This window comes from Danio rerio, chromosome 5, assembly GCF_052040795.2.
Source record: "Danio rerio strain M-AB ecotype USA chromosome 5, GRCz13ab, whole genome shotgun sequence".
NCBI lineage: Eukaryota > Metazoa > Chordata > Actinopteri > Cypriniformes > Danionidae > Danio > Danio rerio.
Window position 1 is genome coordinate 28,903,391 of NC_141025.1, and position 288,358 is coordinate 29,191,748.

General features: G+C 34.8%; 9 protein-coding genes across 33 annotated transcripts; 2 read left to right on the top strand and 7 right to left on the bottom strand.

Moving 5' to 3' along the window:
- Positions 1-477: 477 nt before the first annotated feature.
- Positions 478-1,486, bottom strand: tcima (transcriptional and immune response regulator a). The gene has a single exon (NM_001013472.2). The coding sequence runs from the start codon at positions 1,331-1,333 to the stop codon at positions 1,031-1,033; it is 303 nt and encodes a 100-aa protein (NP_001013490.1). The 5' UTR covers positions 1,334-1,486; the 3' UTR covers positions 478-1,030.
- A 30,651-nt stretch (positions 1,487-32,137) lies between these two features.
- Positions 32,138-41,092, top strand: adam28 (ADAM metallopeptidase domain 28). Its single transcript, NM_001076718.1, is given in 9 exon segments — positions 32,138-32,223; positions 33,489-33,574; positions 33,870-33,943; positions 34,153-34,231; positions 34,375-34,451; positions 36,777-36,972; positions 37,250-37,312; positions 38,193-38,264; positions 40,358-41,092. Coding segments are annotated over 9 exon segments (882 nt in total). The 5' UTR covers positions 32,138-32,162; the 3' UTR covers positions 40,532-41,092.
- Positions 41,093-57,049: 15,957 nt separating this feature from the next.
- On the bottom strand, positions 57,050-128,551 carry ppp3cca (protein phosphatase 3, catalytic subunit, gamma isozyme, a). Of its 2 annotated transcripts, XM_087252082.1 has the most exons (14): positions 127,797-128,551; positions 113,975-114,172; positions 110,109-110,233; positions 92,729-92,840; positions 85,264-85,409; positions 85,008-85,147; positions 81,921-81,998; positions 79,080-79,174; positions 78,290-78,415; positions 77,867-77,944; positions 72,246-72,330; positions 70,041-70,138; positions 64,646-64,672; positions 57,050-59,072 (listed from the first exon to the last, which is right to left on the bottom strand). In XM_087252082.1, exons 1-14 carry the CDS (start codon positions 127,849-127,851, stop codon positions 58,909-58,911), a joined length of 1,527 nt encoding a protein of 508 aa, XP_087108208.1. In that variant the 5' UTR covers positions 127,852-128,551; the 3' UTR covers positions 57,050-58,908. The 2 variants fall into 2 exon arrangements, with proteins under 2 accessions (XP_087108208.1, NP_001160100.1); NM_001166628.1 differs by lacking the exon at positions 64,646-64,672 and having other exon boundaries at positions 58,648-59,072; positions 127,797-128,549.
- Positions 128,552-132,019: 3,468 nt separating this feature from the next.
- Positions 132,020-150,747, bottom strand: vps37ba (VPS37B subunit of ESCRT-I a). Of its 4 annotated transcripts, none has more exons than XR_015490324.1 (5): positions 150,578-150,747; positions 143,407-143,578; positions 135,540-135,622; positions 132,821-134,612; positions 132,020-132,656 (listed from the first exon to the last, which is right to left on the bottom strand). XR_015490324.1 is itself a non-coding variant. In NM_001099996.1 (4 exons), the coding sequence occupies exons 1-4, from the start codon at positions 150,680-150,682 to the stop codon at positions 134,106-134,108; spliced, it is 867 nt and encodes a 288-aa protein (NP_001093466.1). In that variant the 3' UTR covers positions 133,765-134,105. The 4 variants fall into 4 exon arrangements, 1 of the variants encoding a protein (NP_001093466.1); XR_015490322.1 differs by having other exon boundaries at positions 132,020-132,639; positions 132,791-134,612; XR_015490323.1 differs by having other exon boundaries at positions 132,791-134,612.
- A 1,375-nt stretch (positions 150,748-152,122) lies between these two features.
- Positions 152,123-163,958, bottom strand: abcb9 (ATP binding cassette subfamily B member 9). Of its 4 annotated transcripts, none has more exons than NM_001126434.1 (11): positions 162,906-163,527; positions 161,395-161,509; positions 160,304-160,434; positions 157,861-158,066; positions 157,584-157,781; positions 157,314-157,442; positions 155,917-156,105; positions 155,155-155,328; positions 154,796-154,955; positions 152,893-153,029; positions 152,123-152,803 (listed from the first exon to the last, which is right to left on the bottom strand). In NM_001126434.1, the coding sequence occupies exons 1-11, from the start codon at positions 163,525-163,527 to the stop codon at positions 152,495-152,497; spliced, it is 2,370 nt and encodes a 789-aa protein (NP_001119906.1). In that variant the 3' UTR covers positions 152,123-152,494. The 4 variants fall into 4 exon arrangements, 3 of the variants coding, with proteins under 3 accessions (NP_001119906.1, XP_087108930.1, XP_087108931.1); XR_015490522.1 differs by having other exon boundaries at positions 152,228-152,803; positions 155,917-156,289; positions 157,075-157,442; positions 162,906-163,958; XM_087252804.1 differs by having other exon boundaries at positions 152,228-152,803; positions 162,836-163,958.
- Positions 163,959-166,408: 2,450 nt separating this feature from the next.
- On the bottom strand, positions 166,409-175,680 carry zgc:113436. Of its 5 annotated transcripts, none has more exons than NM_001327894.1 (8): positions 175,359-175,668; positions 172,391-172,540; positions 172,136-172,247; positions 171,907-172,048; positions 170,782-170,836; positions 170,437-170,694; positions 170,237-170,353; positions 166,409-167,382 (listed from the first exon to the last, which is right to left on the bottom strand). In NM_001327894.1, the coding sequence occupies exons 2-8, from the start codon at positions 172,439-172,441 to the stop codon at positions 167,128-167,130; spliced, it is 990 nt and encodes a 329-aa protein (NP_001314823.1). In that variant the 5' UTR covers positions 172,442-172,540; positions 175,359-175,668; the 3' UTR covers positions 166,409-167,127.
- A 221-nt stretch (positions 175,681-175,901) lies between these two features.
- ogfod2 (2-oxoglutarate and iron-dependent oxygenase domain containing 2) lies at positions 175,902-198,805 on the top strand. 10 transcript variants are annotated; one of them, XR_015490587.1, is made up of 13 exons: positions 175,902-176,183; positions 176,270-176,326; positions 176,417-176,527; positions 176,607-176,706; positions 176,795-176,919; positions 178,190-178,447; positions 181,052-181,223; positions 182,013-182,146; positions 182,594-182,851; positions 186,783-186,882; positions 189,113-189,218; positions 196,438-196,571; positions 198,181-198,805. XR_015490587.1 is itself a non-coding variant. In XM_087252871.1 (7 exons), exons 1-7 carry the CDS (start codon positions 176,137-176,139, stop codon positions 181,322-181,324), a joined length of 963 nt encoding a protein of 320 aa, XP_087108997.1. In that variant the 5' UTR covers positions 175,902-176,136; the 3' UTR covers positions 181,325-181,421.
- On the bottom strand, positions 182,448-254,979 carry slc4a5a (solute carrier family 4 member 5a). Of its 3 annotated transcripts, none has more exons than XM_087253534.1 (26): positions 254,791-254,979; positions 243,744-243,799; positions 236,584-236,811; positions 225,126-225,258; positions 223,438-223,598; positions 223,146-223,298; positions 219,218-219,316; positions 218,319-218,374; positions 212,033-212,190; positions 211,571-211,658; positions 211,251-211,405; positions 211,045-211,173; positions 208,409-208,583; positions 208,119-208,252; positions 207,632-207,903; positions 205,125-205,159; positions 202,668-202,859; positions 200,168-200,281; positions 199,902-200,063; positions 198,262-198,440; positions 196,443-196,515; positions 192,966-193,034; positions 189,105-189,278; positions 186,691-186,864; positions 184,532-184,587; positions 182,448-182,721 (listed from the first exon to the last, which is right to left on the bottom strand). In XM_087253534.1, the coding sequence occupies exons 2-26, from the start codon at positions 243,796-243,798 to the stop codon at positions 182,541-182,543; spliced, it is 3,405 nt and encodes a 1,134-aa protein (XP_087109660.1). In that variant the 5' UTR covers position 243,799; positions 254,791-254,979; the 3' UTR covers positions 182,448-182,540. The 3 variants fall into 3 exon arrangements, with proteins under 3 accessions (XP_087109660.1, XP_087109659.1, XP_087109661.1); XM_087253533.1 differs by having other exon boundaries at positions 182,541-182,721; positions 205,125-205,186; positions 254,791-254,957; XM_087253535.1 differs by lacking the exon at positions 205,125-205,159 and having other exon boundaries at positions 182,541-182,721; positions 202,668-202,846; positions 254,791-254,957.
- Positions 254,980-267,508: 12,529 nt separating this feature from the next.
- On the bottom strand, positions 267,509-284,687 carry zgc:110329. Of its 3 annotated transcripts, XR_015490218.1 has the most exons (9): positions 284,329-284,687; positions 279,324-279,509; positions 279,146-279,220; positions 278,965-279,060; positions 276,975-277,091; positions 274,339-274,389; positions 273,809-273,925; positions 269,739-270,537; positions 267,509-269,228 (listed from the first exon to the last, which is right to left on the bottom strand). XR_015490218.1 is itself a non-coding variant. In NM_001017802.1 (8 exon segments), coding segments are annotated over 8 exon segments (1,041 nt in total). In that variant the 5' UTR covers positions 284,416-284,670; the 3' UTR covers positions 269,609-270,225.
- Positions 284,688-288,358: the final 3,671 nt, after the last annotated feature.

The following is a 288,358-nucleotide window of genomic DNA, read 5'->3' on the forward strand; positions in this document are numbered from 1 at the left end:
TGATGATAATATTATCAAATGTACTATTACACTCTTATGGTCACTGCTGATAATTCATGCTTTGTAGTAATTTAATAGCTTAACAGCAATAATGTGTCAAGTGTGAAATGCTGTGAGCTTTACATTTTAACTGTAAACAAGGCCATTTCTGGTGGACTGAAAAGTGTAATGAACAAACATTGAGCCCACGTGCTCAATTTATATTGAAAGTTTTGTTTGAATTTTAGAAACAATATTTTGGTGTTTTATCTGATGTCCTGTTAAACGTTCTTACCTGACAACAAAAAAACAAACAACAAAAAAACTACACTGACATAACTGTGTAAAACCTCTTTTTGTTTGTTTCCTGACACCTTTTTTAAGAGCGTTGCAATTTTTTATTTTTTTTACACTGAGCCATGATTGCAAAAAAGTAGTCAACACCCAGTCATTTTATAATAAATGACAAAGTCAGTCAATTTAAGACAGAGACAAGAGTTTGAATGTTTTATCAATAATTTATTATACAAATAATAAAAAATAACATTGTGGAAAAAAAATGCATTAGCTGGTGTTATAATATTGTGACAAATAAATATGTGGCCATTGAGTATTAAAATACATATCACAATATCAAACTGGCATAGGGACAAGGCATAATGTTTACAGGCATTTTTCAGGCAACATAACATCAGTCTCCAGTCACAGTTCTTGTGCACCAACAAATACACCTATAAGGTGCAACAGTACTTGATAAAGTCCATTTTTAAGTGCATAGAGTTGACGAGACGAGATCATATCATGATGCTCGGGGGTTCCGCGCGCGCTCCGCGGGTTCCTTCACACCGAGCGGGCGCCTCCACATTTTCGCATACGTGTGCGTCCATTCCTTCATGTCTTGTGTCACAGGGCTCGTGTCATTAGCGAGGCTTTCCTTCATCTCCGAGTGGTCCCTTGTCGTCCACGTTGGAAGTGTGCGTCATCGCCAGCCAGGTCACCGGCAGTCTGAAATGAAGCGACCGCGCAGACGCGGGTCATCGCGTGCAGGCGTTCAGCGCAGCTTCAGAAAGTTTCGCACCATCCCCGCGATGCGCAGGAACTTGTCCTTCTTCCTCTGTTTGAGAGCCATCAGAGCTCTGGCCGTCTCCTCGGGGTCATGCGAGAAGGAGAAGATGCTCCTGACTCTCTCCTCGGCTTTCATGTCTCCGGTTTTCTGGAAGAGTCTCATGAGCGCGTCCTGGTTGACGTTCTCGAAGATGTTCGCCACCGCGCGCTTGCGGTTCGCCGTGTCAAACTTGTTGCCGTGGGTCGAAGGGCAGACCCGGCGAGACTCTGAGTACATGTCGCTCGACATCTTGCGGCTTTTGTTGTGTTTGGCGGCGCTGGAGTAGCCAACTTTGCTGAGTTGAGCCGCTTTGATGGCTGAGAGAAAAGTGGAGAGCTGACGGAGCCGGCGGCCTCTTTATACAGACAGCGCAGGTCCCACTCGCGGAGGTGACATCATCCGGCTGCCTCCCCGGAGAAACGCCTTCTTGCGTATACAGCCAACTGCAGTCTCACCAGCAGCCTCTGCTTTGGAAATGCCAGTAATTATGGATGAGGGAAGCTGACGACACAAGTGCGCAAGGGTTGTGCAACTGCAACCTATGGAAGTTTCTTCTACCTGACATGATGCTTAAGGCATTTTAGATAATAGTGGTGACTTTAACAAAACCAGTTAGTTTAGATTTCATGCCTTTTAGGATTGTAGGCTGTTTTATAAATGCAAGAACCCTAATCTTTTAGAAATTCTGGTGGCCTACTCTATATACACAATTTGAGGTCTGTACCATTTGTAAAGCAAGTTTTTTTCTAGCAGACATATATATTATATAGTGTAAATTAATTTTGTAGAAAAATGAGTTCTAACACCCTAAGAATTAAAGAATTGATAAAATGTTTAATAGTTTTCACAAAAAAAAGCAGCACAATTATATACTGCAGGTATACAGTAATATTCTTAAGCATCAAATTTCAATGACTGAAAGTTCAGCGTTGTCATTTATAGCATAAAATATGTTAAAACTAAATTTTACATAAAAAATGTACAGTAAATAAAATGACTATTTTACTGTATTTCTGATTCTGTAAATTGCAGCACATTAAACGTTTAACACAACAGCTCTGTAAAAAATACGTAACATTTAATTAATTCCAAATATATATTTTTATAATATATATAAAGTTCACATTTGCCTTATAAAAGTGTACTTGTTAAATAAACAGAACACAATATTCTTTATAAAATAATGCGTAAAGTATCATTGTATTATTAAATGGTCATATGATACACAATGTTCTCTTTGCAAACAGTTGACATTACTGTACTGCGGTGTCGTGACAAAAAGTCACTTGATTCTCGTCACAGAATTCTGAATAATGGTGTCATCACAATGATGCTCTAATTAAGTGTCATTAACCGTCTTAACCTGTATAACTTTTCATAACTATGCCACAGATTATGTAATATGTTCATTCATAGGCATGCAATAATTAGTCTTTGAAAAAAACATTAATATTATTACAGCATTCATTGCACAGTTTCACAGCCATAATAAAGCTGCATTGCCAAAAGCCAACGTTGGGTCAATTTTGGACAATAATATGGACATTGGGTTATTTTATTTCAATTAAATTTTAATTTCACACTTTCTTTGTAACTTTGTTCATATTTGACCCAACTCTGAGTTACAACAACTTAGTAGAGTTGCAACACTTAATCGAGTGTAGCCTGTAAACAGAAGTGTTTTTAACAGAGTGAAAAGAGTAAGTGCTTGTTTACTTGATATGATTACAAGATAAGATAGGCAACTTTAAAAATAAGAAGGCATCTCGGTTCAAACTAAATATAGTTGACTACAAATGCCAGCTTTTAACATTTTCCACTTTTTTTTTTTAAGCTGGCATGATAATTGCCAAGTCGCTGTGGGCTTTTCTAGTAACTCAGCTAGGAACTAATTTTTGCATGCTGTGAGTAACTCCATACAAACAAATCTCAACATGCACATCCACATGCACTTAATCTACTGCCTTTCTGGGTTGCTTTTTGTGAAGAAAAAAAATCCCTTTGAACCTGCATTGCAGTCCTGGTGGAAAACAAGCAAGTCAGACAAAGGCATTTCTAAAATACCAAGTTATGTGGTGACATTTTATTTACCCCCCAGAGACCCCCCCCCCCCCCCCCCAAAAAAAGTGCCATTGTTGCATTTATCGTATGGAATGCTTGGTACTTGGCATCTATTGTGGGTCTGTCGCGAAACAGGATACCAGTCTTTCTCAGGCTGGCACAACAGTTATGACTAGAGTCAAGGAGGATGGGAAACATACGGAGAGAGACGCCAGGAACATGTCATAAATATAAGCAGAGAGTCCTCCGGAGTCTAGCACACAGACCTTTTGACAGGGAAAAGGAAGCACTGGATTGAGGTTCTGGTCCTGCCCCCTTCAAACACAAGCTGAGTGTACTTTATCAATCCTAACAATGGGAAAACTAAATTTAACTGGGGTCAAAGGCCACGTCATCTGGTCTGTCTGAAGGTGAAGGAGTTCCCTCCCCTGCACACGCCTGGAGCCAGTGGCTGATATAAAAGAGAAAAACAATTCCTCCAACTCATTTGACACCAAGGACCTGTGCTGACATGGACATTATTGGACAATTTCTCTTTTTCGGACCTTTCCCTGTAAACCCTAGAGATGGTTGTGTTAGAAAATCACAGTAGATCAGGAGTTTCTGAAATACTCAGACTAGCCTGTATGGAACCAACAACCATGCCACATTCAAAGTAATTTAAATCACCTTTCTTTCCCATGCTGATGCTCAGATTGAACTGCAGTAGATCGTCTTGACCATGTCTACATGCCTAAATGCATTGAGTTGCTGCCATGTGATTGGCTGATTAGAAATTTGTGTTAAAGAGCAGTTGGACAGGTGCAGCTAATAAAGTGTATATGCCAAAGTACACTATAAAGCCATACTTATCAACAGCACACTGCTTGTTTTTAATTGACAGCCCATTTACAACCCTTTAAAACTTCAAAGCAGAGAAGTAAACACTGTGAGCAATAAAATGAATGAGAATGAAGTAGTTTTACACATGACATTTCATTTACTACGCGGTTTGCACTGGCCTTATGAATTTTCAGTCACAGTAACTGTTCAAAATGGAGATGAGTGATTGCCATGTTAAAGCAAATTGCACATATTTCTTGTGTCTAGAATCATCACTTGATTATTTACCCTTTTATAAATTTGCTTTCATTTCTGTAGAGAATGACGTCAAGCAACAAAACAAACAGTGACACAATGTTAAGGGTTACTGAATAGCAAAAAAAATTGAAGGAAGCAGCTGTGAAGATGCAATTTGTTTTGTAAATGCCATTTACCTCAGTGTGCGGTATGAAGTAAAGAATGTTATGCTTTGTTTTCATCCCTTCCTGCTTGCTTTGCTTAATTCAGCATCGTGGGGCCGGGGAGTCTTCAATTTGTCGGATATGACAACATTATCCCTGGAGCAGAAGACTTAATGTGTTTCAGCAGATGTACATTATGCATCACAAAACTTCATTCAACTTTTAAACTGCAAATGAATAATTGATCAAATGTTGTAATGCAGTCGTCATTATTTTATTTCTGTCAGTGAGATAAGACTGAATCAAGGAAACCCATTGACATTAGACATCTGAGGAACAAAGTGACCTTATTTTTCGTGCAAAATGTCTGTTTTAATTTATTCCCATATAATTAATTACAATTAGGGTGTGTTCACATCTGTCTTGTTTGATTTGAATAAATTACAGCATAAAATACCATGACAATGATCACCTCATGTGCTGATTTTGTGCTTTATTCATTGGTAAATGCTTCCAGTTTGACTTTGAATTAGGGCTGGATGATATGGCAAAAATGTAATCTCCATAATTATTTTTAATATTGACCGATAACGCTTAATATTTTAATATAAGTTCTTAATGCTTAGATTTAAAAAAAGACTACCTGAAGCCACAAAACATAGAGGGTCCATTAAATGACATAATATATTTCGGCCAATAAATTTTGACAAATTCTGTACATCTCTAATATTAATTCCCATTGTTGCACATTTCTGCTGTGTGATTGGCTTAGACGAATATGGAATAAATAAGTACAGAGTTTATTGTTATTGGCAGAAACAGTATCACGATTCGATATAATATTGTGTATTGACTCAGCCCTACTTTGAATACTGTTCTACTTGATGTTTATTGACATAAGCAACTGTAGTTTACCTCAGATCTTGAAAATAAAATAACTAGCAAACATACAGTTAACATGATAACACTTTATAATAAGGTTGTATTAGCTAATGTTAGTTAATGCATTTAACATGAAAAAAACTGTGAAGTACAGTATACATTTATTATAGTATTTGTTCATTCTAGTTAATTTTAGTTAGTGAAAATACATTTGTTCATTGTTCATATTAACTCCCAGTGCACTATAAACCAATGTTAACAAGCATGAATTTGGATTTTAATGAGGTATTAGTCAATGCTGAACTATGATTTATTAATGCTGTACAAGCATTGTTCATGCTTAGTTCCTGATAGTAAATGCATTAACTAATGAAAACGTATTGTAAAGTGTGACCTTTAACATTAACTGATGATCAGTGCAAACCAAGAGTCACTCAAGACTCAAAGTCACTCTACTACAATATTAAAGTTTAAGATTTATTAATTAGTTTATAAACGATTTATAATAATTATATATAAAAAAAATAGTTCAGTACATTATTCTGAACATCTGAATGCCTCTGGTGTTTTAATGTTTCTGTCGTGTCATGTGTGATGTGGACAGTCAAATTACTTGTTACTGAAATCTTGCTGCATTGTGTGTTGTGAGGACTTGGTTTAAAGCAGGGGTCTCAAACTGCTGATCCGCGGGCCATTTGTGGCCCCTCATCCTCCTCGCCCATAACTTACGTCAAAAATATGAGATTCGGCCCAACAAATGATTTTTTGTGATTACTATCGCTGTTTAGTACGCATATAGCCACTTATGGTTTTGACTCCACACCTACTGGACATTTAAAATAATCTACTATATATTTGCCTTACTGGGTTTCTCTCAGCGTGTGGTCGAGAGTAACGCACATGCAGAATATTTCTGGGGCTGATTTAAACGTTGAAATATACTCTGTCTGTAAGTGCTCTATTTTTACTAAAGCTCTATTTTTGTAAATATACAAGGGTCATGTGATAATAATCAGTTTCATACCGCCTGTATTTCTTTGTCTAAATGTTATGTCTTGGTGTAAAGGATCATTTTGCTAATATTCGATTCAAATGGTCTCATTAATAGATTTTCCTAATATGCATATTAAAATTTGTATAAAAAATGTGCATTAGTAAAATTTGACTGCTGGATGAATTGAACATGTTAAAGTAAATGTGAATTCTTTTCACCTCTGTTGTAGTTTTACTAAAAAGAATGATTTTGAGGAGAACAATTGCCAGTAAAGTCAATAAAATTACCCAAACTCTTTTCTGCTGTCTTACACTATCTGATAAACTTTTGGTTAAGCAACAAGTGATAGGGACATAATAAATACTCCTTAATTAATTTTCTTATCGGCTTAGTCCCTTTATCAATCTGGGGTCATCACAGCGGAATGAACCGCCAACTTATCCAGCATATGTTTTACACAGCGAATGCCCTTCCAGCTGCAATCCATCACAGGGAAACACACACCTATTCACACTCATACACTACGGACAATTTAGCCCACCTAATTCACCTATAGCGCATGTCTTTGGACTGTGGGGGAAACTGAAGCACCTGGAGGAAACCCACGCAAACATGGGGAGAACATGCAAACTCTACACAGAAACAACTGACCGAGCCAAGGCTCGAACAAGTGACCTTTTTGCAGTGAGGCGATTGTGCTACCCACTGCGCCACCATGCTGCTTATTATTATTATTATTATTATTATTATTATTATGCCTATCATTTAATTGTAGTATTTTCAATTTAAACTAGCTTTTCAATATGTACAACAATAAACAAAAAAGAAAGAGCTCATCAATTACAGGTTTCACCTTTTTTAATGTGCTTGAATGTCAAAACAACCCTTATATGAATTCTCAGGCCCCCTGCCAATTTGAGTTTGAGACCCCTGGTGTAAAGGTTTTTGTTTTATTATCATTTGCAAACCATTGTGGTCATTTGGTGTAAATTGTAAACAAACTAATATGTAAACATACATATTCAGCAGTACAGATATTGTGAAGAATCATTTGGCACATTTCTCAAAAACATGATCTCTGTAGATGTAATAGCGGTTGTGTAATGACATTAGGGCATTGCATTCAAATCTGCCCACAGGGAATTTCTATGGCAGGAGATCCCAGTGTCATTGCTGGACTTCTCTTTTTAATAACCCAGTGTTATTTGGATAACAAACTAAAAAGCTTTTCAGGATATTTTTTTTCAGAAACTGCATTTAAGAACTAAATTCAGATCATACTATACTGTAAATGAAAAATAAAACTGAACTTATTGAACTTACCAACAGCTTCAGCTTCTCGAACAACAGGCTATACTCATCCAAACCCACAAGTATGCAGCTTAATATAACAGCTCAGTATTTGACCGATCACAGACTCACAAATAGCACCTTTTAATCACATCTCCTGGAGGCCGTTTACAGGAAGATGTGAGGTTAACGGTAATCATCTTTTATGACAGCCTGATTCCGGGACTCAAGTGCTTTGTAATTCCAGTTTTGGCATAAACTTCACAGATTTACAATAAAACACAACAAGTTTTTTTTAAACAATCATCTACTTCTAGTCATGTCTTGACCTGAAGCTTCATAAACAGACTTTGTTTAGCACGGAAGGCCAGTTTTTTGTCTTTTAAGAAAAGCAATTAATGAGGCATCCAGAACTATACAGGCAGTATGGCTGGTAGTTTGCCAGTTCTGCTAAATCTTGGCCCCAATACTATTCACATTCCTCTGTCGTCTTTGCCTGCAAGCTGAAATTGAGGCCAAAATGACTGCGCAGCCGGAAGAAGCATATTTAGAAAGAAAAGACACTAGGGGTAATATTACTCATATCTCAGTGAAGTGAGTCACACTCTTGCTTCTGAACCCCTCAAAATGACTAAACCTTACAAAAGACGTAAACATGTATTTTTGTTCAATGTTTTATTTAATTTTAATGGTTACAATTATTATCACCATAATATATCATAAAAAAAAGTATTTTTGCAAAAAAAATGTGTGCAAATCAGGGCGTCACAGTGGCTTAGTGGGTAGCGCTGTCACCTCACACCAAGAACATCAAGGTTTGAGCCCCGGCTGGGTGGTGACCCCTGATTAAGGGACTAAGCCGAAAAGAAAATGAATGAATGAATGTGTGGAAATCTATGTCTGGCATGCAATGAAATATTGTTTTGAAAAATGTTGATTTCTTAGGTAAATGTAACTACTGTATATCATAACTTGTAAATGTATTATTAATAAAGACTTTGTCATAGTCATGCATGACATAAAAATTCAAAATGATTATTTCCTAATCTTAACTTAATTTCAGTTTATTCATGTTATAATGGTTTATGTGACTGTCCTATTTTATTTAATAATTTTCATTCATTCATTTATTTTCCTTTGGCTTAGTCTCGCCAGAGGTCGCCACAATGGAATGAACCGCCAACTATTCCAGCTTACTGTATGTTTTACACAGCGAATGCCCTTCCATCTACAACCCAGTACTGGGAAACACGTATACACTTTCATATTCACACATGCACTCACAGTCTACAGCCAATTTAGTTCATCTAATTCAACTATAGCACATGTCTTTGGATTATGGGGGAAATCAGAGCACAGGGAGAAAACCCATTTGAACACGGGGAGAACATGCAAACTCCTTCCATTTATCAGTTATTTATCATTATCAACTTATCCTTAAAGGGATAGTTCAAACAAAAATAAAAACCCAGTACTGGGAAACATCCATACACACTAACTCACACAATCACCGAAGCAGCACCCATGCAAACACAGGGAGACTCCATACACAGAAACGCCAACTGGCACAGCCGGGACTCAAACAAGCAACGTTCTTACTGTAAGGTGACAGTGCTAACCACTGAGCAACCGTGCTGCCCTACTGAATCATTTTGACTTTTTATATAAATTTCAACTCAGTTCATAATTACTTTAGATTAATAATTTTGACTTTATGTCATAATTCTGGCTTTATATATCAATTACACTTCTGCATAATTATGAAAATTGTTTGGAAACTAATTGCATTTTGAACCATTAATGATTACATGGTGCATTTGTTAAATTATATGTATTTAAATGTAGGTCAGGTTTTGACTACAAATTATGAAACAAAGTATTTTTAAATAACACACCTTTTAATTAGAATGAAGGAAAATGAAATGAGGAAGACTGAAAGCAAATAGGGTCAAATCTGATTCTACAAAGACTGAAAAAATAAAACTTTATTTATAAATTTATAATATGGAGCAAAATTTGGCTAAAATGTAGTTTTAAAAAAATCGATTTGTTGATATGTAAAACAATGCCTTTCTAATTAAACTTTGTTTGTTTGTTTAATTAATTAATTAATTAATTATAATATTAGAAAGTCATTTTTTCTAAATGTTTCTGGAATAATCCATAATGAGGAAAAATTGTCATTACAATAATAACAAGCAGCAACAATCACTGAATAATCCTCTTTTCTCAGAATTTGCATAAGACATAACTACCAGAGTCTGTATAATTGGTCAACAAGGCTACAACACACACTACACTGGCCACTGGCAAACAACCAAGACTGACAGCTTGTGTTTCCTCACACTTCCACACACACACACGCACACACTCAGCATCAGGGACAGGCCTGAGCAGTAGGATTACATGAGTCATCAGCACTGCTCCCACACACACACAGGCAGTATTACACTCTCCACCAGCCTGAACTGGCTAAACATTCACCCGTTCCCTATATCGCACTGTGCTTTGCCCTCTGTTCCTGTTTCCCTGCTGCTCTCTATCAGCTGCCCAACTCTATATATGCGTGATATCTCTAAGTCAGATGACAGCCAGATCCCTTGTGCTTTCAACAGCCAATCTCAGGCTACACTTACAGTACTGTTTTTGTTTTAACGTGACATTTTAAACACAAGCAAATACAAGCTTTTCCATTATGTTTCAGAAAATATTCTCCATCCACACTACACTACTGAAAATGCATGTTTAAAGCTAAAGTAGCTATGCAATTATAGTACAAATATTTTGACTATATACTGTACAAGTAATGTATAAAAAGTAAATAAAATGATTGTACTGACGTTCATTATAAGCATTCAGCTTGTTTCGTTGTACAGAAAGAAAGAAAAAAAGTCACATTTAATAAATATCTGGGGTGAAAACACTAATTCTAAACATTTAATTTCTTACACAATATATTATTTTAGACTACTGAATATCAATTAAAAGTTAATCTTTTGAACTGCAGACTTAAATTTACAACATCAGAATTCGACAGAGCAGAGGTCAAGTCCCTTAATACTGCAGTTTATAATCGAACATAATCGTCCCTTAATGTTGTTCATAACCGTAAATAAACACCCGCAAATCCGAAAATACAACAAACTTTTAAAAAAATGTACAGCTATAAACTGGATTAGAGAACTGCATTTGAGTCTGAGCCCAAGCCCATTGGGGCCCAACTTTTTTATGCCCCTTGGGCCAAGCTTCAAGCTAATTTTCATGTCATAGCTACTAATGTCAGACTTTGGGCCTGCTTTAGAAAAAAAACTTTTTTTTTAAAGTTTAATGAAATCTAATGCGTGCGGTCCAGAACTGCTAGTGATGCCTTGCATATAGAGATTTCCAGCCACTTGCAATGGAAAACAGAAAGAGAAAAAATGACAACGGCGAACTTAAAACTGTGAAAAATGCTAGACTTCTGGTCAACTTCAAATAGTGACAACTTTAAATGATAAGCCAACTGGTTATTAATGCACAAATTGAGTAAACTCACTGTGGACCACACACATACCACTCGATGTCACTTAAAGAGGCTAAAACTTACATTTAAAAGAACAAACAAAAGAAATCCAATAATGTCTCAAATTTATTCTGATAAAAAACAAAACGAAAAACCCTCAACTTTCTATTAAATACAAATCTGGTCTACTTTAATGGCTGTAAGAGTATAAGATGTTTGGCTTGAAAAAAGACAGGCTTCAGACCGGACTCAGACCAAAAATTTTGATGAGCTGTTGGGACACGGGCATGGTTTCAGCCTGTGCGTCTCGGGCCAGGGCCGGGCTAGGGCTTAGATTTGAGGCCTAAGCAGGGCTCCAGACTTTGACCTCTGTTGTGTCGGCTTTTGATGTTGTAAATTCAACTCTGCAGCTCAAAAGAATGACTTTTAATTGACATTTTAGTAGTTATTTAATAGCTCTTATTTTCTTATACTTGTTTCTTTAATTTCTGTTTACGTAAAGCACTTTAAATTACCATTGCGTATGAAATGTGACAAGTAAATAAATTTGCCTTGCCTTGCCTAAAATGTGTAAAGGTGTACCAAAAGTTGTGTGTACCCGCTAGTGTAAAAGTAGCCTATAAGTTACAGTACCAGAGTGAGCCAAAACTAGGCCTGCACAAAATCAGTGCCTGCAGAGAAACTGAAGAAAACTCCACAAAAAAAAAATTGTTGAAGGTTGTTGAACCCTTGATTCAATCTATTGTTTAAATTATGAAATTTGTAAATTACTACACACTTAGTTGGACTTACACATTGCTAAATTACTATGATAGCAAATATTTGATTTGTGTAAAGAAGTCATTTTTAAAATAATATTTTCTGTCTTGTAATGGATAATAATACAAATCTCACAACCCAAAGGCTATGAGCATAAAATAAGACATAAAAACACAATAGATATTCAAATCAGGCTTTCTGCAGGTTTCACTAAATTAAATTTAAGACTTAAAACATTTTAAGACCATTATGGATCAAATTTTAGACTCATACAGGGCTAAACGCTAAAGTATTTTTTTTTTCCAAATGGCCCAGATGGAAAATATTTATATTTGCTCTGTCATAAGAATTATTATAATTTAAAACATTTAATAATACAATGACAATTTATTAATAACAAATTTAAACATCAGAAATATAACTTAGAAAATATTTTACATTTTGTGTCACAAGCAAGCTCTAGTTACATCAACCTTCTAAAAAAAGGCCAGTGTCCTCAGCAGTAAATGCATGGGGAACTTTTAACAAATATTATTATGAGGAAAATAATTAAACAATGATGGTAAATAGAGTTAAAAATAAACTTTAACCTTTTATTTTATTTATTTTTAAATAAATTTTTTTTTTTTTAGATGGATTGTTAGTGATTGTATGGGTGTTAATGGCCAGATTAGGAAGCTATACATAAACAAAGAAAAACAAAGACCTGTTTAAAAAGATTTAAGACCTACAACACATTATTTCAGGAAAGTTAAGACTTTCTAAGGCCTAAAACTCTGTCTTAAAAGAATTTAAGACCCAATGGACATCCTGAAAATATAACAACTTAGATCAAGACAAAAATAATGAATCAATTATTCATGGTAAGTTTGAAGAGGTGGTCTTCAAGCGAATTCCATAAGGGGTGCTGGATATATTACAGTGAATATGAGGCTTACTGTACTGTAGCTTTGTTTATCAAACAATAAAAAAATCTGCAGATTCTGTCTGGCCCTAGATTACCAAGGTCACAGTGTCAGGCACTGAGACATGTTTTTCTCTGTCTCTCAGTGGGTGGTTTCAGTGTCTTTTTCCACAAAGCCCCTCACTGTCTCCAATATCCCACACCATGAGCCGCTCGCTCTGTACTGAGCGTCCTGATCGCTTCACTAATTGCTCTGGGTCTAGGAAGTGGTTCTAGGCGGATTCTTGCTTCAGGACAACAATGATAACATGAAGTACATCATTGGTTTATCACCATGTCCTAGAGCAAACTGTTCTAAAATAGTGTCTAATTTACTGACACAATTGACCATGACACACATACACAAACATTCTGGGTTAAGCTCTATTTATATGACCTGTGGCATCAGCATTGGTTATCACAGACAATAACTTTAACAGTCAGTGTGACAAAACAGTAACATGCGTGCAGGATGGTCATTAAATAAAGAATGAATTAAAAGGATAGTTCACTTAAAAATGACAATTCTGTCATCATTTACTCACTCTCCACTTGTCAAAAACCTGTTTGAGTTTCTTTTTTTTCTGTTCAACACAAAAGAAGATATTTAGAAAAATGATGGACAGCTGTAAAGTTTCGAAACCACTTGAGCATGAAGAAATAGTGAGTAAATCTTCATTTTTGGGTGAACCATCCCTTTAAGTATTCAATTCAATTCAATTCAGCTTTATTTGTATAGCGCTTTTACAATGTAGATTGTGTCAAAGCAGCTTCACATAAATGGTCAGAGTAACTGGAACAGTGTAGTTCAGTTTTTAGTGTTTAAGTTCAGTTCAGTTCAGTTTAGCTCAGTTCAGTGTGATTTAAAATCATTACTGAGAGTTCAAACACTGAAGAGCAAATTTATCAATGCGTAGCTCTACCAATCCTGAACCATGCGAGCCAGTGGCGACAGCGGAGAGGGAAAAAAAACTTCACCTGATAGGTGTGAAGAAAAAAAACCTTGAGAGAACCAGACTCAGTTGGGCACAACCATTTTAATTTCTCCGCTGGCCAAAAGTTATGTGCAGAGCTTCAATCACCGCGGTGGGACTGAAGTATAGGTTGATAATGATATATAACTGATAAATGGAAGGAGTTTGTATGCTCTCCCCATGTTAAAGTGGGTTTCTTCCCCTTGCTATGGTTTCCTCCACAATCCAAAAACATGCGCTATAGTTGAATTGAATGAACTAAATTGGCCATAGTGTATGAATGTGTATGTGAATTTGAGAGTGTGGTGTTTTCCAGTACTGGGTTGTAGCCTAAAGGGCTTGTGCAGGTAAAACATATGCTGAAATAGTTGGGGGTTCATAACACTGTGGAGTCATCTGATAAATAAAGGACTAAGCCAATAGAAAATATATGAATGGAATAAATGGATAAATGAATAAATGGAAAAAGAACTAATTATAAAGTCAAAGACAAGACATTATATTTTGCATTTAGTAATTTACTTTAGCATTTACATTTGCTTTGGTGTCTGCATAAAATTATATTTACAATTATGATTTATATGCACAAAAACATTAAATGCAAGTACAGTGTCTACTTTGATGTTTAACAAAATCATTTTGAAAATTAAACATAAAAATGTCAACAAGTGAAAATATTTTCCATCTCAATTCGGTTAAACAAACAGTACATATTATTTGTGCATGTATGTATTTGATGTATATATTTCTTTTAAAAATGTATTTGCTTAATAAAATGTACGTATGAATGTGTCTATATACATAATAAACCCAATATTTCATACATATATTGTAATATAATATACTGTATATAGATTCAAATATAACATGAGGGTCAAATATTCTGACAATTTCAAATAACTCTGTGTTGTGATGTTATTGTAATTTATTACCGTTTTTAATTTCACTTTAACTTTCAAGAATTATTTTTAAATTCTGTGCAAATAAACATTTATCAGTGTTTAAAACAGTTGTGCTGTTTTAATTTTAGGTGGAACAAAGATAGATTGATAAACAGAAAGCTCAAAAGAACAGCATTTATTTGTAATAGAAGGTTTTATCAATCATATTAATTTACATAAGTCATAAATTACATAATTACAATCTTTGTAGGCATTTATTGTCACCTTTAGCCAATCTAAAGCATCCTTGATGATTTATGAGATTTTTTAAAATTTAAATGTTAAATTTATAAAATGTGGATAAGTTATTTTAGTGTTATAAAATAAATTTATTGAAGAAATCTGTGGTTCATCATAACCACTACTGTTGCTTATCAGCGCTCTGGAGAGTGTCTGTGTTGTAAACAGTAGCCACAGTGTTTACACAGTATATGGTTATAGGAGAGCATCATCATGGCTCTGCTCTCTGTGAGCTACTGTTCCTGACAGAGTAAACAGGAGAGAGCGGAAACCTGACCAAACACAACTCAGTCAAAAAAATTGTTGACTTTGAAAATAGTTTGGCACACTCTTCAAAAAATAATTCTGAAATTCTTCACTTAAATTACAAGCTGAAAACTTACACACATGTATCAGACTGTCACAGTCACAATAAGCAGAACACGTTCAAGAGCAAACTGCGTCACAATGCGGCTCCATTTACAAATTGTCCCTAAATGACCCTCATCAACGATGAGTAAACCCTGACTCCTGTAGCCGCGTTAGCTAATGTGAGATTAGCATTAGTCTATCGCTGAGGGCCGAGACAGCTGACGTCCTCATACTGTTGACCAAACAGGAAAACATTTGAAAGGGCAGAGAATTTCTCTTCAAACCTTGTAGCAGTTGACTGGACTTATTTTTATCCACTTTCGAGAACCAACAAGTCACACACACTGAGCAAATAGGGTGTTTCCCGACACTGATTCTTGAGTAAGATCAAGCTTATTTAAGATGAAAATCTAAACTGTTGCTTTGGTGGTATCTCCAAGAATTATTTTTTAATATGAGACACTGCAGGCAGTTGTCAATTTTAAGATTTTGAACTGGCTTTATTATTTTTTTTCTTTATGTCACGAAAATCCCTAATAAGCACCTTCAAAGGTTTATTTTCTGATTGAAAGAAGTATCTCCCTATTTATGAAATGATAAAAAGAGGTTTTTAAAATCCCATCATTAACTTTGATTCTGATATACAGTTGAAGTCAGAAATATTAGCATCTTTTTTTATTTTTATTATTTTTATTTTTTTTATTTCCCAAATGATGTTTAACAGAGCAAGGAAATTTACAGTTTGTCTGAATTTTTTTTTTTTTTTTTTTTTGGGCTGGAATAAAAGCAGTTTTTAATTTTAAAACACAATTTTAAGAACACAATTATTAGCCCTTTTAAGCTATATATTTTTTGATCTACAGAACAAACCATCGGTACGCAATAACTTGCCTAATCACCCTAACCTGCCAAGTTAACCTACAGTAAATACCCAAGTTAAGTCTTTAAATGTCACTTTAAGATGTATAGAAGTGTCTTGAAAAATATCTAGTAAAATATTATTCACTGTCATCATGGCAAAGATAAAATAAATAAGTTATTAGAAATGAGTTATTAAAACTATTATGATTAGAAATGTGTGGGAAAAAATATTTTCTCCATTAAAAAGAAATTGAGGAAAAAATAAACTAGGGTGCTAATAATTCAACTACATATAGAAAATAACACTCCCGCTCACCAAAAAAAAAAAAAAAAAACTCATGCAAATAAGTGAATTATTAACAGAATAATTCCAAGGAAAAAAAAAACAGCATTGTTAATTTTAGAATATCTATAAGCTAGTGTGCTCTGAAACAAAGACAGAATTTGCAGCTTGTAGTTTGTCACTTCCACCTAAATGGATCAACAGTTTTTTCAGTCACCTCATGCTTCAGTTTCTCATCAAATTGTGACCAATCAAATGCTCTCTAGTATCTGGCTTGTTCTGCCCCCTTCAAGACGTTTCACATTTGATGCACTTAAGCTTAGGCACAAGCACTCTCACTGGCAGATCTGTGATAAAGCAAAACGTTATTGGCTGTTTTTTTTTTTTTTAAAAGAGGAGGAGCTACACTATGTTGTACTCTCCATGTTTCCGTTGCAATTATGTCAAACATTAAATAAAAATGCATGTTTCAAAGCACTTCACGGGAAAACTTACCAACAAAAATCTTTACACTTTTTTTATGTAAACAACCAAAAAGTGAAAGTATAGTGATAAGTATTATTTTATTATTTTACCCTATTCACCTGCCTTAGATTATATTTACTTAAAATAAGAAAAAAAACTACTACTAAATTACTAAACATATAATATTACTAGGAATAATAATAAAATAATTCTAATAATGTTGTATCTATAAAATTAAACTGATGTCAATCTTTAGGCTTTCTAGAAGGTTCAGGCCCTGTCAATGTGTCTGTCCGTCTTTCTCTCTGTGACCTGACCATGACGGGCCAGATCTTTCTGGAGGACAGCCAGAAGAGAAAGAGAAAGAAGAGCCTGGAGCCCGAATGCCGGCATGTTATTGTTCATCCTGGCCAGGGAACAAGGTCGAGGAAGGCTGCAAATCCCTGCCTGCCAAAAGGTTTTGACCAGCAACCCACACCCCGTCAGCCGTTTCCTATGTTACTTAATAATAACAGCTCTATGCCAGAACACTAGAGAAAACACTTGGAGACTTTGGACAAACACACAACAGGCTCTGTGTCAGATGTAAATCATTTAAACAGCTTAGTTTGACAGACATCAAACATTACAAACCTGGCAGAGGCATTCTTCAAGTGACTTGTAATATATATATATACACACAGCTGAAGTCATTTTTAGCCCCTTTGTTTATTTGTTTCCCTAATTTCCCTTTAATAGAGAGGTGATTTTTTTCTAAACATAATAGAGAGAACACATTTCTAAACATAATAGTTTTAATAAATCATTTCTAATAACTGATTTATTTTATCTTTGCCATGATGCCAGTAAATAATATTTGACAAGATATTTTCTAAGACACTTCTATACAGCCTAAAGTGACATTCAAGTGCTTAACTAGGTTGATTAGGTTAACTAGGCAGGTTAGGGTAATTAGGCAAGTTATTGTATAATAATGGTTTGTTCTATAGACTATCGAAACAATATATAGCTTAAAGGGGCTATTAGTATTGACCTTAAAATGGCTTTTAAAAAAATAAAAACTGCTTTTATTTTAGTCGAAATAAAACAAATAATACTTACTCCAGAAGACAAAATATGACCAGAAATACAGTGGAAATTTCCTTGCTCTATTTAAACAATTTGGGTAATAATTAAAAAAGATAAAAATTCAAAGGAGGCCTAAAAATTCTGATTTCAACTGTGTGTGTGTGTGTGTGTGTGTGTGTGTGTGTGTGTGTTTATAGTGTAAGATTTGTTTGATATAATTTTAATGTTTATTATTATTATATTATTATACACAACGAAAAAATAAAGACTTAAAGGAAAAATAAAGACTTTTCGTACACAGTGTAAATACATAATCTTACAAATATGTTTAAAAATAATAATAATCTGATTAATTTAGATAAGTGCAAGAATTACATAGTTCCTTTGTTAATTTTATAGTTATTTTTTCAGCATGGATAGAAAGAGAAAAATGTGTCTATCATTGCAAATGCTGCACAGTAAGTAATGCATGAACAATTATAAAAACATTTTTCATTATAATATGTAATAAATTTTATCAAGTTATCATTTGATCACCCAGATCAAAGTGCTTTCTGATCTCTCAGAAAAGTGTTTAATAAATGAGACTTAAAACAATGTCATAAGACAACTGTATACAATAAAATCAAAAACTAAGTGTCACATATTTAGTATTCATAGGAATTTTAAAAAGTTGCTCCAACATAAATTATGTTTTAAATCCGCACAGATTATTTAAGATGTTGTCAATATGTCAATAATGTATGTTCAGCAACTATTAATACTTAATCATAAACTTCTAAAGGTGACCTATTAAGCCTCTTTTTACAAGAAGTAATTTAAGTCTCTGATGTCTCTACAGAGTTCCTAGAGCAGGGGTGGGCAATCTCGGTCCTGGAGGGCCGGTGTCCTGCACAGTTTAGCTCCAACCCTATTCAAACAGACCTCCCAATAGGATTCAAGTGATCTTGAAGACACTGATTAGTTTGTTCAGATGTGTTTGACTACAATTACAAATAAACAATACATAATGTTTTTATAACTATTTGAAAATGTCCCTTTTATCCAATTTGATCCAAATTTTGGTGACATCACTTTTAATGTGCAGTATGTAAGTTTAAGACCCAGTGGTTGAACTAGGTATTACATTCCTGGATCGAAACAAACGAAAGTGCATGTTGCCAGTTTGAAAAACGAGTCTGATGACCGAGCCTAAAGGCTGATATAAGTCTTATTCTAAATAAAAGTAATAGCACGCGATAGCAGGAATATCTTCCATATTAAAATTAGATTTGTTGTCTAACCAACAGCTCGAATTGATATATTAGAAACAGCTTCCATTTCTTGCAGCTGAGCAACAAAAAACAAAAATTACCTTAAGTACACCTCATCTGCTTTATTCAGTGTTAAATGCTAAGAATGTGAGTTTGAACGCCATTTTACATGACACTTATTGCCATACTACTGAAAGCAGCAGCAGATAATTCACCTCAGATCTTGAAAATAAAATAAATTGCTTGAAATTGAACTTTAGAACTCTGGAATAATGCAAACCACAATATACTATCAGTCATTCAGCATGTACATTTAATAATGTTAAAGAAGTTTAATATGTATTAATTAGATTATAATCCTTACCATTTCGTGAGTAATTGCATATTCTGTTCTTCTGAATAGGAAGGTTCAACCGGAGGTCGCATTTCAGTCACAGGCGCATGCTTTGAGATCCTTTCTGAATGTATGAATGAAATGCAGTTTTCCACCAAGGTGCTGAAAAAAAAATCGGTTAAACTGGCATTGGGCAGGTTCAAAGAACCAAAACAAAGACAGTGTTCCGGCTCAGAAAACACATTTTTAAAGCAGAATTTCTGACTTCAGCATTGTTTTCAGATAAACAAGTATGTTCACTTACCATGTTTCTTAAATATCTGCAAACACATTATGCTATTTTATACTTTAGAAGAGTCAGAAACTTACATACAGCACTTTTAATTTCAAATTACATTGTGCTCTCTTCAAAAGAGGGCGGAGCTACATGTACAAGCACCTATGCATCAACAAAGTGACAGATTCACAACAGGACTAAAGTTATCTCTGTGGAAAATTGAAAATGTAAAATGAAGTGTCTCACAACTCCTAAAACTCAACATCTATAATCCTCTTAGCCATTGTCGTTGACTTCACTCGGTTAAAACTCTAATGGCAGACGGCTGCTTCTCACTCAGGGCTGTTCATGCTAATGAGAGACAGATTGTCACTAATGGGTGGGGCTTTGGTAACACATACATAGAGAGAATGCCAATCAAAGTGCTTCTGCAGACTGTTTTTTTTCAAGTGTGATTATAAAAAAATATTAATACATTTTTACCTTTACGGCTATCTCCACACACACTTGGCACACAACTGTGTTTAAACACCTTATAAAAGTGATTTGTGCATAATACTACTCCTTTAATACCTAATATTCATAATAGTCATATGAACATTTTCAATTTCACTTCTGTACCATCTACATTACAAAAATATGCCCATAAATCAGTGCAAGCTACAAGTCAGGGAGAAGCAGAATCTGTTTGAAACAGCAAGTATTTGTTGCAAAATTTGTACAAAAGGAAAAGATCACTTGCGTCACACAGGCTGCTGAAACTGGAACTTTAATAACTACATCAGCAGAAGCTCGTAAAGAAGAAGCACAGCCACATGCAAGAACATCCGAAACTCATATTAAGGAGGAAGCCTGACAGACAGATATGGGTCCGGGACCCCTGCAGTTCCACTCAACCAAAAACGGGTGATGAATTAGCTGTAATTAACCCCTATCCCCTCCACTGTACCACTGCACACCCAGCCTGCTTTCTGCTCGATGCCCTGCTCAAATTAGCTTGAGAAAGCGTGTTTTAATTGGGTTTAATATGGGCGCCTGGAGCGGGCACTGTGCAATGAGTGGAAAACAAGGCCTGGTAAGCATGTCAGCAGCTTTAAAACCAGCCACAAAGAAAAGAATCAGTCTTGCGGATGATTTCACTCACTAGAAGAGCCTTGGATCTTAATCAGGAGCACAGACAATGGGGGATGCAGGTCACCGAGGTAATAACAACAGTGCAGAATACACACAACACATGTGTATCCATTTGAAGTGGGGGATGTTAACTTAATTAAAGTTAAATACCCAACCAAAACACAACTTACTGTATAACTTACAGAGCCACATGTGTTTATTATACCATTTGTTGTCGCTGGAGTTGATCATTTAAATTTGCAGTACATACAAAAGGTACTATTTTAGTGTGCTCTTGTTCTGGCTCATATATGCAAAGTTTCCTGTGTTTGCACTGTGGGGTATGCAGTATTTGACTGCCAACTCATTGTCCTCACAGACATGAACAAATGATATACTGAACATGAACTTCATGACCAATATCACACTCTTAGCAGTGAGATAGGGCTGTATATTGGTACTGGTGGGAGGCCTGCTTTACTGCCCCCCACGAGTACTGATATACAGACAAATCACACTGCTACAAGTGTCAAATTGCATTTATACAATAGTTCAGCAGCATAATCGAAAAAGAAAATCAAACACAAGAGTCTCAGAAATCCTTTTGTATGAGGAACTACTTTTTTCCGCCACTTATTCATATCTGCAGCTGACGTCAGAACAGCAGAAACCATTGCTACTTCACAAACTTAAGAGCTAGTATTTGAACAATTCTCTAGCGTAATATCTAAAGTGATGACAAAACAGGTGATTTTGCAGACATTTTAAGATTATAAGACTGAACGGCATGAAATGTCATCAATCTACAGAGATTTCCGAGTAGGCTATTTCCCTGTTGCAATCAGGAGATCACAATAATTAACTCCAAAAATAGTCACAGCAAAGCAAACACTACCAGTTTCTGTGGTATAAATACAGCACTACAACATATAAAATGGAGAGATTGACTCAGAATGTCACATGATTTATAATGTTTTGTTCAGCTGTAGTTTGAAACTTGCGCTAAGAAAATGCTTTTTTTCTCTCCACTAAGGACTTATTATGCGGTCTCTGTCTTCATCTTGTAGCAGAACGTCAACAGTCACTTTCTTTGGTCTGCTCACACAGGTTAATGGCATCCAATGCACTAAATCCAATGCTCTGAAATGATAAATATTTTAAAATAGGCACAATCCTTATAAATAAACTGCATAGTTGCAATCTAAACAACAACATTCTCTACTAAAAAGCCTCAAAAGTACATTATGTTGTCCAACAGCTGCAATATTTGTGGAAAAGTGTAGAGTTTCCTCTGCTTGTTGCTGTATGTGGGCGGAGTAATACACAAGGGTGAAGGGTGAAGAGGCGGTACAAGTGCTGTTACTTGCAGAATATTACACGGCTATCAGCCAATCAGATTCAAGAACCAGACAGAACTGTTGTATATGTTGTGCCGTTGTTTCCAATTTGAAAAATGTACTCTAACCCAGTGGTTCTCAAAGTGGGGGTCGGGACCCCCCGAGGGGTCGCGGGGCAATGAAGGGGGGTCGCCTGCTGATTTCCAAAAATCTATTTATTTTTATTCAACCATAAGAATTAACATATTTTATCCATAACTATACTGAAAATAAAAATAATTGTTTATAGTTACTATATACTATATAGTTACTATAGTAGCTTATAGTTACTAGTTCTATTGGATTGCGACCCCTGGGGTAATTACATTATATTAAAGGCAGCAATAGCGTCAGATGCATTTTGATTTTATAACATCAGGTTATACTTTCTGGCACATTTAAAGCACTGACACAAATTTAATTGGTGTGTCTGCATCATTGCATGCAATGTTTCTGTATTTATCAGAGGATATTGGGGGTCGCGAGTCACTGGCATTTTTATTTTGGGGGTCGTGGGCTGAAAAGTTTGGGAACCCCTGCTCTAACCCATGTGATAAAAACACAAAAAAACGTACAATAAGACAGCACTTTCTCCTGAAATGACAGCAAATGAGACGTTTGGACTGTTTCATGAATCAAACAAGCCGCAGACACTGTATGAATACTTTTTAAAGCAATGACATCATCCAGAAGCAGACATCTGAGAGATGAGATCTCCATCACTTAATCTCTATAAAACAGAAAAGAGAGAAGACGAAACAAATCACATCAAACATCTGCTCGTTTCTTTTTCTCTTTATAGCTTTCAATAGCGACTCTGAAGGCTGATGCAGAAAGACAAAAACGTACTGAGAAATGAAACATGGATGTTTTCACTGAAGAACTGAGGGTTCAAATTCAATTTTAATAATTGTTTATAAATATGGAAAACAGTCTTTTTGCATAAACTTTTGCATCCACTTTTTTTCATGTAAAATAGTTCATACAAATCCCACGTATAATCTATGCACCATATCACTGTAAACACATTGATCATGTGCTTTGGTAAAGTGTGCACGTGCACATTTACATATGGACGTTGTCATCACTAATAGGTGTGTCCTAGAAGTTGGTATCTGACATGTAATAGGAAACACACTGTTCTCCAAAAAATATATATATGTAATGTTAAAAGAGAATCTGCTAGATGTTTTCCGAATAGTGGTCATTGAAAGCCCTCTTGTGGACACAACTTTTCAGTTTTTTTTTATTGATTTATCAATAGAACATTTTTATACAGCTAGAAAAAAAGTTATACAAACAAAACAACACAAAATCATTGAATATAAGGTAACATTTGTGTGAGAAATTTTTTTTTAAATTAGAATTCTCAAACTAGTTGACATTAAAGAACAGTTCACCCAAAAATAAAATTCACCCAGTGTTTCATCACATTAGTACAGAACCCCGGAAGGGACGCAGTGGAGGAGAAAAAAATTGGCTGGGTGAAAAAAAAAATAATGGGTGAAAGAAAAAAAATGGGTGGGAGGAAAATATATATTTCTAAGTTTTTGCGTACATTTGAGTGGTTCCAAACTTTTTTTTTTTTTTTTTTTACTGTTGAACATAAAATAAGCTATTTTGAAGAAAGCTGAAAACCTTACTGTTGATTTTCATAGTATTAAAAATAAATGCTAAAAAGAAGTCAAAGGTGAAAGGTTTTCAGCTCTCTTCAAAATATCTTCTTTTGTGTTCAACAGAATAAAGAACGCAAACAGGTTCGCAAGTTAGGAGTGTATAAATGATGGCAGAATCTTCAGTTTTTGGGTAAACTGTCCCTTTAAAAGGTTTGGCGACACTGCCACCAAGTGGTCAAATGTTGTAATTACATATTGATCAGACTCAAATAAAAATACAGTGCAACAGTGCAGACATTGACCATCTATCTCAATTGATCTCTATATCTCAGTTGATATCCAATTGAATGATTTTTTATTATTTTAAAAAGTCTGTTGCTCTGAATACACATGCAGACAAACCACTGCAATGGTAAACCGCTGTAATGACAAAATGATTGACCCAAGTAGCCTAACAGAAAACTACGTTAGCGGAAGGTAACATTACTGAACTCTTAAACTTTCTTTTTAAATCTCTTCTAAAAGGCGGAGTTGATAGAACCACATTTGCTAATGCAATTGCTAATTTATTATAACTGGAGTACATTTGTAATCTGAAGTATCACTTGAATCACCTCAGTCACAGCAAAGAGCATAGAATCACCAAGAGGTGATACTCTAGTGCAATTTGGGAAACAGCCACTATACAACGGCCATTTTGGAATGAAAACTCCAATAGAATCACAGCATATTATAAGTCTGTAAAATCGACTATTAATGATTAGTGATAGTAAGGGTTGTATTGTCGTCTTTCAGGATGTATCTCAGCTTTAATGCGCTTTTTTAAATAAATAAATAAAAAACAAAGTTCTATAGTGTCGCCTCTTGGTCATTCTAAGCTCTTTAGTCACGGTCCCTGTAACTTACATTTTGTATGTTGCGTTTAAGCTTGCACTTCTGTGGCATCTGCCGTTGCTGAGCAACCATTAGTCTCTCAGAGAGACCACCACCTAACAAACCCTTGCCGTAGATGTCATAATAGATTTATTTGCGAAGAAAAACTTTGCTCTGTGTTTGTCTGAGGTAATTACTCCCACATTATAACTGAATTGTGTGTATATAAAGGATATATGTGTGCATATGAATCATTGCTTGGTTATTGTCGCATGGCGTAGCCTAATATTAAGTTCTAAGGGATAATGTGTGGATTCGGCTCTGACATACAGTAACTTCTGGTGCGCTGCTTCAACAGACATCATTCTTAAAGGTGACCTTTTTTTAAAACAAAATCTGTAGATTTCCTGCACAGCCTTCTGGTTGAGATTATGTATTCACAATACCATTATGGGATGTGTCTCAACTGTATATTATATTATCCATTATTTACTATTAATCTATACATTAACTATTAATATTACTATTTAAGATACAGTTCAGTGCAAATTATTTGTTATTATTTCAAAATACACACGTTTTGACTTCCTTCAGATAGATCAAACATTATTTAAGGCAGTCAACGCCTCCCTGTAATGTGCACTGTCCCTGTCAGTCTGAACACAGTTCATGCGTGAAGCTCTCATATCTGGTTATAGGAGAACGGTGAGGTGCATGAGAAGGGTCTCATCTCATCTTGAGAAGGGTCAAGGGTCTCAACTCTCTACTAGCTGGGCTTCCAGCTAACTCTATCAAGCCTCTTCAACTGCTCCAGAATGCAGCAGCACGGGTTGTCTTCAATGAACCTAAACGAGCACATGTCACTCCGCTGCTAGTCCGTTTGCACTGGCTGCCAGTTGCTGCTCGCATCAAATTCAAAACTCTGATGTTTGCCTACAAAGTGACTTCTGGCCTAGCACCTTCTTATCTGCACTCACTTCTGCAGATCTATGTGCCCTCCAGAAACTTGCGTTCTGTGAATGAACGTCGCCTCGTGGTTCCATCCCAAAGAGGGAAAAAATCACTTTCGCGAACGCTCACGCTCAATCTGCCCAGTTGGTGGAATGAACTCCCTAACTGCATCAGAACAGCAGAGTCACTCGCTATTTTCAAGAAACGACTAAAAACTCAACTATTTAGTCTCCACTTCACTTCCTAATCTGCAATTGCCTCTTTGAATATCACACTAATTGTACAAAAAAAAAAAAAAAAAAAAAACTACTAACACTTCCCTTCTTAGACTTTACAGACCTGAAACTTGCCTTTAGTACTTATTCATTGTTGCTCTTAGTTGTGTAAATTGCTTCCTTGTCCTCATTTGTAAGTCGCTTTGGATAAAAGCGTCTGCTAAATGACTAAATGTAAATGTAAATGTAAACCACTGACATGCCAATCGCTATTATCACCCTGGCAGTGCTAAATAGCTTTTAATATTTAAGTTGAGTTTCAGCTCAAATTTGCAAGATATATTTAATATGTAAAATGAATAAAAATAAACTTGGTTTAAAATGTTGGCAGAAACATTATTATTGTTCATATACCAGTCCTTTTAAAATAACAGTGCACAATACACTACTTTTAAGTTCATTGTTGAATTGACTTTTTTTATTATTATTATTGTTTCCCACCACTAATTCAAACTAAAATATAACATTTTCTGCCTATATTTTTGCTGTTCACTATAACACAAATAAAGACAAAAATGTCTATAAGAATGACAAGGGTTAACCAGATAAAACAATAGGACACACTTTCCTGATGCACACAAATGAGTAATAATTCAGTTAACTTATCTATGAATAAAACAAACGGCAGATGTAATATTACTTCTAAATTGATCAAATTCGTCACTACAAAAGTGTCATACAAAGACAGCAGGATAAGCTAGTGTTATACAAGTTCCTATAAATGTTTTACAAGGTACAAATGGTGCACAGTCTAGAACTGTACACGAATCTATGAATGCACAGGACAAATAAATGCTCTAACAGTAAATCAGAGGAAGAACGTGGACGCATGATCTCCAAGCAGGTCTACACATGCCTTCTAAATCTGATAAAGAACTGTCTGTGCTTTAACTCACAAATGATCTTTGCTGGATAACTCAAATACTAAAGGATTATTTAAAATCCAGTATAAACACATTATCCTCATGAACATAAAGCAGACAAATAAAAAATCCAATAAAGATTCAACTTCAAATATTAAATTAAAGAGATGGTTCACACAAAAATGAAAATGACTACATAATTTACTCTCCTTCATGTGGTTTTACACCTTTATGAGTTTCTTTCTTCTGTTTAACACAAAAGATAATTCTATGAAAGTCAATGGGTGCTAGCTGGATTTTTGTAAATATCTTTCTTTGTGTTCAAACAGAAGAAATGAACTCAAATAGGGTTTTGAACAGCTAAAGGATGAGTCAATTGTGGGGTTAACAATCCCTTTAATGTTTTAAACAACTACAAACAATCAAATTATTCGAAACTTCAACACACCATGGAAATAAATCAACGAAAGAGCAGCGTCTATTCCGGACTCCACATGGTTTCATAATAAGATTTTGAAAGTGTGTGATGACTTTATAAAGAGCATTTAGTTCATGCAGTGAATTCAAATCTTACATCATTTGTAACGTTAATCATGTTAAGGATATGAATGTGCAGAGTGTGAAAAGTTTTTATTGGTTTTATTGACCTACTTATTAACCTTTATAATGATCCAGATGTCATGCTGTTCATGCAAACGTTTCTATTCATGACAGAAGAGACAGCTGAGCAACAGGTCACAGCAGGACAGAAAACAGGAGGAGGAATAGAGAGAAAAGCGCCACTTTGCAAACACATACGGCCATAAAATGGACACTGCATGACCTTTCCACTCCAACAAGCGAACAATAGCTTTGTTTGAGGCATCAGGAGAAGGCACAATAATTGCAGTGTTGTCCTTGACTTGACCTTGTGCATTAGAGAAGAAGAACAAGAATGCATTTCAGTGGGAGAGGAAATCACACACTAAAGGAGCTGTTTATATAGAGATCACATTACACATTTTCATGCTGACATCTTTGTGAAAAACACAAAAGCTGAAGAAAAGGGGAAGGACTGATGAAATGCACTTGGAAGATTATTTTGAAATTTACCCGATGACCAAGCAATGTCTACAGGTTATTCAAAAATGGATTCGCAAGTCATGAATGAAAGTTGATAATACTAACAATAATAAACAGCAAGAGAGTAAAGCGAAGGTAAGTCAAAGTTTTTTGTTTTGTGTTGGCTTTCTGTATTCACCTGCAAACAGTCTGTGCAATTATTATTATGCTACAAGCAATATATGTCTGTTCAAATTAATTTTTGTTATTTATTTATTTGAGCATTCTTGATTTGATCATTTAAAGTTGGAAATGACACCACTTGCAAGTTTTTTTCATTATTTATTTGAGTAAAACAATCTTTTAATTCCTGGCAACTATTGATGGCAATTCCTTTAAAATGTAAAATAAAAATGTTTTCAGGATTCTTTACATTATTAGACACACATTATCATAGTCTCAAGTCCTAGAAATAACTGACCTATTTTAAATCTTATATTTTTAAGTAAAAAAAAAAATAAAAGAAAACATAACAAAAACTGTGAAAATAGTATTTGATCAATTTTCAATTTCACGTTTCAATCTGTCTTTAGGAGAAATACAAACAGTAGAGACTGCTTTTCTGTTGACTGCTATTTCTAGCAATTCATTGCAAATGTTAACCTTGCAATGAAAAAAAGTTTTTACCAAAATAGGGAAACTCTTTCTATTTTTTTTTTTTTTTTGTGTAAAAAAAAAAAATGTCTCTGTCAATGTTTTCATATGATAAAATTTGATTTACCAAAGTCACATCTGTCACATCAATAACCAAGAGATGTCATATCCACAATGAAGCTTTTTCCTCATAAATTCAAAAATCTTACATTAAATAAAATCAATCATTTTTGTTCTATAGTGTGTCAACTTTTATCATTTTATAAGCATTATTTATTTTGGGTTGTGCAGTTTAAACTTTCTACAAAGTAAATGTTATACTGTAAACTGTAAACCTTTTTAGGTCACATCCATAAAGCATTTTTATTTCCCTCATTTAGGATATAATTCACACTTAGCTGATGACTGGTTATAAGCTTGTTTGGCATGCATGTCAATAAAAAAAAAATTGTAAATAAATGCAGCCACTAAATAATGTGAATTGATTGGCGCCATCAACATTGCTAATTCACTGCCCCTCTCTGTTTTAAGCATGTGCTAAATAGATGTTTGACCATTATTCTATTCTGCTGCACCTCAAATAAATAAATGCATTTTGAAGTCAGCTTTTCAGAATCTAGTTTATTTAGCACCTTCATTTTGTTTTGCTGGTTAACTTACAAGGGTCAAAAATCTAAATGATTTTGTGGATGTATTTTGCAAAAAGATACATCAATATAAGAAGCTGAATTAATAACATTGTGGCTCTAAAAGGAATATGGATAAACTATATTAGGGTCTGTAGAGTGTGTATGTAATGCCTTTTGTTCAGTTTATTCCTTTGTCTGTGTTTTTAAAATAAACTTGGATTTGTGTTTAGTTTGCATGTGTACTTGCTGATTTTATTCCATGAAATAAATTGCAATATTTTAAGAGTAATTAATTAAATGAATTAAAAGCACAATATTTCATTTACCAGAAACAAAAATATAACTTTGCACTGAGTTCTTTATTTATTTTTTATTTTTTGTGTGGTCTCATCAGGCCACCCCTAAAAAAACAATTTCTGAGGACACCACTGATTTGTGGCTAATGAAGAATTGCTTTATGAGGGAAAAATACTGTTGGCTAAGAACTTGACTATGGTGCCAATTTTGTTAAGTCAATTGCATGTCGTTGGTCGGTGGGAGGAATCTGGAGAACCCGGGAGAAACTCATGCAAACACAGGGAGAACATGTCAATTCTGCACTGAAATGTTGACTGGCCTAGTAAGGATTGGAACCAGTGACGTTCTTGCTGTAAGACAACAGTGCAAACCACTGGGCCACCCAATCTAGAAAGGAGGGGGAGGTGTAGGGAGAAAAGGGAATTCTTCAAGATGAAGATGACTGTGCTATAAGAAGACTATGGTTATTTATAGTGTCTTAAGAAACATGTGATTAGAGAATTATGCGATAGGTAATGCGGCATCAGCCGTGGTCAATCATAAGCACGTGATCCTCTCGAATCTAGGTTATAAATAAACTTCACATTTGAAATATATTTGAAGTTCATTTGAAGTAAACAAATGCTTACAGATTTATATTTTTTTAACCCTAAAATTCAGTGGACAGTTGTTTTGGAAATTATATACAGATGTTTCAATGTAATGTTAAATTTTGCTTTTCTTTGTGTATGTATGCTTTATGTTTTGTCTGTAAACGTCACAATGCTGGGATTGCTCAAATAACTAATATAAACCTTGACAGAAATTGGCCTTCAGTTCTGCCTGAGTGCAGCATTGGATACAATAGATCACCAGACACTTATAGTTATTAAGTGATTGTGACTGGTCTATCTGAAACTGTTGTAAATTAATGTTATCTTACTTAAGTGGAAGCACATTAGTAGTATATATCAATAATACTTTGTCTGAACCATATAAGTTATCATGTGGTGTTCCACAGGGGTCAGTCTAAGGACCACCGCTTTTCAATCTTTATTTGTTATCTTTTAGTCACAGAAGCATAGTATTACTTTTCCTTGCTAGGCTGATGACAGAGCTCTACATACTGTAGCCGTATATCCTGACGATCCAGCTCAACTCGATTTACCCTTAAATTGCATTCAAGACATCCTGCATTTTTTAAATATACCCCTAAGCAAACCAAATATACTAGGATTTAATCCAAGCCAAGTGGCAAAAAAAAATTTAAAAATAGGAGTAGACTTTGATTCAGATTTTAACTTTAAAGCTCAAATGTGATTTAATCACAATTGCATTTATTAATCTGAAGAACACTAAAGAAAGACCCTTACTCTCTCTAAGCAATTCCAAACTATAAATGCAAGCATTTATAACTATCAGGCATGATAATTGTAATTACCCTCTCACAGGTCTCTCAAACAATACAATTATTCAACTACAACTAAAACAAAATACTGCTCCTAGAATATTGACTAAATCTAAAAAGGAAGATCATATTTTACCTGCATTAATGTCGTTGTACTGGTTACCTTTGAGATTTTGATATAAAAATTAGATTACAAGGCACTGCTTTGACTTGCTGCAGACTTTCTTTCATATATGTTTGAAGTTTACGAACCCAGAAGGACTCTTGGATCTGCAAGTTCTGTTCTTTGAACTATACATTAGAGTAGAACTAAAGAAATTTAGTGATGCTGCCTTTAGTCGTCATGAAACAACCTTGATGACCTGAAAGCATTAACATTTCTGAGTCCAAATGAAAAACATGTTTTCAGTCTAGCTTTCATGTAAAATCTTATAAAATGTATGTTTTATTTGTACGTATATTAGATGTATTATCAAATGTTGTATAATCATATGTTTTTTTTTTATTATTATTTTAAATGTATTAGTTATTTCTTTCTTGTAAAGCACTTTGAACTGCATTAACCTATTAGGAACAGTGCTTGCTTTGCTTAACATCAGAAGAGTTAAGAAAACAATATTTGGTGGAAACATCATTTTTAATTGGTCTTTATTTTCCCCTTTGCTGTCTTTACTATTGACAGATGCATAGCCATTTCATGTACAGTACACAAACGAAGTCACTTAGATACCTTTGCTATTATACAATTAGTTTCTCTGTATGTGCTATGAGGTATAGGCACTGTTTTGAACCTCTTTTAACGGTAATTTGAGTTTCAGTGTTCACATCAGAATCAGCCTGTGCTCGAGTTGTTTTTAGAAAACAGTCGTGCAACATAACAGAACTGCCTGTACTTATCCACTTGATAGTAAAAAGAGCAGCTGTTTAAATGGTTAATTAATGGATAATTATTTTAAATGACAGAAGCTTGGGTGTTTAGGACCAAACATGGAAAGTTAGCAAAGTTTAGATATTTCCTCAAAGATACTTCCTCAAATATAACAAACAGACAGACACATCTACCACTAAGCAGGAATCAATGCGTCAGAGCCTGTCTGCATTTCTCTGTCACATTCTCTTTTCTCAGAGGCGTGTCTTAACAGGTCAACAAATCTTTTATACCTCTGTGTCATTTCCTGAAAGTCCATGTCTAGAGGTTAGACCGCTCTGTAAGGTGTGGTCTATGGCCTAAACTAGTCTCACGTCAACTATAAAACTTCACCTGACCAAAATCTCCTGTTTCAGTTGTTCTGAACACTGACAATGGCCCAAAGACATCTGATGTTGTGGATCTTCACTCTGTGTGTTTCACTGGATCCCTCAGGTAAGACACTGGATACACCAGTGACTCTACTTTACAATGACTGATTAACTTATCTGTGCTCAGCCAAGGGCTCTTCAACAATAACACTGCACTGCAACAACTGCAAGACTTAGATTACTGTATGTTGTGTTGAAGAGCATGTATGTTACAATCAGAAAGATAAAGTGTCAGATTTTAGATTTATAGAGCTTACTGTACATTGCTGAGGTATGTGAGGATTTTATTTGTACACATTCTAGACTTCACTGAATGTAAATAGTGCAAATTATTCATAATATATCTAATATCCCAGGTATGTTTAAATGTCAAAGACTTTTTTTAATATATATTCATGTTTAAAACTAAATTATTGCATATTTTCAGATGTTTCCAAAGATATATGAAATAAAATTAGTATGTCAATTCTGGTAAGCATGTAAATTGCAGCGTTTTTGTGTTGCATAGAAGTATAATGAAATACAATTGAACAATGTTGAAGTAATAATGCTAACAGTGTAAAGGTCTGGTCAATATACACACACCAAAGTCCCAAAATTAGTAAGTAATATAGTATTAACACTCTTCATCACGTAACTATAATATAAAGTTTAAATTATTCATTGTTATTTAATCTGCCTACACCTAGAATAGCAGTGTGTTTTGTTACCTCAGGCGCAATAGCAAAAACACCTTCTTGGTTAATGCAATTTCCTTGTGTCAGGAGTGAAAAAGTTGTGTGTTATTGCTGATGCTTATGCTACACCCATACTCTAAATTGAAAGGCCTATACTTAACTATTATTTGAAGAGTGTATTGTAGGTTTTGCTAAACTGGTAAAAAGATAACACTGGTATTTTAAAAAAACTACCATGTAAATATCTCTTTAATACTGATTGTTGTTACTGTTTAAACAGTTACACCTTAATAAACATTACCCAAACATGTTGTTAGGGGCAGACTGTAAAAATCACAGTAAAGCAAACATGCTTTAACAAAACAAGGATATCAATCTTGGCCAGAAAGTGTGTAGAACAGACATTGTCTATTGTTTTTTTCTACCTTAAAATAACAAATCTGGCATTGCTGTAGATACGTTTGTTGGCAGTTATCACTAAAATCAGCCATTCAAGTTTACACTTGTCCTTTCAATACAATATTTAGATCAGGTGAAACAGTTCTGAAATCTGAAAGCTGCATTCACAGCCTCTATATTAAAATCAAAATACTGAATGTCTGTATTTAATGAGTAATCTGTGATTCCTTGTGTGTTTGTCAATCTGCTACAGTTGGTCACATTCACGAACTACATGGCAAGGTTTATGAGATTGTACGACCAATAAGATTACATGATCTGCAAAAAAGAGACTTACAGGTGAGTTCTTATATACTCCCTAATACTACATACAGAATTATTAAACCCCTTTGATTTTTTTTTCTTTTTTAAATATTTCCCAAATGATGTTTCACAGAGCAATTATATTTTCACAGTATGTCTGATAATATTTTTTCTTATGGAGAAAGTTTTTTGTTTTATTTCAGCTAGAATAAACACATTTTTTAAAATTTTTATTTTAAATAAAAGTTAAAATTTTTTTTTTTGATAATTCTGACTTCAACTGTATATTTGAAACCTTTTATTCAAACTAATTAATTTCTTTCCTTTGCAGTCAAGACCGGATAGAGTGAAATATGCTATGACACTGGGTGGTAGAGACATTGAAATGCATCTCCAGAAAAACACGTACGTTCGTCTTCTCAGTTTCTCCCTTGTCATCATATCTGTATATCTTGTGATATTTAATATCTGCACATGTTGCAACTCCAAAAAAAAAAACTTCCTCATTATTACAGACGTATTTGTATCACATTACAACTGCAACACAGATTTACACACTGATTTGATCATAAACCTTTTTGCAATGGATCTGAGAAATGTGTGTTGGTCTACAGTGGCATGCTGACTAAAGACTACAGCGAGACCTACTACACTGACGATGGCATGCTTGTCACAACTACACCGGCAGATTTGGTATGTTATATCCAGTATACAGTTACGAGTAAGATGAAATACTGTAAAAAATATATATATAGCAATGTTATAAATCATTATTCTAATATAATGCACATTCCACAGTGTACAAAATTTACGCAATTCTTTCAATTTCTCCACAGGATTTATGCTACTATCATGGGAAAATATTAAATGACAGTGCCTCTTTGGTTAGCATGAGCACCTGTGATGGACTGCGGTAAGAAATTGCATTGGTGTATGCAATTGTTTGTGTGTGTGTGTGTGTGTGCGTGTGTGAAATATGATAATTCTTTACATTTTGAAGCCAATACGTAGAAATCTTGAGTCTGATTGCTAAAAAACATGAAATCTATACAATTTTTGTTGTTTTAAGATTTATTTGAGCATTTTTGCCATTATTATAATCGGACAGTAGATACTGACAAGAAATTAAGTTGTAGAAAGAGACAAGGGGTGGGATCAGGAAAGGCCAGAGAGTAGTGATTTGAACTATGCCAGCAAACTGATCAATAGACTTATCAGCAGCATCAATTTATTTATTTTTGTTTTTTACTTTAACCTCATAAAAAAGCACAAATCTAAATCATTAAATTATTCTTTCCAAAATCCTTTACAAACTGCTATTATAAAACCCCAAATGTTCACTACACAAAAGGCACACGAGGAAGCCACAATCAAAACTCCCACGGCCGCCTACACACATTCAAAAGTGGATCAACCGGAATAAATAAGCCATAACATATCAGCTGCTAAAAACCATTTATGATGGCATCAAAAATAATTGTTTATCATCAGATACAGACATACTAATAACATTAAACTATGCATTAACACATGCAGTAACCTTAAACAAAACCCTAATTCTAAACCTAGCCATAAAGTACACGTTGTTAATTAGCATTTCAATCATTCATTTTCTTTTTGGCTTGGTCCTTTAATTAATCAGGGATCGCCAAAGCAGAATTAGTCGCCAACTTATCAATCATATGTTATATGCAGCGACTGCATTCCTGATGTTAAGTGTCTATGAGTGAGAGTAACAGCGAAAAGTTTAAACTTGTATGGAGTGAGTGTCGATCAGTCCCTTTCCTTCAAGACACAAACAAAATTCAGTTAGAGAATTCATTAACAAAAAGTACAATGATAAAACAAAACTGGGAAGCGAAAATAGACTGGAGGGGGGGGGGGGGGGGGGTAAAACAGACAAAAGTACTCTCTAGCTAGTTAGAGAGTAAAACTGTCTAAACTGACAAGGTAAATTTAAATTAACAAGAGAAATGTACACCAACTCCCCACCTAGACATGAACAAGAAAAATGGGTTTTAGAAATAAAAATGGCACCCACCTCCCTACAGCTTCCAAACACAAAGAGAAGTTTCAATGGCAGATTGTACATGGTTTTAAATCCTTTACAACAGATTTTAACTTCAATAAGCTAACCACCGCAGCAACAAAACTCATTCAAAGTCAAGAAAGAAAGAAAGAAAGAAAGAAAGAAAGAAAGAAAGAAAGAAAGAAAGAAAGAGACCGCACTCTGGAAACAAGCTTCAAAATGGCTTGCAACTGATCAGCTTTTAAGCTTGCAGGGCAACGAGCAGCAGGTGTAATCAATCAACCTCCTCTCCTCTACACCTACAGTAGTTGACAAACAGGTAACAAAAATAGAGAAGGATGAAGAAAAGAAACCAAACACAACATACAACAATACATACAAAATAACATGGATGCCCTTCCAGCTGCAACCTATAACTGGGAAACACCCATACACACTCATTCAAACATATACACTACGGACAATTTAGCTTACCCAATTCACTTAAAGCGCATGTCTTTGGACTTGTGGGGAAAACCGAAGCACCAAGAGGAAACCCATGCCAACACAGAGAGAACATGCAAACTCCACACAGAAATGCCAACAAAGCCAGTCGAGGCTCGAACCAGTGACCTTCTTGCTGTGAGGCGACAACTCTACCCACTGTATTGGATTTGTAGCATTGTTCAAATAAACAAGTTCTATATTTTGTGTATTTTAAAGATCCATTATTAATTAGAGTCTCCCATACAGTCATATCACATATCCTGTCACAACACTTGGTTGGTGACTAAACACAATGACAAAGGATCTTCAACAACTTGGCAACAGTACCTAAAGAGTGCTTTTTTAATGTCTTGTGCATAACTATCAATCATAGAACACATGCCAAGAGAGCAGCCAACCATCCATCATATTTGTTTTTCGGCTTAAGTCAAGTTTGATCATGCAAATTTTTGTGAGATCTCATGTCAAGATTTGATAATCGTCTAAGGTTACGCACTCTGCTCCTTAATATGCAGCAATATCAGTTAGTTGCCTCAACTGTGTTATTCAGCTTACTGCAATTAAAGGAAGTTACAGCTTGACCCCTGTTTTCAACTTGGATTAAATCAAACATATAAATTACGCAAGGTTTCCTAAGTACTCATAATTAAGTCAGCACTTGGGCAGCTTTCCAATCTCTTTCTAAAGGATCTTACAAGTGACATTGTGTTCATGTCTTCACAGAGGCTATTTCCAAACTGCAGAGCAGAGGTTTCTGATTGAGCCGTTGTCTGAGGATAGCGATGGCGACCATGCCGTCTTCAAGTATGAAGATGTAAATGAAGCCACGCCAAGGGTGTGTGGAGTCACCAACACTACTTGGGATGAGAGTGGCGATGGAGTTCCTCCACGCATCCTCAAAACACGCTCTCGTTCCTCAGTAAGAATGTGCATTCATTTACACTATTAGCATTACAAAAAGTACAATGAGGTTACAGCTCACAACGATTAATCTAATTTTAGCCGAGTCGTCATGTGATCAAGTCTCAATTGTTATTCTGAAATGTCGAAATAAGAATCGCAGTAAATTGCAGAAGTTAAAAACAAGATTATCCTGTGTTAATCCAATTTAATGCAATAAAGTAGTTCACATTGTTCTCTAAATAGTAATTCTGTTTTCTCTATTTATTGTGCCTGTTTATTTTCCGCTTTATCAGGGGCCAACTTTATTCCAGAGACAAAAATACAATGAGTTCTTCCTTGTTGCAGACAACAGAGAGGTAAGAGAAGTCAATGTATTTTTATGGACTATGCAGAGATAAAAAATAAAACTTTATTTACTTTTAGATTTTATATACAGTTAAAGTCAAAATTATTAAACCCCCTTTGAATTTATTTTCTTTTTAAATATTTCCCAAATGATGTTTAACAGAGCAAGGATTTTCACAGTATGTTTGATAATATTTTTTTTCTTCTGAAGAAAGTCTTATTTATTTTATTTTAGCTAGTATAAAAGCAGTTTTTAATTTAAAAAAGAGAAATTTTAAGGTCAATATTATTAGCCCCTTTAAGCTATATATTTTTTCGATAGTCTACAGAACAAACCAATAACTGGCCTTATTAGCCTAACCTGCCTTGCTAACCTAATTAACCTAGTTAAGCCTTTAAATGTCACTATAAGCTACATAGAAGTATCTTGAAAAATATCTAGTCAAATATTATTTACTGTCATCATGGAAAAGATAAAATAAATCAGTTATTAGAAATGAGTTATTAAAACTATTATGTTTAGAAATGTGTTGAAAAAAATCTTCTCTTCGTTAGACAGAAACTGGGAAAAAAAATAAAAAGAGGAGGCTAATAATTCAGGAGGTCTAATAAACCTGACTTCAACTGTATATGAAGCTTTTTAACTTATTTTTGGCATCTTAGTCATTATCAGCTGCTATTTGACATTTAAAAAAAAAACATTTAACAAGTTAAAGGATTTTGTGCTTGTTCAGCATTGTAAATTCCACAGAATCAAACTGTTTCTAAATTGATCAATGTAAATCTGAAAACACTGATGCCAACAGATTTCAGACAGTGAGTCTTGAAGCCACTGTGACTAATGAGCAGAGTCATTAATTGAATCATCATTTAATTTGTGTTTCATCTCAGTACAAGAAACTGAACAGCGATTTGGAGAAGCTGAGAAAGAGGATATTTGAGATCATCAACTTCATCAATAATGTAAGTTGCTGATGACACAAATGGATTTCAAAATGTCTAGCATGGTAACATTCATGACACACAGTGGTTAGCCACAGAAACTAGCGAGGCTATAGAAACTAGCAAGGAAACTGGCAAGGACTGGTTACAGATCTTTTCCTTAAGCAGATCTTCCCACGAGTACAAGTTTAGTGCTTCTGAATTAAATCACACTGGATAATTATCATGTACTCCACAAGCTTAAGGTTCAGTTTCATCCAAACATATGAAATAGTTTCACTATAGTTTAACTTGCATTTGTCCACCATAAAGTGGAAACTTGTCTCTGTGTACTAAACTAAATAGTCAGACCCATAGCCAAGGTGGTTTGAAAAAATCTACCCCCACTGACAAAGGTCAAGAATCTGCCATTGGTCCACAATTTTTGGCACTATTTTCTCTTATGTCCTATTTTAACTGCTATGCCATCATAAATTGTGCAAATAACCCATCAAAGTTTTTAAGACCACGCAGAACATGATGTAAATTAAGTCAGCTTTCGCCAGTGACCTATTGTTAAATAGAAAAAACATTTTACAAGTAGCCTAACTTTTATTCTAAATCTAGGACCTTATTCATGAAAGAAAAAATTTACCAATGAAATGGTCCGAAGCACCAAATGCGGCCTATATTAAATTTTTTTTTTAAATACTAATAACTGTTGTTATTATTATCCATGTATTTTCAAATTTTTCTGACTGAGCTAAATGTGTTGGCCAGTTTGTTATTTGTCTAATAAATGACAACATGCTACATTATTTTTCCTAATGGTATATGATGTAATAAATTTGAATGTAAAAAACATTTTTTTTTCATATTTCTTTATTTTAAATCTTTCAGTACGTCAAAAATTAACCATCCGACAAGCTAATCCAGATAAAAATATTGCTAAAAATGTCACTAAATGGAGTATGGTTAAACCTCATAATTAAATAGAAAATGATGCGAATAACTGCAAAAAAGAGAAAAAAAAATGAGAAAAAAAGAACCACTCCTTTCACCAGGCTGGCTACGGAGCTGATAGTAATTGTAACAGTCTTACTATTACAACAATTGCATGTGTTCCTACAACACAGGCTGTGAAAATGTACCCCCATATAAATTTCTGGTCAGTTCAAATTATGTAGCCAAAACTACTAATCTGAGATCTAAAAAAAAAAAAAAAATGCAAAAAAACGTACCTCCTGGGATATATTTCGTAATCTTTAGAAATGTATATAAGAATATGTATTAATGATGATCCTGGGTTGTGTTACTTCATTATAAATTGCTCTGAAAAAAAGTTTACTAATTACATAGATATAAATTCAAAAAGTAAATGGTGACTCTATTTTATTATATTTTTTATAATATATAACTTGTGTATTTAAGTGAAGTTTATGTATAAACAAATTTCGAGAGGATCACGTGCTTATGATTGCTAGCAGCTGACCCGCATTATCTAATTCACTACGATCCAATCACATGACTCCTAAACTACTATAAATACCCTGGGGTTTATTCCATTGCTATCTTTGTTTTGAAGAGTCCCCCCTTCCTCCCCTACTCCTCCTTCTTAGACGGGTGACACGGTGGCCCAGTGCCTAGCACTGTCGCCTCACAGCAAGAATGTCTCTGGTTCCTGGCTTTACCAAAACTAGCAGACATTTCTGTGTGGAGTTTGCACTTCTCCCCGTGCTCACGTGGGTTTCCCCCGGGTTCCCCGGTTTCCTCCCACCGCCTAAAAACATGCAATTAAGTCAACTGAACAATCCAAATTGTCAACATAGACACGCTTCTAGTTAGTAATTAATTTCAAGAGCATTCACTTGCTACAACAGGGGGGTTCTCGAGATCTACCTGAGCTCAAACTCCCCTCCCGCCTTGCAAAGGGAGGGAGCCCTGGGCTCGAGGATCTCATGAGCTCAGGGCTCTCTCCCGGGACAGCATGCCAAACAAGCTTTTATAATTAATCATCAGCTAAGTGTAAACTCTTGAAATAGGTGTTTAGACAGACATTTAGGCCCTGTTGTACATGATTTAAAACAACACACACAGTACAATTCTCTTTACATCAATATTTTTCGCCCATGCAGGTTTATAAAGAAATCAACACTTTTGTTGCTCTGACTGGATTTGAAGTGTGGACAGATAATGATAAGATAACAGTGTCTGCGGCTTCCGGAGCAACTTTGGACAGCTTTACCAAGTGGAGAAACAGTGACCTCATAAAACGGCAGCGGCACGACAATGCCCATCTCCTTACGTAAGCTCCATTGACTACATGGGGAAATGAAATACTCTTAATCTGATTAGCACCTGTTCAAAGCCATGCCATTGTATTCTAAATGCTTAAAGGGATAGTTCACCCAAAAATAAAAATGTCCTATGGATTTACTCATACGCAAGTGGTTCTAAAAAATGTAGGCATTTCTTTCTAAAGAATGTTGGAAAAAAGCATATACTGCGAAAAAATAATTTGGAAGTCAGTGGCTGCTGCCTTCCAACATTCTCCAAATATCTTCCAACTGAATAAAAAAACACAAACAGGTTTGGAACAGGTGGAGGGTATGGAAACAATGACAGAACTTTCCTGTTTTCTGTAAACTATCCCTTTAAGAAGCTGAACCAGAAAGAAGCTAGGCAATATATTCAAGTCATTAACTAACGCAATGTATTTTAGCTGCACTGGTTGAAAATTAAACTTTGATTTTTGTCCTTTTGCCAGAGCAATTGACCTTGATGGAGCAACTGTAGGTCTGGCTTACATTGGAACCCTGTGCGGAGGACTTTCAACTGGGATTGTTCAGGTACAAATTAAAAAAAAAAAACATTGTCACAAACGTATACGAAATTATAGCAAATAATGATTCATTATTGTCGCTATTTATTTATCAAGTTATTGTTTTCTAAATGTGATTTAACGGGGACTTATTAACTTTTTAAACTTCTGAAATGCTTTTGTCCTTGAAAATATACACAATGCTACAAAGCACAAAGTCCACTACAACATCAGAATTTAAATAATTTCTGCCTTAGGCATAACCAAAAAGATCACCAAGAGATACCGTTTCAGTATTCACCACACTGAAACGTGCATCACTTCCTCAACTGTGTTTTAGACAAAGCCTTGTGTGTCTTTGATAATAAAAGAGGACAGCAACACAGTGGTGAAAGCCGACTTTCTGTGTCCGTACTTCATTTCTGTGCTCTAAGAACACTGTATATCATACAATACTGTGTTTAAGCTTGTAAGGCTATAAAACACTTGCAAAAAATTAATGTTTAATTTTGATAAGGGCACAACCACAAAATAAAAAAAGTTTCCAACCACAAAACAAATTTTGTATTTGTTCATAACTTTGTTCCATTTTTAATGAATTTGATTAATCAATCAATAACTTTTTTTAAGTTACATGTATTCGTTAACATTAAAGTGAGGTTATGATAATATGATAATAGTATAATCTACAAAAACAAAATCAAAATATGGTGTGTCTGAATTTAGCTGGATCCAATTCACATTTATTAACTGTTGTGTCCCTCCAGAAGTTTAGCCATTCTGCCAGCATATGGTGCAATATGTAGGAAAATTTGTGGCTTTTCGTAATTGGTGCAGATATCCTTTAGCCAGCAAGGACACTATTCAAATTCTTTCTGCCAAGCTTTGTGGTTTTAAATTAAAAAACATTATATTTGCATATAGAATGTGTTCATATTGTGTGCGATACCTCGAGTTGGCATAGACACGGCACAGCAGTGTGCCTATGCCAAAGCCTATTTGAACGAGGCTACATTTATTGTATTGATTGCTAAAATATTGATTCTTACATGTTTTTTTTTTTTCTAATGCTCTTGTTATAGAGATTTGAAGAGTTATTTGTTTTCATTATTTAGAGTCATTCAACAATTTAAGAGGTTAAGAGATAAACATTTTCTCTCTTTGTTTCTCTAAGTGTTTCTTTTTCATTTTGACCAATGGTTCCTAAGGTCAAAAAAGTAACCAAGTTATGTAAATTTGTGTATACAGTGAGTACAAAAAAAGTATTCAGACCCCCGTCATTTTTTCACTCTTAGTTAAGTTGCAGCCATTTGCTAAAATATTTTTTTCCTCATCATGTACACATAGCACCCCATATAGCCAGAAAAACAAATTGTTGATATTTTTGCAAATTTATAAAAAAAAGAAAAACTGAAATATTAATTGGTCATCATAATTTGGTTTAAATCAGGGCTCTGGTTGGGCCATTCATTACAGTCACAGAGTTGTGGTGAAACCCCTCCTTTGTTATTTTAGCTGTGTGCTTAGGGTCATTGTCTTGTTAGAAGGTAAACCTTCGGCCCAGCATGAGGTTTTCAAAATGTCAACAACTCTGTGTTTTTCTGTCAATATGGGGTGCTATGTGTACATTAATGAGGGGAAAAAACTAACTTTAATGATTTTGGCAAATGGCTGCAATATAACATTCATTCATTCATTTTCTTGTTGGCTTAGTACCTTTATTAATCCGGGGTCGCCACAGCGGAATGAACCGCCAACTTATCCAGCAAGTTTTTACGCAGCGGATACCCTTCCAGCCGCAACCCATCTCTGGGAAACATTCACACACACATTCACACACACACTCATACACTATGGAAAATTTAGCTTACCCAATTCACCTGTACCGCATGTCGTTGGACTGTGGGGGAAACCGGAGCAACCGGAGGAAACCCACAGGAATGCAGGGAGAACATTCAAACTCCACACAGAAACTCCAACTGAGCCATGGCTCGAACCAGTGACCCCGCGACCTTCTTGCTGTGAGGCTACAGCACTACCTAACGCGCAATATAACAAAGAGTGAAAAATAAGAGGGGGTCTGAATACTTTCCGTACCTGCTGTATTTTCACGGCAAAACAAAACAAAAACTGCTGCATATTTTGACAAATTTTGAGATAATTTGTCACCAAATTAGTAAATTCTGGCCACAATCATCAGAAATATTGATAAATGCGAGGTACAGTTTTAAATGACTAACACATATCCTGTATATCCATGATTTAAACAATTATGTTCACGAAATTTCATATAAAACATAATTTAATACTTCAAGATAGATTAATGAAACATCTACAGTATGCTGAAGCTTGCTTGTACCTACAGTTGGATGGTAACTGAACTTCCCTTTTCAAAGGATCACAACTCTATGGCCACAGCAGTGGGGGCAACTATAGCACACGAGATGGGGCACAATCTTGGCATGAACCATGACAGCAGCTCCTGCGTTTGTTCTGACAGCTCTTGCATCATGACAGCTGCTCTCAGGTACTGACTGTATATACTGACTCTATTAACATATCCCACATAGCAAAATTTCTCTGGCCCAGCTCTGGCCCACACAATCAGGTTTTGCTTGGCCCACATGCCGCAGTGAATTACGGTACATGTCTGGACCAAATCTGGTTTCCAGACAAGGCTAAACACAGACCATATCTGAGCCAAGTCTCAGCCAAGTTAATAACTCATAACTGGGCCTGAACTGGGCCAGATAGGTTGGTGTGTCACGATTGCAATGAAATTGATAAACCCATGGAGTGATGCGCTTTAGGCACACTATGGGCGTGCTTTTTCTCAAAGTGACCTGATAGGTAGAATTTTTTTCTTTATTCAAAAATGATTTTAGTGTATTTTAAATGTGGGTCAAGACTGGCCAAACTCACATGGCCCACTTATGAAATTTTTAAATCTGGGCCAAAAACTACATTTTTCATCTGGCCCAAATCTTGTGTGCCGCCTTAAAGACCGTGCCACCTCTTCCAAACCCGGGCCATGTTTGGCCCACATGCTGTATGCCAGTGCCGGATAAATGCCTGCTGTGCCAGCTTTATGCCAAATCTGGGCCAGAATTCTTTGCTACTAGGGATACTGTACCTACGTATGCTTAATATTGTTGTACTTCAGATGTACAGAATAATAATTTAAAATGAGTCAAAACCAATAGGGGAATCTTGAGCAGTAACTTTTAAGAACGGTGTGGATATTTTAAATGTTATTTTTTTTAAATAAATAGTTCACCCAAAAATAACTCAAATTTAGTCACTATTTACTTACTCTTAAGTGTTTATAAACCTTAATGAGTTTCTTTCTTCTGTTTAACACAAAAAAAGATATTTCAATGAAAGCTGAAAAACTATACCATTGACTTCTATAGTAGAAAAAACAAATATGGACTTCAATGGTTATAGGTTTTCAGCTTATAGATTTTATAGATTATAGATTTTCAGCAAAATATTTTGTTTGTGTTCAACAGAAGAAAGTTAGAACAAGTGAAGGGAGAGTAAAAAACGGCACAATTTTGATTTTTGAGTGACCTGTCCCTTTAATATCAGTAAATCATATCTCTTCAATGTAGCACTTTGATCTCTGCAATTACAAAATCTTTAAGCCAGTACTGCAGATGACCAAAAATGGGTCTAAAATATTACTTCATGTCTCTGCAGCTATTTCATCCCTCAACACTTTAGCAGCTGTAGTACTGGTGCCTTTGTAGACTATCTGAACAACAAAGTCCCAGAATGCCTTCTAAACAAACCCCAACCAAGAGATCTGCTTCAGCCGGCTGTATGTGGGAATGGATTTGTGGAGATTGGAGAAGAATGCGACTGTGGAACAGTGCAGGTAAGTAGTCTAGGGTTTTCCTAAATTCAATTCAATGAACTGTAATTGAAATTCCTATAGTAATAAAAAGATTAGAGCAATCAGCAAAGAAATATGACTTGGTGTATTCCCTACATTGGAATGTAAGTACGCCAGACATACACAACAAGAAGCCAAAAGCTTTCAGGAAGAAAGATTCTGTTAAGACATGCACAGCCTGTTCTCCACAGGATTGTTTTCAGCATTCACATGATAACATGTTACTGAAGTATTGAAGTGCTAATTGGGGTTTGTGATGCTTGTAAGGACAGCTGATATTTCATAGTACATACAGTAGAAGTTAGAATTTTTAGCCTCCCTGTATATTTTTCCACAATTTCTGTTTAATGCAAAGAACTTACAACATATTTCAAAACATAATAGTTTTAATAACTCATTTCTACTGACTGACTTCTTTTATCTTTGCCATTATGACATGCCAAGATACTCTTATTCAGCTTATGCAATTTAAAGGCTTAACTAGGTCAATTAGGCAAGTAAATATGTAAATCATTGTATAACTATGGTTTGTTCTAGAGACATTCGAAAAAATATGCTTACTAATTTTGACCTTAACAGTTTTAAAACTAAGAAAAATATATTTTTTTAAAAACTAAAATTGCTTTTATTCTAGCCGAAATGAAACAAATAAGACTTTCTCCAGAAGAAAAACACTATAGAAAATACTGTGAAATATTCCTTGCCTCGTTAAACATCATTTGGGGAATATATATATATATATATATATATATATATATATATATATATATATATATATATATATATATATATATATATATATATATATATATATATATAAATTCTGACTTCAACTGTATCTTTAATCTTTATGTGCTCTCTGTGTTTAGTATGCATGTACTGTAATATGATTGGAGATTTGTTTAAATGTACATTAGTCTTTTTTTTCCTGACATTTGAATAGCATTTACGTTATTTAACCATTGTCTGCTTTGACAAGTAAATTAATTTTCAACACATTTTTTCTCAGAACAAGTGCTTGAAAAGACATTTATTATGCGCACACAACTTGAACACACCCACTATGCTAAGAAGATGTTCTCAGTGTTGTTATTTCACAACCAAAATTAACTCTTTATGTTTTTGTATAGGAGTGTAAAAACCCATGTTGCAATGCAACCACCTGCAAACTGACTGTGGGCTCACAATGTGCAGCAGGAGAATGTTGTGACAACTGTAAGGTATAGTGGAGGTTTTTTGCTGTGTCATTCATCAAATCACCAAAGGATTAAACAACTTATTACACAACTGCTTGGGACATATACAGTGCTCAGCATAAATAAGTACACCCTATTTTGAAAATGCATATTTTCATCCATTCCTCAGTGAATATAAATATTTGCACAAAACAGATGTATTAAATTAATTAACTATTATTTAACAACTTGTTAAAATAATATGTTTGTCAGTAAACATCTTCAGAAATAGAAAGATAATACATTTAAATTTATGAAATAATTTTGAAACAAGAAAATTTCAACAATATCTTATATATTTACATATGTTTCTTAGGATTTATGCTCTTTTATTTCATTTTTACATATTATTTTTTCCCTAATGTATACATTTGGGCTACTAATTTTTGGACCATTATCATAAGTTATTTTGTCAGATTAGCTCCAGAGTTTGCTTCAATACTGAATAATGTCTATGCACATTAGTATATGTATGAGCTTTAGAACTAGTTAGAAGTTAAACTAAAGTTCATTTGTTTACATTTGTACGTAAAGCGTGTTTGCTGTATGATTTGGAATTATGTTGTGTTATGTCTTTGGAGTTATGTGTCAATCAAATCAAATCAAATCAAATCAAATCAAATCAAATCAAATCAAATCAAATCAAATCAAATCAAATCAAATCAAATGAGTTATGTTGTGTTATATCTTTGGAGTTATGTCTCTTTTAACCAGGGGTGTCCAAACTTTTTAGTATGAAAAACCAAAATATTATTCAGAAACATGGGCCATAATTTTTATTACCAAACTATGTTACATTAAAGTCGCCATGTGTAATTTTCTAAATCATTTTAAAATATTAAGCATTTAATATTAAATATTTTATTAGCATGTAATAATATTTAATTAATTAATAAAATTAATATTTAATTAAAATTTAATATTTAATATTAGCATGTAATATGAAGAATTACTTTGAATCGCATTAACTAATGCAGTACAACTTTAATTGTAACCTATTGCAATAAAAACAATCACATTTATAACAGTGTAGTTCGGTGCTAAATACACTACTCAAGCAGAATCTGTCTTTGCCTTGACTGGGTTACTAAAGTCTCTGCATTGTCCTCTATCCGTCGGGTGACAGTATGTACATTTTAAACTAAATATGATTAATTTAAACCATTTGAGTTGAAACATTTAATTTTAGTTAGCTTTTTTGTAGCTTAAAAATAAAACAAGCCAATAAAAGGGAACATAAAATTTGAAAGCTGAGAAGAACTACCATCAAACTTACAAATTCTGAAGTGTAACCTACATATGTTTTTATTTCTCCCCATCAGATCATGTCAGCCTCACATGTGTGTCGTCCTAAAGCCGATGACTGTGATTTACCCGAGTCATGCACTGGAAAATCAGCCGAGTGTCCTGAAGATGTCTTTACAGTCAATGGAGTCCCTTGCAAGAACGGGAAAGGCTATTGCTACAATGGCCAGTGTCCTATGAAAGAGGAGCAGTGCATTAAAATGTGGGGATCAAGTGAGTATATTGATGCATTACAATGATAATCAATAAGAATCAGATCCTTATGACTTTTTTGCTGACTTTTTATTTTATTTTATTACTAACAATAATTAAGCTTCGGTGGTGGCTCGAGATAGTTGCTACAGCCAAAACACAAGAGCGGAGTACTACGCTTACTGCAAACGCAATGGAGATAAATATATTGGATGCCAAAAACAGTATGATTTTACATCTGTATTTATATTCATTCTTTCCACGTCTCTGATTTGCTCCATCTGCCCAACTACCAGTTTTATTTCTCTGTCTACAGAGACATCATGTGTGGAAAGCTGTTTTGTGAAAGTGGCAATGACAATCCCAATTATGGACGCTTGGTGACATTCAGCAACTGTAAAGCCACATTTTACGGCAGTCCTGACGAGGATTATGGCCAAGTCGACACTGGCACCAAATGTGGAGAGGGGCTGGTAAGGTTAATCTGTCAATTATAATGCAAACACACCAACATTTAGGAGTTCTTTAACAAGAATTCCTTCAATATCCACATGTACATGCTATTTTTATAGAGTTTTCTCTGCCTCCATTTTAAAAAAGTTATCTGTTTACATGAAAATGCACTGTAAAACATGTTAAGGACACGCAAAACAACAAAACCTTTTTATGTCTGGCTCACACCAAACGCAAAATTAAACGTGCAGTATAGGTGATCTGCCAGAAAGCTAACGTTAGCTTAACTTTACAAATTTACATCCCTACCCTGCCATCCAAAACCATGCCTCCTGAAGTCATGAACACGCACCGAATAGATGACAATCTGATGACGATAGGCAACCTTATATAACACTAGATCATGTCATTCATAAGTTAGAAAACTCTGTAGAGACACATACTTTGTCCAGCATAGTTGTTGACAAGCCAGTGGAGTGCAGGAGTTTTATTTCCCCAAAAGTGCCAATGTGATAAATTTGGTTTTATATCCGCACATTCAGACTTTCTCCTTAATAATATCATTTCAGAAAAGTATTGTTTGCAAATTCTAAATAGTAAAATCATACAATCAGTCAATAACTATAAAATATTACATTGTTCACAGTCAACTAAATAGTGCTAATGTTGTTTTGAGGTCATTCCGACACACTATTCTACACTGAATATTCAAAGTAATGTTAGAGTGGGAGTGTGTCAGGCTGTCACTGTTAAAAAAGGAATCAAATAAATATAAAAAATGAATATAAATCAAACTTCACCTCAGTAAAGCTGGTTAGGCGAAAGAGCACATTTACTTATGTTTTGTTATTCAACTAAATATCAGATCAGGAAAAAAGGAGTGCTTAAAACAGAAATATCCTGTCATTTTTTTACATTACACTTATGTTATCAAGACAGCAGGTGACATTTTCAATTGTGCTTGTGGATCCTTGTACATCACTTGTTTTAATCTCCTTTTACACTTGAACAACTAAATGAATGCTCAGGTCTATTTGACCGACTATATTATAAATGCAGTAAAAGGTACTCTATGAACTTGAAAATAGTCTAATATCTTTCGCCAGAAATTTTCAGTGGCTGAAAAACACCTCCATCCCCATTCATAAACAAGATCACAATCTACATAAGCTTTGCGTGACTAATATAGTTTTAAAACATACCTGTCTAAACGTAATACTTCATCCATGGTGTCATCCTTCAGATCGTTTTTTGAACTGCATAACGTTATTGCCCTGCAGCATGCAAAAGTAATTCAAATATTAATTCAGGGTTTAGAAAAGTTCTGATTCTGCATTTTTTAGCTGAAGCACGCTTTCAAAAGTAATTTTTCTTTTCATAGATACAAGGCCACGTTGGTCTTTCAAAAAGAAGTTCAGGTTGATGCTTGCTGAGTTTACCTGATGTCACTCTCTGTTAGCTGTAGGTGGCTTTGTTTTATCTGAACGCGCGAGTGATGTATCTATCTGCATGACAAGCTGCGCAGAAATACACATTTAAATTTGTTGACAGAGAGATTGAGTTACCTGTCATATTTGTTTTATTTTTTGGTCTGACGATTTTTAATCTGACAATTTTTTTTAGTCTTTTGCCTCACTCAGAATATGAAAATACATATAAATACATTTAGATAATTTACTGTACTTTAATCAGTACTATGAGAATGTGAAGAGACTTTAACCAGTACAACAAAAATGTTTCTGAAGACAATCACCTATTACACCTTTAAGTATTTGCGTAAGTATATTGCATATAAGTCAAACATATGAACAGAGGGGGATTTTACCATCCCACAGTGTGAAAAACGCAGAACATGCAATGATTTTGCCTCACATCAAATCTTCCACGTTTGGGCTGCAGTTTCAGAACTAAACCACCCTTACCACCTAATCCCAAAACACACACAGGAAACGTGGAAAAAATTAAATGTCAAAATGCACTTTTAATATGAATGTGGAAGGTAACTGTTAAGTTTAAGGCCCAATTCCAATTCTACATCTGTCACTCAAATACCCTGTCATAAAAGTCTAGTGGATGGGAATGACGTTTTTTACAGTGTCTGGTATAACGCTTATGTTGTTTTCTTGTGTATACAATACATACATGAATATGTCCATGGTGTAAATAAACAGTACAGTTACAAGCTTATTGCTACATTATATCCTTATTATAACATGATATAAGTGCCTTCAGTGATTTCCTGAAGATAAATACCAAAAAATAATGCAACTGGAATCCCTACAGCAGTCACCATCGTCTGATCTCATATGAAGCAAGAGAATGTGATAGCATATCATGACTTGTGCAGGGCTTGTAGTGCTGTCACATTTCTTTGGGGTAAATTTTGAAGCACTTCCCCTTCACACTCCAAGAGGAAGGGGTACAGGTAGATTTTTTATATATTTTACCCACTAATGGATGGATAAGGAACAACAGGTGTAAACTGAGGTCCTAGAAATGCAATCCTAGAAACGTATTCAAGCTTCTCTGGTTGTTCAGGAATAATCTATTGTAAGTTAGCCATATTGGCCAATCAGAAAGAAGTAAACAGTGTGCTCGCCAATATCATGAGCCAAAAAAATCTGGTTTAAGTGGCCACACAATCACATTATACCCAAAGTTTCAAAAAATCGTAATCCTGGCTGCAGTTTTCAGAAAGATTTGATTTTAGTCAATTGACACTGCATTCTCATGTGGAGAAACAGCCAAACTGCATAGAAAAACTGTGAAAATACCATGTTCGTGCCACAGGAAGCATATATACCATATTTTTTTACATTAATTTTGTTGGATGTTTTCGCAGGTTTGTAACCAGAATGAGTGTGTTGGCCTAGAGACGGCTTATAAAGCAACAAACTGCTCAAACAAATGCAAAGGCCATGGGGTATGTCCTATTTTCACCATTAAATTCTCATTAGTACTAATAAAATGACACACGTTTTGACCAGTGCTCTATTTTAAAAAGGTCATTGGTTTGTTACTTAAGTCTATAATTTCCATAATTTAATTTCCATAAAAGTCCATAATTTCCTTCCTACATTACAAAATGCAACTGTGTCTTATTTAGTAGAAGTAATATAAAGTATTTGTTACAGGTTTGTGACCACAGACTGCAATGCAAATGTGAACCTGGATGGTTGCCGCCAGATTGTGACAAACCAGCAGAAAGTGAGGGTTTGTCTAAAGGTATATTAATCTAGCAAACACTGCGTTCGTTGTAGCCTCATATTCTTTTAGTTTTGAGGATCACGAGTAAGACCCTTTTGCCTTTTTGCACTTCTAGGTGTGACAATAGCCATTTCTGTGATTGTGACCATCGTGATTGTGATACTTCTAATTGGACTGACCGTCTTCTTATGCAAACGCAGAACAAGCACGCCACATGCATACAGGTAAGACTACAGGAAACCACTGCTAGCACATGGGTGACATTAATAAATCAAGCAACCCAACAAACAATTTTGTGTTTAATAGACATGTAATTGACATCTAAACATAGACAGCTTAGCTAAAACAAGGCTGAACTTGGGCTGTCGGTGAAAATCTAATAGACATCTTAGAATAGCCCAAAAGTAGACTAGTTGTCAAATAGACAGATTAGACAGACTGTATATGTGTAGTCATTCATTTCTGCTTATTTGATGACATCTATTTGATTTTCACTTACAGACCAAATTTAGCCTTGTTTTAGCCAAGACGACTATGTTTATACGCTTATTTCACACTGGCGTCATTTTAAAAAAGGAAAGCAAGGCTGCGGTGGGAAGAAACCTGGAAGTATAGAATCAGCACTGTAAACATTGCAGCAACATGCTGTGAACTACAACTACGTTCCCGCGATTTCAAAATTAAGAAATTGTGTAAACATCACTTTAATATCGTTCAGTTAAGTTTAATTAAAACAACTAAAAGTGTTTAAGGCATCAAACAAAATCACAATCTCTTTAAGAGTAAAATGCATATGTGCCCTCCTAGGCTTCAGTTTATTGCAGCAGGTAAACACAGTGGGGACACCTCCCTGCTTCAGCCTGTAACCCGGTGAACGATAAAACAATGCAGTCCTCTGTAGCACAATCTTGTGTTGTCTGCAAGTGTTGTCACAGTACTGAAATTTTAAAAATGTCTGTTTCCCGCTAACGTATAGGCACCACTGAATGTGTTCTCAAACAGCGCTGATTTGCCATAGTATTTACCAGTACTCAACAGAAATGACTGTGATTGGCCATGAAGGTCGTCAGTTCACCGCTCTTCACTGAGTGCGAACACAATTACAGGGACACTGGAGCATTTTAAAGCCACAAAGATCAGTCATTTGCTCTTCTGTGTTTGCAGTCGTTAAACATCGGTGAAGTGCAGTGAATTGATGACCTTCTTGGCCAATCACAGTCATTTCTGTTGAGCACTGAAATTTACGTTTTTTTTTTTTATTTCAGTACCAAAATTCAGTATTGTGACAAGTTTAATACAATGAAAGAATCAGTTCATTAACTTGAGTTTTATAAATGGCATCTAAAACGTGTGTTTGCAAAAGAAAATGTTAGCTAACTAGTGCCATTTCCCTTAGCAGAAAATGAGGTCTGATATCCCTTTTTCTATTCACAATCCATTCAAAATGGACCTTCGAGTCACTCGGAAGGCAGTGAAATGATAAATTTGTGTCACTTTCACTTCACTAATCAGATATACACCCAGGTAAACAACATTCCTACGTGACTCCAGGCGATACTTCCGGGTTTCTTCCCACCACAGAATCGATTTCGTCTTTAAAATGGCGGCTATTTGAAATTAGTTTATCAGACATCTTTTAAACTCTGAAAATGCTTACTGGGATATTACATGTTGTTTTTCCTTCCTTAGAGGCCAGCCAAGGCAGCAGAAAGTTCATGTAGTTGACATCCCGGATCTCAGCCAACAGAGATCTGCTACACCAAATCAGAAGCCAACTCCAGTAACTTCCTGCCACATCTCACCTAATTTATAACCTAAAATAAATGTAAAGAAATTACCTGATTTTTCTTCTTCATTCTTCTTTAGGTAATCAAGCCCTCAGCACCCCCTCCACCTCCACCCTACTCAGTGCACGCTCCACATAATGAATTCATGGCTGCACGACAGGTAGCACAGCTCAATATTTAATTGGATAGTTCACCCAAAAGCAAAAATGTATTACTCACCTTCTCATGTTGTTCCAACAAAACTTCAGAGTTTGCCTTGGTCCAATCCAAGACACATAAGACACAAGTAACACGTTTAATGACTGTGTTTAAACATAGTTCACTCGATGTCTAAAATGAAAATTAAAAGACTAGTAGACTGTTAGATAAATATAAATCTCTCTAATTTTTTACTTAAATATCTGGAACGAGGGCGAACGAGTGTATAGATGTATGGTGAACTACCCCAAAGCAGCTGTCTTTTCTTCGTTTTTTGTTTATTTGAGAGTATAGCTTCGAGCTTTCTGCATATTTTGCAATAAAAGACAAGTCGCGTATAATATTACAAGATCAGATTAGTTTGCTGACTTACCTGCTAATTGCACGTCATATTGAGACCAAGTTTTCTTTCTTTTTTTAATTTATTGTATGTCGTATATCGTCGTCGTGAACAGCATGTAAAATGTTGTGATAAAAGCTATCATTCGATATACCATACTTCCCCGTCTATCACACTGTCAGAGTACTTTGTCGTCTAACTATTCGGTCTTCAGTTTTGTCATGACGTTTGAACTCCGTTTAATTGTGCCCTATGATGTTCCGTCACATGTGGAAACACTTTTCGCGGCATTTCGTTCCCGTTTCGCTACATAGCAAAAACTAAAGGCGATTGCATTTCCCACCTCCTTAAGTCATCTATTTCTACAATATAAACAAAATGGTAGTCGATTGATATGGTTGATATACTTTCACTAATATAATGTTGATTTTAAATAAAATAAAGCAGTGTTTCACAGCTTCAATTTAGGTGGGCAATTGTAACACTTAAAACATGAGTCAAATAATGACGCTTCAGTGGTAATTAAACACAAGTTATTCACCTTATTAGAAATCAGTATCATCAAAATGATTTATATTTGCCTTCAGATTTGAAAGCCTCAAAATATCATATCCTTGATTATCGTTTATTTTAAGCTTAGATAATAAAAGGTAAATTGAAATGTTTTGGGTGATCTGTACTCTACATTCACCTCTCTCAAGTAACTAAAACATTTGAAATATATAGTTATCAGGTCTTCTGACACTGTTAATTCTCCCCCTTTTAGGCTCTTAGACCACCTCCTCCAAGAGTGTGATATGGAGCACCTGTCAAACATCCAGAGTGTGACCGGCGGGCGCTGGCGTCACTCAAGATCCTACTGTGAAAAAAGCCAAATGCTTAGCACAAAGAAATGCAACTTATAGTGTGTAAACTATTATTGAATCAATGAATGTCATGCTTGTTTTTAACTGGAACTTTTATGAATAAAATTTTATTTATTTGTACAGCCTTTTTTGTGTAAATTGCGCATATTTTGTATCGTAATGATTTTTAAATGATTTGCTCATCAGTTCTAAGGCAATACTTTTTACGGAGACAAAATTACTAAGCTTAAGTCTTTACATTGTTTCTGTAAAATTACTACTTTCCACTGATGAAATTCTTTTCTACTTTTTTATGCAGTGTCAACAAGCAGCTCAAGCAATACTGTACTTTGTAACACTTTTTATGATGCACTTTCAACAGATATTATCAAATATAAAAGCTTAAAACACACAAAAATGTCTGTTTTGTATGTATTAAAACCTGCTGTACTGTGAATGCAACATTAATACATAATAGAAATACAGTGGCCAGGAGAGCTTAACATGCTGCAATTTAAGAAGAGATCTTTAGGGAAGATTTTCATCGGTTTAACAGCACAAGTCTTGCGAATCCTCACAATGCATAAACATAAAAAACATGCTGCATTTTCTCACAACGCAAACAAATTAATAAAATGTGCTGTTTGCATTATGAGGAAAATGCAGTGCATTGTGCATCCAGAAAGTGTTCATAGCTCTTCATTTTTTTTTTTTGTCACAGCCTTATTCCAAAATTTATTAAAGTCATTTATTTCCTTAAAATTCGACACACAATACCCCATAATGACCAAAAAAATAATAATAATAATTAAAAAAAATTGAAATTGTTTCAAATTTATTTAAAAAAAAAAACTGAAAAATCACATGTACGCAAGTATTCACAGCCTTTGCTAAATACTTTGTTGATTACCCTTTGGCAGCAATTATTAATTAATCCTTAAGTCTTTTTGAATATGATGCCACAAGCTTCAGTCTTTGGGAGGTTTTGCCCATTCCTCTTTGCAGTACCTTTCAAGCTCTATCAGGTTAGATGGAAAGCGACGGTATACAGCCATTTTCAGATCTCTCCAGAGATGTTCAATAGGATTTAGGTCTGGGCTCTGGCTGGGCCAATCAAGGACATTCACAGAGTTGTTCTGAAGCCACTCCATTGATATTTTGGTGGTGTGCTTTGGGTCATTGTCCTGCTTGGTGATAAGTGGTGCCTGGTTTTCTCCAAACATAAAGCCTGGCATTCACTCCATTCAGTTCAATTTTTTTTTATCTCAAAAGACCAAAGAATTTTGTTTCTTATGTTTTGAGAGTCCTTCAGGCGCCTTTTGGCAAATTCCAAGCAGGGAGTGTCTTCCGTCTGGCCACTCTACCATACAGGCCTGATTAGTGAATTGCTGCACATGGTTGTTCTTCTGTAAGGTTCTCCTCTCTCCACAGAAGAACCCTGGAGCTCAGACAGAGTGACCATCAGGTTATTGATCACCTCCCTGGCTAAGGCCTTTCTACACCGATCACTCAGCTTAGATGGTTGGCCAACTCTAGGAAGAGTCCTGGTGGTTCCAAACATCTTCCACTTATGATGGAGGCCACTGTGCTCATTAGAACTTTTGGAGCAGCAGAATTTTTTCTGTAAACTTCCCCAGCCTTGAGCCTCGAGACAATCCTGTCTCGGAGATCTACAGACGATTCCTTTGTCTTCATGCTTGGTTTGTGCTTTGACATGCACTGTTAACCCTGGGACCTTATATAGACAGGTGTATGGCTTTTCAAATCATGTCCAATCAACTGAAATTACCACAGGTGAACAGAGTGTGCTGTCAAAGTGATGAAGATCTTTTTTTTTAATTTGCTGGTGTTTTTTTGTAATTTGCATGCGTTTTTTAAAAATGCGGCACATTAAGCTCTCTCGACTACTGTATAGAAATGTATTTGCTTGTTAAATCATTCAAGTGAATGGTGAATTTTTCCAAAGAAAATATGACCAAGCATGAGGTCCACAGTATTTCAGTTTTTATTTGTTTTCTTAACTGATACATCTACAGAATATCAAGAATTTATGGTGGCCTCGCATTACAAGTACTTGACGAAGGGATTGTTCAATGAAATCCCCATATTGTAATTATAATTATGCTATTAATGTGCATAAACAACATCTCTATACATTCCCACAGATGTGTGCCAGGGACTTAATTGAGTCTCTGAGCCTGCGAAGGCTTAATACTCAACATTTCAGCTCTTTAACACTCAGGCTGAATGCAAAACAGAAACTTAAGAGATTCAAACTTCCCCTTCCCTCCTCTAGAACTTAAGGTTGCCATTAAACAACAAGCAGGCCACACCCTGTTAAACCATTCAAGGAAAACCGTAAACTGATCCCAGCTCAGCTGCTTCATTTCAGTCCGCTCACTGGAATCAGTTAAAATACATGCAAATAAATGTAGCAAATTTTCCCTTTAGCGCTCACAGACATACTGCACTGATTTAATCCTGCAAAACACACACACACACACGCACACACACAAACACTTCAGGAAATGCTGTATGTCAAAAGGTTGCACTGGAATCACATATTTATTTCTGTTAAAAGCTGTGAATTCATACACCTAAAGAGGAGCACAACATATTGGCCATATCATTAGATTTAAATGCTTTAGTACTGAAATAGTGCTGTAAAATGAGTCTCATATAAAGAACCGGTCTTGTATTAAAAACAAAAGTCAAAATAAAACACATTTTACAAAATTTTTAAATGCTTCCACACAAATGACCTGATAAATGTGGTGGGTTGCTCGTGTGCATAGCATCAGACATTCAACACCATGACTAAAGCCGCTGCTCTAGCTAAAAAAATCAACTAAAACATCGCATTGAAATGCAGTTTCTTTATAATCTCTTGAAATTCTGTATCTGGACGTTAGGTGGAGACAAACCACAACTTCCTCTAAACAAGCAGCAGCCACACAAAAAAAGAGAAACAAATAAATCCCTTCCACAATACCTCACGTAGTGTTACAGCTCAAACACATTTATCAAACTCGGCATGCTTTGTTAACGTCTCAAGCGCAAACCAGATAAAATTGATATAATCTGTACGAGCATTTTCTCAGTGGAAGCTGAATACTTTTGCAGTAAATGACAGTCTGGAGAACATTCTTTTAAGAAATAAGACTTCCTGCTTCGACGTTATGTATTAGGTGTTCTCTATGTACAACCACTTGCATTTAGTGCAATTGTTTTCCCCATTACCTTCCCGCCCTATCCTAAAATGGGGTCGGTTAGAGCTCTGGCAAATAACTTATCACAACACAAAAAAAAAAAAAAAAAAAAAAAAAAAAAAAAAAAAAAAAGAGAGAGAAGACTTTGGCTTTTAAGTCAATCAAAGCAACTTCACACATCCCACATTGGCTGTTACATGTGTACAAGAGCTTATAGGCATACTAACAGATTCAACTGTATATATAGATATTAACAAATAAAACAGTTTGCATGCCAATCTCGTCTAGCATTTTAAGAAACAGGCAAAAACGAATTGAGGGAAAAAAAAGAGTCTCTTCTTGAAGGCTTGTCAAATGACAGCTCTGAAAACCCAAAAATAACTTCCAAAAGAGATGCAGAAGTTACGTTTTGTGATTGTGACAGTGATTTCATAAGACTTGCTTTGTTTTTTAGTCCTTTCCCCACTCACAAATAGAATCAAACAACTTCTATTTAAGATCAATGTTATGGCTACTTACATCTGGCAAGACTCGAGTGCTGTATTTCGAAAAAAAGACATTTATAAATGCTATGGAAAAACAAAAAACACGGAAGCAGCTAATATTTAGTCAAAATTTAGCTTGAAACTGAGTAATATTAAAAGAGTTTTACTTTTTTATAGATATAAAATAGTTTCAATTGAACTTGCAGTATAACGTCTTTCCCTTAGGTTTGTTTTGCGCTAATAAATCCCTTACAGACATATTTATTGATAAACATGCATCAATATATTCAACCAAACCATCCCTTGCCAAATACATCATGACATATAATAATAAAAACTGGGATTAACTAGATTTCAAAGCATCTTAAACTCCATTCTCAAGTTATGAACTGTAGTTGCGGTTTAAAGGTTGACACATTGTGACTGTATACCTGTTTTTTTTTTCTTTTTGCACTTCCAATGTTCACTCGTTTTTAAAATGTTGCTATCTCAAGTACATCTAATACGCTTCATTTAATAAATAAAATCTCATGTTTGTACTTAGTTATAAGTGTTTTCTCTCTCTCTCTCTCTGATTGTGGAATGATTCCTCTCCACATCCCAGGCCACATCTCCTCTGCAGGATCCGGCAGTTGAAGGGTCTGTCTCATGGAGAACGTGGCAGAAAAAGAGAAAATCCTATGGAGGAGAGGAAAAGTGCAAAATCTCCCCTTACACATTCCCGTCAGTGCCGTTCTTCTCGTTGGCAGCGTTAACTGTGGTACCGTCAGGTTTCTGGCCGTCCTTCCGAGGCGGCATTCGTTCGTTTATTCGGTCCAGGCCACGAGCTTCTTCGAAGTTGCGGATTTTCCGTGTTGGAGAGAAGCCTTGGATGGCTACCGGAGGAAAAAATAACACGGAAAACGAGATAGTTAGGCAAATGTGCATGACGCTTATTGCTAATTTTCTAATCAAAAATGTTTTCACTATTTTAAAATGTGATTGTATCAGTGCTCAGAACTACTAAGCTTAATATCATTGCTGAAAATCGCTGTAGCTTAAAGGGGTCATGAACTGAAAATTCTAAATTCCCTGTCAACAGGTGATTGAGTAAGTTGGAGTACTCAAAATAGTATTAAAAAAAGCTGAAAAAAGCCAAGAAAAAAAAAAATCGGATTACACTTCTAAGCTTCTAATGTCACTGGTTTACACAATCAATGCATTTTTTTTTCAGCATGTCACAATTTATAAAATATTAGCCTCTACCAAATGGTTGATATGTTGGTTTATGGTAAAAATACTTATTAAATATAATGTGAAAATCTAAGGATATAAAGTGTAAAACCAATTTATTTAAAAAATTTTCAAAATAAAACACTTTTAAATACTAAATGACCTTTATTTATTTATTTTTAACTAAAAAACCAAAGTCAAGTGTAGCAGAGCAACATTATGCTTGTTTGTTTTTGTAAACCAACAATGCTGTGTAGTGCAAAACCATTATTTCAAACAGTCATTCTTTAAATGACTTTAACAGTCATTATTTAAAACAGTCAAAATATGGTCAACCATTTGGTAGATCAGGCAGTTAAAAGGTTAATGAAGTTTCAGACCATGTCAGTAAGAACTTAGGTCTTTTTAAGATGAATTTTACCTCAGATTTGTTAACAAAGTCACAATTCGAAACCGTATTTGCAAAATGCTCTAAAATAATAGGAAAATGTTAAAGACAAAAAACTACATTGGAGCTGACAGTAATGTCACACCACTCAAGTATGAGTAGGTGTTTTTTGTTGGGTGTTCACTATTGCAGGACATTGCAACATTGTAACACTTTATACCAGAACAAAACAAGAAAAAAGTCGTTTGTGACCCCTTTATTATTTTTTCCAAAATGGATTTGAATGAATTGCTTTACATCAGCTTTAATCAGTTTAGCATTTTCTTGATAATTAAAGTTACTAATTTCTTGCACAAAAATAAATAAATAAAAATCAACAATAAAAAAGGTGTCGATCTCTAACTTTGGAAAAGTATTGTGCAGTAAACAAATACAGCAGTGAATCATACAAATAATAGACATACAAACAAATAAAAACACCACAAAATGTTTAACAAAAACTAAACAATAAAAACCATCTGTGGGAAAAAAAAGTTGCAATTTATTGAATCAATTGAGATTTATTTAGATATCAAAATATTTATATTTATTATTCATGTACATATGAAGAGTTCAGATGCAAAAACCTCTAAATGCCGTCTAAAATTTCTATTGAAAACTAACATTTTTATCAGCCTCCTTTGTTTATGTTGAGTTATTCCACTTTGAAGACCACGAAAAGGACTTATTCTTTGCCATGAAAGTGATATTACTAAACCTTCACACAGGAGCCTAATAAAAATGCTTATTTTAAAGGAACATTTCAGATTGCATTTAAAGGTTTTTGCATCTGAACTCTTCGAATATATATATATATATATATATATATATATATATATATATATATATATATATATATATATATATATATATATATATATATTTTTATTTTTTTTTTTTTTAAGAAATGAATAATAAATTGTGCTTTTAATTTACATCACTCTTCGATCAGAAAAAAGGCACAAAATTTGTCATTGGTGTGGCACACATTTGTACCCTATTAACCTATGGATGTTTCCATCTTAATGGTACATTCTTGTATCTAAACTGAACATTTTAACACCTACATGATACATATCAGTACCACTTGAAGTGTTACCATCCCAGCTTTTGTACCTTTTGTTCAGAGAGTGTGAAATGAAGAAAGAAAGAAAGAAAAAAAAAAGAAAAAAAAAGGAGACTGATGGATTACCCCATCACACATATCACTCACATGAAACGTCTAAAAGAGCTCAAACTGAACACACATTCAACCGAACAACATGCACAAACAGGAAAGCTGATTCTTGCACAACTGAACAGGCTTATTATGTCCTTTGGCATTCTTGAAAACACCAGGCAACCGCCAAGGTGAATCATGCCCGGTTCCAGCTGACAGAGCAAACACTAGAAGCCCATTCAAAAAAAAAAAAAAAAAACAGAGATGCAGCTGAACTCAGAATTCGGGTCAGCGACTCGACAGCAAGAGTGTCTTGCTCTGGCACACTTAACGGTTCTTGCCGGCGTGTGCGTTTGTGTTTGTTTGCAGAGTAGCCCAGAGCCTCAGTACATTACAGCAGCAGGCGAGAGGCCTCAGGCAAGAGTGTTACGCGTGAACAAGAACAGACAGTCTTAGCAGTGCAGAGTCGTAACGAGATTAGAATCTGAAAATACTCGGCCTCTCCGCCAATCACACGGCAGCAGGGGAATTAGCACGCTCTAGCCAGGGCCCGCAACTAACCAGCAAACCCCTCCGGTCAACAGGAAACAGCTAATTAATGAGGAGGAGCAGAGCCGGGGCTGGAAGTCTCATTCCTGCATGGACAGTCTGAGGCGTCTGTGTCAATCAATTATCAGTAAAGGTCACCTGAGTTGAAATGCACAACTTTTTAATGTACATTAAAACATAAAGAACAGGTGGGATTTAAATGCAGTGTCCCAATTCACCTACTAATAGGCCTTAAAAGTATGTACTTCTTTGATTAAAAAAAAGTATACTTCTTAGTGTGTAACAAGACTAAGCAAACTTTGGAATGTACTACCTCCTTAACAAACTTGTGTGCCTTAGTCATCTTTTCATTTTATTTCATATTCATTTTATTTATTATCTTTTCATTAAGTTTATTTGTATATCTTGACTAAAAGTACATAATTTTTTTTTTTACTTAAAATACAAATTAAATCAAAACTAACTATGTGATTTTGTTAGCTCAGATTGCTAGTTTTGTGGTGAACAACAACAACAAAAAAATGTTTCCCTTAGTAATTTTTGATTGAAATATAAAAATGCACTTGCTGTTTTTTTCCCGGGTAAAGTCTATATACGATACAGCTTTGGATCCGTACATCGATATTCACCTTATTCTTTGTGTATAAATCTTTTTGGCTCGTGACTTCCAGTCTCATTAACTTCTATTGATTTTTAAACGTTAAAAACAGCTTGTTATGCTGCTTGATGTCGCAAACTGACATGTTCTTATTAAATGATTCTGCTGTTTGTGTAATCATGGAAACACTAGTTTGTAGAGCAAGTAGTGCTGTTTCTGCAATTAACTATTTTTCTGTCGTTTACTATTCCTAGTCAACTGAATCGGAAGTTCTAAAACAATCGCAGAAATTAGCACAATTCCGCGTTGAAGAATAAGGGCAATAGCATTATTTTCGTAACACTGTATAAAATTAATTACTATTTTTACATTACTATGACTGTTGGGGTGGAAATAGGTGTTAATAATATACAATTTACTAGGTAATTTAATAAATAAATGATACTCGGTACCACTTAATAAATAATTCTAGTTAACTTTGGGCCACAACCATATCTGATCTAGCAACAACCTTTTTTCAGTTAAATTGTCAGATTACACGTCCTAGGTATTTGGTTTTGGTTAACCTACATAACCATGCCACTCCAACGGTCCATTTTGACCACACACAGAAATGGTGAGAAGGAGGAGTCTGTTAGGTTGTAAGAACACTTCTAAAACCCTTTTCCCCAGCTTTCTAAATAAAACACCAAATTTACTACATCTAATCGGCTCGCAGTAGAAAAACTACGCGCCACGCCCACTGTTTGCTCATTTAATATTACTCTAGGACAGGCGTGACCAAGCCTGTTCCTGGCGATCGACCTTCCTGCAGATTTCAGTTGCAACCCATTTCAAACACACCTGCCTGTAATTTTCAAGTGCTATTCAGAACCTAATTAATTGCTTTAGGTGTGTTTGATCAGGGTTGGAGCTGAACCTTGCAGGAAGGTCGATCTTCAGGAAGAGGGTTGAGCACCACTGCTCTAGGAGCTGCGTCACAATATGAAAAAAATATGGTTGGAGCTTTTGGTTTATGTTAAAATCAGTATGAACCAGAGGTTGCTAGGACTTTGTTGTTGTATGTTGATGTACTTTCAACGGAAACTTAATACTGAGTAGGGGGCGGGGTTTTCTTTGTACACATCATTCACTTGTAGAAAACTAAGGATAAGAGGGGCGTGGTTAAGAATTTTGTGTCTGAAGCATCAAACTGACATCAATAGTCAGTGAAAATCTAATAGACATATAAGAATAGCCTAAAACTAGACTAGTGGTCAAATAGACAGACTTTATATGTGTAGTCATTCATGTCTGTTTATTTGATGACTAGTCTAGTTTTGGCCTATTGGCCTATCTATTAGACATCTTTTAGAAACAAAAATGCTTGCTGGGAACACCGCTTTATTCGCATGTCTTTTATGCAATATTCCAGTTTTGCTCGTAAATGTAGTTCACATTTTTGGGTGGAAACAGCAAATGTGCGCTAGCAAAATAAACATAGTAAATCCTGATTTCACATAAACTTTCATTTCCTACCATACTGAAGAAGCCACAGCAGGTTAATCTGCCATTCGCTTTTCTTTCATGCAGAGAAATCTCCTCAGGTGTTAGCATAATTATGCATTCAAACGTTAATGACCATACAGGACTTAATAAAAGGTTCACGTAGTTGCAGATGAAAACATAAACAAATATTTTCCAGTAGGTCAGATATTAATTAACAATCATTCAAACATCTATTCAAAGACTTTGCACTTGACTGTCAGCCTCATGTTTCTGCCATGTTTATAGCTTGGAAACACTTCTTACTCACATCTGCACCTCCAATTGAATCGTATGCCTAACTAATTCTGTTATCAAATACTTGCATGGATAGTATGTGAATTGGCATGCAGCAAGAGTAGCCCCTCCCCTTTTAAAAAATAGTCAATAGCATTTTGCTAACATCACAGCTTAGCCAGTCAGAGTCGGTGAGCTAAAGTGCATAAGGCACATAACAACCACAGTATTAGTAATGCATTTGAATAAGCGATCACATTATAGGGAAGTGAATACTTTAGATACTAAAGAGCATTTTATTGGTCAGAAAAATTAAACACAATGATATGTCATAAAAATGTTAATTCCTATTAATGGTTTTGAACACACAAATCTGAAATATGAATTTTGTTACCATGCAGGAGCACAACAGCTTATTGATAACCTTCAGACTAGGATTAATACCACCAACTTCCCAAAACTAACTTTGATTTCAGGAGGACTTTAAAAATGCAGTTCTGGGGCCATTTTAGGGTTATTTATAAAAAAAAAATACAAACAAAAAAATCAGGGAAAGAAATAATATGTGTGAGGCTGGTTTCAATTACAATCTCACAAAAAAAAAGGTGGTGCAAGAATACAGATTTTCCATGATTAGTCAGACACACACACACACACACACACACTGAGGTGAACAGCAAGACAGGGGTGAAGAGCACAGCTGATATGAGCAGGATTTGACACAACGTTGCTGCAGGCATACCTCGACCCTCCTTTGCTTCTATGGTGGCTGTATTAGCAAGCACAGCAGGAAGTAGCCCAAAATGAACGGAGAGACAAGTTATATCAGTGTCATTACATTACTTTGCATGCATATTAACCCATACACCATAGCAATGCATTAATATTAGTAGTCAAAGCAAGGGGTTTTCAAACTGGGGGGATTAGGGACCCCCAAGGGGCTGCAAGGCAGTGCTGGGGGGTTCAGTGGAAATCTTTGGAGAAAAAGCAATCAATCGATCAATAAGTAACACTTATAAAATACATGAAATAATCAAACATTTTAATAAAATTAATCAACCAAATAGGATAAACAAACAAATAAAAGCTTTTGATAACAAATAAGTAAATAAATTCAATACTGTGATTATTTTTTTAAAATATATTGATGTAACTTGTAGTGCAAATGCTTTTTAGACCCAATTTAAATTATTTTTTGCAGTATAAATAAGACTCTTCTTAAAAAAAAAAAAAAACATAATGATGCCTTTTACATTTTAGGATGGGGTCACTTGATCATGAATGGTCATATGTGAGGGTCTGTGGCATCTAAAAGATTGAAAACCCCCACCAAGTTAAAGAATTTACAGTAGAAAAACAGAGCACATATAAGTCAGGGAGAGAAAAAGAGCAGTTAGTTCATTAGAATCAGACGCGGTGTCTGAAAGCATTCACTCATTCATTATGTGCATAGCGGTTGAGTGGACTAGATCACCATCAAATAAACCACTGAGTAAATTCAGACTCCGGTGTCAATAGCAAGCATCAGATCACTCTCTCACAAACAATTTCAACAAGAACATGATGCGCATCTGTCCTGTTTGGCTTTTTGAACTGTATGTCATGATTAATTTGTCATGATTATTGTAGTATTTGGTAACAAACAGAACAAAATCTCTTGCTTGGTATGAATATTTATTCTTTTTTAATTATTTTTTTTGGGGGGACAAATAATACAAAATGATTTCTCGCTGTTTTTGTTTTTAAAAATAAATATTTAACAATATAATATGAATATCTGAATTCACTAAAAATATACAATAAGCTACACAAATTAATGCATATTGTTGTAACCTAGGTGCAAAATCTGCCATTTCTCTTTTTCTTTTATATTAGGATTAGATCACATGTATTCGAGTTGAATTTGATTTTGAGAAATAACGACACTGGATGCACACTCAAATCAGAGAGAATAGTGAATATATATTTAACTCAATCAATTATTTAATAATCTAAATATAAAGCCATCACACAATTACACAAACTATCATTGAAAAGAATGGAAGAGGGTTTATAAGGTTGAACTTTTTGACAAAATGGTTTATAAATATCTTAATTATCTTTATAAAAGAAGCATTTTTAAATTAATCCTATTTTCATTTTTATGATAGCGAGGAAAGAAATTACAGCTTAGTTTAAAAATGACCAATGAACTATTTATTGCACATGTGAAATAGGCATGGGACGATTACCGGTTTCAAGGTTTACTGTGGTTTGGAAATGTCAAGGTTTTAAAATCACTAAAATGTTCTGCTATATCGTTCCTGCGGTATATGTAAATTTTTTTTTTAAATGTGTTCTAAAGAAATCTGTGTTTTTGAAACTAATGAAGACAGTAGAAGTCAATGATTTTTTTTTTATTATTATTATTTAGCCGGACATGTTTACAATTCTAAAATATTAGAGTTTTCTAAAATATAATGAGGGGAAACTTGTTTTTTATCCAGACATTAAAAAAAAGAATATATTTTTGAGCATTAATCACAATTCCGTTACACTGTGAAACTAATATAATATTTTTATCCAGGGCTATCATACCATCAGAAACTTATTCAGTTCCATGCCTAGTGTGCAAATAGTTAGTCCATCATTTATTAAATGTTAACTGAACATTAATCAACATTATTAAGCAGTTTATGAGTACAGTAACAAACGCTGCCTTCTTCGCTTATATAATGTGCTACACAACTATATTTTCACGCTTTGTTAAGGATTAATTTTCACTACTAAATTAAACATTGCATTATTATTAATATATAATGAATAGTAGTTGGTAGTTTTTAAGATCATTCAGAAAGAGTAATCCATTAAAAACGAATCTAACCAGATCTATCAACCTATGTAAGAAGCTGGCAGTCATACAGCAAATCAACCAGCATCTACTATCATAACTTTCTCAGATTATATATATTCAGTATATATATATATATATATATATATATATATATATATATATATATATATATATATATTCACAGAAATAATACCCTACCCTAATATTGCCCTACATCCCCGTCTGAAGCACAGGCTAACAGTTTCTTTGATATTCCTCTCTGTTTTGCGGGCACAACTGGCTTGACGTCTGACCCGCGCAGACAATGAATCGGGCCTCTTAAAGGTCACTGGATTTTCTAGATGTACTTCAAACAGTGACATCCACCCACAGTCTGCCTCTGATCCCCCCCCCTCCCCTCGCTCCATCACTACTCATTGGTTTCCTGCTCTATTGGCCTTTAATGGCCTTTAGTGCTGGACAGGTCAGTCGTGATGCAGCTTCTGGGTGGTGCAGGTGCTCTATCGCATGGCTGAATGGGAGCCTACAAGGGCAGGGATTTGTACAGCAAACAGGCAAATAGGCAGTGTAAACATTGCATTAGTTCATGTGTGGACAGCAGGATGGAACAGGTGTTCACAGAGCTTGAAAATAAGCTCTAATGTGATGTTTGTATTATTGAGATGATGATGATGATAATATGTTTTTTATTGAAAGAAAATGAAGGCCTATTTTTAAAAATCATTAAGTTTTTTCTTTATGATTTCTGTGAAAATAAACCACTTTTCATCACATCAATCAATGGATATGCCAATTGTTCTTAAGGTAATGTCAAAATAAAGAAAAAAGTTTGAGGTCAGGAAGACGTTTTGCTAACACTTTACGATGAAGCCAAGAAAACAAGATAACTGGACATCGATAAAGTAAACGATTGTTCCATATTTGACGTTTATATACAGGGAGGTCACATATTTTGATCTGTTGGTCAGAGTTCAGAGTTCACCATGCTTGAACTTTGCACCACATCGACATGTGACACCTGTCACACAAGATTGCGTTTCCGGTCTGCCGCATTTGCTTGCATATGAATGGAAGTCTGCGCGGCGAAAAAATAGCAGTGTGACCACGGCTTAAGGTCTAGTAGTTACCAAAAGTCAATGAAATAATAATGAGCAATGCATCTGCTACAGTTTTTATTAATATTTGTTGATGTCTGTTAATAAACATGCAGCAGCTCAACTGTTCATATTAGCTTAGTCCCATTAAATAAATGTGTATTATGACTAATAATTGTTAATGCTAAAATCAAGGTGAACTAAAATGAATGCATGATTTAATTGTATAGGTTACACTTTACAATAAGGTTTCATTAGTTAATATTGGTTAATACATTTACAAACATGAAAGGATAACAAACTATACTTGTACAGAATTACTTAATCATAGTTCAACATTTACTAATGCATTATTGAAATCCAAAGTGATGTTTGTTAACATCAGTTAATCCTCACCGTGACTCAATATGAACCACCAATGAACTATATATTCATAAATGAATGCTTACAAAGCTGAATAAATATTGTAATAAACAATGTTTTTTTTTCATGATAGTAACTACATTACTAACACTAAAAAGTGTTACAGAAGTACGTTTAAGTAGTAAGTTAAGTTAGAGTACAAAATATATTAAAATGGAAAACTATTTTAAATTGTAATACCATTTAATACTGTTTTTATTTCTTTATTAATGATTTATGATAAGTTTTGATGAGCATAAAAGTTATTTCCCTAAATCAAATCAATCTATTCATCCGTCCATCTACCCACTGATTTATCTGCTTCCTAACTATATCTTGTATGCTTTAATCAAAGAATAAAAAGAAAAACGTATTTCACATTATGATAATGCTAGCAGAAAGGGGCAAATTAGCTGATTTGGGCATGTATAATGCAAATAACTAAGGCTGCATTTACACTGCATGGTTTAAGTGACTCAATTCTGATTTACTCAAATCAGATTTAGGCCTTCATATGTGGAAATTTATCCAGTTTGAATCATATCTGTGCCCGTGTGTCTGCAGTGTAAGCAGGTAAATCGGATTTTCACCTGTCAATGAAGTCAATGAAAGACAGAGAGAGCCACGTAGCCAATATAAACTAATATAAACCTGCTGCACATAAATCACGCCATGAGCATTATGATGCCTACATGTTTAAAAAGGCCTAAATTTAAAGAAGATGGTAAAATGAGAACTTTTCGGCCAAAAAAAAAAAAAAGAAAAGTAAAACAATATGTCAAAAAGAATAAAAAAAAAAAAAAAATTAAATACAGGAATGGAGAAACGAGCGCTTTTTATAATCAGCTGTCAGTTTGCGCCCGCAATTTTATTTTTGGGGGTCATTGCGCCTTTGCCGTTGATGTGTAAATGCAGGCTATCGGATACAGGTCCCTTTTAAAAGATGATGTAAGCTGGTCATAAAAAATAATAATTAATTAATTAATAAACAAATATATATATATATATATATATATATATATATATATATATATATATATATATATATATATAATACAGCCACAAAATCGGAATTGACCATGAAGAACTGCAGTGTATATGCAGCCTAACAAAAATATAAAAACGTACTTAACTATTAGTGAATGAGACCCAATGTCTTAACGCAAAACTTTTATTCCTCGAACTGGCCAAATTTCCTTCAACTAGAACAGGGGTGCCCAAACTCAGTCCAGAAGGGCCGGAGTTCAGCATATTTCAGTTCCAACCCCAAATAAACACACCTGAACCAGCTAATCAAGCTTTTTCTAGGTATACTAAAACTTCCGAGCAAGTGTGTTGAAGGAAGATGCAGGACATCGGCCCTCCAGGAGCGAGTTTGGACACTCCTGAACTCTTCTGATTTTAGGCTTTTATTTAACATAATTACCCCATTTTCATGAGATTTACCACCAACATGAATCTGACTGACAAGTGGTGTGTGTATTGTACAGTTGCTAATAAGTGATTTAAGCATAAAGTGCAGCCCAGAAAAATCCACTCAAGGCAGATGAAGAGCACAGTCTTCATCAGAATTTGCTGCTGGAGAAACAGGCTATCATCATCATCATCATCATCATCATCATCATCATCATTATCTCACATGTCAAAGCTCATTCTAGCTCCTGCATGCTGCTGTTTTCTGCTTCAGTATGACAGTGATGAGGGTCATGTGAGGTGGTGAAGATCTAGAGCAACATCCAGGTTGGATGTGAGAAGCCTCCTGAAAACACACCTGACTTGTCTCCTATAACAAAAGCACAAACACTTACCATTCTGTAGGGTCTGCTTGCCTCCAGACAGCACTCCTAGAGGTAGCGTTCCGGTTGGGGTGAGCCCTTTGAGGGTCAGTACACTCTCACTTTCTTCCCTGAAGCACAACACACATACATTCATATATACCACACACACACATACACATACATACAAACAGACATGCATACATACCATATTAGTGTTGTGTTTATAGAGCTAGCGGTCAAAATTGGTGCATTTGGGGGAATTCCGGCATCATTACTACTATCTCCAGTGAGTACATGGACACCAATACTTTATAAATATATATTTAATTTCATCAAGACAACACTCTGATGAAGATTACAATGTAAAAAGCAATTTTTGATTACCTTGATCTGACTAAAGTCATAATTGAACTAAACAGAAATAGAATTAAGAGATGTGGAGTATGCCGATTTTAGTCGCATTATTGAAGTGCAGTAAAGACATGTAAACACTGCAATCAAACTATTACTGTCATGTAGAACTTTTCGCAGAGTTCCACGGCTGTTTGACATAATTCTTTGCACCTACTGAGTCAGTAATGTACCACAGACACACATATCGTGAAATGTGGAGTTTACTTTTTTTCCATTTGACGTGCTGTATCAAATTCTACTACAACATCAGTCCTTACTTCATACTCGCATCCAATATGTCAGTTTGTCACGGGGGCATGAATGAAATGTTCCTGAATGAAAGTGAAACTGCTGAACTGCAGTTAAAGTCGACCAGATAACAATGAAATACCCAAAATTACATGAAACTCCAGAGGAAACAAGGATAGCATGGTAACGCAATGACTTTAATCGATCTATGCACTCATGTAAACACCTTAATCACATTTCCTCGTTCAGGTCAAGGCAAATCATTTGATTATTGATGTCCAAGTAAACATGGTCAATGTCAAATTATTCTTCAGAAATCATAATATGCTGATTGGGTGTTCTTTTATGCTCAATTATTACTGGTGCTTTATTTACATAGTCATTATGATGACTTTAATAATTATCAAAGTTGAGACTTCTTTTGTGGAAACTAAAACGTTTCTATTTTTAAAGATTCTTTAATGAAAATAAACTCCAAAATAACAGCTTTGACCTAAATCCTTTCGTTTTTATTATACATGCCTAGTTTCACTCTTGAACAGTTAATGTTGTCTTCAATTTATAAAGTACATGCATTTACTTATTTTTTTAAGATTCATTCAACATTTTACATTGTAATTTTATTTCACAAATACAGTGCTCAGCATATACAAGTACACCCCTCACAAATCTGTCTTTTAAATTCATATTTTTAATAGGAAGCTATACAATATTATATTTGTGCATATATATTAGATTAGTCAGTGCTGAAGCCAGATCTGGAGTTTATTTAACAAAATAACTGATGATAACCATCCAAAAAAATGTATATTAACTAAAATGTATATGTTATAGAAAAATATTAAATACAAACAAAAACAAGAGGAAAAATCAAGAGAAACAAAATTGGAAAAAAAATTGCTAAAATTTTGCAGGTTGTATTTTTTTTATATATTTTACTTAAATTTCATTGTATTATCTTTCAATTTCTAAATATGTTTGGTGACAAAATATTATGTTAATAAATCTGTGTAGTAAATTTGTTTTCTTTAAATGAACCAAAATACATTGGCTAAATTCACTGAGAATTGGATAAAAATTTTCATTTTCAAAATGGATTGTACTCAATTATGCTAAGCACTGTATATGCAGCCTTGGTGAGCAGAATATGCTTTAAAAATGACCAGATCCTAAAAGTTTGATTAGTAGTGTAAACGACTTAGTCAATTAGCACAAGGTGAGGAAGAACGAGAAAATATATGATAATTGTGAAACTGTTGCCAGCCTAATGTGAATATTGTTCTAAAAAGCAAAGACAAAAGACTTGAAAATGTCCTCTGTTCCCCCATTATCTATGGCATTGTTCGTCTGCAATAATGTCTAATATAATTAGGCTGCTATTCCGCATGATGACTCACTGACACCATCTCATTAATCCTAACTGAGAAAACTGTGTGAGTGTGTGGCATAAAACAAAACTTCATTGTATGAGGAAGTGTATCCTGTTCTATATACAGGATATGTTTTTTTTTTTTTTTTTTTGATAACTGTAATTATCCCCCAGGCATCATGCTGAATATTTAATTAAATGCACATAATTGTGTGCAGACTGACCTGAGCACAGAAAAGACTCTAGCCATCTTCCCAATGGCACGGATCTTATTTCTGATCACCTCCTTACGAACAGCAGGAGCCCCACCTGCGGAAACACAAATCCAGCATCAAAACACCACCACCTCAAAAGAACTTTGACCCACAAACAAGATAGAAAAGGGGAAACCAGTGTCTAGATGCTAAAAATAAGACTGCATGATTTCTGTTATTTGTAACAACGAGCAGGTATATCCGAATTTAAATAAGATATTCCAACTTTCAATATGTAGTTTATTATTTAACCCTTTCACATGCAAGTTTCAATACTCTTGCTAAGCCCCCCTTCTGTTCGCTTTTTTAATATGACTGCTAATTAGAACACATCGCTTTAAAGTTTCCATGGTGACAAGTTCATCATGTGGCACACCACAGCCCTGATGATTTATGTATGTGTCATGTTTTGTTTTGTCCCAATTCCCAACATTCTAATTATGTTATGAAATATTTTATATTCTGATCCGCAAATATGTGTAAGAACATACATTTTGTCATTTAAACAGCCTGATAATGATCATATTTTAATCTATGACATTTAAGTGTATACTGCATCATTGTGTCTATGTTAGTCTACCCAAACTTTTTTGTATGAAGTGCCAAAAACCAATCATTATTGACAGCCTTGGGCTGAAGGTAAATATACCAAACTACAGTATATTACATTAAAGTTGCCATGGCTTTGTAATTGGCAAGTTTTTTTATTATAATTCAAAATAAATAGAAAACCTTACTTTAAATGGTATTAACTAATGCAGTATTAGGGCTGTGCGGTTTGGGGAAAATATCTAAAATTGCAAATTTTGATTTGATTTTGACAAATACTGCGATTTTGATTTGATTTGCGATTTAATTTTGTAGTCAAGCTGCATCTCAATAATCTGTAGCTTCTTACTGCTTTAAGATTAGTTTAAAAACTAACAACTAACTTACTTAAACGTTTATTCAAATTTGTTTTTAAATATTCAGAAAGGAAACACTAACTTTTCTCTAGAGAAAACGGTAAACAAATAAAATGACCTTACCTTTCTCTAAACTAACTGAACTCAAATTAGGAAGATAGTGTAGCTTATTATACAAACAAAAAATAGTAATTATAAAGATACAGAACACTCAGCAAATGTTGCTCTGAAGTTGTACTTTACCCTACAGTTGTCTGCTTGCTATACTAATTGCGATTTAGTTTCAGTTTCATAGCAGGGCACTCCTCATATGGCCATCTGTGGTGCTTTTTTAGGTGCTGTTTGTTGTATTTCCTCCTGCTGTGGCATCAATTCTTACAAATATCCTGTTTTTGTTCATTGTCTGTGACTTTGAAATCAAAATATTCCCATATTACCGATGTCCTATTTTTCTTTGATATTAATTTGTCTATTAATGCTTCAGAAGCAGCAAATGTCATCATCCCGCACTCGTCCATGCTTTCCTGTTAGTTTGTTTTATTGTGAGCCTTCCGCATAGTTCGGTTGTGCGTTTCTGATTGGGCAGAATGAAAGTGTGCTCACTCAGTTGGCTAGTAAGACTGTCAGAAGGCAATTTACGGCATTTGCTCTGGGAGGGGGAAATTAAATACAGATATATTTCATGTCGCAGCCTCTTGTGATTAGCTAATCGCAACGTTTCAAATCACGACTGCGATTAGATTCTGATTAATCACACAGCCCTATGCAGTATAACTTCTTAAACAACTCATTGCATTAAAAACATAATCACATTTAGAACATTGATAAGTTCAATGCTGAATATGTTAGTCAAGCAGGTTTATCAGTATGTGCAGTATGACAGTATGTACATTTCAACAAAATCTGATTCATTTACACCATTTCACTGAAACATTCTTTTGGTTAGCTTCTAACAATAAAACAAACAGACAAATAAATAATTTGAATTGACACTCTTGAAACCATCCCAACATTCTCCCTTTCTTCTCAGATGAGATGGCGGGCCAAATTAAAGGTTACCAAATTTAAGGTTTTGGGCATCTATAGTCTATATCATAGAAAATATCACTTTATTTGTGCTAAATTTTCTTGTTAAAACATTTATTTATGCATTATGTACTATTATTATTATTAATGATAATAATAGCTTTTTTGGCATAAAATTTATAGTGTAGTTTGATATAAAATTTAATTACTCATTCCAAACACTGAGACATTGGGTTGTCACATATTTGTTCATTTATTTACTAGATAACTGTATTACTCAAAAAAGTTTGGATTGATTCAACAGAGCAAACAAAAGTGAACCTATGTTGTTTTGCAGTGCATGCCATAATCTAACTGTACTATTAGCCTTCAGTGGCCTAGGGAGTATTTGCAGAATAGCGTCACGCCTTTGCTCTAGTTACTTAAGCAAATCCATTTCCGGTTCACTAATGACACAAGGTGACATTACAATCCTACATAAGTATAAGTATGCGTGTCTATGCAAACCAGAAAATGTTCCTACAAACTGTGATAATATTTCACAGCTTATACATAGGAGTTCTACTCTCTACAACAGGCTGCCTAAGCAGGAAGCATTGTGGGAAGGCCTAAGCAGGCATCAGACCTCCGGGGAGAGCAACTCAGACAGCATGAATGACAGTTGGACACTTTTGAAGACCTGCTGTCTACATGAATGATGACCAGACAGACAGACGCTCACACACAAGCACATGCTCACACATGCTCAAGCACATTCAAGCTGTTCTGCATTAAATTATGTCACCAAATGTGAAGCAAGAGGAAATCAGCACATAAGGCAGTTGTCAGCTCACCAAACTTTAATGAAGTCTTTATTGTATATTATGTGTTCATTTAAATTGAATTTTTAAACTGATTAAATGTATCTGTGCCAAATCCACAAATTAATCCAGTACCTTCAAACTGTTATCGATTACCTTTTGACTGTTAAACTGCCCCTATTATGGATTTAAATTTACTTTCATGCCGCGTGTAACACAGCTCTGAGTGAATGAAATCATCCAGCTAAGTGTTAAAGTTAGAAAGTGCACCATGTATAAAGTTTTATTCTCTCTTCAACAAAAAGAGCCAATTCAGAGTCCTTTACAGTCAATATTCAAAAGGACCTTTAGCTTTTTCTGTCATGACAACGAAGAAAAAATTGCCCAGCCACATGTTGCGTGCAGACCCAGGAAAACCTGAAACCCCTATCCCTGAAACACTATAGTGGATTCCGTGGGATCAGATTGCATCATGTAGTGAAACTGCTGTGCTCTGCACCTAGAGCTTCTTTAATTACTTCAACCTAGAAGTGTGACAAAATGGTTGCCACCCTGGTCTCTGCAGCACACAAAATATGCATTTAGCTGTATGTGTGTTAAGTCAGCTTCTCACAACTTAAAAATCTAAAACAGCTTTCATGCCAGACATGGAAAACTCTGCGCTATGAAACCCATTCATTTCAAAGGCCCAACACAAGCTTGCGCAGAAATGTATTAATTACCACTGACAGTTTATCGTGGTTATTAATTGGAGTTATGATGATGAATAGTGCAATATGCTGGTGTACAATCTGCAGTAGTGTTGTCATGGTACTGAATTTTGAAGATCTGCTTGTCTGTATATTCACCTGTACCACGTCTTTGATCTTGTGGGGGAAACCGGAGCACCCAGAGGAAACTTAGTGAACATGCAAACTCCACACAGAAATGCCAACTGACCCAACTGAGGCTTGAACCAGCGACCTTCTTGCTGTGAGGCGATCGTGCTACGTACTGCGCCACCGTGACGCCCAAAATGCGTTTACCTTTACCTAATTATCCAAACTACTCCCATATGATTTGCTTACTGATTAAATTTTCCAAACACCTCCTTTAAGTGAGGAGGTAATATGCAGTGATTGGTCCAATGACCCAGATCAGATTGCATCGTGTAGTGAAGCTGCTGTGCTCTGCACTGTGAGCTTCTTTTCTTAAACCACAACCTGAAATTCTGAAAAAAATAGTTGCCACCTTGGTCTCTGCAGCACACAAAATAAGCATTTAGCTGTATGTGTGTTGAGTTGGCTTCTCACAACTTAAAAAACTAAAGCGGCTTTCATGCCAGACACGGAAAACTCTGCGCAATGAAACCCATTCATTTCAATGGCTTGAGCCACACCCATCAAAAGCTAATGCAGATATGCATCAATTACCACTGACAGTTTATCATAGTTATTACTTGGAGTTATGATGAAGAATAGAGCAATATGCTGGTGTATAATCTGCAGTACTATTATCACGATACCGAATTTCGAAGATCGGCTGATCTGTTTATGTGCTGATATACGAGTGATTCATTGATGAATCGACTGATCTTCATGACAATAAAACACCCCAGTGTCCCTGTCATTCATGTTTGCACTCGATAAACAGTGGTAAAGAGCAGTAAACCGATGACCTTTATATCCAATCACAGTTCTTTCTGTTGAGCAGGGAACACAATATCAAATTGCTGATTTGAAATTCCAGTACTGATTGGAGTATCGTGACAACACTAATCTGCAGTGCTTTTTCAATACACTCCTGCATTGGGCTCTTATGTAGACCACAGCTTCTAGTTTCAACCACAGCTTTCAACATTTGATAAGCTATACTCCAGTAATGGTGACGTGTGTTCCGCTTCAGACACACTGCATGCAGTAGACCAAATTACAACAGACTGGGTCATTGGACCAATCACTGCATATTAGCATCATGCAAAGGAGGTGTTCGGAAAAATTAACCAGTAAACAAGACATATGGGATTAGTTAGGATAATCAGGTAGAGGTAAATGCATATTGGGGGTCACGGTGGCGCAGTGGATAGCACGATCGCCTCACAGCAAGGTTTGAGCCTTGGCTAGGTTGTTTGGCATTTCTGTGTGGAGTTGCATGTTCTCCCCGTGTTCGTGTAGCTTTCCTCTGGGAGCTCCGGTTTAGACATGTAGTATCAGTGAATTCAGAAGGCTAAACTGTCCATAGTGTAAGTTTGTGAATAAGTGTGCATGGATGTTTTCCAGTGATGAGTTGCAGCTGGAAGGGCATTCGTTGCGTAAAACATATGCTGGATAAGTTTGTGGTTCATTCTGCTGTGGCGACCCCTGATAAATAAAGAGACTAAGCCAAAAAGAAAACAAATGAATGAATGAATGAATAAATGCATATTAAAAGACAATGAATGTGTTTTTTGATCTTGCATGCATACAAGCCTGTTGTTGGGGACTCACAAAACCAAAATAAGAGCCTTTTATAATACATAATAGATGCACTTTAATGTTGCTCAAATGTGGCATTCATGCATTACACAACAACTGCATAAAATACCGTAAGTAGCCTACTACTGAACAATAAAGTATATAAACTATATTAAATGTGAATATTCTACCTAATTTTATTTATTTTTTTTATTGATTGCTCTCGTATCAATAAAGATCTTAAACACGGATTACAGTGAGTTATTTGAATTGTGGAGGGGTATTATAGCATCTTACATTGAATTAGTTGGGCATAAATTTCCACCCCTGTCTTGCATATCAACAGATAAAAAGTGTAACTTCAAGACAATGTTAATTTCTTTGGATAAACGCATTTGCAGAGTGCATAAACAAGAAAACCTCCTCACCTTCGCACAAGTCATCTCCCTCTGACATGAGTTCATCATCAGAACAGATATTCAGGACATTCACCAACATCTCAGTCACTGTAGACAAAGAGCATTCTTGGAAAATACATCCAGTAAATCCATTTGCTTCTTTTTAAAATACGAACTCAACTTCTACGTTATGAAGCTGTATGAAACAATGTACACAAAGACTTTAAAAATTAAACTGAAAAACTTAGGAAGTCTCAGATGATTTTATAAATGATGCCCTTGAACGTGCTGGCACACATTTTATGACGTTAATATGACGTTTCAGGGCTCTTTCTCTCTGCATTCTTCCCACTGAGAGGACACAGTCAGCTACCAAAGACAAGCCACCAACAAGGTCATTCTAGCCTCTCTTCCAAATGCTCTGTCAAATAGATTCACAGTCTGGACACTTACCTTTCTCGCCCACAAACGGTAATGACCATGTAAACACATCCATGAAGTTGGGCAACCAGTACGGGTGAGGAGAGCAGTTGAACTGTCTAATGTTCATGACGTTGTTTTCATATTTTAACACAGCCGCTGAGAAGGAAAAAACAAAGACAAGCTATTATGTACGTTCATGAATGTTCTCAGTCAAAAGAAAAAGAAAACAAAAGAAAATCAAGCAACTTGATAGGGTGCCATGCAGGTTTACAAACAGTCATCTGATACTTTGTAGCTGTAGATGTCTAGACAAATTAGACTCAATATGGCAGCTATTACAGTTTGTTGTAGGGCATATTTTATCTTCGTATGATTGGTGATTTATTTTATTCTCCAGCGTTTCAAATTAGCACTCAAACAATAAAAATAAAACCAGAAGCTAATCATAAATTATTAACACTCTTTAATGGGGAAAAAAACTGAGTGGTACTCAGTGGTTTCCCAAGTGTTATTAAAGGGTTTTGTTATTTCCTGTTTTGTTTTGTTTTTAGATTGGTGTTGATGACAGAATTATAAAATGTGACACGGCAAATAAACTGATCTTTTTGTTGGTTTGTTTTGCATGACACAATGTAACTTGGTGTAAAAAAGAAGAAAAAAAGAAATGATTTTAAAACTTTACTAAAATTAGTTAATGTCTATTTAAAAAGTTAATGTTACAAGATTTATGTGTTAATTACATTTAATGTTAATGTTAATATATGTTTAGTGTCAGTTTATTGTCAGTTACAAGAAATTTTTTTTTAAAAAGCTAGCATACCTTTGTTGTTATAGACATCTAGGTAATTTGGTGCTGAGAAAATAGTAATTAATGAAGGGAAGCCTGTTGTCTGACTTTTTCTGTACATCCTGTACCTGTAACGGAAACACACACAAAACGCTTTAGCTGTAGATTAGCTCAGTGTGTCAAAAAGGCATCTGGCAAGAATCAATAGAGGAAATGCTCTCCATTATGGTCAGATAATGGGTTCTTTTCAAAGTCACTATACTGATCAGACCATCTACAGTTTCAGTTGACACCCATTTCTTCAAAAAGAATGTTGGTAAACAGGCAATCGATTTACAGCCATTAACATCCATATTAAGAAAAAAAATGTATATGATATAGGGCTGCACAATATTGGAAAAAAATGACATTGTAATATTTTGTATCTACGATACACATTGTAATATGGAGTACAATTTCTCCAGATTACTCAAATGGCTCTAACTGGCAAAAATGTTTTTAGAGTAATTGGAATCATTTTGTAATAAAAAGCATATGGAGAAACAATAATAAACCAATAACAAACATTGATATATACAGCAGAGCAAAGAAACAAATAAAAAAACAGTGCAAACATCAAAAGTCCAAGGCATTCAAAAAATTTGGAAAAAAAATATCTATTAAAAAACCTTTATTGACATGGCTATTCCCCAAAAATATGCCTATGTGTTCTGGTAAACACTTGCCTTCATCGGGTGCCTTGGGCTTACTTTTGCTGGTTATTCTGATGAATTCCTTGCCCAAAGGGCACGGACACATTAATTAAGCTACTCCTGAGCACTTTTTATTTGGAAAATAAACAGTGATTTATAGTTATCTGGGAGTCTACATAAATTAAAGTCAAATAAAAAAGCATTCATTGTATTTACATAAATGGAATTAATCTTCCTACAAGTTACGAAAATTATAATTTATTGCGCTTGAATGCTTTAAACTGGCTATGTTCAAGCTATTATTTAAAATAAGCTAAAATAACACTTTTTTTTGGAGGGAGAGGGGGGGTGGGTCAACTTAAATCTACTTAAAGGTAACTTAATTAATTTGTGTTGGACAACATGAACGAATTGTGTAGAACCCTGCATTTTTGTGTGTACATGGGCCTAAAGAAAGCATGCAAATTATTATTTTTTGGTTACATTGTAAAGTCACTTCCTAAATGTAACCATAAATCACGACTTTTTTTTAACTGTGCCCACTGGTCAACTATAGCCCTTGGTTGGGCTTCGTTGGTCCGTCGGTTAGTCTAGCTGTTTTGTTGTGTTTCACATGTCACCTATTGCTAAATTAACGTCATAGCTCATTATCCTGATTCAGCATCTAGAATTAATGTTGGCCGTTGACTGAAGAGAGCGCTCTGACTGGTTATTCGGCAATGAATCAGAGCACAAGTGTGATGCAGAAAGTAAAAAAATCATGCCAAAAAAAATAGACACAAAGAGGCCAGCTGTTACTTCTGTGCATTTCTCAAATATTTGTAAATAATATGGATTATCTGATTATCAGACATATTTGCGAAAGCTAATCTATTGTGGTGAGTGACAATTACTGTGGTAACAGTACTACTAATAAATGCTGCTTTGTTCATGCTTTGTCTGCGCATGTCGGAAGTTCAATTTCCCCTTGCCGAACGAAAAAAAACAGACAAAGCTGACATAGTTGTGTACCGGCCCTTAAGGTCGATATACACTTCAGCATGTGCAAGCGCTGACACGCACCTCTCAAAAGAATGTAACTAAAAATCGCAATGACACATAGCGCAAACTCAGTGATCGGTCGGGTTGGTAGCACTGAAGAGTGTAGGCGGAGCCGAGAGCCGCACAAACCCGTTGAAGCGAGAGTCGAGTCTCATGAAGGAGCTCCAGATGGAGACTTTTGTTTGGTGTTTACCTTTTGATTAAAGTTGATGCACGTCCACCAGTTCCTGCCTCTGAATAAGTGAGTTTGAGCTACTTGTACATTACCGAGGAACATAAATACCTACTGCCAGCTAGCGTTTCGGAAGTGTTATTGCAGAGCAACAAACAGCCCGCAAAAGTTTAAATGCACAGCTCTGCGCAAGGCAGGAGCCGTGGGTAATGCCTTTCACTTGACGCAGAAATACAAATCAGCCTTTAGCGGAGCAAGAAAACAGACTGAACGGAGCTGAACACGTCCTCTTGCGCAGGTGTTTACAAGCGATCCAATACAAGGTGACAACACATCTGGGTTTTGCTTGTGCTAGTTGTTTGGCATCAACTTGGAGTGTCGCAGGTCTTATTCCACATTGCAAATCCTGTAATGTGACTATTGAGAATGCACACATTTCAATATCAATGCTGAAACAATATATTGTGCAGCCCTACTATGCAAGTCAATGGGGATTAGGCAGGGGAAAATAAATGGTTTCAAGGTTGTTTTCATGCAATAAAGTTACATTATTTCTGCAGTATAGACGTTTTATTTTTATTTTTTTAAGTGTTGTCAAAAACTTTTTTTTTAGGGTAACAGTATCTCCAGCAGAAATGGACCATCCACATTAAAAGCTACTGGTCAGGCCTCCATTCAGCAAACATTTGAGAAACAAATCGCTTATGCACCAACATCCAAGCATGCTATGGACCTGAACAGTGAAATGGCTTATTTATATCCAAAGAAAAGAAATACATCCAAATATGCCTTTCTAAGGTGTAAAGAAATCAGCTTAAAAAGGCATAAAAAAGTTCTGTAAATACTGGGAGTTATTAATGATGGCAGAATTCGATTTTTTAACAGGCAGACACAGAGGGAATACATTGGCATTACAAAATGAAAGCTAAAATGAGTAAAGTCTAATAAAAGAACACAATAAATACTTACCCTGCATCTTGTGCTTCATGCGCTCTAATTACTGACAAAAGGTTATTGTTTGTCAAAAAGTCACAGACTGCCGCATAACTGTAAAACAAAAGAGAGACAAATTCTTGAGTATCGCACAGTGATAGGACAGACATTTCATCCCTTCTAAAGCACTTAATGAATGGAGCATGAGCCAATGCACTGGACCCTTCTTAGTACTTTTTTGGGGGGTTCTTCCAGTCGATTAAGCCCCAATACTGTGAACTCTCAAGCTCTAAGACTACCACCTGCAGTCTGTTAGCATTCAGTTGGCGTGGCACAAACAAATGCCAGCTGGACAAGCAAACAGTGAATAAACACACTTATATATACACCCAGAATGAAAGCAGCTGGGAAACACCGATCAGGTTATTTCCAGAAGTCAGCATAAATCAGAAAGGATTTCCGCACCAGTTCACAAATGCCTGCATGGATGATTCAAGTACATGAGCAAATGCACAGAAGACACAGAAAAAAAAAATGTTTTAGAACAACATTCCAAGCAGATTCTTTCCTACAGTTTTCTGAAATACGTCAAATAAGTGTTGAGCTATTTAATACTTGGGTTATTATAAGTGATGAGAAGACTCATTAGCAAATAATTACTGACCCAAATGTTACATAAAAATGATTTCAAAATAAGCAAAATTCAAAAACCAGTGATTTCCATTTGAATAAGGAATATGGAATAATGGGAAAAGAATAGGCAAACACTATAAAACATAAAAAGAAGCAATAATAAAGGTCTACCCCAAACTAGAGTACATTCAATCTATAAATACAACAAATATTCTAATTTAATAATAATAATAATATATTTTTTTCTAAATGTAACTATAAATTTTCTACATGAAGATAACATTAAAATTGGGAATGCACCGATATGGATTTTTCGGCTGATATCAATAACCAATAACTTACAGTATAAGATTTGGAGGCCGATAACCGATATATCAGCCGATCAAAATAAATATTTCAAAATGTTTTATTTTTATACAGAAAACAACTGATTTTATTTTTAAAACTTTATAAAAGTTTGATATGATCTTATAAACTGAATAGCCTTCTCAATTTCAAACGGAGATTTCTTTATTCAGATTTTACATAAATCTGCATGCTAAAAATCTTTTTTTTGCATAGCCAATTAACATGCAACTTGACTGTTGCAAAAAAATAAGTTAAATAACAAAATGGGATTTAATTAAACAAGTAAACGGAAGCAACGCGTTGATAATAACAAATAGTCATATTAGATTACAAACAACCCAACGAGACAATTTAAACCAAAAGACACAATGACACTCTATCAAACATAACTACAATGATAAGGAATGTGATTACTTATTAACCATATTTATTATTATTGACGCACCGCAATACCACACAAAGGACAGACAGACTTTGAAGGAAAAAATGTCAGGAAGCTCAACCCACAAGGCAGTTGTGTACAATTACATATTCTATCGTTTAAAAGACATCTGCATAATTTTCCATTTCGGACCAATAACCATAACAATACAAACAGCATTTATCTGCTGATATCAATATGGCTGCCGATATATCGTGCATTCCTAAATAAAATAAACTTAAAAAGGATAAAAAGTTGACATTTAAAAAGAATGCATTTTAGAGAAGTAATAACAATATCACAAAACTTATATGTTTATCCAAGGGTATTATACTGTCAGAATCTTATACCAGCCCAAGCCTAATGGAGACCAACAACAGCTGATAAATATTCAGTCATTCATTTTCCTTCAGCTTAGTCCCTTTGCTCATCAGGGGTCACTACAGCAGAATGAACCGCCAACTTATTCAGCATATGTTTTACACAGCAGATGCCCTTCCAGCTGTACCCCAGTACTGGGAAACACCCATACATGCTCATTTGCACAAATACGGTACAGCCAATTTAGTCTGTTCAATTCACCTATACTGCATGTGTTTGGACTACGAGAGAAACCGGAAGACCCAAAGAAACTCAACGCCAACACGGGGAGCAGCAACCTTATTGCTGTGAGGCAACAGTACTCAACGCCAACACGGGGAGCAGCAAACTTATAGCTGTGAGGCAACAGTACTAACTACTGAGCCACCGTGTCGCCCCCAGCTGATAAATATTCTAATTTAATAATACATTGTAAAACCCAAAAGCTTAAGGTAACTCCAACCATTTAACAAAATGGATTGCAACAAACCATTTAAGTTCATAAACTAATCCTAATGAGAACTGTGAACTTAAAAGATTTGAGTAAACAAAGCCATTTGAGCACAGTAAAACCCAATAAATGAAGAGAACTCAAACCAGCTGAGTACTGTAAAACCCAATAAGTAAAGGCAACTCAAACCGTTTGAGGAAACTGATTGCTACAAACCATTTCAAGTTAAACTAATCTATATGAGTACTGTGAACTTACTCCATTTAAGTTGAAGTAAGGAGGTATTAAATTAACTTATCAACTTTAAGACTGAGTTCAAAACTCTTTTCAATTGAGTAGAATTAACTTTCAGAATATTCTGAGTTAACTACATTCATTTCATTTAATATAGTTGACTGTTGGGTTTTACAGTGTAATAATAATAATAATAATAATATTTTATAAATGTAAATATCTATTTGCTACATGAAGTTCACATCAAAAACAGCTTGATAATATTTTTTATTATATCACATAAAATAACATTTTCTAATTTTGAAATGGACAAAAAATGCACAGAGAAAAACTAATAAAATAAAAAAATAACATCAAAAACTTGGATTTTTTTTACATGTTTAAAACTATTAGAATCTAAAGTAATGTAATCTAAAGTATTAGATCTAAAGTAATCAAATAATATTGACAACAATTTAAATATTTTATTTATTATATTTTTATTATTGTTGTTATTATTATTGTTTATCATTATATGAAATATTTATAAATATTTCATTTAATTAAATAAAAGTTTGTCATGTAAATAAAAATAGAAATCAGTCAAGCTATATTCTGTGTCAATTAAGCTGTTATTTTGTCAAAAAAATCTAAGTCACTGTACATGTATGAACTGGATGACCCTTTCCTGTTGTACCTGAAGAAATAGGAGCAGCCTCTGACGGAGTTGTGGTTAAAGTGCTCTGCCGTCTTCTCACTGCCGTAGTCCTCTCCCGGGTCAGCCCAGATCAAATCACACATAGGCCCGAATGCCGGGGGCTCCTTAAACCTGTCTAACTGCACAACATAGCGCAAAGGCAGAGAAAGAGGAATCAACACGTCTTGTAAAATGCTGTAAAAAGGCTTAAAGGGAAAAAAACAGAGCAACAACAACAACAAAAATGGACACTTACTTTCCTAATGTCGTCTAAGCAGTTAATTTCTGGCGAGAGGCCACCATGAACACAGAGGAACTGCTGATTTAGAAGAGCTGCAAGAGGCAAGCAGTCAAAGGCCTCCATACATGCATCATAAACCCTCTCTGAATACTTTATTTTACCTGTGAGAAAACAAAGACAGGACACATTGAGTTTGGTTGATCGAAGAAAGCCTGGAGAGACTCCATCCTCCACTGAATCATTAAATATCAGATATAATTTATAGGGATATTCATGAATGTGATATTATTCTTTGTGCTGCATTTTTAAATAAAATGCAAGTTAGAAAACTAAAACAGAATCAACCTTCATAATTCCAACAACAAATAGTCGTTGATCGCTCATTTATTATAGGTAATATATCAGTTATCTTTGGTTGATATATTGATATTTCATCTTAATCAAAGGTTGACCTGATTAAGAATACAAGCGTCATTTGTGATGGCTCCAGCATCTATTTCTCCCTCATTTAAACAAATGAATTGGACAAAGATGCATCTATAATACAAGCTTTTGGATCTTTTTTTACTTAAACTGCTATATTTAAATGTGCAGTAGATGATTCAGAAACATATTTTGTTGTGCTGGTTGAAAGTCTCTTCACATTACAATATAATAATTCAAGTAAATGATCTAAGTGTATTTATATGTATTTTTAGATGCTGGGTAAAGGATAAGACAGAAATGTTCATTCAATTAAAAATTGTCAGGCTGACAATTCCCATAATTCTGATAAGTAGCCCAAACTCTGTCAATAAATGTAGATTTTTCACGCAGATTCAACGTTTGTGCGTTTGCGAATGGACGCGCGCCACATTCATGTGAACACGAGAGAGCAACAGCAGTAAAAACAAATGCTGAATCAAAACTTTAAAATCCTGAATTAATTTCACAGTTACTTATGCATGCTGAAGTAAGGATGACACCATGGCTGAAGTATTTCAGACAAATAACGTTATGTTTTAAAACCATTTTTGTCACATAAAGCTTTTGTAGATGTTGTTTATGAATGAGTTATATGCACGTGTTGTTCAGCCACTGAAATCTTCCGCCGAAACATTGATGGGACTAATTTAAATTTTAAAAGGGACCTTTTACAGCATCGATAATGTAGATTTTAATTTAGTTTAACAACAAAACATATAGTAAATAGCACTATTCTTATATTCACAATGGTTAATTTTTGAACAATGACAACCTGTGACGTGCTCTCTATATTGTTTACCATGGCACTTTGAATATTCGATCTGAAATAGCATGCAAGTATGGCTTAGTATTAAGTGCATGCCGCTGGCCAACCACTAAACATACAGTAGTCGCTTTAGGACAAAGTGCATGAGAGAGTTAGACCAGCGATTCTTCCATGCATGAAATATTGCACATTATGTCATGTTTTGCTTGCTAAACAACTGAAAACGTGGTAGATATATTAGAGCTTTTCGTTTGGAATTGTAGTATTATAAAGTACTGTAAAGTTTTCTAACCGGCAAATGACATGATCTATTGGAATCTTTACGCAACACGTTTGTGATTTCAGGAGGTGAGGCTCTTGACGAAAGGGTGTTTACAAAAATACTATGCAGATGTTGAGCATTTTGACAGATCACCTACTGCACCTTTAAGGTCAAATAAAGAAAATTTCAAGAATGATTTGAGGGAAACAAAACACAATATGTCAGCATGTTCTCAAAATGTACATTTATAGGTAGCATCGACAGAGTAATGTCTCATAGATCTCATTTTACATAGGAAAGCTCAAGTCTTGCATAAAAGACCAAAATATAGAAATAAGTTTAAACTGATCACACAATAAAAAGTGCAGGTTTTTTTTAAGTATCTTTGTTGTGTTTCCCAATGAACAACAATTTAGTCAAATGTTTACTTATAAAATAATACATAATAAAATTACATGATACAATCCTGTCTAATAGAAATATTATAATTTGTTTTATATTATAATTTAACATTAAGGTAAGGCTGCTTGAACATGTGTTAATTTGTGTAGTTTATATTTACATTTATTTATCTTCCCCATTGTTTTTTGTTTTTTTTAATAGTTTGGTTGGCTTCTCATTGAACGTTTTAAGTTATTGTTAGGGGGTGCTTTTGGGAATAAATAAATAAATAAATAAATATGGAACAACCGCTTTTGACCAGAGTTTATGTCTATTTATTGTGGAAGAACATCCAGTAAACTACTGGAACTTAGTCAATAATAAACAAAAGATAAATAAAAAATAATTGACCCCATGATACATTATTTGATAATCCTTTGAACATTATTGCTGCCAATTATGACCAATTCAGTGCATCAATGTTAAATTAAAAAACTAATAATAAAGAATTAAATAAAAAATAAAGAAAATGAAATTACAAACCTCCAACCTTTGGATGTTAGCGTTAAGCAAAGTTAAAAACACAGCGCTATTTTAAAATGTATTCCAATAAACTACCTAATATATTTTTGGAACTATTGAAACCCTTGAAATTCTCAAATAAATACATGCACCATTTAATCAATAAAAGCCATCCTCGTCGAGAACATGTTAGATGTTTTCCGCATATTAATATTTTGTGATGTCAACCAGCATGTCTGTACAGTAATAACCCGACCTAAAGCGACGAGACCTGCCACCAAGCAGACAAAAGCAGCAGGGACTATTCAATTAAATTCAAATGAGCCTAATTAGTGCAATGCGAATACTTAATTCAGCTGCTGATTAAGCTTATTAATACTTCAGTATCTGGACTGAAGTAGTCTCATTAGTCTTGTCTTGGTTTCCACTAAATACAGCTGGGTTATTACACATTCGCTCTGTGAACGAGGTCTCATGGAGAGCACTTGGGCTTCCACTGAACGGGCTACTATAAAACCACCTCCATCTTTGTTATGCAGAACACAATGGCCTCAACGCTATTGTATGAGCCTAATAGCAAACAGTGTTCATTTCAAGCACAAAGGACTAGTGCCACTGACCCATACAAAACCCGAAATCAGGGATTTAATCAGACCTTCAAAAGAACCTTCATTTAAATTCCATTTAGTTTGAACTAAGAAGCTAAACTATACGTGCTATAGTGTGCTCTATAGTAGCTAGTATTGTAGACCTATAGTATAAATGAGACAAATGGTCATTAGCTTAATCATTTTGTGTTGGGACAACATGAACAATGTGTGCTGGTATAACCACCTGGTTAGTGGACCTGCGTGGGACTGTAATCTTAGGTGTTATAAGTTCAGAGAAAAATTTTTTTCAAAGTTTCAATTAAGGTTTTGAGTTTATTAGCTGGTGGAGAAGTGGCAACTGAACTTGGTGTTGGCAGCTTTATTAACAACAGTGATGTTTGTTGCTTCCCTCAATGAGCCTGTGCAGTTCTGAATGAGATCAGTCTTTTTTGCTTCCCCATCTGTTACATTACATATAAAAACAATAAGCATTATTAAAGCTAATTGTTTAGTCTATTATTTTTTAAATTTGAACTGCAATAATTACCAGAAAATTCTGTTTTTCCAAATTAAGTGATTGAAATAAATTGGCTCAACATGAGTAAACTGTGTCCCAGATGACTTTAATTCAGTAGGTTAATCAAATGAAAGTGTCCTGACATCATTGGTTCAAAATGAATTGTGTTCTAGCATTCCATTTGGCCATGAGTTGAAATTTGTTTCATTATGAAATTAAGTAACCAAAGTCAGTTTAATTATTTGGTTACAAATGATTAATTAGTTTCAAATGATATCACAAATTAATAACCCACCAACAATTAAAATGTACTGTTGATTTATCAGTAACACATTAAAATAATGGTCCATTAGTTAATGTTATAAGTAAATCATAATTAGTAAATGCTGAACTATGATTAATAAATGGTGTATACAATTGTTACTTATAACTAATAACTAGGGCCAGACAGAATCTGCTGACATTTTTTGCTATTTCTGAAGAGAATTTTGTTTTTAAAAAAAATCTGCGGATTATGTGGAATAGTTTTAGGAGTATCATGACTAACAAATTAAAAATATACAATTAAAAAATACGTTTTAAACTTTTATTTATGTTTACAATGCAAATCCAATTAGAATGCATATTTGGTAAACAAACCAAGTCTCTCAAAAATATTTCTACTAAAAGACAGAAAATATTACTTTACAAACTGTATTGTAAATAAATCATATTTATTATTATAGCATAATAATAATAATAGTGAAGATAAAAAAATAAATAAATATAAATTTACAAACATTTACACAATTAATTAGACTCAATAATGGGCTAAAAATCTGTGGAATTCTGCGGATTTCTGTTCGTGCAGATGCCGTGTGGGCCTACTAATAACTAATGCACCATTACTTTAAAATCTTACCGATTTATTTTAATAGTAAATTAAATAGATCTTAAAAGGGACCTACTATGCAGAAATCACTTTTATAAGGGGTTTAAACAGTTGTGTGGCAACAATCTGTGAACTAACCAGCTTCTAATGGTAAAAAAGATCAATTTTATTTTATATAATAACACTTTATAAAAATCTGCAGAAACACTTTGATTAGCATTTTTTCCATTGTACATGTCATTAGCGGAGGAAAGCCCTGCGCATCAGTAGCAAGTTCTCCCTCATAAGCAGGACGTTAGTCTTGTTTTTGAATCTACCACTATGCTGACGCACAGGCATTGGTAGCCCCACCCAAAAAAACAAACAAAAAAAAACACACAATCTCATTTAAATGTTATGTCTGTCACCAAAATGCCACAATTAGGATCAAAGCCTAAAAGGGGCAGTTTCAAAGAGTTCTTAAACATTACTTGTGTGGTCATTTGAGCTGAAACTTCACGTACACACTCGGGGCAGGGGTTTTCAAACTGCGGGGTGCATATTACTTTGCATATTCCTTATTAACTTAAACGTGTGCTATAGTGATCTTTGTCACAAGGGCAGTCATGATGCCATTAGCTAAACAACTGAATATAACTTTACAAGATTAGCAAGCGATTTCTTTCGTCATGTTAACATGCAGGGTTTAAAAATGTTAGCTAATGTTAGCGCTCTAGCTGATATATTGCAACTGACAAGTGTTTCCAAATTAAATAAATGAAAAAAAAAGCTAGCTGCCAGCTGCTATGACATAAATGGCAGAAGGGCATGAACACTTCAGGTGTCAACAGCTGAAAATAAGTCCAGGTTGGTCACGTGATCTCCAAGCGCTGGCTTTAGGAGTGCAGTAATAACCTGCTAGCAGATGGGTTTCTGACTCAGTAGACGCGAACCAGGAGTCGACCACTTCAGACAAACACAGAAGAAATCCCAGTGTAGAAATATAGCAAATATGTCTCCGTGTTTGTAAGCAACTGGAGCGTGAATAAACCTCTGCCTGAAAAGAAGCTAAACAGCTCCTATTTGAGCTCCTGGCTGGTCATGCTGCATTGAATTAAGGTTTTAAATAAATGATTGCAAAAGAATGCTAATGAGAGGCTTGACAATGAAAAGACATTACTCTCCCCATAAATCAGGGGAGGTAATGCCGCATATAGTGTACAACGGCTCATCGGGTTTGTCTCTTTGTGAGCCAGATGAGCCTCGGCCACTTCACTATTCGGCATACTAATAACTCACACCTGGACACTTTCTGGCAGCAAACACTGAGCCTTACAAACCTTACTCTAATAGAGCTGTCTGCGCGCCCGTTTTCTCATAGGGACAAAGTGCTGTTTGCAGAAAACAGAGCACGTATGGCTCGTAAACAAGACGACACTTCTTTATGAACTTCTTTTTACGGCAGTGGGAATATTCAGACAGTCTTGAAAGGGTTGTTATAGACGAGAGAACACTTCGACACTGTGACAGACAGGAGTTTATTTTAAATGCCTTAAGGGTGTAAAACCAGTCTAATTTTCCCAACCCTTTGTCATCTACTGTAAATATTTAAATAGGACTTTTGTTTTTCATTGGCGAAACTGTATGCAACAACATTACATATTGAACAAACTGCACGCCTGCAGCCCATCCTTAAAGACAATCAAGTCAGTATTGCAAGCCAGTGATGTTATTCCAACGAAACTAAATCTACTAAAAATCATTCAAATAAAGCAGAAATTAAATCTATAAAATGTAAGTGGAAACTAAATGGAAAAAGAAAAGCTAAAGGTGTGAGCCCAGACTGGTGTTACGGTTCGGTTAGAGTACGATTATCAAGTTTTATTTGTCGTATTTTTAGATATCGCAATATGCTACCAATGTAGCCCAAAACAGAAGTTTTTTCCCTTGTGCTTTAAAAAACATTTTACATTTACACAACAAAGTAGTCAAACATGCTGTACTACATATACCAGACTAAGTGTGTCAGAGCAGCTCAGTTTCCATTAAGTTTTCTTTTTATCTGCTTCTAATCGGAGTCACCAATAACTTGCTTTAGAGAATGCGGCAATACTAAATATCTCAGTTAATACTAATAGCTGACTATTTAAGGTGATTTCGATATAAAAGTCTTGAATGAATTATTGATTCATATTAATGTTGACTGACTGACAACTTATGACAACTTTGAAAAACTTGTCATAATCCTTGGAATACAAGTCTTTAGCCTCCTTTCCCTTTCACATGACAAACAACAAGTGACAGACCAGAAGTCATCCATTTCCAATGAAGAGCAGTCCGGGAGTAAATAGTCTTCGAATTAGAAAAAAAAAAATCTAGAATAAAAAAAGGCATTTATATTTATAAATGACAAATATATATAATTTCTGGTTAAGGATGTCAAAATCTACCAAAATTTTTTGAATAAATGTGAATAGTCTTTTCTAAAAAAAAAATTCTAGACTACCCTTGCCTGCGTGTCGTTCTGGAAATTTTCTGGATATTTACTGGTATTGCTGTGTGAAAGGGGCTAATGATTCATTTGAATTATTTAGCCTGACATGTTTACTGCTCCAAAATACTTCTAAGGTTTATGAAAATAAAATATATTGTGTTCAAAGGGGATAAAACGTTTTTTTTGTATTTTACCCAGACATTTAAAAAGAACATATTTTAGAGCAGTAATCACAAAACTGTGAACCTGTGATGGTTTTATGCAAGGTTATCACACTGTCAGAATCTTATACCAGCCCATGCTTAATAGTAAATGTAGTAAAAAGTTAAAGTCATCACAAGTATTCTGTCCAGCATAAAAATCAACAATGTAAAGTAAATACGATTAAAAAAATCTGCAGTTTACGGTCCACCATAATAAGGCAAATTCTGAAGCCTTAACTGCAGGTGTAATGTTATACTGTTTGCACAGTAAATGAAAGTAGTAGCTGGTGACAGCTGTCTGAAAATGCAGCTTTTCAGACATCAAAGGAGGAACATCAGTGAAAGCGGAGGAAAAGGCTGGCGGGCGGTTTGAGCCAACACATCACTTAGCTCTCAGCGATTCTAGACGGTTCATTCCCACAGCACTCACATTCCTGTTTAAAGGTGAAGTATTCTGTGAGGTGCCGACACTCATGGTTCCCTCTGAGGAGGAAGAGGGTGTTGGGGTGGTTGATTTTCAGTGTCCAGAGGAACAGCACACACTAAAAAAGACAGACAGAGAGAGAAAAAGGGACACGTTATATTCAGCTGGCACAGCTATGAGAGCAAACCTGACAAGGAGAAAACCCATCAGTATTTTACATCAATAAACTGATAAATGGATTCAATTTAAATCCTTTTGATGCCTGGGATAAGGAATCTTAATTTCCACAAATTCTCTTTATTGACAGTTGATGATCATTTAAACATATAATCAATTACTTGTTTGGTTGTTAGCCTTAAGATTTAGTTTACTCTCTTATTAACTATTTGCCCTCATGTCTTTCCAATCTCGACACCCTCGTTCATCTTCTGAAAACAAATGAAGGTATTTTAGATGAAATCTGAGAGCTCCAGCAACGGTCCTGAGATGTTTAAAGTCTAGCAAATGAACCAAAACAGCATCAGAATATTCCGCATGACTTCTGCGGTTCAACTGTAATCGTATGAAGCTCTATGAACACCTTTGAGTAGCAAAAAACAAAACTGTAAATATAGCTTTGTTAGCCTTTATCTTCAGGTCGTCAGGGTGCATGTTTACAGGCAGTACAACATATTGCCATTAGAGTCAGCAGTAGAAATTGTTGTATTGTCCATAGTAAATGCACACCCTGATCTTGTACAAAAGACTATGTATTTTCAGAATACAGCAGCGTTCTTGGAGCTTTATGAACCACTGAAGACACATGGACAACTCTGATCCTTTTTTTAGGACTTTTGTATTTTGATGATGAACAAAGAGCTCAGACATGAGAGTGAGTAATTAATGACAGAATTATTATTCTTGGATGAACTAACCCTTTAATAGTTTCTACTGTCAGAACCATACCACTTTTTCGGCACTGTTTTTGGTACCCTTTGGTTACCAAAGACGAGAAAGGGTACCAAAAGGCGAAGCTACACACACAGCTGAAAGCTATTGGTTTACAGAGATACGTCATTCGCTTACACAACAAGCCAGAATGAAAACAAAGAAACCGCCATGTTTAAAATACACAGCCGACGAGCCGAGAGATTACAGCGTAATTTTATATAAATATAATAACGAGCCATGGTCAACCTGGGCTCAAACAAACCTGGTCGTCTTGATGAACAGCCATAAAGCCAAAAAGAAGAGCAGATTTACCCTGTCTGAAGCGCGAAAAAACAAAGGACAAGCCAGAAAAAAGGAGCACATTATTTCTATAGCAAACGTGAACACACTGCCATGTTTAACTATTATCATCACCTTTTGGAGTATTGACCCTTAACAACCCAAACCGTACCATACTGTACCAGTCAGTGAAAACCAGCTATTAGACCCAATCTATCCAATTCTACCCCTTTCCCTAACCCCTCGTTTTGCGTCTACAGACAAACCCTCCGTCATCAAGTGTTGACGCTGAAGTCCCTTATGAATCGTGCATAAGTTATTAGCTCACCTTATGTCTTTAAGTACCTCATATGGATACCTCATACCTCACAATTTCAGTATTTCTACATTTCTACATGTACCAGTTGATGTTAACTAAAGAAAACTCAAGTGTGCTTTGCAACTGATTGCAGCAGTGTTGGGGGACTTTATTTAAAAGCCAAAACCAGGTTTTCCAGTGCAAGACTGTTTAATTAAAAACAAAAAAGAAACAATTTCACGTCAAACATTTTCCTCTGCTGTTTTAAAAACAAACGCAACAGTGGCTTCAAAATCAAGGTACCAACCAAATCCTTAAATTTATGTACCGTTACATGCCTATTTAAAAGAAATGTGACTGTTTTCAAACCCCAGGGGCAAGATTACACCACAGTCAGTGTCCTTTCACTGTTTGGTGCTCAACAGATGGCCAACTGGGTGCATGAGGGACTGCAAAAGTGGGAGTGAGTGGTCGCACGGTAATTATTCGCAATGACACATTATTCTAAACAACAGGTTTGTTTGCTTCATTTACACATCTAAAAATCACACTAAAGTACAGACTGTGTTTGGCAGCAGACAACACAAACCTTGGCAATACATTGAGCGTTCGATAGAGAAGACTGATCTTCTGTACAGTACAGACAGACACACTCTGTCTTTTCATTCTCATTAAAATCCATTTATCCTAATCCACACCACCCCCCCTCCTTTACATTTGCATGCAAAATCCCAGACACCACTCAGTGTGGAGAGAACAGGACACCAAGGTAACCAAGGACGACAGGTGTGCATTTAAATGACATGTGAAATAATAGACATGGAGGAGGGTGCGATGCAACAGCGGCGAGAGCTGTGACCGGAGCCTACGCAAGACGAATAATGAGCTCAAAATTGCAGGTAATGGTGGCCATGAGAGAAGGGTCTGAACGAAGGCCATTATTGCTGAATGGCAGACGACACACACAGAAACACGTTTTGTTTTTCCAACAAAAGTTTACACGGTCTTCAGGTCATCACCCGTTTATTAATAGGGATGGATCAGGATGGACAACTAGTCATCCATCAAATATTAAGTGAAGCTGATTAGTTATGACAAATTATTTAGTTTTATTGTTTTGTTTAGCTTTATTATTTTATCTATGTTTTTTTTTTTTTTTTGTGGCAGCTGCAAATATCGAATTGAAGCTCAATAATATGGCCTGGATCAGGCACACAAAAAGAAAATAATTGACTGCTTATACCTTTGGGATATGCCAGGACTTGTTATAGCATTCATGCATTTAAAATACTATTACTGAGATTTTTGTTCATATAACCAACAGCATTGTGACTGCTAAAAATACTTAGTATATAGTCTAATACATTTTAAAATACAATCCTTCCTTGTATCAACAGTTCAGGCTGGTGGTGGTGGTGTAATGGGGTGTGGGGGATATTTTCATGACATACTTTAGGCCAATTAGTACCAATTGAGCATCATGTTAACACCACAGACTACCTGAGTATTGTTACTGACCATGTCCATCCACTTATGACCACAGTGTACACATCTTCTAATGGCTACTTCCAGCAGGATAACACACCATGTCATAAAGTGCAAATCATCTCAAAGTGGTTTCTTGAACATGACAATGAGTTCACTGTACTCAAATGGCATCCTCAGTCACCAGACCTCAATCCAAAGGAGCACCATTGGGGTGTGGTGGAACAGGAGATTCAAATCATAGATGTGCAGCCGACAAATCTGCGGCAACTGCGTGATGCTATCATGTCAATATGGACCAAAGTCTCTGTTTCCAGTAGCTTGTTAAATCTATGCCAAGAAAGAAAAAGGCAGTTCTGAAAGTAAAAGCACATCCAACCTAGTACTAGTAAGGTGTACATAAAGTGGCCGGTAAGTGTATATCCTTTAATATTTATATTTTAATTATATTTTGTTTTACTTATTTTTAATTAAAATTGTGTTTCACAATAGTACTGTTTTAACTGATTTTAATAGATACAATTTTTGCAGTTTTTGCCATTATTAGTATAGAACAGTATTTAGATAGGAAGCAAAGTAAGAGAGAAAGAGGGTGAAAAGGTCAAAAGCTGGAATTTAAATATCGAGATGCCTGAAGAAAAGAAACAAAGGTGCTAGCCTAAATGTTGGCACACTGCCAGCAAGGCTCACAGCGTCAACTGTTTTACTTGATTTTTGAATAAATAAATGCAGGTCTGGTGAACAGAAAACAAAACATTTTCAAAAAATTCTTACTGAGACTATAATAGTTGATCTGCTTAAAGCAGCCAGATATGAAGAGTTCAGATGCAAAACCGTCTAAATCCATCAGACCCCTTTTCTTGTAAACGAGCACTTTCTATCTGATCAGATTCAGAAGTTTCAATTTACAGATAATGATAAGGTTATTAGCTAGTAAATAAAATCCTTTTTTTTTTTTTTCAAAAATGTCACTTTAGACAATTCTTTGGTTTTTAACAAAGTAGATTTTCTCTTGTGTCAAAACCAGTTAAATCCACTTGTGATTTCTTTTGCAAAAACCTCTAAATCCACCTACTGGGACAAGACATTGTAATTAGCTGAAAATCACTAAAGATGCAATTAGAAATTATTTTACCAAACATAGAACACACACAAAATACACAAACCACCTAAAATTAAAAAAAAATATAATCTGTCAGGCGGTTCATTCCTTTCTGATAAACCAGGGAAAAAGCAAAAGAAAAATGAATGAAATCTGTCAAGTGCATCAATCAATAACATTAAAACAGACAATAATTAAATCTTAACAATATGTTGTCACTTCTGATATTTGGGATTTAGATTGAATTTAAATAGAGCAATGTAAACATTGTAAACTAAGCTTGGTAGATTCGAATAATGTAGTGTGTAAACATTGCGAAACAACAATATCTGTGCATTGTCCATTAATATAAAAAGCTTATCAGACGTATAGGTAATATGAACTTATATAAATAATGTATTGTTTTATATATTACATTTATCTTTAAAAAATAGCTTAAATTAGCAAATAAAACACAAGGTAACTTGTACTAAGCAAAAAGGGGATGCCTCTCAGTCAATTATAGAGCTGTCATTCATTCATTCATTTTCACCATACTCAAAGTCTTGGTCTCTTGTTTATCCTCAAGCATCCCCGTAGGATAAAAGAACGGCATCTTAACTCTGTCTTTCGTGAAACGGAGTTGCTGTGTAAAATATAGTAAATCTGACTCATTTCAAGTAGCGTCACTGCTTGATGAATGCACATTACACTTTCGACTGTACATTTTGTTTTCTTTTTTTTGTAACGCACAGAGTTTTGAAGTAAGGGATGTTTTCATTTAACATTCACAGACAGTCAGACAGGCTCATCCAGTTCATCGAACTCCATCTTTAAAAATCTAATCATAAAAGCCAGCATATCAGCGCGCCATTACACTGAAAACATTTTCGATTCGCACCTTCTGATTGTTTCTCATATAGTAGCTTTTGCTGTCAAAGGCAAGTGGCGTTGTGCTGCTTTTGCATACAAACTGTTATTTCTGAATGTGCTGATGCTGGAATTGTGATGGTTAGAAGCAAATCTATTTGTTGATGGTGTACTACGTGCCAAAAGTTTCACTCTAAATTATTATCTCATTTTTGGCAGAAGTGGCTTTTAGCGGCTTCTGCATCTGAACTCTTCATTTATTGTTAGTTATATATTTAGTTTAATATTAAACTATCTCAATATTCATGTATTAACATATGGTAATATATATATATATATATATATATATATATATATATATATATATATATATATATATATATATATATATATATATATATATATATATATATATGTGGTTATAATCTTTTATAAAGCTTACTATTTTGGCCATACAAGAAAGAAATATGCACTCAAAGATAATAACATTTCTTTAAAAATGCCATTAATGGTTGAAAGCCCCAATCAGATAACCATAACTAGCAGTATAATATGCTCAGCAATTTGTCAGTTATGAAAACACAGAGATTTGCACATCTTTTTAAATAAGTGGGCTTTTTCCTTCCTCTGACGAGACAAAAGGGCAGAGAGCTTTGTGCCAGACAAGTGGAGAATGAACAGTATGACGGTGAGGCAGCTCACACCAAGACCTTTGTGCGCGCGTGTGTGTGTGGTGGCTGGTGATGGTGGTGGGAGGCTGGGGATACATTAATAATAGACGGATCTCAGATCAAAGGGAAATAGCCCACCGTAATGGAAGAGAAAGATGATGACAGGCTAAATTAACAGAATTGCTCATACTTGCCCATTTCAGTACAGGTATATAACCAGCTGTTATAGAGAACACATGCTGAGCATTTGGATAAATGTAAAGCTTTAAACCTTGCAAATTAAAAAAAAAAAAAAAAAAAGATGGAAGGGTAAAGAATGCGCATTTACTACTATTCACAACTCTTTGGTCAGAATGACTTTTTTTAAAAGCAATTAATATCAGCAGGGATGAAAAATGTGTTTAAAGGTCTCAGCAAAGACATGGTACAAAAGATTATTCCCGTTGAACTGTCATTTTAAATGATCCTGAAAGAATCAATTTATCATGGTTCCCAGTAAGACTGCACAACATCTTTTCAGCATCCATGTCACAACGTATAAATCTGCAATAGTCACATCATAGCGTGAGCGATGTTCGTTTGTGATTATAGTAGACAGAAATAATAGTATATTATTTAATTATTTAATAGTATATTATTAAATAACTGATAATAAACATGTATTGAAAGTTTCATTTGCATGGTTTGAGAACTGTGATTATTATTAAGCATTCTAAGAGAGTTAAAAAATTATAAGGTTTGTACATTTAGATTTTAAAGATATATATATATATATTTATTTATATATTTATTTATTTATTTATTTTTTATTATATATATTTTCAACACATTTCTAAATATATTAATTTTAATAACTCATTTCTGATAACTGATTTATTTTATCTGTGCATTTATGATGGTACATAATATTTTACTAAATATTTTTTAAGACACCAGCATTAATTTTAAAGAGCAATTTAAAGGCTTATCTAGGTTAATTAGGCTAACTAGGCAAGTTAGGGTAATTAGGCAAATCATTGTGTAATCGAAAAAATATATAGCTTAAAGGAGCTAATAATATTGACCTTAAAATGGCTTTTAAAAATTAAAAACAGCTTTTATTCTAGCCGAAATAAAACAAATAAGACTTTCTTTAGAAGAAAAAATATTACTGGAAATACTGTAAAATTTCTTTTCTAAGTTACACATGATTTGGGAAATATTTAAAATAGAAAAAAAATTCAAAGGGGGGCTAATAATTCTGATTTCTATAACTATTATATTTACACCATGAAGACGATACAGTAAAGTTTTACATTTAGTTATTTGAGTTATGTGTCTGAATATACAACTTCTAGTGAAATCAGAAATAACACTGTTTATTTCATTTCTGTTCCTTATTCCAGATATTTGCTCTTTTGTTTTCATCCATTCTTGTGATTTGGTTACTGCGCGTGATAATAATCCCAATTAACCTAAAATGATTAATTCTTTCCAAAAAATAGCTAGCTCATCAGGGGAAATTGGATAAAGTATATTGCAGAAAAAGTAAATATTGCAAGATAATTTTTTTCCAACATCGTGCAGGCCTAGTTCTCTAAAAAAAATAAAAAGATTTTTTTTAAGCATAATCAATGGATGCTTTTGTTTTGCTTTTGCAGTAAATTGGTACCCACTGAAGCAACATCTATGTTAGTACTTATTTTGCAATTTTGCTAAAGTTAAACCTGACAAAAACATTGCTTTGAGATTTTTTGGAAATGCTGCAAACCCCATTTCAACTTGAAAATTCCAGGGTTACTTTTCTGTGCAAACAGACCAAAACCTTTTAAAACAAAGGTTTGGCTTTTATTCGCTGACTGGATCTTCTTGATCATTGTGCATACTTCACATTTGTGCATTTTCACTCAAAGGGTGCATAGACATCTTTTCTGAAGCACAGTATGTGTAAACATCAATATGGATGAGGATCATTCTCATTTTAAAATGCAATGTTAAAACAAAAACACTATGGTAAATGTAAACTGCAGACTAAAGAGCAGTAATGATTAAAATCATAGGAACAAATCACTTTTGTTATTATTATTACAATCTTTTCAAATAGCCAAGTTATGCCATCATTTTGCAATATTTTTAATTAATTAAATCCAGCATTGGCAGACTTGTAAGCCGTTCACATATTGCGTCTAAAACATGTGTAAAGTGCAAGCCACGAAGAGCATCGCTTCCTCCACCAATTTCAATGTGCTTCTGCGCTTACACTGCCGTCGCATCAATTGTTCTCTAAGAAAATTGTTCTCTAAGAAAAGTTTTTTTTTTAAATGGAGGAAATGAAAAAGCACTGAAGTGTAATTAGTCTACCATACCATTTTTGAAATGTGTATACTTCATGCAGTGTGAAGCTGATTGGTTGGTTCTACTCATACGAGTTGTGGTGAGCTTGCGGGATTCTAAAATGCTGAGATGTTTTAAAATAGGCACAACTGACAGGTCTTAGTAATTAACCTGATTCTGCGATATATCAGCCTTTCTCTATGCTAAGTAATCCCACACCACAGATGTGGACTTTTTTGGGCACCAAGTCTTCCTGTGCTGAACTCACCCATCCCCATTTATGCAGGCTATGTGTCATTAAGATCAATCTCATGTTCTCACGCTTTCTTTAGGCGTGCTGTGTTATGAGAGGGTCAAACAGCATACTGCGGGAAAATCATGCTGTAAGGCAATTTAGAAATCATGCATGTTCAAATTGTGATTTCGATATGATCAGTTAATCGCACAGCTCTAGCGAGTAGCATCACTTGCACACATTGTTCCCTATTTTCACACACAAGCCTCACGTATATATTTGAAATAACAAACTTGCATGAAGAAATTTGCCTTAAGAAATTTGTTTTTAAACGCATTATCGAATCTTCCGGATCACAAAATTTAAATAGCAGTACACACACAGAGCTAATCTGCACATATATAACAATTATTATAATACATTTTTTTTGTTAAAGTTGATCCCAACTTTATTAAAATTAGTCAGGAGTTCAATATTACAAACATTCAAACTCCCACTCATTTGAACAAAGCTCGAGTGCTCATCGCAAAATCATTTCTATCCCTGAAAAGGAACAACTGCATGCAAAAATCAGTGTGTAAATGACCCTTAAGGAGTCCAGCTAATAAACTCCTCAGAGGATCAAAGTTGTCAGTGACATCAGTCATTCAGCGGAGACTCAGACATGTAGAGCGGTCCACGCTTTAATGCTCTATGACTCAGCTCTTATGAAAGGGTACAGTGTCTGACAGGTTATCAAATAGCTGCACTCAAACGACTCCTCCAGTGACATGTCCAAATGAGACAGACTCAGAAGGAGAGGCCATTTAACCACAGAGCTTAACAAGGTCTCCTATACTTTTGTTCACTGTTCGAAAGCATCCGCAGCTCATGCACTTGAATGTTTTCCCTTTTAAGAGTGACATTTAGTGAACTCACAAAGCCTACGCTTAAAAAAAACAATCAAAGATATGAAGAGTAAGAAGCCTAAGTCAACTGAAACATCTAAATGGGCTGATTTTACACTTTACACTGCACAGTGTAATGATTTTTGCTCATACCTTTACACCAACAATAATAACAATAACAATAATAATCTGAAAGCAGAAACCAACATAGTGTTTTAAGACCATAAGCAAGGGTAAAGAAAATGAGAAAAACCAGAAGGAGGAGAGGAAAGGGAGCAGAATAAGGAGCAGCAAAAAGGAGAAGGAGGTGGAAAAGAAAGAGATGGAGGAGAAGAAGCAGAAGAAGGAGGCGAAGGAGGAGAAGAAGGGAGGATGATGTGGTGAAGAAGGAGAAGAAGAGGAAGGAGAAAAGGAGGGGAAGAAAGAGAAAGAAAAGGAGGATAAGAGGAGGAGAAAGAGGAGGAGAAAAGGGAGCAGAATAAGTAGGAAAAGGATGAGAAGAAACGAGGAGGAGAAGGATGAGAATGCTGAAAAGGCGAAGGAGGGGGAAAAGGAGCAGAAAAAGTAGGAAAAGGATAAGAAGAAAAGAAGAGGAGAAAAAAGAGAAAGGAAGCTGAGAAGGAGAAGGATGAGAAGAAGAGGAAGAGGAGGAGAGGAGGTAGAGGAGGAAGGGAAAAAGACGCACAATAAGTAGAAGGAGGAGGAGGAGGAAGGGGAAGGAGAAGAAGAGAAGAAAGAGGATAATTTTGAGGAGGAGGAGGAGGATAAGAGGTGAAGAAGGATAAAGACGAAAATGAGTAGAGTAAGTAGAAGGACAAGGAGAAGAAAGGAGGTGGAGAAGAAGAAAGAAAGGGAAGCTGAGAAGGAGAATAAGAAGAGGAAGTGGAGGAGGAGAAAAATGAGCATATTAGGTAGGAGGAGGAGAATTAAGGGGAAGGAGAAAGGGAGGAGAAAAAGGATAATGTTAAGAAGGAGGAGGAGGATGAAAAGGAGAATAAGTAGAAGGAGGAGGGGAAGAAAGGAGGAGAAGAAGAAGAATAAGAAAGTGAAGGAAGAGGAACTGCAGAAAAGGAGGACGAAAAGGACCAGTAGAAGTAGAAGGAGGAGAAGAAAAGAGGAGGAGGAAAAGGAGAAGAGAAAGAAGAAGAGGAGAATGCTGAGAAAAAAGGAGGTGGAGGAGGACGAGGAGGATGTGATGGAGGAGAAGGGGAAGGAGTAGAGGAGGAGAAAGAGGAGGCAGGATGAGGAGAAAGAGTGAACAGGAAAATGCTGAGAAGGTTAAAGGGGAGGAAAAGGAGCAGAATAAGTAAGAGATAGATGAAGAAAAGAAAGGAGGCGGAGGATGATGTGGTGAAGGAGAATAGAAAGGAGTAGGAGGAAAAGGAGCAGAATAAGTAGGAGAAGGATGAGAAAAAGAAAGGAGGTGGATGTGGTGAAGTGGGCGAAGAGGATTGGAGAAAGAGAAGGAAGAGGAAAATGCTGAAGTAGAAGGAGGAGAAGGAAAAGGAGCAGAATAAGTGGGAGAAGGATGAGAAAAAGAAAGGAAGAGGAGGAGGATGTGGTGAAGGAGAAGAGGAAGTAGTAGAGAAGAAAGAGAAGGAAATGAGAAAGCTGAGAAGGAAAAGGAGGATAAGAGGAGGAGGAGGAGGAAAAGGAGCAGAATAAGTAGAAAATGGGATGAGGAAAAGAAAGGAGGAGGAGGATGGGGTGAAGGAGAAGGGGAAGGAGAAGAGGAAAAGAGAAAAGAGAAGGAAGAGGAGAATGCTGAGAAGAAGGGAGAAGATAAGAGAAGGAGGAGAAGGAGGAAAAGGAGCAGAATAAGTAAGAGAAGGATGAGGAGGGGCAGGAGGAGGAGGAGGAAAAACAGAGCAGAATAAAAAGGAGAGTGGGAGAAGGATGAGGAGAAAAAAAGAAGGCAGAGGATGAGGAGAAGGAGAAAAAGGACAAGAGGAGGAGGAGCAGCAGAATAAGGAAGATATGAAATAAGAAGTGAAGAATTAGAAGAAAAGGAGAATAAGGATGAGAACAAAAAGGAGGAGAAGAAACAGAGGAGAAAGATTGAAAATAAAGAGGAGGAAAAGAAGAAAGAGAAAGAGGAGAAAAAGGAGCTTACCCACCAGCTTATTAGTGGAAAGGAAATAGAGTGATAAAGCCAAGTATGATATGTGGATACTAGGAACCCATGATGGACAGAAGTCAGTGGGCAAATTTGGCCAGGATAATGGGGACACATCCCTTCTGATTTTCAAAGGACATCCTGGAATTTTTAATGACCACAAAGAGTCAGGATCTTGGTTTAACGTCTCATCTGAAAGACGGCGATCACTGACAGTATAGCCTCTCATTTACTATACTGGGGCATTAGGACCCACTCAGATGCCTCCTGCCAGCTAATTTTCCCATGTAGTCTCCCATTTAAATACTAATCATGCGCAGCCCTGCTTAGCTAACCAAGGAGACCAAGGAGGAGGAGGAGGAGGAAAAAGGAGAAAAGGCACAAATACAAAGATAACCCTCAGCTGCCTCGCTCATTAACAATTCCATTTATTTTTACAGAACTGACAAAAGTTATTTTGTCCACCAGCAGCACTGGGGTTTCAGCAAAGTTTTAATGATGAACCATGTTTATGTTGTGGTGCATTCATTAAGATGCAAACTAAATGCACAAAGATAAGTACACAAAAAAAAAAAAAAAAAAAATTGCCTTTTATGGCAAAAGTCAGTATTTCAGTGACTTCCCTTGGCACTAAAAACTCACTTCACAGATTTTTTTCTTCTTCTTTCTTCTCATTAAAAAATGAGTTCATACAAGTTCGCACTGCAAAACAACAGTTCCAAGTAGAGATACGCCAATCAATTGCCCGCAGACCAACATCAATTGGCTGATAATCGCATTCTGTGACTTGAATGGTAGCCACATCATTCAGCTCATCACACAAACCTATTGGAAATCTACACTTTTAAACACATGAAGAATCAGAGTCAAAAAGAAACACAGGCTTGAGTCAAAAATGAAACCAAAATTGTTGACCAATTCAAGTTAAAGGGGCATAAATTGTCTCTGCACAGTTAAACTAAAGTATTTCAGCTGCCAAGATTGAACTCTGAAGCAACAATGAAAAGATCAATATGCAATATTCCATTGTAGATCTGCATATGCAATGCTTCAGACTTACCATGTTTTTTTACACACTGAGCATAACTAATCATGCATGTAGTAGCCACTAGCAAGAGGTGCTCAAACTAATCACCACAGAGTGCTTTACTGAATTCTGCCAATTCTTTCATCATAAACAACAATGTCCTGAAACATTGTAGGATAAGTTTCACTGTTTTAGTAACAATAACCAGAGATTTAGCAAAACTTGAGCATAGATTGAAATGTTTTCCTTCTGCTGATGTTTGTCCAAACACAAAAACCGACAAATGAAAACATTTGTGTTTGTTTTTGCTGTCAGTCACATATTGAGTTCACATTGAATAATTACATCTCACGGGTAGCAGTTTTGTTCAGTTTGACACTGCCTTGTAGGCTTTTTAAAGGGTCATGAAACAATGCAACGCAGCCTGTCATTAATAATTAAGTGAAGCATCTTCTAAAAAGATAAACAACACTGATGTGTTGCCATCGATAACCGGTCACTATTTGCCAGCACACATCCTGTGATCCTCCACCTTCACAGTATAAAAGGATCACACAAAACACATATGAAAGGTTCTACACAAATTTTCTATTAAAATTAAAATTATGTGAATATGCAACACTACTGTTGAAATGACCATTGTTAAAGTGTAATAAGTATTTATTTTTTCCATTTTGTGTTTTTAGTGAAGTTTATTTATAAGCTAATTTCGAGAGGAGCATGTGATTATGATTGAGTACAGCTAATCCAGCATTAACTAACGCAGAGTTTCTTACTACAGTTATCTTCGCCCTGAAGATTCCCCCCTTTCACCCCTACTCCTCCACCTTTCCCTTTATAGGACAGCACGGTGGCCCAGTTGTTAGCACTGATGCCTCACAGCAAGAACGTCACTGGTTCAAATCATTAACAGGCCAGTTGTCAAGTGTGCGAATTTACATGTTTTTCCGATGCTTGCATGGGTTTCCCCTGGGTTCTCTAGTTTCCTCCCACAGTCTAAAAACATGCGGCATAACTAGGGCTGCACAATAAATTGAAAAAAAGATTGCGATCTCGATTCCACCCTACACGCAATCTTAATTCAGCTTTACTTCGATTCAACCAATTATATTTTCAAGGTCAAGCAAAATGGACGCATCCAAATGTCATTAAAAATGTCACAAACACTATTCATAAGGTATAATTCCCCCAAAAATCATTTCAGTCTTGATTTATTTTGCGGCCGCAAAAATCACAAGTGAGCTGACCGCAAGCTGTTTGTTTACTACCGTGTGATTTGCATGCGTGTTTTTTTTTCCTCACAGTGACGGCAGCCATGAGTCACACTCGAAAGTAAAAGTGAAACTGGCACGCAAATCATTTAAGTGACCATATCGCTTTTTATAGTTATGATTATGACAAGCATTTGATTTGTTTTTCTTTTATAGTGAATACCAAGTGTTGTGCATGAAAATAAATGACTTCTGGGTCAGTATAACTACTCTAGCCTCTATAATGTTAAATATAATGCAGGAGATTTTCTGATAATGACAAATGCCTCATTTTACCAGTGAAAATTTGTCTAATAATGTTGTCAATGACAGACTGTAAGCATGTCTCAAACATAATAATTCAACATCAGAATTATGAATAGTTGTAATCCATCACTTTAAAGAAAATTGTGATTCTTATTTTAGCATGAATCGTGCAGCCCTAGTCATAACTGAATTGATCAATCTAAATTAACACTATAGTTGACCTTTTAACCAGCAGTATATCTCAAAATAGCAAATTATAATGTTATTCTCGAGACCCACCTGAGCTCAAACTGCCTTCTCGCCCTGCAAACGGGAGGGATGCATGCCCCAACTCGCTTTGTAATCAATCATCAGCTAAGTGTAAACTATTGAACATTAGCTTATAATTTATATAACTATATTGTTTGTTTATGAAATTACAAAAGCTTATTTATTATGTCAGGTTTTTAAAGTGTTTTCTGATGTTTTCTATGTTCTTGCTGGCTGTTGATGTAAGGTAATTTCGTTCTGCATTACATCTACTGTGATGTTTTGGATGACAAAATAAAGGAAACTGAAATGCTGACAGAAAATGTATTTTCGTGATTCTTTAATAAGCAAAGCACTTTGTTATGCTCTGTTTAACCTTACAACATGTTCATTGTAAAAAAAAAAAGTGTTATGCTAATTAATTTGATTTCCAGAAAAAACAACAAAACAAAACATTGCTAAAAATAACATCACCACAAAGCCTCCTCAGCACTTACAGTATAAAGCTTGCATCGGCTATAAAAACCCTGATTTTGGAGCATCCATCTCTATGATCTGAAAACTATTCAAAATATTTAAAAACTACAAAATAATGAAGAAGAAAATTCCAAAAATAAACTACAGGAAAATCAATCCTTCAGAAACAAGTAGTGAACTACCCTTCCGTGCTTTGACGTCATGACTCCAGCAATCTATACCCATGTAAATGACAACAGATTGTCTGATGTCAGGAAGCTCCAAGACCAAATGCAAGAAATGTTTAGTGGAGATATTATAGTGTAATCTGCTTTGCTTCTCTTTTGTGCTTATGTGTGGTATTTAATGTGCTGCTGGTTATGTAGCCACTGGTAATTCTTTAACAGATGGTTCAGAGAAGATGTCAGATTTTCAGCCAAGTAAGAATGAGCCCAGCCATGCACACGCATACAGTTCCCTACTGATACATGTGCAGATCCCTAAACACTCCGACTAACAGGCAAAAACACTGGTTTTAGGATTAAGATACAACCCGAGTTAAGATATAGCTCAGTATGGAAGGCCTAGATGGAAGCTGCACTTATTTTCGTCTGCACTGACACACTGCTGTTCGACAGTTTGTGGACATAAGAGATTTAAAACAAAAAAAGAACACTTTAATTTAACAAAAGAAACATTACATCAATCAAAAGCTACGAGAAAAAAATGACAGAACCACTCAAAGTCCCATTAGTTAGCATTAGTTGAGGATTTGATTAGATTTGAGTTTGAATGTATTGGACATTAACATTAAATAAAGCAGCATGCGTTCATTTAAATTTAATCTTCATGGTTTTTTTTCAGTAACAAGTGTTAGCAGATCATTGCTAACTTTTGCACTTCCCCCTAATCAAATCAGCATATTAGTGCGACCTATGAAGTAACATCTGACATCAAAGATTAAAGTTATGACTGTAAAAAATTTAGCTTTGCATCACAGCAATAAATTGCATTCTAAAATGTGTCAAAATAGAAAAAAGGCATTTTAATGTTGGGTTTTATTGTTTTAAACATTTGGGTTATTTCAATCTTGATCAAATAAATGCATATTTGGCAGAAATAAAAGGAAATCTTACTGACCCCAAACTTTTAACTGTTATATTAGAGAAAGAAAATGTGTTAAATCGATCAGAGTACACTTCCCTTAATGGTGAGCAACAGCATAACACAAACTAGTCTAAAATACTCTTAATAGTATTTGTAGACTAGTGAGTTACGGTTAGTAAAATAAGCTGAAATGCACTAGTAAAATAATGGTGTGACGGATCACAGATCAAATTATTTTTCAAATCAGCCAAATGGGGAAAAGACAAATGTAATTTGCTTTTTATTTATTATAAAAAGTTACAGCAAGTAACTTTTGGTTTTACCAAACAGAACTGAGAACCTGTAATTTTATTAAAAATAAAATGAAAAATCTGCTGAATAAAAATACATTGTAAATACAATATTCAGTACTGTGAAAATTTCACTGTTACTACTACTGATGCTGATAAAACTAAATGTATAAAGTGTATATTTAGAATAAAATGTATATTTAAATGTATATTTAGTCTTATTTTCAATAAATGATTTAGTTATTCACTCATAAAACTTCATGTTTCATTGCCAGATGCATCATTTTTGAAGAATTATTCAGTGGCATATTTTGATGGCTGGGTCACATTTAACAACCTATTGGTTAAAAAAATATGATTTCTGCCAACTACTTTCATTTCTGAGCGTCAAGTTAAATGTATATGAAAGTGTTTTTAATCTCTACCATAAACATCTGTGGTTTAATCTAAACTTTAAACTGTTATCCCAGTACCTCTGTGTTATTGGACTGTTTGTAACTTCATATCTAACTCAAAAGACTAAAGACTGAATCTCTTTCTTGATTGTTGTTTTTCAAACACAGATTTAAATGCAGTGATTCGAAGGATTCATAAACATCTGCAAATCACTATCATATATAATTTAGGTTGCGTGGGTGTTGAGATCCTGATCTTTTAATGATTAATCGTGCAACTTACATAAAAAAAAAAAAAATTATTCGTAGGTCACATGTATCAACCGTGATTCGTTACACCCCTACACTTTACCTATTGACATTATTCTTAAGGCTGATTCACACAAGGCTTCAGCATCAACATTGCGCAAAGTCTGCTATTGGCTACTGTCTGAGCTGGGGAATTTGCATAAAATGATCTGATTGGCTGACACTTCCGTTTGCGCTTAAAGTTGACATCACCCATTAAAATGCAAGATTCAAACAGGGCTTCAGTATCAACACTCGACAGAGAGTGTGTCTAAATTTGGGGCTGATGCAATCATCATAGCAGCGTCAGCCAATAAAAGTGCAGAATCGGCTACTGTCTGAGTTGGGGAATTTATATAAAGCGATCTAATTGGCTAACGTTTATGTTGATGCTTGGAAAGTTGAGAAATTCACAACTTCTGCAATGAGCAACTCCGCTGGAGCAGCCACAACAGACCCACAGTTCAGTTCGGCAACGTATGATGTCACCTAATCAAAGATGATGGGAAGCGTCGACGCTGACGCCCCATGTGAATGGGGCATTAACGTACAAGTAGGTACAGCCATTGGAATCTCTTTGGCTCGAGACTTCTGGTCTCATTAAAATCAACTAGTTTGTCCATTTTCTGCCATTTATCATTTGTAGTCATTTCTCCCATAGGCAACTAAATCAGAAGTTCTAGAACAATCAAAAAAAAAAAAAAAACAAGCTTTACTACCGCATAGTCAAAGTCAATACGATTAAAATAATAACTATTAGGAGTCTATGAAAAAAAAGCAGTTGACAGATATTAGAAGGCAGCACACTAACACTCTACCAAGAGTTAGCTGACATGTAATTACAAAGTAACTTAGTTAACAGAATATCTAAAGAAAAAAACCTCTTACTCACCTCAATACTGAAGTATCCCCTGTCTACATAATCGCCCAGAAAGAGATAGCGCGTGTTGTCAGGAGAACCACCAACTTCGAAGAGCTTCATGAGGTCAAAAAACTGCCCATGAACGTCACCACACACTACAGGTGAAAGACAAGCAAAACAGAATGATTAGCATGTTAGGTCGTTTTCAGTGTGATACATAAAGGCTTCATCATTTTGGATCAAAAGTCAATGTTGAGCACAAACAAAACTGTACAAGATTTCCTGTATCACATTTTATGAAATGCCTTAGGCAAGTGTGGGACTGGAATGAGACCAAACGCTTCAAACACTTACAGCCATCCTACCTGCATCATCTAGCCAGCAGCGGCCACATGTACAAGACCGCTCTGTCACTTAGCAACAACGACACTATATTTGAAAATACAGAGGCTGGATCCATTTATAAAGCAGAATGTATCTAAAGCCAGAGGGGTTTGTGACATCTATTAATTCGTGCTCAAAAGCAGCAATATCTATAGAGGACAGACAAGCTCTAATTCATCTGCATCATAAATTGTTCCACACAAACCTCGGCAGGAATTAAACCTTGAAGCACAACATGTTCATCAAATAATTGAGTAAGTTTCACAGGCTGTTTGTCACAGATAAGGCCCAGAGGATTTTATTACCCAGATGCGCTACAGATTGTGATTCTCCCATATAATCGGCACATTTCCATCTATCATTATCTGTCACTCTCTTCTATCTGACAGATAACAGAAGTAAATGCCTGTGACTAATTTCTTAGCATGCCTTTTTTATATATAGACAGAGCGATTAGTGATGGTTGTCAACGCTTGACTCCCAGCCATTTAGTGATTTTCCTTATTGTTATATTTTTATTGATTCTAATGAGTGTACTTGTAAAAAATCTCTGTATACAGTGAAAACAATCTTTTTAAAAAGGTTTAAACTAATCAAGACAACATTTATATACTCAAAAAATATATATTTTTGATACTTGTTCGAGCTATCTATTTAAAATCAACTGAAACAAATCTTAAAACTTAATTGTTTTATGTTCAATCTATTTAAAGTGCTAAGTTAACCTAAATCAGAGGTGTCCAAACTCGGTCCTGGAGGGCCGGTGTCCTGGAGAGTTTAGCCCCAACCAAATACACCTGAACCAGCTAATCAAGCTCTTATAGTTATACTAGACACTTCCTGGCAGGTGTGCTGAAGCAAGTTGGAGCTAAACTCAGCAGGACACCAGCCCTCCAGGACCGAGTTTGGACACCCCTGACATAAATGATTTGTGTTGGTGCAACATGAATGAATAGTGTTTAACACTGCATTTTTTACAGAGTATTAGATATTGACCAATATTAAAACTACTATGGTTTGGTTGCGATTATCATGTCTTCGATTCGGTTCAATTCGATATCTCGGTGCATCACGGTGCAATGACGCTGCTTTCCATACATATTTTTTTTTTATTTTATTTCAATGCATTACAATTCTTGACCTTAATTTTATAAATGTATTTATTATTTTTAATACATTTTTATCCTTCAATACAAGCAGTTGGATATATGAACTGCATTTTTAATTTAACCTGCTCAAAGAAAACGCTCTTTTTGAATTGTTTAAGCAAAACTCAAATACAATCACAGAAGACAACATGAGCATTTAAAGCAAATCAACTAATGTAAATATTACTCAGCTTGCATTTTGAGCATAGTCGAGTGTGTTCTTACATCCCAATGATTGGTCATTGTGTTCACACGTTCAACAGAAAAGGCTGTGATTAGTTCTACAACTGTCCGTGCTGTTCACCAATGAGTGACGCAGACCATGAAAAATGCTCAGTAACAGTCTGTATGCGTGTAATAAAGCACACATTGCGCTGCTATCACAGCTGATTTATGATAGACGCCGTGGAGAAAGTGAAATAATGTCTCCTGGTTCTGCTATACTTCAATGTGAGTGAAACACAGTTATCTGCTTTTTAAGTAGTTGGAGCATTTTAATTACTTGTCCTTGCCTCGCTCGAATAGTATTCTACAGTGACAGTGCATATAAGATAAATGACATCAGTTTGTAATAATCAGCTATGATCTATTAATGAACCGATACCGAATTGTCCACTTCTTCATCGCAGTGCATCGAAGAAACAATTAATTTTGACAGCCCTAATTAAAAATATAGGACATAGAATAACTATATGTATTATTGTGATGTTATGTCTAGAAATGAGAAACAGTTGGGTTCTAGAAAATAAATTCAGTTTGAATTTAGTTTTTCAAATAAATTATGTATTTAAAAAAAAAAAAAACATGCAACTTAAAAATTTTTAAAGACATGCTTGTTGTGAGCTTTTTTCTTATTAAAGCCTTATAATAAGTACCTTTGTTCAGAATTCATATATTTTTTTGCTACATATCAAAGTTTGTAAAGTTGCATTTCACCTTCTAGCTGGTTAGTTTGGTTTATGGCTTAAACACTACAATAAAGACCTTATTTTAAAATTCAATTACTCAAACAATAGCCTAGCACTAATGCACCTATATTGATCAACTGTTTTCTTTTAAATCATTTCAAAGGATTTAAGGCATTACATACAGAATAATTAACGGACATTTGAATTATACAAAAAATAATGTGCACCTGAGGTATGATGCCTTTACACATCAGCTGTGTGTATTTTTTTCCAACATTTCAACGAACTAGAGCCAACTATTTATCTTAAACTATGGTTACCACACACTATTCAGACATTTATCAGGTTTTCGTCCTCAAACAGCTCTCGTGTGATTATTACACATCTCATCCAAAGCCTTGTGTTTTGTTGCGATTAGATTATTGACATGTGTAGGCTGTGAAATAACTAATATCGTTCAGCATAGTGATCTATAACAGTAGTGATCAAAACCATGCTGTTCAGAATCAAGTATTCAACAGCCCTGTATTATAAAGCAATATAACGTACAAAGTAAAACATGTATAAATGTTGTATATTTAGTAATGATTACCTTAACAGCTTATTATAAATAATAACTGTCTGTTTTTAAAGATTAACATCAGCTGATTACCAAGGTAACATGCAAACAGCAAAATGGCCATGCACAATCAAATATATGCTATATTAGCAAACTCAAACGATATCATTAAAATATAACCCTATATAAAATTCCCCTATAAGTTAAGTGTACTCAATTGCAGTATGAATGCTGCTATTATCCAGTCAGGCTCATTTGCACTTTAAACTGCACTTATTGAAGTTTTTCTGTAGTGCAATTAGTCAACTTTTCATTCAGGAAACTCTGGGTTTAGCTAATTAGTTTTTGCACATCCCTTCTAATGTCCAGGGAAGCGTTACAGACCACATTCCGCGTCAGAATCGAAGACTGTTTCCTGTGTTGCACTCCACTGATCCGCAGACAGTATCTGTCAGTAAAACCAGCGGTGCTGACACCGATCTCCATATGAGTCACTTGCCACGAGCTGAATCTCCAGAGTGACAGTTTGTAACACTGAATTAGGTAATCTCAGCAAAGAACTGAAAAGAAATGCCAGCGTTTGCCTGATGAAACTGTTTTTACAGATGGAGCATAAGGCCTCCTTGAAAAGTTACTTATCAACCAAACCAATCGCTTTACGATTTATTATTTTATTGTTGGCTGAAGGAGCACACTCTTGTGCCAGTGAACTATAATAATGAGTATTTGAAACGTTGCATGAAGTTTCCATGAGGAAAAGCTCCTTCTTCAGTTATTTTTTTTTTTACTTCAGGAACTAGGTCCAGGGCAGAGCAGAACAAACGCAAAAGTTCCTTCTAATAAAGACAGATGTCATCTCCCTTGAGCTCTACTAAAGATGTGCTCTTGCTTTCTTACCAGTAATTGGTGCCTCCACCTCTAACATGCACTTCTCCTGCCGTAGGATGTTGGCACCGTCGTTTATGATGCGCAGCGCAGCATCCTCCTCCACACGTCCCTCTTTGATCAAATGGTTCTTCAGCAGCTCAGTATTGGGCTTGCCGTCCACATATAGGTCTTTTATTGTCAGTCGCTGGTGAGGAGGCAGTGGCACTGCTGTAAGTACAAGAAAAGCAAAAAAAAAAAAAAAAAAAAAAATCAGTTGACAATGTGGACACTCAACTCTAACATGATATCTGTATGGGAACAAGATTGCAAACGGTGGTTCAAATGTACTTTGTGCACATTAATAGAGGTAAAGTGTCAGCTAAAATTAAATTGATTCTTAAGGCGAACAGCCATGAGCCCTGTAACCTCCTACATCCACTTGCTCTTACATGTCTACATCCTAACCAGAAGTGTGATGTCCAGTCAGTAAGAGAGTAACAAATCACAGTGAATCACAGTATATCACAAATTTATTTTCCAGAACCTTCGCATTCACTGTTTCTTGCTGAAGCAAGAAACTACCTTCATTCATTCATTCATTCATTCACATCTGCTTTTCCGGGCCAGGTTGCAGGGGCAGCAGTCTTAAAAATGAACCCCAGACTTCACTCTTCCCAGACGCTCCCTCCAGCTCCTCCGGGGGGATCCCTAGGTGCTCCCAGGTCAGCCGAGAGACATAAATCCTCCTCTGTACACAAAATATATTGTGTACAATGGGGAAAAGGTTTTGTTTTTTTCTCAGACATTTAAGAAGAATATATTTAGAGCAGTGATCATAATAGGGTATATGCCGAAGTATGCTAAAGGACTTTTAATTTGACAGTGACCTGGGTTAAGCGTTTTCGATGAACTTTATACTACTGCAAAATCGGTGCGTTTAAAGTCTGTTTTCTTTAAAACTAAGAGATCTCCACTGGCTGAGTGATATCCAATATAAAGTGGGCCTCAGATTATACAAGAACAGCATTAAATTACATTTTCCCCATCATGTCTTTAAAATATGAACATTTATTTTACTCCAGTTTTTCAATAGAGCTTCTTTGCTAGCCTGCCGATCCTGGCAGGCGCGTGCGAGTAAAAGGCTTTTCATCTTGTTTTAAATAAATGCCAAAGTCTATTAAACTGATTATATTTTAATTACATTACAACATCGATGCTGTAAAAGGAACCGTTTAAAATGGAAAAAAAGTCACTTTAACCGTTCGCCGGAGGTTTAAAAGTATGGGAAGAAACAATAGCATACACCCTATATAGTAATACTGTGAAACCGTGATATTTATATCCAACCGTCAGAATCTTATACCGGCCCATGCCTATACTGTAATAAATATTTTGTTCAAGATTTGTTCATGTTAGTAAATTAGTACAACCTTATTGCAATGAATTACCAAATATTTTAAATGGGCATCATTTTTGGACAATTATACTGACTATTTTTGCATTTTGCATCAAGTCTTTAATGTTTACAAAATGTTGAAATAGATATTCGATAATGTTGTGGTGCATTAATTCACATAATAAAACAAAAAGAATGGTTTTTACTTTTATTTTAAGGTTTCTTTTAAAAAATACATAGTCAACTTTAGGGTTTACACTTAAATGCTGTGCATACAATGGTTATTGTATTGATGAATGTTGATGATTGTTCACATCTCCCAAGGTACATCCTCAAGAAAAAATAATAATAGTAATTTAAAAAAAAACAAGGTCATAGAGATGATGTATTTTCAGATCTTCTCGTTATTAGCTGCGCTACTCTCTCTGGAGCATCATGACATTTGCTGCTACTGGGGCTAATAAGAAAAGTTATGTTATCATGGGGATTCTATTGATTCAGCTCTCAGCTTTAACCTTCACAGACGTGAAAGGATCCTGAGATGTCGCCCAATAATCCCTCACCTGCACTGAACTGCCGGGTAATCTAACTCCACCAAATCCCTCTGCGAAAGTGCAGAAGTTGCCATAGAGAGGCCTGTGGCTCAAGGCGTTCAATAATGAGATGGGAATTTTATGATTCAAGGTTCCTCAGGAGCTTAAGAGCTTCTATAGGATGTAAACAGTCATTTCAGAAGATTACACACATATTGGCGAAGATATATCAAGAGAATGATAGAAATATATGCTAATATAGAGCACTGTGCAAAATGGGGATGCAATGATTATAGGTTTTGTTGGCACGACTGTGAAGTACTGTAGAAAAAATAAATGGCAGTGATTTTAACTGCAAAAATACAACAGTAAAATTATATTACCTGGTTAACTGTACGTTTTGTTAATACTGTGAAAAGCTGTAAACTGACTTTTCCTAAATTTCGTGCTTGACATGTAGTGTATGTTTTTTTTTTTCAACTTTTTGTCTGGTGTTTTTCAGCTTTTTTCCACATCAGTGATGTACATTATAGTTTTATGTTACATCTAATGTTGACAAATAATGCTTATTGCATTAGTGTTGGGTGCATGATGGTCTTGACACTGAGTGCTTTCTAAAACACTAGTTTCTCTGCTTGCGTTTGTAACAATATTAATATTACATAATGAATGATATAATATTTTTGATGAGCATTGGCTCATATGTTGGTACTTCAAAAAACATTAGTGTATTAACACTGTGAAATAAATGAAATACAGTAGTTTATCATAAATTAAAATACCTCATGTATTCTTCAATATTTTAATAGTACAATTATGGCAACGACAGCTACCAGTTTTTTACTGTAAACTTTACAGATTTTATTTTTGCAGTTAAAGATATGGCTGTGCAATGATGATATATATCATAAGAATTTAATATAAAGGCTATTATTTCATATTTCGCTCTATTGTTTACTTTGTGGCATTGCAAAAAACACTCATTATTACAGTAATACTTTATCACCATTTTAATGACCGCAATCTTAGGAGCCGATCACACTGGACGTACTTTTCCGCAAGGCATTTTGCCATTTTTATGTCACTAGGGAACAACTGAATCGGCTGCGTTTTGTACGCATGTGTTGCTGTTAATATTAGTTTAATTTTAATGTTTGATAATATTGTGAAATGCAAGATTTGCAAGTCATACAGCTCTGGATAACTTAAAACAGTAACCACCAGTCTCTCCTCAATCCTTAAGCCTGGTTTATACTTCTGCGTCAGGTGACCGGCGTAACCCACGGCACATGCGACGCGCTTGGCTGTGCATTTATACTTCTGCGCGTTGGTCTCTGTTGGTCTGCATTAACACTTCTGAAACGCTAGTTGGCAGTGAGGTGTAAATGTTCCTCTTTGTCGAGTTTCTTCGCTTATGTTATGCTTTTCCTGAACACTTCCGGGATGTACAAGTGGCTTAAACTCGCTCATTTTGAGGCAGGAACCGGCGGACGTGCAACAACTTTAACTATGAGGTAAACACAAAACAAAACTTTCCATCCGGAGCTCCTTCACGGGACTCCACACTTGTAAACAATCGCTCCATCAGGCTCGCACCATTCACGCGGCTATAGGTCCCACCCAGACTCGTCAGCGCTACCAAGCCGACCAATCACAGAGCTTGCGCTACGCGTCGTTGCAACGTATAGTTACATTTTTTTAAGAGGTGCACGTCAGCAACGCTGACGGCCACGGCGAAGGGCTATGCGTCAGCCCCGTAGCATATGCTGGCGTTTGACGCAGAAGTATAAATCAGCCTTTAAAAGTCTCTGTAGTTGTCTTGACAAAAAAAACACTGCAGGCACTTCAACGGAAACACCCCACAGGCGGAGTGTTTTAATTTGAATGGCAAATGAAAAAGACACGACTTATGTGCTTTTTCCGATCAGAGTTGACTTTATTCAACTGCACACAGCGCGCAACAGCAAAAACACAAAGCGCAGTAAGTTGTAAAAATGCAAGGCACACAAGTAGCATAAGCAGCACAAAACACTTGCGGCCATTAGTAAATCACTCAAAAGGGCACCTCTCAACGCTTTCGGTGTGATTCTCTCTGACCCTTCATTCGGGATGCTTTTCATAAACGCCCCATGACAAACTAATTAAATAGCCCAGCATTTTTTTCTTTAACTTGTTTACCCATTTCATAGGCTACTGCTTGTTCAGTGTACACGAGAACTGTCAACAGTCCCACAGACAGTCTCACATGCTCTGCAGACCCACAGAGACGCACCTTTTTGGAACTTCAAAATGCCTTTGGCCCGGGTTTCTAAATCTCCTAAAACATACGTGATGCAGCTTTCTAAAGTTGTTGTTAATTGTATGCGGTACTAAATTACTTTTTATTTAAGCTTACTTTTGCTTGGCATCGCAAATGACAAAGCACACACAGCCGAGATGGAAAGAAACATTAAATAATTAAATCTTTAATAAACGACAAATAAAAATTTGACTATATACTCAGAGAGAACGAAATGGCATCTTAGCCTGGCTGCAAAATATTAGTACACCATTAGAAATGGTTAATAAACTAAAGTGCATTATTTAAATAACCTACACTACCTACATAGTGATTTAAGTTTGTCGAATTGTCCAGCGCTAATCTGAAGAATAATCACGGTCTCACGATTATTACACATTCATTCATTTCACACTACTACGTTTATAAAAATCACATAAAAAATTATAGTTTAACTTCTGTCTTTGGAAACAAAAATAACCCATTATTATTTATTTTATTTTATTTTATTATTATTATGCAATTACAAATGAAAATAACACCACATTACACATAACACTGTGATCAAATAATAAAGCAAAAAAATGTTTGGAATAAGTTGGCTGCTGCTCTGTTAACATCAATGTCAGTCTTAAAAACATCATACTTATTTTTAATAATCTTTTTAATAATTTATACAAATTGGCTGACAGGAAATCTGATCTCACCATCATCATCCAGACCATCTGGAAAGGCATGAAGGATCAGAAACTAAACAGACAGGCTAAACCCAGAAGGACTGCTGGAACATCTTCACCAAATCTACCAGCAAACCTCAGCAGTGTATAAAGTTTTGTTGTGGTAAAATGCAGTAAAATGAGGACTCTTTCAAAAATAATGCCACAAAGAGATTTTATTTTTCTAAAAAAATAAATCAACATTTGGTGCAAGTTAGCCACACTTCGTCCACACTACGTTTAAATCTGCTTTTGTCTAGCACTTGCACACAGTCTTCTTTCAGGTAGCTTTGCAGGAAGGTTTCTTGCATTGTCTTGAAGATGTTGCAACAGTTCTTCTGGGTTTAGCCAATCTGTTTGGTTTGTCTTTCCAGGCAGACTGGCTGCTGTCAGGCTCCTTCCAAAACTAGTGTTTGGAAATGTCAACTGAGATTTCCTACAGACACACTACACCAAAAGAAGTAGCGGATTTAAAACTTTTTTGCTGGTGATGTTGAAAATGTTTTTGTGCCATAAGGCTTGTGCACAGTACTCTACTTACAGTTGAAGTTAGGGAAGCAATGATTATAGATTTTGGGTGTACGATTGTGCTCTGAGTAATTATCACGATTTCAGTTATAACAATTATTATGCATTCATTAATTTCAAAACACCAGTTTAGAAAATCACACGAAAACTGCTTACATTTTAAAGTGTTCCTTATTGCTGCTCAGTAACCAATTAATACAGCACTTAATAATAATAAAAACAAACAATAGTCCATTTCTCTTTGGACTTTAAATAAAAAAAAAAATTTGTTGGCTTTTAAACTAAAGTAATAATTTTACAATGAAAATAAAAACCACAGAATAATAAATAAATAAATAAATAAATAAAATTATAATAATTACAATATTTGTTTAATGTAAATCTGGGCCACTTAATATTATTGCCAGCAGCTAGCTCTGCAACTCTCACATGGTCACTAACTTAGGCTAAGCAGGGCTGCGCACGGTCAGTACATGTATGGAAGACCACATAGGAAAGCTAGGTTGCTGCCAGAAGTGTTAGTGAGGGGGTGCTCAACCTGTAGTCTGTGTGGGTCCAAACGCCCCAGTATATTGATGGGGACTCTATACTGCTCAGTAAGTGCTGTTTTTCAGATGAGACGTAAAACAGAGGTTCTGACTCTCTTTGTTCATTAAAAATCCCAGGATGTCCTTCGGGTAGGGCTGGGCGATATGTCAAAAAAAAAAAAAATCTAGATTTTTTATAAAGTTTGACCGATTCACGATTTCTATTTTTTTTTATTGTGTAACATTGCAACAACATGACTAAAGTAAAATTCTCTTTATAAGTAACTTAAAAAAACCATCTGGTTAAGGAACATTGTATTTTAATGGCCATGTCATACATAAATTGGTCAACAAGGTGTAAATAAATGTAAAACAAATTCACGAGTTAAATATCGTTGCAGAAGATGAATAAAAAATATTTGTGTAAATATTGCAGTTGCAAGAATACAGAGGTATTTTTTGCAAGTTTTGCTGAGCCTAGGAAAGATTGGCTGTCAGCTCGGCTTTGACTTGGTCTTCTTCTGATTGAATGACAGTTTGTAATGCTGCTGCCTTTTTCTTAAAAAGATACAGTGAAAGTAAAGGACTGAACATGGAAACTGTAAAGCCTCATTTAAGTTGTGGACGTATAGCAGGAGCAAATAAAAGCAGCAGATGTGTGTCTAATATAAAATAATATATTTAATCTATTTTTCTTTTTACCCCTTTCAAATATCGATCATTTGATGTGCTTTGCACCACTCTCTGTATTATGCCACCTGATCTGTCTGGTTTTCAACTAGGTCCGCTAAATGACATCATGTACTTTTGGCGGGTACTTTCATTTTCATTGCTACAGCAGCTAAGCTGCTGCTCACCTCTGCTCGTGTTCAAACCAAAATATCAGCGCGGTTCAAACTAAGACCGGCGCAGTTTTTCACATGGCAGGTTTTTACGTCCTTCAAACATGTTGAGATCGAGTTTATCGACTTGATGAGGAAATATGTCTTGACAATCCAGACGTGACTCTAAATGCAAAGAGCAAAATCCTACATGACTTCACGCTTTAACAGACAGTGAAGCCGGTCGCACACCAGAAGCGCCGCGACACGGCGACTGGGCGGCGCCGGTGTGTGTATAGAAACCCGTTCTGCGCGGCGATTCTGGTGTGCGAACTGTTTCACACAGAGAGTGAACCAAAGCGCATTGGTGCCATTATAATGTATACCTTTTTTTTTTTTTTTTAATCGCAATTTCTCGATTTAATATAAATTAAATCGTCATAAAAACATAAATTCGAATTAATTGAAAAAAAATAATAATAAAAAAAAATCGAAAAAAAATAAATAAATCGCCCAGCCCTACCTTCAGGGGAAGGAAAAAAAAGAAGTACGTTTTTAACTCAAGTGGCAACCTCCCGCTCTCCCTCCGGAGGCAAAACTGCAGCATCACGGTGATGAGAAGACTTTTACAGTTAATTAACCATGACAAATTAAAGTGCGGTTAATAGTGAAACCGATTAATTGTTGCATCCATAGATGAAGTCCGAATTATTAGACCCCTGTAAATTTTTTGCTTTAATTCCTGAAGTTTTTTGAACGCGTTTTTAAACATAATAGTTTTAATAACAAATTTCTTTTATCTGTGCCATAATGACAGTAAATAACATTTTACTAGATACTTTTTTAAGATGGACTAGTAGCTAAAGTAAAATGTAAAAGCTTAACCACGGCAAGATAGGGTAATTAGGCAAGTCATTGATGGGGGCTAATAATATTGACCATAAAATTGGTCTTGAATTGAAAATTTTATTCTAGCCAAAATAAAACAAACAAGACTTTCTCCAGAAGAAAAAATATTATGGGAAATACTGTGAAAAATACATTGACCTGTTAATCATTGTTTGCAAAACATAAAAAAAAAGAACAAAAAAAATTCACAGTAGAGCTAATAAATGTGACTTCAACTGTATGTCTGTATTACTGAATGAAGTGAGGAGCGTGTCTGAGGTTCTCAAACACCATGAAGAAAACAGGAAGCTGTGTGGACTGCCAAGGGCCCTGGCACAGTTTTTTCCCCCAAAGTCGATCACAAAAGCCAGGGTTGACGCTGCTGCTTCCACCACAACTTAATTTGCATGCATCCACCATAGTGTGTTTTGGCTCCTCGGCCTCCAGCTCTGAATGTCTGCTTGATCGATAGCCAGTGAGAGCTCTTGTGTTTCAGAGGAAGTCAGAGTTGATGGTAATTTTATGGAAAGGCGGTTTCAAACTATGGCGTGATTGGCAAGGCCGAGGGACGTGTAACTAAAGACATCTGCAGAGCGTTCAGGGGGAACAAGCAGCTGTCTAGCGAGGTGCACAGAGTCAGACTTTGACAACACTTCTGTTAATCTGGCGCTTCAATTAAACGTGCCCAGAATGCCAGAGCAAATGATGTCTGAGCCCTCAACCATTAGGGTTTCGACTAAAGATAATGGATTCTAAAACTAATCAGCAGGATATCAGAATGAAAAGACTGAAATGGTTAGGTTATAGCAGTTGTTAAAGGTCCTGTGAAGTATTTTTACATTTTTATACAGTGTTTGACGTCATCTCAAATAAAAAATTAAGAGAAGGCAGGGCATACTGTAGTCAGCATAGGACGATAACCGTTCTTGAGGTGTAACGCAGTTTGAAAAACTGCCGAAATTTTTCGCTATACCGTTCTTAAGGTAAATGTATGATTTTTTTATTTACATTTTTTTCTTAGTTTTTTAAGACAACACTATCTCCAGCAGCAAAAACATCCAAAGACGCCATTTTAAATTTTAAAGAATTCTGTGTTTTTGAAACAAATGAAGACAGCGGAAGTCAATGATTCATTTGAATTATTTAGCCTGACATGTTTACTCTGGGTAACTGCGGGGCCTTAAAAAGTCTTAAAAATCCACTAAAATATTGTGTTGTAGGTCTTAAATCATTTTAAACGGGTTTTCATTTTCCATGTAAAGCTATACCCAATTGGGCCAACACCCATCCAATCACCAACAATATATTTTAAGTGTTTAAAAACATTTATTTATTAACTTTGTTTACATATTAATATGGTTTAATTATCTTCCTTACAATAACATTTGTTTTTATTGATTTTGTAAGGTTTTAAGTTGGCCATTAAAAAAAATCTTTAGGGTTTAGCCTTGTGTAAGTGTATTGTTTCTCAAAATAAAATATATTGTGTTCAAAAGTTTTAGTTTTTACCCAGACATTTAAAAAGAACTGATTTTAGAGCACAATACCATGAAACCGTGATATTTTTATTCAAGGTTATTGTACTGTCAGAATCATATGTCGGCCCAAGCCTATCTTGTAGCACCTCCCCTTGTCAAAAAAAAAAAAAAAAACAGCCAATAGCATTTTGCTTTGTCACAGCTCTGATAGTGAGAAAAGCTCAACCAAATCAAACGAGAAGCATCTTGAAGGGGGAGGGATATATCAGACAGTACAGAGAATTTGTTTGGTCAAGATTTGATGAGAATTTCAGGTAGGTGATGTAAAAAAAAATGTTGATCCATTTAGGCTTAAAGAATTGTTGATCCTTTAAGCTTTAAATGTTTACATCAGGTTTATATCTTCTAAATGCATTTTTTTCACAGTTTTGGAGCACACTGGAGAACATCTAAAAAAAAAAAAACATTTTATTTCTCGAGATCTTTAAGGATTACATTTCTTCTAGTTAACAGACACAAATTCCGAGCATTCCAAAACATGGTATTGCTCTTCACATGGCCAAAGTTGAACCACACTGATTTCAATATCTATATGGCAAGGCCACACCCTGGGCATGTGTCAATATGTACTGAATACTTCAGCTCAAGACATCACTACTACTGACAAGTTAAAACAGATTTTCAGGCTTTAAATTTTATTCTGTTGATGTATACATTGTGACAAGATTTGTAGGACAGAACAATCATTCTAACCAAAGTTACTACAGCTCACCACAGTAAAAATAGTGATACAGAAAAAAATATTTTAGAATTGACAGACAGGAAGTTCAAAATAAAAGCATTTATATGATTTTTTTTAACATTACAAAACAAAATTTCTTTCCTCTCTCTTGAAAAACGGTTAAATGTCTCCTAGAACGTTTTACTTTTACTTATTCATAGAACTTAGTTAATAGTAACTGTAAACTAAGCTAACAAAACAAAAATTAAAAATTATACTGCCAATAAGGAATAGTATCTAAAAAAGATGGTTCACAAAATTGTCATTTCGTATCACGGTTCTGTGGACACATGTTTGTTTGTTTGTTTTTTTGTTTTACAAGTGCCCTATTATAACGCCTAAATACCATACACCAGCATAAAATACATAGCCTTATAATCTACCATTTACAATAAAAAAAAATGTTGACGAGGCCATTTATTCTAATTTCAGTTTTTAATTTAGTCAGTCCTTTCAGTCCGTTTTAATTTAGTCTTTTGTTGTTGATTAGTGGTGATTTTTTTGCTGCTGCCATTTCAAAAATTATTTCACCAGTGCGTACTTTCACTATAAACTACTATAGCTGACTGGTAAATATAGGTATTCTGGTTAAATATAGGTATGTTATATTAATATAATAACTTTAATAACTTAAAAATATTGCTAAACATATGAACAGTATTAATATCTTCTTCAATAATGTTAGTTGTAAACCCCACAACTGAAAATCCCTGTATGACCTTTTACCTCCATAAATGAAAATTCAACCCATGCTATTTTATGACATAAGAAAGACTATAGGAAAAGACAATAAAGTACTTGCTTTTGGCAGACATAACCTAATCATTTGAATTATTATGACATCGTCAGGAGTGAGCATAATGCCTGCGATGGCTTAAAAAAGAAAGTCATCCTATCATGAGCGCATGGCTGAACAGGGTTGATCTTTGCAGAACACTTTCAGCACATGCAGGCGCTCAGCTGGCCACAATAAATAAAAAAGCGCTAAGGGGATAACGCGGAAAGGGGGACAAGAGTTGACCACACCACCTCACCTGAGTTCAGGGTTTGAACAAATTGAGTTTGCTGTCATAAGGACATAAATAAACATCATCTATACTGTCCACTGCTGAGGAGTATAAATAAACCATAAGAAGCCCTGGGCCCACAACACAGGCTGGGAATAGGGACTGTAAGCTGGGTACGAGCACTAAGAACAGATTAGGCAAAGCCTTTATTAACCAGGGATTCCAGGTTCAGAGTCTGTTTATTTAGGAACGACTTCTGCAAACAAGATCTTGACCCTAAAGTTCAAACGAGAAGATGAAGACTTGAGGCTGAAGTTGAGAAATGTCGACACATTCATGCGAAAAATCCATAGCATGCTCCAAAATTGTATTATAAGTGAAAATAAATCATATAAACAGTCGAAAGAGTCTAAAACATACACTCAACGATTGTATCTGACACACAGATCCTCAATCTAAGTTTAAACATTTGCATATGGCACAGTTCTGAACCAACCGCTTTGCATGTCAGTGTTAGCAAGGACAGACTCTGCCTTCAGAATGACAGATTCAGAACTATTTCAGCCCTACACACTAAGCAGGCCGCAAGTGTTCACTCAAAACCTGGACATTTGAAAGGCAAATTGGCTCCTGTGCAGACCTACTAATGTGCTATAAGTGTTAGTCAATTTTTTTTTAGGCTATTTATTTTTCACAATAAATTTTTTTTTTTCAATTAAAAAGAGTAAAAACAAAAGCCAGACATGCAACACAAAGGTGAAAAACAGAAACTCAAGAAACAACATTTCAGCTTTTTTGACACTATTATGTATTATCTGGTGTAGATCAGCCCAAAGAAAGTGTACAGTTCTAATAGCAAACAAAGGGACATGTGTCGTAATTTGGTCAGATTTACCTCATTTGACCTTACTAACCTGGTTACCTCATCTAAATGAAGAGTAAATAAATTGTCTTATTTAAGTTATAATATTTTACAATAATGCCCTTTACAAGATTTTCAAGAAACAGATCAAACCAAAGGCCATGTAAATCAGTTCCAAATTAAATAGTGTTCAGTGGAGTTTCAGTGTAACTAACCCATTATAACTTTAAACGCTAGAAACAGGATTTTTTCACTAAAATAAGAAGCTGATTTCTTTGAGTTACAGAACCAGAGCCTGTTCTGCAAGTTTTCAAAACACCCCAAAAAAACAGTGGCAAACCTCTGGAAACATGCATTGTGAAAAAGATGCAGTTTTGCACTGATTACTGTTCTACGCTACCTCATTTCCACTAACACATAATTAAAAAGTAAAGTAATAAATCAGGTAATTAAATTAAACTTTAATAAATAAATAAAAATACATTAATTAGCATAATTAAATTAGACTTAGAGGTTTGTGTCTTCACAACCCCTTTAGAAACCACCATTTCATCTGAATTCACAAGCTTTTTTTTTTTTTTTACTAGAAAAGTTCTCAAGACTGATCCAAGCAGGTAATGTGAAGCATGTGTTTCAATTTACTCCATATTATTTATACCACAAATAATGATAAGCCCCTGTTAAGACTGCAGCACATTGCTAGATTTTAACATTGTGTTTGTTCTATTCAAGATAAAAATAAAATAAATAATCACAGATAACCACAAACACAAAGCAATGATTGTGATTTCATCCACCCAGTGTGGAGAAAGAAGTATTCATATTTTACATGCATAAGTCAGAAACAAGGGTCACACCCACCTACACAGTTACAAACATGGCAGATTTCCAAGACAACCACAGCTTTATTCAGACACCGTTTTCAGCTACCATGAATACTAAAACCTGCAATGAGCAATTTTGATTAGTAGTTTAAAAGCAATCACATACTCTGCAAATGCCTTATTTTAGGCTTTTGGGGAGGTGATTGTGCAAGTACAGAGCTTCTAAGAGCTTCATTAAAGCCAATTCCAGATTGTTGAAAAAAAACAAAACCATAAAATGAATAGATTTGATGAGTACATTTATAGGGGGTGTTCTTCGTTACCGTTTTTGTCTGGTTGTCTAGAGTAAATATCTAAACACATTAATTAAACGTTAAAATACATTTATTAGGAAGGCAAAATTACATTAAATTAGCCGTCTTGTTTTCTGTAAAACTGATCAAAGTGAAGCAAGTATGTGATTGAAATAGACAAATATCCACCAATGGCCTCAAAACAATATTTTTAATTTAATTTGAAGTAATTTTCCTATACTCTTGAAAGATATATGAGCTTTATGTAGGTGTAAACACTCATTTTGTTTAATTTCTCAAAAACACAGGATAAAATTCTCTCAGATCATATCTTAAATTACACACATTTTGATTAAGAATGTTTATGTTGCAATATATATATATATATATATATATATATATATATATATATATATATATATATATATATATATATATATAGTTTTTTTGTTGTTGTTTTTTTGCAGGCATCCAACATTTAATGGCTATGTAGGCTTTCTACTCTAAGTTAAGACCTTAAATAGAGAGAGGACGAATTAAGACTTTTAAGACCTGCAAAAAATCCTAAGGTAGACATAAATAATACCCTGCTTTGTGTTTAAATGGAGCATGAGAAATGCAACAATTTGCTGCCACCTTAGAAACATGTCAACATAAAAGATTGCAAAAAAAAAAAAAAAAAAAAAAAACTCTGGCATAGTTGCATTAACTGCTTGAAAATTGGGCAATCTAGATGCCATAATGACAAATGACAAGTAACGTTAAAGCAATGAACACACACAGGAGCAGCTGTCAAGGAATGATTCAGAGGAATCAAATAATTAGCGAACCAAACGATTCACCAAAATACCAAAGTCTGAATCCGTTAGATTCGAGCGTCTAGAGCCCGTTCACAGAACACAAACTGAGATTGAACTTACTTTTAATGATTCGCTCGGTGGTCGACAGCTTTTCTTTCGGCTCTTTCGTCGACATCTTCTCAGAGTTCAGTCAGGATTTATTAGCCAGCAAACGAGTAAAGATATCCTCCGTGTTTGCTGCTGCCAGTCAGAGCGAGGAGAGAGATCGCGAAGTGGCCAGCGACTCAGAAGAGTCCGAAAAACTGCTCAAAATTCACACCGACGAACCAGTTTAACACGCTAACACGGCTAATTTAGTCAACACTGAACAACAGTTGGCCACACGGGTCACAGGGCAGCATAATAACATCGCCAGCAGACACCGACTCGATCGCTTTCCCCCTTCGCTGGCTGACAGAAACACTATCACCGTCGTGCGCGGACAAACTAGTAGAATCGAGCCCGGTGTTTCCCTGCTGACATTAAACTGTCTATAAGCTGCAAACCGTCCTCGATGAGATAGCTTGGGCTCGAAGCAACGGGAGCCACCGACACAAGATGATTAGGGTTTGGTGCGCAATCTTGAACGTTAATCCGATTTTCCACTTTTCGGAGTCAGAACGTCAACTCGCCAGTTTAGCCACAGATTCGTGAGTCAGTTCGGCATAATAATAATAACGTGCCGAACCGCGCCGAATTGTCTTAATAAACATATGTCCTGTCGTCTGACAACAGCGATTGCGCGATCTACCCGCCCACTCGAGCTAACCATATGGCTAGCAGTAACTTCCAATCACACTCTCGTTCCCAGCTCCTCAGATTAAACGCTAATCTCTAAACCTCAAACGGATTTCCTGCAATATGGCGGAGCTGTGGCTCGCGACGCGATGGCGTAGGCCTGACGTCGCACGTACAACTTGACACGTGCAAAGCAGATGGTTAAATGGGTCGTGATGGAGGTCCCGCAAAACTTGAAAGAGTTCCGGAGGTCCCTCGGAGATCTTCGTGGCGAAGAAGGAAGCAGAAAAAAAACTTCAGAGATAAAGCAACCCAGTTAATGTGACAATGTACACTGAAAGTCATAATGTAGGCCTGTGGTAAAATGGAGACACTTTAGGACACAGTTGATATTTTTTTTAGTTAAAGATTCTTACTGGTCACCAGATCATAACTTAACATATTGACCGACAGATCATCACATTTGTGCCGCAAACTTCAGGACTTAGATGACAAATGATCAAACAAACATATGAATGGGTTTGAGATTCACTTAATGTCGAAGGTCATCTAAAGGGGTTTCTGCAGTGATTACAAGATTTTGCGTGAAATGAAGGGGGTTTCAAACTACTTCATGAATGTGTTACTTTTATTTTATTGTAACTTTTATTGTATTGTATGCATGGTAAGTGTTGATCTTAGGTAAGACATCATGTTTACTTTTATTTACAAAAAAAGAAAACATGTCCACATAATATATTAACTATTTATATTAATATTCATTTACCTTCAGCTTATTTATCTGGTGTTGCCACAGTGGAATAAACCGCCAACTATTCCAGCATATGTTTTATGCGCGCACCGGATGCCCTTCCAGCCACAACCTATTACTGGGAAACGCTCACTCATACACTGTGGACAATTAAGTTTATTCAATTCACTATTAATCACGCATGTCTTCTAACTGTGGGGGAAACCGGAGCACAAACCCATGCGAACACGAGGAGAACATGCAAACTCCATACAGAAATGCGAACTAGGAACTAGCAACCTTCATAGCTACCTACTGAGCCACTGTGCCACCCTTGTATTAATATAATGAGAAAAAAACATCTGAAATTGCTTTCTTTGTCATATTAATACTTTCTAAAATGTGGAAACATGTTACTTTTGGGTATAGTAAACGAAAGATGACAGCATAAGTAAATAAAGCAAAAAAGTAAGAATGTAAAAAAATACATTTTTAATGAAGTAATATTTATGAAATTTCATAATATTTGTTGAAGCATGTTAATCAAGTAGTGTAATGCTAACTTAAATACTTGTACTAAATATGTGCAGCCAAAATATTAACATTCAGCATTTCATTTTATATTAAATTTAATCATTTGATTCTACTTTCTATAACTTATCAGATATTAAGGTTAATAATTTTAGCTTTAATTCTTATTTTTGCCAAACATCTAAAACAAACAAAAAAAAATGTTAAGTCTTAGATATGCCAGTCTGATCTCATGAAGAAACCTAATATTTTACATTTTGTAAGTTTAGTGGCTAATTCGTATACAAATTAATACTACTTCAGTCGTATAAAAATGTACAATTTTAAAAAGGAGGCTTGGCACCCAACCCCACCCCTTAACCCAACCATCATTGGGGGATAAGCTAATGGTACGAACAAGATCACAAATACAAATTCATATGAATTAGCCCAAATCAAAAAGTTACGAATTGCAGTGAGATTGTGTTGTATATGCGATTGACCTTTTATTGAAATCCAACTAACATAATGGCATTGTAAAAGCAAAACATTTCTCAGGCAGCATAAATAATTTAATAAAAATACGAATTGTCTTCGTTCATTATCAGCATTCCAGATGTGGGGATTCCCAATATGTGATCATTTAAAAGTGTTAAAGGTTTTGAAATGATTGGTGCAATTTCCTCAAAAAACTAACAAGCTTTACCTTAATTTTTAATAATGTTAGCAACTGTAAATTATGAATTTGGCATATGTAGGATGCCAAAATTAAAAGTCCAAAACAAGACCGTACACCACCCTGCTTTTAATGCCAACCGCAGATGTCTTTGGCTAACAGCCATCATAAGAGCTGAATGGAGCGAGGACCTAATTAAAATTAATTTACTAATTAATTAAGTTCACGCTATCATTCACATTACTGGTTTTTGATTGCAGCAATGATTTTAGCAAAAACAGTTAAATATGGTGAATAAAACTGCGAACAATGAATGCTTAGAATGAAATGTAAAAATGTAAGATCACATACCATGCCGTACAGGTGCTGTTCACTGTCAGAATGCAGTTGTTTTGCTTGTTGATGATTAACCTTGTACAGTTCCGTCTTTTTTCCTTGTCTTTGGCTAGGCAGAACCTCGGTTTTTAGCACTACAAAGTTTTCAATCTGGTAATCATGGAACATTATTTCTTGCACATGACCACACAGAACAAAATTGTAGGCATCCAAAGACGTGCAGGCTTTTAACTTCTCTCTTGTAAAATCACTTAGAGTTTCAATGAGATAGTTGTATATTTGGGGCTGGATGCTTGGTCATTTCTTCTTATCCAATATTCATGGGTGCTACCACAAATGGACCTATCAGATGAACGCAGCTCACTTTAACAATAATTTTGCTGAATAACTGTCACTGGGTGACAAGCAGTTATAATACGCTGCAAGCATTATGTAAATAATATATGTAATTATGTAATAGATATAACTTATATCTCTAATACAACAACAAACTCTGTACCGCATTGGATATCATTCTCTCACTGTTCATGCTAGCATTCCCGTTTTTTTTCTGCAACCTCGCCGCACGCGCATCCTGAATGTTTGCAAACTGTTAATTTGTCTATAGATTGGCTTCAAAATGGGGTGCAAAAAAAAAAAAATCAATGAGGGTAAAACAATAAACGAAATAAAGCATTTAGGAGTGCATTGGATAGTTCACCCAAAAATAAACATTTGCTTGCTATTTACTCACCCTCAAGTAGTTCCAAACATTTACAAAGTTTGTTTTTTCCTGTTAAACACACAAAAAATACATGTTAAATAATGTTAGATACCGTTAACTATTAACTTCCATAGTATGAAAAACAAAACTGTGGAAGTCAATGGTTACCCGTTTCTAACAACTTGTTTTGGCACATTAATAATTTAGACCCAAACAAGTTTGTGATGAGAAGGATAAGTAAATGAAGACAGAAATTTCAGTTTGGGGTAAACTATCCCTTTAAAACAATGGTCTCAAACGTAATTCCTGGAGGGCCGCAGCTCAGCATAGTTTAGCTGCACCCAGCTCTAACTCACACCTGCTTAATAGTCTCTAGTAGTCCTGAACACTTTGGTTATTTGGATCAGCTGTGTTTGATTAGAGTTGGAGCAAAACTGTGCAGAGCAGCAGCCCTTCAGGAATCCAGTTTGAGACCTATGACTTAAAAAGACACGATTCTACAATGTGTACTTACTTTGCATCCACTAGAGGGAGTTCAAATTCTTTGTTTGACCATCAGAAAAATAAAATAATCCTTATCAAATACACGCAAGTGTTGAACTCACAGAAAATAATTGAATAACATTTATTATCTTTAAAATAGAGATGTCAATTCCTTTCACCACTTTCAAAAGACAATACCTAGAACAGAGCAGTCAGGATATTTTACATTAGGAAGGTACAAAATCCTTTTGTTTACTGCCAGCAAAAGCATACAGCCAAATTAAAATCCTAACAATCATTATTACTTCTAAGATGAAGAAAAAGAACATGTCAATACAAACAAGCAAACAATTTCTTAAAGGTGGAAGCTGTTTTTTTCCCAGATGGTTGGCAGGCCTGTCATAGTATTGGTTTCAGTCAGTGTCTAGACATAATGCAGCCTGATTTATGAGGACCCCGAACAAATCCACCTCTAAATCTGGTGCTCATCAGGATAATAAAACAGATCCTCAAGCCAAAGCTGACAAACATGGAGTGATTGAATTCAAACATCATCTGGGTTCAGCTCATTAAATGAATGCAGCAGCAGCAGCACCAGTGATTAAAGAGAAGACTTAATCCAAACAAATGGTTTTACCTCTTCCCGTTTATACCAAATCAGCTTCCTGAATTTGAGGCGACGTAATTATTGCTGTAACTGGTAAAATTACAGATTAATATTCTGCTGCAGTGTTTCTCAACCATGTTTCTGGAGGACCACCAGCACTGCATGTTTTGGATGTCCCATTTGTCTGTCACATCCATTACAGGTCTTTCAGCTAACGAGCTGATGATCTGAATCAGGTGTGTTTGGTTAAGAAGACATGGAAAAAGTGCAGACCTGGTGGTCCTCCAGGAACATGGTGGGGAAACACTGCGCTAAAGGACACTTGCATGGATGCACCAGCGTAAACAGCATAGATTTTGAAATAAAAATATTCCGGACATTATGCAGCTTGCTATAAAACAGAAAGTCAAAGAGGAATACAAAGAACAAACGTACTCCTCACCACAGTGAACAAGTCATCATCTTAGCCAGCGCAGGCACAAAGTGGCCATTGTAGTGGCAGACACATGAACAGAGCATGGAAACACAAGGAATGCATGTTATGGATGGAAAAATGAAATATGATATGCAACAAACCAGATGACGTTATCAGAAATAAATCTTTAAAATGGCATGGCTATATTAGATGTGTGCATTATAGAAGAGTAAGCAAATCTCCTATAAACGCGTTTACGCCAGATGGCAAAAATAAACAAGAATGATTATAGTGTTAGATATAAACATTTAAATGATAAATTATGCATAGAGCTTCAGTTTAAGTATGCGCGATAATGACAGTAAAAGCACATATGCTTCACAAATGTTCACACATAGTTAAAAATAACTTTACATGCACACTACCGTTCGCTCTCACTAGTTTAAATTCTAGCTAATAGGGCTCCACCTTCAGCGCGCATTTGCTCGTATTGGAGCCTCACAAGGCATTATGGTTCATGTGTAGGAGCATCTCTGATTATTTCCTCTCGTCTTAGTACCAAATGATTCCACCCAAATTTAAATCACAGCACTACAAACTCAAAAGTGGATTCACTTGAAAAACAGATAACATCTTTAAGCTGTAGGTCTGAGAAAACCTGAAGACGCTTTAGTTTCTGTCCCCCTCCAATCAATTCAGCACAGTTGTGTCTCAGTCTGTTTGCATAGCCATTACGTTTTCCTTAAAGCAGCTTTTATTTTCCCAAGTATGTAATGTCAGATGATATTAAAGTGGTTGAACCAACATATAACTCCAACAGAAACCCCCAAATGATAGCTCTTCATGTCTGTCTATGTGGCCTGACATAACCCCTGCTCTTGAAATCTTCATTATGTATGGAAGCCCCTGAGGCTCATGTAAAAAAAAAAAAGACTTGATCTAATGCTACTGTAGAGGGCGAAACAGGAACGGCATGACTCTGATCATGACTGATCAAATACGAAAGTTGTCTAAAGTGCAAACTGAAGATCCTGTTGCTGATTCCCCCCAACCCCTGTGATTGTAGAAAAGTCTTGTTTAATTTTGACTTGCGCACATCATTTGATAACATGCAGCTTGAAGGACTATAAGAGGCTTTTAATGAACGTCCAGTGTGCATTTCTTGTCATCCACAGGCTGTAATGTTCCGCGCTCACTGTATGATGAAGCCTGGCTGCGGTACCATGCGTGGAGGAGGTCTCTGGGGCAGAGGTGGGGCGTATTGTTGCTGCATGTACATGCTGGGATAACCCTGGTTTAAGACGAGTGGTGTGTTTCCTACTCTTGGGGGAACTGGGGGATATGGAGAGGTAGGAGGGATCATAGAAGGAGAAGGGAATGGAGAGGTAGGAGGGTAGGAGATGGCGGTGGTGGGGGCTGGCTGTGGAGATTCTTTAACGGGGGGAAGAGGAGGAGCCCGGCGGGGCATTGGCATGGGGGAACCATTGACCTCTCTGTTGAGAGCTGCTGGCCTGGATGGAAGGTCCTGAGCACGAGAGGGTGGAGGTGCAGCCGGGGGCATGTGGTGTCCCTTTAGCACCATTTCTTGGAGCTTCTCAATCTTGACTCGCCGCAGGTGCGCCAGCTTCCTCTTGCTCTGATAGTCATCGATGAATGTGTCCAGAGGGGCTGCTCCATCGAGGAACGCATCAGCCAAGTTCTGGTTTAAAAAAATAAAGAGAGAGAGATAATAGTATGAGTATGGTCTAATGAGTGTACCAGATGTTAAAAATGAACAATCTCCAGTTAGAGCCCTATGATTTACTGCAATAGAAAATAGACAGAATAGCACAATCCAGTCATTATGACATATTTAGTTATATAACATTGGATGTCACAGAATTAGACATATTTAAGATCAAAAGCAGCACTGTGCACCTAATAAAGAGCAATGTGGTATGATTTTTCTGACTGGATAAAGATTACTGTGTGAATGTATGGTGTGGTTTTGTTTGTGTGATGTATTTTGTGTCTGCTGCCTCTCTGTGAACATGCAAACTTCAGGTGAGCATCTCAAAAAGTCACTTTCCCAGCACATTATCAATTTATTTTATTGCTGATCCAATTATTTGTTATGATGTACTAGCACCCCCTGTAAAATAGTTCTCATTGACACTTGAATATGAATTGCTGAATTCCACATGGCATCCAGCAAGCCATCAGGCATCTTCTCATTTTTTTCTCTTCTTATTATTACCAGGAAAGCAGTGAAGACATGCATTACTTCTCTTTTTGGTGTTGTTCCTTTGAAAATTAAAACCGAAAGCTGCACAATGTGGCAGCACATAAGGATTTTGTATTCCCAGTTGCATCAATAAAGTGACAGGTAGATCGCCAGCAGGGGTGCATGAATTAAATATCAATTTTTAGATAACATAAATCTTACAGTTTTCTCCAAAATATTTCATTATGAGACATCATTTATGTTGCATCAAGACATTTCCTTTAAACTATTAATAAATTGTTCAATTAAATAGTTTCTTGATTTCAGTAGACATGCTTTTTAATTACTGAAATGCACTCAAAACATTAAAATAGAAAAATTTAAAGTAATAAAGCTAGCTTAGCTTGGTGGTAATAAAGTTACCTCAGTTTCTTCCTCAATTTTGGCCCCTTCTGCTTGTAGGAGTGCAAGCAATGTGTCCAACGGTGTATTTCCTAATCTGTCATCTGTGGGGGAACAGAAAAGAAGCAGCTAAATTTAAGAATTTTCTACAAAATATTACAGTAAACTTCTTTTTAAAGAAGCAGATCATGATCCTATAGCATTGGCAGAATTAAGTTTTTTTAAACAAATTATATGTAAAATTGTCAATGCCAAATGCATTATTTTAAATGTAAACATAATACATTATATGAATGTCAATTGATAATGGAGCAATATGGGAAACTAACTTTAACACATTTTTAAAAAGTTATTTTAAACAAATAGTTTTAATAACTCATTTCTAATAATTGATTTTTTTTATATTTGCAATGATGACAGTAAATAATATTTGAATAGATCATTTTCAAGACACTTCTATACAGCTTAAAGTGACATTTAAATGCTTACTAGGTTAATTAGGTTAACTAGACAGGTAAGGGTAATTGACAAGTTAATGTATAACGATGGTTTGTTCTGTAGACTATCAAAATATATAGCTTAAAGGGGCTAATAATTTTGTTCATATGGTTAAGAATATTAAAACTGCTTTTATTCTAGCTGAAATAAAACAAACAAGACTTTCTCCAGAAGAAAAAATATTAAACATACTGTGAAAATTTCCTTTCTCTGTTAAAACATCATTTGGGCAATATTTAAATAAGAAAAAATAAATAAATCAAAGGGGGCAAATAACTCTGACTTCAACTGTATTATATTATATTATATTATATTATATTATATTATATTATATTATATTATATTATATTATATTTAAATGCAATGTCACCAAAGATTCATTCAAATAAAATTAAAGTAATTAAAAACTCAAACAAATGAATACATTAAGCAGATATGATTTTTTTTAAATTCACATTAATCCATGACTAAATTCTACAAATTTTTCTGTGATACTTTACTGAATATCTTATTGAGTGAGCTCATTTCATAAAAACCCTTCTGCAGTCATTAAATGCAGGACCGTCCAATAGAATGCGTTTTACAGTAATAAATATTGAACAGAAGAAACACTGAGTGGGATCTTCACTGTTTAAGCAGAAACCCTGAGTTAAAATAGAAAACTATTTATAGTTTGAAAATGTATGAAAAATATTAGAGAGGCGTGTCAAAAAAATGGCCAGATAAATCTGATGACGGTGTACATGCCTTAAGTAAATTTGCCAAAGCATCAACAGGGTGTGTTTCACCTTTTAGTTCAGCAGCCGTGGCTTCAGATTTCACTGTACAACTGGACGTGCCTGTCAGAACTTCTCAGAGGTCAACTGGCACTTGTCAAACTCATTTAATGCAGATTTATCTTGCATTCTGCTTAAATTATCTAACATTTTATATATTACACTCATTACTAAGAGTAACGTGTTTTACACTTCGGTTAGAAATAGCTTAACATAGTTAGACCCACAAAAAAGATGAACATAAATTAGAAACCCTTTTAGTTCAGGAGCCAGAGGCTTCAGATTTCACTGTACAACTGGGTGTGCCTGTTACAAATTCTCAGAGGTCAACATACGATTGCGTCAGAAACTAAATTAATGCATTATTTGCTTAAATTACACAAGCTTCTTTATATAACACCCATTTATTAGAGAGACATGGTCTAAACTTCAAAGTAAAGACTACTTGGAAAAAGAAAGGGAAAATAAATTGGAAACCATTTAGAACATGCAAGCACACACAAAACAGTTGTAATGAAAATTGAATTAAACAGATAAAGGCATAAATAAAGTAAAAACAAAATAAGTTTTGATTTAATAAGGAAATAGGAACCAAAGCTGTCAGACATATGAAACATGTTGAAAGCTTGTAATTCATTCCGTATGGTCACTTTCACTTATGCCATCGATCAGTCCAGCTCCTCTCACTGATTTGCATTTATTTAAATTTATTTTCCTGGCAGAGGGAACTAACAATAGTCTCATTATGTGTTCTTGCTGTGGCCATGATAAAAATATCATGCATACCCACTGCATTGTTTCTTATTTGTATGTCAGTAAAAATGGATATATTAAATGGCAAAACTACATTAAATTTATAATTTCGATAAAATTTTGCACATTAAATGTTGTTCCAATCCCCTGACACATTTTTTCATCTCAGACAACAATTTAACATATTTTAGATAAAATCCAAGAGCTCTCTCATCCTCCATGTACAGTAATGGTGGTAGGGATGCACAATATATCGGCCATTTGGTTCTCGGCTGATAAATGCTATGTTTAATGTTATCGTTATCAATCTGATGTCAAAATTAGGCCGATATCTTTAAATTCGACTCCGCTTTGCATGTATGTGCATTTTACCATGCCTGTAGTTAAAGTTTCAAACTCCCATTGGTTTATCATAAACCTTTTATCAATAATTTTTTCGGCAATTGACAGAAAGAATGAACCAAAAAGCGTTGTCTGACAGACAGGCAGCACCTACATGTGCTCAAAAATATCTAAAACGCCCAATGGGACGAATTTATGTCGCATTTTCTAAAGTAATACTATCTGTATTTAGCCTTTCACTTGAACGGTGGCTCTGAACTGTCGAAACACCTCACAAAATGCTTTTTCAGATATTCCATATTTGCACATATGTACATTACTGTAACACGTTTTATTAAAGAACGTTTGAGCTGGTTTCAGTTCTTAGTTTTTTCATTTTCATTTTTTTAAAATATATTTTACTTGTTTGTTGATTAAATCTCATTTTGTTAGTTAACTTGTTATTTTTAAGCAACAGTCAAGTTGCATGTTAATTTGCTATGTAAAGAAAAGGAAATCATTTATTTTTTACATGCTGATTTATGTGAAATCATGAATATATCTATATAATCACCTTGCAATTTTAAAAGTAGGCTTTTTTGAAAGTAGATTTTTGAGTGGGCTATTAAGTTCATACAATCATATCAAACTTTTAAAATAAAATCAGTTCTTTACAGTATAAAAATACAAAATTTAGAAATTATTTATCATATCAAATTTATTATAATATACATTTACCGGTTATCGGCCTCCAAATTTTATTAGTTGTCGGTTATTGATACTGGCCAAAATTTTTTTTTTTTAAATCCATATCGGTGCATCCCAAAAGACGTCCTGAAAAGGGACTAAAAACATTGTGAAAACATTCCAGTGATTCAACTGTAATCATATAAAGCTCCAAAAACACTTTGAGCCAAAACAAAACAAAAAACAAGTGTAGATGACCATTTGCCTATATTTTTCCCCACGCATCAAGTCATCAGGGTTCACATTTACTAAGGGCTGGCAGTACGACATATTATCATTAAAGACAGCAGCGCATCACACAAGCATTGTGTTGCCCATATTAATTGTGCACCCTGATCTGAAATGGAGGACATTAGTGAATAAAGTATTGCAGTTTTAATATTCATGGAGCTTCATATGACTTCAACTGAACCACTGATATCACATGGAGTGTTTTGTTAATGTTTTTGGTTCCTTTTCTCGACTTTGAATGCTTCAGCAGTCAGGACTGTTGCCGTCTATGAAGGATGTAGGAGCTTCTCAAATTTCATCTATAATATCTTAATTGAAGATGATCGAAGGTACCAGGGGACTGGATTGTTAATAATTTTTAAGTTACAAACCCATTAAGTTCCAGACAAAACATGCCTTACTGCTTTAGGGTGTTTGCTCTTGCCATGTTTGATTAGATTAAAGCACACTCTACTTTTACCCAAAAACTAAATGTGAATTCACAAGGTCCCACACTCTGGAGTACAGATCAGTCGTCAGAATGCTAGAACATACTTGTTTTTTCTCATCATAGGCTAGCCATTACATTTGTATGTGTGTGTGTGTGTGTGCATTGTTATTATTAGATTTTGTATCTTTAGGTTTGGTCTTACACCAACACCAAGCAAACTATGACAAAATGTATCACTGTCTTTATCAGTACAAAAATAACCAAAGCAAGAGAACCAAATTACAAATGTAAACACACCTTGAGACAAAAAAGGTGCGTTTGCCTAAATAAGGACACTTTTCAAAATATGTACTTTACCATATTTTATTTTTTTGGAGAACAAGTAAAAGCAGTCCCTGTGCAGAATGACTCTTCACTTTGCCAATCCTTTTCCACTTCCCAATCAGACTTACTATAGTGAAGTGCACAAGCTAACATATATTTAGCACAATACCAAAGTACAGTAGACCTGTGCAGAACATGCAAATCTTCAGGCAAGCTAAAAAAAAAAAAAAAAACACTTTTGCCTAATATTTGCCTAAACAAACAGATCAACAAAGCATACTACAAGAAATATAACGCAGTGCTTTCTGCAGACATCCTGCAGATCACGAGATGTTTTGGTTTGCAGCCAGCCTGGCCTACTTTGTGCTCTACGAAACTGTGTGAGAGAGCAGAGAAAGAGGGAAAATCCTGAATGTTTGTGTCTGCTGCCTCCTCCCTTTTCCAACCCCTGCTTCTGTCATTGCTCAGGGCACAAAGCCACACTCTTAGTCCAGAGATCAGCAACAGCGCAGCATCAGAATGGACCGAAACACCCCCAGCGAACTGCTCCGTTGTCATGGCACAGCTCTTGGAATGGGGGTGGCAGTGGGTTAATGTACACACAGGAAACTCACCACAGTATTTAGCTTGAAGACTAGGGCTTTTGTTTATCTGGGACAAGTAAACGGCTGACTGGCCATCCTGCTGACTGCTACCCAGTCCAGATGCACTGGCACTGCTGCTGCTGTTGTTGTTGTTTCTGCTGCTGCTCAGAGCCAGATAATCCTTATCTGGGACGGTTAACTACACCAGCCTGAGAAAGTGGGTAACCTACATTTCACCAAAGCCACTATCTTTCTCTTCATCCCCATACAGATGACGTGTCATTTCATCATGTTTGTTTCCTCTGAATGAAAACAACAAAAGTGAGCCAGACCACAAGAGAGACAAACATCTCACTCGTGGTGCTGGTAGAGAAGAGTGAAAAGGCAATGAACACACAAAGTTCAAATATAAACACAGTAATAATCCAATGAGGATCATCACAGTCTACTGTGTTTTGTTCTGACTGGCCTCTTTTCACAGGGATTTTTCACCCGGTTTACATGAGAACTAGAAAACAATGCCACTGTCATTTCCATGTATGGAAATAATTTTATTCAGCTATGCCTCGACAGGTTTGGGGAAAGTTACTTCTGAAAATAATCAATAACAATTGCTTTGCGGAGAGCTCATTCTCTCATTAACTGCGTGAATTCAGCAATTTATTTTTTAAAAGCTAATTAATTATGGCCCGTTTCCATTGAGTGGTACGATACGGTACAGTTTAGTAAGCTTTATGGCCGTTTCCACTGTCAAAAGGTACCAAAAAGCAGAGCTAGACGAGAAACTGAACAGTATTGGTTTACAGAGAAACCTCACTAGCATGAGCACAAGCCAGTAGAATGAAAACAAAGGAACTGCCATTTTAAAAAATATATCAGACACATTACAATTACATCTAGGGTTGTAACGGTATGAATTTTTTACGGTATGATAATCGTCTAAAACAATACCACGGTTTGACGGTTTCGCGGTATACGGTATGTTACAAATGTTACAAAATAATAGAACAGTGAAGCAAATTTGACTTTTTCCAAATAATATATTTTTAGTTACTATAAACAACACCACTTACAATGAACAAATAAAAAATAAGAAAATAATAAATAATGTGTCAAAGTCCAAATAAAGTCCAAATAAACAATAAAAAATAGATATAAATATTTACTATACTATAAATAGTTACATAACGAAACTAGATTCAATATGGAACATCCTTAGGTTTTATGTGCCAGCATGGATATGGTTGTCTGTGGATTTGGATATGGTTGTCTGCAATGCAGACAAACAGCTGCATCTTCATTTGCGTCTTTTGAAAACAGCAAGAGCAGCAGTTCGTCTTTGCTGTGTCACTGTTTTGTCATTTTTCTGTGCTGCTGTGCATGCAAAAGTACTTAGTATGAGAATTATTTCATGCAAAACTTTTTTTTTTGCGTTTTATTTAGCCGTGCATAAATGTATGCCTTTCTCTCATTCCGTGTTGTTCAAAAAGCTCATTGTTGGTCCACAAACAAAAGTGAAACCTATGCTTATTGGTTGTGATATAGCGAGTTTGAACCAATCTGGGCATGGAGGAGGGACAATGCATCAATGTATCATGTCTGGTTTGTCCAGAGTCACAGTGACGAGCGTTTCTTTGTCAAATCAGCGTTGTCAAATTTTGATGAAGTAACCGCACTGATTCCGTAGCCTGATTCCGAATGTTATGTGATACAGCACTGGAAAGCTAAAATTCTCTTCTTTATGCCAATCTTTGAATTGTATGAATCGGATTAGCGGATCAAAAGTTATTAAACATTTAAGAGCAATACTTATTTTTAGCCGCGGGCTGTCTCGGTCTTTAAGGGTTAAAACCGTTGATATGCAATTGTTCATGGAATGATAATCGTGCACGTTCAAATCGTGGTAAACCGTCATACCGGTATATTGTTACAACCCTAATTACATCAGAATAATATATACATATAATAGCGAGCCATAACTGACCCAAGCTTAAACAAACATTGTCTTTGTCGTGATGAACAGCCACAAAGCCAAGCCAAAATCTACCCTGTTCCCCGTAGTGGTTTACAAAGCAGTCTAAAGTGCGAGCGGTTTCACTTTCTCCAGAGAGCTCGGGTCATTAAACTAAAAAAGTAACTTGCATTACATTTTTACAAGTAATTCAAATATTATTACTTAATTTAAAGAAATGCATTACTTTACTCGTTACTTAGAAAAGTAAATAAATGCATTACCCACAACACTGTCTAGATATATCCAGATTTTCATTCTATGCCACCTTTAAGAGCCGTTAAATAGTAGAAATTATAAATTTATCAACTATACCAAACCATTATACTAAGCCATTACAGTGGTGAAGCAAATGCACACACCAGGAGGAGCCAGTTAAGAAAAGAAATAATAACTGTACACTTGACTTGCATAAGTATAAACTTTTTTTATATCCCAAACATTTTGCAATAAGTACATTTGTCTGGATAAAATAAAAACACTGTCAAGACTCTTCTCAGCAAATGCACACCCACAGATCCAAACACTAAAATCCAGCTCGGAGGGAGCGGCAGACAGAAAAACTTCCCACTTGTTTTTCACCTCTAGTATACAGCATAAGTCAAATCCCGAGCCAGCAGACAACGAGTGTACAGATGGTAAAATAAAACAAGTGTTAGCACACTGTTTGGAATCAGACTCCAGGCAACCACCGTGTCACAAAGGGAAATCACTGACAGTGTTTTATTCAGGAGACCAACGCACACGCACACTGCACTAAGAGTCCTGGAGGGACACTGAAAGCCTGTTCTTTTTAAAGTCACAGATTCTTCTTCGCTGTGACAGTCATCTGCTACAGTTTAGTTCTGCCTTTAGTTTCCACGAGGAAGAGACGTAAGGGAAGTAATGCACAGAAAATAATAGTCCAAGAAAAATGACATTTAAAACCTGAAAAACAGGCCCTTGAGAGAGTTATCCTATAGCAGGAAAAGATGACTAGCTTCATATGTTCACAAGCCACAACATCATCACCATATGTTAAAGCCTAGAAGGACCACACACACATTTACATTGTCTCCTCTGCAGCTTCTCTAAATAACATAAGGTAGAAATGGCCCTGAGAACATAAATAAAGCACCATATACAGTGATAAACAAAGAGGATGAGTAAGTAAACAGTGTAACGCAAAGCTTAAAAAGACAGAAAGGATGTTTAATTATCATAAAAGTTTTACCTAGAGTGGACTTGCGCAGCTGATAAGCCTCATACAGCTCTTGCAGGCCCCGGTAGCGTCTGGTGAGTTCGTTCTTTTGGTGGTCAAGTTTGGGTTGGAGTAAAAGGTTCTGTTCAGCCAGGAAACGGTTATTAGCTAGAGTCGTCTCCTTGTTTTGCTGTAGCCCTTTAATCTGAAGAAGGGAAGGATAGTAACTCAATAAAATGTCACATTTTCAAGCATAAAAACAATGATGGTGTAATACAGCTTTAAAAAAAAGCATTATACATTCAAACCATTGTACCAAACAAATGTGTCATATTTACAACAAAAAGCATTTAACAACATTAAAACAGTAAACAAAAAATAATGCAGATCCCAAACACTAATTAATTGTCATTTTTATTATAGAAATGCAGCTCTTCACAAGAAGTTTGACCAAAGTAGAAGTGGTCGTGTCCAACTGGGCCTGGTTTCTCTCAAGGTTTGGGACTCATGGAGCTGCACATCAGTGGATTTGCTCTTCAATGTTTGCACTTTCAGCAATGAAATTTAAACCACACTGAACTGAACTTCAACTCTGATGACTGAACTGACACTGTTTCAATTTACTATAACTTCTATGTTAAGCTGCTTTGACAAAATTCACTTTGTAAAAGTGCTATAGAAATAAAGATGAATTGAATTAAATATACCTGTTGCATCAAAACACAAAGGAAAATTATTTTTTCATTTGAATATCTATAATTTAAACACGCTTTTTAAACTTCAATTTTATTTGATACAGGGACTAAAATAGAATGTCTGGTATTAGAGCCGTATGTTAATGTGAATTGCCTTTCAAAATTTTGATGCGAGTACTTTTTGCTTTGTTTCTACACTGATCAAAATGATTGTAGTGACTTTTACATTACATACATTTCTCAAACCAGTGCTATTTTTTATTAAAACATTTTTTCAAAGAATCCTGAGAAAAATGTACAAACGTAGATTAAAATGAAACACAAAACTTAGATGACAAATATCAAATGATAGTATTAACAAAAGCTGTCAAAAAAAGACAGTCAAGGCAGAAAGCTATTGGGTCATGTTAACTTAATGGAATAAAATGTTGCATTGTCATTGTAGTTTTGTTCTGACAAGTGTTAACATTTTTACTTGAGTTAATAAATATCTCAGTGTCATTTTGCAGCTTCAGGTGAGAGAATGAATCTGGTAGAGTAAATACCATGATATGTGGGTAGTTAAAACTGAAGGTTAAATCTATAACCCATTCATTACATTACATAAAAGAGAAGTACGCTGAAAAAATGAATCAGTGGATTTACTACATTTTTTTAAAGATAAGTGGTTGCAAACAATTTATATGGGCCAAACTTAAACAGTTAAATTTAGTAATGTTAAATTTGTTTAAATTCAGCCCATATAAATTGTTTGCAAATAACCTTTTACCATAAACAACTGTAGTAAATCCAATTAATCATGTTTTTCAGTGCATATGTTTTGCTGGGCCCAAATATTAACTTTTCAATGTCGAAATAACTTGGTTTTGTAAATGTTATGAATTTGGTCTTTTCCTTTGTTTTATTACAAACGCTGCACCTGAACATTTAGAAATGTAAATTCAAAACTACAGCCATTTATTGATATAAAGGCTCCCACTCTATCCCAGTATATGGTTTCCCAGTATATTCAAATAAGGAAGCAGAGATTTTCTCCCACTCGAACCTAAATGCATCACTGAAGTCTGCCACTGATGGTGGGCAATGGGATCTGGTTTACAGTCCAGTTCATTTCAGAGGTGTTCCGTTCAATTTAGGGAGTGACATGGCATTCCTTTAGGGTGGTTAAGGCAGAGTCAGTAAACTTGTTAAGCATAAAACAAGGCAAGATTCCAAAGAAAGTAGTGTTCAGAAGACGCAGAAGGTGGAGTTAACCATTCAACATAAAACCACAAACCACAAAATGTTCCAGATCAGTGGACCAAAGACAGTGCACCACAGGGCTTAAAATATCTGAAGCAGTTAAAGGGTCCTCGAGTATTTGTGTGAATTAATACATTCATTTTTATCAGAAAAACTGCTTGAAAGGTTTAAATTTGCATGAAATTAAAATTCACTTTGTTTATTTTGTTAGCTCACATTAGTCTTAAAGTGAACAATTATTCTGTGCAAGTTAATTCACTGGATCTTAAATCAAAAGCTGGCCATCTGATTCTGCTTTGGAGTAACTGTCCTTCCCTGTTTAGGTAAATTCGACAGACTGGGCGAAATATGCTTAGCCACGCCCCTCCCTCCATTAGTTTCCAGATGAAAGATGACAGGAGAAGCATAAAAAATAAAACTCTTCCTCCTACTCAGTACACGGTTTAAGTTATATATAGAAATACATCATAGTGAAACAAATGTCTGCAGCAACTTCCAGTTCACAGAGACTTTAAGTATCTGAAATCTATGCAACGCAATAATTAAGTTAGAAAATGCAATCATTGAGTAATATGTAATTTCCATGTAAAATAAGAAAGAAGTTAAGATTGTGATAGTTAAATACAATGTTGATTGCATAAAATATAATATTTACCACTAAGAATGGGTTAAAGTGCCAATATTATATGAATTTCTGAAAAATACCTTTAAGGCAGTGATGTGAATGATAGCACTGAGTGAATGAAAACAGTCTGAAAAGATTTACATCTGAAAGTGCACACTGTGTATTATGTAAAGCTATTGTTGAGGTATATGTTGTTTCATGTTGATGTCTATGTGAAACATTAACAAATAAACATTAACAGTGTACCTTTGAGTGACTCATTTGGGAGTCATTGAGCAAATAAGGTAAAAATTAAGGCACATTATTTGACAATGAAAGTATTTTTTGACTTTGCATGCATGAACCTATAGCAAACATTGCTGGGTTGACTGTTCTTGGGAACTCCCAAAACCAAAATATGGACTTTTCTTAGTCCATAATAGGGGCAGAGGTTTAAAATGAGTCAATCACAAAACTAATTTGAATCAGCTGACCTTTGATATCGGGGTGGCTAGCCTTAAGCTTGAACCAAATGATCAATGTATTTACTACTCCAACAGAGGCAGGACATTACGATCCAAAATAAAGAGTTCTTTATAAATAGAGGTTCAAGTTATCCACAACAGTCACACACAAACACACAACAAAAAAAGTCTTCAGAATTCACCTTCCACTGTCATTCACCTCACACAATACAATGCCACATGACACACGGACCTATGACCGCCAAGAAGAACATATAACAGTATTTAAAAATATATATATATATATATATATATATATATATATATATATATATATAAATAACAGTATTTAAATGAAATCAAGACTCCTCCCTTTTCAACAGGTGAACTTCGGAGTTTCAGTTCAGAGATCAAGTTTCAGACGGCATAACAGGAAGAAGTGACAGATTTCACATTTCTCAAACAACTGCATGTGTCATCTGGCAGGTCAGGACAGATTTTTTCTTCTGAGCTTTTAAACACTCTGCCAGGATGCTGACATTAGGATAAAAACTAAATAAATACCCAAAACATGTGCACTAAAATATATATGTACATCAGAATTTGAATCAAACGAGCTGAAATCATCCGATTGCTGACAAATAATTTTGAAACCAGTTAGTACACCTACTCTAGAACGTAAAAAGTAAAAAAAAAACAGCTCATCACCCGCTAGGTTTCTACAAAGACGATAGAATACACAAGATGTGTCACTTGTATAGTTTTAAATGGGGAAAAGTGTAACGGTCATATGGCAAATTAAGCCCCGCTTTTTAGTAAAGGAGCTAATCATCAATCAATGTAGGCTGACAGATCTCTGGGGGAGGAGCTCGGATCAGACGTGAGTTTCTGCAGATTTTAGTTTAACAATCAGAAATGAAACTAAAGAGACAGTTGTTTATTTTTATTGGTGCTTCCTAATATAAAATTTAATCGTAGGCTTGGGAAACATTTTCTCATTTAAACAGAATGCTCGAGCATACTGCCTGAGAGGTGTTTTAAAGATGGCTGCAATGAGTAAAATAACTTGCCCTAAAGGGACTTTGGGGTCTATCACCATGTGTTAATACGCATTTTGAAGTGTAGCTTGAGAAAGAAGTGATAAAAATTTCGTGAATAACATAATTTGTGTTGAATGTTTTTAAATTTGTTTGAGGTTATTTCAGACTTTGCGGGTATAATGCAAAAAACAGGAGATGGAAACACATTTTCCGAGTAATCTCTGATAGTCAACATTACATTTGCGCGACTGCTTTTTGCTTGCCTTGTTTACTATTGGTTACTAGTAGGGCTGGGTGATAACATCGGTATGGATATGTATTGACGAACACTATTGTCAATATTGATTAAAAAAAAGATACGGTATGAAGTGCTATAGTTTTATTAGAATGTGGCTGCTAAGCGCATGCCTTGGATGCAGTGCCAATAAGCCAGGGTGTACGTTTATAATTTCCAAGGGAGGTGTGCGACTTGCACGACACACGTATGGGAGCGACAAGCACATGTTTGATTGTTAAGCATTTACACTTTACCATTGCACACACTTTGTAATATTTTATTCATCAAGTTTAAGAGCGTCTTTAACATTTATGTTTCCTTTATTATGAAGAGATCAGATATTTTGTTTAAATATATTTGTTTTTGACTATTGAAACTATTTGCCTTGGTAATGTTGTTAAATTTTAAAAAATCCTAAATGGATTGTTATAAAATATTCAATAATTATCGATATCGAGTGATATGTAAGCTGATATCCTGATAGTTTTTTGCGATATTGCCCAGCTCTAGTAACTAGATTACCAAGGATGCATCTCAATCAGTTCCCTAGCTCATATATGTGTGTGAGTTTATTTGTGTGTGTGAACCAGTGCGATCGTAAGAGACGAAGGGAAGAAGCCAGGCTACTTCACATAATTTTATAGAGTTTTTTTGAAAAGTACATTATAATTAAAAAATAGGATTGTTTCATATACCACTAACATTTCAACCATTAACAATTTATAAATGTTTGCTAGACTGTTCTGTTCCTGTCTAAATGTGTTCATTTATAGTAAAAAAAAAAAGCTACATCTAATAAAACAAAAAAACTTTGTCTTCATTTGATGATTTGGTTTACGTGATTCATGTTTTGCAGTTCAGAATTATATTAAGGAAACAGTAAGCATCAATGCGCCATGATTTTCACCATGCATTGTTGGACTTTTTAGGCAGTAAAAGTTTTAGTGCACTTAAAGAATTTTGCGACTGATCAGTGTCCTGATTACTGAACAAGACCGAGTACAATACTACAGTACAATACTACAGTCAGCTGCTTTAACAATTTGATGGAAACATGCCTAATAATTTGCACATGGGACATTGGGGAGACATTGAAAAGATTCACTTCACATAAGGACGGAAAGTGATTACACAATGCTCGTCCTCTTCAAACATGACTAACGACAGGTCTGTTCATCATCACATGACACTCGTACAACCTTTTGACTTGTTTAGTAGTCTGCAAACATTTTATTACTGTGGCAGATATATTTACTGTGTCCACATTTACAAATGTGACTATATTTAGCTTCCGGAACAGGAATATCAGCAATAACCCATTTCAATCAGTAACATAATTCAGCATCAAAATTTATTTATAAGGTTTAAAAAGGATTTTTAAATAGCAACAACAACATGCATAGCTATGAATATCCTTTATAAATAACATAGTTGGCCTGGTTAAAAAAGCAAGTTACAATGTTGCCAGATCAAACAAGCTCTCAGGACACATACCGAGTCAAGGTTGACATCTTTCCGTGAATCTGGAGGTCAAATCAACTCAAAGCTGTGAAACATGCCCAGAATAGTATCTAATTGACCATATGCAAACAGAACTGAGCAAACTCTGAACTTGCAGAGTGAGCAAAAGAAGAACTGATAATGTGTGCACTGGCACTGCTTAGTCTGTTGTCTCCTGAGATGTGGAATGTGGATACATTTATGCTCAACTTTGATCACAAATTAATCAACTATGTATTTGGTCCATTTTGCATAAATGTGCACTAGAATTCGTAATACTCTGCTCTTTACACATATATTCACTTTGTACCATTTTGTTTGCCTTCATTAAATCTCTACTTTTTTTTTGCATATTTGCACTGGTACTATTAACATTTCAAAGTATTTATGTTAAATATATACATAGTCAAACTACTTATATGTTTTGCAAATGTATGGCTAGATTATAAACATGTAGGCTATAATTTTTGTTTATAAACAAATACATTTAAACTATTTTAAAAGCTGACTTGAAAGAACATGTGAAGTTGTGTGTTGTTTTTAAAAAGGGAACAAGTCCAACAAACATCTCGGCTATAGGGAACAGATCATTTTTAATTGAGCTGTACCGACAAGAATAAAACTGAACTTTAATAAAATGACATCACAGTTAAAACATTATGATGACATTAAAGTACTATAATTAAAGTATTATAGTATTGTTACTGTTAATGTACAAGTATGACGGTGAGATTAAGTGACATTATTTATTAAAGTATTCAGGTCACTGAAAGTTAAAACTGTAATAACGCAACCAACAATCATTTCAGTTCTATCAATAAATATGACACATATTCTCGAGACATTCAGTTTTCGACTGCACTTTTTCCATAACAACATTCATAACGTCAAGATGAGAGATTGTAATAGAATAGTGTTGATATAATGATACATGAAGGCAAACGGACTACAAAAGAAGATCAAAAAGTAAATGACTTCTATAACTGATGGATGACACACAAATAAATAACGTTAGGATACTCTATAAGGGAAATGTATATCCCTAACTCAAGGATATTATTCACACGGTTGACGGGTTTCTGCTTCCGTGACAAGGTCACTTTGTCTTAGTTACAATGTGTTGTTTTTAAGGAATGACATCACAAACACTTGAGTCATAGTCAGCGACGTTAAAAACAAACGAAACTGAAGTCACGCGCCGAAATGTTCCAGTTTAAAGAGTTCCAAATGAAATGCCGTCGTAACTGCGAGACAAGCCTCATGTATGTATTAAAGTAAACACGGCCTACGATGCAGAACCTCGTATAAACGGTGCCGTTTCAAACACAAGTCAACTCGCCGCGGTAACTTCGCGACGCTCTTCACGACAAAAAGAAACTTACCTCCTCTGACTCGTCGATGAATTTGTTGAGTTTATCGTCATCCTCGAGCAGTTCGTTTAACTGTGTTAAAGTATAAGAACCCAACTTGTTCTCGAAGCCAGCCATGTCTGGCACAGCAATCCCTTCACACTTGCAACTGTCTGCGGATCGCGCTCGGTCGCACTGGCACTGGGCAAAGCTGTTATTTCCAGCCGGAAGACGACGAGATGGGTGACGTCAGCCAGCACATCACTGCAAGCTCTGTCTTCAGTTTTGCACTGTCACAAACTTTACCTTACATATAATTATATTTTTTTTCCTTGTACCTATTTTATTTGGAACAATTAAAAAATTAGATATAAAAATAATTATATATATATTTAAATATCTGGTTAAATAAAAATATTCTTTCAGTTAGTCAGCTCTGCGATGTCCTTTTCTCATATGAAGAATTCATGCATCAGTTTTCTTTTCCAGTTCCCCCCAAAGAATATGCCATTGTTTTTGGTGCAATTCTCCATTGTGTTATACCTTTAGTAATATCTGGCCCTAAAGGTTCATTAGATTTTTTTTTATTTTTGACAACACAAATCTTTTTGTTGACCAAACTCTTCTCAGTTCTATGTCAAACAAAGAATCTGCTTGCACAGAATTTTTGGAATAATATGTGACGATTGGGAACAGTTTTGGCTTCTTTGGCAAAAAATAAAAAATAAATAAATAAAAAAAAACTATCAAATTAAGCTGTCGACGTCTCAATCAAAATCATTCATAATTGCTAATACCAAGCTAAATTTCATAACAATATTTCCCCTAAATGCTCATTGTGTACTCAATATAACAAAATACTATATCATTTATTTTGGGAGTGTTTTTATGAAGTGTTTTTGGTTGACTTTTCCAATTTTATTTAAAAATTCTTATTTCCAAACTTGTGTATCCCCAAAACTTATTTTGTTACTCTCTGAAAGTAGATCCTTCTCTTTGTAAGTAATTTATTGCTCTTTATGGCAAAATTTTACATAAATGTTAATTTTCAAAGAAACACCATTACTTTTTTATTTTCAAAAAGGATTTTTATTTATATGTGAACTCCTTAAAACAATCTTAATAATATTGCATGTAAAACTCTTTCTTGGTGTAAATCATGCTCAAACTAGTTTTTAATTTACAGGGGAAAAAAAAAAAATCTATAGAGAAAGAGAGTGTTTCGAGTTTTAATGCTAGGGCTCCATACATGGAGTTTCTTAAGGCCCCTAAATCACTTAGTCCGCCCCGTTATACACAGGGGATGCTCTTCCAGCCACAACCAAGTACTGGGAAACACCCAAACACTCTTCAAATTTATACACAAATTCAAATTCATACACGGACAGCCAATTTTGTTTACCCAATTTACCTATAGAGCATGTCTTTGGACTGTGGGGGAAACCAGAGCACCTGGAGGAAACATGCAAACTCCACACAGAAATGCCAACTGGCCCAGCCAGGACTCAAACCAGGGACCTTCTTGCTGTGAGACGACAGTGCTAACTACTGAGCCACCATGCCACCAAAATTTTTAAAATACACCCAGACATATATAACCTTAAAATAAAATATGAAAATTAAATAAATGAAAAAAATAGTCCTATTCTACTGTATACTGGCTCATTAAAAAAAAAACAAGAATTATTTTCCATCCATCCATATGTTTTATTTCTATAACTTGAATAATACAATTAAATTAAGATATACACATTTAAAACTAATATACAGTACATCAGATGCATCAAGTATTTATTGCTTAAAGTATTATTCAAGGCAGTCCCCCAGTCTTGTAGTAAACATTCTTTGACATGCACATTATCTGATATATCCCAATATCCGATCAAGTAAACAAATCTAGTATTAAGGCCTTCATACCAATAATCATATAAAGCACAAAATGATTGGCTCTCAGTAGCGTGTTTCATACTCTGTGTCACTACAGTCCTCTGCATTCTCCTTATCTTCTGTCTTTAGCTCCCATGTTGGGGCTGGCGATGGGTTTTTATCATCTACATCGATTTCAGTGCCCAGGATCTGTCTCTGCACCAGCTTACAGTAGAGGCCTCCTCTGGCCATGAGTTCAGCATGAGGGCCCTGCTCCACCACAGAGCCTTTGTCGATCACAAGGATGTTGTCTGCTCTCTCCACTGTGCTCAGTCTGTGGGCAATCACTAAAACTGTGTGCTCCCGCATCAAGTTGTTCAGAGCCTGCTGAACCTGGAACAAAATAGTGAGTGGAATGATGTCTAAATCAACACTGAAATGTTTACTAGAGCCAGTCTTCAAATGTAATAGCCGTTGCTTACTATGTATTCGCTTTCTGAATCCAGTGCGCTTGTGGCTTCATCCAGAATGAGAATGCGAGGGCTTCTGATGAGAGCTCGGGCGATGGCAACTCTCTGTTTCTGCCCACCAGAGAGCTGAGTGCCCTTCTCTCCGACCCCTGTGCACAGAGCAGGCAAGTAAGCTAGAAGTCAAATGCTTCAACAAAAGTCTGTTTCTGCCATAGATAAAAAATAAATAATAAAAGACTTAAAGGGCACCTCTTTTACCGTTTATACAAGATGTAAAACAAGCCTTAGGTGTTTCCAGAATATGTCTGTAACGTTTCAGCTTAAAATACCCATCAGATTATTTATTATAGCCTCCAGAATCAGCCCATTTTGGTGTCTGAGTATAGTGTAGCTGTTTATGTAGCCTGTGGCCTTAAACGAACACGAGCTACTTCTCCTCGCCCACCGTTCCCACGTGCATGCCTGCTTCTTATTATCATGTGTTACATCAGATAAACAGCACAGTGACAGAGACAGATGAAAACTGAGTTGGATGAAAACTGAAATACAGCTCATTAGTACGATGGTCGAGAGCAATCACAAAAAGACCAGCAAATAAAGAAAAGATCTTCATCAGTTTGACAGCACGTGTGTTGCAAATTCTCACAACACAACTGTATAAACTTGCTACATTGTCACAATGCAAACAACTGAAGAAACGCGCTGCATTTTGTCACAACACTTGTAAATATCCAGATAACACAACAGAAATGTTTCAAGGGGACCCAAAAACATGACAGACCCTGCTGAAACATGGATTTCTTATTATGCCGTGACTGTTGCTCAGTGAAGATATTGGTGGTCTTTGAAAGGTGAGTTTTTTTTTGGTTTATTTTAATATTCTGATTACACAAATGTATTGCCTTTTGTAAATTATTAGACTAAATAAACTGATGAATAAATGTGAAACATTGTTTTAATAGTATGTGTTTTCCTAAACTGCAGTGCGTTAAGCTGTCTTGGCCACCATACATTAATCAAAAATACCAAGTAAGTTTATTTGAGGTACTTATGGTGGAGTTAATTTAAGCCTTTCTGAAATGATGAGTCTCACGCCAATGCTGATTGCAGTACACACACACACACACACACACACACACACACAAATGTGCACGTTTACTGACATAGTGGTATGGCGCTTAAGAAATATATAGCAATTTTACTCTCATTACAAACCTGCACTATTTTAAAAACATACTTATTAAACTATATTTTAATGCCAGTTGAAAAATGTGTTTTTGACGTCCATATAAGGAATAAAAAAATGCTATGGAGGTCAAAGGTTGTTTCCCCCCCAACATCCTAACTTAAGTATTTCTTCCTCTGTGTTCAGTAGAACAAAAAGACTCAAGACTCTTTTTGGGTGAATTATACCTTTAAATAAACAACTTCTATATATTTACTTCTTGGAATATATATATATATATATATATATATATATATATATATATATATATATATATATATATATATATATATATAATTTCTGTCAAATTTTTGAGTTACATGCGGTAACTTCTTTTCAGAATTAAGACTTTATTTCTGTCAGTTGGTTTGTGTATATGATTACTCACATTCTGATTTAATTTCTTGCAATTCTGAGTTTTTAAAAAGACAATTCAGAATTTTTTTGTTAAAAGTCTAAATTTCATCTTGCTATTGTTATTTTTTTAAAGAATTGCCACTATTTATGGCAGTTGCTTAGGATTTTTTTGTCAGATTTGCAAAATAATAACTCGCAATTGAGATACATAAAATATATAATTCAGAACAGTAAGATAAAGTCACAATTACCTTTTGTTTTTTTATTCTACAGATTGTGTAAAATATAATATAATATAATATAATATAATATAATATAATATAATATAATAACCAGAGTCATATCCTTTAGAGAGGCCTGTTATGAAGTCATGTGCATTGGCATTGATGGCAGCCCTGATAACCGCCTCCATGGGAGCTTCAGGTACACCATAGGAGATATTCATCTGAACAGTACGGGCAAACAGAACAGGTTCCTGAGCCACCAGTGCCACCTAAAACAAAAACAAAGAAATGGCCAATTCACTACTCATTGTCAGCAACTGCTGCCCTCTTATGGTCATATCATGTACAGAACGTCACATCACAAATAATGTTGCAGATAAGCAAGCGGATACAATTCTTAAATTGTGTTTTCTAAATAATGCATTAATTCAAATGCAGAATTACAGAAAACCCAAACATACATCCTACCTTGGAGTGATAATATTTGTGCTGGTAAGTGTTCACAGGTCGCCCATCCACCAGCACTTGGCCTTGCTGAGGGGCATAGAAGTTCTCCAGCAAACACACACATGAGCTTTTTCCACCACCAGAGGGCCCTACAAGTGCAGTTACTTGCCCTGGGCGAAGACTGAAGGATACATTCTGAGAAGAAAATTGGGTTTAATTTCCTTCTCATGTCTAGGAATCGTGTTACTGATTGACATCTTAGCATATCAAGTTTAAAAGTAAACAGCATTCAAAGTAATTTGCAAAACACATTCATCGCTTATTTCCGCTCATGTCATTTATACTGTAGCAGATTAAACCTAAGAATTATCCTCAAAGGCAAGCATCAAACTTTGCAGTTCATTGATTACTTTAATCTTTGCATGTTAGCCACAATCATTTAAACAAACATTGTCTTATTATTGAGATGTGATGTGATTCCAGAAACAAGCAATTTTTTTACACAATTATTAATTTGACAAAGCAAATGAATCTGAGCAGATTTGTCTCCAATTATAAACTTTCATATTAGGTAATCACAATATTTACTAATAAAATCTACTATCTAATCCAGTGGTCCTCGAACTTTTTTCATCAAGTACCACCTCAGAAAAAATTGTCTCTCCAAGGACCACCATAATGAGCAGTATTGAAATACAGTAGCAAGCCCAGTAAAGCAGCTGAAGCTCTGTACAGTTTGAGAACCACTGATCTAATCTAATTGGTTTTAATTAAGAACAATACCTTCAATACATCCATCTCTGGACGTGACGGATATGCAAATGTCACGTTGTTGAATTCCACCTGCCCCTCCAGTGTCTCTGGAGCTTCTTGGCCATTAAGGGCATGTTTAGGTTTCCTGTCAATATATTCAAACACTTTCTCTGCAGCACCAACACCCTGCATCAAACCGGTGTACACCGATGATATGCTCTGCAAAAAGAACCAAGCATTTCCAATTCATTATACGACCATCACAAGCACAAATTTTAAGGAAGAATATGTAGAATACAGAAACCTTGTTATTAGCGATTGTTATAGAGATTATTTGCTTCATGGCACAACTGAAAGGTTTGTTCACCCCAAAAATTAGTTTTTCTCGTGTTATTCCCATTCCCTGAAACCTTTCCTTCATTTTCGAAACACAATTTAAGATAATTTAGATCCAAGAACTTAAATCTAAGAGCTCACTCATCCTCCACAGAAAGCAATAGTCTCAAGACATTCAAAAAAGTAATTAAAGTATATTGCCTGTAGTAATTGCACACCCATCTGATATGGAACACATTGGCAAACAATGTTGTTTTAACTGTTTTTTTTTTGGTGCACAAAATGATATGGTCCATCACATGATTACAGTTCTATCTTTTTCATTAGAAGTTATTGTAGTAGTGGTAAGCTTTTAACAACAATCTGATTGCATCCATACAGCCACGAGCGACATTTAGAGTAGCATGTAAATGTGTATAGCATTTTTCTCTGAATAGCATAATGAACAAAAGAAAAAAAAATTGCAGTACTATGAAAGCAGCAGTTAAGAAAGCATTTGATCGTGGTTATATGTTTACAGAAGCTCTGCAATTCACTGACATCATGGTGACGGATGAGATCATTAAAATTGCACAGTTTTGATTTGATTTTATTATTATTTTTTATTTATCACATGACAGAGTGGACCATTTATATGAATACACCTTAATAAAATGGGAATGGTTGGTGATATTACGTCCTGTTTGTGGCACATTAGTATATATGGGGGGCTTGAAAATATCCAAGCACACCATTGTTTTTCCTTGTGAAATTCCCAATAAGTTTATTAAGGTGTATCCATATAAATGGCCCACCCATATATATATATATATATATATATATATATATATATATATATATATATATATATACTAATGTAATGTAAGACTAATGTTTTATTAATCCATTCTCTATGCCTGGCACATTGACATTAAAATACAAAATAGCCTTTCAGCATTACCTTAAAAATTTTAAGCATTTTTATCGTGTTATAGAACCAATAAGAGGCTACAAGGAACACATCTAAATGATACATTCTGATTTGTTGGTAAATAATTATTAATAAATTAAAATTATTGCATATAGCCCTTTCAAAAGAAAAACAATGATACCTCCAGAGCCTCTCCAAGTTCCAGCTCGTAGATAACAAAGGAAATAAGTGTCCCGCCGCTCATCTGATTTGTCACCACTAGATGGCCTCCATAAAACAAGATTGCTACTTGTAAGGCCAGCTCAGAAATCTAAAGAATGGTAGAAATCATATCTTGAATTTGAACTTCCAAATTACTTTTGATATGCTACGAAATGTTTACAAACAATAAATCTAAAAACTACTCGTTATAACTAACAATTTTGTTAGGACCTAAACTAAAGATACCTACATAGCTGGACCACATGAAGCAGGCATAGGCAATGGCTTGCTTCTTATTTAAAACGAACATCTCCTGCAGTCTGCTGTAGTACATGTCTCCTTCCTGATCCTCATTTGCAAAACTTCGCACTGTTCTCATGGCTGATATAGTTTCCTCTGCCACTTTATTGGCCTGAGCCAGTGCCGTCTGGACTTCTTTGGTTAATTTCTGTTGAACATCAAAAGTGTGTTAAAACACTTAGGCATAATCATGTGCTACTGTTGAAAACGTAACGTGCATAACTTGCCTTATAATACTCTCCATACAGCTTGGAGACCACAGCTATGTATGGGAAGCCCATGATAGTGACTACAGACAGTTTCCAGGACATCCCAAACATGAATATGAAGATGCCCACAGCTTTCACAAAGCTACGTAGGAACAGGTTCACGTTTTGTGAGATGAGGTCACTGACCTGAGTAGTGTCTGAGGTAAGTCTAGATGTAATGTCACCTGGAAGGAAAACCATTGAGAGCTGAATCATTTATGTGTTCTGTATTGCGTGTCTTCTATCACTTCGAAGAAGTCTTTTAGAAATAATAACAAACAGCTCTCAATCTGCAAATCATGCAGGCAGCAAAATAATTTTAGGAAAGCTTGTATTTGGGGTTGGTTTCTCTGTAAATAAAATGCTGCATCATGCACATCTTGTTTTTTGCAAGCTGCACACTACATTCAGCCCAATAAACATTAGCAACGATAAGGCCAATCATAATACAGTATGCAAATAGATGCAAATAATATGGTGACAGATTTGAAATTGGTTTCAATTCGAATACTGAACTTATGAACTTTATGTTTAGGGAGAGTTTACAAACTTTAATCTAAGATTAAACTTGATATATATATATATATATATATATATATATATATATATATATATATATATATATATATATATATATATATATATATGTATATATATATATATATATATATATATATATATATATATATATATATGTGTGTGTGTGTGTGTGTGTGTGTGTGTGTGTGTGTGTGTGTGTGTGTGTGTATAATGACCTATTTTGCACATTTTGTATTTTGTACATTATATGTGTGTATAAAACACAGGGTTGATTTAAAATAGTGAATTAAAAAAAAGCGTGAACCTTGCCATACCAAACAAAGGGCTAAAATTTGAACTCTGGTGCAGTTTAATTGAACTATGAATGCCAATAAAAAAAGACATATAAACAAACCAAAAACAGGGCATGATGTCACTATATAAAAACAACAGAATGCTCTGATATGCGAGATGTGAGATGTACAATTAGACAATATAAAGTGGGGGAAACAAGTATTCATTACATCACCATTTTCTTAGAAAGCATGTTTCTAAATGTGCTGTTGACTTGAAATTTTTAGCAGATGTTGATAGCAACCAAATAAAATCCATATACAGGATGCAAAGAAAAAAGTATTAATTAGTTTACAAATTAATTAATGTGTGATAACATGAAATGACACAGAAAAAGTACACTTGAAGAAAGGGAGGTATAGGAAGGCAGTGAAAGCCCAGACAGCAGCTGAAGTCTCTCAGTAGTTATTCAGCAACCCTCTGCCTTTTGTCATTGTAAATTAATATCAGCTGCTTTAGTCCAACATCTACATTATCAGGAGGATGACGATGAAACCAGCGTGATTATTTCAGCAAGACAATGATTTAAAACATTGGAAACTCTCAAATGCTTGCAGAGAAAGAAAATCAAGTTGTAGAATGGCCCAGCCAATCACCTGACTTAAATCCAATAGAAAATACAAAATAAAGTTTAGATTTGGTAGACGAAACCCACAGAACCACAGTGATTTTTACACTCTGTTGAAGCAATGCATCATGTGAGAGTCTTCTTTAAGCTGCCATTATCAAAAAAAGCCTTTTATTAAAGTATTAAATAACTTTCAGTAGTTCTGTACTTTCTGCTTGTACATTTCATTGTTATTACGCATAACAACTTTTTCAGATTTCTTTGTTTCATGTTTATGCTTGTATTGTTTGGGGTTTTACCAAAATCTGGTTCAACTGCATGTCAAAAGCTCCTTTAGATTTTTTTTTTCCAGAAAAAAACATAATGTGTTGAATACTATTTCGCCCAATGTATGTCAAAAAAGCTATTTTTTACAGAGTGATTGCAAAAAGAAGCTGTCATGTTCAACGATCAAGGACTGCAGAGATCGCTGGTGAACTACATTTCAGTCATGAACTACAAATCCCTTCATTCCGTTACACATACACCGGGTTTCACTTCCACTGATCACACACGCAGCTGAATCCTGTCACTATTGATTGTTTGGACTAATTATACACCCTGCACCTGTTTGTTGTTACTGAGTCATTTGTTTTTGTATGGTATGTTGTTCATGTGTTGTGTTCTCATATCTTGCCTTAGCTTCTTGTTTTGTTTATTGTTGTTCTTTTAATACTTTTTGATTTTTGAATGTCCCGTTCTCTTTCTGTTATATGCACGATTATTTCTTCATTAAATGCACTTAGATCCAACCTTTTTGTATCCATCTCTTCAATGTACCACAACAGAAGCAGGACCAAATATATCCTTTTTAACTGAACTATGACCCTGAGTGATTTAGATGGAATGGTTAAAGAATATCAAGAAAGTGCTGCCTTTCCTTTTTTTCCATCTCTGAGAAAAGTAGCTGAATACAGTACTGTACATTAAATACAATATTACCTGTATGGTTGGCATCGAAGAATCCGATCTCCTGATGCATTAGTGATCTGAAGAGAAGGTTGCGAAGTCGAATGTTCAATCTGGCAAACGTCACAGAAAAGACTCCGCCACGAAACCCAATGGCTATGGAGCTAAATAACAAGTGATAAATAGTCAAAGAGTACAAATGAAAATGAGTACAGTAGAAATGACTAATAGATGAAAAAAGTCCAACATAGGCTCATTCTGAAAACGCAGCCCTATATATGCTTCTGGAGATTGCGAATTATGTAGCCAGAAAGATGTATGGCAGCATTTCATTTTTAAAATGAACTCTTTGGGGCAGTATGATGCCATTGTTTTTCACGCTACAAGCTGGCTGCTATACCTTCGCATGGAATGCTTTCCCGTTGATTAAAGTTTGTCCAGTTAGCTCGCCATGTACGTTGGTGGACTTGAGACATAAAGAGAAGTTGACCACGACGACAGGGTTCGAGTTCGGTGAAGAACAGTTCCAGGTAAAACAAAAACAAAATCCAAAAAAAATAAACAAGTGAATAACAGGGTGAGAATGTGGTAAAATCTAAAAATGTGGTAAAAATCAGGTAAGAACTTTTCCTTTTCCGGATTGCTTTTTAAAACTGTCTGTTGGGTTTAGGGAAGTAGGTGGGCAGGTCAATCAGTGCTTTTGAAATTGGTTGGGTTTAGGGAAGGAGGAGGATGGGTCGGTGGATCAGACAGTCAGACATTTAGTCAGTCAAACAGTCAGTCGACAGCGGCGCTTGGAGAATTTAGGTGAGGGGAGAATGGCGAATGGCACTCCTGAGAGAAATTTGATCTCTAAAAGCATTTACAGCGGCCTCTGGTGAATTCGCAAAAACTGCAAAAAAAAAAAAAAAACGTAGTTCCAGGGACATAATGGCGAATGGCACTCCTGAGAGAAATTTGATCTCTAAAAGCATTTACAGCGGCCTCTGGTGAATTCGCAAAAACTGCAAAAAAAAAAAAAAAAACGTAGTTCCAGGGACATAATTGGTACACTCCAGAAATGTATATAGCAATACATTTTCAGATAAGCCTTGGTTGAATAAGTCAAATGCAGTGTTGCTCACCTGACCAAAGCCAACACACTGAGAGTAATCATTGGTTTGGCAAAGTGATCCATGCTTTTCTGGATAACTATGCCATCTATTGCTTGCCCTGTGTAATAAGGTATGAAAGCTTCACCTGTAAGGAGGAAAATCAAAGAAAAAGACTAAAGATTAGAACAATAGGTTAAACTATATTATAAGTTACTAATTATGAGACATCAAGGCGTTTATAAGCATGTAATGACTAAAGTACAGATTACAGAAATGACAAAACACAGAAATATTGTGCAACTAACTGTACTCTGAACGTTAGGTTTGGAAATCCATAACGTCTATAGTGTAGATGAAAAGGATTGCATCATATAGAATGATATATGAAAATGTGTATACACTACTGTTGAATAGTTTAGGGACAATATTTTAAAATAATTATTTTATAAAATAACAATAATTCAATAATATAATTTTATAATTAAATTTAATATTTTATTCCAATAATTTTAAAGATGAATTTTCAGCTTCATTACTCCAGTCTTCAGTCACATGATCCTTTAGAAATCACTAAAATATTTATTATTATTAATAATAACAATGGTAATAGTAATAATGCAATGGCTGAAGTAATAATTAAATTTAAAACTACATATAATAAAAAACAGTTGTTTAATTTTTTTTAATAAAAATTTTATAATTTAACATTTTTTTTTACATTTAATAAATGCCGCCTTCATGAACAGAATAATTTTCTGACACCAAACTTTTGACCGGTAGTGTATATATTTAAAAATTACTTTCAGCAACAATAAATTAAACTTATCAAAAGTGGCAATAACATATTTTAAAATGCTACAAAACATTTTTACATCAAATAAATAATTTGTGAAATGCCATTAAATTTATATTAACTTATAAACTTGTTTTGACTTGATTTCTCTGTTAAACAGACATTGGGGAAAAAATAAACAGGGGGGCTAATAATTAATATATATACACTTGAAATCAGAATTACATTCCTTTACAGCAGGGATGCCCAAACTATGGCCCTGGTAACCTTTGATTTGGCCCTCTCTCCCATTTGAGAGGAGGAGAATGATGGAGAATTGTCGGGGGAATGCCTTTAACAGAGATTGTAATTTCTAATTTAACATAACTTTTGTTTTTTAACTGTTGATCTATAAAAAATCTAATTGAAAATAAATGTTTTGAATTTATAAATTATGATGAAGCAACAATAATCAATTTTCTTACAGCATTTATTTATTGTTATTCAATGTCAGAGTCCCTTTATTAAATACCCAAATGCTATATTAAAATAAAAGCATTGTTCATTGTTAGTTTAAGATCCATTTAAACTGAATAATGCCAGAGTAAACAGCCTTGGTGTGCAATTACCTTAAATTCAATATGTGTTTAACACGAATGATTAACTCGTGAAATAACAATGAACACATGACATATTTACCTGATTGATTACAATTCTTTGAATGTTTAAGTCAAACACCAGCCGTGAGAACTGTCGAGAGTGAACTTACACACAGCTGAGAGGAGAAGAAAGAAGAAAGCGATGCTCAGCAAACTGGAGTCCTTCTTACAGTACGACAGCAGACGGCCGATTGTGGCCCCTGAATGTGTATGCTCTTTCCCTGATTTCATGCTCTTCTCAGACTCATCTTCAGTCTCGTCCACTAGTCTCTCCGTGTCCTCACTGTCCTCTCTGTCAGACACAGCATTGGGAGTCTGCGACAAAATTTTCCAGAAGATCATGACTCCTATAGCTGCCACGCAGGTCCAGGAGAACAAACTTAGGAACCAGGGGTCATACATCAGGTTTCCCTCCTCAGAAAGCATCAGCAGCTTGGCCAAAGCGTAAGTCATGTTGGTAAGGCATATGAGAGCCACCAGAGTCCCCAGGTTTGACACTCTCCGAGGGCCATCTCTCCTGTTGAAGAACACACCAATGGAAGCCCCGAAAAGAAGACTGACCCGTATAAGAACTGTTCCCCACAAGTCCACAGTTGAGCGATGTATGTCAAAGTCTTCGGTTTCATCTGAAAATATATCAATGTTTGATCCATGTATATATAAGACCGTGGTAAGCACAATATCCACTAGAGTAAAAACCAGGTTGCAACTAACAATCACAGCAACCCTCATTTTCCTACACCTGTTGAAGAGGCTGCTCCACCACACACACACAAACACACACACAAACTGACTCTCCTATGGAAATGTGAGCGGCTAAATTCTATACGTAAGTGATTTTATAGGGAGGGTAAACATGGTAACGACAGCAGCACGTCGTGAAACCGGACTGGCTGGACTTGAGTAATAAAGAACCGCGAGTCTATTTTTCAATGTCAAGTTGTTTCGGCTGGCCTGCGTGCAGTGCGTAGCTTGATACCTGGCACTCATACATTAGGACAGTACAGAATATCGATTTGAAAATCATAAGATTTTCCGTCTAAACGCCAGCTCATTGTTTCCATTCTAAATAAACAGTTGATACGGAAATAAAACTTATCTTAGTCCTATAGTTTATCAGCCGGCCAGCCATCCATCGGCTCTTCTTACTCGCGCGGTGCAATGACAGGAAGAGGGGAAAGAATACAGTAGAAGCCCCGCCTCCACGACAACTGGCCAATCAGAGAGAGTTCTGGTCACATTGGCGAAGTACCTGAGTGTTTACATATTTCGAGGAGAAATTGCGTGAGCTTTTTTGAAAATACAGGTATTTTATAAATGGGTCTTATTGTATAAATTATTATATCTTAGTACGCTAAAATTACTCCAGTGGGGAAGAAACTAATATTTATTTTAGTATAACTATATATAAAAAAATATTTTAAAATGTATATCTGCAGCTGTGGCCAAAATGATTTCATACTTGATACTTCACCATTTATGTACAATTTCTAAACAATACAAGTAAACTTTTTAAAAATACAGGCATTTTTAAAATTGATATTACTAAATAATAAATAAATAAATGTGCTAAAAAAATTACTCCAGTGGGGAAAATATTATTACTGGTTAAATAAATATTCTCATATTATAGTTGAAAAAAATGAATAAATAACATTATATCTACAGTTGTGGCCAAAAGTGACTTTTGGTCTTGGAAAATGTATACTCTACCATTCATGTACAATTTCTAAACAATATAAGTGTTTATGCTTGAAAAGTGTAAAGCTATAGTTGAAATCAGAATTTTAAGCCCCCCTTTGATTTTTTTTTTCTTTTTTAAATATTTCCCAAATTATGTTTAATCGAGCAGCACAGTATGTCTGACGATGTTTTTTCCTCTGGATAAAGTTTTATTTGTTTTATTTCGGCTAAAATAAAAGCAGTTTTTAATTTTTTAAAAGTCATTTTAAGGTCAAAATTATTAACCACTTTAAGCTATATTTTTTGTCTTGTTAGTCTACAGAACAACCTATCATTATGCAATAACTTGCCTTAATACCCTAACCTGCTTAGTTAACCAAATAAACCTTGTTAAGCTTTTAAATTACACTTTAAGCTGTATAGAAGTGTTTTGAAAAATATCTTGTCAATTACTATTTACAGTTATCATGGCAAGAGATGAGTTACTAAAACTATTACGTTAAGAAATGTGTTAATAAAATCTTCTCTCCTTTAAACAGAAATTTGGGGGAAATAAACAGGGGGGCTAATAATTCTGAAGGGCTAATAATTCTGACTTCAACTTAAATTCTTCCATTTGCTGTATTTAAAAGAACACCCTAGAAAGTGGCAGCAGGAACAATGAAATATTAATAATTTACTGTTGTCGTGTTTATTTTTTGTTTTTCTTTTCCATTTGTAGTCTATTTTCCATCATAAACCTTTTTTTTCTGCCAAGAATGTTGTCAGTTAAATAACTGAGTTAAAAAAAAAAATAAAAAAGTTTACTGATGCCTCTTTTCAATACAACGCGTTCATCATATTTTGGTTTTAATTAACCTTAAGACCAATAAAACATCACTTTTGGCTGTTGTACAAAGTGAAGACATAAACATTTAATAAAACTACATTGTTATAAATATATATAACAGAAGTAAAGTATTAAGTTTACCTATAGCGTGTTATTTAACATTTAAAGATACTGTAGCCTATTCACTAGCCTATTATAGATATATGGAGCTTAATTATTAGTATATAATCTATAGTGCCCAAACATTATAACCATGCACTGTCTGTACATTGTAACACTATTTCAAAGGCAATAGAAGTATTAATTTAATTGAATAAATATGCATTGAATAAATATTAAATATGTAATACTGAGTGGGCCCAAACATGCATTGTAAAGTTAACATTATACTGGAGTTTAATTTAATATTAAGTTTAACTTTGAATGAACTTTAAAGAAGTGGCCTTTCTGTTGTAACTAAGTTATCCACTAAGTTATCAGTGCAGTGAAAAAAAATTAAAGTAATAAAAAAAAAAACATGGGCTTAGAGCAGGGGTGCCCAAACTCAGTACTGGAGGGCTGGTGTCCTGCATATTTCAGTTCCAACCCCAATTAAACACACCTGAACCAGCTAATCAAGCTCTTTCTACTAGAAACTTCCAGGAACATACGTTAAAGCAAGTTGGAGCTAAACTATGCAAGACACCGGCCCTCCAGGACCAAGTTTGGACACCTCTGGCTGAGAGGCCAAGACAGGCTTTTGCCACAATATCATGTAATTACATACATATTACTAAAACATCATCCCTAAAATCCTCCACATTCTTCTTAATAAAATAGTGTTTTGTGAAAGTTGTAGCAATCACAGCTCTGTTTTCAGCATCAGAAATTGAACATGATTGATTGTGAGTTCATCAAAGACTGTGTTTCAACACCAAACTGCTTCAGTTTAAAGTCATGTTGCCACTTAGCAGGTTGTCTAAATGATGACAAGTAACAAGGCGAGGTTTGCCCCTACTGTGAAATCTGCTGCAACCCCATGGCCACAGTCTTGCACCTTCATTTCAGCTCCCGTTATTTCACAGGCAAACAGGAAATTGCACAAGAGGTTCAGGCCACAGATACGTTTGTGTAACTGATTAACAAATGCATTTATTACAAAGGAAAACGGTCAACTGCTGGACCACATGAATGGAGCCTAAATCATTTCTGAGGTAAAATCTAAAACATTATAACTATTTACTGGCATACCCATATCAAAGGTTTCTTTTCCACATACAAATGTAAAGGAATGATGCACATTTAAACTTTTTTTTTTTTTTTTTTTTGCAAAGATCATACTAACTTGTCAGAGACACACAAAAACGCACTTTGGTGTTATAATGAAATAAAAAAAAACATACAGAATACAAAAATCACAACTATTTGCTGTGATAATGAGCACAAACATTATAACCTTCATACATAATTAATGTTTACACAACATTCTTTCAGATAATACTCAAATACTTTCAATGGCTCATCCAAAGAAAATGCAGATTTAAAAAAAATTGTCCTTTCAGACATGAGTCACCTAAGCAAAGCAAACTTCTTTGGGCGTGTAGTTCAGTGAAAGACTAACATAATTTTAAAAAAAGCTTTTCTGTAACATAATAACAAGCACAAACAAAGATCATCATCAATGTCAATAACCCTTCCAGCCAAAACACAACATTTTAATCTTGTTACATTTTGTGTGGAATCAGAAAGTCAGCACGAGTTCATCTACTTCACATTTGCACACATCAAGCCTTTAGGTTGTAGTCTATGCAAATATAATGCTTGATGGATCTAAAAGATTTTTAGTGCATATCAGAGTCTGTTAGAGGATAGTCTAAGCCATTCTTTTTGGCGTCGGGTACATTCTGGACTGTGGTTAGGACCGTCTCTACTGGAAAAGAAAGGTAGAGGCTTTCCTTGAGCTTTTTTGCTGAAGGCGATTCCTCTGAGCTGAACAATGGCTCGGCCACTGTGAGAGTAATGGAGGGCATGTTTCTAGACTTCCTTTTGGCATTTTTCTTTTCTTGTCTGTAGGCAACATTCATATTTGTAATAACCTGTGCAGACAAAAACAGCATTATCAAGATTCGAAATATCTGAAATTTGATGTATGCCGGCACTAAAATGATTTTTGATTAAATCCAAGTAGTTGCACCATGGATGACATGACAGGACAGTAAATATAGGCTACATTCACACCATTCTCAATGATAATTTTGTGATCCATTCCTTAGGAGCAAACATGAAGTCCACTTAGTGTCAGTGTTTCTGCTGGGGCTGTGCAATGCTGAAAGCAACACCTTAATTTTTTTTTGTTTGGTTTTCTGCTAGATCTTTGGCAGGTTTAGACCTATCCTGTATCATAAACATGAAAGTAAAACTCCCCGTTTCAATGAGTATCAAATTGAAAAACACAAAGAAGCTGAAAGTCATAATTTGATTCATACTAATTATTTTCACACTATGTTTAAAACATATTTATAAATTTATTTTATTATTCATTTATTTTATTATTCATTCATTTACATAACCCACTGGTCCTACGAACTGGCTATTCTTTGCAGAATCAGCTGCTCTAACAAGAAGGCCAAAGACCATGGCCTCTAGCATCTGTTGTTAGAGCACCTTTTGAGGTCAGATGAGTAAGGATTACCTGCATAGCACTTCGCTATAGCTGGCCTCCATTACACTAACCCCCCTAAACCTCACTCTCATCCCGGACGAGCCCCCCATAACCCACTGTTTCTACTGCACCCAACCCCTTGTGAGCTGGGATTGAACTAGTATACTTTGCATGCTCTAACAAGGAGGCTAAAGACCATGGCCTCTAGCATCTGGTGCTGAAGCACCTTTTAAGGTCAGAGGAGTGAGGTTTACCTGCATAGCACTTCACTAGCTGGCCTCCGTTACACTTATGTATACACATTTATTGGTTTATGGTTTTGATGTAAAGTTGAATTCAATTGTAATACATGTTATATAGCACGATTTTGAATGCAGTGACTGGCTTTATGAATAAATCAATGATTCAAATGATTAATTCAAAAATAGATTAAATTTAAACAGAACAAAAAATTTTCATCTCCAGACAATACTTTGTCCAAAATGTAACTCACTCAATATGATTTTATTACTGTTGTATAAAATCTATATCACATTTGCATTCACACTTGCTAAACCATCTGATATTTGCCCTCTTTATTATGTTGAATATTAAAAACCATACATTCATACATATGTTTTGCTTAAACAGGCTGAATTTGTAAAAGTCATGATGTGGCCAAGTAAGGTGACCCATACAAGGAATCTCTGCCCTGCATTTAACCCATCCAAGTGCATACAAACAGCAGTGAACACACACAATGTGAAAACACACCCAGAGCAGTGTAATAGCGGCATTCTAACAATGTCCTGATTGTCTTGTATGTTTTGCTTGTACAAAACTATCACCTAAATATTAAAGATTTTAACAGTACACTGTCCCTCATCTGATCACATCATTGTTGTCGTTTCAATATTCACATTCACAGAATATCTTTGGAGTGATTCCAGTCAGTGCAGGATTGTGAAAATGTCAATCGACATATAAATTGCCAAGTTGATCGACAGCCTTTTATTGCCCGTTTCCACTGAGTGGTATTGTTAGATACGGTTTGGCACACTTTTAATGCCGTTTTCACTGTCAAAAGGTACCAAAAAGCTAACCGTACCGTACCACTTTTTAGGTACTCTTTTGAAACAAGATGACCTCGCTGCAGCCCACAGCTTGGTGACATAGGCTATTGTCAACTCTGTAATTGACCTTGTAGCTCCCATGCTACTGTGATGGTTAGGTTTAGTGTAGGGGAGGTGTAGGCAATCGTCAGCTACATTGTGGACCTTGTATCGCCCACTAAGGTAACGCCCATGCCACTGTGACGGTTGGGAGGAATTGGTGATCATTAACTAGTGAACCAGGTCAACTACATAATCAGGCTGCGGGCTGCAGTAAGAATTGTTTAAAAAAAACAAAGGAGCAAATGATTCTTCCAGCAACCTAAAACATGAAAAAACTGCCTTGTTTAACTATTATCATCACCTTGTGGACTATTATGAACTCAAAATGACGAAATTACTCTCTAACAGAGGTTACATGTGCTGGTGAAGATTAAAGATACAGATGAAAGGTTTGCTCTAACTGTGGGCTATATGTTGCGCGTTGCTTTTGAACCCAAATAAGGACTAAATGTATGTTGTGTGTAGTTTTTCTGTAATTGGTAACATATCGGAGACTGTAAGGGTCTGTATGTGTTCACATATGCTGTATTTGTTTATTTTATATAATCGCAGATGTTACAGTAGGCTATTTAGATTATTGATCTGCAGTTATAATCAAATCATGTTCATAGAAAGGCTGGCAATGAACATTTATACACAATATGAACGATCCGTACGGCTTGACTTTGACATTTTCTCTAGCGAGACTGACGTCAACTGAAACTTCTGTTGTACATTATGCTCTTTGGCATCTGATCTGAACAGCTGTGGTACACATTGTGAAAAAACAATCATATTTAAATCAGATACACACATTATCAGATTAAGACTGAATGTGTGAATACAGCTATATTTTAAAGTGACTCAAAAAAGAATCTAAAAGATCCGATTTCATGTGGTTTGTGCAGACCAACAACTGAATGTATTCTAAATGTCAATTCATAATAAACTGCCAAATTGGGTCAATCATGTTACAACACAATTTTTTTATGCAATTTAGCCACTGCCGATTCAACCAGACACCAACCAATGCCAATGGTTAATGCACTTTCTAACATAAACGCCTGTTGCCCTTCTTCTTTAATGGATCTATGAGTAAATAACATGACTGAAAAATGATAGATAAGTAAAAGCTAACAATTGCTCATACTTTACCATCTGTTTGACATTATTCTGTTGGTCCTGCATAGAGGAAAGAAAAGAGTTTGCCTCGTCTTCATTCCGGATATTTTCCTCCTGGTCCTGATAGCAAATAAGAGGATCAAACTTTGTCTTAAAAAGAAAGAAAGATTTAGTTTAGCTTATTAAATAACATCCTTTATCCTTCGATTACCTTATATAAAAAGCTCTATTACCTCACAAGATATGCTAGCTTTTCTGTTGAACATTAAAAAGTGTGGTGTAAACTTAGTGGTGGGGTTGACCGATGTCCTGAAGACGGCCAAAATTGGATCTAAGAAATCATCCCATTCCACCTGTTTCTCCACCACCATCTGTTTTATAGTGTCTCTTAGTAGATTACAGCTGCGGTCATACAGTGCGTTCCTCTGCGGCTGGTCTACAGACAACACTCTCACTGTAATGTTCCACCGCTCACACAGCTGCTTCGTGACCTAAAATAAGCAATAATAACAGAGTTAAAATAAAGGTAAACTATAATTTTGTAATAACATTTGGTATTTAGAATAAATGTGTGTTACCTCTTCACAGAAATCAGCATTCTGAGAGCAAAATATTGTCTTTGAAGGGCCAAATCTGGAGACAGAAAAAACATTTTTTTTAAGCAAATTATTAATAAGTTCCATAATAAATGCTCAAGCGAGGCTATATAAATAAAATTATAAAATAATTATTAAAGCAAATAAAAGTAAACAACATAACAATGACAATATAAAATAGCAATTAAATAATAATATATATTACTATTATTATTACTACATGTATCCTTGTCCTTTAATTACCATATATTAAAAGCTCTATTACCTCAATAGATTTGCTGGCTTTTCTGTTGAACATTAAAAAGTGTGGGGTAAATTTAGTGCTGAAATTCAAATTAAATTCATTTTGAATTGCACATACCCACTTTACATATACATGTGTATTTATGTTCATATCTATCTGCATACCTCTGATTATTAATAGCAACCAGTACACATATACATCTTATGTAAAACTCTGTTCATATTTAATACAACCTGTATATAATGTTCATAGTACATCCATCTGTAAATATCACCATGTTTTTGTAGAATGGAATTTTATAACATATACCTATATCCTGCACTTGCTTCTGTTGCACTCCTGGTTTGAGCTGGTTTGTCGCCTTGTGCTTGTACATGTGTAATGACAATAAAGTTTCCTCTGATTCAATTTAATTTAATGTAATCTTAATCTTTTGATTATTATTATTATTATTATTATCATTTTATTATTATTATTATTATTATTATTATTATTATTATTATATAAAGTATATATGTACAGTTCAGTAAATGTATAATGGAATTACTTTATGGATGTTTATATTTTTAAAAGTCAAAGAATATATCAACATTTATTTTAAGATTTTTTTTTATCTTAGTATTATACAATAAATATAACAAAAAATTATAATAATAATAATAACAATAATAACTGAAATTAGATCTGCTTCACCAATTTGTTGGGCTTTTTTCTTTTCTTTTCTTTTTTTTTTACATAATGCACATTCAGTTTCATGGCTGGTAAAATATTTATGGCCAGTACAAACTGTCAAGTCACCAGCAGATGGCAAGTGTGACAAAAAAAAACTTGCTTTTGTCTATGGGTGCCATATATCATCTCACCTGCAAACAGATGATGAAATGCATCGTGCAACACAGAGACCATCTTTCTTTTGCACAGGAAAGGCTTCTACCCATTTACTGTAATAATCTGTAATAATAACAATGTGTGTATTCCCTCCATGTACAGTTCCTGGGAATGGACCTGTTTAAAGAAAAACAAAAACAGACTTGTCATGCTCTATAAAATGTGTTTCTCCAAAAGATTTGAATGCTTAAAAATCCCTTTTACCAATTATTTCAATGGCCAAAATCTCCCATGGACCGTCCACCTTGATGGGTCTTACTGTTCTGGCCAGGTTTTTACTCCGCTCTGCATGCTGACACGTTTCACACACTTTAATCTGAAACACAAGATACAGTACTTTGTAGACACCAAGAAATAAATGAAAAACATCACAGTAACAAACACCTTCATCAGGATAATGGCATCCACTGCATACCCAATCCACAACATCCTTGACAATGCCAAGCCAGTAGTATTTACTCTGAATCCTGTGTACAGTCTTCTTCTGACCCAGGTGGTGTCCGATGTCATTGAAGTGACACTCCAGGAAGATTTGTCTCTTCCGCTCTGCCTCAATCACCACTTCTCGCTTCTCTTCTTTCTTTGGTCCCACATAATACAGCCGGCCATCTTTGGTGTTTAAGGTAAATTAGTAATTGGTGAGAAGATCATAGTGATTAGTAGGATCAGAAAGATAAGCTAAACAGTAATGTGTGAAAAGTTGCTTATGAGCAACTCCAGCTTTATGTATGTGACATTTGCAATAAAAACTTGAAACATAGATAAATATAAATTCACAGAGAATGTATATGAGCAATTCCAGCCTTATGGATGTGACATTTGCAGTAAAAACTCTAAACATAAATTCACACAGAAAGCATATGTTAACATTATATTGAAACTTTTGTTTATATTTTCCAAAACAACTGACCACAGAGTTATGGGACCAGAAATATATCAATATGTAAAGATGTTTTGTACTTTAATTGTGAAAAAAAAACATGCGTTATGGATGTGACAAAAAAAGTCTGCGAGTTTACAGTACACAGAATACTTTGTAGAAATTCTGTGAATGAAACTGCACAACCCAAAAGAAACATTGCTAATCAAAAGGATAAGAGTTGTCTCTTTGTACAACAAAAATTATTGGTTTTATTTAATTAAAAATTTTCACATTTAAGAGGAAAAAAGTGTCGTTATGAATGTGACACTTCTCCGTTATGGATGTGACAACTGTGAAATTGCCACTTGTGTGATTTTGGCAAATTAAATAAAATAGTTTGAAACACTGACAGATACATTTATAAGTATTTTTAAAGTACTGTAAAATTCTTGCTTACAAAAACTGTTTCTGGGATTTTTTGAAAACTGAAATTTTTTTTCATGGCAAGGTTGACATTTGCACTGAATTGCTCATATGTTACCAGTTTATTAAAACATCACTTTCTATTTTTTAAAACAACTTATCAGAGTTAAGGGATCGGAAAAACATCAATCTGTAAGCGTGTTTTATATTTTAAATGAGAGAATTAAACATGCATTATGGATGTAACCAAGAAGTATGCGAGTTTATATTATACAACGCATTTTGTAGGAATTCTCTGAATTAAACTGCACAACCCAACATAAATAATATTAATCAAAAGGATAAGAGTTGGCTCTCTAAAGAACAAAAACTAATTATTTTATTGTATATTTTTGCATTTATGAGAAAAAAAAACTTTGTTATGGATGTTGCAGATGTAAGATTTTCACTTGTGTGACTTTGGTAAATCAAATCAAATGGTTTGAAAACATTTACAGACACATTTTTGAGTATTTTACAGTACTCAGAAAGACATTCACTATTTTGGTGAAAATCTTTTTTTATGATGCAGTGTGTGGATGGTTTAATGACATTAATTGTAAAAGACACTAAAACTAACTTACATATTCAAGTATTCCTATGCTTACAAAAACAGCTATTAGCAATAAGAGGAAACATAAAAGAGGACAAAGGTGCCTTGACAGAGTTCGAAGAGGACAAGGGCATTTTCTGCTAAATATTATGCTGACCATAAAGGAGGAAATGGTCCAGATGACACTTCTGACAAACTATTAAAATCACAACTAGAAGCATTGTCCTTGGAGGACAAGACTCCTGAAAGACTGCCCTAATGCTGTTGAAATAGAAGAAATGCTTTGCCATGTTTTAATTCAAGTCTCTCACATTAGAGATAAAACAAAAACTGATTTATTCTATGTATTAACAGATATCCTCAAGTATATAAAACACTGATATCTTAAAACATTAAAAACACACCTGTATTCAAGGATTGAATACTGTATTAAAAGCTAGAGCATAGAGAACAGCGGCACGTTTAACTGACTTCTATATACTGAATGTCTTAGGCCAATTTATTCTCAGTGGAGAATATTGTAAAGGATTTTGTTTTGTTATTGTGATTGTGATTGTTTTTATTCTACCTTTTCACTGGATTTGTTTATTAATAAAGTTGTATTTTATTAATTTTCTTCACTGGAGTGGACATTGGCTTCATTTGCAGAACCCATCAAGATACACTTAGGTGAAGTTTGTTTTATATTCACACATTCGTTCAGTGACATCTCCATACATTGTTTAGCATGGTGCTTTGAATATTCAGACTGAAATCTCATGCAAGTATGACTTCAAAACACTAAAGACTGTTGCACTTTAATGGTTGTTGGCTGCTAGGATGATTTCAATATTTAGAATTTTTAATTCATAATTTTTGGAGATTATATTATTGATGAGAAAGACTGAATGTGCAAATATAAAACCAACTTTATGTAAGTTCAAGATACCTTGTGTGGTAAGGTATGAATCTAATTTATTTCTTGAACAACATTACAAAATATGGTCCTAAACAAAACTCTAGCTAAGAAATATAGCCAAGAGAGGATTCTGGTTTCTTTATTTAATTTGGGTATTAAATAAAGGCATCCAGCACAATGGCAAGGTTAACAATTGCATGGAAAAGTGTTTTACACACTAGTACTGAAACTGCATTAAGATATACCATAATGCAAACTAATACACAGTTGATAGTTACTGTGTCATAAATAAACTCCAGTTCAGTCTCTCAGTAAAAACCTTCTTACTGACAGAACCTTGAAATTTTAGTGGCAAATGAAAAGGTTTAAATCTCCTAATATTTCATCAAATGATTCTTGTTCCCTGAAAATATTGTATGGCTTTAAACTACTGATATTCTTAATGACACTTTAAAATCATTTTAATCTTCTCTAAATCATGATAAACATGTATGATTATGTTTTGATGAGATAAACAACAGGACACATTCTACACTACGGTAAACATGTTAAATCTACATTGCTTTTACAGCATTAATGAATGAAAAACGTTTGTTTAATCTCTGACCCATATATAACCACCGAATACTGAATGTACTCGTTTAGTACTTACCGTCAATAATAAACTTCTGAGCGTATCTTTTGAGATTTTTCTTGCGAATAGGATTCATAGTTTGAGGATAACAGCCCTCGGCAACAAAAGTGTAAATGTCCCCCAGTCTGTTTGAGCTGGACTCCACAACCTCCTCTTCGGCCACTGGCAACGAGTCCACACTCAACATTGTGCTGCGAACACACGGTCCCGGGCTTTAAATACATAACAGACAGATAATCCTCCAATTTCAAATTCAAAACTACATACACACTAATACTGGGGACATTGAAAACGTGTTTCTGAAAGAGCTCCCTCTTCAACATAAAGTGCACACAACAACAGTAGGACGGAAGAAATTGGATGGCGTACCAGGAAGTAAACATAACAAATGTTTTATCACTGTGCGTTAATTTATTGCGCTTTTTCAGATACGAACTAATGACTAAATATGCATAGAATAGTTCCACTCATATAGAAGTGAACAATTATTAAAGCTGACGATATAAATCCTATGTTAAATGAGCGAAGCTTTTTGTTTCTCTACGGACACAATTTTGGGTTGTTCCAAAACAATCACATAAGCGTGCGGAGCTCTAAACAGATTGACAGTTCAACCATTCTGGTCATAATGTGTTTTCATTGCCTTTAAAATATTTTAAAAACACAAATCATACATATTAAGTCTGTATAAATGTATAACAGTGTGTTATTTGACTTATAATATACGCCATGGAGAGATTTTACACATGCAGTTGCTTTTTCACAGACAATATTTTTCTTGAAGAATACAAACTTCATGTTCGTTTCGTCTCAGAGAACCAGTTTAGGAAGGACTATCAAAATGTAAGTAATTTACAGCAAGACGGGCTCATGTCTTCATGTTAAACAGTTTGCCAATTCCGTCTGAACTTCGCTGACATTTGCTTAAGATCCTCAGATCCCTGGGTTGTGAGTCTGAATCCCAATTCAGAGACGTGATCGGAAAGGTGAGTAATAAGTGTGCTCTCGAGAACAGCGATAACGATGAAGATCAAGGCTGTCAGAGAGCGGTTATTCACTCACTCGTGTATTTATAGATTCAGGCAGAAATCGAAAGACGCCAAAATCATAAATTGAAATCTACAGAGAGAGCAGCTGTCATCAAGGAGATTTATACACCTCTACACCAACATGTTTATCATCTTCAGGTACTTATGATCAGCAACACGGGCAGTCTGTGATTTATGTCGTCCACTGACTTACTGGAATATAATTTATCATCTCTAGGAATCTTTCTTAGCCCCAGAGCTTTTAGAGATGGTCAAATATTGTGCTTCAAGTGAAGCAAATGTGCAAGGACTGTTGAAACTCATCCAGACAGAGGCAGGTGAGCTGCTGCTTTACACGTGTTCCAATTTATTAATAAGAAGGAAAAATCACATGCTAACTAATTCTGTTTACTGAAAATTTCGCAGCTTCGAGAGTGTTTCGGTTCCAGGTGTTCCGAAAGGAATTCTGCAAGGACCTTCTAGAAGAGCTGGAGCATTTTGAACAGTCGGATGCACCCAAGGGCAGGCCGAACACCATGAACAATTATGGGGTAAAGGTTTTATTATAAAGGTCAAGGACTTTGCAAGAGACACTCACTAAAATATAATTTAGTGTAACACAAATAAATAATAATAAAATATTGTTAGGCTTAAATAAAACAAGGAACATTTGATGACATATTAAATTTAAAGATCATAGTTCAGCCTCTAAATAATAATTTAGTTGTTTTTTTCTTGATACTTTATTCTTTTTGCTTACACTTTACAATTATTTTCTATTAGTTAATATATTTATTAACATAAACAATACATTTATTACTTATTTATTCACCTTTGTTAACATTAGGTAGTGAAAATAAAGTTGTTGACTGTTAACTCAAAGTGCATTAACTATTGTTTTTACTCAACTGTGGAATTTAATAATGCATTAGTAAATGTTAAACTGATTAATACATGCTGTAAAAGTACTGTTCATTCTTAGTTAATGTTAGTACATACATTAGCTAACATGAACTACTGGAACATTATTGTAAAGTGTTACCCTTCAAGCCACTTCAACCCAATTGTCAGCAGTTGGATGAAAGTTTTCCATCATTTAAGATATAATAATAAAATTGAGTATAATCACATTTTATATAGCTTAATAGGTGCAGGTTGGTTTAAGTATGTTTTTCCTAATTATCATCAATATTTGTTGGAATAACCCTGATTTTCAGCCACAACACACAAAAAACATTTGTTATTCTAAACGTAATCTTCTTAAGAAAAAATAGTAATTTAAAGTGTTAACTGATGTTTTTACACAACTATGGATTTTAATAGTGCATTAGTAAATGTTGAACTGACTAATAAATGCTGTTAAAAGACTGTTACATTGAATAAATATACAGAAAATATACCAGGCCATTACATAATAAACAAATATTCATATTTTACTCAAAGCCATACCTAAATAATTCAGTAAATACAGTGGAACTGGGGATTTCTTAGTAGTCTATAATTCTTTTCTATAGTTGCACATTCATAATTCTGTCTATAGGTATATTTACTGGTATAGTTAGTTTTTCATTTTATTTAGTGTTTATTTTTATTATTATATTATACTATTTTTAGATTCTTTATTCCATTATTAGCGTTATTTTAAGTTATATTTTAAGTTACTATTATTTCTTTGTAAGTCTGCAGACACCACAGCATGTCTGTGTCTTGTGTGCCTCAGTCTGATATTCTAATCACACATTAGACTAATCTTGGCCTGGTTGTTATTAGTTGTATGCCAATAATAATAATTGTTATTTGGCTTCTTTGTAAATGAAACAGATTGTTCTGAATGAGCTGGGCTTTGATGAGGGCTTCATCACTCCACTGAGGGAGGTGTATCTGCGTCCACTCACTGCTCTGCTCTACAGTGACTGTGGAGGAAACTGTCTGGACAGTCACAAGGCTTTCGTGGTCAAGTACGATATGCATGAAGACTTGAATCTGAGCTATCATTACGACAATTCTGAAGTCACTCTCAATGTATCACTTGGTAAAGACTTCACCGAGGGGAACCTGTTCTTCGGAGACATGAGACAGGTGCTGTGAATTACAGTTTCAAACAATAGTCGAAAAATAAGTAATGATTAAAACATTTCTGGGTTAAGAAACACTGAGTATTTTTAAAATAAATTCATGTCCAAGATCCCTGTCAGGAAAGTCTTGAGGAATTGTTTAATTATGTTATTAATTATTTTCCATCATGTCATTCCAAATGGCTCTGAGACTTTCATTCATCCTTGGAACACAAATGATTATGTTTTAGATGAGAGCAAAATCTAAATCATCCTCCATAGACAGCAAGGTTCCCGACTAGTTTAAGGTTAAGACAAATACCACAAAAAACAAATTCGCAAAAACAGATCATATGCCTTCAGTGGTTAAACCTGAATATTATCAACCTAAAAGAATAATTTTGTGCACACATAAAACATAAGTTCATAAAACATATATTCAACAGTTTAGTCTCCTCTATGTCAGAATATTGTGCACGACAAAAATGAGTCTCAAAAATGAGGAAACTCTCAGATTTCACCTAAACATCTTAATCTGTGTTCTGAAGAACAAAAGTTTCAGGCGGTTGAAATGACACAAGTGTGAGTAATTAATAACAGAATTTTCATTTGGATGAACTTCTTTTAAGACTTCTAAAATCCAAGATCTAATTGATTTACCTGTATTTAATAAATGTTATATATACTTGAAAATCTTAAAATGTTCTGGATTTAAAAATGTGTTTGGTTGAAGTTAATAACAGTTTTATTGTATAAGAAATAAATACATATTTTATATTTATCATATATAACATATATAAACCTATTACAACTTTTACTCAAACAGGAATCCATAAATAGTAAATGCAGAGAAAGTGGGAATACTCAAGTGGCCTTTTAATCAAAGCTGTGTGTGCAGGTACTTGTTTTGGTGGTTTATGTGGACCACTAATATATACAGTTAAAGTGAGAATTATTAGCCCCCTTAATTATTAGCCTCCCTGTTTATCCCCCCCCCCCCCCCCCCCCCAATTTTTGTTTAATATGGATACGATTTTAAACATAATAGTTTTAATACTCATTTATAATAACTGATTTATTTGATCTTTGATGACAGTAAATAATATTTGACTAGATATTTTTCAAGACACACCTATACAGCTTAAAGTTACAGTTAAAGGCTTAACTTGGTTAATTGGGTTAAAAAAAAAATAGGCATGTGTAATTAGGCAGGTTATTGTATAAAGATGGTTTGTTCTGTAGACTTTCTGAAAAAATATGTAGCTTAAAGGGGCTAATAATTTTGACCTTAAAATGTTTTAAAAAATAATATTTCAAAGGTTGTGTTTACGGTTGAATAATTCTGACTTCAACCGTACGTACGTACGTACGTACGTATGTACGTACGTACACATATACATACATACATACATTGCTGACATGGGTATGATCTCAATTAGGGGTGCCCAAACCTTTTCACATGAAGGGCTAAAACCAAATATTGATAACCGTGGGACAAAGATACATATACCAAACTATATTACATGAAAGTTGCCATGGGTAATTTCCTAATTTATTTCATATTTCAAAATAAATATAAAACATTACTTTAAATTGTATTATCTAGTGCAGTATAACTCAAAATGATAACTTACTGCAATAAAAGCATAAACAATCACATTTATAACACAGTGGAGTTCAATGCAGAATACACTGGTCAAGCAGAATTGATTTGCTCACCAAATTCTCTGCATTCTCGGATGACAGTGTGTACATTTATACAAAATCTGATTAATTTACACCATTTAATTGAAACCTTTAATTTCAGAGACCTTTTAACAATAAAACAAACAAAGGATTACATTGCATTTGAAATGACAATCTTGAAACCCTCTCCATCATTCTCATTTGGCCCCCAGGCCCTAGTTTGGGCATCTCTGATCTAAATATTACAATTTTGCGGTGGTTTATTAGGACATGCCCTCTTTCAAAACTCTCATACTTAGGAGGGTCTCTTTTCACATTAACAATTTGCTGTGAGGGTTAGGGTAGGGCAAAATAATAAGTGTTTTTTTCTTTTTTAGAGTATAAAGCACATTATGACAGTTAAGAGTCCTCATAAACCTCCAAAATGAGTATCTAAATTTTCAGGTTTGTGTATTTAACTGTAATATAATATAATGGGTTGACAATTTGCTGACACTTCAATGTAACATTTTCAGTTAGATTATTACTATTATTTATCATATATTTAAAGAATAGTTATTTTATTAATTTTCAATAGCCATGTCATTATGATATTTTTCTTATAGAGCCCACTTGTGGCTCTATTTGTTTATAATAATAAATAATTTTTTAAGTGGTCACTTATGCTAGGGCTTAAAACCCCTATGTAAAATCTATCACCAAATCATACAATTACATTTTCCAAACATTCACCATTGAACGCACTGTACTTAAGATATCAAACAAATCCTTACTTCAAGAATAGCTTTTATTTCATGAGTATACAACACATTAGTTCACTTTACAAAGACACTGACAGTTCTGGATGAAACAGTGGGCAGCACAAGCATGCGGCCTAAAATATTGCATATATTAATGGTATTGCATATTTACAGAGTCCTGACAGTGTGTTTGTTTGTCTCAGGTGCCTCTAAGTGAGACTGAGTGTGTGGAAGTGGAGCATCGCGTTACTGAAGGTCTGCTTCACAGAGGCCAGCACATGCATGGAGCTTTGTCCATCTCCTCAGGTACTCGCTGGAACCTGATTATATGGATGCGAGCTTCACGCCAGAGGAATAAACTCTGCCCAATGTGTGGTAAGAGACCCACTCTTGTGGAGAGTGACGGATTCAGTGACGGTTTCACCATGGACTCCGACGGTGATGCTAGAGCCAATGTGTCATGTTCTTTAACATGATGTTATTTTTAAGATTTTTGAGGTCAAAATCAAGATAGACTCTAAGAGTTTGGTAGAGTGTTCCTTTTTCAAAATGAGTGCCAACAGTGTATGTATGTATGTATATATGTATATGTGTGTGTATATATATATATATATATATATATATATATATATATATATATCTATATATATATATATATATATATATATATATATATATATAGGGAAGAATAATTAAATAATTTAATTTTCTTATGATTGTAAATGTAGTAAAATGATTGATTGTTGCTATTTATGTTAGTCAATGTCTTCGGATGAAATAATATATACAAGCAATTTGAGATATACAATAAAACATGATTATTTAAAAACAAATCACTCTAAGGTATATGGTTCTATGTACAAAACAACAGTTGAGGAATTATTTTCAATATGCCACCTCATTTGCTCATTTTCCAGTATTCAAGTATGAGGTTAAATCTCATGTCAGCCAGCATCCATCATTTGCAGCCTGCCCATGTACACATATTCATGCACAGAATATAAAAATACAGAAAACACATCCCGCTTTCACTGAGCACAACTCACACAAACATTCAGAAACATTCAAGTAAATAAAATTAATAGCCAAAATTTCTAAAAATCTGAGTTTCATCTGTCCTTTCAAAGCTTGTGTGTTTGTTTTTTGGTTGTTTCTTTTCCCCAGCTTTGAGTTTTGAGCGTCATAAGCAGGAAAAGAAAGGGAAAAGGAAGGAAAAGCATGATTGATCAGAGAAAGACAACACTACTAGAAGGATAAAGGGAAAAATCACAGTTGTTTATTCTATCAAAGATATAAAGGTGATCTAAAAAGGTTGCACTGCATAAATATATCTGATTTTGTCTAAAATATACTTTCATTTCTAGCATAAAAATAATCTTTTATTTTCAGAAACCTTTGGCTTTTAAAATGAGAGAAACTTAAATTTTGAAGTTGGAAGGTCAAAATATTCTCTCTGTCATATACATTATCTATGGTGTTATATCAATTCTAATTAGAGCAAATATACTGCATCGGCATCATTTTTCAGTTGCTTTGGTTTTTAAAATCAGAAAAATATATTGTGTTTGAGAAATTAGCTTAAACTCGACATTTTATCTTGACATTCTTTAAAATTGAGTTGCCATGCCACCGTTTTGCCAACCCATAAAGTGCCATCTGACCACAAATCACAGGAGCTTCAACAAGAAGTTTTTACAGCGTTGTTTCGCTGCTCATGTCCCTGTGATCCCTGTGTCTGCCTCTAGGGTTTATATCTGTGTCTTCATAGTCCGACTCCATCTCAATCTTGACCTGGGGAACAGGACACGGCATGCCTCTGGCCAGTGGCATCGCTGGAGACGACGGGCAGGAGATCTTCAGGTGCAGAGTGATGCTGTGAAATGGCAACTTCCAGTTACAACAGTGAGGAGTAGGAGGAGGTTACGATGGGGAGGAGGAACAGATGAGGATCAGGACGCACAGCAGGCTGTATTGACATGTTGGATGGAGGTAACAGACGGCGGGTGAGACTGCACAAATGTTCCATGGGAAAGATTTGGGATTAGAAGATCCAAATTTAGGAAGAATGTTTCCAGGTATCTAAAGTTTTAAAATGCGAGAATACTAGAGTAGCTTTGATAAACCTTAAAAAGCTCTTTTTACATTTACCCACCCTCAAGTAGTTCTACACTAATGAGTTGCTTTCCTATGCTGAACACAAAGGAATATATTTTAAAGAATGTTGGAGACCAGCAATCATTGAGGTTCATAGTAGGAACAAAAAAACACTGAAAGTCATTCTTTAAAATATCTCCCTTTGTGTTCAACGGAAGGAAGAAACTCAAACAGGTTTGGAACAAGTGAAGGATGAGTAAATTATATTTCATTCTTATATTTTTTATAAGAATTCAGTTAATTTATTATTTGCGTTTGGAAATATTGTTGGTTTACAGTCATACCAACTATATTTATTTAGAAATGCTTTATTTATGCACTTTTAAAGACAAAAAACGTTGGTATGACTGTTAGAATATTTATTGACAATAATTTCTTATGAACAATAAAGATGCATTTATTTGACAAAACAACATATTATTAATTTTGTTAAATGTTATTTCAATCCAGAATAACACTTTTATTTAGGTATATTTTAGAAAATTAATTATCCTCGCTATGGAAACTTGTTTCTAACTATTACAATAGTAATAATCAGTTATAATGTACAGTAGTATATATTTAAAATGGCATTATCCTCCATAAATAATATTAACCAACCGAACCATTGTGGAATATGAACACTTTCTCCAAACCATGCCCCCTGAACAGCAATGCAGACATGAAACCCAACAGATTTTACATCATTTCCACAGGACAGTGAAACAGAGGTATACAAATGGTTAAATATATAGGTTTGTGGATATAATCTGAGAGGCCAGGCTGGGAAACCTTCATAAAGGGAAAAACAACACCAAGCACAGATTTATACTGAATAAGCAGAACCGCAAACACAGGAGAAAGAAACAACCAAAATTCCAAGCAAGAACTAATATACACTGCTATCAATGTTTTATATACTAAAATGTAATTTGGCAAAGCTTGCAGAAAAGTAACCCAAGCGGGGTACGCTATATTTATTCAAATAACTTTTCTGGCTGACATATATTTTTCTAGTAATTCTACAAAATAAACTGTAGAATAAAGCAAAATAAAGCTGTACCCACATCTAATTATGCAAGTTCACAATGCAGTATCCGGGTGTGAAAATGTAAGCAAAGAAAAGACATTTACTGTATATATAGCAATAAAATACAGGTTTTATAGCTACATGTGGAGTAAAATACTGGTGGTTACATGGAAACAATTCTATCTGCATTGCTTCAAAGCGCATGGCAAGGGCAATGAGGAAAATCTGTAGGTAAATATTGAAATAATACAAGGCAAAAATGCTATTTATAAAAGCTTACGTGACCTTTTTATAGGTCTTAAAAGTTAATATATTCTGCACTGCTTCTCGACTATGTCATTTACGTCTATGTTAGTATTAATGCAGTGTATTTAAAGGAAACGCTCACATTTTTCAAATCTAATAAAGTCAGTATCAGTGGTAGTAACTGCCTGGCTGGCATCGTGCTGCCCACTCTGAGTTGGAGTCTGGCGCCTGTAAGAGGTCACGGTAGGGAACGTGTAGTTTGAGCACACAGTACCTGCGATCCAAGTCCGAATCACCAGGGGTGCAGTTTGTGTAGGGGTGGTACTTGTCCTGTGGGCCAAAAAACAGGATGAAAATTAGTATATTAATGAGTACAACTGCAGCAGGCCATTTATTCATTTATTAACTAATTAAATCTTTAATTTGAAAACACTTAAGTACGGTATCAGTATAATGGATAGATGGATGGATAGATGGATAGATAGACAGATATGCTATCTATCTATCTATCTATCTATCTATCTATCTATCTATCTATCTTTCTATCTTTCTATCTGGCACTGTGTGTATATTACTAGGCTGAGGTACTTATATAGACAATACTACTTATTCATTAGATACTAATGCTTATTAGATACTATTACTTGTGTATATGATATTGGCACTCATTGAATAGATACTATTGCTTGTACATAGTGAGTAGTAACTATTGTTTCTATTGAGAAATTTCCCACTTTTGTCATGAACTTCTATCTGTCACTGATATATGTACTATTAAAAGTTGTTTATGTTTTTTTAGATGTTAGTATGTGAGTCTTAAGGATATCTTTAAGCTAGTGTGGTACAAAACATTGACACAAAACAATATAAACAACAAAAGTTAGATCTTAAGTTTATGTATTCTATTTGTAAGTTGTCCATTTTTTAGGTTCGAGTAGTTTAACAATTTAGATATCCATCAAAGTACTAGCTTACCAAAAAATTAAAATGGTCTTATTGGTTACTCACTCTTCAATTGTTGAGTTTATTACAATTTGAGTTTATTTTGTCTGCTAAAACAATAAAGAAGATATTTTGAAAAATGCAGGGCTGGGTCTAAAACTGCCCACTACCTCACTACCATTCATGAATTCTCTAATGGGGCATAGTGGAACAGTGTAGCGTCCATCGGATGCACAATTCAGAATCTCGCCAGAAGTATCATTCATTCGGGTAATTCTCGCATACCGATTTTCGAATTCTTTGAATTCGGACATACTACTTAACTTGCATACTAATTTTAGTGTACTATATAGTATTGAAGTATGAGGTTTCAGACACAGCCATTGACTTCCATAGTTGTGTATTATTTCTTATATGGACGTTGATGGGTGTCAGCACCTAGCATTTTTCAAAATATGTTTATTGAAATATCTCCTTTTGTGTTCAACAGAAGAAAAAAAATCTCAAAAGAGTTTAAAACCACATGGGTGAACTATCCTTTTAAATAAATATTAGTTGTCATTTACTACATCATGTAGCTTGCGCTTCATCCTGCTCCATTTCAATCATGATGAAATGTATTTTGTTTAAAGAATTGTTTTAAGTGTATGATTTTTTTTTGTTCAAAATAAAATAAATTAAATATAGTTTATTTTTGTTACATAATTAATTATACGCAATTATTTAGACTATCAAATAAATTATACTACTCATTTAGTAGATGGTAGTATTTAGTGATTAGCTGATCATATTCATTCAGTAGACTAGTACATGATTATTAGATACGTGCTTATGTAGATAATTGAAATGTCATTGTTTTATCTTACTTCACTGCAGTGTTTTCAACTAACCATAACAAAAGACGAGTAAAAAGTAGATGTTACTAGTTAGATTTTTTTTATTAATAATAATTACAAAAGATACTCTCTAATGTCCCTAGTGTCTAATACATAGGCACTACTGCATAATTAATTACTATATCTAATATACAGGGACTAGTACATTAAGAATGATTACAAGTATCTATGTTAAACATGCTAGTTTTTATTGAATCAGTACCATCAAATAATAAAACCTAGTATCTATTAACTAAATGGTACTAGCACCTAAACAATATGCACTGGTACTGATAGAAAAAATACTGATGTTTAAAAAATATATAACATTAAAATATATAGCTGTGTTTTTTAGATTAAATGTAACAATGCCTTGCCATACTATAAAATGTTAATATCAATACATCTATGAGGCTCTTTTTACCAGAAGGTGGCACTAGAGAAACACAATGTGTTTGTGTGCATCTCATAAATCATTTAAATAGATTGTTTTTTTGTGTAAAGACCAAAGATGATTTCATTCAGGCCCATTTTTAAGGATCACAAAAGTTAACTCATTTAAATTCTAGAAGCTTGGGTGTCCTTTCTTCAAGTAGTCTGCTCTTTAAACACTTACATCATCTTCACTGTCATCCCCTCCTTTGCCTTTCTTTTTGTCCTTCTTGATGTTCTTCTTTTCATCATCTTTTTTCTTCTTTTCCTTCTCAGGCAGGATATCGTCCAGCCATGCCAGATCATGTTGAGAGAAGACCATGTCTAACATCTTTCGGACCACCATGAGACCTAGAATCTGTGGAGTTGAGAGAAAGTATCAGTTTTTTTATCTATTAACATGTCTTTTATGTGCATCGTCCCTATACAGGCATGGTTCACCTTAAATAGACAATTTGCTCGCCTTCACGCCATGCAAGATATTGGTGACTTTTTGCCTTCAGCAGAACATTAAAGGAAATTTAACAATGTTATATATAATGATCACTTTCTTGCTAAGGCCTCAATGGACATTTCTGGTGTTCTCTGCAGAGGATATCATCATAGTTGGGTAAACTTGGAGCACAGTGAAAAGGAGAGTACAACATTTTTCTTTTTCCATTTCTATTTGCTCAAATAATAAAAAGATACACTCAATGATAGTGTTTTCAAAACTTTCAGAAATAGGATAAAATTGTGTGAGACTGATAACGGCAGTCAGAAGAGAGAATAATACATTGTTTAGCCATTAGCCTTCGGTGCCTGACGGGCTGGTCTGAGTAGTTCAGAAACTGCTGATCTACTGGGATTTTCATGCACAACCAACTCTAGGGTTTACAGAGAATGGTCAGATAAAGAAAAAATATACCCAGTGAGTGGCAGTTCTGTAGGCACAAATGCCAGACTGGTTCCAGCTGACAGAAAGGCAACTATAACTCAAAAAAACACTTGTTACAACCAAGGTATCTGCAGGCGAGTATCTTTAAACGGACGCACAACACGACAAACCTTGAGGTGGATGGGCTATAGCAGCAGAAGACTACATCGGGTGCCTATCGTATCAGCTAAGAACTGGAAACTGAGGCTACAAATCACACAGGCTCACCAAAATTGGACAATAGAAGATTGAAAACGCTGCCTGCTCTGATAAGACTTGATTTCTGTTGCTATGTTCAGGTGGTAGGGTCAGAATTTGGCGTCATCAACATAAAAGCATGGATCCATCCTGTGTTGTATCAACAGTTCAGGCTGGTGGGGGTGTAATGTTGTGAGGGATATTTTCTTGGCACACTTTTGGGCCCATTAGTACCACATTATGTCAACACCACGACAATGACAATGAGTTCACTGTAGTCAGATGGTCTCTACAGTTACCAGATCTTAATTCAATACAGCATCTTTGGCATCTGGTGGAATGGGAGATTTACATCATGTGCAGATGTGCAGCTATCAAATCATGATAGCAAAACTGTGTGATGCTATCATTTCAGTATGGATCAAAATCTCTAAGGAATATTTCCAGTACCTTGTTGAATCTATGCCATGAAGGATTAAAGCAGTTTTGAAGCCAAAAGGGCATCTAACCCGGTACTAGTAAGGTGTACCTAATAAAGTATATAATATATATAATAAATTTAAGATGCTGATGAACGTCATGAATGCGTCATAGCAGTCACTTAAAAAGGGTCCATCATCAGGAACCAAAGTTCTTTTATTTTTATATATTTTTTATTAATCATGTTTTTGCAAGCCACTGACTTGCATTTTAAGAGTCACAAAGTACAAAGTATGTTTAGTTAAAACATATTTTAAAATGTTCTACTGTAGGAAAAAGGCCTCTCCATCTTGCTTGGCTTGAGGGTGAGTACATTAAATGTATAGTTTACTAACAATAATATTTTGCTAACCATTTACTCAGACTCAAGCGACTAAAGTTTTATGATTTTATTTCTTGTTGAAGAGAAAATCTGAAGTTATTCAGATTTTTACATCATTCTTCAGAAAATCTTGTTCTGTGTTCAACTGAAGAAAGAAACCCAAACAGGTTTGCAACAAGTGGAGGATGAGTAAACTATGACAGAATTATCATCAAACTAAGATCTTTACTGAATAACAGACGGCTGTAATTTCAATTGATGACAAGGACAGAGTGTTATTTAACCCCTCAAATTCATTTAACTGAGCCAGTGTTCGTAGGTCTGGTGGACCCACTCCATTTTGGGGCATTTAATTAAAAAAATAAAATATTTTATGTTCAAATACTCAACAGATATTTTTATTCATGAATTCCGGTGTTTAAACTGATCATTTTGATGGACACAGAACAATTTTCTATTGTTTTTCAGTGTAAACACACACTTGCTGGACGTGCATGACCACTATGTTTAAACACAGGAGTTCATGAATTGTTAAAAATTAGTTAATAAGTCATTCTTTTTTCAATCTCACACTCATTTGCATTGGCTCATTAAGAATGAGCCAAGAGTGAGCTAATAACACTGTGTTACCCAATTATGATTGCATTATGTGTGGCAATGTATATGGAGTATGTTATCATACCATGACAGGGAAGATGATGGCGAGGAAAGTAGATTTGAGGATCCAGAGTACTGCTAAGCACACAATCTGCACCAGTGTGAATAGATGGACTCTCCTGAGCGGCACATGACGCAGGTATGAAAAGTCTGGCTGGTGTTTCGCTGGCATCATGATCAGTTTAATTCTGTCCCAGAACTATCAAGGAAAAAAGGTTTGATAAATAAAATTAAAAAATTATAAAAAAAAAAATAAATATATATATTTATATCTTTCATTTTAATTTCTCACACATATCATTTAAACTCTTTGGCCTTATATGAACCCGAATGGGGACTAGTCCTGTTAAGATCTTTTGAGTGGAAGAATTCACTTTACATAATGATTTAAAATGTATAATTCTAAGTGATATGAATGATTTTTTTTGCAAATTGTATGGATCTGGTTCTTAATTTAATCATTCGGCTGCCTGCACTTTCGGCCATAGAGGTAGTTGAAAACACATTCAACTGGATTGCTTTAATGGTGTAAACTAAAGCTGAACAATGTATCCTTAAAAGACACCAACCTCAATTCAAACACTCATTTAGTCTTATTCTTATTCTGAGCAGTAGTCTTAACCAAAGAGAACAGTTTTCATGTACTGCTTCTGTCTTTTCAACCACATTTTTCTAGGTCACATATTCAAAGTACAACAGATATTACAGGGAAAAATGCTTATAGTTCAGAAATAAACACTGATGTCTGCAGTAGTGGTCAAAATAGAGTAAATTGTCATTTGAAAGCAACTTGTACATTACACTCTATACCAGTAGTTGGCAACAAACAACTGATAAAATGTCATTGAAACATTTGTTTAAAACAATGACTTATCCAGTAATTACACACACAAAGTCTTGGGGAACCTATAAAAATGTATTTAATCAACCCAATCATATATTATTTTTAAAATAGATTGCAGCAAATACAAAAAGAGATCAGAACCTCTAGTCAATAATTTATTCTGTGACTTTTATAATAAAAATGTAAAAGAGTTTTGAGAGATGTTGTATAAAAAGTGCACCAAACATTAGTATTCAAATTGTGTTGTTCCAAAACAGAATTTTGTTGAAACTGTCATTGTCATCCTTTTTTTTCACTTGATTTACCACTCACTTGTAAGTCATAAGCAGGGTCAGGCAAAATCTGTAAACTTTTACCCTGCACAATTTTGTAAAAAAAAATAAATAAATAAATACAAATTTTGAAAACAGATTTTGAGATTATAGGAGCTAAAAGCTTTTTCATTTATATTTAAGATTTAAAAGGCCTATTCAATCCCACCCTTTAGTTCCATAAACAAAGCTACAGTTGGTCTTTTAAATAATACATCTAAAAGACAAAAAAATATGACTTTACAAATTGTTTTGTACACAAATCATATACACATCAAAACATTTATATATTATCCAATATAAAAAAAGAAAAACAATGTATACAGTGCTCAGCATAAATGACAATATATATATTGGTGCATATACATTAGATTAGTCAGTACTACAGCACAAACTGGAACTAATCAAGCAAAATACTTAATACACAGTTCAAATATTAGTACACTCAAATAAATATGTTGGGGAAAAATATGAAATAAAATTTTAAATAAATGTGTTTTCTTTCTTTTCCCAAAGACATTTGCCAACCAAGCTCGTATTTTAATCACAGTATTACATAATTTTAATAAAACCTAAATTTAAATGCATCTAAGTATATAAGCTATATTTGCTGGAAAATGAATAAAAATTGTCATTTTGAAAAGGATGTTTCCCAGAGATGGGTTGCGGCTGGAAGGGCGTCCGCTGCGTAAAAACGTGCTGGATAAGTTGGCGGTTCATTCCGCTGTGGCGACCCCGGATTAATAAAGGGACTAAGCCGAAAAGAACATAAATGAATGAATGAATGAGTGAATGAATGAAAAGGATGTGTAGTCATTTCTGCTGAGGACTGTATGCATGCATTTACATTAGTAAATAGATGGAATGACAAGGTCAAAAATCTCTGAAAATCTGCAGAGTTTTCTGCGGATTCCTATGGGCCTAGTTATAAGCAAATCTTTTGTAGAGCATGGCAAAATCAGGCAGAAAGAATTTGTCAAAATCGGAACGCGATTGATCATAAGAGATGCATTGTGACACATTACTATTAGAAGGAAATGCAATGTGTCTTGCCTGGCCAGTGGTGATCACTAAAATGGCATAATATCAGGTGGAAATGGGGTATTAGTACTTGTCACCTTATTTTACTAGCCTACACTAACTCACAAAAGTCTTTTTGTTGATCCCTGTTGTAAGAGCAAAAAATAATAACTTCTAGTTGATCATTTGGAAAAGTGGCAGAAGGTAGATTTTTCAGATGAATCATCTGTTGAACTGCATCCCAATCATCACAAATACTGCAGAAGACCTTTGGAAGCCACATGGACACAATATTCTCATAGAAATCAGTCAAGTTTGGTAAAGGAAAAATCATGGTTTGGAGCTACATTCAGTATGGGGGCTTGCGAGAGATCTGCAGATTGAATGGCAATATCAACAGGCTCAGGTAAGGCATTTGTGCTGCCCATTACATTACAAACCACACAAGACGGCACATTATTTAGCAGGATAGCGCTCCTTCTTATACTTCAGCCTCCACATCAAAGTTCCTGAAAGAAAAGAAGGTCAAGGTGCTCCAGGATTGGACAGCCCAATTATTAGACATGAACATTATTGAGCATGTCTGGGGTAAGATGAAAGAGGAGGCATGGAAGATGAATCCAAAGAATCTTGATGAACTCAAGACTTGCGCTGCAAGAATATTAATTCTTTTTCCACTGCACCATGACTTTATATTCTATATTGTACATTATTTCTGTTAAGTGACAAGACTTTCATCTCAGCAAAGTCAGACCTTACTGTCCTATTTATATAATTAAAAAAAATCAAGGCATGATCAAAAATTTATTTTGGTAAAACAAGCATACTCTAGAGACCTTTGCCTTTTATATAAGCCACCTTTGATACTAAATGATCAACTAGAAGTCAAGTTATTATTTGTTGCTCCTAAAACTTGGATAGGCGACAAGACGTGTAAACGAAGAGTCTTGATACTCCAAAGGTCAGTTACATATTGTTAAAAAAATTATAAAAAGTCTGAATAAAGTGTTACCTAGAGAGTTAAATTAATAACGCTCATGAAGCTTGAACGCAGAAATGTCAGGATAAGTAAAATATTTGCTGACCTGAACATTGTTTATCTTTTCTTGCCCTACTTTTAACTCCATTGTTTTACATCACTAATACACTGCGAATCCATTCTTAAATCAAAAAGCCAACACTTGTCAAATCTAAGCAGACATAAACCTAAACATTGATATTCACTGAGCATATTGTAAAGGTCTCTGCTCAAGGTCCACCATTTTGCAATTGTCCACCTCTTGTTCTCGAGCTGACATTAAAGCTGACTACGAGAGCACGGCAAAGCAGCACCTGGCCACTGCCAAGCCACACTGCAGTCTGACAGCCTCATCAAAATGCAGCTCAAAATTGCCTGAGTAAACTCAGCCAGCATGCAAATATCCAATCCCATAACACCTCGCTCTTCCGTCCCCGTGCTGTCACAGTGTGAAGAAATCACTCATTTCCAATCATTAAACACAGTTGTAGCGTGCATGCAAATGAGTTTTATGCTCACACACAAAGTGCAGGTTGTGGTGTAGTTTGAAAGTTTGGCACGATATTTACATATAGTAGTGTCACAAAGCATAAATGTTCTTTGGCTTTCAGAGCTGTTCCAAACGGCTCAGTTGTGGCTGCGAGGGGAAGCAGGAGGGGTTGAGAAAAAGGTTAGATCCCTGAAGGCACTTACTTGGATGCCACTGAGAGAAGCAACGCCCATGTAGAGGAAAACTCCATACAAGACTGGCATAGGGATGAACTACAAATAAAGCAAAAAAAAAAAGTAGATTTCAGCTGCCAAAGCAACAGTACTTATGCTTACAAGTCAACGTGAAGGGAAAACTAACGCTGTAAATAAACATTTAGTTAAAAAAAAAACTAACTCTTCCTTTTCTCACTTACACCAGGCAAGATATTGGATTATATTAACTTGTAATTGAATTAGTTTTTGCTATTAATTAAAAATAAAAGAATGACTTCCTACATGGGGCATTTTCAGTTTTTAATAGTTGATTTTATGAAGATTTCCTCAGAGAGTTTGACCTTTAAAAGCACAATTCAGTTGCATTTTAATGGTACGTGAATAATAATAAAAATAGTTAAATGTCATGGCCATAAAGGTGTGATTGAAGCTGACCAACTGAAGACGACTTTCAGACTGCTATGCAATGTTCACTTTAGCTTTTTGTTGTTGTTTTGTTGTTGTTGTTATTATTTTTTTAGAAATTCTGCATAAGTTATGTTAAATACATAAAATGTACATTAATAGAGACTTTTAGGGTCAGAATGATGCATTAAAAATATATAAATGACAGTAAACACTGTTACAAAAGAACAATCTATTCAAATAATCTTGATTAACAATCGTAATATTACAATAACAAAAATATTTTGTATTAAAATAAGCCCTCAAGGATCATATGACAAATGATGGATGAAATTAAAATAAAAGTTAAAACATGTAAAAACAGAAAAACATCTCTTGAATATTTGCATTGTTACTGTTTAAGAGAAAGCAAATGTGATAGCTGGATCCACATGCAGTCAAAGGATACTTAATTAGTCCAAACAAGATTCAAAGGACAAGGCAATGGCGATGAAAAGGAACAAAACAAAAGAAATCGCAACACAAACATTCACATTGCTGCATCCGAAATCTCATACTTCCATAGTATAGTTTGCTAAAAACAGTATGCGAGCTGAGTAGTATGTCCAAATTCACAGAATTCGAAAAACAGTATGCAAAAAGTACCAGTGGCGTAGGGCAAAATGCCTGGGCCCACCCACAATAGTTAAGGCAGGCGCCCCTCTAGAATTGAAGAGTTTGTGTTGTCAGAATTAAAGAGTTTGTGTTGCTGTTGCTTATGATCACGCGGGGGAATGAATAACCATGGGAGTGGGGAGGAGGGCTTATGATCGTGCAATTATGACAATTATGATCATGCGGGAATGAAGAACTGGGGGGGAGGTGGGAGTGAGGGGTGTGAGGGGTGCTTATGAACATGCGAAGTGAAGACCCAGGGGGGTGGTGTAGTTAAGGATTTATCATCATTTATCATCATGCAGGGCCCGTCCGTTACGCCATTGAGACGTATCAGGATGACCTACTATTTCAAGCGATATTCTGAAATGCGCATCTGATGGATACCATGCTATCCCATGATGTACAGCGAGATAATTTATGAATGGAAGTGAAGTTACCCTCTGACGCAGGTAGGGCATGTGATCATGACAGAATGGTGGATGTTGTATGTCCAAGTTCCATTCATACTACTCCCAGTCATACTGTATAAAATGTAGATTTATAACGGTCGAGAAGTAAATTCAAATTCAAATGCAGTACCTACTGAGTAGTAGGTGATTTCGGATGCAGCCAATCATTCAATGACTGACAACAACCGACTGGAGCAGAGAGGCTTCATACAAAATAGCTGACGAGATAACAAGATAACGAGGGGCGGAGACAGTAACTGGGGCAACTGACTGAGGAAATCATGGAAATAAAAAAGGATGGGGCACAGGGGAACAACAGAGGAAATAATAGCTATGTGTCTATTCAAAGATCCGAATTGGATTCATGCACAAAACTGAAATATTGCATTAAAAGTTTCTATTTTTAGTTTTGCGTTGGCAAAACAAGCTGTTAACAGATGAGGTAATGTTAATCTGTGGCCATTTATGGCAGCCTTCTTTCTTACTGTTACTTAAAGCCGGTCCCACATATGTAAGAAATTTAAGTTTTGTTCTAATTGGCTTGTTTTTCATTGGCCTGCGGTTTTTCATTAAATAAGTTTCCATCAGTTTTCATCCAATGAGTCAAAGAGAACAACATTGCCACTTCATGAAAAAACTGGCACTAAATATAAAAAAAAAGCTGCAGGAGAATTCACAGTGAGCTTTTTTTCCTTATATAATAAACAGGGCCGTAGCCAGGCAGGGTTCGGGTGGTTCAAAAGACCCACCCAGAACTGATAAAGTCCAGAACTTGGCCTTTATACGTGCTGGTTTGTCCCATTTTTGACTGCTAAGCCATCATAAATTATGAAAATTACAGCTAGAAGAAGGCTTTAAGACAAATAATTTTTTTAATTATTCAAGTGGCCAAATTCTGACTGAGGAAAATTGAATGAAATGACCAGTTTTTTATTTGTCTATAGGCTAAACTTTTTAGTTTAAAACAAGTTTTACCAGATCCCTGTTTTTTATTTATTTTTTTAAATTAGGGATGATAATAAATTTGTATTTAAAAATAAGTATTTTTTCATATATATTTTATTTTTAATATTTTATTTAAAATGTTAATCCCGTAACAATATATCTCAAGTTTAATAATTTGCATTTGAAATGCAAATTTGTAAATAAATACTTTGCAATAAAATAGTACCATAAGCACATATTTTTAGTACATCAAAAAGTGTGGTTATGATAACCATCCGATAAGCTGATCCAGCAAAAATGCAGTATTTAAACCTTGCATGAGGCAAATAACTGCAAAAAAAGGTCTACCTTTTCAGAAAATAGAACCACCTCTTTCTGGGCTGGCTACGTGCTTAATAAATTACTTGAGCTTCAGAAGACGAAGAAATGCAATGAATGTGTAACACTGGAAGTTAATAATACTGAACCACTTTGATGACAGACTTTGACTGAAGCATTTTAGAATGACCAAAACCACATTTCAGATGTTTTATAATGTGTGCTGATTTGTCCATTAATATATATAATGTTATATAATATGATATAATATATATTTTTAAATGTTTAATCGTAGTTTATCATAGTATAATTGTATGTGCATTTCATCTTATTAGATAAAAAGTTTATCCTATTTATTTTTTATGTGCATTTTCATTTTCATATTTCATTTCTGGGTTTCATTTTTATCTTTTCATTAAGCATGTTGTTCATGTAATATTTCAAAATAAGCATAAAAAAGTAGATGGAAACACAGCTACCGAGGACATGGTGAACATTAGAGCATTTTTTTCATAAACATAAACAATATCCCAGTTTTCCTTATGTCAATTTGATATAAACAGTAGACCGGCATGTGATTAGACCATGCAGACAACATCACTAAACACCGTTCATGATTAGAATTGCTAATCTACTCTACATGATAGGTCAGAGTCAGTATTAATTATCTCTGTCACTTCTACAAGCTCACCTGCAGGATCGGGGCCAAGAAAATAGACACTCCTGTCAGCACAAAGACCAGGATTCCTGTCAGTCTTTGTTCCCTGTAATTGGAAGAGAAGAAGTAAGAGAGACACTACAGAGATAATAGAGGCATGCTGTGAGTAAAGAACTGTGATTCTGGATATATACTGAAAGGCTACAGTTTTATTCTGTTTGCATAATCTGTATTCACATTAACAAATTAGCATGACTGTCAGATCATATTGTCCAGTGTCTTATTGTGGACTTTCTTAAACATCACATTAACCACTGATGAAAAGTGTCCATTTCACACCCATTTATTTCAGCAATTGTCATATGTATCAGTTGCTTAAGTAGTTTATTGCTGTCTTTTAAGGGGTTGGCTTCAGTTTAAACTGATTACAGTTTGATTAAATTGTATTTTTTGCACAATCAAGTATGCCCTCATGCTGTAATAATCTACTAAATGTTATAATTTATGGCTTTTTTTTAAAGCAAATTTTACGAGTTGCTTTTATTTATATTGAACTTTTTACAATACAGATTGTTTATTTTAAATTATTTTTCATTTTTTCATAATTACTAGTTTAATGATGATATTACTGTTATAATCACCAGCAGTATTGCACTTGCAGACTCCTGGAGAACACTCACATTCAACAGCACTACATATCCCATCACACACCTCACATACACCAGTTCCAGTTCCTGCCAACACTCCCGTTTTCCCAGAAGTCTCCCGTATTTCAGACCCATCTTCCGCCACCCGGGAAAAATTACATATTTCACCCCTCCCTCCTTTTAGTACAGTCTGTAACACCCTCTGGTCGTCAACTTTGGTATGATATCCGATCGCAGCGATCTCTCGAAACCCAGTCCATAGTACAATTACTAACACAGTACAGTAAAGTTACTAACCCAGTTCTCAACAGTGTTATTCAGACACCTCCCCCCTGAACCCTGACCCCCCAACCCCCATTATTCAGAGCAAAATTATAGGCTATGAAATGTATCAAATGAGTCTTCTAAATATGTCTGACAATAATTTTATTACACGTAATGACATTTCACACTGTGTATTCTATAAAACATGGTAAATATTAATAATTTAAATAAAAAAATAAATAAAAACACATAAATCTGTATTGCACTTTAAATTTGCACTTTAAGCTTTTAACTTGCATGGCATGTATTTTTATTTGAAAAGCTCGGATTCTACACTCACTTTATTGGGTACACCTGTCCAACTGCTTGTTAATGCAAATTTCTTATCAGCCAATCATATGGCAGCAACTCAATGCATGCGTGATGCTGTCATGTCAATATGGAGCAAAATCTTTGAGGAATATTCCCAGTACCTTGTTGAATTTATGCCGCGAAGGATAAAGAGAGTTCTGAAGGCAAATGGGTCCAACGCTGTACTAGTAAGATGTACCTAATAAAGTGGCCGGAGTGTACATTTGGAAATAAAATGTATAAACTGATCTGAGATTAGATAACTGATATCAATCTTCACTAACATGAAAACATTCCTGTTTACTGAAATCATGTGACTTTGCTACTTTGATATGGAAATCATTAATGTTTAGTTTCATGCAATAGCTTTATGGCTTATGTTCAGATTTTCAGATTTGCACTAAAGTGAAATAATCTGCCTTTGAGTTCTCTACAGTATCATTCTGGTCAGGTTTATCACAGCATAGTTACAGCTAAAAACATTCTTTTCTTTTTTTTCCTGCATAAAGCACTTTCTGCATCAGACACTCTAAATGTAGGAGCACAATCCACACCTGCTGCAGTTGACAAACAAGTAGTGCGTGCCTCACCTCACACCCAAGAACTGTGGCTGTTCCCCTGGAGCACTAGACTCGCTCTCCATCTTCAGTGAATCAATGTGAGCGATGGAAATGACAGTGGCCGCAACATACCACGGCAGACCCATAAAAGAGCAGGCTGCCATCAGAACGCCAACCCACAATAGATCCAGATGATACCCACAGCCTTTCTGTAAAAACAAAAAAAAAAAAAACTGAAAAAGAATGTGAGGAAATCAGTGGAAATAAAAAAACTGGGGTGATTAAAGTGGCCATAGAATAAAAATCTGGATATACCTAGACATAGCTGAATGATAAGAATTTAGTACATGATAATGCTATACAGTGAGACACGAATACCATTGTTTTCTCAATCTCATGTAAATCAATGTAAAATCTCAGGCCAATCGGAAAAAATCACTAATATTTCCTATGTATGTGGGACTCTTATTTTGAAAGCTTTACAGGCTTTAAGGAACATTAAAAGGGCTGCCGTACAAGACCATGGAGTAACGTTATCCCATCCAGAGAAAACAGATAAAGTCACTTTAACCTTATCTTTTTCTAAGTTCAATGTGTGTATTGTTGTATTTTGAAATGTTTCGTTCCTTAACTTTAACGTCTTTACCACTTCAGTTAAACTGATTATCATTTGACAAGACATCCAATCAGTTTGTTCAAATTTTTTTTGACAACTTAAAATTATTTTGACCATATATATTTCAGAGTACATCACGCTGTGAGAGTGTCTAATCCGAGGGCAACATGAGAGAAGAGCTCATTAATATTCACAACCCTTCCAAATAAGGTCAAAACAGAGGTTTTTATTCTAGGCCCAATTTCTAAATGGATTTTTCTAGTTTCTATATTTATTTTACATGTACCTAAGCCACAAACTTTCTGTGTATATATCAGAAAACAATTTAAACATAATGTATCAATGCATACTATGGCACTTTTAAAAGGGACCTTTTATGCCCCTTTTTACAAGATGAAAAATAGTTGAGTGTTTAAATACCCCACAAATAATTGTTTATTACTCTTTGAAACTGCCCCTTCTAGGCTTTATTCTTAATTCACCCTTTGCTAAGCCACACCACACCAATCATGGCTTAGCAACCATAACTATGCACAGGAGGTCTGTCAAGCTTTCGAGCGAGGGAAACAAGCCGCTATAAAAATGACTAAAGCTATTTACTGTAAAGTCTGTGGGACGGGGTTTGCAGGTAACAGTGTTTGCCACTGAATCTACATATTTTAAGCATAAGAGGTACTGTATAATCCTTCATTTAATCCTCACGATGCTGTCAGCCTTGCAAGTGGCAGCTATATGTAAAATTTAACACAGCTCATGAAAAGACCGTTGTTGCTATTAAGATGACATGCAAATAATAAGTTATTTATCAATATAAATGTGGGGCGGGGCTATGTCAGCTCAGCATCGTGAAGTTTTGGCCATCGGCGATGGTCGATGACATTGTCTATCAGCCCAACCCAACCTCCGATGACATGTACAAGGAAGAAACTCAAAATAAAGTGTCTCTGTAGACTCTTTTTTACAGTGTGAGATTATAAAAAAACAGCTTAACCCCCTTATAAAATATTTTTGAATATTAGGTCCCCTTTAAAATAGCAGCAAACTGCATGGAGACCTTTAACTTGTTTTCCTTCCGGTTGACGATAACAGCGCTGATCTGCTGATCCATGAAGATAAGGATGGTGACGAGGAGAGCAGGGACGAAGCTTGCCAGGTAAACCCACCATGGATTCTTTCCAAATGGCATCACAAACCATCCTCGGTCAGGACGTGTGGGCTACATGATTGAAAAAAAAATAAAACAAAACAATGTGTTGGAATAAAATTATAAGGAACTTCATTGAAAAAGTCACACAACATCAACCTAATTTATACTCTCACCTTGAACTCGGTAGGCACAATGAGTTTGGGTGTTTTCAAACCTATTAGCATGTCCAGACCCACAAACGTCATGATGGACATGAAGATGGAGAAGTCACTAATTAACTTCCTCAACTGGATAGACAAAAAAAAAAAATAGGTATTTTATTAAATATGAATTAGACATGTAGTTGCAGCTTCAGAAATATAGCAGCACAGTGTTGCTAAAGAGCTACATTTTTTCCTGAACCCCATAATGCTTTGCGTGGATTATAGGAGTATCTTCCAATAAACTCTAAACAATCAGCAAAGGGTTTTAAAGGAGTGTGATCAATGAGCTGTCCAGTATATCCATCCATTTTCAAAAGGAAAGCTATTATTTAACAAATGACTTTCAGCAGACTATGAATAAACCCAAAATCTCAAAACAAGAATTTCCACAGCAATTTTACACACTTAAATGTAATATTACAGTTGGGAATACAAAGAGAAAATAATCTTTAGAAACAAATTACAATGAACTTTGCTGGTAGATATGCTTGTGATGCTAAAATACCAAGCATAATATTTCCATTGGCATTTTCTCCTGTGAAAATTTATTTTCTTTTAAAAATATTTCCCAATTTCCCAAAGGTCTTTTTTTTTTAGTTGGGCTAGAATGCTTTTCATTTAAAAACAAAACAAAAACAATATATATATATATATATATATATATATATATATATATATATATATATATATATATATATATATATATATATATATATATATATATATATATATATATATATATATATATATATATATATTACCATCAATATATTACCAAAGAAACTCCAAAGATGAAATGTTGAACACTGTGTTTAATGAATAGAAGCACACATACTGAGCCATCACATGGCAGAACAGCATTATACAACAGAATACAAAACCAATGAGGTTTGGGCACTTTTTGTGCTAAACATGAAATCTAAATAAATAAAAAATAGTTTTTTTTTAGAAAAGTTCTACTAAAGTTTTACTGGTATTAGTAAATGGTTAACAAACTATGAACAACTGATTGGTAAAGTGAGAGTTAATATATTAGTTAAGTGTTAGTTATTAGAAAATGTATGTTACTGCAGCCTCATCTCACAAGGAAACGTAAGTATTGTACGTTTTGTCAGTTTAGTGGCTAATTCGCCCAAGCTCAGCCATTTGAAAATGTAAGATTTTAAAAAGGAGTTGTGGCACCTAACCTCACCCCTAATACCAACCGTGATTGGGTGATGAGCAAATCGTACTAAATTGTACTAATTAGATCGTATGAATTCATACGAATTAGCCACTTAATCAAAAAGTTACGAATTGCCGTGAGATTGCGCTGATTATTGGGGCGTTATTCCAACGTTGCAACTATTCCTCATTTACTAACAGTTAATAAATAAAGAATAGCTGCAACTTTAGAATAACATCCCAATAACATATATAAACTATTATCTGATACATAAAAAGTCTTTAGTAAGTAATTAACTAACAGCTTGTTCGTGATCTATTACTAATTTATTAGTATACGGTTATAACTTATTAAAATACAGTTAACAAGTCATTTATAACTTGTTAACTAACAGCTATTGGATATCTTTAAGACAGTTATAAATAAAAAACTATTAACTTTTATTTAACAAGTCATTTATAACTCATTAACTAACAGTTTATTAATGGACCGTTAACTAGTTATAACGGATTGTGATTTTAAAGTGTTACCGACTCATGTTGTAGTTTAAGTAAGCTGATGATTAGCGCATACATTACCTCATCAATAGTTCATAATACAGTAATGTTTAGTTTACATATTAGCACATCATCATTCATGTTCTGTAAAGTGTTACCAACTGAATAATATTTTATTGTAAAATAAATAGTAAAATATTATGTGCTGTAATCATGACAAGGAGAAAGTAAATCAGTTAATAATTATTATGTCTAAACAACACTTGGGAAATATTTTTAAAACAATTCGAATTTTACAAGAGAGCTAATCATTTTGATTTCACTTTTCACTATGGATACAGATTATTTGTACTGCAACCTTTTCATCTGAGGTAATTGTTTCAGTTAGTTTGAAAGGAAGTATCCCAAACAGGATGTGCAACCCTTAATTCAACCACAATAGTAATATGTGATAAAAGGAGGATTCTGGGCTGCAAACTTGCCACTTTTTGATCAATTTGGCTGTTTTGAATGCAGAAACGAATGTCAATACCCTCATTACCTTGTTCACCTGTCATGATGTTGCTTTAGGTGGTTTTATCGCTACAAAAGATCCTACTGATCTTACAAAATCCCTTCAGTTATTATGATCAGGCAGAATGAAAGAGCCAACATTATGGTATGCAAGATACAGTAAGTCTCAAGGGTTTTGGCATGGCAGAGGGAAACTTTTAGATGAACAGACATGTCTAAGATACTAATGAGGACGAAGTGAAAGATGGAAGAGTACAAGTGTAAAATAAATATGAGTTTGATTCAAGGGTCTTACCTTAGTGGGAAAGTAGCGACTAAATTTGAACTTCTTCAGAGTGACAGTCATGGTGTAAGTGCCGCAGAACAAAATGAAGGACATTAGAGCAAGATCTGGAACATATTTGCAGGACTGTCCCACCAGTGAGCCTCCGTACTTCACACACTCCTTCTTACTCAACTGAGTCCAGTCCAGAGCTGTGATATTGAACTGAGAAGAACAGGAGAAACGCAGAGAAAATAAAGGTAGAAATCGGGGACAGGAGGGAGGAATGTGGACAGGGCAGAAATGGAAGGATTTTGTTGTGGAGAAATGGCAAAAAAAAGAGAAAAAGAGAGAATAAAAAAGGACAAGGCCAAACAGAAAGTAATACAGCAGAGCAAGATGAAAGAATGCTTTGAAATAAACTAATTAGACTTTACTTATCAAGGCATGGTATGAAACAAATTATTAGTACCTATGTTTCCCTCTGAAGTATTGTTTATGTGCATTTTTGAGATTTTGAATGAAAAGAAATGCCAAATAAAAAGACAAGAATGCACAAAAATGTGCAGAATACATCTAAAAAGCCATGAAATTAATGAAGTGAAATCACATTTATCAAGTAAAATTGAACAAAATGCACTTAAATATTTTGATCAATTTACAGTTTTCTTAGTATTATTCATCCAAACTTAGGCATCCAAACAAAAGATATCAGTGTCTTTTATTATGTTTTTCAGTTTTTTTATTTTTATTTTTTTATTGTCTATAAGCTGAGCATCAAATAATTTATTATCAAGGAATGAAGCTACAGTGGTTTCCCTAGTTGCAGCATCTTACAGTACATTTTTAGGGAGCTGTATGTAAGTATTTTAAGTGTTAAATATATTTTAATATGCGTAAATGTAGAATCAAATTGACTTCATCCTGTAATTCTACTGTCATAGCATTCTTTCCAAAGTATTTCCAGAACTAAATATGATGTATTTCTGTTTTTTTTTATGTATATTGTCTGCAAGCTGAGCATCAAATAATTTATTATCAAAGAATGAAGCTACAGTGGTTTCCCTAGTTGCAGCATCTTACAGTACATTTTTAGGGAGCTGTATGTAAGTATTTTTGTCATTCATATATTCATTTTCTTTTAGGCTTAGTCCCTTTATTAATCTGGGATCGCCACAGCGGAATGAACCACCAACTTATCCAGCATATGTTTTACGCAGCGGATGCCCTTCCAGCTGCAACTCATCACAGGGAAAGTAAGTACCTTTAAGTGTTAATTATTTTATATTCGCATGAATAGAATCGATTATGACTTCATAATTCTACTGTCATAGCAGTCTTTCCAAAGTATTTCCAGTACATAATGTATTTCTGTTTTTTTTTTTTATTGTGTGTTGTCTGCAAGCTGAATCTCAAATAATTGAATACAAAGGAATGAAGCTACAGTGGTTTCCCTAGTTGCAGCATCTAATTCTACTGTAATAGCTGTCTTTCCAAAGTAATTCCGGAACAAAATATGATGTATTTCTGTTTTTTATTTATTTATTTATTTATTTATTTATTTATTTATTTATTTATTTATTTATTTATTTTTATTGTATGTTGTCTGCAAGTATCAAATAATTTATTATCAAGAAATGAAGATACAGTGGTTTTCATAGTTGCAGCATCTTACAGTTCATTTTTGGAAGCTGAGGTGTGTGTAAATATTTTTAAGTATTCATTTTTTTTAATACCGACCATGTGAACAGCTACACTATAGTATAGCACTGTAGTTTCACATTGCCAAATCTGTACAGCCTGTAGAATCAAACTGACTTCATAAGTCTACTGTCATAGCAGTCTTTCCAAAATATTTCCGGAACAAATAGTATGTATTTCTGTTTATTTTCATTGTATGTTGTCTGCAAGCTGAGTCTTGAATGATTTTTAAGGAACTTTATGCATGTATTTTTATGTGTTAATTATTTTTTTTAATGCCAACATGTGAACAGCTATACTATAGTATAGCACTATAGTTTCACATCACCAAATCTGCACAGTCTGTAAAATCTAGGAATGAAGCCACAGTGGTTTCCATAGTTGCAGCATCTCACAGTACATTTTTACTGCATGGAAGCATTTTTAAGTGTTAATTATTTTTTAATACCAACAGGCGAACAGCTATAGTATAGTATAGCACTATAGTTTCACATTGTCAATCTGTACAGGCTGTAGAATGAAGCTACAGTGGTTTCTCTGGTTGCAGCATCATACATTTTATTTTATCCTTTTATATTATTGGTTACGTTATAATTTGCACCAGTTTTCCAGAGATTGACAATTCTGTTTTTATTTGCTGGCTAATTATTTGTGCAACTTATAGCAACTTCTGATGGAAACATAGCTATTGCAGGTTATAAAATCAGTGATTGTTAGAGCATATGCAGTGGTCTCTAATGAGGTCATGCTAACACAGAAGTGAGTGAGGTGAAGACATTAGGCACTTACACCAAAGAGAGCAGAGGTATTATCTGGCACTGGGACTACAACATCGAAGATCATTGTTGCCACTGAACAAACAGAGAGAGGGAGAATCAGAGAGGAAAATGAGCAGAACCAATGGAAATCTGAATATTATTTGTTAGCAGGATTTATCCAGGATCAAAGCCAGCTAAATGTAATGAAATGTAAATGACTGCAGGTGAATTGTCACTTGCTTTTTCTAACAATCCAGTACGCTCAGACTACTTTCAAAAGACCTCAGTGATGTTTTTCATTCATAACTGCAGGCAATTTGACTTTGAGGACAAACTCATAAAACATGCTATGTGTGCAGTTTAAACTCATCCGTATTTAAAAAGTACTCACGTCAATCAGAGGCCACGTATGGGGGTTTGCAGCAAAAACAAACATAATGCAAATAAGTTACAATAATCATGAACACTCACACAGTTCTCTTTATAAAGGCCTTTTTAAACAAGAAATTGCCATTGTAGAATTAAATGAAAGTTTAAAAAAAAATTATTTATTCACCAGCACTTTACAATAAGGCTTGATTCATTATTCAAATCTGTATGAAGGAGCTGTATGTAAGTATTTTTGACTATTTAGTATTTTTTTTAAACTATTAGTCTAGCACTATACTTTCACATTGTCAAATCTGTTCAGTTTATAAAGTTAAATTGACTTATTTCTGTATAAAATTAAATTGACTTATTTCTGTATAAAATTAAATTAACTTATTTCTGAAGTATTTCCGAAACATAACATGTATATGTTTTTGTTTTTCTTCTCATCAGTGTGATTTCATCATGTGTGACTTACAGTCATGACTTATACTGTAGAAAATTCTACATTAAAAAACAACTATAAATGAAATTATAATAAGTTTCATAAACATTTATGTATCATGAACAAATCTGAGTTAAGATTTATGAATGTTGAATTAAAAAAATGTAAAGATTAAATCAAACTAGACTATAAATCATTGCAAATGTATTATATCTAACACATTAAACAAAGTTAACTAATTATGCCTTGTTGTAAAGAGTTCCCATTCATTCTTAAGGGGGTTGCACACTGGATGCGCCACCAACCATCGTGCCAGATTTCTATTAGGGTATGCACACCAGTGCCGCAAGTTAGCAGCTGTCTGCGGCACCTAGCTACAACATAGGACACTGTTCATACTACTGCCGCACCACAGAGCGCCATCTGAAAAGTTTCATATTAAATAACATTCAAATGCGTGCGTCTGGTGTGTGATACTTCCAACTGTCATCCGCATCCGGTGTACGACCCGCTTTAGGGATCATTTACATGACAACATTTTTAACCAAAAATGGGAAAGTTTTTATACTTTTGCCTGTTCATTTGCATGACAACATCATTTTTGGGCCTGAAAATGCATAAATCTGAAGAAAATGGAAGTTTTTTTTTTTTTTAAAATGCCACCATTGTCGTGTCTGTGTAAAAACCTGAAAATCAGAATATGTGAAAATAATGAGATCACCCAGACGTATAGTAGGAGTTTCTAGATGAGCAGATTAAAGAAAAGTGCACACAAACATACACAACAATGGTGGAGTACATGGTAGTGTTGTACATGGTGGAGTACATGGTATTTTTGTTACTCGGGTATTTCCAAATGCTTCATCTGCTAATTGTGCATTTATTTCACAATTGTGCATTTGTGCATAATTGTGCATTTATTTCACATTATTTCAATCTTACACGTGGCAAATTGTACATGCACACCAATGCAAAACTCCAACGGCGGGTTGTCACTTCCTGACAGGCACTGTTTACTAACATCGTGACTTCGTAAATACTGGTCCAACATACAGTTGAAGTCAGAATTATTTGCCCCCCTTTGAATTTTTCTTTCTTTTTAAAAATATTTCCCATTATTAAAAACAGAACAAGGAAATTTTCACAGTATGTCTGATAATATTTTTTTTTCTGAAGAAAGTCTTATTTGTTTTATTTCGGCTAGAATACAGCAGTTTTTAATTTTTATATTTATAAATTTATATATTTTTTGATTGTCTACAGAACAAACCATTACCCTAACCTGCCTAGTTAACATAATTAACCTAGTTAAGCCTTTAAATGTCACTTTAAGCTGTATAGAGGTGTCTTCAAATATTTAGTCAAATATTATTTACTGTCATCATGGCAAAGATCAAATAAATAGATATTAGAGATGAGTTATTAAAACGATTATGTTTAGAAATGTGCTGAAAAAAAAACTTCTCTCTGTTAAACAAAAATTGGGGAAAAAATAAACAGGGGGGCTAATAATTCTGACTTAAGCTGTACATAATGCAGCATTTTGGGCCATTTTTGTGCATCATTTTGAAAAACAATTGAAAAGCTCATCCCTTTTTGGCTACATCGTTGTCATGCAAACGTAGCCTCAGATAACATCAATCTTTATGTAATAAACTGAATTCACTTCATAATTACAGGAACGCTTCAAAATCGCATGTGGTCTAAGCCAGCATTGGACTTACTCGGGTCTGGTGCCACACACTCGCACTTGTAGGCCGTAACGTAGTCCGGCTTGAAGTCAGTGTTGATGGGGTAATATTTAAAGGAGCCCACCATCTTCTTGATGGCGTCAGAGATGAAGATGAAGGAGATGAGACTAGAGAAGCCCTCCTCCGTAAAGCGCGTCATGTACTTTATGATGTAACTGGCATCCGTGGCCACCAGGATAAAGCACTGAATGCAGGAGTGAATGCCGATCCACAGCCGGAGCTCCATGTAATCAATCGCATTATTTCTGAGGACAAAAAAGTTTCAAGAAACAATAAGTAGAGATAAATACGAGAGCGGTAAACTCGAAAGAGAAGTGACTTTTTTGAATCAGTGAAGAGAGATGATTTATAAGGGCCTTTTATTGGCTTGATGAAAGTGAGCAATCAAGGCTGGACTTTATTGTCCTCAATAATGGCCTGTGAAATGATGATGGATTGGTGTGGATGCTGCTTCTCTCACTTGCTGAATTCATAAAGCAGTTTCTCGAAGATGAGGATGGGCCCTGTTGAGCTGAGAATAATGAGGGGTTGACCGCCAAAAACGCAGAATACTGTTCCTGCTAAAGCGGTGCCCAAAAAACTCTCCATTACACCCTGATAGAGAGAGAGAGAGAGGATAGAAAAAAGAAATGGGCTATAGATGAAGCTAGGACACAAGTGTGCTTGTAAAATGCTCCATGAAGAGACGATGGCATGCAACATTAAACAAACTGTCATGTTTAGTGTCAGGTATAAAAGTGCGAGGTGTACCTGGTAATTGTCTGTGGCATCCCCTAGAAGGCCCCCAAAGGTGATTGCATTGGTTATGCAGCCCAGGTAGATGAAGAGCACCGCGGAGATAGACTGAATGTGGAAACCTTCATAAAAGTCACTCGGGTACCAGGGGAGCTTCCGCTTCATGTCAAGAAAAAGGCCGCCACAGAACCTGTGCCGTAAACATAGACGTTTCCTCCATTATTCAGCAGAGACAGGTCCTCTTTGACTTGTACTTCATAGACAGAGGAGAGCTTGATCTTGATTATCAGCATTGAAAAATGGCACCCATTTCTGTCTCCAAGTTATAGCCTATGGCACTAGTGGCTAAAAATCGCATTAGGCTTAGATATGAACTCTCCTGATCCTAAGAGCTCTGGAGTATCTTTCAATTATTTGCAAAGACAGATAAGGCAAGAACACTTTGAGCTCCCGAAACTCAAACTATACCTAAAAGTGAGATTTTTTTTTCTTCTTTCAAACTTATAGCCAAAAGGGTTTTAAAGACTCTTAAAGGTCGCTGTACAAGAACATTAGGTTCTGAGGATCAATTTATAAATATTGCAGCTTGCAGGGTTGTTTGAGCCATTCAGAATTGAACTGCACATACCATTTAGAGATCAGTTAAATTCTTGAGTCTTTGAGAACTGAAGTGGCCAACATAATGGAGAGTTAATGTGGGGTAAATAATAACAAAAAAGTTATGGAATATATTGGAATTCAATTATTTGTTTATATGTAATACTAAAATTTGCAGAGGAAAATCTTGAGATTTTAGAGATTGTCTAAAATGAGATTGTCGTCATATGCATTACAATTTTGAGGTACTCCCCAAAAAAGTAACTTTAGTTACATTTTATGGTAATGCTTTACCTTACTTTTGCATGACTTTTTATTACCTATCTGAGGCTTGATTAACAACGCAATTTACAATGCACTGTACAACTTTAACTTTTATTTACCTTTAAAACAAAACAATTAAAAATATATATAAAAATGATATTTTAGGATGTTATCTGAGAACTTCCTGACCCCAGAGCTATACATGCTGTACAGATTATTGAAAGTTTAAAGCAATGTGTTTTCTACTTTTGTACTATTTGTCTTCAGTAAAATCACTGTCCATTGAGATTATAATCCCCTTTTCCTTTTCTTCGATGCGTTCAAAATAATGAACACATTACTGAACATTCTCTCATTGACTGCGTGATTCATTGAATTCAGCAATTTATTTTTTCAAAGCAAATTAATTGAACTAAAAAGTAACTCGCGTTACATTTTCACAAAAGTAACTCAAATATTATTCCTTTTTTTTTTTTTAAGTAATGCATTACTTTACTGGTTACTTAAGTAATATTACCCCCAACACTAATCATTACCCTACAAATACAGCCTTTTTTGTAATGTAGCCTTTTTTCATACATATCTAAAGTAAACTTATGGTTACCCTATTATTAAGTTATGTTTTGCCAACAGAAAGTTGCTAGGCAACACACACATTAATGTAAAAAATGGGAGAAAAAAACAGATTAGCTGAATAAACTCTGACGATGTGAACATTACACCTACGTGATTCTATTATGCTTGCCTTGCTTTCTGTTGGTTACTAGGTTACCAATACCACAATCAGCTGCTCTAACAACCTGGAGGAAATGCACCTAATTCGCTTTTGGTCTTGTGAAAAGATTCACTTCATGTTACGATGGAAACTCAGCTAATGACACAAGCAGAGAAAGATATATTAGACATAAGAGCTGCTGACAAAAGAGTGTTTTCTTTTTCTCCCTACATTCACTTAAGACATTACCAATTGTCTAGAGGATTTTTGCAATTTAGTGTTATTTTTTTGTATCTATTAGTTTGAAAAGAAAAAGAAAGCTAAATGTATTATTTGCCTTATATCTAATGGTTTTGTAAATGCAAGTAGCGAATGGAGAAACGTCTTTGCTCACGTCTCTTTTCTTTCCATATATTCATTCATATACATCTGAAGTCAGAAATATCCTACTGTTTTTTTCTTTCTTTTTTTAAATATTTTCCTAATTATGTTTAACAGACCAAGAAAGTTTTCACAATATATCCTATATTATTTTTTCTTCTAGATTTTTTCGTTTTTTTTTTTTTTTAATTTTGGGTATGATAAAAGCACTTTTTAAATTTTTAATTAAAAAAAAATTTTTTAAAGTCAACATTATTAGCACACTTTACAATATTTTTTTGGTTGTCTACAGAACAAGCCATCATTATACAATGATTTGCCTAATTACCCTAACTTGCCTAACTAACATAAGTAACCTAGTTAAGCCTTTAAATTGCATTTTTATACTAGCTACTTGAAAAATATCTTGTAAAATATATTGTACTGTCATCATGGCAAAGATGAAAGAAATCTGTTATTAGAAACGAGTTCATAAAACTATTATGTTTAACAAAGTGTTGAAATAATCTTCTTTTTGTCAAACAAAAATTGGGGAAAAATATACTAGGAGCAAATAATTCCAGAGGGCTAATAATTCTGACTTTAACTGTATGTGATAAACCAGCATGAGGAGTAAGAGCCTGACAATAATGTAATTTAGCTTAAAGTCTTGAACCAAAAGCATTTTACCTATTCAGTGCATTCAGAAACCCACCTCCCTGTGTAAGCCAACTCTTCGCCGAGCTCATGTGGAACAGGCATCTCTTCATCCTCTTCAATAGGCCCTCCGCCTCCTGCCGTCCCGTTCATCTGACCCAGCTCATTGAGGGAAAATACAGATTTCCTTCTCACAGAAACAACAGCAGCATTAAGACTTATAAATAAAGGCTGAAGAAAACGTAGAAGAGAAATGAGCTTTACCTTTTGTCTGCTGAGGGAGTTTTTTTGGGGGGCTCTATGCGAATTTTGGGGTCCCACTCTCCAGGTGGAAGCACAATCACCTCGTCCAGGAACTCGTCAATGCCTGCAATCAGGTCCTCCCTGTCTCTGGCTTTATATGCTACATCACTGAAGAGCTGCAGATTCAATTGGGGAAATCAATCTCAGATCACTTTAGAGGGCAGTGTGTGAGTTTATTTTCTTCTACAGGTCTATCCAGAAGAATTGCGCATAAAAGATGGCAAAAACTCACTGTAGACTATATGAATAATGATAAGTGCAAAACAAAAGATCAAACTTACATCATCCACCATGAGAGTGGCAATGGCACGTCCGATCTCATTATAAGATTTGGCTTTGCCAGGAGGCCCAAGTAGCACAAACAAGAATCTGTCCATTTAGAGAAAACATAACTGGATTTTAGTTTATTAAAGGGATAGGTCACCCCCCAAAAATAAAAATTACCTTATCATTTACTCTTTATGTGGTTTTATATGTTCATGAATTTCATTCTTCTGTTAAACACACACAAAAAATGCTATTTTGAAGACCGCTGGTTGCTGGGATCTATCGACTTTTATTACTACATCAATGGTTCTCACTAACCAAATTCTTTCAAAAAAAGAAATCCCTTTGTGTTCAACAGAAGAAAGAAATGTAGATTTTAAAGAAGTGAAGGATGAGTAAATTATGACAGAACTGTATTTTTTTTTCCTTTAAGCTTCTTCATAGTCTTTTTTATTTTGAGTTTTACCATGTATTACCTGGTGGGCACTGGGACTTCTGTCAGGCCTCCAAGAGTGGTGGCCTGAGACAGACGAACGAAGGCAACGAAGGGTTTTTCTAAGAAGTCCACTTCTCCCACCAGAACATTGGATGCTTCTGCATCTCTGGGGATTTTCTTCATGAACTTGTTCTTTAGCTGAAATGAGTAAAAAGAAATATTCATGTTGTCATTTACCCTTTCTGTTCCATCAAAGGAAATCCCTGTTGCCATTTAACCCTTCTGTTCCATCATAATGTCTCTTGTATGTTTTATGTACTAATATGACACTTTACATACTTTACATATACAGTAAAACCAGAAATTATTCATACCCCTTGGGTATAAATAACTTTAAACTTGACCGTATGCACACTGTACTAATATATACCTTTAAGATACCAGTATGGACCATTTAGGTACTTTTTTACAAGTTATTGCACCGTGACAGCTCTTGTACTTTTATTTTTGACAGTGTAGGACCCAGTGTAGGAACATTTTTATTCTATCAGTGTCAGGGTACTGCCACTCTGGTCTTGTAAATTCTTGTTTTGGTGGCAGAGCTCTGACACTACCCATGTCTGGTCCTGTTTCTGTCTCTGTGTTCGCGCGCGCCGTCGTGGGTGTACGCAGAGTGTGCGCGCTGCCGCTTGATGTGGCCGCGCGTGCTCTGCGTCCCTCAGACACGCGCGCTATTATACTAGTGTTTGTGTTTGTTCTGTCAGCATCGCGCTGCTTTATTCTCGGCGCCTCCGTCTAGTTGGTTTTGGTTGGCGCTGAGATGAAGCATGCGCGTTGCTTATGTGTGAGTACACGGTAAGGTGTTTATCTATCGTGTGCTCGTGTTTTGCGTCTTTTGTCAAAGCACGTGGCTTGGTGTTTACATTGTGGTCACGTGCTTTTGTCGTGTGCTTCAGTGTTGTGCTTGTCTTGTAATGAGCATGCGGTTAATGAGTTCTCTCATTGGCTGCATGTTCTTGTCCTGTTTTATGTGAGCGCATGGCTTGTGTTGTCTCTCTGTGTCATGCGCTCTCCCGTCTATTGTCAAGTCCCACCCTCCTTGTACTTAACTCATTATTAGTTTGTCATGTTCACCTGTATGTGTCAATTTACTTTTGCTTTAAAATCCCCTCATGTTTTGAGTCCTGTGCCAGTTCGTTGTCTAAACTCTCCATGTGTTCCTGCTCTTGTTCTTGTTGTGCCAAGTTTGTTAGTGTTAAAGTTATGTTTTTCCCCCTCGGGGTGGTTTTTGTTGTTCTTTTATTTTATTTCTATTATCAATAAATTATCCTGCATTTGCACTTGAGTCCTCGCTCCCTCATCCTTCCTGAAACCCTGACAATCACAGGATGCTTGTGTTGTATTAAATCGGTCACACTTTATTTTGATGGTCTGTTTGTTGAAATTAAGTTGCAACTCATTCTCAATAGATTATACTGTTTGGTTAGAGTTAGTGCAAGTTGACATGTATTTGGAAAGTTTCTTGTAGTCAGTTAAATGTCTGTTGACGGAGCAGTATCAACAGATATTAAGCAGACAGTCTATTAAAATAGGCAACAGACCATCAAAATAGTGTTAGCTTTAAATCAATTATAGGACCCTCATGTTGTCTTTTAACCCTTTTATTCCCCTATTCCCCTACAGGACCCTTGTGTTGTTATTTACTATTTTTTTTCTATTATTGGACACTTGTGATGTCATTTAACAGTTGTGTTCCATCACAGAAATCTAATTTGATGTTTTATGCCATCAGTTCTGTCATGGTCTTTTGCATGACTTCTGAAAAGACGCATGATTTTAATCTTTTATGTAAAAAATATCTTCTACACAAACGAACCAGTGTTCTGTTCAAACCAAATGGGTTATTTCATTATGTAAATGACATTATCATTCTTTAATCAAAATCCTTTCACGTGCTAATAATCAGGAACTGCACACTTACAAACAAAAGCTGATTTACTGCTGTTCATGCTCTGTGAAACTCAACAGAAAATGTGCTATTCCCACACTGGCTTGTGCTATTCTAAACTCTCAAACTAAAATATCTGCAGCCTTTATCATTTGGAAGACAGCAGAATTCCTTCTAAAGCCCTTGAGTAAAGCACAGTCTGGATTTAGATGAGTAATTCTGCTTTCCTCCTGTTTAACTCTGAACAAATTGTGACCAAACATGTTACAGCGTTCACATGGAAAGATAGTATCAGAAAGACACATTGTGTATCAGGGATAAATAAGAAACTGGTTCAGGAAGGCTTTGCTGTTTTATCTGGCTTACAGGGCGCAATGTGTTGAGGTCTATTCCAAGAAACAAAAATAGTTTGGCATCTTAATAAACAAAACAACGTGAAATGGGTTTGGATATGAATTTAGGTCTCTTTATTTCTATAGTAGGACTAGATTTAAAATGATAATTGTATTTAAAGGTGATTTAAATGTTCAGTATTTCTTTAATACTAGTTTGATTTTTTTAAATGTTATTAAAAGCAGCCTGTTGTCTGCAAGGCTGAATTTATTTAATCTAAATTACAGTTATATAGAGATATAGACATTTAAGAATTAAGACCCAATACAATATTGCTCATTGTTTAGGGCTTTTTTAAATGCACTAAAAAATGGTTGAAAGATGATTCCTTAGATTAACTATTTTTTTATTAGGTCTAGTGTTTGTAAACAATATATTTGGGCTGAATTTAAACAAACAAATTAATTTAAACATAACTAAATTTAATTTTTTTGTTTAAATTGAACCCATCTAAATTGTTTGCAACAATTTTGTAGAAATAATTTTTTTTCAGTGTGCTTAAAGGTCTGATTTTTTAATTTTAGACCCCATGGAAATTCTATTACAATGTTAAATGAGTGATTTCTATTTTAAATGTTTTCTACCACTAAAATATTTGGTCAGGATTCTTTGATTTAAGAAAAAATGACTTAAAATTTTGGCTAAAAGATTTAACAGTGTTTTGGTTAAGCTTTTCTCTGATGTAATGAATATATAGGTTATTTATATGATTATACACTCACCGGCCACTTTATTAGGTACACCTGTCCAACTGCTTGTTAATGCAAATTTCTTTTCAGCCAATCACATGGTAGCAACTCAATGTATTTAGGCTTGTAGACATGTTCAAGACAATCTGCTGAAGTTCAAACCCATCAGCAGAATAGTGACTTTGAATGTGGCATGGTTGTTGGTGCCAGACGGGCTGGTCTGAGTATTTCAGACACTGCTGATCTACCTGGATTTTCATGTACAACTATCTCTAAGGTTTACAGAGAATGGTCTGAAAAAAAAATATCCAGTGAGCGGCAGTTCTGTGGGTGCTAATGCTTTCTTGATACCAGAGGTCAGAGGAGAATTGCTAGACTGGTTCAAGCGAATTAAAAGGCAACAGTAACTCAAATAACCACTCGTTACAAGATATGCACAAGAGCATCTCTGAACACACAACACGTCAAACTCAGAGGCGGATGGGCTACAGCAGCAGAAGACCACACAGGGTGCCCTCTTGTCAGTTAAGAACAGGAAACTGAGACTAAAATTTGCTCAGGCTCACCAAAATTGGACAATAGAAGATTGGAAAAACGTTGCCTGGTCTGATGAGTCGTAATTTCTGCTGCAATATTCAGATGGTAGGGTCAGAATTTGGCATCAACGACATGAAAGCATGTACCTATCCTGTGTCGTATCAATGGTTCAGGCTAGTGGTGGTGTAATGGTGTGGGGGATATTTTCTTGGCACAATTTGGGCCCAATAGTACCAATTGGGTATCGTGTCGAAGCCACAGCCTACCTGAGTATTGTTGCTGACCATGTTCATCTTTTTAGGACCACAGTGTACCCATCTTTTGTTGTCTACTTCCAGCAGGATAAGGCAACATGTCAAAAAGCATGAATCATCTCAGACTGGTTTCTTGTACATGACAATGAGTTCAATGTACTCAAATTATCTCCACAGTCACTAGAAATAGAGTACTCAATAGATACTTAATCCAATAGAGCACCTTTGGGTCATGAAGGATTGACGCAGTTCTTAAGGCAAAAGGGTGTCCAACCCAGGAGTAAGGTGTGCCTAATAAAGTGGCCAGTAAGTGTAAAAGTTAATTATCCTGCATGTTCAATGTGTTCAGATTGTCTTCATATATGCTGCAGTGTTTTTTTTTTTATTCCAGCTATTAGTTTGCAGGGCCACACGACTAACAAACAAAGATTTAAATGACATAATCTTTCAAAATAATTTCAATTTATTTTTGTGAACAAAAGCAAAACATAAATCAGTGGGTACACCCTTGTACGCTGTGCGCCTATGAACAAAATGGAGACAGTGACACCATTTTGAAGAGCTCCCGGGTGTCTCTCTGCATGTGAGAGCGTAGCACGAGGACCGCACAATCAGATGAGCACGTTTCCCCGATGTAAGATCAATACTGACCCAGACACCAGGCCACATTACAGCACAGCACATCAGATGGCCGGTACCACACACACTTATACATACTGTAGCATTCCCTTCATATGAAACAATCTATAACGTTTGCCATTTACATATTTAGCACAAAAGCAGATTCAACAAAAGCCGCACTACATTACCCAAAACTGGTGAATGGCACCACATTATTCAGTCATTTATTAATTCATTTTCTTTTCGGCTTAGTCCCTTTATTCAGGGCTCACCACAGCGTAACGAACGGCCAACTTATCCAGGATGTGTTTTATGCAGCGGATGCCCTTCAAACCACAACCCAGCACTAGGAAACACCATGTTATTATAACATTAAAAACATCAAATCTACTATGGCAGTAACTTGTCAAGAACTTTAAGCTACATTGCATCTACATGCCAACTAATTCTCATTGGATTATACGTAAACTGTTAGGTTGGAGTTAGAGATGAGGGTTAAGTTGACATGTTTTCTATAGTCAGTTAAATGTCTGTTGAAGGAGCAGTATCAGCAGATATTAAGCAGTTTATTGATACTCAAATGAGAATTAATTGGCATGTACTTTAATTGAAATGCAACTTTTAATTGACAAAATGCACAATTGGGACCATCAAAATCAAGTCCTAAGAAATGAATCTTTAGAAATTAAAACATTCAAATAATTTTGCTGATAAATTAGTATAATTGTTGTATAAAGAATCAAAGTATATACACTTTAATGTAGAAATTATTATTTTCAGGCTGTACTGTGATCCTTAAATCGAGTATTTTAATCAGATGATTCTGTAAAGTATGATAGTATGTAAGCTATTTTTACATGGAATTAATTAGTTTTAGGTGTCTTCGGTAAATCATGGTAAATATACAGTTAAAGTCAGAATTATTTGCCTCCTTTTCTGATTCTGACCCCAACTGTACATGTCTTTAGAGGTTTCAACACATTTCTAAACATAATAGTTTTAATACCTCTTTTTTAATAACTGATTTATTTTATCTGCGCCATGATGACAGTAAATAATATTTTTCTAGATATTTTTCAAGACATTTCTATATAGCTTAAAGTGACATTTAAAGGCTTAACTAGGTTAATTAGGTTAAGTAGGCAGGTTAGGGTAATTAGGCAAGTTATTGTATAATGATTGTTCTGTAGACTATCAGAAAAAATATAGCTTAAAAAGGGTAATAATTTTGACCTTAAAAAGTTTTTTTTTTTTTTTTAATTTAAAACTGCTTTTATTCTGGCAGAAATAAAACAAATATGACTTTCTCCAGAAGAAAAAATATGATCAGACATACTGTGATAATTTATTTGCTCTGTTAAACATTATTTCAGAAATATATATATATATATATATATATATATATATATATATATATATATATATATATATATATATATATATAAAAGGCTGTATAGAGGCTGTATATACAGTATATTATGTCAAAACAAACTTATTTTAGATACAATTAATCACGATTAATTTTTCCTCAGCGATAATAAATCCGTTATTATACTTTTTCCACCTTTACTTTTTAGATTCATAATGATTTTTTTGACACTTATATTAAGAAAACATATTTATTTTGTTTTAGATTACAATTGAAACTGCTCATTAAAACCTAATTTGTTTAAGCCAAGAAAGAAAAAAAGATGAGCTGAGTCCCAGAATCTGTCTTGGCTGAATTTCTCAATCTGTAAAATTGGCCAAGACAGCTAAAAAAGGTTCAAAGCAAACACTAAAGGCCGGTGCAGATGCTATTATGAACAGTACAATAGCTGTTGTGCCTTGTCAAGCGCTGGCCTTTTAATACACATAAAGAGCCATTGTGACAGTGTGACTCACCTGGTCTGTGCTTGGTGTGTCGGCGATGTCATTCATACTCCTGCTTTGAGCGTGGCCTACAGACACAAAAGCACAAATAAACAAAAGAATATTATTCCAAGTGTCCCATCAATAATGTCATAAATACTCACCGTAAAAACCTGACTAGCTATATAAAACAACTAATCTCTCACTGGACAGATTTCATTTCAAATGTTTCTACAGTCTGAAGTGATGATTAAAAACAAACCAAATCAAATCAAACCAAAAAACCTCTGATGTTTGAAAATGGCAACATTTGTGGCAAAAAATGACAAGAAATGAAAAGAATAAGCAAAAGTGTCGTTGTTTATGGTGTTATTAAAAGAATAGTTCACTCCAAAATGAAAATTCTGTCATCAATTGCTCACGCTTCACTTAATTAAAACTATTTGAGTTTTTTCTGTTGAACACAAAGAAAGATATTTAGAAAAATGCAGGTTACCCATTGACTTCCATAATATTTTGTTCCCCAATATAAAAGTCATGATGTCCCAGCATCAGCATTCTTCAAAATATCTTCTTTCATGTTCAATAGAAGAAACTTATTAAAACCACATAAGGAGGGAGAATAAATGATGAGGTCATTCTCAATTTGGAGCGCACTATCCCTTTAAGGTTGAACTTGATTAATTATTTGCTGTTAATGGCTGTTACGTGTGAGTTGGGAACAAGCCCAGAACTTGTTGTGTAAAAAGTTCAGAGGGTGAAATAGGGTAGAGGAGCTTTCAAGTATGATTCTTTGTTAATATTGGGGTGTGTATGGCATGGCTGTGGCTGACAACAACCCTTATATGTTATCAGATTTGTTTTAGCTTTAGTAAAAACAAATGAAAAAAGGAGAGAAGAAGATGACAATAAAAAGAGGTGCATAAACTCACGTAGTCTTCCATAGTTTGCTGCTTGTTTAGTGCGCAGATCTTCAGTAGAGCGGTTAAAATTTGCTGCCTGGGCAGCAGGGGTTCGGGCAGGACTCCGAGCTACGAGAGGCAAAGAACATTACAATTTTTTAGAATAATAATAATAATAATAATAATAATAATAATAATAATAATAATAATAATAATAATAATGAACTTTATTTGTATATAGCGCCTTTAAAAGTAGCATCTCAATGCAATTTACAGACATAAACTGTGCAGCAGTAAAAGACCACATAGATGAATGCAAAAAAAACAATAATAAAAAATTATTAAAAACTGTGAGGAAACAAAAGAATAGAATAGAATTATCCTTTATTCTTTATTAGAAATATGTTGTGTATAAAGTTATGTTAAATCATTAGCAGTACAGTCATTCTTTACTCTGTATTGAAAATATTTTGTATGCTCTGCCAAATAATATGTTAACCAAAACTGTTCTTGGAGTAGGATATGTGTTGCATACTAATGAAGCATTTTGTAGAGGGAGCTGTCTTGTACAAGAAAGAGGCAGCAGAAACAATAGAAATAGCGTGTTTTCTCTCGCTTCTAAATTCCTGTGTAACCATTTATGAAAACATATTGGGGCCTATGGAAGCCTCAAAGCATGTGCATTAAACTGTTCAGTTCTTCTGTGCAGGACAGGGGACAGTGGAAAAAAAGCTGAAAGGAAGATAACCCGCCTTCTTTTCTGTGATTACAAAATGGGTCTCTAGTCCCAAGGAACACACGCAGAGCGCCTCATGTAACTAATAGGACATATTTGTACGAACCAGGGCCCTAATCGAATTATAAATTTTACCTAATAAATTACCAACCCTTTCAACATTAATCTCCACCTCCTGATTTTGTATGGGAAAGGATTGGAATTTTAAAGCTATATTCTAACAAAATACATACAATAAATAATAGATGTAAAATCATTTATAAGTCAAATAAAGTCAAATAAAATCAAATAAAAGTGACTTTATAAATTAACTATTAATCTTGTTTTTCTAATAATTATATGCTAATGAACTGTGGTAAAACTGAGTATCTCATATTGTTATCTGCTGAGCACTTACGTAAACAATGTGAGTTGTGTACAGTTGTTTAAGCATCTAAGGGTAAAAAAAATTGTGAGCATAACGCATTGGCTGGAATAATGAGACATTTTATTTCCACCTTTATAGTCCAAAAGGTCCATTCAGGATAAGCTTACACTGTTAGCAATTTCCTGTAGAATCTACAGTAACTGTCTGGCAGCAAAACTTGAGCAAAAATACTGTAATACCATTTACAGCACCATTTGTCTTGCTGTATATTTATTTGAGTGTATGTTAACTGTAAAATATACAGTAATATTCGCAATGCAATTTTAAAATACAGTAACATACTGCATAACTGTCCTACAGTAAAATACATTTTATATTATAGTTAAATACTGTGTAATTTACTAAATTTGTTAACAGTTTAGGACTGTTGGTAATATATGTGAAGATGCATAACAGGTTTATATAAACAAATCATTTGCAGCATTAGTCCAATCTCCATCTGAATTTACTCTACTAACTAAACTACACAAATTAATAAATTGAGAATTGAATTACGCTAAATGGGAATTTAATTTTGCCAAAACTCTCTTTACATATTGCAAAACAGATATCATGTAATTCAAAAAATGAATATTTCATGAAACTTAAATAAAAAAAAAGGTATTAGCAGGTTTGACAGGCTGTCCTGGGAGTGAACCCTGAGCTCGAAGATAATTCCTTCTGGTCAATAAGCATATAAGGGGGTCCAAGATCAGGTAAGGTAGGTCTCGAGAGCTCCCCCTGGTAAACGGAGGTAAAGGAGGAGATGTGGTGGAAGAGGGGATTTTTTCTAAAACGAAGATAAGGCAGTAAGGCGAAATTGGTCTCAGTGTTGCCAACTATTTTCAATGAAAAGGCGCTTAGCTCTGCCCGAAAAGTAGCTAAATGTTGCTAGATTACGTCATAGGTCAATTTGCATATTACTGACGTCATCACCTCCAACAGTTTCTGTTTGTTTAACAGCCTATGGTTTATAAAGGGGTATTTATATTTGCACTATGCTTTATGTATGCATGTCAATTCAATTTTTATTTAAATGTATTACTGTTTAAATACAGTATATCAATATAGATGTGTAGCGTATTTGAAGTAATCTCTCACATGTAATAAACTCAGACAAGCTCCAAAACGGTTACTAAAATCTCTCTAGTTGTGAACAAGAAAAGGAAACACAGTCAAATTAAACTGTTAAATTTAAAACAAAGGAGAAACAGATCGTTTTGACTGTACAAGGAAAATACCTCACACTCACAGTGCTAAATCATTTGCTGTCATTATACAGAGGGCTGATCTGCTGTCAGGCTTCAGGTGAGAGAGATTGCTGTACAAAGACTGGGCCGCCTGTGAGTGCACAGAGGTGGGGGAAGGGCCGACGGCAACACCCGCAACTCGTTGAGAAGAGAAGGAACGGAATAGTATGGACACATGAGAGTCTATAAAAATCTCAAGAATTACCAAAAAAGTCACGAGTCGCTTTTTTGAAAGTTGGTCGCTAATGAAAAATCACTAAATATAGCAACAAAATCACTAAGTTGGCAACACTGATCGGCCTATTTATTGTAGGTTTGGATCAATCTGATTGAATTATTGTTGATTACAGATGTAAGACCAGTGATCAATCATATCACATGCTCCTCTCAAAATTAAACTGTGGTCACACTGCACTTTTCTCCCCATTGACTTCCATTCATCCGCATGCCAATGCGTTAGCCTGTAAATGCAAGCTCGTGCAACAAGTTTCACAGTTTGCTGCGCTGGAAAGTTCAAGCTTGGTGAACACTGACCTGCAAAATCACACTCGTGAGACCAATCAAAGATCAGAACATAACCTCTCTGGACAGAAATTTAAAATATGGAGCTTTTTTTCATGTCTAATAATCTTGTTTAATCCCACCCCTTTTCGCCAGGCTGTACAACAAAATTTCACATGCTCAAACTCTAGTGTGACCCCCGAATTAGTTTGTAAAACTTCACTTGTTTGAATTAACATTTTGAAAATACTGCAAGTTTTATGCAAATCTATAAAACCGAATGATGCTGACTGCAAATATGCAAATAATTGTTTACCCAAAGTTTAGGAGTGTAAAATGTTAATTGTTAATCCTGGGTAAATTATGCTGGGTAAAAAATGTTAATCCTTATCATACTTCACATTTTACAACAGGCATTATTTGACTAATGTAAACCATGAAGTAAGATAACCCAGGATTAATTTTACACAAGGTTTGGTGTAAAAAAAGCCATTTCCAAGGTTAACAGTTTGATGTGTGAATAGCCATTGACTTGTGCAATGTCCAGCAACGTTTATTTTCCAGTCTTTACTAAAAAAAAAAAAAACGAAAGTGAATGACAAGCAATGGCTGTCAAAAAGGACAAATACATTACCTCTGAAGCCATACAATCCGTGTGTGACAAATCCAAAGACTTTATTTTCTGAAAATCTTCTTTTCTAAAACCTTTTCAGAGCCTGATATCTACTTTGCTCCCATTGTATGGAAAAGATCATCCTGAAGGTTTTGATAATAAACTTTCTTTTTTGCAAGAGATTGAACAACATAAGGCTTGAGTACAAAATGACCACTTTTGAAACATCATTGTAAGACAAACAAGGAATTGGGTCAACTGGGTTCCAATATACTGAACAACTGATTGCTACAATTCCATTGCAGAGGTATAGATTAGTTCTTTATATATATATATATATATATATATATATATATATATATATATATGTGTGTGGGTGTGGATGTGGGCGTGTGTGTGTGTGTATGTGTGTGCATACAGATGGAGAGACAGAAAAACATTTGAACACTCACTGCCTCCTGAACCAGACTTGCCCAAATCCGCAAGGGAGCGATGGATGGGCTTTTTGGTCTGGTGTCTGTGCTTTCTCAGCAGTACAAAGCTGATTTTGTCTCTCAATTCAGGACCGATCAACCCTTCCTCTACCTGACGATCGATGATGTCATCTACATGGAATAAAAGCAAAGTTAGTTTACCTTTATATGTTCAGCTGGATGACACAATAGGCATTATCATAAAAATAAACACATTCGAATGCACACTTCAGTATGCTAGACAATTTCTGTTTTATGTCCAGAAGCTTACCGACGATCTGTGGGAGCGAGTATCCCTCCAGGTCCAGCAGCACGGTGCCGGTCTGCAGGCATGTCCGCAGTTCAAACAGGCTGTGCAGGGACAGTGTGGAAACGTGTGGTTTGCTCCATCTTTCTCCACCCTCCTCAACTTTTTCCTCAAACTTCACCCACCTGCAGACATACACAGTCACACACACACTCAGTTGAAGTCAAGCTGAGAAAAAAGGATCTCAAAGTTTCTGATGTTGTTCAGATGCAGACACTGTTTATTCTAAGATGACATGTGTGAAAAAAATGGGCCAAAATTTGGTCATAAAATACATTTTATTTGCATCAGATATTCAGCCTTAGGCGGAAAAAAATGTTGCATTATATCCAACGATATAACTACATTTTTAAATATTTTAAATACACTTATATTATCTGATTCAATGTAAACAGTGTGAGATTTTAAAACATTTAAAATAAAACTCAAGCTTTAGCTGCATTTTTCCCCTGCTCTTTAAATATATAATACATGACAGGCCAAAAAAGGGATCTCATGTTCATTAAACATTTTTTACGATGACTATTTTGACTAAAAAAAGGATTACATAAATGTTTTTTTTTTTTATGATAAGAATTTGTACAAAAAATTAGTTAGCTAAAAGTTAGATGTGTTGCTTTCATCATGTTATATTTGTATTTATAAATTAGCTTTAAGATTCTGATCCATCCATCCATCCATCCATCCATCCATTCATCCATCTATCCATCTATCTATCTATCTATCTATCTATCTATCTATCTATCTATCTATCTATCTATCTATCTATCTATCTATCTATCTATCTATCTATCTATCTATCTATCTATCTATCAGCAAACACAGAACCAAAGACAGAAGCAAATATACAATTTACTTAGGAAAAATTAATTATTTTGTATTAGTTTAAACTTCAGGAATTCTGATTAGGATATTTTTATTCTTTCATTAGAAACTGGCCACCAAAATTAACAACAAGGCTTTTAAAAGGGTTTTAGTTTTAGCGACAATAGATCTAAATGACAGATAATTAACCAATTGTCTTGAAAGTGCTACAAAGCCAAAAATCAACATACAATTGGCATACCAATATTTGTCAGAGCTGGTACATTTCCAATATATACACTCATACACTACCTGACAAAAGTCTTGTTGCCTTTCCAAGTTTTAGAAACAACAAATAATAACTTGAAGATTAACAAATCTTCTGGTGGATCAGTGTTCAGTGGCTTTTATGAAAGGTAAAGTGGCTTTTATGAAAGGCAAAGGCCTCTAGATTATGCTTATTTGACCAAAATAAAATATGATCATGCCTAGATTTTTAATTGTTTAATCAGGACAGTAAGATCTGACTTTGCTTAGACGTTGTATTTTCACTTAACGTAAATAATGTAGGCTACTGTATATAATATAAAGTCATGGTGCAGTGGTAAAAGAATTAATATTGTCTTAATTAATAGTGTCTTACTATCAGTCAATAGTTTAACAACAAGCCGGAAATGTTAATTGACCAATGGCATCACTACATTGAAATGGTCTATATAGGTGTGGTTGTGTGTGTGTGTGTGGTGTGTGTGTGTGTGTGTGTGGTGTGTGTGTGTGTGTGTGTGTGTGTGTGTGTGTGTGTGTGTGTGTGTGTGTGTGTGTGTGTGTGTGTGTGTGTGTGTTTATACCTCGCTGATTCTCTCCACTCCAGCTCGTCTCCCTCATGCTGCAATGTGTCCATCTCAGTAAAGAGAGTGGGTGTGGGCATGGTCTCCTCATCGTCCCCCAAAATATAGCGCAGCCGCTCAGCCGCCGGGGACACTGTGAGATGAATAAGACGAGAAGTGTTTGAAAACTCGTCTTGGATCAGGCTCAGTCAGACAGCAGAATGAGCTGATAAATAAAAAGGTGCTGCGGCACGCAGCACCACACACAATGAAAGCATTCGGCCAAAACCCGGAGAAGAAACAAGGAAGCCCGCAGTGTGTGTTTGATTCCGTGTTTTGATGGCTGTCTGCGTCTGAAGGAACACCTGCACAGTGTAAACTTTTGTTCATTCATTTTCTGGGGGAGCACTAAAGCTGTGATCTGTGAAGCTCAGGATACACACTGTGCTTGTTTTTCTGGACTTGTCTGAGGTGCTGCCAAGGAGCATGTGGCCACTTCTGAGTCTTTTTTTTCAGTTTTCATTCCTTCGCTTAAATTTCTTAACTTTAACACCTGTTAGGTACATTTCATTTCCCACTATAATTTGATCGTTATTAATTGTTTTGAGCTAAGGCTTCCTGGGGACTCAAAAACATGGCTCAAGAATACACGAGAAGAACAGACACTATAAAGACATCAAGATGCAAATTATATATTTACTGTATATATATATATATATATATATATATATATATATATATATATATATATATATATATGAGAGAGAGAGAGAGAGAGAGAGAGAGAGAGAGAGAGAGAGAGAGAGAGAGAGAATTTGCATAATAAAATTCAATCTTTATTTAGGGGGTAGTTCACTCAAATTGTAAATTCTGTCATCATTTATTCAGATGGTTCCAAATGTGCTTTTTCTTTCTTTTGTTTAACAAAAAAAGAAGATACTTTGAAGAAAGCTGGAAACCTGTAACCATTGACTTCTATACCAGTGGCGTTGCAGGGGGGCTTTGGGGGCTTAAGCCCCTGATGTATTGTCAAAAGCCCCTGATCTCTTGGAATATGTTGCACTTAAATAAAAATATGTTGTATAACATTTATTTTTGTTATCTAAGTACTGAAAATTACCACATACATCACAAACATTCCACTTAACGCAGCGTTTGTGTCGGGTAATTAAATCGTCAGCTGTTTAGCAGTACCTGTTTCTACCGGCAGGTGGGAGTGGCTCTGTTGTCACATGGTGTTAAAAAATCCCGCCACTGCACTTCATTGATTCATTATTTTGAGAAGCTGAAGCTAATGAGGTAATATTACAACTCTTTCGCGAAACTGAATAGTTTTAACTACTGATGAAGCTTATTTGTTTTCACAGTATAAAATGTGTGTAGTTTTGGTGAAATAAAATAACTATAATCAGTAAAATGTGCATCATATCAATGTAAATACATGCGAGTTAGTCAAAAAAAACGTAAATTGTACTAGTTTTCTAGATATGATATAGATAGGCATATTTATAGAATATAGCAAGTCACATCTGATTCTGTAATAGTTAAATCACAGTGAGTTTATGCATCTAGCTTTTTATTGTATAGCTATATTCTAATGTAACATGCTGTCAGTTAGCATCAAAATTTAAATTGACTTTCTCATGAAAGTACCTTAAATGGTTGGAAGAACACACACAGTTGAGGTCTGAATTATTAGCCCCCGTTTATTTTTTTTCCCCAAATTCTGTTTAACGGAGAGAAGATTTTTTTTAGCACATTTCTAATCATATTAGTGTTAATAACTCAACTCTAATAACTGATTAATTTGATCTTTGCCATGATTACAGTAAATAATATTTGACTAGACATTTTTTAAGACACTTCTATATAGCTTAAAGTGACATTTAAAGGCAGGGTAGGGTAATTAGGCAAGTTATTGTATAGCGATGGTTTGTTCTGTAGACTATAGGAAAAAATATATCTTAAAGGGGCTGATAATTTTGACCCTAAAATGTTTTTTTTTAAATGTAAAACTGCTTTTATTCTAGCTGAAATAAAACAAATAAGACTTTCTTCAAAAATAAAATATTATCAGACATAGGTGAAATATTATCAGACATACTGTCATATTATCAGACATACAACTTCTTTGGGGCTAAGCCCCTTATCCCTTTCGACCCTAGCAACGCCCCTGTTCTATACTATTAATTTTTCCTACTATGGATGTTACATGCAGCGGCGCCGCTGGCTGGTGTCATGAGAAATCGAGTCCTCCCCTGACAATTGGGACCACCTACCCTGGGTGATCCTATTGGTTCACTGGAGTTGTAATAGGTATAGTTTGTAGCACCTGATGGTATATATACATATAAATGCGAAAATTTCCTTTAAATTTATGTAATTTAAAATAGCATTATAATGACAAAACTATTTTAAATTATGTATTTTGTATACTGATATACAACTAAAGGCATGTGTTGAAGCATGGACAATTGCTTTTTGGTGCTTTTATTTTAGCCTGCAACGTGCTTCCACTCATGTAAATAATGTTAAATATAAATACATAAAATATCAAAAAGAAATCATTATATGTTTACAAACGTTTCAATTATTTTAACTATGTATGTCTTTAACTTGTAGTTACCAATAATATTGTTACTAATATGATTAGTCTTGTTAAAATCTCAAGACTGGGAATTGAATATAAAAAGCACTTTTGATCAGGCATTCAACGCAGACGATTCATTGGGGTCCTAAGCGGACTCGATTTTTCACCACATCGGTATGGGCCCCATGACCACATTTTGTTGATGTCAAGGAGCAGGGGAAGGGGGTGGGTGATTGCTGTGGACAAAAGTGAAAAGCTGGCGGGGCAGGGGTCATGGACAAAAGTGAAGAGCAGGGGGGGCAGGGGTGGGTTGGTGCAAATATTCTTTCGTATACGAAAGTGAAGAGCTGGAAAAGGGTTGTCTACAGAAAAAAGTGAAAATCAGGAGTGTTGGGGTGTAGATGGGCGGGATTCTGATGGGCCCCAAAACGGCGTAAGCCGTTCTGCTGTGTTCACACCAGACAAGTAACATGCAAATAAATCACTCTATTTGCACATAAATAGACGCTTGAACATTTTGAGTTCACTCACTTTATTCACACGACAAATCTGCTTCATTCGCAAGTCAAATTCACTTCACAATAGGATTCGTGTAATATGCGGGGCTTCTGTCCACCCCGTGATTTTAGCCTCGTTGCTAAATGGCTAACATGGATTTTATTGAGAGAATAGCTGTGTTTATGTGCTTTATGAAGGCTGATAAACAGCGTTGATTCATTTGGAGCCGTGTCTGAGTCCACTAGATTCTTTCAGAGGTGCTCATAGCTCTGTGAGCTCATAAACTCCTCCAGAAATATATTATACTATACTAAAATCCTCCAGAAACTATGATGGAAGCTTTCAGCGGTGCTTCCGACTGAGCTGAGCCCAGTTTGATGAACTGTTGTCTGGTGTCGGCAAAAGGGTTTTCCCTCGGGACACCAACAACAGGGATTACATCATAATCACATCCCTACAAAAGAAGGCTCCTGATTGGTTAACGCGACACAAATGTCAGCTGAAGTTCAGGTTTTCCAACTCAAGCGATTTACTCAATACGCGGCACTTTATTTGCTCATTCTTCTATTCACATCTTTGCACTGACTAACATGTAACACACTCACGCTTGACGCTTCATCAGCATCTGGCGTGCTACATTTTCAAGATATTGTCTTCTGTGTTTTAAAAGAACAGACAAAAAAAAATTCATAAAGGTTTGGAACCACTTGAAAGTGAGAAAATTGTAAATTGGAAATAAATTACATTCGTGTCAATTTAAATGATCAAATCTCAATTCTGTGGAGTTTAATAAAAAAAAAAAAATCCAATGATAACATGCTTCTTTATGACATTATTTTGAATATCCTTATATGTTGAATATGTCCTTTCTGTTGTGGCATGTCTTATATATTATGACTTTAAAACAAAAACAATAAAAAGTTTTGGAATCACTTGTGGGTTAGTAAATGGAAAATAAATGGTCATTTTTGAGTAAACTACACCTTTAAAGTCGTTACACTATTTTTTTTTCCATTACTAAAAAAACACCAAAGCAGTCTTATACCTTTTGCTCATTACTGACATTATCACAAAAGTTTTCAACGATGTTTAACTTCAGAGAAATCTTTAGTTTTACCCTTGGCATGGAATAATATCTGAGTATTGAATAAATGCAGACACTAATTGTAGCGTCTAGCAAGCAGCTCCTTCATTATCATTAGCTGCAGCTTGTGTTGCCAAAAATAACTCATAAAACATAAAAAATGAACATCATTTAAAAGGGCAATTTACAAAGTTTTCAAGACAAAAGAAGCTGAAAACTTAAGTATCCAAGAGGTAGTGAGATCAAAACAAACGTATACCAGCTACTGATGTCAATCCTGTGGATGTTTAATTAGATGGATGAGTTTCTGGGATACCTGTTTATGATAAAGATGCTGATGAGGCTGTCTGCGATATGCAAAGTTATGCCACTGAGCTGATACATAGCATCATATTTTAACACGATAATGTATTTCTATGATTATTTTGACCATATAATGTGTTATGACACAATTTAGCTTGACAAATAAAAAGAGCTCAATGCACAGTAATTTAGCCTGTTGTTAATTCGTGTATATTTAAATGATCAAATCACAATGTTTACAAAACTTTTATTCATTTCCTCATTCAAGTCTTATCTGACTGATTTCATGATCAATGATTACATGCTGGCATCATAATTATTGTTTTCAATATGTCATGTAGCAGCAAAAATTACATGTTGTGCCTTTAAAAATGTCAACTTCCAGTTTATTACATGTGTAAAAGGAAGCATGTACAAAGACTACCTCCTATTAATACATACTTCACTTTAAAGGCATTCATTAATCCACTGGAGTTTCATGGCTAACTTTTATGATGGGTGAATGTGCTTTTTGGAGGTTCAAAAACACACTGCAATTACAAAGCTAGAAAAGCACAAGATCTCATAAAATATGACTCTGATTATGCTCATCTAAAAGAAGAAAAGCAATTATATCATGGATGGCTTAAGGGTGAGTAAATTATAGTATAATTTTCTTTTATGCATGAACCGTTACTTTGACTAAACAGAGAATAATGTTGACAGAGAAATATGACTTCTAATAAAAGGGCAAGAGGCAAACATGCAAATTGTACTGAGACACTTCAGTTATCATAATTCAGTAACATGAAGGTGCCTAAATAAATTAAAGAATAAAACCCAAACATAAAAAACACCATTAATGCATTTAGCAATAAAATCTGAAGTAAAAGTGAACATTAATTATTGTATTATTTGCATAGATTAAATGTGTAAAATATGGTATGTGGTGGATGATATACTGTATACTAGTATGCATATATGTATGTATATACATTTGGTGCATTTGAATGTTCTCACTCGGTTGAATAGGCGTTCTTAGTGGTTATGAGCTGATAGATATGTGCCAATTGGAGCCTTCTGCGCCTGTTGGTTGGCTCAGAATGCTGTTATCATCCAACAACTTGATTAATCAGCTATACTAAATGAGAAGACTCCAGATGCAGATCTGTTCTTACATTACTCTGACGGTTGAGTTTAGGGTTGGGGTGGGGGGTAGACGTTAATAAAATACAATAAATGGGAAATGTAATAAATAATATAAATAATTCTCGTTTACTTCAATCCACAGCCGTATGTGATCTATAGCTGATAAACCATGTGGATAGATGATAACAGCCTTTTGAGTGGGTTAAGTGGGTGGAGAAGGCCCCTACTGGCCTATATCTATCAGCTGATAACCATTAATAACAGCCATTCAATAGAGTGATAACATTGGAATCGGCTGTTTATCATGTATATTTATGATAATTCATACACATATTTGGATATTAAAACATAAATAAGAGTGAATTTGTACATAACATTTTGAAACTCCATGCTTTGAATAATCGTGTCATGATTATTTATTTAATCACCTGAATGATATATTCAATACTTTCCCTTCACAATGGCATAATCTAATCAAAGTCCATCACAGGATATTACTGTTGATTATTTTAAATTTACATCACAAATAGGTCAGAAATGTTAAATATATAGCTGCCTCCATCTTCATTTACACTCAATATTAAAAACTTAAGCGTCAACATTTTGACATTGATGAGTGCTGTTAAGACCAGCTTAAACATTTCACTGAGTTAGCTGACATGTAGTTCCAGAGTAAATGGTAGTCATCTGAATATCTCAAGAGGACAGTTGGAATAAAGTATTACCTCTATTTATGCTCTCATCCTATATATCAAAGACCAGAGAAATGAACCATGACCTACATTTTCAAAAACATATTATATTGGGATAAACGTCACAATATGAAATAAAAGAATCTGTCATTGCTTCGGTTTCAACACAATTTTAAATATTTATTGTTGCAGATGGCGGAACGTCTGCTGAAGCAGCAGAGAGGTGAAGTGTAATTACTCACAGCTGTAAGTTAGGACAGGAAAGATCAATAACATCGAGTTCCATGTCAGCAGTAAAAGAGGTTATGGCCTTTTTTAGCTCATGTCAGGCTTTAGAGGTGTAACAGTGGGATGTTTTTAGCTGCATGGCCATGACAGGAAGGTTAATTTACAGTGGATTCCCTCAGGAATCTCCTATCGTTTTTAGAATGGAGGATTTCAAATGGCAAATCAAAAAGGTTATAGGGAAAAATGATAATAATAGCTTATAATAATAATGAAATTACAATAATAAAACATAGAACCATATCATCTACTGGCAATTTTTTATCATCAGTGAATTATTGTTCTTGTTAAAAAACTAATAATAATGATAAAAACAATACCACTAATAATAATAATAATAATAATAGTAATACTACAACTACTACTACTACTAATAATAATAATAATAATTATATGGCTACCACGACTACTACTAACACTAATAATAATAATAAAAATACTATGACTGCTACTACTACAACTACTACTACTACTACTAATAATAATAATAATAATAATAATAGTAATAATAAGACTACTACGACTTTGACAATGACAACTACAACTAATAAAAATATTAATAATAGTAATACAACTACTACTACAACGATCACCACTACTACTACTACTACTACTAATACTAATAATAATAATAATAATAGAACTAATAATACAACTGCTACGACGACTAATACTACCACAACTAATAATAATAATAATAATACGACTATGACAACTACGACTACTAATAATATAAATAATAATAAGACTTCTACTACGATGACGACTACCACTACTACTACGACTAATAATAATAATAGTATGACAATGACTTTAATATTATTATTATTATTACTATTAATAATAATAATAAGACTATTACTACAACGACGCACACTACGATTAGTACTACTTCTAGTATTAATAATAATAATAATAATAATAATAATACGTCTACGACAACGGCAACTACTACAAATAATAATAATAATAATAATAATATGACAACAACAACGACTACCATTACTACTACTACTACTAATAAAAATAATAATACTACGACGACAACTATGACTACCACAACGACTACCACTAAAATAAAAATAATAAAAATGCAACTATTACTACTATGATGCAGACTGTGACTAGTACTACTACTACTACTACTACTACTAATAATAATAATAATAATAATACGACAATGACAATGACTACGATTACCACTAATAATATTAATAATAATAATAATACGACTACGATGACGATGACTACTACTATTACTACTAAATAATAATAATACATTACTGGCAATTGACAGCTGAAATATATATATATATATATTTATATATATATATACTAAAACAAAATAGTACTATACCAAATATGAAATATACTAAAGCTGCTAAAAACTATGACTGAAATCTAATTAAATATCCTAATAATAGAATTGTATGAAAAAGTAAAACTTAATTAATAATATTTTATGGAGAAGTCATTAAAAATCGAACAGACTTAAAACTCATAGAACACTTAAATGCCCGTATGAAGTTCACTTAAAATCTATTAATTTTATGCTCCACAAACACACATATCTTTAGAGTGCTAATCTAGCATATAAAAGTAATAAATGAAAGTGCATTTTCTCTGAATGTTTGTTTCTTTCACTGTTTCTGAATGCAAAACTTTGATGCAGCGTAGGCTGTTTATTCTCAAGCTTTAAGAGACGCATCAGCATAATTGTTTTTCATGGTCTTCTATTGTGCAGTGACGACTCTCGGCACAGCATGATATTGAGATTGAGGATGTGGGGTATAAATCCCATAAACTGAGTGCAACTCCATTTCACACACGCAAACAGAAATATATGGTGGTATTGCTCCCTATAGTCCTCTTCCATTTGCATTCTCACTTCAAGATACATTTCCTTGGATATGTTGCTCTGCAGAGACCTCTCGATTTGGTATGATATAGAGTCTCACTTTTTTTTTATATTATCACAAATAAATAGATTTATCAATGGATTATTTTTGTAGAGGGGATATTGATTATCAAAAGTCATCTATATTTCTATATTCTGTTTTAGTGTGGGAAATCACAGTAGGGTTGAGTAAGATATGATAACATGTAAACATATTTGTTTAGCAAGGAAACACAGACACTTGAAAGAGCAGGACGTTTTTGGAGAGTCATTAAAAAAGAGAGGGTCACTTATTTGTCAAAGTGCCCATCTTTTTGTGTTTTCATGTCAAGAGTCTAACATGTCTAATTAAAGGCAGTTCAGAGACATTTTCTGCGTACTAGGTCTTAAAGTCAAAGCAGTCTAATAGTATTTTTATACTGTTAATATTAATCAAACAACAAAGAAAAAAAAACATTCACTGCTTTTGGCTGAATATATTCATACTTTTTTATATTTATGTATATTTGATAAAACATTTTAATATTATATATATATATATATATATATATATATATATATATATATATATATATATATATATATATATATATATATATATATATATATATATATATATATATATATACACATAATGACTATTTATTTCACATATGTGTTGGTTCTGCTTTAATGTACCCATGCACAACATTAAATAAAATCCACTGACCATTTTTAGAAATATTAATAGCATTAGCAATAGAGCTTGCTAAATAAGAACATCTGAATGGATGCCCACCACTAGTTTTTAGGGTCACCATAATGGCATTAAAAAAGTATGTTATATATTCTTAAATCAAATCTTATCATCCTTTTCAATCATATGGCAAAAGTGAATCATGACATGCTTTTCAAACAAAGTTTGGTAGTAGTAGATTACATGTAATTTGCATTAAGTAATCAGATTACAAAAATCAAGTACATGTAATTGGAGTTTTTTTTTTTTTTATTCTTGCAATTAGACTTCAGTTTTATTAATATTATTTATACATTGGCTGTAAGTTGTTCACAATTTATTGACTCTCCAATTTTTTTAAGTTTATATTTTGTTCATAATAAACCCAATGCTTAAATATGTTTGTGATTCTTTGCATTTACATGTTGATTTAATGTTCGTCACTGAATCTGTCATATGCACTTCTATTGGTTTGGTAGCACTTTACAATAAGGTTCATTGGTTAATTCATTCATTTGAACCACTATCATGAACAACACATGTACAGAATTTATTAATCATTATTGAACATTTACTAATGCATTATTAACATCCAAGTCTATGCTTGTTAACATTAGTTAATGCACCATGAGTTAACATGAACTAACAATGAACTACTGTATTTTCATTAACTAACGTTAACTAACATGAACAAATACAGTAGTAAATGTATTGTTCATTGTTTAATCCCATTAGTAAATGCATTAATTAACATTAACTAATGAACCTTATTGTAAAGTGAAGTGTGACCATTGGTTTTTATATTGCTGTGAATGTCATGTTGTACTATAATGTTTTTATTTGTTTTTCTCTAAATTAAATTGTTTCAAATACATTTACAATCAACTTAAAATCATAAGATTACTACAAGCAAGGTTCAAGTATTAAATATGACATATTATGTCCCTTTTAAAAGATGTAATATAAGCCTCTGATGTACCTAGAGTATGTTGAAGTCAGAGTTATTAAATCCCCTGAATTATTATCCTCTCTATTTATTTTTTCCCCTAATTTCTGTTTAACGGAGAGATTTTTTCAACACATTTCTAAACATAATAGTTTTAATAACTCATCTCTAATATCTGATTTATTTTGTCTTTGATATGATGACAGTAAATAATATTTGACTACATATTTTTTAAGACATTTCTATACAGCTTAAAGCAGGGGTCTCAAACTGCTGGCCCGCAGGCCACCTACTGTACAGTCGCCACACCAATGCGAACATAAGCATCGCACCCTGGAAGTTACAACAGCCCTCATATTGTTTGTCAGTCACTAAAATGGACCCTGGCTAATTTGAGTTTGAGACCCCTGGCTTAAAGTGACCTTTAAATGCTGATATCAATAGTATGATGACGTGTAAGGGTGTTGTAATGCTGTCCCATTTTTTAGGGGTATAATTTGAAGCCCTCCCCCTTTACACTCTGTTTCAAGGGCCAAGGGGAAGGGGTAGGGGTACAAAAATAGAATTGCGATTAGGTTTAAGTGTGATTATAAAAAGTAAGATTAATATTTTTTTACTATTAGACACTTGTTATATTCACACACTGTTAGCACACAACTGTGTTTAAACCCCTTATAAAAGTGTTTTTTGCTCAATAGGTCTTTAAAAACCACTTTAAAAAAATATCTTTCTTTGTACGTGCCAAAGTAGCATGTCAAAATGGATTGTTTTTGCTGAATGTTTTTCAGAATACACCTCAAAATCATAAGATGTGATTTGGTTTCGATTTGGTTTCGTGGTGTATTCAGTGTCGCTATCAGCAAGGTATATTAGTGTTAGTATTGTGATACTGACCATACATTGCATTTTCAAAAGAAGCCGTTGAGGTACTTCTTGGTGATAAAGAATGGAAAATATTTTTCTTTGTATCTGTCAAAATAGCACAAGGTTACACTACATCTATGCGGGACATCAAACAATGGTTTTCACAAAAGTAATCTAAATGTAATCCAAAATAAACCAATTACAAAACCATAAATGCACAATTCAATTCATGTTTATTTATATAGCGCTTTTATGTAGATCGTCAAAGCAGCTTAGCAGATCTAGTATAGTCCAGATTTCAGAGTTAAAGTTTATCTAATGTAAGAGATTAGATAACTGATTCCATATTTCGTCATGTCATATGTAATCTGTAACTGATTCGAATTCACAAGTAATCTACCCAGCTCAGTTTATAAATAACGCATGTGTGAATGGAATTAATGTGAATCCTTATTTTGTAGCCGATAAAACACTCACTGGTTCTGTTGATGTCTGGTGGCAAGTTGTGTTCTGCTTGATCCAGGCCTCCCGCCTCCAGATCATAGCGGTCTCTGTCATCACATTCGTAGTGTTCATGTCTGTGATGATCATGTCGAAGTCTTCGATCTACATCTGCATCACGACTTGACATGGATGAACGTCTCCGTCTGCGTTTGCGACGGTAACCGCGAGGCACTGGCACACCAATGTAGATGGACTGATGGTCTGTGGGAGGAAGAACAGATTTTTTGAGAAGCTTGACAACATATTGTTCCATGCCTTGGATGGCATTGATTTTGGAAAGCAATTTCATGCTCCATAGAAAATGTTCTGCTCTTTCAAGCAAACACGATCAAGACCAAAGTGGCATGATCCGGCTTTACCATTGACAGAGTAGTTGTCGATATTGACACTCTGCAGGATCAATAAATAGTCTATTTATTTGCAATAATTTTGCCAGTTCTGCCAAAGGACAGATAATTACTACAAGAAAATGTCTAACCTTGAGCAAAACACCTTGTTTAAGTTTAGTCTCTCGATCTATTATTCATTAAATCAAAAGAGCAATGCAACCATTGATCTAACAATAAATTATAAAATTTTTATGGATTATTTTATAGGTTCATTTATAATAATAGCATAATAAAAACAAAGACTAAACTTTTGAAGGGTTTGTTTAACATTTCAAATGCTAAAAACCATACAGCTAGAAAGTTTACTTTAAAAAGAAATAAGCAATCTTATACTTTATATAAACTCATTGTTTCTTCAAAAATATCAACATTTTTAATCTTAAAACTTGTTTCAATAGTACTACTTAGAAGTATGTTTCCCATGAACAACTTGTATATTTATAATCATAAACATATGCAATTTGTATAGCTTAATTTATTGCTTAATTTATAATGCTACTATAATGATTAGAAAGACTAATGTTGCTAAAAACAACTCATGTATAGTCATATAGAAATATAACTATAATATATCTCATAAGTAGCAGTGCGATTCGGCCTTGTGCCTTAGTAGTGATGATATAAAGCCATATCACACCCCCACGAGAGTGATATTGTGTTCATACAACAGTTCGACAGCATAATCGTGTGTATAAAAAAGAAACTGAAACACAGAGAGTCTCATAGTCTTTTAGTATGAGGAACTACTTTCTTCTGCCATTCCTTCAAATCTGCAGCTGATGTCAAAACAGCAGAATCCTTTACTAATTCACCAACGGCCCTTTAGAGCTAGCATTTGAATGATGAACGTAATGTCTAAAGTGATGACAAAACATGTGATTTTGCTCATGTTTTCAGAATATAAGGCTAAACGGCATGAAATGCCATCAGTCTAGAGAGATTTCCCAGCATTTCTCTGTTGCAATCGGGAGATCACAATAATTAATCTCAAAAAAGCCAAAGCAAAGCAAACACTACTAGTTTACTATGGTATAAATACAGCACAACAACATACAAAAGAGAGAGATAAACTTACAGCATCACTTATCAGTTTTAGAATGATTTGATAGGCTGTAATTAGATTTTTTTCGCTTAGTTTTCTCTCTCCTAAGGACGTATTATGCAGTCTCTGTCGCCATCTTGTGACGGAAAGTCAACCCTCTTTGCTCTGCTCAATGACAATCTAGTGACTGCCGATGTGCTGAATGTCTGAAATAATCTCAATCTAAACAACTACATTCTCACCTAAAAAAACCCTCAAAAGTACATTATGTTCAGTGTTGAGGAGGTTACTTTGGAAATGTAATAGACTACAGATTACAAATTACCCTATTTAAAATGTAATTAGTGTACCCTTTTAATTACTTTATAAAAGTAAAGTAACTGTTAACATCTGATTACTTTTTGATTACTTTTAAGTTTCTAATGGATATTTCCGGCTAAATCATTTGAAGCATTTATATCAAGCAGGTGTGACCTTACAGTAGCACTGTTTTCAAAAGCTTTCATTATTGAATTAAGATTATATCAATTTAATTTTAAAGTACAGCCACCACAAAACCAGACATTATAAAAAAAAAATCAATAAAACTGTCAATGAAAAATATGAAGCAGAATTGTTCAGTTGAATTATTTACTGTAATTTATATGCTGTACTAAAACCAGGTGTTCTAAAACCAGGTGTTAAAAACACAGTTACACATTTTAAATATTATAGTAATTTACAGTCATGGGAAATATTTAGGAATAAGCTTTTTACTTATTTACAATTCTTGATTAATAAAATCCTCTCCCTCAGTTATCTTTCCATGAAGCAAATTTCTCGTGTTAGCCTTGGCTGGGGACCAGAGCAAGAGGTGGCAGTAATGCACCAAAAAGTATGTTGTCGACCGCAGAAAAACTGGTAGTCATCATTCTTACAATCATATAGATTTACTTTCATCGGCTACACACCGGCCTCACAGCTCTGTGAATCACTTATGCCATCACTTATTGATTCTCGATCTGTAAATGTAGCTTGTGTGGACGCTACTGCGCTACTTGACTAAAAAAACGTTACTACTGAAAAGCTATTTTATTTAGAAAGTATTGATGCTACGGAGAAATGTAGTTATAGCAGAATAGCACCACTTTAATGATACCCTTAGCAGAAGGGTTTGAGCATCTAAAAAACAAGCAAATCAATAAATTATTCATTCATTAATTTTCTTGTCGGCTTAGTCCCTTTATTAATCCGGGGTCGCCACAGCGGAATGAACCGCCAACTTATCCAGCAAGTTTTTACGCAGCGGATGCCCTTCCAGCCGCAACCTATCTCTGGGAAACATCCACACACACATTCGCACACACACACTCATACACTATGGACAATTTAGCCTACCCAATTCACCTGTACCACTTGTCTTTGGACTGTGGGGGAAACCGGAGCACCCGGAGGAAACCCACGGGAAGGCAGGGAGAACATGCAAACTACACACAGAAACGCCAACTGAGCCGAGGTTCAAATCAGCGACCCAGCGACCTTCTTGCTGTGAGGCGACAGCACTACCTACTGCACCACTGCCTCGCCCGTGAATAAATGAATATTATTCAACATATCCCAGATTTTTAAAGACAATTTTTTAGATGTAACCCCGTTTGTAATCTTTAACATTTTCATAAGTAACTATAATTTAATTACACATTTTTTTCTCAGTAACTGTAATGAATTACAGTTACATTTATTATGTAATTAAATGACATAACACCGTTACATGTAATTAGTTACTCTCCAACACTGATTATGTTGTCCAACAGCAACAATATTTGTCAAAACTGTAGTAAGTTTATTGATCTGCTGTCTTTCTGTGTAGGCGGAGTAACACAAGGGTGAGGAAGCTGTATGAGTGCTGTTATTGTAGAATATTGCACAGCTATCAGCCAATAAGATTAGAGAACCAGAAAAAGATGTTGTATGAATAAATATATATAACTCACATATTAGTATAGTCATTAGAATGTTTGGTCAATTATCAGAATTATTAGATTGCTGAATATTATAGAATTATTAATGATAACTGAAATGATCAGAATATTTGATTAGTATGACTGCTGAAAACTACATTTAACAACTGATAACAATATAAAACAGTTACATAAATAAAACATCCATAATTTTCTCCCTCGGCGAACACTGTTGCTTGTGTAATTTCATGTCATACCCATAATTATCCCTCATCAAAACATATGTTAGGTGTGAAATGAAGGGGAAAAAACTATCAGGCAAATTTGAAGAGCAGTAATGTGAAAAACATTTTTAGCTGTTGCACAGTAATAATATTTTCCCTTAGTTGAACATAATGTGAACATAATGTTGCCTTTTCTAACTCTTTCAAATAGCGAAATGACAAGATATGTGTGACACTTAGGTTCCTGATTGGGGGTTGTCAAATCTTACAAATATAATGGAAAGGAAAAGGAGAAAAGGGTACAATGAGCCTCTTTCTGCTGCAGTTTTTGTTGTAGCCATAGGCTATTTAACAGGTTCGTATCACATTTAGCTCACAGTAAAAGATGACAGCACAAAATAAATGTAAATCTGAAGGAGACATTTTTACTAACTTTACAAAATTGTAAAGTCAGATAGCTACTCCATTAAGGGGCAGTATACATAAATGTATCCTATCATAGTAATTATTATGAACGGTTATGAAGATTCGACATTTTAAAATGAGAAATTCCTCACAATGTTGGGCTGCAAAATGATGACTGCTATTGATTGATTTTTCAGTAGGCCTAATGGTTTTTAATGTACTGTATATTAACAGAATGCATATAAAACATATTTATAGAAATGATCTAATCTGCTTATACAGACAAACCCTGTTGGTCCATGAAATCTTTTATAGATGTAAGCCACTGTTTGGAAGCACTAATATCAGCACAAAGTAGCTTTGTTACACAGACAAAAACACAACCATAAGCATGTGTGGATGGGAAAGTCATACGATGAACCAATGTTCATCAAAAACAACTTATTCAAAAGCAAAGAAATAAATATGTAGAGCAACGGTAGAACAATGAAATGTAGAGGGCACTCAGTGTCATTCACACAACTGCTAAACACCATCATGGTGACACACATGGAAATTTGGTCATACGCTCTATTATGAAAACTTGCGGTTACCCAGGCTGCAGATTTTGGTACAAACAAAAAAAAAAACATATATATATATATATATATATATATATATATATATATATATATATATATATATATATATATATATATATATATATATATATATATATATATATATATATATATATATATATTACATTATATAATTACAAATACTTAAACAAAATGAATTTCCTTGATAAAATTACTGAATACAAATTCATATCTAGACTTCACAAACAACCCAACTAAACAACCTTCTCTTTCTTTCAGAGGTGACTATTGTAAACATTTAATTGGCTACTGCATTGATAGCTCTACAGAAATGCGTATGAAACGATATTTGACTCAGCTATAAAAGTCTGGGTTTTCATTATATAAACAGGCTCCCTGTATAGACTTTTGCAAAACAAAATCAAAGATTTTAAAGATTGCCAACATGTTAAATTAAAGGTGCTGTATGTAAGTTTTTGACTCTTCTAAAGCATAAAAACATCATAATATGTTTGCAAATATGCAAGAACCATGTCAATACTTGTTTATCTGAAAAAACAATGCTGAAGTCAGATATTCTGCTTTGAAAATGTGAGTTACCTGCTGGAACGTCTGTCTTTGTTTGGGTAATTTTAATCTGCCCAATGTCAGTTAAGCTGTCAGTTAAGTTAGTTAGTTAGTTAGTTAGTTAGTTAGTTAGTTAGTTAGTTAGTTAGTTAGTTAGTTAGTTAGTTAGTTAGTTAGTTAGTTAGTTAGTTAGTTAGTTAGTTAGTTAGTTAGTTAGTTAGTTAGTTAGTTAGTTAGTTAGTTAGTTAGTTAGTTAGTTAGTTAGTTAGTTAGTTAGTTAGTTAGTTAGTTAGTTAGTTAGTTAGTTAGTTAGTTAGTTAGTTAGTTAGTTAGTTAGTTAGTTAGTTAGTTAGTTAGTTAGTTAGTTAGTTAGTTAGTTAGTTAGTTAGTTAGTTAGTTAGTTAGTTAGTTAGTTAGTTAGTTAGTTAGTTAGTTAGTTAGTTAGTTAGTTAGTTAGTTAGTTAGTTAGTTAGTTAGTTAGTTAGTTAGTTAGTTAGTTAGTTAGTTAGTTAGTTAGTTAGTTAGTTAGTTAGTTAGTTAGTTAGTTAGTTAGTTAGTTAGTTAGTTAGTTAGTTAGTTAGTTAGTTAGTTAGTTAGTTAGTTAGTTAGTTAGTTAGTTAGTTAGTTAGTTAGTTAGTTAGTTAGTTAGTTAGTTAGTTAGTTAGTTAGTTAGTTAGTTAGTTAGTTAGTTAGTTAGTTAGTTAGTTAGTTAGTTAGTTAGTTAGTTAGTTAGTTAGTTAGTTAGTTAGTTAGTTAGTTAGTTAGTTAGTTAGTTAGTTAGTTAGTTAGTTAGTTGGTTGGGTTTCTTTCTTTCTTTTAGAAAGGCTCTGAAAGCATGCGTCCGTGACAGAAATATGATCTCCAGTGGACAGTAGCAGACTCCGAAATGACATGCTGATTCAGTTCCACGTGAGGTTATAAATTAGCAAATAATATTACAAATGTAAAGGTGAGCTGGCTAAATTGTAACCCCGTGTGCTAGCAAGAGGCTACGTGACGAAATATGCAGTGAATAGCAATCTGGTGATTTACACCAGACGAAACAGGACAGATATTGAAATACAACCATTCAGAAGAACAGAATATGCTCTCACTCATGATATGGTAGGGTGTATGATCTATTTAATAAAAATTAACCCTCTTTAATATTATTAAATGTACATGCTGGATTATTCATATGTGTTTAGTTCTATATTTTCAAGATCTCTGGTGAATTATCTGCTGCTGCTTTCAGTATGGCAATAAATGTCATGTAAAGTGGCATTCAAACTCACATTATTAGCATTTACCAATGAATAAAGCACATGAGGTTTACCTGAGGTGATTGTCAGTTTTTTGTTGTTCACGTGTGAGAAATAGAAACCGTTTCTAATATATCAATTCGGGGTATTGTTTGGGACAAAAACTCCTTTTACTGTGGAAAATATTCCTTCTATCATGTGCCGTTGCTTCTATGTAGAATATAAATTTGACCCTGTCCTCAATCTGGCAACCTGCACTTGCTTTTGTTTTGATCCAGGAGTACAATACCTAGTAGTTAACATACTGTAGCTTTAAGATGAAGATTAAGATTAAGATTGTGACCAGTTGTTGCAGTAATCAGACTTGGGTGTGGCTAAATCAGGTGTGATGAGCCAGAATCCAGTTATGTTTTATTCAGTTGTGTTTAAATTTTATGATTAAGAGGTAATAATTAACATAAACACTTTAATAAAAAAAACTGTAGGATGTGTTTACTTGTTTTATCTTTGAATACCATTTAAAATAGTATGATGATCAGAAACATTTAAGTGTGACAAAAAAATGCAAAAAAAAAAAAAGACATCAGTCAGTGGGCAACATACTCTACTGTACATGCTTCAACCTTAACCGTAACAACGTCCTAAACTAACCTCACTGCACAACATGAAACTCATGTCATGCTGATTGCCTGATTAATCATTAAAAATAACGTGTGTGTGTGTTTCATGCCTAAGGCTACTCACCCTCCTCCTCCTCATAGCGGTAACGACTGTTTCCCATGCCTCGATCATGGTCCATCCTGAGAGAATACAGATGAGGTGATGATGAATTATTTATAAACATGTGTTTGTTGTTTTGAGTCTGTCACGGGTTATGTCATAACTGCAAACCAAATATATGTTTCTGCAACATATATGAAGCGTGATGCTCTCTGGTTATGGCTTTTGCTCTTGACTCGGGGCAGTGGCACACATTGAGCTGCTTTGCTGAATCTCTGCCAATCACAGATCGATGGTGAAATAATTAACAGAACAAATGACTGATGGAAAGATACATAATTACACGACCGGAGTTAAAGCCTCTCTGCAAGGCCAGTCTCTTTCCTCAGCTAGTAGTGTTTTCTCACTGGCTTTGATTTTGATATACACTTACTTTAATGAGAACAAATTAAATCACAGTTGCCCTCGGGCTTTTACAAATGTTCAAGACACATTTCTGTAAAGGTGCAACTGATTTGAGTGAACACTACATGTTTTGGAAATCGTTTGTTCTCGTAATTGAACTGTTTTGAGCATTTTGAAGAGACTTGTACCTTACATTTGAAACAAAAATACTATTTTAAATTAGGAAGGATGGATTGAAATCGACTGAATACCTAAATACACAGTGCTCAGCATAATTTAGAATTTTGAAAATGAATATTTTTATCTATTTGTCAGTAAACTTGGGCAATGTATTTAGATGCATTTAAACAAAACAGATTAATTAAACAGATATATTTATTAAAATAATATTTTAGTCATCAAACATGTTTAGTAACTGAAAGATAATACAATTAAATTCATGCAAAATATTAAAAAAATTACAACCTTCAAAATGACAACTAAATTTTTCAATTCTTTTTGCTTCGTTTGATTTTTCTTTTTTAATTTGTATTTAATATTTTTCTATAACATATACATTTGGGTGTACTAGTTTTTGGACCATTATCGCAAGGTAGTTTGTTATATAAGCTCAAGTTATGGCTTTAGTACTGACTAATCAAATGTATTTGCGCAAAAATAATATTGTAAAGCTTCCTATTAAAAAATAAAAGATCGATTTGTAAGTGTGTACATTTATATGCTGAGCACTGTATCTAGTTTAAATAAATGCTGTCTATTCTGAATGTTTCACATAAAATTTAAATACAGTAGAAACAAAAGCATGTTTTATATTGTAAAAAGTACACTTGTTGACTATTATTTGCAAGACATCCCACACTGAAAAATACATTTCTGCAAAATTGTTGCAAACAATTTATATGGGTTGAATTTAACGAAAATAAATAAATTTAGTAATGTTCAACTTTGTTTGTTTAAATTCAGCCCCAAATAAACAGTTTACAACCACTTACCCTTGAAAACAATTTAGTACATCCAAAGAAACATCTTTGAATATTTTTTCCCATGCATTTTAGTGTTCGGATCAAACAAAACTGATAAAAGTGATGTTATTTACATCTTTTTACATTTACAATATATGAATACGAGTAAAATAATGTTTAATTGTCATTCAGCATAACATATGTTTGAGGTAAGGCATAAATTAAAAGTAATATTATAACATTGTGCTTTAATCTGAAAGTTAAAGGCTAAATAATAACTCTAATGGGTCCTGCCCACCAGAGTCTGGTTTCTCTTGAGTTTTTTTCCCCCTTCACTTCGTCAATTGGTGAAGTCTTCTTTTCCTTGCCATTGTTGCCAATGGCTTGCTCGAATCGGGACTTGTGGAGCTGTGCATCGATGGATTTGCTCTTCAGTGTTTGAACTTTCAGCAGTGAAATTTAACTACTCTGAACTTAACAAAACTGAACTTCAACTCTGAAATCTGCACTTTACTAGAACTTCTAAGCGGCTTTGACACAATCTGCATTGTAAAGGGCTATAGAAATAAGCATGAATTAAATTTAATTATTATAAATATGCCTCAAATTTATTTTTCATATACACTGTAAAAAATGTTGTGTTCACAATATCAATTTGTGCTGGGACAAAATTAGTGAATTTACAAATTGAAGTGGATTAAACATAGAACAGTTAAGTTGACCTCCCATCAAAATCCCAAGAACTGTGTTGTTTCAACTCAATTTAAATAAGCAGTTTAAACATACAGCAAAAGTCTTTTTTGAGTGTAAAATAAAAACTATTGGTAAATAATGTCTTCTGTGCGTCATAAAACATGTTTGATAGCTATTTTGGTCAGACAAAAACTATTAAATTAATTTTAAAAAGAACAAGTTATGTATTACACTCAACAAATTATTGTTCAAACTACTTATTAAAAATGAGCTACATTAATAAGAATTAAAGGGGGGGCAGGGGGGGGCAACTTAATTGTTTTATGCTCAATCAAACTTAAGTTAAACATTTTTAAGTGTACTTTTGTCTTATTTTCATGCTTGAAATGCCTTTTTTGATTATTTCATATTAAAACATCCTGCTCGTTCATTCTGACAACTGAAGAAGGATATTGATTGAGGTGCTTCAAAGTAATTAATTGGGGCTCTTTAACACTTCTTAGTGGATTTGTGCTACAGTTCTTGTCCTGATCAGCATAAAGTCACCCAGAAGAGGAATTATAAACCTGTGGACGATAATAAGGAGGAATAGAACTGCATTGGATTAGCTCTGCTGGGTTCCAACTGGGTAATTAGTTGTCACATTGGTGTCCTTCACACCCAGTGGCCAGAAGAGCAAGAGAAAGGGAACAATGGTGAAATGGAGAGAAAGAGAAATGCTGTTGGCCATCCTCACTCACAGGCTCAATCAATGGATCCCCATTTGTGCTCAACCCACTTATAGCACTGGCCAGTTTCGCTCTCTCTCTCTCTCTGTTTGTCACTCTGCTTTCCATTTGATACTCCTTTTTTCCATATATTTTTATATCTACACTACCGGTCAAAAGATAACTCACCCAAAAAATAAAATAGTCACCATTTACTTACTGTTAGGTGTATCCAAACATTTAGGAGTTTATTTCTTACTTCTTAATTTCTTTCTTTGAAGAAAGCTGAAAACCTGTAACCATTGACAAATATTAAGGAAACCAATGGTTACTGATTTTCCAGCCTTCTTCAAAATATCTTCTTTTGTGCTCAACAGAACAAAAAGGTCAAACAAGTTTGGAACAATTAAGGGTGAGAAAATGATGCCAGAATTTTCTGTTTTGTTTGCACTACCCCTTTATTTTGATTAAAATTGTGAACTGTGGCTAAACACATTTAAATTGTTTATTACCTTTTTATTACTTTTTTTTAATTTCAGTTATTGCTGGTGGTCGGTCCGTGTACGTTTTGTTCATTTGTTTTCCATTTTCAAACGGAATAAAGGAAATGGAGAAAACGGCCGTTTTTCCGTTTTTCCTTTTGCTCACGAGAAAACGAAAAAACGAGATTTTGGCTGGATTTTCGTTCTTTGGTTTAGGGTAGGAAAACGGATAAACGACTTTAAAATTCATTTTACACATGTAGGCGGTGCTGAAACGCCCACTTTCCTCTAACTGGTTAACCAAATCTGCGCTCGTGACGTCGTCCTCAAAATAAAAGCCTTACACGCAGGCTTTTAATTATTATTATTTAATTATATATATAAACAAAGTTTACATATTCTATCATTTGAACCACACACAGTTAGCAGGCTTACATTCATTGCGTATGTATAAATTTAATTAAAACGTAAATCAGCAGTATTCTTAGACATTTGTCATTAAAATAAGGTCATAGTTCACTGCCAAGCTTCTTGCTGCTGTGCACCTGATGCTGAGCAAAGAAAGCCATTTCCGAGCAGCACCTGGTTTACTTGATTGTTTCAGAGCTATTGTAGGCCTAAATAATAGCCTACTCTGTATAAAATAATAATTTATTATTATTATTATTATTAGGCCTATTATTATTATTATTAGGCCTATTATTATTAGTATTGTTATTATTATTATTTACTTAGTTATTCAATGGTTGTAAGAACACATTGGACCCTGCATGGGGCTATAATAAATGGTACCATTTGTTTCTATTGGATTTTCTCCTATTTTAATTTAATATATGCCTTTAGCCTATTGTAAATATTTATTTGATAATTAATACTTTTTTATTGCAACGTCAAAGTAGGCCTGTCTTATTATTATTATTTTTTGTTATTATTTTGTCGTTGTTGTTGTTATTATTATTGTAGCAGGGACATAGCCACAGGTGTGGCAGAGTGTGCTGGTGCCACCCAAAGTGGCATCTTGCACCTGAAAATAGATGCCTTCGCGCTCAAGCGCGCGCAAAAAACTTGCACAGGCAAAAGTAATGATGAATGAGTTGAAGGGAAAAAAACATTCTAATTATTTGTTAATAAAATAGTGCAACATTATTCTCAGTCAGTGTAGGCTGAAAAAATTAAGATCGCCAGCATTTCAAGGGTGGTTTTATTTTTAGTTCATTGTGACGCGCTATATTTCACTAAGGCTGCATGAGACTGCGCATCTTGCTTATTTTCTCTATTTTACATACAGAACATATCATACAGTCCAGGTTCTACCGTTCTAGTGAGTGTGGGGCATTGCTTTACAGTGGTAAAGTGGATTATTTCTTGGCAAATTCATAATGATTCACTTTGTTTAGTAATAAATTTCATAGTTATAAAATAACTACATTTCAAGAATATGTTAACACTTTCAACTATTTAGGATTATTTATTGCATCAAAAGTAATTTCAAAGTAACATTAAATGTACGTATAAACTGCTTAATTTGTGTGTGTAAACACCAAAGATGCAAAAAGCTTATTTAGACCAGAATAGGCCTACTAAATGCAACGGTCAATGTATGTAAACTTATGACCTAAAATGTCTTAAATGACTAAATTTAAGTCTTTTTAAGTTTTTAAATAATTTAAGTTTAACATAAATGATTTAAACTTTAAACTTCAAATTAACAGAGTATGGCAAATAAATTGTTTATTAAATGGAGGTCAGGTGTCTATGTTAATTATAATTATTAAATATTATGACACTATAATTCAGTGGTGTATTGGAGAGTACGCACCTTTTAATTAATTAATTTCAAATAAGTGGTTTATCCTAAATAAAACGCAATGGGATCGGTGGATGTGCAATAAATAGTTTGAAAACCCCTGGTTCAGACTAGACGAGCTAGCTGTCTGTGCGCTGCACTAATAACTTGGCATTTGCTCTTTTCGGTGCTGCCAGATGCATTTATAGTCCATAAAAAATAAAAAAGGTAATTCGGTAAAGCGCGCGATGCGCGCAGAAATAAGCGCACTATATGCATATGTCAAATTAAGTTATCTTTTTCTTTAATCAAGACTTTTCCATTCGAGGAATTTTATTAATAGCTTAGTCCTTATAAACGATCAGTTTATAAAATACACAATTTACGGATCAAGCCTAATGAAGAATAAGAAGAATATGCAACGCATTATGATCCTTGAATGATCAGAGCGCATTTATATAAACTATATATTTTATATAATCCATAAATATTAAAAAACATTATACATTTAAAGTAATGGAACATTATATGTTATAAAATCTAAACTATTATTTAGGCTACAGGCTAAATAAAGGCGCCTTTTCGGGGCTGTTCAGTGCGTGCGTCAAAGAAAAGACATGACACAATCTCTATAAAACTTGTTTATTTACAATATCTAAAGGGATATAAAACATCTAACATGCATCTCCATTCTCAGCGAGTTTCTGTGTTCTGCATCCTTCACAGACCGAGGTCTCATTCCGAGGTAATCTGTAAATATTCTCATTTGGTTCTGGCACATTCTTGATTAAAGGTGAAACTGACCGGCGCAAAGGATGATTTGTCAGGGTGACTACAGTTATAATACAGGTTATGGAACTATGAATATTTCACTTTAATTTCATATTATTATTTTATTAAACAAACAAACCAGTTTTTGTTTTGGCTCTGCATGCAGCGTATTGGATCTTTGAAGCATTGCACTTCAAATGTTATTCCTTTTTTTTTTTATTGTATTTTTAATATTTTTAATTATACAACACAAAATTGGTTCTAAACAGATACATTTTCCTATAGGCTATGATGAAGTGTATATTTTTGTTCACACAGGTCCTATACAAAACTGTGTGGATGGATGATTTGTTTCTCCGTGAAAATCACTCATTTAATAAGCAAAACAGGCCAAAATGTTGTTTAGCTTGCGTCAAACTGGATAAACAATTTACAAACATATTGAATACAAAGGCTGGTTATTTTATGCAATGAGGGACAATAGGCCTATTACAAATTAAAGAAAATTATTTGCATATTAAAACGAAAATATATAATACAACAACAGATCCTACCTCGTAAGAAATGACTTTAGATAATGTAAATAAGCATCAAGTTTTTTTTTGAGATTGTGTGTCTAATTCAGTAGTGTAGTGCGTTCGCGTGGGTTTCCTCCGTGTGCTCCGGTTTTACCCACAGTCCAAAGACATGCGGTACAGGTGAATTGGGTAGGCTAAATTGTCCGTTCTGTATAAGTGTTTGTGTATGTGTGGATGTTTCCCAGAGATGGGTTGTGGCTGGAAGGGCATCCGCTGCGTAAAAACTTGCTAAATAAGTTGGCGGTTCATTCCGCTGTGGCGACCCCAGATTAATAAAGGGACTAAGCCGACAAGAAAATGAATGAATAATGTGCAATACTAATTTAAAATACGTATCACTAACCTTATATGTGAAATAGCAGGGCCCGCTGTAGCACTTTCTTAAGAAGAGCAAATGTCAAATTATTAGCGCAACGCACATGTAGCGAGCTCATCTTTTTGTCGGAACTACTAGACACAATTTTTTTATCAACTATAATGTGTTTAATTAGTTAATTTGAAATTTATTTCATTATTCCAGCAATAATTGTTGAGTGAAAGAATGCGCTAGAAATATGCATTGCGGCTCCCTTTATTGTACAGGCTTATTGCACTTAAACTTTTTTAGGTTCAGCTCTCGAATTAGTAAGGTTATGAGTAAATGTTATTTAAAATATTTAAAGCCTGCCATCTAGCCTACAATAACAGCAAATTTAATAATAAAAACTACTTTGGCGTTGCAATAAAATAGTATTAATTATCAAATAAATAATTACAATATATAATTAAAATAGGAAGAAATAAATGAAAACAAATGGTACCCTTTGTTTTTATAGCAGGGCCCAAAGTGTTCTTATTCTGGTTCTGGTTCTAACAACTATTAAAAAGAAAAAAAAAACACACCAAACAATAAAAACACTAGTAACTGATAATAATAATAATAATAATAATTATTATTATTATTATTATTACTATTATTATTATAAAGCCCTTGCTCTGAAACAATCATGCAAACCAGGTGCTGCTCGGAAATGGCTTTCTTTGCTCAGCATCAGGTGCACAGCAGCAAGAAGCTTGGCAGTGAACTATGACCTTATTTTAATGACAAATGTCTAAGAATACTGCTGATTTACGTTTTAATTTAATTTATACATACGCAATGAATGTAAGCCTGCTAACTGTGTGTGGTTCAAATGATAGAATATGTAAACTTTGTTTATATATATAATTAAATAATAATAATTAAAAGCCTGCGTGTAAGGCTTTTATTTTGAGGACGACGTCACGAGCGCAGATTTGGTTAACCAGTTAGAGGAAAGTGGGCGTTTCAGCACCGCCTACATGTGTAAAATGAATTTTAAAGTCGTTTATCCGTTTTCCTACCCTAAACCAAAGAACGAAAATCCAGCCAAAATCTCGTTTTTTCGTTTTCTCGTGAGCAAAAGGAAAAACGGAAAAACGGCCATTTTCTCCATTTCCTTTATTCCGTTTGAAAATGGAAAACAAATGAACAAAACGTACACGGACCGTGGTCAATCATTAAAAAAGGACTTTTAAAAGTATGAATGTTGAACAATTTTCTTGCTGCATTTGTTTTTTGTTTTTGTTTTTTGTTTTATTTGTTTTAAACTGTAATACATTTTTATTTTTTAAATGAAAAAATAACATACTCTGTATCATTCATATGTAATTAAATGTGACCAAAAATCATATTAAACCATGTCTTATGTTAAGTGGTGTATGTTTTTTAGTAGCCAATAATATATACAGTTTATTTATTTTTTAAACCAAAAAATGATTACGATGTTAAGTAAAGATCATGTTCCATGAACACATTTTTTACATTTACTATCCTACATATATAAAAATTTTATATTTTATTAATTATATATATTGTTCAAACCAAGACAACTTTGCAAACATTTACCGCCCAGATTTACAAATAGTTGCACCAAAGCCAAATTTATTGGTTGTTGCTAGATCAGATATGGTTGCATCCGAAAGTTAACAAGAACTATTTATATTATTTATTACATTTCCCATTTATTGTATTTTATTAACATCTACCCCAAACCCCAACCCTAAACCCAACTATCACAGTAATGTAAAAACAGTAGCTGTACCGAGTATTATTTATGCTATGTATTAAATGACCCAATATTTTTAAATGTCTACCCCCAACCCTAAACCCAACCATCACAGTACTGTAAAAATATTAATTATTGTTATACTGTGTCATAAAAAAACGCTGCTATACTGATGTGCATATTACATTTCCAGTTGACAGCGTATCTGATCTAGACTTTAACAAATTTATTCAGTTTTCAGATGAGCTCACAAAGGGTCACAAATGTTTTAATTGAATGTAATTTTTTTTAACAAAACTCTTTTTTTCATGAATGTATACTGTATTGACTTTTGCACCATTTAAAATGTCCTTGATAAATAAAAGGCAACACATTTTAATTTTGAAAGTCACTGTCTCACAGTTTCCACAAAAGTATTAAGAAGGCCAAAAGACTTAAATACTGATAATAAAAATATTAAAATAACAAAAATAAATGTTTTTTTCTACCATATTAGAATGGTTTCTGAAGCGTGACACTCAGGAACTAATTACATTTTATACTACATTCCATAAGACAACATTTATTTTAAATTGTAATAATATTTCACAATTTCTCAGTCTTTACTGTATTTTGATAAATAAATAAAGTAAATAAATGCAGCAATTGTGAGCAAAATAGGCTGTTTTGGAAAACATCCCTAACATTTGACTTAGTTTATATTCCTATTTTCTTTTCCTTTCCACCGTTTCAGCTGAGAGTTTAGGAGCATTAGTTCATCATGAATATGCTACTTTTCATCACGAGCTTGGACTAAAGCTATTAAAAAACACTTAACGCAATCTTGCAGTGTCAATCGGTGATTAAAATGCATGAAATAGGTCGTGTTCACGGAACCCCTTAAATAGGATGTGCAGAAACGGCCATTGACAAGACACATGAATACATTCATCAATTTTAATGAAAACTAATTCAATAATAGCAGCCGGTGACATATCTGATCAAATCTGCAGATTATCTCATGCATTAAAATTAACACAGATAAATGTCATCCTTGCATATGCTTTTTTCACACTTCTAACTTTAATTCCACATAATCTACCAAGTTTGTGGAGATACCAGTCAAAGTAAATGCATTTTATGTTTTAAAATGTAATTATACAGTAAAACTGAATTTTTCAGCAGTCATTAGGCCACTCTCTGTGGTCACATTATACTATAATAATCTCTTACACTCATCAAGAGATTTTGTGAGTTCTGCGCTCACAAAGACAGTAAACAGACCACTTTTAACAAGTAGTATTGCAATGTAAAATAAATATTTTTAATAGTAATGCATTAAAAGTGAATTCATTCCTGTGTGTTACGGTCTTCAGAGTTAAGTCCTCCTTCAGAAATAGGTAAAAATTCACAAAAATTCAATGTACTCAATGTATTTACTAACATGGAATAAATATATAAACGACACATTTATTACAGTATTTGTTAATCTTTGTTAATGTTAGTTAACAAAAACAGTCTTTCATTGATAATGTTGACAAGCACAACTTTGGATTTTAGTAATGCATTAATAAATGTTGAAGTTTGATTAATAAATGCTGTACAAACATTGTTCATTTTTAGCTAATGTTAGTAAATACGTTGAGGAATATATTAGGTGGCCTTAACTAACATGTACTTACGCTGAAATGAATAATTTGTTACAACGTACTTATTGTGTAAATACATGTAAATACATACAAATATTGTGTTTTACATTGTACTCATGATTGATTATATACCTGCATGTTATTACATATGTAAATACATTGTAATTACCACCCCTTATACTGTAACCCACCCTCTAAACCTACCCATATCCCCAAGCCTGACCCTAACATACCCGTATATCATATCAAGAGCACGAGAAGTGTTCTACAATACATTATGAACACAGTAAGTACATTGTATTTTTTATGTACCTAATATAAAAGTGGGACACATTATATTGTAAATATAACTAATGAAACGTTACTGTAAAGTGTGGACCGGATATGCATCTAAAATGCTTTAGCTATTCAGAAATGTGTTTGATATGCTGTAGATAAAAATAATCAATAGCAATGTTAGAACTTCAGAGTTAAGAAAGCAATATTTTATGAAATAACAATGTTTTTTCAATGGTTATTTTGACGTTTTTGCAATTTTCTGAAAAACAAATCTAAAAAAACCCTTAATGACAATATTTTTTTTATAATTTAGAAAGAAAAATAACTATTAGACATTCATAAATAGAAAATATATTAACAATGTACTCAAACCAATACCTAAAAAATCCAACAAATCCATCAAAACTTAAAATTTGCAAGTGGTCTCTTTTTTCTCCCGATATAGCTGTATACAGAGTGAACAACTAAAGGATGTCATGAGTAATAATAATCAAAATGTAAAATCACACTTTAACAAAGTTATTTACTCAAAAACCACCAAACACTGAAGTCTCTAATATTTTTCACAAGCAAAATGAGATCAAACAATCAAAATGTGAATCACAGAAACCACAATTCACCATTTCACGCTGCTCAGATTCTTTTTTCAATCCTCAAATACCTTTCATTGATATGTTACATGTTTTTTATACTTAAAAGTACATGGAATCTTACCTGATCTCAGCAGCGGTGCACGGATGGAGAGGTGAAAAGAGAATCAAAAGGACTCATCAATACAGGAAATCACTGAGGACCACAGCTCTATGGGACACACGACAAAACTCAACATGTTACTGAATTAATCTGTTACCCTTTCCCAGTTAATCACAGCACACACACACACATGCCCACAAAGTGTGAGTCAATGGTATGGACTGGTGACAGGATCAATAACTGGAACTCAGGCAAATGGACCATTGAGAGCTGTGTTAACGAACATTACCGACTCACACTGCACTCGCTATATTTAACCAATCACTTTACTCCGTAACATAGGGTTTCCCTTTACTAAACCATGTACAAAAACATTTGGAATTGGTCATGTTGGACATACCAAAGGAATGCTTAGTACAGTACTGTATATTTAAAAATGTTCCACACATTCAATTGTTTTACAACATGGAGAAATTAAGTTAAACTTGTAAAAACTTGTAGGTTTAGTAAATTGAACATAAAAACAATTAAGCTATCCCAAAACAACCTCAAGAATTGTGTTATTTTATCTTATTTTAAACAAGTAGATTGAACGAACAGCAAACTTTATTTTTGAGTGTTTTTAAAATCTAAAAATCTCAGAACTGGCAATGATTTTCCTCTCAACTGGGATACCCATTTCTGTGGCCTTAAGCCATTTTTTTTCATGAGCACAAATGACAGGATAATGTCAGGATATGTGCTTTGACATTTATTGACTAGTAAGAAAAATCCAATTCATAGCAGATGCTGAACTGAGTGCACAAACTCAACGCTCCATGTCCATCAAAGCGCACACACACACACACATGCGCCCTGACAAAATCGATGGCTAATAGAGACTCAAGATAACCTGTGTGCAGCAACTCGTTGACTGGTGACCTCCTCATGTGATAGGATTCAAGCTTTCAAGATACCCGTTGACCTAGAAATTCATTTTCAAGTTATTTTTATAGCGTTTGAACAGCAAAAAAAGACTGTGATTATGAGCTGTTTGAAACCTTTAATGTTAAAATGCCGCTATTTTACCCCTTTTTCAAGATTTAATATAGGTTTTTTGTGTCTCCAGAATGTAAAGTTTCAGCTCAAAATACCCACCAGATTATTTATTATACCTTTTTAAATCTGTGAAATTTGAGCTGTTTGTGTTGCTTGTGCCTTTAATGCAAATTAGCCTTTTCTCCTCGCTGTCATTGCCGTAGCCTTCACGTAGATAAACAGCACAGTAACAGACAAGAATGAAGCAGATCTCCTTTACTTCAGTAAGAACTTTCCCAACTGATATTTGATGTATTTCTTGTGGAGTTAATGCAAGCCCTTCTGCAAGGATGAGTCACACACAATGTTGTTGTAAAGTTACACACACTATTTACATTTGCACAACAGTTAATGCATTTCTCAATACAATTAGTCATTTGTGCACATCCTAGTTCATTCTCATTCATTCTCAGTCTCATTCCTTCTAACAAATTGCAAATACTTTTGGACATGCATCAATTGCTTTCATAAAACTCTCTGCTGTTTTATAACATTATCATTTGGTTATGTCACGTCAGTCAAAATTAACTAACCTTGTGAATGCTGAATAGTCATTCCATAAAAAACTAATAGTCCTCAGTTCATTACTTGAGTCATTACATTAAAAAATGTTTAACTAGCTGTCAAAATCTGTCAAGCTAATTTTATTTTATTTTTTTAAATTCCTTAAAATGTAGATTTACAGACCTGTGTATGTTGTAGGTTCAGTTCCAATATGTACTGCAATATTGTTTATAGTTGTGCACAGCTCTACCCAAAGGGAGTTTATGATTGTTGTAAACAAGGGTGTATTTATTCTCTTGCACAATGTTGTCAACAAATTAGAATCGCAAAAAGCAAATGCAGTAAAAATGTCAAACAAAAATGTACAGTGTCTTGTACTCAGATACCTCACTAAATGCAGTGAGGTCTAGGTTTACTGTAGTTTTCAAACGGCTTATGGTTTAAAATGTTTTTGACAAACAGTTTAAGCTTGTAAAACTCATTCTTGAGGTGCTGCAGATCACAGAGAGCTGAACAGATCTTTTAATCCTCGTTCTTTTGTGCACGTCCTGTCTTGTGGATATGATTATACACATTACTATGGAGTCATGTTAATACATGGCTGTCAATCAATTCAATGGGCGGGTAAACTGCACTCCTATGTTACGCTGTGGTGGGCCTCAAGATCGGAGGGATTTGGATCCTATTTTAACGTCAGGATATTTAAAAAAAAAAAAAAAAGAGACTTATTGTGTTTCTATCACTCCAGTATGACTGTGGACACACTATACCTACAAACAGTTCTGTCCAAACAGCTTACAAAAGTTGATTTTCATCATAGATGCCCTTTAAAAGATGCATATTTTGCTACAATGATCCAATTAATAATGTTTTATGAAAACAACAGAGCATTATTGCAGTATTGTACAGTAAGACAAAACACAACTACATGAAAACCTTGGTTCTTTTGAAGCTATTATACTTGTTTTAAGTTCTGCATTAACACATTTACAGTACAAAGCACACTTGATATTGGCTGACATAAACATAACATTGACAAAAACATAACAAAAAAAATCTATATACATTTTTTTCAATTAAGCATATTTGAAGGTCACTGTAAATGAAATTCAGTGATGACAGTGTGACTCTTTAATCATCCACACGAGGTCCTTATTGACAATCCATCATGCACATATTTCAGCAGAAACTCCCCCGTCATTCAACTGACAGATCTCAATCATATGTGCGAACGGATCATTTCTGGTAGAAATGACATGCCGGTGAAGATGAAGAGGCATTTCCTTCGCTTAGCAAACTGGAACCTTGTGACAGAATCCCCTCCGCTTCATGCATTGCATTTGTGTGAGTAATCAGGGGCACTCAATGATATTCATTGGCAAGATTGGATTCTTACTGGCATCCGGAGCGTAGCAGTCCCAGTCTGATTCATTCGGTGATAACACCATATGGGCTTTTTGTCAGGAGATGATGAGAGGCGACTCACCGAGTATTACCTTAGAGATAATGGCGAGGAAGGCAAGGCAAGGCACAGTGCATAGCTATTACACTTCTAGCAAACCTCTGCAAAACAAAGCCTGAAATGTGAGACGGAAGCTACAAATATTAAAAATTAGCTTTTCTTCCGCTACAAGTTCTGAAAAAAATATATTGATATACATAGTTTGACCTTAAAGGGTCACGAAACACAAAAACACATTTTTTGAGCTGTTGACAGTCGCATATGTGTCCCACACTGCTAAAAACACTATTAGGACACCTATATTTCACTAAAAAGTGAAAATTGGTTGTTTTTACGATATTTCGAGCTAATTCTTACTTCCGGTTTGAAACAAATTTTTGAAGCTGCCTCACGGACTTGAGATCTTAGCATTTATTCCAGCATGTAGACTGGACATCTGTACCTGGGAGTACCGTATTACGTCTCTGTTTATACGTAACATGTTTTACTCGAGAGCTTTTCTCATCTGGAAATGGTGAGATCTGAATTTACTGCTCGTCTCCTTTTAAAAAAGACGCAGCTCCAGTATGTGTTGATTGTCCTGTCAACAGATTTGCTAAGTGTGTGCGATCAGCGCCCTTTCTTTGTTCATTCAGATAGCAAAGTTATAGTTTGTATGGTCAGCAGTACTCTTTCAGTGTTTAAAGACAGACCTTAGTCAAAATTATTTCTAAGTTACTTAGTTTACGTTAAATCCTTCCCCTTTTCCCTCCCCCGATACTCCCACCAAAACAGAGGTGTGAAAACACCCTGCTGAAACGAGGGGTTTCATGGCCCTTTAAAGAGATGGGTTGTCTATAAAACCGTACACTTGCTTGGATGGTGTGAAGACAAGAGCAGAAGAAAACTGGCTTGTCTATGGAGAATTGGAGAGCACAGCTGCTAGAAAACCAGCACTGTAATTTTGAACCCATTTTCTGTCATTTAAAGTTCATATTGTGCCATCATTATTTTATTAAGCACACACACATGCTATTTTTTGCCAGTTTTTTTTTTTTTTTTTTACACTGCCTTTGTGCTCTAGCACATATTAAAGGTGTCCCCTGGTTTCAGTCATTATAGACAATACAATAGATGATACTGTGTTAAATAAAACAAAACTTGGTTTCTATAGAAATGTGCTTTTCAGAGTCAAACTTGTTGCATTACAGGATGTGTCCATAATGAAGACAAAAGCTGTTGATTCATGAGGGCTGAGCCTGACCTAGGTCATGTCACAATTACTCTCTTGAAAAGGTTTTATGTGCCTATTAGAATGAGGGATTATCCACTTTCAGAAATAAAGGTACAGAAGCTGTTACTGGGGCAGTTCCTTTATTGAAAGCTCTTTTGTAGTTTTAGGTACTAACAGAGCATGTACCTTTAAGATACCAAAATAGACCCGTTGGTATAAATATGTACCTTTCAAAAGGTACTGCCCCAGCAACAGCTGTTGTATTTCTATTTCAAATTTCTTTTATTAGTTTTTTTATGTGGAGAATAAATTACAACATTCATTTTACAATTATCCTTCAATGTTGTGATTAAAGCTATCCCAAATAAACACTTCCCTCCCTCAACAGTCTATAACTTCCTATTGAAAAAACTAAACAAACATAATTAAGTTTAAAAATGATAATAAAGATAAATTTAAAAAAAAGAAAAAAAAGAAAATTATTAATAAATATGCATTCATATATTATTGCTCAGCTTAAGAATTAAGAGAGTTAGCCAGCAGATAATCTAAAAATGGGCGGCACAACTTTTTAAAGGTCTTTAAAGAACCAGTAAGCAATTGGCAATTTTTTTCCAATTTAATGGAAGTAAACACTTCTTTTATCCATGCATCAAAAGAGGGTGGAGAGACAGATTTCCACTTTTAAGATGAGACGCCTTGCTGGTAAAGTAGTAAAATCTTAAGACTTTTGGACCATTACTGAGAGGTTACCATCTACTGCCAACATAAAAATGGCCAGCAGTGGATTTGTATCCAGATCTACGAGTTACTGGCTGTTTCTCAATTCCAAGAACGCAGAGAACAGACTAGGCGAATTTGTGAAGACCGGTTTTGTCAGGTTACCTGGGCAAAAACGAACTCAGGAGACCACAAGAACACAGAATGCGTCCTCTGAGAAATGCATGATGCATGAGCTCTTCCTGATGGTCACATGACCTTCAAGCACTTTTAACAGGAAATTATTTAACTATTACAGTACATATGCAACGATTTATCATTTTCCCCATTTTATGAACAAAAATCTTACAACTGTATTCTGCACAATACAAATAATTCAGATTTTAATACAAATTTCAGCAAATAAACACCCTTAATGTGTTTATGCCTTTAAGATGTTCATGTTAATGTTTACATTTAGTCATTTAGCAGACGCTTTTATCCAAAGCGACTTACAAATGAGGACAAGGAAGCAATTTACACAACTAAGAGCAACAATGAATAAGTACTAAAGGCAAGTTTCAGGTCTGTAAAGTCTAAGAAGGGAAGTGTTAGTATTTTTTTTTTTTTTTGTACAGTTAGTGTGATATTCAAATAGGCAATTGCAGATTAGGAAGTGAAGTGGAGACTAAATAGTTGAGTTTTTAGTCGTTTCTTGAAAATAGCGAGTGACTCTGCTGTTCTGATGCAGTTAGGGAGTTCATTCCACCAACTGGGCAGATTGAGCGTGAGCGTTCGCGAAAGTGATTTTTTTCCTCTTTGGGATGGAACCACGAGGCGACGTTCATTCACAGAACGCAAGTTTCTGGAGGGCACATAGATCTGCAGAAGTGAGTGCAGATAAGAAGGTGCTAGGCCAGAAGTCACTTTGTAGGTAGTTTTGAATTTGATGCGAGCAGCAACTGGCAGCCAGTGCAAACGGACTAGCAGCGGAGTGACATGTGCTCGTTTAGGTTCATTGAAGACAACTCGTGCTGCTGCATTCTGGAGCAGTTGAAGAGGCTTGATAGAGTTAGCTGGAAGCCCAGCTAGTAGAGAGTTGCAGTAATCCAGTTTGGAGAGAACAAGAGCTTGAACAAGGAGTTGAGCTGCATGTTCAGATAAGAAGGGTCGGATCATTCTGATGTTATAGAGTGCAAATCTGCACGATCGAGCAGTTCTAGAAATGTGGTCAGAGAAGTTTAGTTGGTCATCAATCGTTACTCCAAGGCTTTTCACCATTTTGGATGCAGTAATGGTTGCCCCATCCATCTGGATTGAAAAGTTATGGTGTAGAGTCGGGTTGGCAGAAACTACAAGCATTTCCGTTTTTGCGAGGTTCAGCTGAAGATGATGATCTTTCATCCAGTGTGAAATATTCAACAGGCAGGCTGAGATACGAGCTGGAACCGAGGGATCATCAGGATGAAAAGAGAGGTATAGCTGGGTATCATCAGCATAGCAGTGGTAGGAGAATCCATGTCTCTGGATGACTGGTCCTAGAGATGATGTGTAGATGGAGAAGAGAAGTGGCCCAAGAACAGAGCCTTGAGGTACCCCAGTGTTTAGATGCTGTAGGTTGGACACCTCTCCCCTCCAAGACACCCTGAATGACCTGTCAGAGAGGTAAGATCTGAACCATTGTATAACAGTGCCCGCAACGCCCAGTGACTCAAGCGTAGATAGCAGGATCTGGTGGTTGACAGTGTCAAAAGCAGCTGACAAGTCCAGCAAAATGAGGACTGATGATTTAGAGTCTGCTTTAGCCAGTCTGAGATCCTCCACGACCGAGAGCAGGGCAGTCTCAGTTGAGTGGCCTTTCTTAAAGCCGGATTGCTTGTTGTCCATGAGATTGTTTTGAGTAAGAAAGTCCAGGACTTGATTGAACACTACTTTCTCCAGAATCTTGGCCATGAATGGAAGCAGGGATACTGGTCTGTAGTTTTCAAGTAGCGTATGGTCCAGGTTGGGTTTCTTTAGCAGTGGGGTTACCCTAGCCTGCTTAAATGTAGTGGGGAATAAACCAGAGTCAAGAGATGTGTTAATTATGTGAGTCAGTGTTGGTATGACTGCAGGAGAGATGGCTTGCAAGAGATGAGAGGGAATGGGATCGAGTGGACAGGTGGTTGCATGGCTAGATAGCACAAGTTTGGACACCTCAGACTCAGAGAGCTGAGAAAAAGAGGTGAGTGTGTGTGGTGTTGGTGTTGTATCTTGCGTGTTTGTTGTAGGTGCAGCAAATTGAGCACTGATTTTTGCAGTTTTGGTGCAGAAGAATGTAGCAAAGTCATCAGTAGTAAGTGTGGAGGATGCGGGTGGAGGAGGAGGATAGAGGAGGGAGGAAAATGTTTTAAAAAGTAGGCGAGGATTAGTGGCATTGTTGATTTTCAGACGGTAATACGTCTGCTTAGCAGAAGTAACCTCAGCTGAGAAAGAGGACAGAAGAGTTTGGTATGTTAAGAGCTGTGCAGGATTTTTAGTTTTCCGCCAAATTCTCTCCGCAGCCCGAAGTTTTGAGCGATGCTCACGGAGAGCATCCGAGAGCCAGGGTGCAGGAGGACTGGCACGGGCTGGCCTGGATGCGAGAGGACATAATCGGTCTAGACATGATGCTAGTGTGGAGCAGAGTGTATTAGTGGCACTGTTCGAATCAAGTGCAGTGAGTTTGCGAGATGGAGGAAGAGAGTCTGAAACAATGGTGGATAGTCTATTGGGTGAGAGAGATCGTAGGTTTCTGCGAAAGGTAACCAGTGTAGGAGTGTGTGGCGGCTCAGGAGTAATGTGGATGTTGAGAGACAGAAGGAAATGATCAGATATTTGTAGTGGAGTTACTATTGTTTGATCAGTGAAGCAGTGTCGTGTGTAAATAAGGTCTAGCTGATTACCTGATTTGTGGGTAGCAGAAGTAGGTGCTCTTTTTAGGTCAAAAGAGGCAAGCAAAGTCTGAAAGTCTGCAGCTTGCGGTTTGTCAACGTAAATGTTGAAGTCACCTAGCACCAATAAGGGAGTGGCAAAATTAGAAAAAGATGAGAGAAGAACATCCAGTTCATCTAGGAAGTGACCTAATTTACCTGGTGGGCGGTAGATGACAACCACATTTATGTAGAAGGGGTGGATAATGGTGACTGCATGGAATTCAAAGGAGCTGATTGTTGGCAGGGACGGTATCAGAGTAAATTTCCATTCTTTGGAAATTAGTAGTCCAGTCCCACCCCCTCTCCCTGTCTGACGAGGAGTGTGGGAAAAAGAGAAATTAGCAGAAAGAGTAGCATGTGTAGCAGTGTCCTCCGGCCTCAACCAGGTCTCAGTTAGAGCCATGAGATTATAGTCAGAATATGTAGCTATGGAGGTAATAAAATCAGCCTTGTTAACAGCTGATTGACAATTCCAGAGGCCCACGGAGAGAGAGAGTTGTGAAATAGTAGATACATGTATTGAACGAAGGTTGTGAGGATTACGCCTGCAGCGCACCTCCCGTGTTTTGCGAGTGTTAGTAACAACAGGAATTAGAAAACACATAATAAAAGTGCACTGACAACAAAAAATAAGTGTAAAGTAAAACAATACAGTAAAGTACTCAAGTGCTTTGTCGGTGTCTTTGCTCGGTGGAGTCGCGCAGGTAGAGTCGATGGTCTTTACCCTCGTCGGTCTTCACACGAGGCTGCCGCGACCGCTGCCGCGGTGAACTAGTTGTTTATATAACCCCAAAGCACTAGCTGATTGAATTCAGCTGGACACGCCTCGAGAGTCAAAACAAGGGCCGAAACTGAGGCGGACGACGCGAAACCGCGTCTGCGTTCGCTACACAAGCTCTTATAGTAACCAAGGAAACAGTGGCTAAACAACTTCTAGTATTATACACAACTGAAAGCAAGTTTAAATGTCCTACAACTTTACACAAACAGCTGGAAACAAGTCCTCAAACCATACACAACAACTGAAACAAATCTTAAATGTACTTACAGGCTGCTGGTCTAGATGCTGATAAAGTGCTTCTCCTGCCGACTAATGCTAGCGTGCTCACTATATAGTGGTTACCTGGCGTTTGGACACGCCTCCCGAGTCAAAACAAGGGCCGAAACTGAGGCGGACGACGCGAAACCGCGTCTGCGTTCGCTACACAAGTTTTTATAGTAACCAAGGAAACAGTGGCTAAACAACTTCTAGTATTATACACAACTGAAAGCAAGTTTAAATGTCCTACAACTTTACACAAACAGCTGGAAACAAGTCCTCAAACCATACACAACAACTGAAACAAATCTTAAATGTACTTACAGGCTGCTGGTCTAGATGCTGATAAAGTGCTTCTTTACTTTCAGCATCTCATTTAGGGAAACTCCTGAGATAAATAAGTTCAATCTCTGAACTTTAATAATAAACAGGTATAGAATGCTGCATTTCCCACCACCTTATTCAGCCGCATTGACTTCTGGGACTTCTCGAGTGAGTTTTCCTCTCAAGTCTGCATCGACGCATCATCAATATCAAGAACACATGTAAGAACTTTCACGCATCCTCCGTTCTTGAGTTTTGGAACTGAACTTTGGCAGCTGATGATGACGTTGCATGAGAACACGAGGACTCAAGACTGCTTAAGATTGCATACTGAGAAAGAGACTTTGTATTGCCAAGGTTACAACATGGTCTCCACTAAAAGAGACCTTTATTAAATGTTTTAAAAGGTTTTTGGGGTGCATTCACACTATGGTATCCGAACTGTGCCCACATGCGTTTACCGGTTCGTTTGACAAGTGTGAGTGCTCCAAATCGAATCCAGGCGTGGTTCAGTTGGCCGACCCTGGCCTGATTGAAAGAGGTGAGCCAAAGATTGGTTTGGTTGGGCTTTGGCACGATACACTTGTTGTGTGAGTGCAAAGTCCTCCTAAGCCTGAAAATGAAGATGTCACATCACTTTTAAGGTAGTTTATTAAAGATGCAAACCCCTTGCTGTGTGCCAGCAACACCGTCCTTTAGCAAACCTAATACTTGCAGCACGATGACATTTATGATAATTTATGAGTGTCAAAAGTTGTGGATCTTTTCTGCAAAATATTTGCCTGCGTGTCACGGCATCCCAAACGACTAAAACAACTAAAGCAATCTCCACTGTGCTAAGCTAAAGTGCTTCTCTTCCTGTTAAACTGAACAGTCGCATCATCGATGACGCAAGTGTGCTCCAAGCTGTCCAAGACTTTTTGCCAGTGGAGAACTGGTCACCCCGACTGAGCCTGGTTTCTCCCAAGGTTTGTTCTTCACTTCCATAAATTGGTGAGTTTTGGTTCCTTGCCAGTCACCTCCATCTAGCTTTGTTGGTTCTGGAGGAGCTGTGCTTTGATGGAGTTGCTCTTTAGTTGATCAGCCTTCATTAGTAACATTTGTACTAAACTGAAATTAACTTCAACAGTGACATTTACATTAAATTCAACTTAATTAGTTTAAATTTTACCAGCATTCTACCACTACTCTCCTGCCTTATTTGCTGGAATGGTCCACTATCTGAAATAATATTATGGCTTTAATTGCTTTTGCTTTAACATGACAAAAAATATATATATAATAAATAAATAAAAATAATAACAAAAAATGACTCGACTACAGAATCATCTCACAGAAGGATTCATTTCACACACTCGACTGTTATGAGGTGAATTTAGAGCAAAAAAACAAACATGTTATTAAATATGGTATCGTCTTGCTTTAAGATGTAGCAAAAACACAATGCTGTCGATCACTAAGAAATTATGCAAACAACTGTCATATGATTATTTTTGATTACAGAATAGCTCCGATTTCTGTGAAGCTTGTCATTGACTTACAGTTACATCTAGTAAACACTTTCCCAGAGATGAGTTGCAGCTGGAAGGGTATCCGCTGTTTAAAACATATGCTGGATAAGTTCATTCCGCTGTGGCGACCCCAGATTAATAAAGCGACTAAGCCAAAAAGAAAACGAATGAATGAATGAATGTAGTAAACACTGCTCCATTTAAATAGCAGGTACTGAACATTCACAGCTGATTACAGAATCAGCTTTATGGACAAAATGCGAACAAAAATTGTCCTTGATTAATTGTGCAGCACTAGTATATATAAGATTATTCTTTATCTTCAGATATCTGCCAATTAAGAACATTTCCTTTTTTCTCATTACACTAAATATATATATATATATATATATATATATATATATATATATATATATATATATATATATATATATATATATATATATATATATATATATATATATATATATATATATATATATATATATATGCCCAAATTTCCTGGCATCAGCCTTGGGTCAAGCAATGCCAGAAGCTGTGAAATTGCCAATGTTTCTAAAGACTTCACCACATGGTCAAAAACATCTGCAGTCAACATGGGCATTTGTTTTACAACCACCTTGGGATCTTCTCTAGCCTTAAAGCCACTTCATGATCAACATCACTAGAAACTCCCATAGCTTTTAGCATTATGCGTGTTCTCTTCACGACTAAGGTGCACATTTCGAAAACGTCGGTCTCAGTTCACCCCTGATAAATCCTCATCCGCTCTTTAACTGAAACCAAATCCCTATTGTAGTTCTAACACTTATCTCCTTGAATTGCCTGCTGTGATTCCCAATCCCCACAGAGAGAGATGCGCTGGGTTCATTACTTAGATAAAAGACACAGGATTCCAAACTGCAGATGGAATGAGCCGTATTCCCCCTTGATTAGATGCAAAACAAACAGCTCTGGCTTTTTAATCCAGTAGTACAATTTCAGATAGCTGCATAATAATTACTTTTTTGACAATGTTGATATTTGGGTCATTCCTATCCATCAAGAAGTCAAATTATAGAATATTAAATGTCAGATTGAATTCTAGAGAGGAGACAAAACAATATTTTTCAGATCTCATCGTATCACTCTTGCTGAAATGAGTACTAAATACAACAACTTATTCCATAAACAACGGATCTTTCTCATACCCTGAATGATTAGATTTGACTTCCACCAGTTTTCCATATTCATTTGGGAAGGAACCTCTACTCGATAATCTGCAGTGCATCACTTCATCCTTTTCTGATGTGCTCATTCATCTGATAGAACTGAATACTCGAGCTTGAGCATCCCTCAAGTCTACAATTGTTAATTACTGTTATTAATGCGGTTATTATTATCACAATTAAGCCACTGTGGATGCATTTTGTTCCCTGCTCTCAGTGAGCGAAGTGTTATTTTCGGTGCTGCAGTTCATTTCTTCCCATTGAGACGCCGAGTATAATTATTCCACATGCCGCCTCTTGATGGCCATCACCATGAAGGGAAAGTGGGGAGAATATTGAGGAAATAATGGAAAGAGAGGTTGAAGATAAATCGCCCTGCACTGGAATTAATGTGTCTGGTCTATAATAATGATGCACGGATAGCAGCATCAATAAGACTCCCTAATTCACCAAGCTTCAACCAGAGCAATTTGAGTTCTCTGAAAAATACATTAGCATTATAGAACCAGCGATACAATTGACAGAACCGCTAGGAAGTCATTATAGGACATTCACTTGGCAGAACAACTTAAACATGTAATTACGCACTAGAAAATGCCTTGCGTTCAAGGGTTTACAAAACCAGTTTCCAAGAATCCACAAGCCTAGTTCCTCGTGGTTTGCACTGCTTCACATTGAGACACTTCTGAAACACTTTGAGAGGCTTTAATGATTTATTCAACAATGCAGAATTAACCCGAAAGACATATTTAAAAGGTCATTTCAAGCCAATTTTATTTAAAGTCACATTAATGCTGCTACAAACCCAGAGCTGAATTAGCTGGAGTGCAGTAGTACATCTTTAGCAATGTCTTTGAGAGGTCTATTAGCAAAGTGAGGTATTTTCAAAATTATTACAAAAATGAGACATTAAATGGCAAAACTTTCTTTCTTAATCACACACCTAATGAAGATAACATGAGCTACACAATTAAAACAGCACTTTCTGACAAGTAAATGTTAATTACAAACACTGGAAGACAAACTTTAAATAGTGCTTAACACAAGGCCAAGGCTCCCTGTTGTTTGACGAAATCTTACCAACAAATTAACTTCAAGTCAATTTAGGCTATTCCAGAATAGCCCGAGGTACTCAATGAAAGAAAAAAGTTACCTAAGGCAAACACCTTAATAAATAATTCCAATTACTTAAGTCGTGGCTGTGAAGAATTCATTACACAAACCACACATACTTTAAAAACAAATTTGAAGATCCACATTTGTCCCTTTTCCGAAAGTGTGTTTGATGAAAGTAGAGTAATATAAAAACAATTTAAAATATGCATATAAAACGATTCAGAAACAGTGGAGCTACAAGAGATGAATGTCCAGCTTCATCTGCTACTTTTAACATTGATAGTCTAACAAATTCCAAAGCTAACAATTTCCCTGAATTCATTGCAATATATACCTCAATTACATATAAAAAAAACCATAAAAAATTATAAATGATTGCCAACAATTCATAGAATCATTTCTATCGACCTTATAAAGTGTTAAATTACAGCACGAGCAAGTCAAACTCTAAAACTATACAAGACAGTAATAATTAAAATGGTGAAAAACAACTGACTGTGTGAACGGCATTTCAAGAGATACGCTTGTAAAACACGTCTATAGAGATTCCGGTCACACTTTTTAATAACTACACACTGTGAATTATTTTTAATAAGCATTAGCAAAGTTACTTGATTATTTGTTAAACAAACTCTACATTAATAGACGTTAGCAATCAGTTTATAAATACAGCTACAAATGTTAAATTCCAGACTTAAACGCACTTGTATAATTTGCTTAATAATTGCGTTTTCGTACTTTATTAATGGTTAATATTTCATTACTTTTCACTAATTACATTAATATGATATGATTTTGAACATGTAATGATACAAATAATTAGATGAAAATGTATTTTTTAATGTTTTGGACTGTCAGAATTTTATTGATGTAGACATAAATAAGTGAATGATGATAATTGATACACTATTTTCCTGCGAAATAATGTTTTTGAAGGTGAAGGTAATATTTTTTGTGTGGTTAATTATGGTATATTAAAAAGAAAATTTGTTTTTTAATCATCGAGTGGCCATCTAACTAATGATGCAATGTGATTGTGGCACAAAAGAGTGGAGTAAGAGGATTGTATCACACACTGAGGAAGGCATTGTGCCGAAATGTTTGTGTTTTCTATCACCTGAAGAATGTAAAATAAAAACAGTTTGAAGCAATTATTTGTGCGAATCATGACGTTTTGAACAATAATTTTTCATTTCTAAATTAAGTATGGCATTATTTACAAACCATTTATTTAAGAATTGTTGGTGTTTTTTTAAGAGCATTCCGAATGCGCAAGTAAATGATTAATAAACTATTCAAATTAGCATTTATACATCTTATTATTCAGGCACATATTAATAGTTATTTGCATGCTAATAAATGCTTTATTAACTCAACTTCATTCAGTTTTGGGACCTGATCTAAAGTATTAAGTATTTATGCTTTATACTATTTATGCTTTATAAATCCCATTTAAATAACAAAAACAAAGCCTTAGCATCAAATAAACATTAAATCTTTGCAATCTTATATAAAAAATAAAATTACTGTAAAGTTTAAACATTGCTGAATAACAGGAGTGTCAAAATATAACCTAAAATTTGATAAAACATTAACAATATAATAATTTAACAATATATTATGATTTTTATTATGATATTTTACATAAGATTGCAAAGATTTAACGTTCATTTGATGCAGTTTCATTTGTGTATCTTGAAATGAATAGAAATTAATAAAGTAGTTTATTTTCTTTTTTTGCCTGAATATAATTGAGCCTTTAATTGTCATTTATATGGGTTTTTTAAAGCATAAATAGTCCTTACTTTTGATTAGGTCACAAAACTTGAGTTAATAAAGCATTCATTAACACACAAAGTAACTATTAATAAATGTTTGAATAATAAGATATATAAAATGTTAACTTGAAAAGTTTATAAATCATTTACTTACGCATTCTGAATGATCTAATAAAATCCACCAACTATTCTAAAAATCATGGTTTGTAAATAATATTTAATTTAGTAATGAAAAATTAATCATTAAAGAATGAAAACACAATCATTAAGCACATTATACATGTGCTACTAAGTCTAGAATACAGCCTTTGTAGCTGTATTTATAAACTGCTTCCTAACGTCTATTAATTTGCTAATTTGCTAATGCTTAACAAATTGTTCATAATGTGTAGTTATTATAAAGTGTTACCAAGATTCCTAACTTGATTCCTTCCAGCATTGAATATTTTATACAAAACTCTCTTTTTTCATGCCTAAAACATTTTCAACATGTAGTGCAACCAACTCACTTTTTCACGTTTTCACAGTGTGAAACGGCACACTTGTTTATATACAGTTTTCTTTGTGGTTCTTAAGCTCGATTGTCCACTTCATCCATTCCCATACCTGAATGTGGTCCTTTGCTCTCCAGTTGGGAATGGGTGAACTCTTGCTCCTGGTAGTACGGGATGGGATCTGGAGCCCAGGTGTCAGGCTCTCCTACAGGTACAGGGAGATACCCTTCTTCACGAGGTAAACACATACACCATCCGGCACCTGAAAGGTCCAGCTCGCTGTACTTATAACCAGCACGTTTCAGGAACTTAAAGTCCACCATGTCTTGAGACTCGCTCATCTCCACCAAAAGATTCCAGAAGACACAGCTCAGGAGAATACCAAGAAGCTAAAAGAAAAAGCACAATAAAACAGAAAGATAAATGACAAATTAATAAATAAATAAATAAATAAATAAATATATTAGTTATTTTTAACATAAATGTGGTTCCAGGGTATATGCAGGAACCCTAATGATAATTTCAATACTTTAAGAATTTTTAAAGATCTTCTGAGAATATTTTTAGAGATCAACCATGCAACAGAGATCAGATAAGCTCAGAAGAAACAAAGCTTGAAAAATATACGGTTGTTTTCAGCGACAGGCTTCAGCGGCTGTTTAAACTCGTCTTTCTCCAACCAGGAGTACGCAAACTTACATTCCCATTTTGCCATCTGTTCCGCTCTATGGCATCAAATCACCTTCCTGCGTTTGTCGCAAATTACGTGACATCACCCGGACGGAGGAGCTTGGCCGGACATGCCCCTGCCCGAACCAATCACGTGGATTTATAACGCCGTTGTTAATATTAGGAGGAAAATAAATATATTTATGCTTTTTTGGGGTCAAACACTTTGGACAACACTTAATCAAAATTTAAGACCTCGTAAAAACTCGATTAAGACTTTTTAATACCTTTTAGGGCCTTAATTTTTTTTATAATTGATTTTTAAACTTTTAAAAGTTTATTAAGCATTGAATCTACAGTACTGTATATGAATTATTTATGAAAAATCATTTAAAACTGATGACTGAAGCAATTACACGGAAGCAATTATTTCTAAAAAATAAACAGCTAATCGTTAAATAATATACAATATATTAAATAGTCATCATAAAAATAAGTCACATTTAACAAAACATCAAAATCAAGAAATGTTGTGTTTATGATAATAAAATAAATTGTGAATATGCAAAGAGATATGCGTTCTCTCACATTTCCACAAAAAGGAGCTTAAAATACTCTACAGATAACACTGATTTTAAAAAACGGCAAAGGGGCTATTTTTATTTGTTTGTTTTTTTTCCTAATTTAAAATAGCAGCACAACGGATGGTTGAGAGATCCTTCACTGCTTTCAGAAAAAAATTATTTTATATCATCTGTAATGTATTCAAATGAATTTTTAAAAGCCTCTGCATGCGATTTCAGAGCATATTCAATTTAATTCTCCAAGTCTCAGAACCAGTCGAGCCTTTTCAATTCTTCTCTAAATGAAAGCATATTATACAACATTTAACATTGCGGACATACAGAAGCAATCCCTAATGCAACCGTGATTTACTAGAAAGGTGCTTCGTCACATATTCCATCATGTCTGTGTAAGTGGACTGTTCCTCTGCTCTAATTAGAGGATTAATGCATTAATGGAGGAATGGGGCAGCAGAGCCATGCGGCTGCATTTAATGTGACCTCTTCCCTCAGAGAGAGAAAAGACGTCTAAAATGTCTGAATAATATATGTACAACATACACAACATAAGACATAGTTAATCAATCAACTAAATTATTTGCCTTATTTAAACAATCAACACTTTTTAGTCTTGTTATTACTAATGTAATTATTGAAGGTATTATCTGTTTTTGTTCTCATTTTTTCTTGTTTGTTCTCTTTAATTGTATATTTTTTTTATTTGATTATGTAAATATACACTCACTGGCCACTTAATTAGGTACACCTTACTAATACTGCATTGGACCCCCTTTCACCTTCAGAACAACCTTAATCATTTGTGGCATAAAATCAACAAGGTACTGGAAATATTCCTTAGAGATATTGGTCCATGTTGACATGCTAGCATCACGCAGTTGCTGCAGATTTGCTGGCATCACAACCATGATGTGAATCTCCCATTCCACCACATCCCAAAGGTGCTCTATTGAATTGAGTTGTGGTGACTGTGGAGGTTTGAGTACAGTAAACTGAATTGAGTCATCTTCAAGAAACCAGTGTGAGATGATTCGCGCTTAATGACATGGCGCGTTATCCTGCTGGAAGTAGCCTTCAGAAGATGGGTACACTGTAGTCAAGAAGGGATGGACATGGTCAGCAATACTCAGGTAGTCTGTGGCCTTGACGCAATGCTCAATTGGTACTAATGGGCCAAAAGTGTGCCAAGAAAATATCCCCTACACCATTACACCACCACTACCAGCCTGAACTGCTGATACAACACAGGATGGATCCATGCTTTTTTGTTGTTGATGCCAAATTCTGACCCTACCATCTGAATGTCGCAGCAGAAATCGACTCATCAGACTAGGCAACATTTTTCCAATCATCTATCGTCCAAAAGTTTCCTGTTCTTAGCTGACAGGAGTGGCACCTGGTGGGGTCTTCTGCTGCTGTAGCCCATCCGTCTCTAGGTTAAACATGTTGTGTGTTCAGAGATGCTCTTATTTGAGTTATTGTTGCCTTTTTATCATCTCGAACCAGTCTAGTCATTCTCCTCTGACCTCTGGCATCAACAAAGAATTTGTGACACTGACTAGATATATTTTCTCTTTTTTGTTTCTGAAATACTCTGACCAGCACATCAGGCACCAACAACCATGCCACGTTCATGTCACCCATCACCTTTCTTCCCCATTCTGAAGCTCGGGTTGAGCTGCAGCAGATTGTCTTGACCATGTCTACATGGCTAAATGCATTGAGTTTCGCCATGTAATTGGCTGATTAGAAGCTTCCATTAACAAGCAGTTGGACAGTGTATCTAATAAAGTAACTAGTTTGTGTATTACACATTTTATACCAATCTAAAATGCTTTAGCAATACTGTACAAAGTGCCACGCCAATAAAAGCAACTTGAACTTGAGAGATAGGGATGATATACTCCCAATGTTTTAAATAAATTAAGTAAATATATTGTATATTTTATTCAATTGATGTAAATACATTACAGATTATATATATATATATATATATATATATATATATATATATATATATATATATATATATATATATTGTACTGTACAATACTGTAAAAAATGTCACACCAATAAAAGCAACTTGAGAAAAAGAGAGATGATAAACCATCAATGTTTTAAGGTTTTCAAGTTTGGCCTTTAACTGGGCACCAGCTTCTCTGAGTGTCATGCACCTCTCTTAGGGCATTTGCATCTGGTCAGTGCAGATGCCCAATTTCTATAATTTACTGTTTGGCCGAGGACTCTCTAATGAGGGACGAGTCAAACAGAATAGGTAGCAGGCAATCAAAATGGAAATGTGGAATGCCAAGGGAGATAAATAAAAGAACAGAAAAACAGAAATTTCAGGATAAAAAAACGATAGCAGTAATAAACAAGAAGCACACATAGAGAAAGATGATCACAAGACCTGTGGCAGTCCGACCGCGCAGCAGATGCCAATAGTAGCCCCGATGTTGTCTCCCATCCAGAGGTTCACAGCATGGATACAGCCACGCACGTGAATTACACCATCTAAAGCTTCACGCTGTAATAAAGAGCAAGAGAAAGAAATCACATTCACCACAGGTGCCAGGTAGCGCTGATTCTATGACGGGAACAAGGTTAAAATATCACAACTCGAGTCCATCATAATGGCATAATGGAGGCGGCGCTCTTAATGGCTTTGCTTAGTTTTTGTCTATGGAACAAACAAGCCACCATTATAGATGATTGCTGTGGAAAAGGCTATCGGAGGTTTTTTTTTCCCTGTCACTGTTCCTCCTTTAGATAGGATTTCACGCGTCAATGTCCGGCAAAACATTCTTTCCAAATGCATCACTGGATGTGAAAGCGAGTATTACGTGAAATGAGTCAGTCAGTCAGCAGTCAGTAACGGCTGGTTGAAGGCCATTGGATGAATGTGGACCATAAAAACGAATGCTCAGACATTCCACTTACCTGCTGATGGAGCGTTTTGTAGCCACAAAGGGTGTTCACAACTTCTCCCACCTGAGAGAAATGAAAACACAGGACTTATTACAAAACCCAGAACCATAACCGCCATAGACAATGACCTAAAATTGCCAAACTGTCCTTTCCCCGAAATATCTTAAGACAAGACCAACATCATCGTAAAATGGTCTTGAGACATGGCGTTTTTCATTGTCACTATATGATTATAGAAAAACGAATGCAGTGATGGAATCTAGAATAAGACTGATGAGCAGGCAGAACATCTAATCACATTACAAATAAACATGTCTGCTCCCCACAAGCCTACTCCAATTCCTTTCATACCATCTGACATTTCACCTCTAGTATCTAAAAAAGAAAATGATTATTCGGTATCAGCTTACACATAAGATAATGAGGTGTGAAATAGAAAAGTTATATGTATTTTAATCCACATGTGATGAAAGCTCTAAAATTTAAAAGGCATTGACTTTTAATGATCAGACCACTATTTCAGCAATCAGTAAGTAAACATTACACCTTTTAAAACAAATTTGCTGTGTTTGTAAGCAATATTTTTAAAACCTAGCTCAATAAAACTAAACAAAAATTATGGCTAAATGAGCTATAGTTTTTTGTGTGTCATTACATAAGAAATGATAAGAATATTTGGTAAAACTTTAGTTTAGGTCACAATTCATGATATTAGCAAACCAGTAACTAGCATTACTTGCTTAATAAATTACTAATTAGCTGTTAATTAATAGTTATTAAGTTAGAAATTGGGTTTAGGTTTTGTGTAGGATAAGGAATGCAGAATCAGAATCGTACTTTATAACTACTAATGAACATTTAATACACTCACCGGCCACTTTATTAGGTACACCTGTCCAACTGCTCGTTAACACAAATTTCTAATCAGCCAATCACATGGCAGGAACTCAATGCATTTAGACATGCAGACATTATCAAGGCGATCTGCTGCAGTTCAAACAGAGCATCAGAATGGGGAATAAAAGTGATTTAAGTGACTTTGAATGTGCCATGGTTGTTGGTGCCTGATGGGCTGGTCTAAGTATTTCAGAAACTGCTGATCTACTGGGATTTTCATGCACAATTATCTGTAGTGTTTACAGAGAATGGTCCAAAAAAGTGAAAATATCTAGTGAGATGCAGTTCAGTGGGCACAAATGCCTTGTTGATGCCAGAGGTCAGAGAAGAATGGCCAGACTGGTTCGAACACTTCGAACCTAGAGGTGGATGGGCTACAGCAGCAGAAGACTACACCGGGTGCCACTCCAGTCAGCTAAAAACAGAAAACTGAGGCTACAATTTGAACAGGCTCACCAAAATTGGACAATAGTTTATTGAAAAAATGTTGCCTGATCTTACGAGTCTTGATTTCTGCTGTGACATTCGGATGATAGGAGCAGAATTTGGTGACAACAACAAGAATACATGCATCCATCCTGATTTGTATCAACTGTTCAGGCTGGTAATGGGGGTGTAATGGTGTGGGGGATATTTTCTTGGCAACGCCGCAGCCTACCTGAGTATTACTGCTGACCATGTCCATCCCTTTATAACCACAGCGTACCCATCTTCTGATGGCTACTTCTAGCAGAATAAGGCTTCATGTCATTAAGCGTCATAAATCTTCTCAGACAGGTTTCTTGAACATGACAATGAGTTCACTGTACTCAAATGGCCTCCACAGTCACCAGATTTCAACCCAATAGTGCACCTTTGGGATGTGATGGAAAGGGAGATTCACATCATGGATGTGCCGCCAACAAATCTGCAGCAACTGCTAGATGCTATCAAGTCAATATGGACCAAAATCTTCATTTCCAATTTCCAATACCTTGTTAAATCTATGCCATGAAGAATTAAGGCAGTTCTGAAGACAATAGGGCTCAAATCAAGTACAAGTAATGTGTACCTAATAATGTGGCCCTTGAGTGTATATTAATAATAGGCAGGTAATTATCAGCATGAGTTGTGAATTTCTAACCTAAAGTGTTACCAAATATTTTGAATCAAAATTCAAGTATTTGAAACAGATTATGTTACCATTAATCTGTCTTATATTAGGCTAAATATAGACAATAGTCTCACACAGGCCAATACATATTACCTAGAACAAGACCTGAAAAAGATCAATCATAATGTGAAGAATATTCTAAGGAAGCTTTGATCATGTTGGTGGTGTCTCGTTTGTAGCCTGTAAAGGCATAGTGAGCTGTCATACCAATAGAAGAACAGTGCATTAGGGCCCAATCAACATTCATTAACTCAGAAAGAGAGGCAAAAAGAGAGAGCAAGTGGTACAGGAGACTCTATGCAGCAAAGGCAAGCCAAATTAAATCTGTCATGATGCACTGACTCATGGAGAACTGCATTTACTAGAAAGCTCTCTAAACCGACCACTTAAAAAAAAAAAAATCAGCTTTCTGCCCTTGCAGACCTGTGGGTCAGACTGACTCCACTCTAAAAACTTCTCTTTGGCGAAAAAGATTACTGGCAAAATCATCAAAAACACCCTGTGACGCAGGCTTTTGCTCATCAGACCTGTGTGTAGAGAGGCGACATTTGTGCTGATTTAAGTCTCATGAGCGGGAGAAGTGCAGGGAATGACTAACACTTTGACGGATGCAGCAGGTGTAAGGAACGCCACAGGCCAAAGGACTCTTGCCATCGCAGAGGTGGTACTGGTTTACTTCCCAATCCTTGTACTCGTCTCCTCCACAACAAGAAAACTGGACAGGTCAAACAGAAAGCATGTTAAAGCATGGGACAATAAGGGATTTTAATAATTACTTTGAGTGAAATGTTCATAATAAATAACAAGAAGAATAATATCATACCAAAAAATCCTCAAATGTTTCATACAAAATATTATTAAAACAACTTTAATAACGGCTATTATGATGATGATAATAATAATAAAAATAAAAATAATTATTATTTTCCGCAGTTATTATTCCAATACTGTGTCACTGCTGATTTGCTGCTCATTTAGCATTTATTATTATATGATTAACTTTATTAAAAATTAACTTGGCTGCACTGCTTATTAATTATTAATTCATTTAAATGTGCTAGTGCTACATTTATTTGCAGTGATGTACAGAGAGGGGAGAAATAATATATTTATTATTAGACATTTTTTGCAATAGCATTATTGACTTGATTGTCAATTTTAATCAAGTTATTTTTGAATAAAATGAATATTTTCCTTTAAAAAAATTGAAGTGTATTCATTTATAAACATAGAAAACTAATTAAGATAATGTAATAACATACAGTATAGGGCTGCATGATTTTAGAAAAAATCTCTCTCTCTCTCTCTCTCTCTCTCTCTATAAATAAATAGATAAATAAATAAAAAAATATATATATATTTATTTATTTATTTATTTATTTATATATATATATATATATATATATATATATATATATATATATATATATATATATATATATATATATATATATATATATATATATATATATGATATGAATACAATTTGAACAATTGATTTTATAGGTTTATTTAGAAATATTTTATCCATTTAGATCAAATAGGATTTTCAAGTATATTCCTATACAGCCCATCCGCATAAATCACAGGCAAATATAAATAAATAAGCAGAGCTTTATGCTTTTCCAGGGAGTCCTACAGTATTTGAACAATCAAATGCAAAATAACATGGACATTATTGCATAGATAATTAAAAAAATAATAATATATTTATGTTTTAACCTTTAATAAAAAATCTAATCCTGCAATGTGACTATTGCTGCGATACACAAAAACTATATACAGTATTGTTAAGCCTTAATACAGTTAATAAGAAAATTCAGTTAAGATGCTCAAAAATGACTATAATTAACACAAGCTATGGCCATATACACAGCACAAAGTTTCAGGATTGACATCCTATTTTAAATACAAGAGATAATGTGTGTGAAACATAATTTTTTTTTCTCCAAAATTGCAATAACTGACAGCATGGTCATAGCAACAGTGTCTTTGGTATCTGCTATCCTGAAGTAATATTACTAAGTCAAAGGAGTTGTTACATATACTTCTGCAATTTTAAATAAAATATTGTCGACAGAGGCAACGCATTTTGTTTGTGTCTGGTTTGCAAAACATACACTTGAAGTGTTGCCTTGTCCACATATTATTAAAGGTATTTTTAGACTTTTTAGTTGTTTAAGCTTAACTTGTAAAGCAATACAGATAATGAGGTTACTAAAGAGAGCAGGTCTGGCTCTAAATATTCTGTTTTTTTTTTTTTTTATTTTAACCATCTGGATTTTTCTACATTTTATATGGGCTTGTTTGCATTTTCCTACAAAGAATGTGCAACACTTTCGTAGCTGTTATTTTCTACCACACACATACAGAATACAGACAAATCCCATACATTAAGCACTTAAAGCAAAAAAAGGTTAAGCAGTAAAAGGTGAACTAAAAACAAGATTTAGCTGGAGTGTACACACACAAACATGTTCTTGGTGGAAAATACATATAATTTATCTCTGACTTGACACAGACCCTATTAGAGTAGGTGTATAATTCACTTAAGTTTCGTAATAATAAAAATTAAATAAGTAAACAACCTTCTCTTGCACATAATCCAATATATTTTTGAAGTCTAAGTCATCGTAGTAGTGCTTGATTCCCTCCCGTATGCTGTTCTGAAACAATTTGATTGTCTAAAGAGAGAGAAAAATCAAACTCATTACCAACAAACTGTACAACACACCAATCCTTCTACTCTCAATGTTCCTTGCAGCTTACCGTCTTTTCAAAGATCAGAGCAATGATGAGGGCTATCGCCTGGAGAGCCAGCAAGACACACAGAACGCAAAGAAACTGCAGAGAAAAACTTACATTGCGTCACAGTGCAAACAGCCCACCGGTAACATGGTACAAGATTTCTCCTGAATAAACACACACAATACAGATGCGCACTCACCATGTGCAGCAGAGTCTTGTTGTCCCTGAGGGAACCCACCATTCCAATCACAGACACAGTGAACATGACAAGACCCAGCAGTATGAGGACCACGGCGGGAGCCAAAAACACCCCCTCCAGGGTGCGATTCTTCTGCCGCTCCACTTCGGCATACACGCCGATACACAGCACACACAGACCGAGCAGCTGAGGGGACAAGAGTCTGGTCAAACATTTCTACAAGACACATCAGATTAAGTCACTTCATAACATTACGTTTACATGATTAGATTGGACATGAGATAAAAAAAAAAAATGTGTTGTTAAAATCAATGTTTCACTGCACAATGCACTGTTACGCAGTCATGCATATCAAGGTTTACATAATTAGATTAAACACAAAAGAAAAATGCACAACAAAGTCATGCATAACTACGCAATAACGTGGCTACACTATTAGATTACATTTGTTAATGCAGTGATACACTCAACTCACGATTTGATACAATCAATACGATACAATTTTTTCACAATATTTATGAAAAACTTAGTTAAGACTATTTAAACAAGTAACCTTTCATGATATCTCACATGCCGCACATTTATTAGTAAACTAAAAATACACATAAAATTTCATATACAAACTGGATTTTTTAAAACAAATTACGAATCAAAATAAAAAAAGAATAACAAAAATTCAACTGAATGTGCATCAGACCATTTAAAATGGTCTCAGAAATGCTTTATAGTATATATAATTTCGCAGCAGCAAAAACATGAGGCATGAACACCTGAAGAGCAAACATATAAGGGATACTATGGAGGATGGACCACCAGAGAAGTCGTCAAGTAAACTATCTGAACTTTTTAAATCTACAGACAATAAAGTTTCTAAAAACTTTTTGAAGTAAGAGAAGCTCTTTGAAATGCTGTCTTTTGTTTGTGAAGTTGTTAGTGTGCTGTCGAGTGAATGAGTGTTTGAGAAATGCTACAGCTCTGCACATTTTGTGTACTTCTCTTGTACAGACATTTGTTCTAATTTGACATTACTCCAATGCCAAGTTGATTTGAGTCAAACTGCATTTTAGTGGGCAATATGTGAATTAAATCTGATTTAATTACAGAGGTATATCATTTCAGACTTCACCAGTATGTTTATCTGTGTGTGAAGACGCCATAATTTGTAGTGTAGCGCAAATTAACATTTTGAGGTGAAGTAAAAGTTTCTTATAAACGAGACCCTGTCAATAAAAACAGTTCACTCAGTAAGAAGCAAAGCAAAAAGCAGGCAAAGCACTGAGGTACAAGGGCTGGAACTGAGAACCAACCGTTACGTTATATTGATCTGTTCCTCCATTCATTCATATGCAGATGTGATGTAGCCTTCTGTAATTAATTAATTTACTTCAGCCCATTCTACAGACATTTTATTGCATGTCTATTAACATAAATGACTTAATGAACATTATACAGTACTGCCATTCAGACTAAGAACATGTTTTTATGCTACTGCATTCATTTTACATTTTGTCAAGGCCTTGTTTACATTTATACTCCTTCAAAGTACAGCATTAAATGTCAAAGTTAAATAAAATGTAAAATGAGTGATTTTGGTATAAAATGAATCATTTGAATGAGTCGAATAATTGACAAATTAGTCGATGGATTAATCAACAGTCATAAGTGTCAGGCCTTCTGGCCACGTAAAGCAAGTTCACAAAAAACACAATACAGTTGTCCCTGCAGTTCTGTGACTCTTTTAACATCCCAACGGGCTGCACTGTTATTGTTTTCAGCCAATAATGAACTTCCGGTGAACAATTTATGTGACTATTTTCAATTTCATAAGGTTCCTTTTACAGCATTGATGATGTAATGTAATTCAAATATAATCAGTTAAATAGACTTAAGCATCTATTTAGTTGTGAAAGTGTAAAAAGAGACTAAAGACGTTTAAATGCAGGCATCGTCATTAGCAGCAGGTTAGCGCAAAAACTCCATTGAAAACACTGGGGTAAAATTAATTTCCATATTTTAAAGACATGGCGTGGACAATTCTCATTTACCGCAATGCTTCTTAGTTTGTCTGATACCCTCTTAATGTCGTATCTCAGCCAGGTAGTGAAGATCACGTTTTTTTTTGTTTTGTTTTTTAAGAAATCAGATCTTAAACAGCGATTTTGTAAGGGATGACAATTCACCGGAAGCCCTGGGGCTGGCTGACTGAAATTACAAGTTTGTGTGCATATATCCCATTTAAATAGTCACAATTTTAATTGATTTTCAACCGGCTCACAGTGTATCATTATTAAAATTATGTTTACACTACTAGATTAGACATGCGACATGAGGACACTAAAATCAATGTTTCAAAGCACAAGTCAAGCATAACATTACATTCACAAAACTGGATTAAGCATGTAAAAAATGACATTAAAACAAAATCCTTCAGATCATTCATATGACAAAAAAAACCCAAATCATTTGTGTTCCTCAGATTAATCCTTATAAGATGACAAACATGCTAAGCTGAAATGCACACACTGTCAATAGAATGACGCAAATCATAAATAAGATTGATGTAGCCATCTTTGTCAATTTGTATCCCTACAAAAGACTATATTAGTACAAAGCATGCTAATTAAAACCACTTCATTTACAATTTTCTTTCCTGACTGTTCTTCCTGGAAGGGTAATTTAATAAGCCTTGCTGACTGATGGACTTTGTCATCTGTCAATTTCAGATAATTCCTGGTTACTTCCGTTACTTTCTGTTCAGAGATGGGGGTGTTTTAGTGATGTTCGAAAAAGCAAGTGTAAAAGCTATGAGTCAGGTTTAAGAGTGGAGAGAAGGGAAGAAAAGACGGATGGAGGTCTGAAGAGCATCCCGAGAGGCTTTTCTGCTTGTATCATCATGTTCCATAATCTCTAATAGTAAAGACACTCCCATAAGGCACTGACTTATTGCATTTCCTGTGAGGAAATATAATGCTCTTGCTAGCGACTCAAGAAGAATACAGTGTTCCTTGACTAAATAAATAAATATATCCCAGTTGTTGGGGGTCATTACACAATATATGACCAATTCTGGGGCAGCACGGTGGCACAGTGGGTAACACAATCGCCTAACAGCAAGAAGGTTGCTGGTTCGAAGTTTGCATGCTCTCCTCGTGTTTACGTGGGTTTCCTCCGGGTGCTCCGGATTCCCCCACAAGTCCAAAGACATGCACTAAAGGTGAATTGGGTAAGCTAAATTGACTGTAGTGTGTGTGTGCGCGCGAGTGTGTGTTTGTGTGTAAATGAGTATGTATGGATGTTTCTCAGTATTGGGTTGCAGCAGGAAGGGCGTCTGCTGCATAAAACATATGCTGAATAAGTTGGCGGTTCATTCCGCTGTGGCGACCCCAGATTAATAAAGGGACTAAGCCGAAAAGAAAATGAATGAATCAATTCTTATGAAATATTTATATGTTTAGGGATGCAACATTATTAATGATCATTTCTGATAATAATCAGTCCATGATTATTTGTACGTTAAAGAGATAGCAGACCCCAAAATAAAAATTTCTTCATCATTTAACTCGACTTCAAATGTTTTCAAACCTTTACAAGCTTCTTCTCCAGTTAAACAAAAAGGAAGCTATTTTGAAGAATGTTGAAAACTGGTAATAATTGGCATCCAAAGCAAAAGAAAAAAATAAAAATACCATGAATGTCTATGGCTACTGGTATTTTCCAGAACAACTGACCACACATGTACGGGATCAGAAAAATATCAATCTGTAAACATGCTTTGTACTTAAATGAGGAAAATAAGCATGCGTTATGGATGTGACCAAAAAAAGTCTGCAAGTTTGCAGTATACAACATACTTTGTAGAAATTCTATGAATTAAACTGCACACCCCCCAAAAATAATGCTAATCAAAAGGATAAGAGTTGACGCACTATAGAAAAAAAAAATGATTGATTTTATTTTATAACTGTGACATTCATGTGACTTTGGTAAATCAAATAAAATTGTTTAAAAACATCGACAGGGACATTGAGTATTTCTAAAGTACTTAAAAAAAACTAAAAAAAAAAACGTAAAAACCGTTTCGGTATTTTGGTGAAAACTTTTTTTTAATGGCAAGGTTGACATTTGCATGGAATTGCTCATTTATTTATATATATATATATATATATATATATATATATATATATATATATATGTGTGTGTGTGTGTGTGTGTGTTGTTTTCAATGGAAGAAAGAGGTACAAATATGTTTAAAACATGTGAAAGAAGAGCAAACAATGCCAGAATTGTCAAGTTTGGTATATATGATAAAGCAATTACCGGGAACAGTAATTATGCAAATATTTCTTACTTAAATAATTAATTCTTTCCAACCCTTCAAATTAATATGTCGATTATTTTTATTTATTTTATCTTAATTGAGCAAAATAATCTTATAATTAAATTTTTCCAAAATAAATATTCTGACATATTAAAAATATCAATTACCAATCAATATCTTTAGCAGATAAGATTTCTAACCATGCCTTTTCTACAAAACATGCCTATGAATCGATCCCTTATCAATATATTTGTTATATGATCGAGAAATGACAGAAAACAAATGTGCACTACGTCTAAATCATTTCAATATTATTATAAATGGCCACCAATCTTATAGAAAGACCAATGTAAAGCAGAATCCCTTCACTGACATAAGCACACCGTGGCACATTTATTCCACAACAACAAGAGCGTCCTGCGCCTTTAAATCTGCTAGCGACACCTGTCTGTTTCCTTGCTTAAACAACAAAGCTCAGCTGATAAATTTGAACGACCTAGCAATAATACTCAAGCCAAAATTATCCCGTAACCGCCCCAAACTCGATTTAACATGTATCAACAATCTATATATACGTTCAGCAGCACAGACACGTGAGCATACACATTCATAGCAAGCGCGTGCTTTTCACTGAAGAAACAAAGCAAGGCTAGTAACCTACAACCTTCACTTCAAACGCACACTTACCGAAAACAGCATCGAATAGACATTTAGAGAGAATTTAAGGAAATAATAGAAGTGAATGGTTTTCCTCCATTCTTCGTAAGACGGCATGGTGAGACAGAATTAACTGAGTTCAGTTAGCTTGAGCTTTCCATTCATTTAATTGGAGATGTTAGCCGACGCTGCTTAGACTCAACGAGGCTTTGTTCTTAAAGAGACGTTAGACTGTTTTAAAGTCCACAAGACCCGACTGAATGCATAATGAGCAGTTCTGTCAAGTGCTCAGCTTAGCTGTCGACTCCTCTTTTAAAAATTTTGACAAGCACATCAGCAGCTCCAAGGTGTAACTCTTATCCTAACACACTTCCGCCACGCCAAACAACAACACACTGGAGTCTGGACAGACATTTTAAAGGGCCAGCGCACATTTAACGATATATATATATATATATCAGATAGGTGTGCCAGATTTTAAAATGTTTTGATATAGGCTATCATTAAACATTAATTTAAACGTGACTAACGTGAATTTTCGACTGAAATAAATATTTCATATAAGATTTTAATGTTTCTTTAAAATGAGAGAAATCTGTTATTTCAATCTGTTTTCTTTCATTTTTACTTTGCTAATTATCAGAAAACAATTTTCATTTCGTTTTCGAGAGTAAATAGTTTTCAGTTCTAGTTGCGCAGATGGTATTTTATAACCATGTGTGCTAAAACGATACCATTCTGTGATATTATTAAGTGTTTTTTTTTATTATTTTAGTACATTATCTGTATCTAAAATAAAAACAGAAATACAGTTAATAAAAATATTTCATCCAAAAAATTTCTAAAATGAACTGATGGTTGATTTCTGAGTTGTTCTGTAAAGAAATACGTAATTGATTTGGTTCTCGGATTTTTGTTCTTTATTAAAAAACTGTACAAATGTACAAACTGAGTCACTGTTCTTGTCAGCTCAATTGAATTGTATAATTTTATGCTTGTTTTTGTATGATTTTTTGAGGAGGACAAGCTTAAAGGTCAGGCTCTGTCACATTTTCTAAGTGAAAATGTAAATTTCTGGTAGAATGTCCCATATATATATAGTGGAGTAGGTAGTGCTGTCGCCTCACAGCAAGAAGGTCGCTGGTTCGAGCAGTTAACATTTCTGTGTGGAGTTTGCATGTTCTCCCTGCGTTCGCGTGAGTTCTCCCTGCGTTTGCGTGATTGGTTGCGGCTGGAAGGGCATCTGCTGTGTAAAAACATGCTGCATAAGTTGGCGGTTCATTCGGGCGACCCTGAATTAATGAAGGGACTAAGCCGACAAGAAAATGAATGAATGAATGATATAATTAATATATGTATATATATATATATATATATATATATATATATATATATATATATATATATATATATATATATATATATATATATATATATAATATTATATTATATTATATATATACGGTCCAAGGACATCAGAGGGCCCCCTAATAAATACCTAGAAGTATAAATTATACATATAAATAATATATAACATTGTTTTCTATCATATTTTGTACGATGTGGTTCTAAAAAAAATATTTGTGTCCCCCACACTCAGTCTTGGACCATTCCAGCAGTAAATCAGTAAAAATTTAGTTTTAAAAATGAAATAGTTCATTTATTACTTTTAGTTGTAATACAATTCATTTCAATGCTTTCAGATTTCAGATGCTTTACATGTTATTATTGTTTTGTATTAAGATAAAATGTATAAAAGGAGATTATTATATAAAAGGAGAAAATTACATAAAAATTAATTGGGCCTCATGGCTGGATTTGGTTGGGCCCCCAAGTCACTAAATCTGCCCCTGATGGGCAGCACGGTGGCTCAGTGGTTAGCACTGTCACCTCACAGCAGGAAGGTCACTGTTTTGAGTCCTGGCTGGGCCAGGTGGCGTTTCCCTCTACAGTCCAAAAACATGCAGTACAGGTGAATTCGATTAACTAAATTGGCAATAGTGTATGAGTGTGTGTGTAAATGGGAGATTGTATGGGTGTTTCCCAATGCTGGGTTGCGGTTGGAAGGGCATCTGTTGCGTAATACATATGCTAGAGTAGTTGGCAGTTCATTTTGCTGTGGTGACCCTGAAAAAACAATTCATACTGTCATATAGTCACATGTAACCAGCAAGGACCCCTAAGCGATTCCAGGTATTGGGCATTGAAATTTAAAACAGTCTCTTTCTCTATAGATATTTTTTTTTTTCTTTGTGGATTTATTTATTTTTTTTATTTATTGTTTTTATTGTAAATAAACTGCATGGAACATTATAAATACATGGAAAGTAAAATTAAATACAATATATTCACAAATAAAAAGCAAGCTCACAAACTATGTACAGCTAATTAACCATATTTGTGATTAGATTTTAATATTTGCATGTGCAGTACGGAGAGAACGTTTCACTATTCATGAGAGCTCCTGGTTTTGAAAAGAAGTAATAACATTAAAATCTTAATGGTTTTAGACAGATTTTACAACATATGATATGATACAACATTTATAAAAGAGCTATTGATTAATTTAGGCTTCTTGGCCATGGTTGGCACCCCTTAACTCCCTTTAAGGCTCTAAGTGGCTTTTTACCTTGCTTACTGTTTAGGTCCGCCCCTGCACGTAACAGCATGTATGTCACATTTCGGGCTCTATCATAAACCTGGCGCAATGTGGCGCAAGGCGCGATGCAATTGTTGTTTGCTAGTTTTAGCTTGGCGTTCATTCGTGACTATTTTTTTTATACAATGTTATCATTATTTGCAGTTTTATTTTTTATATGCATATTTATATTTGTTTTATTAAAAACAAGCTTAGATTTGCCCGACTGTCAGGTTTCAGACGATATGGGGCATAGCATGTGTATTTGAAGTTTTTTGACCACACTTCATCATTAATGTTCATTTATTTGTTTGCTGGAAATTAGAACTGAACTTAGAAATAGTTTTGAAACAAATCTTTGCGCTTAACAAATGAAATTAATTATTTATAAGCTAATGGACGTCTGTGTGTACAAGGTTTCCCTATCCACAACAGCGAAAGTGAAAGCAGATAATGAGAGGCCTTATCTCTCATTCTCGTGCTGCAGATGCTCTGTTTAACTGTTTTCTCTAGTGAAGCGCTCAGATTTTCAACTTACAAAGTCGTCATGTAAATAGCAAATGCGCTATGGCTCTGATAGGTTTATTTTCATCTATAACTCATTAAGAAAATAAGTTCACCCTTTTAGACCATGCACCACGGCGCAAAGCTGATTTTTCGGTTCTTGTATTAGCAAAAGTGGATTCTGAAACGCCCTGAATGCGTTTGCGCCCTGCGATTTGCACTTTGAGCGTGGATCGTCAAAATAGAGCCCTGTATGTTCATTCATTTTGGGTTAATAATGATTGAATAAACATATACATTGTAATTATAAAACAAATCCACATATTCATAGCAGACAAGTGTTGGATTAATCAAAACAACTTTAAGCCTCATGTGGATTCACACAAAAACAGTGTGAAAAATGATAAGCCCCAGTCTCCTCTACTTTATACTCCTCTGAGACTCTCTCATCTCTAAAAAAAAGAGCAAGAAATGATACGAATACAAATTTGTTTGAGTGCAGCACTGATCACTTCCCATGTATAACATAAGAATCCCATCAAACACTTGATGTCATGGCACATTTATTGACTTTTACAAGGTCAAACCTGCAGGATGATAGATGATGTCTGTTTCATAATAGAAATATATTGAATAGTGTGAAGAAAGCTTTACAAATACATGCCTAGAAATGAAAATATAAGTCTAAGATGTGTGCCAATATAGCATTAATCCTCAGAAGTGATTGTGGTTCACTTCTTATGGCATTACACAATATGGTGGCTCACAGAAATCCTGTTTATCTACGCAGGCACAGACACACACAACACGCAGCATGCTCACAGACATTGATTATCTCTCAGGTAGCTTGTGGTTGTAATTACATTTTTTTCAGAAGTATTTTTCTTCACACTAGTCTTTTAACTCTGTAGCCTTTCG

Coding starts and splice junctions, on each gene's coding strand:
- tcima (NM_001013472.2), bottom strand. CDS start 1,333: ATGTCGAGCGACATGTACTCAGAGTCTCGCCGGGTCTGCCCTTCGACC.
- ppp3cca (XM_087252082.1), bottom strand. CDS start 127,851: ATGTCGACGAAAGAGCCGAAAGAAAAGCTGTCGACCACCGAGCGAATC. Junction 114,173..127,796: donor CACCGAGCGAATCATTAAAA/GTAAGTTCAATC, acceptor TTGTACTTACAG/CAGTGCCACTGCCTCCTCAC. Junction 79,175..81,920: donor CATGAAGCACAAGATGCAGG/GTAAGTATTTAT, acceptor TTTCCGTTACAG/GTACAGGATGTACAGAAAAA.
- vps37ba (NM_001099996.1), bottom strand. CDS start 150,682: ATGGCTGGCTTCGAGAACAAGTTGGGTTCTTATACTTTAACACAGTTA. Junction 135,623..143,406: donor GCTGCGCAAGTCCACTCTAG/GTAAAACTTTTA, acceptor GTTCCCCCACAG/ATGACAGATTAGGAAATACA. Junction 134,613..135,539: donor AAATTGAGGAAGAAACTGAG/GTAACTTTATTA, acceptor TTTTTAAACCAG/AACTTGGCTGATGCGTTCCT.
- abcb9 (NM_001126434.1), bottom strand. CDS start 163,527: ATGAGGGTTGCTGTGATTGTTAGTTGCAACCTGGTTTTTACTCTAGTG. Junction 157,782..157,860: donor TGTATGGAGAGTATTATAAG/GCAAGTTATGCA, acceptor GATGTTCAACAG/AAATTAACCAAAGAAGTCCA. Junction 157,443..157,583: donor GCTTCATGTGGTCCAGCTAT/GTAGGTATCTTT, acceptor ACCATTCTTTAG/ATTTCTGAGCTGGCCTTACA.
- zgc:113436 (XM_087251839.1), bottom strand. CDS start 175,527: ATGTTGAGTGTGGACTCGTTGCCAGTGGCCGAAGAGGAGGTTGTGGAG. Junction 172,248..172,346: donor TCAAGGATGTTGTGGATTGG/GTATGCAGTGGA, acceptor CTTGTGTTTCAG/ATTAAAGTGTGTGAAACGTG. Junction 170,695..170,781: donor ATGCTGATTTCTGTGAAGAG/GTAACACACATT, acceptor TGCTTATTTTAG/GTCACGAAGCAGCTGTGTGA.
- ogfod2 (XM_087252871.1), top strand. CDS start 176,137: ATGTTCGTTTCGTCTCAGAGAACCAGTTTAGGAAGGACTATCAAAAT. Junction 176,184..176,277: donor TTAGGAAGGACTATCAAAAT/GTAAGTAATTTA, acceptor TAAGATCCTCAG/ATCCCTGGGTTGTGAGTCTG. Junction 176,528..176,606: donor AACATGTTTATCATCTTCAG/GTACTTATGATC, acceptor TATCATCTCTAG/GAATCTTTCTTAGCCCCAGA.
- slc4a5a (XM_087253533.1), bottom strand. CDS start 243,798: ATGGACCATGATCGAGGCATGGGAAACAGTCGTTACCGCTATGAGGAG. Junction 208,253..208,408: donor ATGCCACAGACAATTACCAG/GTACACCTCGCA, acceptor TCTCTCTATCAG/GGTGTAATGGAGAGTTTTTT. Junction 200,064..200,167: donor TTGTGCCTACCGAGTTCAAG/GTGAGAGTATAA, acceptor TCAATCATGTAG/CCCACACGTCCTGACCGAGG.